Source organism: Hyperoodon ampullatus, assembly GCF_949752795.1.
Source record: "Hyperoodon ampullatus genome assembly, chromosome: 12".
NCBI lineage: Eukaryota > Metazoa > Chordata > Mammalia > Artiodactyla > Ziphiidae > Hyperoodon > Hyperoodon ampullatus.
In genome coordinates this window covers 45,783,059-46,035,188 of record NC_136925.1, presented here as the reverse complement: position 1 = coordinate 46,035,188, position 252,130 = coordinate 45,783,059, and the positions used below count along the sequence as shown (strand labels likewise).

At 38.8% G+C, this 252,130-nt stretch overlaps 4 protein-coding genes and 1 long non-coding RNA gene across 7 annotated transcripts; 3 read left to right on the top strand and 2 right to left on the bottom strand.

Annotated features, from left to right (window-relative positions):
* Window positions 1-58,307: 58,307 nt before the first annotated feature.
* On the bottom strand, window positions 58,308-92,153 carry LOC307061461. 2 transcript variants are annotated; one of them, XR_013811186.1, is made up of 5 exons: window positions 91,991-92,153; window positions 90,912-91,236; window positions 65,916-66,073; window positions 61,786-61,881; window positions 58,308-58,355 (listed from the first exon to the last, which is right to left on the bottom strand). It is a non-coding gene; the product is annotated as an uncharacterized lncRNA (long non-coding RNA). The 2 variants fall into 2 exon arrangements; XR_013811187.1 differs by lacking the exons at window positions 58,308-58,355; window positions 61,786-61,881; window positions 65,916-66,073 and adding an exon at window positions 89,283-89,579 and having other exon boundaries at window positions 91,991-92,146.
* Window positions 92,154-92,409: 256 nt separating this feature from the next.
* On the top strand, window positions 92,410-93,720 carry TSPYL1 (TSPY like 1; the record flags this gene model as incomplete). Its single annotated transcript, XM_079716622.1, has 1 exon — window positions 92,410-93,720. One exon carries the CDS (start codon window positions 92,410-92,412, stop codon window positions 93,718-93,720), a length of 1,311 nt encoding a protein of 436 aa, XP_079572748.1.
* A 12,329-nt stretch (window positions 93,721-106,049) lies between these two features.
* Window positions 106,050-107,436, top strand: TSPYL4 (TSPY like 4; the record flags this gene model as incomplete). Its single annotated transcript, XM_079716294.1, has 1 exon — window positions 106,050-107,436. Exon 1 carries the CDS (start codon window positions 106,192-106,194, stop codon window positions 107,434-107,436), a length of 1,245 nt encoding a protein of 414 aa, XP_079572420.1. The 5' UTR covers window positions 106,050-106,191.
* Window positions 107,437-117,399: 9,963 nt separating this feature from the next.
* On the bottom strand, window positions 117,400-243,641 carry NT5DC1 (5'-nucleotidase domain containing 1; the record flags this gene model as incomplete). 2 transcript variants are annotated; one of them, XM_079716941.1, is made up of 12 exons in its annotated part: window positions 117,400-117,515; window positions 123,111-123,279; window positions 128,912-129,064; window positions 130,154-130,272; window positions 139,538-139,635; window positions 141,467-141,641; window positions 226,639-226,723; window positions 228,135-228,214; window positions 233,871-233,977; window positions 236,150-236,221; window positions 237,631-237,722; window positions 243,549-243,641. In XM_079716941.1, the coding sequence occupies 12 exons, from the start codon at window positions 243,639-243,641 to the stop codon at window positions 117,400-117,402; spliced, it is 1,359 nt and encodes a 452-aa protein (XP_079573067.1). The 2 variants fall into 2 exon arrangements, with proteins under 2 accessions (XP_079573067.1, XP_079573068.1); XM_079716942.1 differs by having other exon boundaries at window positions 226,639-226,720.
* COL10A1 (collagen type X alpha 1 chain) lies at window positions 220,325-224,558 on the top strand (the record flags this gene model as incomplete). The annotated part of the gene is made up of 2 exons (XM_079716940.1): window positions 220,325-220,478; window positions 222,688-224,558. 2 exons carry the CDS (start codon window positions 220,325-220,327, stop codon window positions 224,556-224,558), a joined length of 2,025 nt encoding a protein of 674 aa, XP_079573066.1.
* Window positions 243,642-252,130: the final 8,489 nt, after the last annotated feature.

The following is a 252,130-nucleotide window of genomic DNA, read 5'->3' as shown; positions in this document are numbered from 1 at the left end:
CTCATGCAGCTCAATATCAAAAAAACAAACCACCCGGGCTTCCCTGGTGGCGCAGTGGTTGAGAGTCCGCCTGCCGATGCAGGGGACACGGGTTCGTGCCCCAGTCTGGGAAGATCCCACATGCCGCGGAGCGGCTGGGCCCGTGAGCCATGGACACTGAGCCTGTGCTCCGGAGCCTGTGCTCCGCAAGGGGAGAGGCCACAACAGTGAGAGGTCCGCCTACCGCAAAAAAAAAAAAAAAAAAAAAAAAAAAAACCACCCAATCAAAAAATGGGCAGAAGACCTAAATAGACATTTCTCCAAAGAAGACACACAGATGGCCAACAAACACATGAAAGGATGCTCAACATCACTAATCATTAGAGAAATGCAAATCAAAAGTACAATGAGGTATCACCTCACACCGGTCAGAATAGCCATCATAAAAAATCTACAAACAATAAATGCTGGAGAGGGTGTGGAGAAAAGGGAACCCTCTTGCACTCTTGGTGGGAATGTAAAGTGATACAGCCGCTATGGAGAACAGTATGCAGGATCCTTAAAAAACTAAAAACAGAACTGCCATATGACCCAGCAATCCCACTACTGGGCATATACCCTGAGAAAGCCATAATGCAAAAAGATACATGTATCCCAACACTCACTGCAACACAATTTACAAGAGCCAGGACATGGAAGCAACCTAAATGTCCATCGACAGATGAATGGATAAAGCAGATGTACTACATATATACAATGGAATATTACTCAGCCATGAAAAGGAATGAAATTGGGTCATTTGTAGTGATGTGGATGAACCTAGAGTCTGTCACACAGAGTGAAGTAAGTCAGAAAGCGAAAAACAAATATTGTATATTAACACATATATATGGAATCTAGAAAAATGGTACTGATGAACCTATTTGCAGGGCAGGAAAAAAGACACAGACGTAGAGAATTGACTTGTGGACACGGGGGGAAGGGGAGGGTGGGATGAATTGAGAGAGTAGCATTGACATATATACACAACTATGTGTAGTGGGAAGCTGCTGTATACCACAGGGAGCTCAGCTTGGTGCTCTGTGATGACCTAGAGGGGTGGGATGGTCGGCAGGGGGAGTCGGGGGGGATTGGGGGGCAGTCAGGGGGGGATTGAGTGGGGTGGGAGGGCGGCTCAAGAGGGAGGGGATATATGTATATGTATAGCTGATTCATTTTGTTGTACAGCAGAAACTAGCACAACATTGTAAAGCAAATATACTCCAATAAAAAAAATTAGGTGGACAGGTTTTATGCTAATTTTATGTACTTATTTCAATGTACATTAGAAAAAACTATAACTATCACATCAAGCCTGAGATTTCAACAGATAAATTTCCTGTTTAAAATACATTTAAGTTTAAAAGTAATTTAAAAAGAAAAGTAAATGGATAAAGCAAAAACCGTTGAAGGTGGTGCCTGAATGACTAAAGTTTGGAAGATGATGAAAATGGTGAGTGAAACAATGGCCATTAAAGGCTAATGAGTTTACCAAAATGACCAACGCTCACTCTCTGGCTCCCCCTACCACAACACACACACACACACACACACACACACACCCCTTGCACAAATTAAGTCTGTACTTTCAGATGTCTGCGGATGAGCTCTCAAGCCATTCTCCCCCTAGTTCGTTGTGCTGCAAACACGGCAGAGTGCTGCCACCTTCCTTAAAACTTTAAGCTGCCCTTGGCCCAGTTCAAGAGCATGGAACTCTCAATATGGCAAAATCGTGAGCTCCCCTCAGCAGCTGCCTAAGAGTACACAGTTTACCCATAATTCAATTCTCAGGATGGTTCTGAATGACCCTATTAAGGCCTCATTTCCCCTAACAGTCTTTCTCTTCTCTTCCCCACTAGTTTTCCTAATCCAGTTTTCCTTCTTATTTTTTGGTCTCACTCTACACAGCTCAGAGAGCAAAACATTCCTAAATTTTGACCTAATCAATGAATAGAGTATAGTTGAGATAATTCAGATAGCAATTTAATCATTTCTCTGCTTGCATGACCTACATATATCTGCAACAGCTCAACTGGCATTACGCTAAGGCCAAGCCAAATAGTGCAAAAAGAACTTAACAAACTGACCGAATTCCAATTATCTTAAGTAGGTCCTCACAAAGCAACAATAAGCCTAAAGTTGTTTTGCTTTAATTCTGGTTCCAACAAGCCACTGCAGCTATTATGATTGCTGACACACAGAGAAATTTTGTGTGAAACGCTCTTCACGTATTTGATCTTTCCCTTTACAATAACTCAATGTGGTAAAGCAGTATTAAGAGTTAATCTAACAACATCTTAGCGTAAACTTCAGAGGCAGAGAAACAACCTCAATCTCCTAAACCCTAAACCAAGGTTCTTTCCTTTAGCCAAATTGTTAACATTCAACAACATTAAAGGTTCCATTTTTGTCATCCTTACACAAAGAAAGCACAGAAAGAGTATGCTGAGAAGGATCAAGAACTGAAAGCTATACGAGCACATCGAGTTTCAAAAATGAAATGGGTTTCCAAATAGTCTGGGCGATTTATAAATGAAACATACAGTAGTACAAAAGTTCTTTCAATTCCTCTGGCTTTAGAAATATACAAAGTATAAGAAGTAAGAAATCACCCTATAGAAAGTAAACCATGTCCCAAATTAAGATGGATTAAAAAACCCCTTATAATACGCGCCAAGTCTAAGGAGCACAGCATTATGATTAACATTATGGGCGTGGAGTTGGGCAGGCATGAGTATAAGTCCCAGCTCTGCTGTCTACTAGTTTTGATCAACTGAGTCCTGCTCTCGGAACCCCCATTCTCTCATCCATAAAATGGTCCCAACTTCCTGAGGCAAAATAAATATTATATGATGCACTTAGCATAGAACCTGACATGAAGAACTTCATAAATATTTGTCATTTTTAATAAAAGGGAAGAAGTTTCAGACATGCAAGATGATACTAACCTACTCATAAAATATTTTATTTGAAAGAAACTAAATATTATAGTAAAAGAATAAGAACTAAAGATATCCACTGACTAGGGCAAGGTCATGCCACGTTAGAGACTTAGATGAAACTAGAACACAAGGCTCCTGACTCTTTAAGGCATCATTCACAGTAAGCTCCACACTCACTAGACAGGAAAGCATATGATCCTTGAAATTTTTCAATAATTTGTTGGGGGTTTTGCCCCCAAAGAAAAGCAGAAACATTAAATAAACTATTATCTGAATTTGATTGCTTTCCAAGGCCAGTTATTTATTCTTGGTGTACAAAAGGTGACTGCTGCTTACTGTATTCTTTGGAAAGAAAGGCCCAGTGATACAGTAAGTGCTGGGAAGAACAATCTCTGGCTGGGGAGCTGTTTCCTAGGAACAAGTTTATATTACGGAAGGAGTACATGAGTACTTGGAGGACATCTGCTGCCATTGCCAGAGATGATGATTTAACCTCAGTCCAGGCTCTGGTCTTGGGTCAGTCTATGTCATCAGCATCTCAGCTGATCATCCTAGGAGATGCTACCTGATGTTAATAAAACTAAAACCCTCCTCCCCCAACATATATAAAACCAGAATGTCAGTGTACTCATTTATGAGAAATACAACTATCAAGCAGATTAGGAAATATTTTCTGGCTTCATCAGAAAAATACAAAGGAAGTAAAACTATTAGATAATTGCCTGGTATACAAGGAATCAGAACAAAGGCAGTGGGAAGGGCCCTGGGCCTGGAGCAACTCAACGAGTAGAGATCACCACCGTAGCTGCCCTTGAAAGGAGTCTGTGCTGTCAGCATGTCACAAATGCCCCTGGGACATCATTAAAAATCAAAGTCTAAAAATTGAATTGGGGCTTCCCTGGTGGCGCAGTGTTTGAGAGTCCGCCTGCCGATGCAGGAGACATGGGTTCATGCCCCGGTCCGGGAAGATCCCACATGCCACGGAGCGGCTGGGCCTGTGAGTCATGGCCGCTGAGCCTGCGGTCCGGAGCCTGTGCTCCGCAACGGGAGAGGCCACAACAGTGAGAGGCCCGCGTACCGCAAAAAAAAAAAAAAAAAAAAAAAATTGAATTGTAGTGAATATTTAGGAAAGAAGAGCAAAATGTATGCCCCCCACAGCTCCTGCCACCACCTCCACCAAGCTCAGCCCAACACCAGCTGTTATGGTTTGCCCAACCCAATGGATAGGCCCAGTAGTTAATAATATGACTAGGACAGCTAACCCTTCCACATGAGATCTGGATGTGCCCTTATCCATGAAGGGCTGAAACAGTCCAGCAGACCAGACAACTGAACACCCCTGGCACCGTACCCTCTGCCCTGGAAAATGTGCAGACCCTGCAGGAGTTAGCAGCTATAACTCCTTCCTCTTCATGCTTCCAGTGAAACCCAAGTTCCCTCCCTCTATAGGCCTCCAATCACGGTTTAGGCAAACCAATGGCCTAAGAGCACTAGTACATCCCAGCAGAGCTATTTATTTCCTTCTCTGATCTATTTTAGGACTTAACTCTCAAAGAAACCTAATTCCAAGTATTTGAGAAACATCTTGTTATGGTCTCACACATACTACTTCCCTGTTTCCATATATTTTAAGTAACGGAATATACAGGTGTTTAAAGTTCTCCTAACTTCTCTATTTCAAGTTTATTAAAGGTATCATTAGGATAATTTTAATTATTTTTCCTCAATATCAAAATAAAGCCTTACATGTCCTTGGTAAATTTTTGTAGTGAAATAAATCTAACATTATTCTTAAATGTGTCAAATGTTAAGCAAACATATGGTTTTGGTACTATGCAATCATTCCCTAAAATTATACTCCCTGACGTGTAAAGCCTATGGACTCTGCCAAAAAAGAAAATTTTAAAAACCAAGGGCTCTTAATCAAAATGAAAGTTCTTTTTACTGAAGGCTTATTGTTTCCTTATTTAAGGGTGAAACGAAATACATTTCCCCAAAAAAGTCATTTCCAAACAAAAGTCCACAATATGAAATTATAACATATGGAAGCCCAAAGAATTTACACACACTACTGAGGGAGTAATTATAACCCTGAACCCACACAGCAAAACCACACTGTGTATAATAATGATGTTCACCACCTTTGCACTCAACACTGGAGAAACTTTAGGTTAAGTTTGTAAGTTAAGTGCAGCTCTGCATAGTCAAAGAACATTTCTACATTGTCCCCAGGAAAGTTGTGAAGATACCACATTTTCTCATAATATAATCTGAAGCTCACTTTTTTTTCTACACCAACAATAACAGTATAACTTCTTTATATGAGAATAATTAATCTAAATTATGTTTTAAATGGTCAGAGATATTTTCTGGTGTCAAGTCTGAAGGCTCCATCTCCCACACACCAGACACTATCAATACTTGAATGAATAACTTAGTGGCTATCAAACTGAAGGCATAATTTAGGAGGAGAGTTTTGCCTGGTGTTCATTCCTACAAAACTAAAAACCATTAAGATCCAGCTTTTGAGAGAGTGGTTGTCCTACAGAAAGCAGAGAGGAAGTAAAATCCGTATCATTTTCATGGAGGCAGAGAGAGCAGTGTAGAGGTGGGGGGAAGGTCTACAAAGACACTGATGAGACCAGTGGAGCACTGAATTTTGCCTGCAAAAAGGCTCAAAGACAAAATGAAATGGTTATACTTCATAAGACAAGCTATGAGTAAATTCTAGCTTATCTAGCAGTCTAACAATTGCATGTCTTCTGAATGGTACTTCTTTGTTACAATTTTAATCAATTTTCTTAATGATGACATCGGATGATAATATCCTATTTTCCGAATTTTTTACTCTTATATTATTTTCAGACTCATTTAATGAGTGTATTTCTTTTTTGGTATTCTGAATCTTTTAAAAAGCAGTAACTTATGTGTATTAAGTATTCCACTGCATTGTTTTCCAGAATTGGAATATCAGTTCCCTATCGATATTGGGGGTAAGAGTTTCTTGTAAATATTAATTAACTCAGCTATGTATTGAGTAGCCATTAAATCCAGGAACTATATACTAGACATGAGGATACAAAATGAAAATTTTTCCTTAGTCCAAAGCAATTTATTTAACTTATTGTACCTGGCCCCAAAAGACAATTAGCAATCTTTTTATTTTATTTTTCCAAAATTTTTCTAAATAGTGAGTAATCAAAGATTTTTCTAGAAGAGTCTGAAAAATCAGCTCTGGCTTTCTCAGCAATCGCTTTAACCATGAAAACACTCTTTTCTGGCATTACTGACTAAAAATATAAAGCATGAAAAGATGAATAAAGATAATGAAGCCAAGAGCTAAACATAACCTTATACAGTTTCAAATAACAGTTAAACTAAACCACGAAATGCCCATGAAAACTAATGTAAAATTTTTCTTCCTGCCATAGATTCATGAGGGCAGACCAGTGAGGTAGTTAGGAGTGCTGTCTCAGGGGTCAGAGTGGCTTTTTTCACCACTGTATGACTTTGGACAAGCTAACTCTCTAAACCTACTCCCTTACTTAAAATGAAGACAGAAATGGTATTTGTCTCACAGACTGCTTGAGGGATTAAATGATATAACACCTATAAAGTACTTAACGCTTTCTGGTAAGTGTTCCCCAAATGCTGGTTCTCATCATTCACCTCCGAACCTGATTAGCAATTGAGGGCACAAGCTGGAGCCAGACTTCCAGAGTTTGAAACCCGGCACCACCACATTCTTAGCTATGTTCCTGTTTCCTCCTCTGTAAAACGGATAAAATAATACCTGCCTCACAGGGTTTCTGTGATCTTAAATTAGCTTCAAGCATTAAAAGGGCGCCTGGGATTTAGAAAGAGTTCAAGAAATGCTAGTGGTTGTCATCACCTTGTCAACGAGAACACCAAAGTCAGTCCATATAAGAGGAAGTGTGCCATGACACCACGAGGAAGTGCTCACGAACTATCACTCACAGAAAGTTATTTTTAAAATAGGTACGGGGCCTCCCTGGTGGCGCAGTGGTTGAGAGTCCGCCTGCTGATGCAGGGGATACGGGTTCGTGCCCCGGTCTGGGAGGATCCCATATGCCGCGGAGCGGCTGGGCCCGTGAGCCATGGCCGCTGAGCCTGCGCATCCGGAGCCTGTGCTCCGCAACGGGAGAGGCCACAACAGTGAGAGGCCCGCGTACCGCAAAAAAAATAAAAATAAAAAAAAATAAAATAGGTACGATGCACCGGGTACTCAGAACCTTGCAGATTCTTCAAGAGCTTAAAAATATCAAATACTTTGACAGATATAAAGTATTTGATGCCAAGAAGTTGGTCCTTCTTCCTGCACAACTGCACATTTGTAACTTTCAGGCTACACATTCCATGTAACTGAACACATCTGAGGAGAAGTTTCCACATTTAATACTATTTCTTCACCAACCAAATTTTATATACAGAGATAAAGCTTACTGATACACCATACTGATATATATGTGTTTACACAGTCAGAAAAATATTCTAAACATAGAAACAACAGTCTTGGTAAAATGTAAAGATTAAAAACTTACTTCTGAACTTAAAATTTTAAATATCTTATGTTTGACTGAAATATATTTTCTACTTCCCATAAATGATATTATACATTAGTTTTCAGTTGGTAATGTAATTCTTTGAATTTGTGAATATAAGTGCCTTTAATTCTGTAACCAAATCTCCCCCTTTGATTCTGAGATATGTTGACTTCTTTTCTTACCAGTTGTGATGGTTAATTTTATGCATCAACTTGACTGGCCAAAGAGTGCCCAGATACTTGGTTAAACATTATTTCTGGTTGTGTCTGTGAAAAGGTTTCCTGAAGAGGTTAGCATTAGAAGCAGTAGCCTGAGTCAAGCAGATTGCTCTGATATGGGTGAGCCTCATTCAATCCATTGAGGGTCTGAATAGAACAAAGAGGCAGAGGAAGGGAGAGATCCCCCCACCTCCTTTCTCTTTTTCTCTCTCTCTCTCTCTCTCTCTCCCATCCCTCTCCTCCTTTCTCCCTCTCTCTTTGCCTGACTGATGAGCTGGGACATCATCTCCTCCTGCCCTTAGATTGGGACTTACACCACCAACTTTCCTGGGTTCCAGCTTGCAGACAGTAGATCGGCCTCCATAGTTGCATGAGTCAGTTCCTCTGCCTCAACTTCAACTTCCAGGCTCCCTTCCTCTTTTCCACCTCTTTCTTGATCTCAATCAATACCACATAATTGCAGGTCAGTTCCTCTATTCTCCTAGCCCAGCATCTGCAAACTTATGTGGGATGTGTCATGACATCAATTATACATTTTCAGGCAAAGTACCACAAAACACGTTTTACCCTCTCATCTATAATCTACTCAGGTTCATTCATTTACAAATTTAGCTAAAACTATGTATACTTGGGGTATGTCCTTATATCATCCCCTCCAGCATCAGGTCCTGGAAATTTACCCTCTAATGATAATGACTCTAAAAGCACTAATACCATGTTCAAAGCCCTACCAAGCTATGCCGGAAAGGGTTAACTCAAAACCTACACATTTCCAAGGAAGGCCTGTCTTCAGGACTGGCCCTTGACTGGCTCATGGGAGATGAGCTCTGAGCCCTTGTAATATTCTGTGTGATAAGAGGGTTTTTTTTGCATGCCTGAGGCCTTGGGTCATGTGGTACCAGTATGATCAGATAGTTTATACTAACAATGTGATTCACGACAAACTCCTATCTTTGCTCTGGGGGGCTAGAATCTGAATATCTGAAGTCATTCGTATAGGCCCTGCATGTTTACACGACTGAACCCCAGTAAAAGCCCTGGACACCAAGGCTCGGGTGAGCCTCCCTGGCTGGCAAAGCTTTGCATGTGTTGTCACATATTGTTGGTGGGAGTGGAACTTCATTAGGACAGGATACTGGAAGCCAGTGCCTGTTTCTCCCAGACTTAGGCCCATGCACCTTTCCCCTTTGCTGATTTCAATCTCTTTCCGTTGGCTGTTTTAAAATATAACCTGATTTTAACAGCTTTTTGAGTCCTTCTAATGAATCACTGAGCCCAACAGTGGTCTTGGGGACTCCCTGACCTCCTTTTAAATTCCTGTTAGAATTCTGAGTCTCCTCATAACTCTTTGTCCCATTAGACAAGAAAATGTCGTGATACTTTTCACCAAATCTTTTTCTTTACTCAACTTCTATTATTTTTCCAACTTCAACCCAGAAAAATGACTCTGTCCAAGGATGCTGCTGTTAAAACAAAGGACACAGCAGGATATACTGGGCTCAGCAACTGCTTAAAAGCTTTAGATATTGTCTAAAAATGAAATACATGATGTTAGGCAAAAAGCTTAAAAGCCTTTCATTGTAAAGTAATTTGCTGGCATTAAATATACAATTCCAGTTCATTTGATTAAAATTAAACTTTCATTTATTGGATGGGTACATATGGAGTGATGCTTTTATCACAACACACAAGCTCTTTTTCATTTCTTACTTATATTCAAGCATTCTTCCATTTTTTAATCTTCAAATACTCACCAATGATAAATTTTACTTTTTTTGTTGTTGCCTTTCACATTCTCAAACATTTTTATGTATACTTTTGTTGACTCTCATTTTTGTCTCAGATCATAGTTCTTTGGAATCAAAATCCCTGAGTACTTTCCAAATGTCCTATGAATCATAATCAAAACTCAGAATAACACAGACTTGGTTTGTGAAACAATGATACAGAGATGTAATTAACCCAAAGATGCAGGCACTGCCGTCTCAGACTTCCCCATCTCAGTCTCAGTTACTGGCAACCAATCAGGCTCAAACTACCCCTCCTTCCCTTTCCCCCTCTGTCTTCATATTCAAACCATCAGCAAATTATGTTGGCTCCATTCTCAAAATACATCCAGAATCCAGCTACTTTTGCCACCACCATAACAGCCTAAGCCACATCATGTCTTGCCCAAATTATTGCAATAGCTTCCAAACTAGTCTCCCTGCCTTCACCCTCATCTCCAGTAGACATTCTCAACATGGGAACCAGAGCCATCATGTTCAACCATACCTCAGATTATGTCACCACTCTGTTTAAAACCCTCCAGTGGTATCCCATCTCATTCAGAGTCAGCACCAAAGTACTGACAATAGCTCTCAAGTCATTACATGGCCTGGCTGTGTTATCTCTGCCTTCACATCCTACAGCTCTCCCCACTCTTTCCCCATTCTAGCCAGGTGGCCTCTTTGCTATTCTTATACACACGGGGTGTGCTCCCTCCTCAGCACCTGTGTGCTTGTTCTTTCTGCCTGGCATGCTTCCCCCAGACATCCACATAGCTTGCTCCCTCACCTCCTTTACGTATTTGCTCAACTGCCACTTTCTCAGTGAGGCTGGACGTGACCATCTTATTTAAGTTACATTCTTACCACGCACGACCACCACCATTCCCTAACTCCCTCCAGGGTTTTATTTTTCTTCATGGCACTTACAACCCTTTAATCTACCACACAATTTACTTATTTCTTTTGTGTGCCTGGCTCCCCCGTCTAGAATGTAAGCTCCGTGAGGGCACTTTGCTTTCTGCTATATCCCCAACATCTAAGAGTGCCCAGCACTTAAGAAACAGAATATTTATTGAATAGATGAATTTAATGAATGTGTTAAGATGTAAACCTTTAAATACTCAGAGATAACTATACATATATTTAGATAGCTATATAACTACATAAAAAGAAGCAATAAAAATCTTTTGTGTACCAAGATAAACATTTTGGAGGTAAACTATACTACAATGCTTGAAACTTTTAAGGTTGCTGAGGGCGATTCTTATGGAGTTTACTGAGATTTGCCCCCTGCCCAGTGCCCTCCCAACCCTTGCTTAGGCACAAAGCTCCATGTCCACCCTCGGCTGTGGCTGGCTCCTGTACCCCCAAGCCTGCCATGCCCTTGTCAATGTGCCTGGCCCGCCTCTGACCATAGTCCACTCCCTGAGCATCCCTTGCTGTTTCCCAGCATTCCATGAGTGGTTTTCATGGGTTTTCTCAGGGTCTTTCCTAAATGCCACCTTAAAACTTTCAGCCCCTATTGCACAGGATTAGACATCCTGTCTCTCCCCTCTCTCCTCAAGCCCAGACTGGCCAGGCCTCCCTTTCTGCGGGATAACTATTTCAGTACTAAGACTTTTACTGAGGTTCTTCTGTTTTCAAATTTAAAGTGATTCCCTTCATGTCCCCACTTTTAACCACATTCCCAAAGATTACCATCATTATTTAACGGTTTGGTTTAAGCGTTTTATTAGTGCTATTATTTGGAAATTTTAAAAAAATCCTCTGTACTCCAACATTTCTTTTATGTAGAGATGTCAAAATAATAAGGATACTTTCCGATGAATTATTCTTCCTTTCACACCTACACTATTCCTATTATCTTGTGCTAAAAACTTCTTATGATGAGCTTTTATGTTTCTGTCTATAAAATGTTAGTAGTCGAGAAACAATTTTTAATGAAAAGCTTTACTAGACTGCTGGAAACCATGCATGCTGTGCAGAACAAGACAATAATTTCTGAACTGATGGTCACAGGCCAAAAAACATGCTCCTGCCAGAAACACCCCAATTCAGAGCCTGAAATGCCAGATATTTAATATTTGTGTCTGTGTGTATATTCAAGGTCATGAATGTTTAACTTGGTGTCTATATCCTCATATTGGTGAATTAACTATATTTTTTTCTGTCTTTAGCATCCTACTCTGGTAGTGTTAGCCCCATTCTTTGCATCTCCTCAACTAGGAATATACCTCTCATATCTACCCTACCTATTTCACCCCATCTCTGCTCATGGCCAGATTTTACCTAGCTATTTCTTTTGGTCAAACCTGACGGAGTTCTCTTCATCCATCCTGGAGAAAAGTCCTTTTCTACTAATCTTATGTCTTAGACTTTCTTCTCATGTCTTGTCCTAAATGAACATGGTGATGAGATGACCACCTGTCAGGTGGTTCCTGAGTTAAATGCGGCAAGGGAGGGTGCAGAGATCACTTAAGATGCTTCCAAATTAAAGATTTCGTGAAGCAACTTTGACTCTTTCAGTGATACATCCTCTGTTGCGCTCTCCCATGGAGACCGAATGCCATTCTCCCCAAGCCATAAGCAAGATGGGAGCTAGCTTCTTCCATTCCTGGGGCCACCTTAGTTCTCTCAGTGACTCGCCAGGGGTGACTCTCCTGGCACTTTCATCACTTGCAATCACTATCTGTCTCCGTACTCTTTTTAATCTTCACAGGTCATTTTTATTGTTTGGCGATATTTCTAACTCCCTCAGTGATTCGGGAACCTCAATCAGCTTTGTCCTTTCTACCTCGATCCCTACTATAAACCTGGGAGGCATCAACTTCTATCTTACATCACTCAAATGCATACCTACCCACTTATTCATTTCCAGCTAACTTCTCAGTAAAATCTTTACTGTGATACTTTAGATTTTTGCCTCTTTCCAAAAGCATTCCATTCTTCCTGTATCACCTATACTTTGGGACGGTGACATATCATCCACATTTACAGAGAAAACTGAAATTATCCAGTGCAAGTATAATGTCCCTAAACTTCTCTTAATGTCTTTATCTCTAATCCTAAATGGAAAGAAGTCACAGAAAGTCCATGCTGAAAAGAAAGAAGAAACCCAAAAGATCCTTTCAGGACATGGGGAGCACACCAATATCCCAAGGCCGACCACGACATGTCCATTGCTGTGGCTGTTCAGGGAACAGTGCAGGTCCATACAAAGAGGAGAGAGAAGAGACGTGAACAGCTCATCGATTATTTCTCATATAAACCCACAGATGCCTCCTCTTTTCTACAATCCTTTTGACACACCATGGCATACTGTGGTAGGCTCAAAAGATGTAACTTGGGGCTTCCCTGGTGGTGCAGTGGTTGAGAGTCCGCCTGCCGATGCAGGGGACGCGGGTTCGTGCCCCGGTCCGGGAGGATCCCACATGCCGCGGAGCGGCTGGGCCCGTGAGCCGTGGCCGCTGAGCCTGCGTGTCTGGAGCCTGTGCTCCGCAACGGGAGAGGCCACAACAGTGAGAGGCCCGCGTGCCGCAAAAAAAAAAAAAGATGTAACTTGAAATCTGTAATGGGTTGAATTGGGTCCTGCAAAAATTCATATGTTGGAGTTATAATACCTAATACACCAAAATGTGACCTTATTTGGAAACAGGGTCATTGCAGATATAATTAAGATATAATAATTATAATTAAGTTAAGATGAAATCTTACTGGAGTAGGATGGGCTCCTAATCTGACTGTTAACTTTATGAAAAGGGGAAATTTGGAGACAGAAACACATACACAGGGAGAATGCCATGTCAAGATAAAGCTAGAGATCAGGGTGAAGCATCTACAAGCCAAGAAATACCAAAGATTGACAGAAACCACCAGAAGCTGGGAGAGAGGCATGGAACTGATTCTCCTTCATGGCCTTGGAAGGGACCAATCCTGCTGACAAGTTGCTTTTGGACTTCCAGCCTCCAGAACTGTGAGACAATAAATTTCTGTTGTGTAAGCCACCCAGTTTGAGGCACTTTGGTACAGCAGCCCTAACAAACTATACATAGTCCTAGCTCTACAGTTTTCTCATTTCTAAAGTAGGGATCGTAATTCTTATTATATCTACACCAAAGGCTGCTATAAACAATAAACACATATAGTGCTTACCAAGTCCTAGGAACTATGCTAAGTACTTCATATGGGTTAACTCATTTAATCTTCACCACAGTGTCATAATATAGATACTAGTATCATCCCCTTTTCACAGCTGAGGAAACTGAGGCACAGACATAAGTAAGGTCACACAGAAAGTGAAGGAGCCAAGATATAAACCTAGGCAGTCTGCTAATATTACCCATGATATAACTATCTTTGTAAACCATAAAGTTCCTCTCAAATTAATCACCATCATCATATCACTTTCTTACTCAAGAGCCTCTATACACACAGCAAAATGAACCATTTTCTCCTCCAAGAGCTTCCACAGTCTAGTTCTGGCCCACCTTTTCAACATTATCATTCATTTCCTCCCTACACAAACTCTCCCTTCACACTTATCTGTTCATCCTTGCTTGAGCACAACTCATATTTTTGCCCTTGATTCCCTCTGTTACTCTCTCTGGGGGTTCCCTCTACGGGCTCCACTTCAACCGCATACCTTTCTCAAAGAACACAGTGCTATCTATGAGGCTTTCCCTAGCAGCTCCATCCATAAGTGGTCTCCCCTATGGCCCCATATATGCATTGCTCAATACTCTTTGGGAATTCAGGGATGATGTCAACCAAGAAAGTGCTTATGCCATCGTATAACATGGCAAAAGAGAGAAAATATTAACACAAACCACTAAAGAAAAAGGAAGTAAGGGAATTCCCTGGTGGTCCAGTGGTTAGGGCTCCATGTTTCCGTCGCAGGGGGCATGGATTCGATCCCTGGTACGGGAACTCATATCCCGCAAGCAAAAAAGTCAAAGAAAGAAAAAGGAGGTAAGTTTGCATGAGAATTACAAAGTACTACTTAAGTTTACAGAAGTAATACTTCCAGCTGAGTTGAAGAAGGAAGGATGCACTGAGGAGGTGGTATCTGAATTGGGCCCTAAAAAGGAGTCAATATGCATACTGAGTTACTTGAAGGTACTTGTTATCTTCTTTTCTCACATTTATTGTTTCAGTCCTCTCTGGCTCCAAAAGGGATGTGAGGCAGATCTCACCCGCTCAAGTATAAGCTGGTGGAAGGCAGGGGTCTTAGTCTTCTTTGTCTTCCCTATGGTGTCATGCACAAATGATTACATGCAATACAGGCCTTCAAAAATATTTGTGGAAAAGAATGAAAGAGTATACAAAGAAGGTAAGGACGAAAGGAGAGAGAATGTCGTAAAAGGAGACAAGTGAATTCCCATGATTTTTCTAAGAAGTTCTCCTTGACCTGGCAGCCACCCCATTCCTTTGCTCACTCCTCTTCCTGTGCCTTTGCTTAGCTGGCGGGCTCTGCTTGCAATGCTTTCTCCCCTCCCCTTTTTGGCATAAAATCCTCTGAAGCCCAGTTCACTCTTCCCTTCCTAGCTGAGTATTCTCTGCCCACGTAAGCCTCACAGACATCTTCCTTCCTGCAATCCTGCTGCATGCATTTGTCTCTGTTCAACACTTAATTGTTCTCATAAAGTTTCATATTTAGTTATCCTCCAACCAGATTTTATAGCTCCTGAAGGCTGGAAACCATGTCATATTTCTTTTGCATGCCGCCCCTCTTTGCCTCCACCCAGATGTCCCCTCAAACACAGAAATACCTGGCAAGTACTTGCTGAATGACTAAATCCTTTCAGTATTTCTATTGCTAAAGTAGAACGTTCTTTCATCTGACCTTCCAGGTTCAAAAGGACATCGAAAAAAGTTATATATCAAAGCATTCATTTCTGGTAACACAGATTTATCTTTTCTAAAACTTGCAATCACTGAACTAAACTTCAGTGGCTTCACCAACAAGAAAGAAGGATGTAAACACACAAAGAAGGGTCTGTTACATAACCACCCTAATAGTTCTAGCTCCCCTCAACTTCTTTAGGCACAGAATTTATCATTTTATGGCAATTTAGTAGTATAAATACTGCCAACACATTTCTTCCCCAAGAAAGAGATACTGAAAGTGGTCCAACTTATCCTAAAACTTGCCAGATTAAATTTCACAAGTAGAGGTGAAACGGAATTTTTAAAGTTCCCACAACAGATACTCAAATGCCATTTGTTAATTTGAATTTTATACAGAATAACTCTATGCAAGTCACAGTAAATCTAAAAAGTGTAATGGTGAAAATCTTAGAACCCTAGCAGAGCATGTGGTAAACAAGATGAATCTAATCTGAACAATACTGGTTTCCTTAGAAAAAAAGGTGGATATTAAAATTTCACACTCGGGTTTAAGAAAGGATAAATTGAACTATTGCATAAAAGTAACAGATCGATTCTTATCTTGCTCTCTATTCCTCCTGGGTTCTCATTGGAGCCAACAGGCTCTAACTTGTAAAAGACTTACGTTAAAGACAGAGGAAGAAAAGAAATTAACCTCACAACTAAGGGAGACACCAAAAGACACGTTTACCTAAGTTAACTCTGCAGGCTTTTCAGTGATTCCAAGAACCAGTTTCCTCTGAGAAAGGTAATTGTGAAAAACATTTCAAAATTGCTTTAAAACTATGGGCTGTGAAACTAAGTAGAGACATTTAATTCCAGTTGCCAAAGACACGGACATTGTTGGGCTCCACTTCTTGACATCCCCCAAACCCACTGACCCAATATTGGCTAAGTGTGCATTTTCCAATACCTTTTGCAGCATCGATATGAGCCTGCTTTTAAGATGATTACATCTTAAGTCCTGCCTAATTTTCTTACTGAGAAAAAACATAACTGGTCTGAAACCATCAATTAATTCTACTAGATCGCAGTATGTCAAAGGGACAAAGCCAACTGAAAGAGTACCCAACGTCCAAAGCTGAAACAATTTGAGCAACAAAATAAATAAAATAGTTCTGGATTACAACCCAAAGTATAAAAACAATATCCATGAGTCCATACTGATATAAAAATGATTGAATAAATAAATACATGAGGGACAAAAGACAAATCTTTTGTGTATAAGAATTCCAAATGTTCGGTGTAGATACCCTGCCCTTTCGGAAGTGGAGCGTGACCTCCCCCTCCTTAAGTGTGGACTGTGCATAGTGGCTTCCTCCCAAAGAGGACAGTATGGACAAGGGAGAAAAGATAACTTTACAGTAAGAAACCTGACAAACGCTATTTCAGCTGGGTGATTAAGGTCAACATCAGCCATGATAAGTCATATTTATGATCTGTACCCTTGATATGATGTGATGAAAATGGCACTTTACTTTTATGTTCTTCCTCCCCCAAACCTAAAACCCCAGTATTATAATGAGAAAAATACTAGACAAATCCCACTCGAGAGACATTATAAAAACGCCTGACCAGTCCTTAAAATTGTCAAGGTCTTCAAACTCAAGGAAAGTCTGAGAAACTTTCACAGAAAATAGCAGCCTGAGGAGACATGATATTGTAACTAAATATAATGTGGTGTCCTGGGTGAGATCCTGGAACAGAAATGGGATATTAGGTAAAAGATAAGAAAATTTGAATATAATTTAGTTTTGGGGTTTTTTAACACTTCCTTATTTTCTGCCACTGCAAGATGCTCCAGAATCACCTTGTATATTTCCTGCCCAGTCCTAGAATCAGCCATTTCTCTAAGGAGCCCTGGTTACTTTTGCGAAGAATGATTTTAAAAACCAAGAACTGGGGCTTCCCTAGTGGCACAGTGGTTGAGAGTCCGCCTGCCAATGCAGGGGACACAGGTTCGTGCCCCGGTCCAGGAAGATCCCACATGCCGCGGAGCAGCTAGGCCTGTGAGCCATGGCTGCTGAGCCTGCACGTCCAGAGCCTGTGCTCCGCAATGTGGAGAGGCCACAACAGTGAGAGGCCCTCGTACCGCAAAAAAAAAAAAACCCAAAAAAACAAAAAACAAAAAAAAACAACCAAGAACTGAGCGCTAGGTGTGCTCATTACCACCCGGGTATCATGGCTGCTTGTCCTTTGCAGCTGACAGAGTGAGGAAATACATGCGTGTATACTAAACCATGTATATGTAATACATGTATCTATAAACAATCCTAAATTTAACCATCTGTACTGATATTAAGCTAAACATGAGTTCACACTTATGTCTCCAGCTCTAATCCATTACCGCAAGGATCATTCTGGCCTCCTTCCCTTCCTCTTCTGTAAACTCCTACTTCGCTGTAGAAAAACTGGCTCACTACAGAAAAAAATTTTTCTGTTTCTTTAATTTTGTATCTACATGAGATGCTGGATGTTCACTAAACTTATTTCATGATGTAAGTCAAATCATTATGCTGTATACCTTTAACTTTTATACAGTGCTGTATGTCAATTATATCTCAATAAAACTGGAGAGGGAAAAAAAAATTCTACTAGAGCGTCTATCTTCCTGAACAAAAACGAAGCAAAGTTCACATTGTTTCTATAAATGCTATTATTATTTTTAACCAAAATACTGCTATAAGAAGTTTGGAATATGAGAGAAGTGTCCAGACTCTTTCTGACATGGGCAACCTCTGTGTTTTGACCACATGGCTAATGAATGCCCCATACATTCAGGTGACCACTGTTGCCAGTCTACTATTTTTTCTAGTCTACTAGAAAAAATGGGGCAGAGAAAAGTAAAAGATATTACTGAAAGTCCAAATGGAACACCACAGTCTGATGCCAAGACCTTTTCAAAGATTTTCTAAAATAAAAAAGAAATGTGGAGAAAAGTGACCTGTTTGGGGAGAAAACAGATTAAGCATAGAGGAGAGGAGTTTTCAGACACTGTAATGTGTACCTGTATGAAAGGTTGAAGCAATCTTATATAGAATCAATATTTAACCAGTTAGCAAATACTTTGCTCTAGTAAATAAAAATGCTAAGTAGAAACTATAAAGACAACTCGCATTTCAAATACTGAAACTGACCATTTCTTCTACATTCATATAATTAAGTCATTTTTAACTTCTAAGATTTTCAAATCCAGATGAGCAGAGGTCATAAAATTAGAACCCCAGAAGATAAATGCTAACATCCCTTCTGGACAACCTCACTTAAACCTCTCTAAACAGAGAAGAACTCAAAGGCCTCCTTCATAAATCCATTCTAAAAGTTAAAACATTCAGAAAAACTTCCCTGTATTTAGCATAAATCCCTCTTGATGCCTGCTCTACGGCGATTTCCTCTTCTTTTTCTTCAGGGAAGATGGAAAACAGCTGTTCAACATTCCCTTTCAGGCTCCTTTTTCCTTCCTGCCAGGCCCATTCCCCGCCCTGGGAGCAGTGTAAACACTGCAGGTGATTCCTAAATCCAGCTGGCCCCTGCCCGATTATCCACGGGTCTGGTGAGCCCGGCCCCATCCATACCTCCTAGGATGATATCATTCAACTGCCAAGGCCCCAAGAAGAGCTCTTAACCAGAATTTGTGGAATTCCAGAAATCCATTACTTATGGTCTGTCCTCAGATATAGCCAAACAACAAAAAGAGCACTGTGTCAAGAAGAAAAGCTGACAGTCACAACTGTAAAGAAGGTAAGCGGTGTGATCCTGCAGCCAGGCCACCTTTACTACTGCTCTACCTGGTGTCAGGGTGTTGAGTGCACCTTGGCGTGAAACGTTTTTAAACTACTTGATGACTTTTATCATGCAATTCTTGAGTTTCTTGTCACTGACACAACTTTCTGGGTGTAAGCTAACTTTAGAAATGCAATAACCCTTTCAATACTTCAATGTAAAGGACTACTCTAAATGAAGGTGTCAATTTGTAGTCTGTTATTTCTTTACATGAGTAATCTCTACCAGATTCACAACATAATCTACAGATTACTACATTTTACACTAAGATTTATATAACCAACCTAATGTTGTTATCTCCCACTTCAGGAATTGCTAACAAATATTCCATTTTTCTTGCAATAGCAATTAGACTCCCACAGTAAAGCCAGTATATTGCCTGTGTACTTCATCAATAAAAATATTACAGACCCACAAGCTTGGTGAGCCCATTTCCTTTACAAATTCTTTTTAAGAGTTATGAAATGCTGACTCAACTTTGTTGTGGTAGAACATCTGCACACATTAAATGCCTATTGCTTAGTAGCTAAGTTTGCTACACGTGAGAAAAACGTAAAATCCTTGATTTAATCAGCAAATTCACAACCCTATGGCATCTGTGTATGCAATGAATATTTCAAATGGACAAATTTAAATGACAGCTTTTTAAATGAGTGTGGACCTACTCAATTTCTTCTGAAAGATCATGTACACTAATTTAAACACACACAAGGAATTTTACTATGATTATCCTACTATTTTCCACATTTACTGGGGAGAAGAGAGGCACTATTAATTCCATAAATAATACCAAAAAAATGTTTCTGGCATGCAGACACATATATACACTCAGTTGCAAACTCTCTCTGACTCTGTCTAGGACAAAGCAGATGGGCACAACCTACAATGGATACGTCACATATGTGTCATTGAGAGTTAACTGCATACATGTCTTTTGCTATATTTTTAAAAACAGGACTACACTTACCTAATGGTTATAACTATGCTCACATATAAAATGCCAAAACAAATCATGCTTATTATCAGGATGTTTATAGCTTCTACATATTACTAAAGAGGCAAATTCTGTTCTTTCAGAAATTACCTACTAACATTTGATGACAACACTTACCAAGATCATGTTTATGGAACACCCCAAGGGAGTCGAAACAAATAGAAGGAAATTCAGCGGTAATCTTAAAGCACATCAAAATTCATAGTGTTATTCGGAATTAAGGACTGAACTCCATTCAAGAAATAAACAGATGGCCTCAACAATCTTTTCTTCTCTTCCCAAAGTAAAATCATTCCCTTTTATTTTCTGTGATATTCAACAGACTCTCTGAATATTCTGCCCCCTGCAGGTTTATACTCTTCTGGGCATCTGACAGAGGATCTGAAATCCACACCCTCAACAGGCTGGAGCTTGCTGAGACAAGCAGAAGGAAGCAACACAATTGGTAAAGCACCCCAAAACCTGAAGCCAGCTAATGAGAGCTGAGCAATGAGCCTAGGGTTTTGTGGGAATTAGAAGGGGCCCCAGGATGGAATCCTGACGAGGATGAGAAGAGATAGGCAGAGTGAGAGGAGAGAGCTGTGGGAAGAGGGTCAGTAAATAGCCAGTTTACGGAAGCCTGGGAAGCACATAAGCATTCCAGGGAGCTGACAGTTCAGGGACAGTAATGAGTAGTAAGCGGGATAATAAATTAGATCTGTAGGAAAATGAAATGTAAGAGTCTTTAACAACATGAATGTGGAGTCGTAAAGGAGAAAAGTAGAATTACATACGCCATTTAGGTTAATCTCATGTTTAAGGTAGACCACTAATTACTTGCAAATGAGAGACAACAGGTCTTCCCTGGTGGTGCAGTGGTTGAGAATCTGCCTGCCAAAGCAGAGGACACGGGTTCGAGCCCTGGTCCAGGAAGATCCCACACGCCACGGAGCAACTAAGCCCATGAGTCACAACTACTGAGCCTGCGCTCTAGAGCCCGCAAGCCGCAGCTACTGAAGCCCACACGCCTAGAGCCCGTGCTCAGCAACAAAGAGAAGCCACTGCAATGAGAAGCCTGTGCACTGCAATAAAGAGTTGCCCCCACTCGCCACGATGAGAGAGAGCCTGCGTGCAACAGGGAAGACCCAATGCAGCCAAAAATAAAATAAATTTTAAAAAAAAGACAAGTCTCTTACTTTCATGGTATTTCCATTCCTACACCCCTAAAATGACGATAAGACACCTGCTCTACATCACTCTCCATTTCCACTAGGCTAAAATATTAGAATTATTTGAAAAAATATTAAATTACCAGGCAGTTTTAAAATGCAAGCATTCACGTAGCCGTATGATCTATCAAGGACTCCTCCTTCAATTGTCTAAATGTATATGAATTCATAAGTAAGAGTTTATTAACGCTAGTTTCTCCTCTTAATCGCATCCACAATACTTTCTAATTTTCTTTCCAGTATGATTCTTCCCTGCAATATCTCTCCACCATCCCCTAACCAAACCACTCTTCCATACACAACTAGAAGTTGTGAAACAATAACGTTAGATGGGTCAGAACTTGGGACTACATTTATTAACTAACATATATAGAAAGATTTTCTTTAAAGAAAAATTGCTTCAATTAAAAATATTATCCACTTAATGCAAAGTTTGATTTTTAACATCTTTCTTGGAGTATGATTGCTTTACAATGGTGCGTTAGTTTCTGCTGTATAACAAAGTGAATGAGCTATACATATACATATATCCCCATATCTCTTCCCTCTTGTGTCTCCCTCCCACACTCCCTATCCCACCCCTCTAGGTAGTCACAAAGTACCAAGCTGATCACCCTGTGCTATGCAGCTGCTTCCCACTAGCTATCTATTTTACATTTGGTAGTGTATAGGTGTCAATGCTACTCTTTCATTTTATCCCAGTTTACCCTTCCCCCTCCCCGTATCCTCAAGTCCATTCTCTACCTCTGCGTCTTTATTCCTGTCCTGCCCCTAGGTTCATCAGAACCATTTTTTTTGCAAAGTTTAATGTTTAAAATATAATTTCCTATTAGAGTTGGGCACTAGAGTTGGCAAGACTTTTTGAAATTCATCCATTTCTAATTATTGCTATCACCAAATAGAAGCATGGATCAGTGCCTCTGGAATCTAGGACTTTAATCTCTACTTCCATTCTGCCCTTAATTAGTCATATGAATTTTACTGGAAAATAATTTCTTTTTGGTACTCTGGGCTTACACGCTTGCCTAATTCCCATGTTGGGCACTGACTCAGGTTTAGAGGATTACATTGCATCATCCAAACACCTACTGGTAATTTGGTGACCACCGAAGAGTTCTTTTCTACAAATCACTGTAGGTGAAGATAATGTAATTCCAAGATGAGAAAACCCTAAGGCATTTTATAATATAGTAATAAGAACTGTCCTGCCCTCCACTTGGACCCATTATTTCAGAAGGGTTGCTGGACATGGAATCTCTGCCTTACCCACCCCTTCATAATAGTAAAGATCCAGCCCCTCTCAGTAAATGGAATAAAAGTATCCACTATAATGATGGAGTTCCCTGGACCAGACATTCTTGATCTCCTCAAAGGCCTGCCACAAACATATCCCACAAACATATCCCAGGACAATAACAGTATTCCTTTTTTTTTTTTTTTTAATGGAGGAGGGTGTAAAAAGGATAAGAAAATGTGTTATATCTAGGACTCAAACATGCTAATGATTTAAGTAATATTTAACACATGCTGCAAATACAAAATGCTTGTCCCTTAGTAGTTTCTTTACCCCTTTGGAACACAAAGGTTACTGATATATTAAAACCCAAATTTAAATGTATCTTTCTTTATTCCTCTCCATTCATTTGTCAAAATCATAATAGAGTAGATATCATGTAATTTCTTTCATGAACATGTAATTTCTTTCATGCCTTAGTGTAATCCAAGGCAAGTAGAAATAAATACCAAAATATTCTGCTACAAATAATATTAAGAAATGTATAAACAAATATTTTTTTGTTTAATTGCAGAATGCATTTTCATCTATGATCTTAAAACACTTCTTCAGAGATTAAAAAAATCTTTATAATGAGGTATTGGGAAGGGCAGGGCAACATCTGTGAAGCTAAGAACTTTCCCTCCTGGATGGCCACCAGATCAAGGCAGCACTATGGCATATTGGACCGGAAAACAAATATCATTGAAAACCTGTAATTAGCTAATTTGTGGACTAATTTTATAAACACTAAAGTAGATGCACACACAAATATTAGGTATTATGATGGTCCTGACCTCATGTGGCAAACTTAGCTAACTTCTTACCCAGTGTCTTTCCATAACCAGGCCCCTAACCTCAGAGGGAGGAACTTTAAACAGCTTCTACCCAGCAGGACCAGGAAGGTGCTAATAATCCCCTCAGTGACAAAGGCCTAAACCGTATCCTGTGGCAAATTTCCCTCTTTATCCACATTTCTTTTTTTTGAGAATTCCATTTTACTTGGTAACTGTACTATCGATACTTTTTAACCTGAATGTAAAAATGTACTATGTAGGTCACTGTTTTTAATGAAAGCTAGATGACACTAATACTGACATCATATACCAATTAATGAAAAATGATGCTTCCCAAGCCCAAACTCTCAGGTGCTGCTTATTTATGGTTTCTCCCTTTCTACCTTAAGAGCTTGGGGACAGCCAGGGCAGTTTCTTATATCCCTCTGTATGTCTCCTAAGTAAACAGCACTGTCTTGCACTTATTGCTGAACCCACACAGAGGGGTCACTAGATGATGGAGGCATCAAACTCAATATTTTCTCTTCTCCATTTGTACTAGAACACATCTTACCTGCACACTTCATAAAAGGACACGTATCTGTATGGGACCTTGTAGTACATGACACACAAATACTCAAATAATGCTGTATTTTTTCCATGCACATTACGAACAATTTGGGGATCCCATTTTAGAAGTAGTGTCAAAATATTCTATATAACAGTGCACATAGAGACTTCCCTGGTGGTGCAGTGGTTAAGAATCCGCCTGCCAATGCAGGGGACACGGGTTCGATCCCTGGTCCGGGAAGATCCCACATGCCTCAGAGCAACTAAGCCCAGCCACCACAACTACTGAGCCTGTGCTCTAGAGCCCGCGAGCCACAACTACTGAGCCCACGTGCCTAGAACCCGTGCTCTGCAACAAAAGAAGCCACCACAATGAGAAGCCCGTGCACCGCAAAGAAGAGTAGCCCCTGCTCGCAACTAGAGAAAGCCCGCATGCAGCAACGAAGACCCAACACAACCAAAAATAAAATAAATAAAATAATAAAAAAACATTGCACATATTTCATTTCATACGGGTTATCGTTTATTGAGAAATTTTTAAAAACTGAAGAAAAGGAAATTCCTGAAAGGTTAAGTCTATAACGTGAAAAATAAAATACTGAAAAAAAACTGTTTTGAAACTATTTCAGTGAGAACGTCCCTTCTCAAACTTAATGTAACATTAACTAAACCATGACTAATGAAAAAATGTTTTTAAAAACTTTATAACACGGAGATTCCCAGAAATTAAAAGTGGCATTTCCTGATCTAAGGAATTCCAGGTAAATGAGGCTCACCTACTTTTTTTTAAGCAATGGATTCGGTTTCAGCTCCAATGCCCGCCAGCCTAAGCAGAGGCTGATGCCTCAAATGAGCAATGAAAATGAGAAAGTTCTCGGGTCACAAACTTAGCTCAGATTCCAGCCGCGACAGATCTTGAGCCCATGTGGCATTGCTCACAGAGCTTCCCAGCCTGTGAGTCAAGCACGCCCCAGCCCCACCCTATCACCAGGGGCTGCCAGGGAGTGAGGTTTACCAACAATTTCTCCAAGTGTCTGCGGAGCCGGGCGGCTCTGGAATCCAGCGTCTGGGGGAGGCTCGGGACGTGCCTGCCCGGCTTCCACAATCGCAGAGGCGGGCTGCCAGTGCCAGGATCGACACCCACGACCACTACCACCCCAATTAACGGGGAGATGCAGGGAAAGGAGGGCGCGAAGCTGTGCCAGGCTACCGGGCAGAGGGAAGCCGGAGCCCCCCGGCCGTCCAGGAAATCGCTGCTGGGCCGGCCGGACCCGACGCACCGAAAGTGATCTGAGTTCTTATGGTGCGCCCGGCGCTCGAGGGCTGGGAAGGGACTAAAAGCTGCCCCGCCGCCGGGGAAACCCACGGCTCCGGCTTCACGCCTCGCGCGCCCTCCAGGAGCCCAGCGGAACCGGGTTCGGGCGCGCAGCTCGCGCGCTCGGCGCTCGGCGCCCGGCGGGGGACGTGGCTCCTCGCCTGCCTCCCGCCGGCGCCCGGCCACCCGCCCGAATCTCCGGAAGAAAGTTGCGCCGCGCGGGGCCCAGAGCGGCGCCCGCCGCGCGCCCCTGCCCACCACTCGCGCGCCCCTCCGCTTACCGCTCCCCGCCGCGGCTTCGTCCTCTCGGGCGTCGCCTCCCAGCTTGGGCCCAGGCTCCGGAACCCCTTCCCGGCCCCCCTCACTCCAGGGCGCCCGGGCCCCCGGCGCCCTCGGAGCCGAGCCCTCAGCGCGCCCGCCGCGCCATGGGTGCGGGTGGGCGCCGCGCCACAGGATGAGCCGCTGCAGCCTCGGGCGGCGCTACTGCGAGCCGGGCCGGCGCGGGCGGGTGGGGTGTGGGCGAAAGGGGAGGAGGGCGGGACGCGGCGGGCGCTGAGGCTCAAGCTGCAGGGAGGAGGAAACCGCAACGTCACCAGCGCCCCGGGAGGCGAGGACGGGGAGGGAGAAACGGGGACCCCTTCCCGCCGCCGGACCCCGACCTCCGGCCCGCCCCGCTTTCTCTTTCTCCTCCTCTCCCGGGACTCGCGGCTCTCGGCCTTCCCCTCCACTCGGGCCCCGAGTCCACGCACCCCTACCCTGCCAGGCCTCTTTGGCTTCAACTTGCTCTAGTTTCTAATGACCCCACGCGCTTCGGGTTCAACTCTAGAATCGCCCCCGAGCGAAGGGTACTTTTGGAGGCCCGAGGAGAGGAGCTGATGCTTCCATAGAGCTCCGGCAGAGGAAACCGTTTTCCTCCAACGTTGAGAACTTTACTACCGAGGCTGTTACCCACTCCCCTCGCCTTTTCCAAAATTGTTACCCCCTCCGTTTCTCCCGAATTCGGTTTTACTCTCTTCTCAGACAGAAGGGTGGAAATCACCTATTTAGAAGCAGTCCTCGCCTTAACCGTACTAACAAAATACAGTAAAGCCAAAAGCACTGAACCCTGCAAACTGAACGGATGTTAATCAAAGGTAAAGGGTCAGGAACAGAACATTTGATATATACAACGCACAAGAGGAAATTTAATTTACCTTATCTCCTAGGCCTGGGTGGACGAGGGAGAGAAAGAGAGAGAGGGATACCCCGCTCATACGTCTGAGTTTTTCAGGTGGAGGATTTGCAACCTTAGTAGTCACAGCCCCTTTGGAGAAGTTTCCTGCCTTCTCTTTAAGCAGCCATTGCACACAGCCTGATCCAACCTGGCCTCAGGAAAGTGGCAGACAAGACCAGGGCCGTCACCGCAGGGCTTCCTCAGCCTTGGTTTGTAATTAACCTGCCAGAGCTAGGCGGTACAGAAGTGACAGATGTTCATCCATTCTTTAGCACTAGAGATGTTTTACCTGAGAGCAGTGCTTTCCTCCCTTGCTTCTCCCGTGCTTTGTTTGAGTTCTGAAGGGCCACCTCCATCCATTTTCCTGTCCTCAGAGTATCTCAAGACCTACAGAGTAGTTTCCCTCAGGCCACATTATAAAGAAATGTGGGTGTCGACTTTTATGCTTCTTTTTTTTTCAGAAATTGCATTTGGAGAGAAATTCCTTACAAAATGGTCAAGAGGAAGTGGTTTTGTTAAAATATTTTAAATGTTCACTCAAGTAAACCACTAATTTGCGTAAACTTCCAGATGTTTTAGAGGTGGACTGTGGAGGAGATAAGGGGCTCTAGAACTTAAAACTAGTTTAATCTGGTTTAAGTCCTCATTTTGCAATTTACTACGAGGGTCCTTGGAAAACTAACTTCAGAGTCTCCGTCTTCTCAACTGTAATGTAGAGATATAATACCTCCATCGAACAGTTATAGAGAGGATACAATAAAAATATCGAATATTTGAGTTACTACATGCCAGATACTGTGCTAAGAGATTTACATATATTAATTCAATTATTAGAGAAGATTCATTGTCTAGCTGTGGTATGTAACCCATAAGTGTTAATTTACACTTACCTTCTCAAATTTGGAAGAGACCTTAGAAAAAGCGTCTAGATAAGTAGTCATCTAACTCAGTGGTTCTCCAACCTGGAACATTAAATCAGCAGGGGAGCTTTGATAAAATACTTTTTTTTTTTTTTTTTTCGGTATGTGGGCCTCTCAATGTTGTGGCCTCTCCCGTTGCGGAGCACAGGCTCCGGACGCGCAGGCTCTGGACACGCAGGCTCAACGGCCATGGCTCACAGGCCCAGCCGCTCCGCGGCATGTGGGATCTTCCCAGACCGGGGCACGAACCCGTGTCCCCTGCATCGGCAGGCGGACTCTCAACCACTGCGCCACCAGGGAAGCCCGATAAAATACTTTTTAATGGAGACCCCCACACCACACCAATAAATCAGAATCTCTAGGGCTAACATGTAAGCATCAGCATTTTAAAATCTCTTCCCAGGTGATCAGAATGTGCAACCAGGATTAAGAAATCTTCAAAGGAGGGCTTCCCTCGTGGCGCAGTGGTTGAGAGCCCCCCTGCCAATGCAGGGGACACGGGTTCGTGCCCCGGTCCGGGAAGATCCCACATGCCACAGAGCGGCTGGGCCTGTGAGCCATGGCCGCTGAGCCTGCGCGTCTGGAGCCTGTGCTCCGCAACGGGAGAGGCCACAACGGTGAGAGGCCCGCGTACCGCAAAAAAAAAAAAAAAAAAAATCTTCAAAGGAGACAGTACCCACTGTCTTTTATTCCCCTTTGCTCCCAGTTTTGCTGTAAATTGACCTGGAGATCTGCTTCTGAATAACATCCACCTCTTGCAAATGGCCCCCCAAACAGTAGGACTCAAAGATCTGCAATCTTGCCCTCTGGGGTCTTCTAGGATGCATTTAGCATTAATTCCACAGGAGAGTGCTTCAATTTGTCTGGATACCTACCAACTCCATCAGCTTTCCCTCATCTTTTCTGAAAGCCCTTGGAAGGTGGTTTACTTTGTCATTGTTCCTCTCAAAATCTGATCCCCAAAACTGAGTTCAAGGTTTTATTCAAATAACACAGATGTTTAACGGCTTTGTTCTAATTACTGTATTTCCCCCAAGTAAATCCTAGGAACTATTATGGCAGCAATATTACCCTATTGACTCCTATATTACAATCTACTAAAATTCTGAAGCAGTAACGTCTTTTTCACACCCACTCCAAAACACTTCTTCCCGAGCCACACCCATTATAGTTTGTTCAACACTTAGCACAATAAAATTTAATACAATCACATGTTAAGTTAGGCCTCTTCTTTTAGCTTATTGACATGTTATGTATCACTGATGTAATTGAGTAATTCTACGTCCCAGCTTCACGTGTTCTGCAAATTTAGTCTGTATGCCATGTCGGCATTCAAGTTCTCATTCTCAGATGCCTTCCACTGCTGACACTGAATTAGCATGCTGTTGATGAATAGTCTCATCAGTTGAGGAACCTCACGTTACTTAATATTTTCTTCCCTTGTCCCAGAGCAGCTAATGCACACGGGTACATGACATCTTTGTAGAAATTAAAGTACACCATTATTTCCCAGGCTGAGGGATTAGGGAAAAGTGACCTCTTCCCCCAGATACAGCCCCAAACAGCAGATGTGCTTTGTCTATTAGATGTCCTTGCTATATGGTGTTACAACATAGTCCAAAAAAGGAAATAAATGACTACTTGTGAATTCTTGTTAACTTCTGAATTTCTTCCTTTTCTAAGTGCCCAGATATTATCTTAATCATAGGTTTATTCATTTTGCTCAGGATCTGTGACAAGCTCCTTGTCTTGGTTTCAGGAATCGAGCTGCTGCTTCTTTTTTTTTTTTTTTTTTTTTTTTGCGGTACGCGGGCCTCTCACTGTTGTGGCCTCTTCTGTTGCGGTGCACACGCTCCGGACGCGCAGGCTCAGCGGCCATGGCTCACGGGCCCAGCCGCTCCGCGGCATGTGGGATCCTCCCAGACCGGGGCACGAACCTGCGTCCCCTGCATCGGCAGACGGACTCTCAACCACTGCGCCACCAGGGAAGCCCTGCTTCTTTTTTTTGAAAACTGGAACTCCATTTGTTCATCCCCAGTCTTTTAGTGTTCATCTCTGATGCTGATTCTAGATGAAAGTCCTTATTTGTAAACTCTCCTTGCTGAGATGTAATTTTTCTAGGCAAGAGAAGTTAAGCTTTAGAGAGCTAGGTTTTCTTACAAGTTCTTCACCTATCTTAGCTTTCAATCAACTATTGCAAAGTACATTTTATTCTTTCAAGTTGAAGAGTTATTTTTTCCATGATAGGGAAGAAAAAAGGGAGTTAGTTCTGGTTTATCATCCATTTACCTTAAGTGGGTATATCCCTTCTATGATCTTACAAAATGTATTTTTGTTGTTGTTGTCCTTAGTTTATTTTTGGCTCTAGCCTAATGAACCCCAATCTTACAGGGCTGTTACGAGTATATGGTTTCTGTTCTCTTGTTTAAGTCATTAAAGTCAAATTTGCCCCTTAGGTTTTACTAACCAGCCAGCTGGTTAGTCCATGACTGCATACCTACTTCAATCCTTGAAAAGCCTTTTTTCCCCCCTCAGACCAAATTAGTCTATGCATAAAACCACCTTACCCTACATCTAAAAGATACATCCTCGAGTCACCGAAGAGGTGTGATCATTTTGGTTTGCTCAAACCCTATTGCCCTATACTTGTACTAACTTCCTCAGTGATAATATCCTTCAGCTTCCCCTTCCATCTCTGGGCATTCAGCCCTGGCCAGACATCCACCACCAACTTCTCCAACCTTCCTTTCTCAGGCCTGTCACCTCCCTGGCTCTTCCAGTGCTGACCTGCTCCTTGCCACTGCCTAGACTGTTCTGCTGCTACTGCTTCCTCTCCAGATGATTCAAGCTTCCTGAACTTAGCTTTCATCATTAATACGAAAGGAAACATTTACCTACATTCTTAATCATAATTGAGTTGTAACCCTCCACTCTGTCACAATTTGAGGCGTTTACATATAATTCTTCAGATACATATTTCCTGGCCTCACAATCTTTTAACAGATCGATCATTAAGTGTGCCAGGCACTTCCATCTGTGTCTCATTTTATCCTCACAGGCACTGATGTCAGTATTACTATGTTCATTTGACTGATGAGGAAACAGAGGCTCAGAAAGTTGAAGTGAATTTCCCAAGATGTAATGGCTCAGACCACATATGATTAAGTTTTCTGTTATCAAATCCAGGCTCTTTCCACTAAACCACTTGGCCCATACTAACTTTTCATATATAAAGCCCCACTTACAGTCTGAGTGTCCTGGTCTCAGATGAAAGTTATCCTCCATTCGTGCTCCATTGACTTTTGAAATTGATGATTTTTACATATCCCCTGAGTTACCTTAAACTACTGTTGGGCTGCACCCTGCAGGCCTGCAAGCCTTGTAATTGCCCAGCCTGGAGACCAAAGAAAGAGCCTGGAAACAGTGACAGAGACATCAATGGTTTATTGGACAGGAGATCTTAAGCAAAATGTGCCTGGAGGGGCACCCCACTGCCTACAACAGACAACATGGCAACAATCTTCTCTACTCAAGGGAGGAGGCTACTATTTATAGGTGGAATTGACATCAGGTGGGCTCATCAGTTACAGGAACTAATTTAGCCCTATAATTAGGAGGTTGGATAGCTGTATGAGAGAAGCAGGGACTGGTCCAGCAGGAGATGTACAGGGAGCCAGAGAACAGCCATCTTGAATGGCCTAACCATACAACTACCCAAGGTGTCCCTTACACCTACCAAACTATAGCACTATTCTCTGAAATTACAAAAATGATTATTAATTTTTGCCACATCAATGGATGGAATAAGAAGTTTGTTCTTTACTCAGAGTTATGGAATGGCTCAAAATTTTAAGCATTTAGTATTTTTCTTAAACATGGCTTTTGAGAATTGTAAAGAAATCTGGACATCACTGAGGAATTTAGAAAATAAATATTTATTGAGGTGTTTTTAATTGGGTGATTCAGGTGCTTGGGTAGTGCTTAATTCTCCTCTTTTTACCAAACTCTGGCTTTTTCCAGAAAAGTACAACTAGGGAAGAATTGTGTTAAGAAGTTTCTGAGGACAGGTTCATGGCCCAGGAATCTGATTGCCAAATGTCTGTGTATTGTTATGGTCTGTTGTATCAAGAAATGGCCCAACTTCTCTCTTCATACACCCCACTCACAGCCCTGCTGAAAGTAGTTGAGTTCATGCCAGGTTTGCACGAGTTTGGAAGCCAAACCTTATGAGACTTTATGCTCATGTATTCGGGAAGCCATAAGGAGTTATTCAGGCAGTATTCTGTAGTACAATTCTAACCCTAAGGCTACATATTAGCGTCACCTGGGGGAGTACCTAAAACACAGCAATGCTCAGGCTTACTCTCAGAAATTCTTATGTAATTCTTTCTAGGATGACATCCAGACATCTCATATTCTTTTTAAGATGCCAGATGGTTCCAGTATGTAGCCAAAGTTAGAACCAATACTCCATAGCAGTGCTTCCCAAACTTTGCTGTACTTTAGAACAACCTGTGGGCTTTTAGAACTTCTGATGCCCAGGCTGTAGCCTGTACCAATCAAAGCATAATAACAGGGTGTTTAAAGCCCTGTGATTCCAATGTATAGAAAGTTTGGGAACCACTGGTCTACAGGAGTATTACTCAGTGGGCACTTGCATCAAATGAAGCATTAGATTTAGGTGACAGGTTTATTTGCCACACTTGTACTGGTTTAATAATGATATAAAATATTGTGAAGATTTGTTTTCATTTATATCAGTTCACTAATATATTTATTTCTAAATACTTTTGTTGGATATACAGTTTGGGGAAGTATCACTTGATTTCAGTAATGGCTGAACTAGTGAAGTTGCTTTCAGATTATAAGGTTTCATTTCACATTTCTGCTGCCCAAGTATTATAAATAATGAATTCCAATAGCCAGGCTATTCAGGCTTTTTCTTCTACTGGTGCGATTAACTGTATCAGGCAATGAAAATCTTGTCTGCTTTGCATTTATAGTATCTTTTAGATAAGGAATAATTGACAGTTTGCTGATATTAAACCTAAGTATGTGATCCGATGGCATTTTTCAATATCTTTTTCTAACCTAATTCCAAATAATACAGACTTGTTTCTTCTTCTGTTTTAATTTTTATGACTTTTTAAAATGGTGCAATTTTTGAGTGGCCATTTTTACTCTTTGTGGACAAATGGAAACAAAATTTAAAATCCCAAGTACAGTCTAACAGAAAAACAGCATTCCTTAGAGGCACTTATGATCTATGAAGAAAGGTAAAAAGAAACTTGGAATAATACAAACCCTTTCCTTTTACAAAGAAACTGAGGTTAACATAGGTGGTGATTGTTACAGTTCCTGCTGCTAATTACTGGTAGAGATGAGAAGTCAGTCCTCTTGGTTCCTAGCCAAGCTTCCTTTCTCCCACTTCTCCATGCTGCATCACTGGCCAAGAAAGTACAACTAACTTCTTTTGAGATTCTCATGTTTTACGTGAACTGTGGCAATTTATTTAAAAATGTCAAGATACATTTTTTTCCATTAACAAAAGGTCAATGTATAAAGAGAAATAAGCCTTATTTTAGGGAAAATCAAATGCCTACTCAAAATGTACACAGGATAGCATGTTTCCTTTATCATTGTTAAACTTGACGGTGTATATTACTTGTGATATAATTTTCCACCGAGTTATGGGCAAAGTAAGCTCAGCACCACATACTTACCAAACCAAGCTCCTGTCCTTGAGGTGAAAGTTCAGTGAACTTCTACCCATCTTGGTCATTTATCCTCATTTATGGCTGGGATTTTTAAGGCGTTCAAGTCTTAAATTTTCATCTTTTTATTGCATGAATCAATTTTCTAAGTTTCCTGCTATTATACAAGAAGCAAAATGCTAGATAGCAGTGTTTCTGTTCATGGTGAGCAAATTAATATTGTGGTGTGAAGGTCAGCCACATGTATACCTTATACATGTATATGTATATATATAAAATATCACTTTCTATTCAGTCTTTAAGCACGTTGCAACAAATAACAACTGTTATGAAGCAGACGAAGGGCACAACATTCTTGGATTGTACTATAACGGAAAAGGCACTTAAAATGAATCTGCCAGAATTAAACAAATTTTAATGTTGTTTGGGGAAAAATGAATGGGTTAATACTGGAAACTGAGAGTGCTGGGTTCTAGCACTGTGTCTTTCAAATATCAGCTGTGTGAAGAAATTATTTTTTTCTCCTATAAATTTGCAAAATTCAGCAATAGCATACATGATAACTTGGGCAAATCACTTAACCTGTTTGAGTCTCAGCATCCTAGTCATAAGTTGAAGAAACCGGTCTTGATCTGTGGTTCTCAATCCTGTCTATACACTAAAATCACCCAGGAAATGTTAAAAAATAATGACGCCCTGCACTACCCTCAGACAAATTTTAAAAGTTTCTGGGGTATGTGGCCTAGACTAGTGGTACTCAAAATGTGGTCCATGGACTGCTAGCGTCAGCATTACTTGGTATATTAGTCAGCTTGGGCTGCCACAACAAAATACCAGAGACTGGGTGGCTTAAACAACAGAAATTTACTTCTCAAAGTTCTGAACCCTGGAGAGTCCAAGATCAAGGTGCCAGCTGATTTGGTTTCTGGTGAGAGCTCTCTTCCTGTCTCCTGTCTTCTATGCTGTAACCTCACATAGCCTTTCCTTGGTGCATGCACATGTAGAGAGAGAAACAGATCTCTTTCTCTCTTCCTCTTCTTTTTTTTTTTTCTTGGTACACGGGCCTCTCACTGTTGTGGCCTCTCCCACTGTGGAGCACAGGCTCCGGACGCGCAGGCTCAGCAGCCATGGCTCACGGGCCCAGCCGCTCCGCGGCACGTGGGATCTTCCCAGACCGGGGCACGAACCCGTGTCCCCTGCATCGGCAGGCAGACTCTCAACCACTGCGTCACCAGGGAAGCCCTTCCTCTTCTTTTAAGACCACCAGTCCTATTGGATTATCACCCCACCCTTATGACTTCATGTAACTTTACTTCCTAAAAGCCCTGTCTCCAAATACAGTCATATCAGGGGTTAGGGCTTCAACATATAAATTAGGGTTGGCGGGGGGAGAAATAATTCAATACATAGAACTTGGAATTTTTTTTTAATTTTTAAAATTATTTTATTGGGGCATAGTTGATTTACAATGTTGTGTTAGTTTCAGTAGTACAGCAAAGTGAATCTGCTACACATATACATATATCCACTCTCTTTTAGATTCTTTTCCCATACAGGCCATTACACAGTATTGAGTAGATTTCCCTGTGCTATAAAGTAGGTCTTTATTAGTTACCTATTTTATATATATCAATAGTAGTGTGTATGTGTCAATCCCAATCTTCCAATTTATCCCTCCCCCACCATCCCCCAGTGACCATGGGATTTTTTTAAATGTCAGCTCCAAGCCCAGACTCTGGGAGTAAGGACCAGGAATCTATGTTTTAACCAACTCTACAGGTGGTTCTTATGCACAGTGAGTTTGAGGATTACTGGCCTAGACCACTTGTTCTTACACTAGGCTGCACATTGAATCACCTGGGGAATTTTTAAACATTTGATGCCTGGGGCCCAATCCCAGAAATTTCGATTTGTTACAGGATGCTCACTCTAAGTTTTAAAGCTCTGCAGGTGACTCCAATCTGAGAACCTCTGGTGTAGAAGGTCTCTAAGGGTCTTTTCAGTTCTTAACTGGTGTGGATTTTAATACAATGACATATACACATATATATGATATATGTAATATACATAATCTAGATAATGTACAACAAAATGAGGGTGATCAGATAGCTCTTTCTATTTTGTAGTTTCAGATACAAACACATTTGTTAGCCTCTTTTCATTAATCACTTGATTATATGATGCAATAAACAGGAACTTTTTTAAGAATTGCTCTTTTTTTTTTTTTTTTTTTTTTGCGGTACACGGGCCTCTCACTGTTGTGGCCTCTCCCGTTGCGGAGCACAGGCTCCGGATGCGCAGGCTCAGCAGCCATGGCTCACGGGCCTAGCCGCTCCGCGGCATGCGGAATCTTCCCGGACTGGGGCACGAACCCACGTCCCCTGCATCGGCAGGCAGACTCTCAACCACTGCGCCACCAGGGAAGCCCGAGAATTGCTATTTTGTTAGTACTATTTTGCTAGAGATATGGTCCTTTATTCTTCATAAAAATCAAAGATCTATTTGATGGTCAAATGTCTTTCCACTGTATAAAACTAACTGAGGGTTTGGATAGTAGCCAGATGTTTATGAGATATTTTAAAAGAATCTTACAAATTTAGAGTCCAGGGGTAATTCTAAAAAAACAAACATAACGTGATTATTTTGTAAATCTCAAAAAGTTTATTCAACCATATAAATAAAAGAAATATGGGTATTTCTTAGTATTAAAACTTATATTCAAATTATATAAACTTATATATAATTTTAAAATCTCTTTTGATACCAGGATATAAATGGCTCTAGGATAAAAACTGTATGCCATTTACCCCCAAAATGTACAATAATAGCTGTAGAAAAGTGACATTTTAAAATATCTCAAATCACCAGAGCTCTGACCAGTGAATTTAATTGTAATACTGTCAGCATAAAAGTTAGCACATCAAAGTAGAAAAACACAACCCCCTAAAATACTGTCATTTCTCTTCAGGTACATGAATTATTTAAAAACTCCAAATTCATCAGAGAGGAACAAGTAAATAACGAATAAAAACTAATAATCTTCCTAATAATATTGGGGTTTAATAGAAGAGTTATTAAGAATAGTATTTGAGCACTTGGCTTAATTATAATTCTGTTCTGATGAGGCCAAGGGGGCAACATTTTCAAACATATGGACATGTTAAATATCCATACTAATGCTCACAAAGCACCTGGGGGAATTAACACTAAATTGGTACATCCACTCAAAAATTCATGCTCTATTAAAAGTGGGATAATGGTGTCACCTTTGTTTACAAGTCCTTCAAAAATTAGCTTTCAAATATTTTCTGCATCTTTCAACAAGTAAAAACATTAACAGGAAAACTACAAATGAAATATTAGAAAACATGTCAAGATGTAACTTCCTTTCCAAATGCAGATACATGACAATATTCCTTCTCTATAGGCAAGTTTATAAGTAAAACATAATTTGCTGGAGAATTGTTTGAAAACAGTGCTGCCGTATTACTTTTGCTTTTGTTGGATACCAGTAAGAATACCATGACCTAGCAATTTAAGCTAAGAGATCTTGCCTCACAAGTCAAGAGATACCATTTTATGAAGAAAGCAAACTAAATCAACACTTAGAACCACAGATGAGCTGAGATTAACAAATGCTTGCAGTGAAAAGGAAGTATTAGAGTTCTGATTTGTAATAGTAGTGCAAAACTCCCAGCTGTTTCCACTTAACCACATCACCTGTTATCTATATTGTATTGAAATGAAAGATCTGTATTACAGAGTTTCTATTCTGAGTGTGAAAGAATAGTACCAACTTTTGTAGGTCCATGATCTGTCAGATGTCATTCTCTGGAAGCCAAAAAGCTTCTGAACTTCATAGTTCAGGATTAAACTGTATTTGCTAAGTATTAAACTAGTATTTGCTGTATATAGGAAATAAAATATATGAATATAGTAGCTTAGCCAAAATTATAGACAGGAAAAAAGATGTATTTAAACTTGATCATGATGGTTGACAATGACTACTGAAATCCATAAAATTCTGGTAATAATTGTTGTTAAATTGTATTTTAGTACTAAGAATCTGGGTAAAATACACTGTTCACTTTCAGTGAGGAAATTGATAAAATGCCACTCTAAACATAAATTTTTTGTTTTATTGAAAGAAGCGTTGTCAGTTAGAACTATATGTTTTTTCTTAGTTCAGAAATATATAAGAAAGTCTTATTTGCCAGCTTTACCAGGAACTGACAGCAGTGTCTGTGTCTTCCTTTCCCCAATAAGCAGAATAGTTCTAATGAAGGATAAACCAGAAAATATAAATTATTTTTGGCCTCTATCTTTGTAGGTGACTTTTGTTGCTTAGACATTGAGATGACAAATGACAGCTCTATTATTCTGGATTGACAATCAAAGAAGTGCCAGGTTCTATACCCAGAGTGGATGACTGAAGTGTCAAAATTGCATAGGGAAGCAATATTTCACATGATATCTACTCCTTTAGAAATTATGCTCTGCTTTTCATACCATTATAAAGTTTTCACTTTAAATTTCTGCTTCTGGTTTGGTGTTCCTATTGCTCAGAAGTTTAAACAAGTCTCATTGGCTATTGACCTCCAAGTACATTCATGATATATGATACATGAAAGACTGAACAGGTGCCTGATTCTTCCACAACCTCTTTCATTTAATGCACCATTGACAGCCAGTGCCCACCAAGACAAAGGCTTCAAGGAGCTGACATTTTACCTGCCTCTTCTGCTGGATGGCATCAGTGAGGAGGAACAGGAGCTGGATCTGGCCCAGAAAGCTTGGAGCCAGGATTCAAAGGCCTCTAATAATTTTTCTAGATGTCTTTAAGAGTTAGTATTAGGGCTTCCCTGGTGGCGCAGTGGTTGAGAGTCCGCCTGCCGATGCAGGGGACACGGGTTCGTGCCTGGTCTGGGAAGATCCCACATGCCGCAGAGCGGCTGGGCCCGTGAGCCATGGCCGCTGAGCCTGCGCATCCGGAGCCTGTGCTCCGCAACGGGAGAGGCCACAACAGTGAGAGGCCTGCGTACCGCAAAAAACAAAACAAAACAAAAAGAGTTAGTATTAATCATTTTTAATGTCCCTACACACAGTTTTAAAAGGCCAAAAAAAAGTCCCCCAAACTCCCCCCAAAAAATCCAACATGTAGCTCTGGGAGGAAGAAGCTATAAAAGGAGGACATCATCATATACGCAAACTCAGAGGAAGTGTTCCCTATGTAGCATACTAAGAAATCATAAGAATTGTCACAGAATCTAATAATCTATTTCTGACAGTTCCCACAAAACAGATTTTCTTCAAAATTCTTTTTTAACTACAAACTAATATAGATAGAGAGATGACAGAAAAGAGATGATAGATAATAGACAAGCTAGGTAGATAGATGATAAAGATATAGAAATAGATATGTATAAAACAAAGTTTCAGAAACCAATGTTTACATTTTTTATTTTAGTCGATTTCTTTAAAAAAGAAAGATTTTGATTGCTAAATAGATTTCAAAACTCACTAATGGATTGCAACTTGCAGCTTAAAAACATTGCACTGGGGTTATTGTGTATGTGTAGAGAGAGATTGTTCATGTTTAGTTTCAAAGTTTAAGGATGTAGACCTCTAAGAAATATGAAACTGAAACTGTGGTTTCTGCATTCTTTCTAACCTACGTAAATCTGGAAGATGTCTTGATGCTTTAAATAGAGAAGTAGAGACAACTCTGCTTAAAAACAGATACCTTGTGACATTGAGAAGCCTGCTCATAGTAGCAGGAGAAGAAGGAAACAGTAGTAACATAGATAAGGTTTAAAGCAATACACTACCTTTGAGATTTTCCCAAGGGTCACATAGATATTTTAACAGGAAGAGTGTGTGTTTTTGAGGTACATCAAGAAAATTTGCGATTGTTAGAGCTGTAAGGCACCAGTTTTCCCACACCTTAGAAGTCATCAGTTCATCAAGGAGAAAGTCCACCTGGATGATCATAAGTCATCAATTCCTGCCACTGGGAAGAAGGCTTCCAAGGACTGCCACATCCCAGACCACACCCACCATATTCCTTCACTACCTCATCTCAGGTTTTTTATTACTAAAGAATAGCTCTTCCCCTCAACAAAGCTAGAGACTTTCAAAAACTCTTTCCACCTCCTCCATTTATAAATAATTCTATGGTAGCATACATACCAGCATAGGCTGCAGCCTGCTGTTGCAGATGCTATTGATACTGTAATCTCTAAACATGTCATCTATTGATTATTATTCTTATTTCTTTTCACAGAGTGACTATCTCTATGGTCAGAAAGAATCAGCGGCAGTGAAAGATATCTATAAGTCATGAGGAAAATAGGGCCATAAAAAGAAATTTTTGCTGCCCTGGACACAGGGCTTTGGAGTCAGGGAAGGGGAACATGCCTGATTTCTGCCAGCAGCAAGGATTCAACTAAATAGTAATGGACTGAAGTTAGAAATCATGTTGTGACCTAGTTCTAAGAAATTCTAAAACCAGATTTATTTACCTAGCTTTATTTTCCTGGGGCATTTTAATTTATCAGTGACTTGGGTTAATTACTCTATAAATTCTACACTTGACAGCTCAGCTTAAACCTAAGGAATCCAGAAAAAAATACATCAAAATGCAAAGGCATCAGCCAGGTGTTTCTCTGTGTCTTCAGACTTAGACACACACATACACACATCTTGGAACATGTACGTACATGGACCTCAACCAGCTTGGAATCATCTGGGAAAGTGGGTCCCTGGAATGCACCGTTCAGAGCAGCAAATATTCCTATTGCAGGGCAATGGATTCTAGAAATATTTTGGATGCTACCTATTAACATTATTTGTTAAAATTTCTCAAATAATTTATTAACAGATGAGAAAGAAGGAAAAATATTTTTTAGCTTAAAAAGAAGTCTTATATAAGCAAGGCTATGTTGATGTCATTTAAAAAAAAAACCCAAAAAACCTTGTTTTTATGGCTAAAGGGCAGAAGCCAAGGAGTGGCTCACCAGCCATCAGCACTTGATCCTTCTGAAGAGTGAACTACTACTGGAGAAGGAACATTGTTTTGTGGATGCCAGAGAAAATCAAGATGTAGTAAACTTTGGGGGAAAAAATTATTAATGGGGCTTCCCTGGTGGCACAGTGGTTGAGAGTCCACCTGCTGACGCAGGGGACACGGGTTCGTGCCCCGGTCCGGGAGGATCCCACATGCCACGGAGCAGCTGGGCCCATGAGCCATGGCCGCTGAGCCTGCACGTCCGGAGCCTGTGCTCTGCAACGGGAGAGGCCACAACAGTGAGAGGCCCGTGTACTGCAAAAAAGAAAAAAAAAAAAAAAAGAAAGAATGACTGAGAACTTCCCAAACCTGGGGAGAGATTCGGACATCTAAGTTCATGAAGCTAATAGTTCACACCAAAATTTCAATCTAAAATGATCTTCTCCAAGACACATTTTAACCATCTAAGATCAAAGACAAAGAGAGATTTTAAAAGCCCAGCTAGGAAAAAAAAATTTCTCTCATATAAGGGAACCCCCATAAGGCTATTAGCAGATTTCTTAGCAGAGATCTTGCAGACCGGGGAGAAAGGGAGGATATATTCAAAGTGCTGAAAGAAAGAAATTGCCAACCAAGAATACTTTACCCAACAAAGCTGTCCTTTAGAAATGAAGGCAAGATAAAGACTTTTCCTAACAAACAAAAGCTGAGGGAGTTTATCTCCACTTGCAAGAAATGCTGAGAGTTTATAACCACTTGAAAAAAATGCTGAAACAAGTGGATACACAATATAAAAGTAATTTCTATTATAGGTAAACTATAATATCAAAAACATAAAAGGGTGGAATAAAAGGGTAGAGTTGTTCTATGCAATAAATGTTAAGTTGTTATTAGCATAAAATAGACTGTTATATCTATAAGCTGTTTTATGTAAGCCTTATGGTAACCACAAAGCAAAAACTTATAGTAGATTCACAAAAGGTAAGGAGAAGAGTATCAAAGCATACCACTATGGAAAATTGTCAATTCATAAAGGAAGGCAGCAAAAGAGGAAGCAAGGAACAGGGAACTAGAAAACAGTTAATAAGATGGCATTAGTAAGTCTTTACCTATCAGTAATTACTCTAACTATAAATGGAATGAATTATCCAATCAAAAGACATTAATGGATTAATAAAACAAGACCCAACATCTTTCTTACGAAAGACTCACTTCAGCTTTTTAATACACATAGGCTCAAAGAGGAAGAATGAAAAAATATATCTCATGTAAATGGAAACCAAAAGAAAGCAGGGATACCCAGGATAGCTATATTTATATCACACAAAATAGACTTTAAGACAAACATGGTAACAAGAGACAAAGAAGGTCATTATATAATGATAAGGGGGTCAAGTCATCAAGAAGATATAACAGTTATAAATACATATGCACCCAACATTGGAGCACCTAAATATATTAAGCAAATACTAACAGATATGACAGGAGAAATAGACAATACAATAATAGTAGGGGACTTTAATACCACACATTCAACAATGCATAGATCATCCAGGTAGAAAATCAACCAGGAAACACTGGATGTGGAACATATTTTAGGGCAAATAGACTTAACAGATATATACAGAACACTACATCCAACAGCACCAGAATACACTTCTCAAGTGCACACAGAACATTCTCCAGGATAGATCATATGATAAGTCACAAAACAAGTCTTAGCAAATTTAAGAAAACTGAAATCATACCAAGTATCTTTCCTGACAAGCATGGTATGAAATTAGATATGAATAACAGGAGGAAAGTTAGAAATTCACAAATATGTGGAAATTAATCAAAACAGTCTTGAACAACCAATGTGTCAAAGAAAAAAATCAAAAGAGAAATTTAAAAATATCTTGAAACAAACTAAAATTGAAACACAACATATCAAAACCTAAGGAATGCTGAAAAGGCAGTTCTAACCTATATTAAGAAAAACGAAAAAAATCTCAAATAAACAAGCTAACTTTGTACCTCCAGGAACTAGAAAAAAAAAGAACAAACTAAGCCCAATTTTAGCAGAAGGAAGGAAATAACCAATGGTCAGAGCGGAAATAAGTAAAGAATAGAAAAACAATAGAAAAGATCAATGAAATAGATTGAATTTTTGAAAAGATAAGATGGACAAACTGACTAAAAACTAAACTAACTAAGAAAGCAGTCTAAGAAGTTAGACTAACTAAAGAGAGAGAGAGAGAGAGAGAGAGACTTAAAGGATTAAGTCAGAACTGAAATAGGAGACATTACAATTGATACTACAGAAATATAAAGGATCGTAAGAGACTACTGCAAACAATTACATGCCCCCAAACTGAATAACCTAGAAGAAATGGATAGACTCCTAGAAACATAAAACCTACCAAAACTGAATCATGAAGATATAGAAATCTGAACAAATTAATGAGTAAGGAGTTTGAATCAGTAATCAAGAACCTCCCAACAAAGAAAATCCCAGGACCAGCTGGTTTCACTGGTGAATGATATCAAACATTTAAAAAAGAATTAATGCCAGAAAAATATTATCCTTCTTGAGGGGGAAAGAGTGAGCTTCTTGAGCTGCTTCCCATTCTGACAGAGTTCTAACTGAAGTTCTGTAAGGCCTTATTGTACAGCAATTCCATACGCTTCATGGTTCCCTTATTGTGCAAACCTTCCATCCACTCTCTCTTAAAATAAGTTACCCCTTTTCAGATAGCAATGAGAGTGGCAACTCTGTTTATTGCAACTGAAAGAGCCTGACTTGAGAACAAAAACTGGCCTGCACAGCAGCTGTAGGGTCTACATGAGGTTATGTTGTCTAAGACCAAAGCAGCACATAGCACACAAAATGCTTTCAATCAATACATAAAAATTTACTCATTGGTTGGAAATAAAAACGTTTTCCAATCTCCTTAATTTTTTTAAAAAGGGATTTTGATAATTAAATTTATATAGTCTAGGTCAACATTTACTTAATGAATCTCCAATCCTTACCTCACTTCTCAAGGACAAATATGAGGAAGACTGTTCCTGTGTAGACTGCACTAAATATAATATTCATTCTTTTTAAGAGAAGGACTATATATCAGAAAATATTACCTCTACATATTGCTCTAAATATAGGTGTATATTTCAAAGCTATCTGAAGTCTACATTCTAGAAAATGACGTTACATCACTTTTTAAAAGCAGATAACCATTATGATTCAGTATCTGAAGGCTGCTTCCATATACTCTAAAACCTTTTCTAAGAATCTAAGAAAACGTATCACTATGTTTAGATCGACTCTAAGACTTTTTAAACTTAAAATAATAATTATCAAATTATTTTACATTAACCATTAAAGCTCACAAAAAGCAAACATCTTGATAGAGAAGCTCTCATCAAAGGAGAAAAATTATAAGCCCCACATCTACCCGAGTCCCTCTATGTCACAATGGCAAGTGTCCTATGGATAGAGACAATCAGATCTATGTTCAAGTAACAGCTGTACAATTTATTTGCTCTATAAGCTCAGGAAAATTACTTAGCACCCCCAAATCTCAGTTTTCTGGGGATATTAATGCCCATTGTGCAAGGTTATAAGGATGAATGTAAAGTGTTGGACACAATGCCAGACAGAGTAAATGCTCAAAGGTAGCTATTATTATTAATGAAACAAAGTCTATTTAAAGATTTTACTGATAAACATTTATAAGATTTTCTGGAAATTAAGAAGGCCTTCATGAGAAAAGATATTTATTCCCAGTAACTATCCATGACATAAACAGGTTAATTTGAACTACTACAAAGGAAAATATCCTCAAATTTTCCATTAAATATTACCTAACACACACTCACACACGATTCGACACCCCCCCAACACACACACACCCTTAGTAGTCTTTCCATTTCTCAAGAGGAAAAGTAGAACATAAAGTTCCTTCTGCTTAAACACAAATTAAAGGTCATTGTCAGGTCATTTGTAAAAATATCCATCAGTGTTTATACAAAGACAAACCCACAGAGATATACACTTCCATGTACACACATACACACAAACACATTTACTTATATGTATACTTGAACCATAAATTAGTAAAGACCTAGGTTTTAGTGCTTAGATAACATAAATGAGTAAGGTGGTGCGGAAGCCCAAACACTTATGATGACCACAAGACTCATGCCTCTCTTATTCTTAATCGTCCCCAATGAACTTGTCTGACAAACACATTCCACAATCCCACAGATTATTCTGGAGAAGGGGAGAGAGAGAGAGAGACGGAAGAGAGAAGGAGGAGGGAGAGGAAATGGAGAGAAGGGAGCAGGGAGAAGGGAGGAGGAGGAATAGAATAAAGGGAGGGAGGGAGGAAGGGATGAAGGAAGAAAGAACAGAGGAAAAGAAGGAGGAAAGAAAGGAAGATTCGATGTGTAGGGCATGCGTGTGGGTTGGCTTGGCAAGCCAGGTCAGTTTTGGGAAGCCAACTTTTTTGCCCAGACTTGCCCTAAGGTTATGTTGTAAAACGGGTAGTGATTTATCTTCCAGGCATGTTATTGGAATGAGTGAAGTCCCAGACCTGACTAACATTTTCTTCTTGGCCCTCTTACTTCTTTAGCACAAACATCTGGGCTGTGATGGTTTGAAGTGTGCTCCTCAAAGAATCCCAAAGTTCCTGCTTTTTGTTTCTCAATTTCCTACTACCCAGTTCCAAAGCTAGTGACCTCTACCCTGTCTAGCACTAACCCTGTAGATTTTTAAGTCCTTTTGCCTTTCAGAACCACCATTCCTGGCACAGCTACCTCCATGCAGAGTCTAGAAATTAGGATCAATTACCCATGCCAATTCAGTACATATTGAGAGATTCTTCTAGGGCAGGTACTTTATCATCTGAGGCAGATCTGTGTTTGGGGAACCTTTATGATTGAGCAAAGAAATGGTTCTAACTGGTCATTTTAGTTGAACGTATCCTTGAACATAGTAACAGTAAGGTAAGGTCTGAAAAAACTGGTTGTGCCCAGGAAGCTATGTGTAGATAGATAATGTGTAGTTAGATAATAGCCGACTCACACAAAGTAACATTCATCAAGGCACCACTGTATATTGATACTGATTCCAAGAATATATAAACACCTAAAATCATGAAATGTTACAGCTAGACATCTAGTTTGACCCTTTTGTTTTACATATTTATTGACAGAATTGAGGTCTGGAGATTCTAACTAACTTTTCCCAGATGATGGGCAGAGACTGGAATGAGCTTTAGTTACAGTCCAGTGGAAACTAATTGTAACCAAGGAGGTTACACACAATTGTAAAGGTTTAATGATGGGACTTAAAGTTCTCATAAACTAAAAAGCAGCACTCTGGAATAGGAGAACTGCAGTCACTAGAAAGGTGTGTGATAAAATGTAAGAGACAACTCTCCAGGTTCTACCAGAGTTGAGAAGAACATTCAAGACCTTTATCTCATTCATAGCTTACCAGGGAGCTTTCTAATTACAAACTCAAATCCCTAAAGCCCTGAGATTAGAATCGGAGTATACTTGATGACAGAGAGGACTATTTTTTTTTTTTTTTTTTTTTTTTTGCGGTACGCGGGCCTCTCACTGTTGTGGCCTCTCCCGTTGCGGAGCACAGGCTCCGGATGCGCAGGCTCAGCGGCCATGGCTCACGGGCCCAGCCGCTCCGCGGCATATGGGATCCTCCCGGACCGGGGCACGAACCCGTATCCCCTGCATCGGCAGGCGGACTCTCAACCACTGCGCCACCAGGGAGGCCCAGAGAGGACTATTTTAATCAGCAAAGACTGATCATTTGAATTAAATTGATAAACCTGTTTCTAAAATTATATACCTGAGGACACTGGATTCATGAAAAATTAATCCAAGATGATCAATAACCCTTATTCTCTTTTTGTGGAACATTATTAAAAATTTCAGTATATATGTAGCTATTTCATAAGGAGGTAAAAATAGTGAAGTTATTAATAAAGAGCAAACATTACTATAATGAAATTGTAGTAGAACATAGTTGTGATATACTTAGCCAATAATAATAATAATATTATAATCAGCTATAAAATGGTTCTTAGAAATTTAAATGTTAATAAGGTTACCGACTTAACACTTTCTTAAATAAAAAAATAAAAGTTTTAAAATGTGATATGAAGTATCAGATTTATTTTTATCTTCTACTATACTCAAAACACACAGTTTTCTCCCACAGGTACTAGCAAGGGTTACTCTGTTGCTGCCAGGAGATCTGGGTATGGAACAGCCAAACTGAGATCAGATGACTATTCAGTTAAAATAAGGGTTCTAAGACTGTGGATTCATGAGACTGGGGATTCAGCAAGGAGAAAACATTCACATCTCTGTTACAGGAAAGTTATTAATGGTGTTGACTATTTGGAAGAAAAAAGAAAGACAAAAAAACCTCCAAATTCATGCTCAATCACAGCAAATGTTCTACTAACCACTATGTAAAAACAAACTATAGTATCGGTAATATTAGCCAATTTGAGTAGCTTTTAACACAGGAATAAACATTCTTTTCTAAGACTGTAAGTTCTGTGTAAAATAATACAACACAGAACAGAGACTGGGATGTTTCGTGGGACTTTCAGGGCTTTCTTTCTTTCCTTTTTTTGAACAGAAGATATGCCAGGAAAATCATTATACAATAAATAAAATAGTCTATCTTCATCATGTCTAAAGTCATGAAAAACACCCAGATATTGCTCTACCTTTTTTCTTTACTTGGAGGCTGACAGTAGTGTACGTGTTCAGTGCAAATACACATGTGGAACATAACTCCTCTTTGAGAATACCATGACAACAGTGAGGACTTGCCTGAGGTTTACAGAGCCCTGTACTTTGCTGTTTAAAGACAGTCTTAAATATCATAATCACCAATTGAATACAGTGTAATACCTGACTGGATTCTTTGCTCTCTCTCAAAGAGGAGACAATTGTGTCAGTGGATATTTTTATGATTAATGGGCAAATGATGGTCTGTTTAACACATTTCCCTGAGAAAATGTGGGAGAAGTCAAGACCCTGCAAGTTCTGAAAGTGATTGGCTTATCCAGGCTTCTCTGAAGTAAGCTTTTGTGATATGAAAAAGAGATTCAAGTTCCTTTCTCTGAAGAATGAGTTCTGATATAATGATGCTTCTTTAAAAGAAGTTTATTGCCAGGAATTCCCTGGCGGTCCAGTGGTTAGGGCTCTGTGCTTCCACTGCAGCGGGCCTGGGTTCGACCTCTGGTCGGGGAACTAAGATCCCACAAGATGCATGATGCGGCCAAACAAAAAAGTTTATTGCCACAGAAGTTAGAGAGTGGAAGGTCTCTGCCCTGTGAGGAAGTAAGTACATTGATTCTACATTGACCTTCATGCTAGTCCTCAGCTAATCCCCTTCAACAGTTTTTATTAATGCATTTGAAATGGCCTGATCACTTTACAATTTTCTTATTATCCTATTTCTGTAGGACACATTAAATCACTCTGAAATAGAGAAAAAGTAAATTATAAAATTTTAAAATGAAACAGATTTGGGTGACTTAATCTCTTAAAGTTTATGAGCTCAGAGTAATCTTTTAAAAATTTTATTCATGTCAACATGAAACAGAATTAATATATAATCCATTCTTCTTAAGGCAATAAATAGGTGTGGAGCTTCTAGTTATGAACATGTGAGGAGACTGATAAATCCTCTCTCCAAAAAGCAACCATAGAGCTAGATAAAATCGACAAAAACAATCATTGTAGCAGCACTCTGAAAACTGACCAAAGGCATACAACAATCTGTGAAGTGTTTAGGTTTGAAAAACTGCTGAACTTAGAGTAAGAATAATTAGAAGCTGTGCCATTCTGTCCTAAAGCTGCTCCCACCCTGCCCTGCTCTCCTATTCCTCCCCTGCCTCCCACTCTGCCCTCAGTAAGGACAGAAGTTTTGTAGAGGCAGGGCAGCTATGAGGACTGGCAGCCTCTCTGTCAACCGGGAGTGGTGGCAGACAACCACTCCCAGCAGCATTCTCAGTGAAAGTGATCATCTCACTTAGGTGGGTGAACAAAGAAAGCTAAAAGCTCTACCAGTCTGAGCTTGTGGTCATGGTTGAGGCACATTCTTGGCTGTGTATATGTGGTGACTAGAGTGGGCCAAAGATAGTCACCCACTCCTAGCCAACCCTGGAGCTGTGTGCATGCACAGAGGACATAAGAAAAGGCCCAGTGTAAACTAAAAGCTGGAGCTGGAGCAGACTTGGGAACAGCCTGAACTTTGAATGAGCTCCCCTACACACACAGAGGTTCACTGGCAGAGGACAGAAGTCTTATGGCTTAAGGTGTTGAACACAACCTCTGTCCGATCACTCAGCCATGTAGACAAAAGGACATCCTTAGGAAACCAGGCTTAGAATAAAAATAACTGTGTGTGTGTGTGTGTGTGCGTGTGTGCATGTATGTGTGTGTGTGTTTGGGGGTTGTAGATACACTATATACATACATATATAACTCTGCTCAGTTTTAAAAAATATATATACATACATAGATATGATATATATAATGTATAGATACATATAGATATACATATATATCTATATTTCTATACATATATCTACATCTATATATTTTTTAAACTGAGCAGAGACATCAGCACATGCAAATGGCAGAGGAGAAAATTTTCACAAATTTAGCCCAGGCAAGTTACTAAACAAGCAAACAAAAATCCACAGCAAAAATAACCTTCAGAAGTAAAAAAAAAATCAGAATCCAGACTCATTGAGATATATTGTCTAATACATCCAGTTATGTAGGGCTCTGTGGCACCATGGATAGAACACTGGACTTCTAATATGTCCAATTTTCAACAAAATGATTATGAGATGTGCAAAGAAACAAGAGTGTGTGCCCTATATTCAGGAAATAAAGCAGTCAATAAAAACATTCTCTCATTGTCACCAAATGTTGAATCTTGCAAACAGAAAATACAAAACACTTATTCTAAAAAGCAGCTATTTAGTTCAAAGAACTGAAGTAAACTATGATTAAGAGTTAAAGGAGGGCTTCCCTGGTGGCGCAGTGGTTGAGAGTCCGCCTGCCGATGCAGGGGACACAGCTTTGTGCCCCGGTCCAGGAAGATCCCACATGCCGCGGAGCGGCTAGGCCTGTGAGCCATGGCCGCTGAGCCTGCGCGTCCGGAGCCTGTGCTCTGCAACGGGAGAGGCCACAACAGTGAGAGGCCCAAACACCGCAAAAAAAAAAAAAAAAAAGAATTAAAGGAAAGTATGATAGCAATGAATCAACAAATAGAAATTCTCAGTAGGGGGACAGAAATTAGAAAAAAAGAACCAAATGCATATATTCTGGATTTTAAAAATAAAATAAAAAATTCACTAGAAGGGCTCAATAGCAGATTTAATATGGCACAAGAAAGAATCAGTGACAGATTGGTAGAAACTATCCAAACTGAAGAACAGAGACCTGTGGGACAACATCAAGTGTACCACCATCCAAGTAGTGGGAGTTCCACAAAAAGAGGAGAAAGGGAAGAGAGCAGAAAAATATTTGAAAAAAATAATAACTGAAAACATAACAAATTTGAGTAAAAACATTAATCTGCATATCCAAGTGTCTCAATCAACTCCAGGTAGATAAACCTTCTGCATGAAGCTCTCCTCCCTGGTTTTTTGTGATTGTGTACTCTCATGGGTCCCCTCACACCTCCATGCCTATTCCTCTTGTGTACTTGTCTTTCTCAATCCTTTTTGTCTCAGTGAATGTATTTTAAAATCCCATGCAACTCATCTTTCTATACTACACACTCTCACATAGAAATTCTATCCATTTTCAAAAACTATCAGTAAAGAGACTTTCAAAAATTATAACTTCTGTATTTCCACCGCCTGGTTAAATACCCCTTCTTGGGTATTTCACTATCTCCCTAACTGCAGAATGGATATTCTTCTGTTGTTCCATATTTCTATAACAGCATTAGCACTAAGAGTGGGCAACAGGCAACCTGAAACCTCAGTTACCTTTGACTTTCCATCTCCCCCAATTTACTCAGTTGTTAAATCCTACCAATTCTACTGACAATTGTCTCCTTCCTAGTCATTTCCACTACTACTTCCTTAGTTAAGGATTTCATTACTTTCTCACCCAGATTGATCCTACAGCAATAACTGGCTTTCATGACCCTGTTCTCTTCTCTTTAATCCATCCAAAACACAGTAGTCAGATTACTATTTCTAAACCATAGCTCTGATCATTTCACTCCATGTTAAAACAACAAAATGATGGTTTCCCATGGCTCACAAAATAATATCTGAGTTTGTTAACAGAACATTCCTTTCAAAACTATATTTACCACTTCCTTTCACCAACCTCCAATTCCAGTTGTGAAAAAAAAAAATTTTGGAGACTGTTTTCAATTCAACTGAAATAAACCATGAAGTTTAAAAGAGAAAAAGGAAAGTTTATTTTTGAAAAAAACGTGAAAAAAAGATTATTATTTGTGGGTGAGTGCATGTTCCCTGACAACTTGTAAATGTTCTAAGTTTTATCATTATGTAAGTTCTTGGAAGCAGAGAGTAGCCACATCAGCTATGGGAGAGGAAAAGTTTGGGACACGTGGCCATGGGATATGGTGAACAGATGGATGGGGCTGGGGTGGAGGATCCCATGCTGGGCTTTTTCAGCCAGTTATAGACAAGAAGACGAACTAATTTATCTACTGACAGGAGCAAGTTACTAGTAAATGGATACAGATGAACAGAGATTCTAGCACAGGGCACATGAGACAAATAAAGATTAGAGGAAACATTTCTGGAATACTCAGTTTTGCTATTTGTAATCATAGAGGAACGTACAGTTCCAGATGGACCTGGGCAAAGATGTCTAGGAAAGCCCTCAGAGGTCCAGACACTCTTGACAAGGGGAAGCTGGAGAATCTTGATTAACTGGCAAGAAGCTGCTTTGTTTTATAAACATGCTGCTACGTGTACAGTACTTTGCTGGAAAATGGAAAAAGCTTTCTATCACTCTACAGCTGTGTGAATAGAATAAGCTACGTGGATTTTGCAAATGAGGTAACAAAAACCCTGCAGATGCTGGTTGGGTGTGGGTCAAATTGTTTAGCTAAGCTTTCCACTCTCTCTGTACTTATGCCAAAGGCAATTTTTCGTTCAGTTTACGAATTACAATGATTTCTGAATTTATAGGATCAAAATTTAAAACATTTCGCTATGAAATGATGCATATTAATTAAAGATAAATAGAGCCAGAAAAGTAAGGTTAATCAGGACACAAAACAGAAGTGTGAAGAAAAACAAAGCTCTCGTTTTACAGAAAGGAACTGATGAAGTTTACTCTCTGGTTATTGTTGTTTCTCTAACCTGACAGGATCAATGTAGTTATAAAATTTCTGCTGTAATTGCTGAAGATAATTGTCACGGTTATACCAAATTTTATTATGTCTCCCCAAATTGCTAAGGGTGTTATTGAATACAGGAGTAAAAAGTCTCTATAAATCAGAGCAGACTTAACATATTTGATATCTTCAGAGCCACTTCTAAAAAAAAAAAAACACCACCAAATCACATGGGACATTTTAGCTTACAAATAGTGATTAAGAAGTATGTGAAACCATTTTACCATGGGGTATCTGAAATCTCAGACTTCATCAAAGCACAATTTTGTAAATCTTTAGCCTTCATTTGACCTCAGGACTCTCTCTAATCATCAGTAATACCAATGCTTTTCATTTTTTCCAGATTAATTCTGCAATAAGAGCATTTCTAATCTTAAATGATGAATAATGACACTATTGAAAAATTTAGCTAAAGTAAATCCTGCACAAAGTATCTTTTCTTATATATGTTTTCCTCATATATATGAGGTACTGCATAGCATGTCAGTAGGGAGCAGGGGTTTCGGAGTCACTTTATTTAAATTTATGTACCAGCTCTACCACTTATCAGCTGTGTGACATTGAGCAAATATTTATTGTGTGTGCCTCAGTTTTCTTATCTGTAAAACAGAGATAATGATAGTATTTACAGCTCATAGGGCTACTGCATTAACAAAGATAAAATCTAAACTTCGACATTATCAATGTATCACTATCATTAGCTTATTCTCTTTATAGTCATAAATATTTATATGTATCACATAGCCATTAATGTTTTTGCATCAAAGACTATGAACTTAGCCTAAAATACATACATATTTTGAGCACAATATAACGACACTAATAGAATTTGATGTTATTTTTTTCTTTAAAACATGCAAGTAAATACAGCAGACCACATGTCACTCAGGCATTTTAATATTAGTTTTAAAATAATGTTTCCTTCTTTTTTTAACATCTTTATTGGAGTATAATTGCTTTACAGTGTTATGTTAGTTTCTGCTGTATAACAAAGTGAATCAGCATATGCATACATATATCCCTATATCCCCTCCCTCTTGCATCTCCCTCCCACCCTCCCTTATCCCACCCCTCTAGGTGGTCACAAAGCACCAAGCTGATCTCCCTGTGCCATGCAGCTGTTTCCCACTAGCTATTTTACATTTCGTACTGTATATATGTCAATGCTACTCTCTCACTTCGTCCCAGCTTACCCTTTCCCCTTCTCATGTCCTCAAGTCCATTTTCGAGGTCTGTGTCTTTATTCCTGTCTTGCCCCTAGATTCATCAGAACCATTTCTTCTTTTTAGATTCCATATATATGTGTTAGTATACGGTATTTGTTTTTCTCTTTCTGACTTACTTCACTCTGTATGACAGACTCTAGGTCCTTCCACCTCACTACAAATAACTCAATTTCGTTTCTTTTTATGGCTGAGTAATATTCCATTGTATATATGTGCCACATCTTCTTTATCCATTCATCTATTGATGGACACTTAGGTTGCTTCCATGTCCTGGCTATTATAAAGAGAGCTGCAATGAACATTGTGGTACATGACTCTTTTTGAATTATGGTTTTCTCAGGGTATATGCCCAGTAGTGGGATTGCTGGGTCATATGGTAGTTCTATTTGTAGTTTTTTAAGGAACTTCCATACTGCTCTCCATAGTGGCTGTATCAATTTACATTCCCACCAACAGTGCAAGAGGGCTCCCTTTTCTCCACACCCTCTCCAGCATTTATTGTTCGTAGATTTTTTGATGATGCCCATTATGACTGGTGTGAGGTGATACCTCATTGTAGTTTTGATTTGCATTTCTCTAATGATTAGTGATGTTGAGCATTTTTCATGTGGTTCTTGGCAATCTGTGTATCTTCTTTGGAGAAATGTCTATTTAGGTCTTCTGCCCATTTTTGGATTGGGTTATTTGTTTTTTTGATATTGAGCTGCATGAGCTGCTTGTATACTTTGGAGATTAATCCTCTGTCAGTTTCTTCACTTGCAAATATTTTCTCCCATCTGAGGGTTGTCTTTTTCTCTTGTTTACGGTTTCTTTTGCTGTGCAGAAGCTTTTAAGTTTCATTAGGTCCCAGTTGTTTATTTTTATTTTTATTTCCATTTCTCTAGGAGGTGGATCAAAAAGGATCTTGCTGTGATTGATGTCATGGAGTGTTCTGCCTATGCTTTCCTCTAAGAGTTTTATACTGTCTGGCCTTACATTTAGGTCTTTAATCCATTTTGAGCCTATTTTTGTGTATGGTGTTAGGAAGTGTTCTAATTTCATTCTTTTACATGTAGCTGTCCAGTTTTCCCAGCACCACTTATTGAAGAGGCTGTCTTTTCTCCATTGTATATTCTTGCCTCCTTTATCAAAGATAAGGTGACCATTTGTGCATGGGTTTACCTCTGGGCTTTTTATCCTGTCCCATTGATCTATATTGCTGCTTTTGTGCCAGTACAATGATTCCTGTAAAAGTTTTAATTTCTACGTCGAATCTGAATGAGATCCTTGCTGGGTAGAGTAATCTTGGTTGTAGGTTTTTCCCTTTCATCACTTTAAATATGTGCTGCCACTCCCTTCTGGCTTGCAGAGTTTCTGCTGAAAAATCAGCTGCTAACCTTATGGGGATTCCCTTGTGTGTTATTTGTTGTTTTTCCCTTGCTTTTAATATTTTAATTTTTTTTCTTTGTATTTTAATATTTTTTCTTTGTATTTAATTTTTGATAGTATGATTAATGTGTGTCTCGGCATGTTTCTCTTTGGGTTTATCCTGTATAGGACTTTCTGTTCTTCCTGGACTTGATTGACTATTTCTTTTCCCACGTTAGGAAAGTTTTCGACTATAATCTCTTCAAATATTTTCTCAGACCCTTTCTTTTTCTCTTCTTCTTCCGGGACCCCTATAATTTGAATGTTTGTGCATTTAACGTTGTCCCAGAGGTCTCTGAGACTGTCCTCAGTTCTTTTCATTCTTTTTTCTTTATTCTGCTTCCTGGCAGTTATTTCCCCCATTTTATCTTCCAGCTCACTTATCCATTCTTCGGTCTCAGTTATTCTGTTATTGATTCCTTCTAGAGTATGTATAATTACATTTATTGTATTGTTCATCATTGTTTGTTTGCTCTTTAGTTATTCTAGATCCTTGTTAAATGTTTCTTGTATTTTCTCCATTTTGTTTCCAAGATTTTGGATCATCTTTACTATCATTATTCTGAATTCTTTTTAAGGTAGGTTGCCTATTTCACCTTCATTTGTTTGATCTTATAGGTTTTTACCTTGCTCCTTCATCTGTAACATTTTTTTTTCATTTCTTTTTTTTTTTTTTTTTGATGGGTGGTGCCGTATTCCTGTCTTACTGGTTGTTTGTCTTGAGATGTCCAGCACTGGAGTTTGCAGGCAGTTAGATAGAGCTGGGTCTTGGTGCTGAGATGAGGACCTCTGGGAGGCCTCACTCTGACTGATATTCCCTGAGGTCTGAGGTTCTCTGTTAGTCCAGCGGTTTGGACTCAGAGCTCCCAAAAAAGAGAGGATAGCATTTTAAAAGGATGTTTTTATAGATATACTGAAAAGAATATGGCATTGAGAGCTGGAAAGACCTGGCTCTTCCACTTAGTAGATTTATAGATTTACTAAAGACCTTTGGCTTTCCTGAAGCTCACTTTTCTTTTTTGTAAACTAGATATGGTACTTGTCCTGAAGGACAGTTAAGACACAGCACAGGTCAGTGCTTGCCATTTGAATGCATGAATGATATAAATACATGTTAATTCCATTCTCTTTTTATGGACAATTTATCGTTTTTTCATTTAACAGTGAATGAGAATTCTTGTTGCTCCATAACCTCACCCATACTTGGGATTATCAGTATTTTAAATTTTAGCTATTCTGGAGGAAATCTAGTAATATTTAACTGTGGTTTTAATTTGCATTTAATTTAATTTAATATGCATTTGCCTGACTACTAAAGAAATTAAAGACATTTTCTTGTATTTGTTGGCAATTGGGGTATCCTATTGTTGTGAAATGCCTGCTCTGGTCTCTTGCTTATTTTTCATTGTGTTGTTTTATATATTGATTTGTAGATGTTCTTTTTATGTATGCTGGATACAAGACTCACATATGTAATATATTCTTCTACCCTGTAACTTGCCTACAGGTAATTAAAGGTGTCTTTTGATAAACGGAGGTTCTTAATTTTAACATGGTGTAATTATCAGTCTTTTCCTTTTATTGGTACTTTTCGTGTCCAGTTTAATATAGAGACAATTGATTTATTTCAAAGGTGCATCTCCTTCTGGACTCTGATTTGTGCCACTGATCTTTTTGTCTATTCTCACCCCAATACTACACTATCTTAATTATTACAGACATACAATAAGTATTCATACCTAGTAGAAAAAATCCTCCTACTTTTATCCTCCTATTTGAAGAGTGTCTTGCCTGTACCCGGTTCTCTGAATTTTCATATATATATATCTTTAGAATATTTTTAAAGTTCCTTTCTCTCTCTCCTCATATACACACACACATACAAATACGCACACACTAGGGACATCTCTGGTGGTGCAGTGGTTAAGACTTTGCGCTCCCAATGCAGGGGGCCAGGGTTCAATCCCTGGTCAGGGAACTAGATCCCACATGCATGCTGCAACTAATAGTTCTCATGCCACAACTAAGGATCCCGCAAGCTGCAACTAAGACCCAGCTCAACTAAACAAATACATACACACTTAAGCACACATATAAACCTACTTGGATTTTTATTGGAACTTCATTAAACCTAAAGGTCAGTTTCAGGAAAATTAACATTTTTTTTTCTTTTTTTTTTTTTTTTTGCGGTACGCGGGCCTCTCACTGCTGTGGCCTCTCCCGCTGCGGAGCACAGGCTCCGGACGCGCAGGCTCAGAGGCCATGGCTCATGGGCCCAGCCGCTCCGCGGCATGTGGGATCTTCCCAGACCAGGGCACGAACCCGTGTCCCCTGCATAGGTAGGTGGACTCTCAACCACTGCGCCACCAGGGAAGCCCAAATTAATATTTTTAAATGCTGAGTCTTCCAACATGTGAATGTGGCATCGGGCTGCTTTAATTTGTTTTTTATGTCTCTCAGAAATGTTTTGTGTTTATTTCCCATAACTCTTTAATATTTATTGCTAGATTTTAAATATTTTTGATACAATTATAAATTTTTTGTTTTATTTCCTACTGTTACTTGTCATAGAACTGTAATTTTTAAAATCTACAGGTAGATATTAGAATTAAATGAGCTTAACAAAGACAACCTTGTTAAACTCATTTAATTCTAATATCTATCTGTAGAACTTTGGGATTTTACTATATACACAATCATATCAAATAATAGCAGTTTTATTTGTTTCTTTTAGTTCTTTTTCTTTCCTTTCTACACTGATTAGGACCTCTAGCATAAGGCTGACCAGAAATGGTGATAATTCTCATACTTGTCTTATTCCTGATCTCAGAAGGAAAGCTTTCAATATTTCCATGGTGTCTGCTATTAGTGTTTTGTAGATAACCTCTATTAGATTAAAGAAATTTTCTTCTATTCTTAGTTTGCCAAAAGACATTTTTAATCATAAACAAATGCTGACTTTAATCAACTGCTTTTCTCGTAAGATGATCATATAATTTTTTCCTTTTATTCTTTTAATGTGGTAAATTCTACTGATTAGTTTCCTAATGTTAAACTAACATTGTGTAATTACAACAAACTCAACTTATTTGTGACATATTATTGTTTGTACATGTTGTTTGGTTAGCTGAAATTAAGAATTTTGATATATATGTTCATGATTGAGGTTGCCCAGAAATTTCTTCTTCATAATTTCCTGTTCATGCTTTGATGTCAAGGTTATGCTGGCCTCATAAATTAAGTTGAAGAGTGTTACCTTTTTTTTTTTTCTGTTTTCTGAAAAAGCATAAAAGATGTTTATTTGTTAAACATTTGCTAGAGTTAAATAGTGAAACTATTTGGACATATATTGGAAGGTTTTAAATTAGAGATTCAACTTTTTTCAGTTGTTACGAGACATTCATAATTTTTATTTCTTCATGTCTAAATTTCAACAGGCTGTATTTTTTGTATTTTTTTCAACCTACTAAGCTTATACAAAATAGTTAAGACATGAAGCATACATTTATTAGAAATATAATTACTACCAAAATCTATGGTGCATAAGAGCTGTATTTAAGGGTACTTCTATTTCTTATTAAAAGTTTGCCTTATTAAAATGAACTGCTTTCTGGCATAATTTTCAAAAACAAAGTTGTGTTACTAAAAAGATCAAGAATGTGTTTTATTTCTTTTGAGTTAAAATGAAAAGATGGATGCAGTGGCACACCTAGTGTATTTGACACCTGAAAGGGACCATTTTTAACACCTCTCCCCCTAAAATATTTTCAGTAATAATGCAGAAATAATGCAGAAATGCAGACAGTGACCATTTTCATTTATTAAATTTTACATAAATAATAATGCTAATAAAAAACTAATAAATGCAAAAAAATAAAGTTTTAATACGTTTAAGTACATTGATGTGTTTTTTGGAAAAAGGAGAAAAATATTCATACTTACATTTTGGTCCCCATGGTGATGGTGATGAATAACTCCACTGTGCTTTCTGCTTTAAGCCTTCACTTCTGCAAATCTGTCAATGGCTTTGTCAAATTGATCTTCACATATTCATGGTCAATAGAATTGGTATGGCCTCACTCATAGTTGATAGAAGGTCACTATTTTAATTTCAAATGTTTCTTTCACATGAAGAAATAGATACACAAGTAATTAGAAAAGCTTTAAAATAAAGATAAGTTTATCAGAGTTTCATAAAAATCCCATTTCATAGTAACTTCCAGAAACTGCAATACTGTCCATGTCTTTGTTCTTTCGGATCAGCTCTAGCAGCTTTCAAATGTTTCTGCAGTTGAAAAATTTCCACTAAAATACCTTCACCAGAAAATTCATCATAAATTTCTGTTATATCAGTAAAATTCTCCAAAGTGTGTAATGGTTACGAATTATTTGAACTTGCTCAGGCTCAGTTCATATCTCTAACCGCTGTGGTACTATATAATCCTGTGTTTAAACATTCAAACTAAACAATTATAGCACAGTGATAACGAAAATGAAAAAAACAGAACTTGGCTGCTTATTCTTGAAATAAACATGTGTAGCTGAGTCCATGTCCAGAGGAGTTAGGTTTATTTCCATGTAGACTACAATGTTTGTTAAAGAACAGGTAACCAAAAAAATGGTAATTCTCAGCTTACATATATATTATTAAATTTCAGTAATGGCAGCAGTTGTTTAGAATTTAGACCAACAAAAATTTTTTTTTCAGAGAGAAGTAGTATGATTGGCATTGCTTAGAATTGTCAGTGCATAGTGATAACAAAAAGCAGGCTGGGGCTTCCCTGGTGGCGCAGTGGTTGAGAGTCCGCCTGCCGATGCAGGGGACACGGGTTCGTGCCCCGGCCCGGGAAGATCCCACACGCCGCGGATTGGCTGGGCCCGTGAGCCATGGCCACTGATCCTGCGCGTCCGGAGCCTGTGCTCCGCAACAGGAGAGGCCACAACAGTGAGAGGCCCGCGTACCGCAAAAAAAAGCAGGCTGGCTTATTATTATTATTATTTTATTTTATCCCTTTAAAATGTTCTACACACAAAGCACTCCCTTATTGCCTATACTAGGGGTGGACCACTTGCACCATCCCAGTTTTGGTACACCATAGGATGGATGAGAAAAATAATGAGGGAAACTGACAAGGAACATTTTTTTCCTTTTAACCAGCAGGCCAAATATGTTTTAGAATTAAGAGATTCCATGTAATTATAAGAGTAATAAAGTGGCTTGTTGTCCTATTTCTGGAAATACTCATAAATATACAAATTATATTTCCTTTTGCTCCTTCATTAGGCTTGTTTAAATCATTACACTGCCTCAATATCTTATCTGCTGTCACTGACAGTGAAGTAATAGAATTAATCTGACGTAATGGGGTGGATAACCAACTAATATACTGAGATTAAAAATTTTGGTAAGGCAAACAAACCTCTGAAGTATTTGAGGTATTTCCTGGCCTTATCAGTCATTTTCAGATCCCTATTAAAAACTGAAGGGAGGTAAAATTATTCTGCTCAATATATGCACATCCTCTTGGATCTAGAGAGGAAATATCTGGGAAATTTAATTAAAAACTTGAGAATCATAATGTGAATCTCAATAGGCTGCAGCAAATGTTAAGTTGCTGGTTCACAGTTTAAAAATAACTTAAGATGTGGTAAAATTCCAACATCCTAAGAATGTAGTATTGCATAAATTATAGGAAGCAAAATGAAAAACAGCATTAAGTCATTTTGCAGTCAGGGTTTAACCAAAATGACTACACCTTTTATGTGTTCTATGCTTTACCGACAAATTTTATTCAAAGAACTAAACTACATGTTTCTTCATAGTCACAAAATAAATAGAAGAAATGTCTATTTGATGCTTCCTGTTTGGTTCTGTTAATGGACTAATGTTCCCTCCTGCTGTAGCAATTGAGGATGTTTGTATTCTTGACCCCTCCCACAGGGAAGCAGGAAAGAATCTGAACTCTGATGACTAGCTGTACTTCTGGCTTTGATATACTGCTCTGGCCTCCCGTGGAGGAGGAACAGACTTGAACTTGTACTAAAAGAAGTGAAAATGCCAATCAAGAGTCTGACTTTAGCAGTCGTGTCTCTAAGCTTCTTGTGTAAGAACATAATTTCTTAATAACACACATAATGGTTTCAATTATCCTCAAAATTAGGCAGATAAAATATACAATAAGGCATTTTCTAAAAACTATGTAAAATGGCCAGTGAGGTACGAAGCATACACCAATAATGGGCCCATTGATAACAAATAGAAATACTTACTGGGAGCACTCTGTAGTCAAGTATTATGAGAATGCTTTAAAGTTCTAAACTCTAAATACCCTGTAATCCCAATGATTTCTATCCTTTGGACACCAGTTATGGTTCTTCCAGCAAATCATTTGTCCAAGATCCTGATGATAAAATCCATCTTCCTTGGATTCTACCTTTTCTGGAACCCCAACACCATACAAGATCATTCAGGGTCAGTTATAAGCTCTCCAGGTCACGTCGGGAAGTTTAAAAGTTTATTCTAACCCTGTCCCTTAACCTAACCCTCTTCTTTCTTACCTGTTTCACCTTGTGATGGAAGAAAGGGAGAAATCCATGAAACACCTATTTTAATTTTTTACTAGGAGATAATCTCCTGAAGTCTTTGACTCACCTCTTTTAGTACCTAAGAGCTAATAGATAACTCTTTGTGATGTGCTGGGTAACTAGGTAACTGAGGAAAACAGCATCTGTTCTGGAGAAGATGGCACTATACCAGCTGAAGATACCTTTCCCTGACTTTTCCCTGTTCTTTCTTCTTCTTACTATCTGCACTGTAAACTCCTTTAGAATCCACCAATCCATTTTCCCTGGAGTGATAAGGGCTACGTAGAAGGCCTGCATATTTGAAGATCATATAAATGACCTCCAACATGAGTCTCAAGGCTACAGTTTAGTAAATGTGAACCGTCATGAAAATCTAACTGCCTGACTGTCGTCATTCTGAAGAGTCTACTTAGGGTTATATTTCTATTTGGCCTTTCCCTTTTTCCACTGGAGTGGATTTAGGAAAATATATTTATTTTCTCACCTGTCTAGTAATTTTCTGCTTCATTTTCCTCTTACACCCTATTTCCCCCATTTAGATTTAGATATATTTTACTTTTCTTTCCATGAAGTCTCCATCCTAATTCATGCCTCATAGCTCAGCAGTAAATTTTAGGGAGCACCCAATACCTTTACATTTGACAAATGAAGAGAGAATGTAACAGTTTCCTTGGCCAAGCAAGAGAGACAGAGTATGACTGTAGTGAGTCAGGATTTGGTCACCTCAGCATCAGCCAAAAGACACCTAGACTGCCACAGCACTAGATGAAAGTACACGGCGGAGAGTGGGACAGATGGTCAAATGGTGTTATGTTGTCACCATTTAAATATTATCAACAAGATCTAAAGAATTAAGAAGATCACAGTAACATCCAAAAGATTTCATCACTTTGGCACAAGCAGCTCCTAAGATATTTCAAACATAAAGGTTTTTCTTTCACAGAAAGAGTTGAGGAGAACCCTTACCTCAGATTTTCCTTTCTTCTGTGTAGGCTCTTGCTTCTCAGGCTTCTGCTTTCGTGTCCTCTGAGCTCCTTCAGGATGAGGACTCTCTCCCAGTTACTATAGTGATGGGCCAGGAAAATATGTGAATGCATGCTGTAAGTCAGACAACAAATTATAAATGGGTTGGCATTTGACAAGGCAGAACTATAAAAACAGAATGTAGCGGTCTTTACTGCAAGGCAGAGGAAAATTACATAACACACATCAGAGCATCACACTGTGACAAAACAGAAGTCGTATAAACATCTTAACTTTCAGGAGCCCATCTATCTCCCCCAGTTGCAACACAGTGCATTAGGTTTTATCAAAAATGATGAAAGGGGCAAGGAATTTGATGGAGTGTCAGAGACAGTACCCAGAAGAAGTCATGATTAAACTGAGATGTGAAGGTGGAGTAAGATTTAGCTACTCTATGAAAAGGTAGGGACTGACTATCAAGTGCAAAGGCTGGTGACCGGGAGAGAAGGACATTTGCAAGAAGCTAGGGGTTTACCAACATGTCTGGAGTGAAGAAGGTGAAGGGGAAAGAATCAAAAGAGGTTGAGAAGGTAAGCGAATCAGGCAGAGCCTTACAGGCATGTTCAAGGTACTGCATATGCTCTAAGGGCCACAAGAAGGCATTGTAGGATTTTAAGTAAGACCAAGATATGATCAGATTTACATTTCACATTCCCCATTTTCCCTCTCCGTTTTCTGTCACGGGCTTTTACCCTAATAAATTTCTTGCACATTTAATCCTGAATTGGCATCCACTTTTTGTATAATTTATACTAACGTAAACTAACAGAATTTTTAGAAGTAAATGAGTTAAGATATCTGCACAGTACTTTTTTTCTTAAGAAGCTCAATCAATTTCACAGGCACTTTTAAACACATTCCTTACTGTAATTAGTTTCAGGAAGTCACCTACAGCACAATCAAATACCAGTCTTCCTGGGCTGGATGTTATTTCAGGTCATTCAGCTCTATATTCGATTGCACTGTTGTGGTAAAGATTATCTGACAAATTGAAGGGATAATGCTTCACCAAAAAGTACTTTTCAAAAATTCTGTTTATCTAGTAGAGCATGGATCATTAATTGAAAGCTGTGTAAAAAACAATTTCTTAAGTCTAGCGCCAGGGGAGGGTTGCCGTCCATTTATTGTTAGACACAGATATCTGAAATGGAAGTATAATCTTGAAAATTATTAATTACTATTTTGATAAGAACAATGATAACATTTTCTGTAAGAACTTTCCTTATCACTGTTACTTTTCTTACTGGGATATTAGAGTAGTAATTTCATTCCTTTGCTGGTGCAAGATTATTGAATTCCTTGTAGGCAAGACATAGTATATTCTATATAATAGAGTATTTAGGCAGATGGTTAAATCACTAATGGTTACACCACTGATTTTAAATCACATAGATCATTATAAGTTAATGATCAGCCTACAGTCTCTAGTTATGAGTCACAGGTCAATCTGATGTAACATTTAGGACCAGTTGGAAAGTCTTTGTAGAAAGATCCATGATCTCAACCATGAGCCCAACCATGAGCCAGATAATGAACCTAACTCAGAAGCAGGCTTTGGTCCTACCGTCTTCCATTTGACCTTCTATTTTCCAGACTCAGTCTGAACTACTTTCAGAATAAATTTCAAAGATTTATAAAATTAAGAGATTTATTGATATAAAATTTAAGCATTGAGTCTCAACTTTAGATGTAATTCAGTGCATTTGAAATTTTAAGACAGAATGTAGTGACTCCAAACCCACTAAAGGAGAATCAGAGTGTTTAATGGGGGATAGTGGCATCAGTATGTTTTAAAGCACCAGATATAATTCTGATGTGAAACCAGCATTATGAGACATGGCTTTGGAAGCTATCAGTTACCTAATTTTATGCAGTATAACATAGTGCTTTAGAGTATGGGTTCTGGAGATAAACAGCCTGGGATCAATTCCTCAGTCCCTTTTACTAGCTTCATGAGCATCAGTAAATTACATAATGTCTCTGTACCTCATTTATTCAATATCCAGTGTATATTTGTTGAGCACCAGGCTCTGTTCTAGAGGTACCAGTGAACAAAACAGATGGAATCCCTGCCCTGTGACGTTTACATTCTAGAGCAAGGACACTTTGGCGGGGAAGGGGATTGAGAGAGTATGTGAAGATTAAACAGATCTTATATGTAAGGTGCTTGGAACCGTGCCAGGCATAAAATGTTCAACAAATGCTATCTGCCATTTCCTTATTTTACCAATGAGGAAACTGATATCCAGAGAGGGGGAGGAAACTGCCCAAGTAACTAAGAGAGGAGAAGACAGGAGGCAAATCAGGCTCCAGGCTACCTTCACCTCACCTCCCTCAGCTCACTCCTAGAAGAATTTCAGTCTGGGGCTGCAAGACAGATGCTAAAACAATGGGGCCAGAACCTGCCTCTTGACACAGATTCCTGTACCTGAATGGAGCTCTTGCTGGTGCCATATGTCAGAAGCAAATATTGCTAAATGCAACTTTTATTTGGCATCCCTGAGGACATGGAAGATAAAGGGTTAAAAGAACTCATCTTGTTTGTAGCACCAGTCAATTCTTTAAGAATCCTTATAACAGTCACTGAGGGGCTATCTACTGTTCTCCATTTATATTATGAATCGGAAAAGAATGTCTAAGGAAAAATGTAAAAGGAAACTACAAAATGTATTTTTGATACCATTTAATATAAAATAATTATTAAAATCTCCCTCAAATAAAATGGTAATATCTTGTGAATAAAGCATATCTGATAATTTCCCCTAATATATTTAAGCCAGAGCATTACTTTAAAGCATTTAAGAGTCAGATGGAACTTAAGAAGCTTACAGGAGACCAGGAGTCAGGAAAGCAATAATTGAAGATGATAAAATGTATTATTGGAATAACTCATCTGAGTCAAACTCTTATGAGATGTCCAAACATTTCTTCTAACCCTTTATTAGAATGACTAATATTTGTTTGCATTATAAGATAACTATAAAGATTAAAATCCATATGATGTGACTAAGCTCAAACTTGTTCCCATGACCCTCAAGTCTTAAAAAAAAAAAAAAACTGAATTCAAATTTAATTAAGAATTAAATTTGAAGTTGAGTAAAGTAAGGAGGGGCAATCAATTTAAACGTGTTGCAATTCATACTAGAATCTATTTGAAAAACCTAATTTGTTCTGTTAGAGTCCTGTCTTATGATAACACAGCAAAATTTTCTTTTATCCTTATTATGAAAGCACATGAACTGGAAAAGAAAAAGACAAAATTGTAAACCTTGTTTTAGTATAAGAGATTACATTGACAGAAAAAAAATGGGGAAAAGGAAATCATCAAGGCAGTGGCTGAGAGCCTTGAAAACAAAGATAAGTAAGCGAAACTTGATGTAAACCATGAGAAAATTGCTCTGTACCTAGAAGGGTTTACGTATATGTATCATTAATTTCTCTATGAATTTGCTCTCTAACTCAGGATATGAGTTAGCAAAGTTATTGGGATAGTAAGTCCTAAATCTGTTATTATAGTCAAGAGAGTAGGTATAATAAATGACCAGATGACAGGCATGTTCATGAACTTAAAGCCAAAAAGTTAGTCTGTGCTTTTTAAGAAAGCAATAACTAAATCATTTGATCGACTATACACAGAAATTAATCCTTCAACTAAGAGAAAAGGAAAAGAAAGCCTACTGAAGCTTGAGCTTTTAAACTAGAAAATGAAAACAGAAGGTCTATGTCTGAATCTGCTGGTTATTCACTCTTTGTGGCTTGAATTACTCCAACTCTGCTTGCAATTAATTTATAAAGGATTTATGTGCAAAGAGCAGTTAAAGACGCTCACACATTTATGGGTGTTATGTAAGCAATCATTATTGCTAACCAACAAAAAGATATAGGGAGAGCTCTAATCAAATTCACCAAGTGCTGCATAAACCCATTTAGAAAGCAGTGTGATGATTTACTACGGTTTGGCTTCATTTAAAAATTGGGTTGTAAAAGTACAAACTATATATTATTTTTCCAGGGCTGCCATACAAAGTACCATAAACTGGGTGGCTTAATACAATAAAAATGTATTGTCTCACAATTCTGGCAGCTAGAAGTTCAAAATCAAAGTGTTGGCAGGACTATGCTCCCTCCAAGCCTCCGGGGAGGATCCATTCTTGCCTCTTCCAGCTTCTGGTAGCCCCAGATGTTCCTTGGCAGATAACTCCAATCTCTGCCTCTGTCTTCACAGGGCTGTCTGTTTATAAGAACACAAATCATACTGGCTTAGGGGCCTACCCTACCTCAGTATGACCTCATCTTAACTAATTACATCTGCAACATTCCACCTCCTAATAAAGTCACATTTGGAGGTACTAGGGGTTAGGACATCAACATATTTTTTTTAACACAATTCAATCCATAATAATCTGTAACTGCTGTTTGGCATACATATTCTGTCTACAGAAAAGAAAAAAAAAGGTTAATGTATATAAACCAGAAAAACATAAGAGAGTAAGTTTCTCCATTACTGGCTTTAAAGATTTATAGATTGATGTTCCAGTTCCTATTTCCAGAGTAAACCATATTACAGATGGCAATAGGTTTCTCCTCTCAGAGTCTCCCTCCTATACCTGGATTACCCCCGGCCCCCCACCAACCACTCCTTACCCCTTCAATGCTTTCCTGAAATGCTCCTTCCTCTGCACCATCAGATCCTTTCTGTCCTTTAAGGACCAGCTATGTCATCCTTCAGGAAGGCTGCTCTGACCAGTGACTGTGCCCACGGTGACTTACGTTCCTCCAAACCCTTACAGTGTTTATGCCCGAATTACTGAACTGGTTACCATCTTACTGATATTTTTCAAAGTGTATTTATGTAGTTAAAACAAAAATGTAATACATTACATACTCCAAAGCTGAAAAAGTACAAAAAAAAAAAGTCCTCTCATCCCTGAACCCCACATTCCCTGGACCTCCACACATCACCTAGCTCTCAGCTCAGTCATCTCTTCTGCAAAATCAAAACGTGGACTAGATGTTCTCTAAGGTCCTTTTCAGACTGAAAGCACTAAGGTCCTAACACAGAAGATTTTAAGAATGAGGGGTAGCACGTTGTGGTGGTTGATATACTCTAGAATCAAACAGAAACTGACTTAGAAACTCAGTTCTACCTCTTTCTATCTCATGTCTTGTTTCTAACTTCTGCCAGCCACTGTTCTAGGCCCTGACAATGCAGCAGCAAATAAGACTGTCAAGGTCCCTGCCCTCATGGTGATTACATTCCTGTAGGAGAGATAAACAATTAAAAAATACAGGGCTTCCCTGGTGGCGCAGTGGTTGAGAGTCCGCCTGCCGATGCAGGGGACGCGGGTTCGTGCCCTGATCCCGGAAGATCCCACATGCCGCGGAGCGGCTGGGCCCGCGAGCCATGGCCGCGGAGCCTGTGTGTCCGGAGCCTGTGCTCCGCAACGGGAGAGGCCACAGCAGTGAGAGGCCCGCATACAGCAAAAAAAAAAAAAAAAAAAAAAAATACATAAATGTATGAGTAAATAATATGATTTTGGATGATGATAATTACCACGCAGAAAAGTAAAGCAAGACAAGAGATGAATGAGGAGGTGTAAAAGATATTTTAAATAGTTTGTTGGGGTACATTCTCTGGGAAGTGCTATTTGACAGAGAGTGAAAAGGTCTGGAGAAGTGCATTTCAGAGAGAAGCAGCAGCATGAGTAAAGGCCCAGAGGCAGGAAGGCAGATGGTCAGAGCACAGGTCTGCTACTTACTCTTTTCATTTTATTTTAGAGATAGGTCATTGTGATCTTTTTCATTCTTTTATACAGGTGGCTTTTTTTCCTATTGTATGCATGTTCCATGAATTTTTTAATAGTTCTCTTTTGATAGGCATTTGGGTTGTTGCCAATCTTTTGTTGTTACAAGCAAAAAATTACAAACATGAAATTGTCAGCACAGCCTGCTGGAATGCAACAGACTCTGAGCTGGAAACAAAGCTCTGTCTTTCTCTCTCTTTTCTTGTCTCTCTCTTTATTTTGACTGTATTTCACTGACTGTTTTAGGTAATAGGAATATAGCAGTGAGCTAGATGTCCAGGTCCCTGCCTCAGGATACTTATATCTTGATGGGAGAGAGAGACATTATGAAAATGAACATACATGTAAAAAAGATATGGTTTGGGATTGTGACAAATGATGTAAAGAAAATAAAGCAGGACAAGAGAACAGTAAATGGCAAGATTGTGGGTTCTCTTCCAGATATATTGGTCAGGACAGGCTTTGAGAAGGTGGTATTTGAGTAAGACATGAATAATGTGAAGGGTCAGACATTCAAAAGTCTAAGGAAGAGCATTCCAGACAGAAGGAGCAGCACATGTAAAGACCTGAGGCAGGAAAGGGCTTGGCACACTGGGGGAACGGCCAGAAGACACAGTGGTTGGGAGCACACCCAGCCAGATGGAAGGAAACTGGAGCTGAGGCTGGAGGCACAGGCAGGGTGGGGCACAAAGGCCCTGTGGCCATAGGGGACACTTGGACTTGCTCTAAGCGTAACGGGAAGCCATGGGGAGAGCCATTGTAAAAAAGAATTACATGTTCTGATTCATGTTTTGGAAAGCTCACTCTGGCTGTGTGTGGAAAGGAAACTATGAGGGGGGTGAGTAGAATCAGAATACGCGTCTTGCTGAAGTCCAGGCAAGAGTTGATGGTGGTGTATCTTTATCTATCTATCTATCTATCTATCTACCTATCATCTATCTTATCTACATCTATAAATAGAGTGAGTTTGATAAATATGGTGAGAAGTGTACACATTTAGGACAAAAAAAATGCTGTTGGTAGACCGAATGCCAGTAATATAAAAAAAAAGAGGGAAATAAAGGATGACTCCCAGGTTTTTTGTTGTGAACAACTGGGTGAACGGACTGAGTCAGGAAAACTGGGGTAGGAGCACAGCTGCAGGGCATGGGTGGGACTACCAAGAAGAATATAGTTTAGAGTTAGAAACCTATTAGGCATCCAGATGAAGATTTTGGGGAATGGCTGTATATAAGAAGAGGACCTCGACAGTGACTGAAAGAAAAAAAAAGAATTCTTCAGCCTACAGGTGATTCATCAGTGTACTCAAAGCCATTTGAGTTGATGAAGCAACCTAGATAGGAAACATGTACAGAGAAGAGAAGAGGGCAAAGGCCAAGTCTAGAACCCTTCCATATTTAGAAGCTAGGAAGAAAAGAAGGACTAAACAAAAAAAGATGAGAAATAGCTGCCTATAAAATAAGGGCAACAACTGGAGAATGTAGTATCCTGAAGCCACCTACCAGTTATAGGACCCAGACTTTGAACCTTGGCTTCCTCATCTGTAAAACAGTACTTACCTATAAGAATTTGTGGGGACTGAATGCAATTATATATGTAAAGTGCCTACCAGGAAACCTAGCCATAATAAATATTCAGTAGACTCTAATAGTTGGCAAAATTTAGAATGTTGTTTATATGCATGACTATTGGGCTATATTCATATTGGAGTTAAGATAAGCAAAGGTGAGTGTGTTCATATATTAATGTTATCTGAAGTCACAAAGTGGCAATAGTAGGATTCGCACAAAACAACAGATAATCTATAGGTAATTGACCTTCATTTTAGAGTGTTGTGTGTGTATTCAAATGACATATCTAATGACTAAGTATATAAAAAAGTTATTTTCTAGACCATCTTAGAAGAAAGAAATCTTCTTAAATAGAGATTTATGTGTGTGAAGGTTGGGGAGAAGCGAATAAAATGAGTATTTATTGAGTGCTTACTATATGTCATGCACTACAACAGATGATTCAGATTTACTTACTTAGACATAAAACTTCATAAAACATTATGTGATATTATTAATATGTTCAATTTACTAATGGGTGTTTTAAACAAAATAAAAAATTTGGGTAAAAGCAATAATCAATTAGAGATTTTAATTACCTATCAGTTTCTTATTTTGTTCTCTTGAATTAAAATTATTAATCATAAAAGCTACTGTTTATTGATTATCTACTATGCTCAAGGCACTGGAGCTCATAATTTACATGTATTTTTTCATTTTCAAAACAGCTCCCCAGAAGGATAGGTATTATTATCACCATTTTATAGAAGATATACTTGAGACCCAATGGATTTATGTAAGTGGTTTAAAAAATACAGCTAATACATCACAAAATAAAAGACTGTGGACTCTGGTCTTTCTCATTAAAAAGCCCTCGTTCTATCCACTATACAAGACAGACTATCACCATAATATTTTGACATTTATTCTTCATGTTCAACCTTCCTAATAGTTTCATCTATATTTTTAAACAAATATTTTCTGTTTAAACAGTTCATTTCAAACTATATTAGAATAAGGAAGGACACATCCAGTTCTACGTTACTTTACACATTTACAAGATTTACAAATCCTTTATAAGAGTTAAGCCAAGATTCAAAACAAAACAAAACAAGCAAACAAAACTCTAGAATTTCTGAGTCTAATGCTTACCAGGGAACAACTTGCTTCTAATGCTGTCAATGTGCAATATGGGGGCAGGCAGTGTCAGCAGATAAATAGTGTGTGAGGCAGCCAGGTTGTATGACAGCCAGTAAAGGAAGTGAATCTACTCTGTTGTGGACTGAATGTTTGTGTCTCCCCTAAAATTCACATATTGAAGCCCTAACTCCCAAGATGATGGTATTAGGAGCTGGGGCCTTTTAGATGGAGATGAGGTCTCCAGAGTGGTGTATTCATGGTGGGTTACTACCTGCATAAAAGAAAGGAAGAGAGAGGGAGTTCTGGCTCTCTCCATGCACACACATCAAAGAGAGGCCATGTGAGCACACAGGAGAGAGTGACGGCCTACAAGCCAGGAAGAAGCCCTTTACCAAGAATTGAATATTCTGGCACCTTGATCCTGGACTTCTTAGCCTGAGGAACTGTGATAGATAAATAAATATCTGTTATTAAAAACCACCCAGTCTATGGTATTTTTTTATAGCAGCCCAGAGTAAGACCTACTCCATAACACAGTTGACATAGAGCTGTAGTAATATGTGACTGAGGACATTCAAAATTAGTCCAGCTGGTCTTCCAAAGAACATAGAAATGGATTGATGGATTTTACAATTGCTATAGATCTCACTGAGTATTCATGGCCATGTACAGAATGAAATGAAAACAAAGAAATCAAGCAAAAGTGATCTCTGAGTTGATAGGAATTACTACCAGATAACTCAGAATTAAGGAAAATATTAATCTTTTTTTCTTAATTAATTAATTAATTTTTGGCTGCTTTGGGTCTTTGTTGCTGCACACGGGCTTTCTCTGGTTGTGCGAGCAGGGGCTGCTCTTCACTGTGGTGTGTGGGCTTCTCATTGTGGTGGCTTCTCTTGTTGCAGAGCATGGGCTCTAGGTGCGCGGGCTTCAGTAGTTGTGGCACGTGGGCTCAGTGGTTGTGGTGCACGGGCTTAGTTGCTCTGCAGCATGTGGGATCTTCCTGGACCAGGGCTTGAACCCATGTCCCCTGCATTGTCAGGCAGATTCTTAACCACTGCGCCACCAGGGAAGCCCATATATATTAATCTTTTCAGGCTTTTCCAATACTTCCTCCTAATTATGCTTGAACTTGACTAACTAGTTCGTATTTATACAACCTGTCTCCAGCTTTCGACTGGGGAATGATCTTGTGCACACTTCCTCCGTTACACAGCATGGGCTGCACAGTTTTGTTCTGTTTTGAGTAAAATATCTGCTGAAATGTCTGTGAGTGAGGGGTTGGGGAGGGGACTATATAGGAAAAAGTTTTTTAATTAAAAATGAGCTGGAGTAAAGGTAACAAATAGAGATGAATATTCCTACCCTTGTTTAACTTTGTACTACCTAACGAAAAAGAATTATTCATAAATTATTAATAACTTTACTTCATTTTTAAAAAAACTTTCTTCATTAGTGTAAGCATGCTTTATCTAGTTCATGTCCACATAAAGTATATGAAGGAAAGTTTATTTCTTTTCAGAATAACAGTTTTCAATTAAAATATTCTTTACTAAAAATTCTCACGACCAATGAAATCTATAACTCATGATATAGGAAAAGGAAGGCAGGGCTATATCCAATGCCTTTGCTTCATTAGAAACTGTGTCTCTCTTTGTCGAATGCTAAAATCAACTTGTCACAAATTCAAATGAACTGGCAATGAATCCATACTCAAACAGTAGAGTTAAAGAGTAATTGAAGTGGTCAGGTTTAGATTCTGCTTCATTCATTCAGCCAGCCTGGACTCCAGGGGGTCAGGCACTGTGTTGGAGACAGAGAGATAAGGCACACAGCTGCTGCCCTCAGGATTTGCTTCCTGTGGGAAAGATCCATCAGCAACTTAATATAAGACAGAGTCCTAACTGCTATAGTTTACCTCTATGCAAAGTACTACGTATACACATAGTATACACATATGGGCTGCCATAACAGACTGCATAGCTTAACAAACAGAAATGTATTTCTCACAATTCTGGAGCCTGAGAAGGCCAAGATCAAGGTGCCAGAAGACTGGCTTGCAGAAGGCCACTGTCTCACTGTGTCCTCACATGGTGGAGAGAGACAAGTTCCCTGGTATCTCTTTTTATAAGGGCACTAATCCCATCATAAAGGTCCCATCCTCATGACCTTATCTTACCCCTTTTCCCTCCAAAGTCCCCATCTTCAAATACTATCACCTTGGGGGTTACAGCTTCAACATATGAATTTTAGGGAACACAAACATTCAGTCCGTAACAGGAGGGATGTGTTAACTCTGCCTAGGGTTATAGTGGAGGATAGTGCAGAAATGACTCCTGGGCTTGCTCTCAGAGCAAGCATAGGAAGTCACCAGTGAAGAAACAGTGAAGGCACATCTTGTAGAAGAATAGCAGGAAAAAAACCAGAGAAGGAAGAATGAAAGGTGATCATTTCGTCTTGGATAGAATGAGTACCCATAGCAAAAGGAAACAGTGAGGTAGAAAAGTAATTTGAGACCAGATTATAGGAAGTCCTGAGCATGATGCTGAGGAGCTTAAAATTTCTTTACATGGGCAGCGGGAAGCTGATGAAATTGTGTGTGTGTGTGTATGTGTGTGTTATCAACAAAGTTTGGTGTTTGGATAAAAGTAATACACGTTTAATATTTTAAAATTGAATTTTTATAAGTTTTTAGGATGAAATAATATCAAACTTAGAGAAAGCAAGAATAGTACGAAGAACTCCTGTATACTCTTTACCCAGATTTACCAATTATTACTATTTGCCACATTTGCTTTATTTTTCTCTTTTCTTTCTCTGTATAACATATATATTATTTATATAGACATAGAGAAATAGACATATAGATATGCATGTGTATGTATACACACATACACATGTATATATACTCACATGTATATATACACATTTTTTTCTGAACTAATTGAGAGTAGTTAATCCTTTTACCCCTTAATAGTTCAGTGTGTATTTTCCAAGAATAAAGGCATTCTCTTTTATTACCGAATTACAATCTTCAAATTCAGGAAATTTTAATCCATGTAATTCCAATTTTGTCAATTGTCCTAATAATGACCTTTATAATATGACAATTTTTATCTTGTAGAACCGAATCCAGGATCATGAATTGTGTTTCATTTTCCTGTCTCTTTCATGTCCTTTAATCTGCAAAGTTCTCCAGCCTTTATTTTTCATGACATTGACATTTTTAAACAATATGTTAAGAATACTTTATTACTGAAAAATCACTAAGGTCAATGAGAAAGAGGTGGATGGGTAAGAGACAGCATAAAATAAGGGGCAGAGAGGAGACCTGGGAGACAGAAACAGCTTGAGGTGATGAAGGCTTAGTGGGATGGGAGAGAAGGGGCCCCACATGGGAAATTCAACAGCATTTAGAGCCCATTATGTGTGTAAAGTAAAGAAATGAAAGTTTGATTTTAGCTTGGGCCATTCAATGGATGGTGATAAGGATTATAAGTAATAGCTTTTGTCCTTTGTTTGATTCTAGGTTGAAGGAGGATAACCAGTTTTGCTTTTGAGTGCTAAGTAGATCTACGTATTATGCAGCTGGAAATAAGACACGGAGCTTGGGTGAGATGTCGAGGATGGAGAAGGATTACCTAAAGAAGAATAAACCTAAATAGTCTATCTTCTGCTTAGCGTTCCATCTCCCAACTGAGCCCTGTAACACAGCAGATACTTAGTACGGATTGTAGGCTGACAACCATCTCATAGTAGCTTAAGGGAAAGGGAAGGGGTGGCCAAGTTTTCTTCCAGGCAGATGAGGGCTGGGAGGACTCTGGGGATTTCCCTGCAGAAATGAGGAAGCCCTGAGCAGGTCAGGTCGGCTCCTCCCCTGCTGCTGAGACTCAAACAGGAACTAACAGGGCGCCAGAGGAACAACGCTTTGTACCAGGTTCACGATTCCCCATCCAGAATTTCCAAATCCAAAAACCTCTGAAAATAGTTTTGTATCTCATTTGGCAGCAAAACTTGACCTGAAGTGATCCTGAGGCTCTTGATAGTGTTTATTTATCCCACTCACTGTGAATATTCATACGTTTCCCCACAAGCCTATTAATGTATTTGATAATTAAGAAGTGCTGCCTCAGAACTCACTGTGGGTAGTACTCAATTCATGGTATATCCGCCCTATATACCTCCTTTCTAAAAACCGAAAAACTCTGAATATCAAACTCATGGGACTGTAAAGGTTTCAGATGAGGAAATGTGGAAGTGTATTTAAAAAGTAGGGGTAAATACTTTGCAACCTAGACTGACACTTTTAAATGAACATTCCACCCATGAATATGTGAGTGAAGCTCACAGAAGACTCCCCAGGCTTTGGCACCTTACATCTGGAACTACTGAGGGGACCTTGGTTTCCCCTGTTTTGACTCACTTCTCCTCACTTCAGCATCTTTGGCTCTTTGCTTGATTTTATCCTTCAGCAAACATTACAGGCCTGGCTCACCATTTAATCCAAAGCCCTCACTCTTCTTCAGGATATGGTTTTGGCTATTTGATCTCTGGCCCTCCTGAATTGTAACTGCCTCTAAAAAAAGGGGCTTAGACTTCCCTGGTGGTGCAGTGGTTAAGAATCTGCCTGCCAATGCAGGGGACATGGGTTCAATCCCTGGTCCGGGAAGATCCCACATGCTGCGGAGCAACTAAACTCGTGCACCACAACTACTGAGCCTGCGCTCTAGAGCCCGCAAGCCACAACTACTGTGCCACAACTACTGAAGCCCGTGTGCCTAGAGCCCATGCTCTGCAACAAGAGAAGCCACCGCAGTGAAAAGCCTGTGCACTGCAACAAAGAGTAGCTCCTGCTCGACGCAGCTAAAGAAAGCCCACGCACAGCAACGAAGACACAATGCACCCAAAAATAAATAAATAAAATAAATAAATTTATTTTAAAAAAGGGGGGGCTTATCAGCCCCTCTCTGCATCAGCCCTCCTCCACCCTCACTGTTCTTATGCCTTATAGGACCCATCACGTACACCCGTCTCCTACTGTCCTGTCCCTCCCATTGGGGGGTTGGGAGGGAGTGTGCAAAAAAGAATCAGACCATCCAGCTGGTCATTTGTTGGCTCATCGTTTATTCATTCATTCAAGAAATATATATTGAATGTCTACAGTGTGCCTGATGCTGTGCTAGGTTCTTAAAGTTTGGCAATTAACAGACATATTTGATGCCATCACTGCATTTACAATCTACCAAGGGAAACATATTAAATAAATAATTAACTACAATTGTAAGTGCCACAAATGGGGATGCAGAGTGCAGTGAGAGTGTATAAGGAGGGGGAGGGCCCGACTTGGTGTAGAGGCTCAAGGACGTCTTCCCTTCCTCACAAGAGGAAGTCTTGTGAGTTGAGATGAGAGGGTGAGTAGGAGGTAGCCGGGTGAAAAGGGTGAGGAAGGCAGAGAGGATGGGGTAGAGAGAATTCCAGGCAAAGCAAACTGCGTAAAAAGGACCCAAGGCAGGAAGGAACTCTGCCTAAACGTGGAAGTGAAAGCCTTCACTGTAGCTAGAAGGGAGAGAGAGAGGGCCGGCGGTGAGGTCTTTATCCTAAGAGATAATCAGCCACTGGGGAGGTGTGGAGGTGGGGGGTTGGTTAACTAAGGATGTGAACTAATCAGCTACTACTTCTCAGGTCTCTCTGGTTGTGAAGTGGAGAAGAGATTGGAAAATCAAGGGTGAATGTATGAAGAACAGAATAATACAGTTCTTCCCTCTTGGGACACATAGACATTTAATAGAAGAGGTAACACAGAAACATACTGAATGAGCATGACCCTGAACAGGACTTGACCTCCCTGCTCCTGAAACGGTGGGTTACACAGTCTAGCTCCACATGGCTAAGGCCAGGGATTTCAGGAAGGCCTGGCCATCTCCAGGGAAGAAGAGAAACAAGACTCCCTCTCCAGGTGGGTCCTCAGGACTGCCTTTGACCTCCAAGGGAGAAGCCTGCCCCAGAACAGTTTGTCTGCTCTCTCTCTCTTTATGCTGGCACTTATAGCCACTCCAAAACCTTTCAGCCTGACCACTTCAGTAATCCAACTACCATTCTACAACCAAAGAATGCTCTATCTCTTAGGACCTTGCTCCATAATTTGTATTTGCATAGTATCTGAATAAAAATCATACTTGGGATGATTTCACCTCTAAGTTTGCTGCCCATAATCACTCATCATTTAACCCAAGAAAAGATGGCCATGAAGTTTGCATTAAGAATCGTAATCATATGTTATCATATATAAACTACTTCACTCAAATAGAGCAGGATTTACTCTGGCTTACTTCCATATTCCAAGACTTTAATGCTGCCTGTTGGCAATAGGAACACTGCTGGAATTCATTCTTGAACAGAACTTCTTCTGAACTGGAACTCTACACTAAAAAGCAGTGAAGAAAACTTGTTACCATTCATTTATTTTGGACTTAAATTCAAAGGGTGGGAGGAATGGGGGAAGGACAATAGTTCTTTGACACTAGCAAGTTAGTAGAAGGCCAAAAACCTCATTTTTAGACTTGACAGCCTGAGGCAGAATAGTCAGGAAAACATCCTTGCAAAGTAGATCTTCAGCAGGAAGGGAAAGATAAGATAAATATATGTAATGAAGTATATTAAGCAATTGCAAATATTGTACCTGGACCCTCTGAATTCTAAAAGTTCCCAGCTCTTCACTTATGTGGAATTTGATCAAAAAGTGAAAAAATTATATATTCAGAAGTTAAAGGAACTTGCACATTTGAAGTTGGACTTTTTTGCTTTCATTTTTGCATTTGTATGAAAATAATATTCAAATATGGCATGAAATGAGTACTGTAACTATTAAGGAATATTCAGTATTCCCAAAATAGTAACAGCCACTTAAAATATACTACTTGAAACTTGCTATTCAAACATGACTCTATTACTTTCACTTGTTCTCTAATCAGGACTTGAGGTCCCAAAGGACTGCAGCAACCTCTGTAGTAGTTTAGTCTGAATAAAATGTCTTTCTGGAAGATGTGAAGGCGTGTCTACACTTCCTTAATACTGTACACATCTTCCTAAAAAAATCTACACTTTTTCTTCTGGGCTAAGATTTATGAATAACTGCCAAATTAAAAATAAATGGTTTGAACAAAAGCAAATTATTAGCAGACCAGCAGTTTATTAAAATTCCACAACTCGATTTCCATCTAATGTTCCACATTATGCCTGCCCACAGACAAACACTGCCAAAACACTAGCAATCTCAGAAAACAGCAAAATGTGCTAACTTTCTTTTAGACCATGTTCATTTTACTTTCTCAACTTCAATATTCACAGTATCCTATGGAATTTATTTTGACATTAATAACTATTAAAGATATCCACTGAAGGATTACCTTGGACCTCTTAGGTGAGAAAAAAAAGAGTTGTGAATGGTTTTGTTCAAATTTTGGAGGTTTTATTCGGTACAAGTTGAATGAGAGGAACCTCCCTCAGCTCTCTGTCTCTGTCTCATCTGTCTTTATCTCTACCCCTATCCCTATCCCTAATCTATATCTATCTAGATCTATATATTTATGAATTATGTCTCCTCTGCTTATAATGTCTTCTGACTCATTTAGGAAAAAGGAAGCAACCCACTCACATTCTTAAGTAACTTAAATACATGCTGCTGTAGCTGCTGCATTAGCTAAAAGACTTAATAACACCAAAGAAAACCCCATGTAAAAATGGTAACATCCCCAAATGATTTTTCCAAAGCATGAATCCAATTACGTCATCCTTACCCCACCAAAAATTCAGAGCTTCTCATCACAGAATAGAATCCAGCTTCCTTACAGCCTTCAAAGCCTTGCATGACCTCCCTACCCCACCTCTCTGACTTCACCTCCTCAGTAAAGTTAGTTCACTACTCAAGACACCTACTCTTTGTTGATTAGACTTGTCTCAATCTTAGCTCTTTTCTTCCTGCTGTTAATAATGCTCTTCCCACCTTCTCACCATTCAGTTCTAACTCAAAAATCACCTCCACACAAAGGCCTCTTCTTACTACTTTAGCCGTAATCACTTTTTTTTTTTTTTTTTGGGGCTGCATTGGGTCTTCTTTGCTGCACGTGGGCTTTCTCTAGTTGGGGCGAGCAGAGGTTACTCTTCTTTGGGGTGTGCGGGCTTCTCTTGTTGCGGAGCGTGGGCTCCAGGTGCGCAGGCTTCAGCAGTTGTGGCGCATCGGCTTAGTTGCTCTGCGGCATGTGGGATCTTCCCGGACCAGGGATCGACCCTGTATCTGTTGCATTGGCCGGTGGATTCTTAACCACTGCACCACCAGGGAAGTCCCAGCCTTAATCACTTTTGAAACTGACTTTCTTTAGAGCATTTAACAGTCCCCCCGATTATCTTTTTATATGTTTTTATATTTATTGTCTCTCTCTGCACACCAGAAAGTAAATCCCTAATAGTCAGGGATTTGGCCTGCCTTATTCAAAGCTATATCCCCAGTACCTAGAACATACTAGGGATTTCAGAAATATTTCTTTACTGAAAAAATGTTTCCAAGATGGATGAGATTGAATGAAAGGGCTTATCTGTCTTACACATTGTAAGTATAACTCCAATATACCTTGTTTATCATTGGTACAATAATCATGAAGAGATGGTTTGCTAAGAAAAAGCAAAACTGAGGAGATTATGGAAAATTTTTCATTAGTGGAGTCCTAGTTTATGGAATTCCACTTCTAAAGAGGTTTCTAATGATAATGTTACAGCCATTTTTAGAATGAAAATAAAATGCAACTTCCAATTTTCTTTTTCCCCTTAAGTAAATCCATTTGTAGCTTTGAGTTAAAATTGTTCTGTTCCTGGGTTTAGTCATGCATTGAAAAATAACTGAAACGAATGGTATCAAAAAACATACCAATTTCCAGGAGATAAATTATTGCTTTCTGAAAACCTACAAGCTTTTCTTGTTTAAATATTTAAATTAAGGCAGTTATATTTTATTTTCCATGTGGAGTTTCCTGCCTTCCCTTTCTATACACTGGCTAAATTAGCCATTGAATCACATCTCATCTTATATAAAGACCCTGAAATTAAAAAATGTTTGGGATAAAGTCAGCAAATTTTAAACAGGAAAAAATAAATGCATGCTGTCTGAGTTCAATAGGACGCCGATGGCAGAACACAGTACTTCACAGTGAGCCTCAAAGCCCCCCAAATACAGCACAACTCACATTCCAGCCTTCTTCCCTCCCCCTTCTTCCCCCTGCCCATGCCACTCAACTTTGTCTATACTTGCCCATGTCCCATCCTCTCCTCTAACACCTTTCTTCTTCCTTCAAGTCCCAGCTCGTGTCCCCTCTTCTATAAAACTCTCTCCAAACCCCCCAGGCAATCACTAGGTCTTTTTCCTGTGCTCAGCACTCAGTCTGTACTTGGTAAAACATGGCTAACATTCACCTTTTCAAACTGCAGTGTAATGTCCTCCATCCCACTGGATAATCTCTCGAGCAGCAACAGTGTCTTTATCCTGGAATCCTCCACGCTTACACTTACTTACTGGGAAGTGCTCAATAAGTAGTTGGTATTCAATTCATTTCAGCATACTTCCAGGTTCTGAGAGGGTACGTTCTGCATATATTATTTTATTCTGCATTGGTAGTTGTTAGTAAAGATGCGGTGGGAGAAGATTAGGGGAGGGACTTGTTATGCTCCAGTCTCCTCTTTTCCTTATATTCTCCCTCTGGCCTCAAGATGGGGCCAGCGACTACTGAATAGACTCTGGGCTGAGGTTCTGACTTGCTCAACTACCTCTAACACCATGAGTAAGGTATTAGCTCTCAGGTCTTTTCACTGACATCTTACCTCCATTTACGAATACTCCTTCCATCTACTCTCAGTCCTCAAGGACTCTTGTACCCTAAAGCTTTTCAAGTCACATATTTAGGGCTTTCCTATTCCTTAACACTTCTGTTAATACATTTAGACCCCAAAGTTCAATCTAAGAAGGTTGGTTTACAGTTATTTACGTTACTTTAACTAGTGTATAAATACAGGAGCCTTTATATTTTAAAAGGAATTGGTTACCTGCAATGAAATTCTAATAAATAATTTTTAACTTGGCAGCTAGCTGTGCTTTTGCTAACTGCAGTATCTTGCTTCTAAGCCTTCCATATAAAATAACTTTTTATAAAAAATACATACTTATTAACTATTCACTAATTACTAACTTGCATATTGTGACAGTTAATTTTATGTGTCTTTTGACTGCACTGCTTGACTAAACATTATTTCTGGGTGTTTCTGTGAAGGGTATTTCTGAATGAGAATAACATCTGGATCAATGAACTCAGTGAAATAGGTTGCCCTCCCTAATGTGAGTGGGCCTCATCCCATCCATGGAGTGCCTGAATAGAACAAAAGGTAGAGGAAGAAGGAATTCACTCTTTTTCCCGGGCCTCATGCTTGAGCTGGGACATCTCATATTCTCCAGCCCTTGGACTGGGATTTACACCATCCACTCCCCTGGTTCTCAGGCCTTTGGACTCAGACTGAATTACACAACTGGCTTTCCTGGGTCTCCAGCTTGCAGATGGCAGATTGTGGGACTTCTCAGCTTCCATAATCACGTAAGCCAATTCCCCCAAATAAACATGTCTATAGCTACCTCCTGATGTTTCTGTTTCTCTGGAGAACACTGACTAACACAGATATATTTTGAAAGATATACAGTACTTCAAAAAAAATTACTACCAAATAAATCACCAAGGTCACTTCTAGCTCACTGGTTAAATCAACCAATGCTCCATAATACATAGGTTCATCTCAGCGAATTAAGTTTCTGATTGAGTTCCTGTTGTTTTAAATTACTCTCTAACCTATTATTGGCCTCATCTTCCAAATATAAGCAAAAACAAAAAATCTTTCATTTACCTTGAACTCAATATCACATTTTGAGCAAGTGTTTTTGCTTCAGCCTTTAAATGCCAATCCAAAAAATTATCATAGCAAATATGTTAGTTTATGGTGTTTTCTTCTTTTGAGTGAATACTAAACTCTGTATTTGATCATACAAAGTTAAACTATTTCATCATTTTATGAGAGGGTTTTCTTTAATGTTGTTTGAAAAATATTTTAAATTAAAAGTGCAAATGTTATTCTAATGTCACCACCCCTCTTTAAAATTGCAGGAAGCAAGGAGTTAAAGAACACTTTTCCTTTTCTCACCCCCATTTCCCTGGAGACCACCACTGTTGGCAGCTGGGTACACATCCTTTCCAAATATTTTCCATGTTTATATAGATATATGGGTATCAACTTATATTATTTATTAAAATACAATTATGATATTTTTATCTACAATGTTTTTTGTATCTTTCTAATTTAACATGGATACTTTTCGAAGTCACTACTTTGGATCCATTTTATTCCTTTAAAGGTTATGTAATATTCAATTATGTGAACATGCCATAATTTATCCAACTTTTCTTCTACTTTTAGTTTGTTTCCATTTTTGTGTGGAGGGGGGCTGATGCAATGGATTGAATGTTTGTGTCCCCCCAAAATTCATGTTTAAATCCTAACCCCTAAAGTGATGGTGTTAGGAGGTGGGGCTTCTGGAAGGTAATTAGGACATGAAGGTGGAGCTCTCATGAATAGTCTTAGTGCCCTTGTAAAAGGGACTCCAGAGAGCTCTTGCCTTCTTTCCATCATATGAGGATACAATGAGAAGTCAGCAGTCTGCAAATGGGAAGAGGGCTCTCACCAAGCTCAACCATGCTAGCGCCCTGATCTCAGACTTTCAGCCCCTAGCACTATAAGAAATAAATTTCTGTTGTTTACAAGCCACCTAGCCTATAGTACTTTGTTATAGCAGCCTAAATGATTAAGACATCTGGTCTATCCCTACTTTAGTAAGGATATATGATTAGGACTTCCTTTAATTCCACTTCTTAGAAACTGTCTTCCTTCAACCCAACATCTCCCTGAATCAATCACATAGTCTTTCTCCTTTTCTGAACTGCCAATTATGAAAGAACTGGCCTCACATGCTAGCTATATTTCTTCATTTCTCATTCACTCCTCAACTCTGTAACCATCCTGCCCCTCCACTCTTCTCAAACTGTCCTCCCTAAAGACACCCACGCCCACACGGTTGCCCAGTTCAGGAACTTTTCTTCCCAGTCTTCATCTCACTCAACATGGCTGCATCCTCTTAACCCTGGTTTCCTGAAGTCCATTTCTCCCTTGCCTTCTGGGACAACACTCTCTTCTGGTTCTTCTCCTACCTCTAATAGCTATTTCTCAATTTTTCTCTGCTTGTTCCACCTCACCTGTCTCTCTCATGTCAGTGTTCCAGAGTTCTATTCTTGGCTCTCCTTTCCTCTCCTTCTACCTGTCTTTCTGGTGTTCTCATCCTCTCTGATAGTTTCAACTATCACCCATACACTGATTAGGTCCCAATCTACCTGTAGAACACACTCTTCTCCTGACCTACAAATGCCCGAATTTATCTTCCCGTATCTCCAAAGGGCCACCTCAGATTGACAACAAAATTCTCCTTGTCTATAGCTGAACTCATGATTTCTCCCCTCTCGTCAAAACCTGACCCTCTGCCTATATTTCATAACTTACATTTCCACCCATCCCTGTGGTCCAAACTAAAACAAATCAATCTTCCTCAACTCCTTGCCCACCTTCATATCTAGTTTTTTTAATCAGTTCTTTTATTATTTCTCTGAAGTCATCTGTTCTGTTACTACCACATTTCTAAAGATATATTCATTAATCCTTGTCTGAATCATTTCAACATTTCACAACTGATCTCCCAGCCTTTAACCATACAAACTTCAAGCCGTTTTCTTGGCAATTAAGTTATTATCTGATATAATGTATGTTAGTCCCCTGTTTAAAGACCTCCAATATCCTCTAATATTCACAGGGTTTTAAAATGCATATATATACTATATGCATATAATAATGTATATTACACACACAAGTATATAAGAAACTGTTAGTCATTAGACTCCATTTTATTGAATTATCACCCCTACCCCCAACTAACTGCCCTCTCTTTCAGCCATTCCCCAAGCTGTCTGAGCTCCTTCTTGAGTCCCAGGTCTTTGCTCAGGGTATTTCTTCAGCCTGAAATTCTCTCTCTCCCTCTTCTTGTTATAATCCTATTTTTCTATTAGGACTCATCTCAAAACTATCTCCTCTGTGAATTCTTACACAGCTCTCTTGTCAATTATAGGAACATAAACTTCCTGTTCTGTGAATCCACAGCCCTTGGCTCACACCACTCTTGCTGCATTTATCATCTGGTATTATAATTATCTATTTCTCTATCTTTTCCACAATGGCATGAATTCCTAATGAACAAAGTTCACGTCTTTCAGATCTTTGAATCCTATCACACAGTTCTGTGTCTTGCATGTAGTAAACACCAACAAATATGTTTTGAGTTTACAGTTTAGAAAGACAAAATAGAGTGATCAGGTCTCCAATCTATGCCTCCAATCTACTGTGCTCCAAAGACAATGCAGACCAGAATGGTGACTAGAAAATTTAGCAAATTTAGATTGGGTGTTCTGTTTACTTTGTTGTATTAGTAACACAGTTCTAGGATCAGCATTTCATCAGCACTTCCACTGGGGATAAACCCAGAACACTTCCTCTCTTTGGGAGAGAAGAAAGTAGTTAAGATGATCCTGTTCGGTTTTTACAATCAGGGAAATGTTTCCAATAATGAGAGACTATATATGGGCAGATGAAATGCTAAGTGGGAAGGATGCAGATTACCACTCTTTTCTCAGGGTAAGTTAGAATTATTTTCAAACTGGACTTCATGCATTTCCTGATAACAAACCTTTACTTTCAAAATTTCCCCCTGAGTATAGTACAGTGAAAACTAATGAAATATTTACAGGCAGAGCTCTTTTTACCCTTGAGTTCATTCATTGCAAATGAACTCTTTGAACCCCACGTCTAAGAATCTGGAAATGCTGTTAAGTTACAAATATCAGCAGTAGCAGGCGGTACTGTTTCTTAAATCTGTTCCACATTTAATAAATGCTTCCACTGAGGGCACTTGTCTCCTAAAAGCTGTATGTTCTGTTTAGATTAATACATTACAGTTTCCATGGTTGTTAAAGCTGGATTTCAGTGTGTAATCATTCAATCAATGCAGTCAACACTGTAGGATGATGCTCTGGGTGGTGGGCACTGAAAATATAAACCCTGGAAAAAGCAGTTATCAGGAAAGAGCCAACAGTCCTTGAGTTCCCTGGTTACTGTCAAGGATTTAAAAAAATCAGAAAAGCAACATGGCATAGCAGAAAGAGCTTGGAAGTCAGCCAAACTGGGTTTATATCCACACTACATTACTTACTAGCTATATAACTTTAGGCAAGTCACTTGACGCCTCTGAGATTTCCTCATCTTTCCAATAAGGTGAATTCTACCTATGTCATACAGGAAGATGAGATAGTTTCTATTAATGATCAAATGAATGAATGATGGTCTCCTTCCAAATCAACCATTCACATTTTTAAGACAGATGTGCATAGAATGGATTGCTTACAAACTCAAGGAAGTTGTAATATAGTCTTAGAGCCAAAGAATTCACAAGGCAGAGTTCTCAGGTAACAGATGAAGTGTTATGAAAGAAAACCAAAGTATCAAGTTAGACACTATAATAAGAACTTTTCATATTGAATTAATTTTTATGTGCAAAGTATAAATGACCTTGATGAAACTTGCTTTAAAACAAGAGGGCTGTTTTTCATCATGACAGTCTGGTTATTCCAATAAGGTTCTTTGACCGTGGGGCTGTACTTCAAAAAAATTACTGATTTTTTTGTAACTTATATATGAGCTCTGGAGTTTTAATTAACAGCCACAGCACAAATTCATGGGAACAATGTTTAAAGAGTTTATCTAGAAAAGACAAAGAAATATTTTCCCTTGTATGAAATTTCTTAACCTTAGGAGTTTGAGATGCTTTCAAATATAAAAATCATGTTTATTCAATGGCTTTACTGTCGATTTTCAGTATTGTACCAAACAAATCCCTATGATTCATAGTAAAATTTTTAAAATCTACATAACTATTTCCATTAATTTTTTTTCATTTTATTAAAAATTTTTTCATCTTACTAAAAATACAGTAGGAGTTCATTCACCAAGAACACATTTTATGGGTTATTTAAATGACTAATGTAATTATACAAATTTTTCAACTAACTCTTTCTGAATTTGATTCACTTAGCTTCAGTCCTTTCTCTGAAGGGTAATGGCTCACTTTGGTAAGTTATTTTAAATCTGTAAGTTTTATAGTGAAGGATGTGGGTTGCATAATATTTGGATTATCTTTTTGATATTAAGTGAGCCAATAGATAAGTACTTCCAGTGAGAATACTTACTCCCAATATAAACACACACAATTTTTGCTAAAAAAGTTAACTGAAAGCATGAATTTTAATAAATAATTTTTTTCTAAGAACTTTATGAAGCATAAACCTCTCTCTGTTGTATGGCATTTTAATTCTAGCAAGCGTTTTTTCTACCACCTGAAGCTATATGTCTAGTACAGCATTGTCCAATATAACTTTCTGCCACAATGAAATGTGGCAGTAGCCACTAGCCAGATGTTGCTACTGAGAACCTGACATGTGATGTGACTGATTAAATGAATTTTTTATTTTAATTAATTTAAATTTAAATAGCTACATGTGGCTACTGACCATTATATTGGACAGTGCAGGTCTAGAATGTATGTTGAAATAACTGGAGCAGTGGACAAGTATGCTTACTATGTCCTAATGCCCCATCTCCTTCTCAAGCCCCTTACCTTTTACCCATAGCAGGATACAAGTCAAGTGTCGTTTCTTCCATGAAGCTTTCACTGACTACTTTAATCCACATGGATGTCTTTCTCCTCTGAACTCCTATACACTTATCTGTTTTATAATGCAATTTAGTACCCAGTTATTATACCATGGACAATAGTTTAATGTATGTAAATTTTAGCATAAAAACAATACAAATAATAGTACCAGCTTCTATTCATTGAAAGCTTATAATGTTAAATATTTTACAGTATCCTATTTCATCTTTTTAATAGGCCTCTAAAGCATGTATTATAATCTCTATTTTATCTATGAGGAAACTGACTCAGAAAGATGAAGTTACTAGTCCAGGTCAAACAGCTAGTTAGTGGCAGAGCTGGAACTTGAAACTGGGTCCATGACTTCTGTAATACAGGGTAGGGGCCTTGTCGGAGTAGGCAGGGTCATATGAGATACTTTGGCCTGATTTGATTATGGGAAGCCATTATAAAAAACCTAAGCCTGTGTGAGAAAACTAATTTGTAACGATTACAGCTTAGAGGGAATAAAAGATTATGATTCAATTTCAATTACAAGAGTATTTCATTTATAGTGAGAGACCATTCCAAAGTTCTTCCATCATAGACTAGATATACCACTTTCTTAGAGACGAGTTGCTCCCTCTAGTGAAAAGCGATGGGAATACCGTACCCCCAAGTATTCAAAGGAGAAAATCTCTGTAGAAGCGGTACTTTCCTAAGGGGTCTCTTGGAAATTTGTGGAGGTGAGTTTTAGATATTACAAAGAATGGAGGTTGTTATTGGCTTTCATTAGGTGGGCCAGGGATGCTAGATATCACGCAGGAAGTCCTCATCAACAAGACACTAGTCTATTTCTGGGAGGGAAACCCATTCATATTTATCTATCTGAGCCTGGAATTTAACATCATTTTACATATAAAAACAAAATATGTTTGCACTGTTTTACTATGCAATGAATTTTCCAGGAAGGAAACTATGGCATTTCATCTGACAAAACACTGTCAGTTGTAAAACATAATATTACTTAAATATCACCAAGAATGAGAGGACGACAGAGAAAAGGGAAGAAAAACATTGCCAATTAAGCTATGACACAATGCATTCTTTTTTTTTTTTTGCGGTACGCGGGCTTCTCACTGTTGTGGCCTCTCCCGTTGCGGAGCACAGGCTCCAGACGCGCAGGCCCAGCGGCCATGGCTCACGGGCCCAGCCGCTCCGCGGCATGTGGGATCCTCCCGGACCGGGGCACGAACCCATGTCCCCTGCATCGGCAGGCGGACTCTCAACCACTGCGCCACCAGGGAAGCCCGACACAATGCATTCTTATACATAATTTTATCTCTATTTAAAGGGCTCCTTTAGACATATTTAGACACAGGTCAAACACACCTGGACACATATAAAAGAAAAAAAAAGCAAAATAAATTAAGGTGTTTCTAAAACTTCTTTATATTCAGAAAATTTTTGACTCAGAGTTGTCAACATCCATGTTTTTCAAAACAAAATTATTCTCTTGCTATCGAGTATTTTGATGATGCTGTATTTCTTAAAACAGTGCTCAACTCGTGTCCAGGTTTTCTTCAAAGTCACACCAATTTCATATGTTTTTTGTTTTTTGTTTGTTTGTTTTTTGGTACGTGGGCCTCTCACTGTTGTGGCCTCTCCTGTTGCGGAGCACAGGCTCCGGACGCGTAGCCTCAGCGGCCATGGCTCACGGGCCCAGCCGCTCCGCGGCATGTGGGATCCTCCCGGACCGGGGCACGAACCCGTGTCCCCTGCATCGGCAGGCGGACTCTCAACCACTGCGCCACCAGGGAAGCCCTGTAGGTAATTTTGAGTGACTCAGTCTCTGCCTCATTTCCCTAGTGGGTAAAATGAAGGTCATAACAGCATTACCTCACAGGGTTCTTATGAGAACTAAATGATACAATGGGATGGTGTTTACAACAGTGACTGGTACATCAGAAGCAGTAAATATGTGAAAGCTTCATTAATTACAAGCATAAAATATATCATTCTGCAAAACAAAGATGTCTGAACTTCTGCTAAGATCATTACCATCTGAGAAATCTTTCCTGAAGAATCAATGATTCCTTGATATATGGAGAATAATTTCATAGTTTTGTGAATGTTTCCTCACAGATACCATATTAGAATATATTAGATTCCTTGGGGGTAGTGGGGTTTATTGCCAACTGCCCAACAACTGCTCTGTAGTGTACAAATACATCTTAGTAATATATGAAACACAACCAAAATATATTCCCTCATCAAGTAAAATGTAAAGCAGTATAGACACAGTGTTAGTTTTTGTAAGATCATCAAGGTTTTAATTTATTCAAATCAACAAATATCCTTAAGAATCTACCAAAATCTCAGCTCCATGCTATGCTGAGTAAATACAAAGGAAGAAGCAACTGGGCTCCTATCTCATGGGATGATGCTGAGATGCTGGGATGATGAGACTGACATGTATGAAACAACCAGGGTCACTAAGAGGAAGAGTATAATTACATCTAAATTGCATGGCACAGCTCATAAGAGTTGCAGGAGTTCAGAGGAGGAGTGGTAGAGTGGTAAAGGAACTCTACCTTAGGGGTAGAGTTAGGGAGAGGGAGGCAAAATGTAGCGTATGACCTTGGTTAGGGCAGTTAACCTCTCAGCATTATTGTTTCCTCTTCTATAATGTTTGACAATTTAATGCATGTAAAATGCCTAGCACGATCTAAAGCAAGAAAGGTTTGTGGTGAGGTCTTACAGAATGGGTAGTATCTGCCCAAACAGAGTGTGTTTCAGAGAGCAGGATAACCTGCATCATATAAAAGAGACACATATCCCTTTTAAGGTTTTAGGTTAAAAAAGGAAGAACTCACAAGGAATAGCCCTACTATAATAAGTACAATCTTCTGTGGCAAATAGCAACCACATTTTTTTTTCCCTGCATGGCAAAGTAACTCCTTTAGCATGTGAGACTTGGTTCAGGTTGAAATCCTAGACAGTTCCTTCTGACAAGCGGACTCTTTCTTTAAAAAAAGAAATGGCGGGCTTCCCCTGTGGCGCAGTGGTTGAGAGTCCGCCTGCCGATGCAGGGGACACGGGTTCGTGCCCCGGTCCAGGAAGATCCCACATACCACGGAGCGGCTGGGCCCGTGAGACATGGCCGCTGAGCCTGCGCGTCCGGAGCCTGTGCTCCGCAACGGGAGAGGCCGCAACAGTGAGAGGCCCGTGTACCACAAAAAAAAAAAAAAAAAAGAAATGGCATAGAACACACATACCTGCTTTTCCTTCTAAATCCTTGCTTCTAGCTGCTCCTTCTCTTATTCAAAAGTGAGCACTTACTCCAAAGTGATCATAACCTCGCCCCTCCATCTTCTATAATAAAGAGTTATAATCATAATCACTTCTCTACTGTGATTTTCAGATAATTAAAGTTAGAAGAAATTTAAGTTTGTCCTCATTTCTGATTCATTCAATCAAATAGCCCATATCATGGTATTTTTCAAATGTACTGACAATAAGAGAAGGAAGGGTTCCCCCCAAAGTGTCTCAATACTCTTGGGGGAAATTACACTCACCACAGTCCTGATTACATTTACACGCACCATCTATCACTGGAGTCTTTCCTAACATTATCAGTTAGAGTACTAATTAATTATACTTTCAGACATCATAATGGTGACTTGGACAAATAAAGCCACATCTTCTAGTACTGGTCAAAGCCTGATACTGTCTTCCGCTCAAAAATAGAAGGCATGTTAGTAATAAAAGCTTCCACTTTAGGCCAAATTAAATTATTCTAGTTCCAAGACAGAGGATGATTTCATAGTAATGAGGAAGAAGTGGGCCTTGTGGAAAATTCCATTATTCATTCTTATCTATACAAAAGTAATTTCAGCCATGCATAACAGGCTCATATCCATTTCTTGCAGACAGAAATGAAGTAAGGCTTGGAATCATTACCTTGGCTTGTTCATAAATGAGAGAGAAATTGGAAATACAGTGCTGGTGGTCTGAGGCTTTGCTATGTAAGCTCACCCAAATATGTCAGTCCTTTCAGTGTTTGTTTGTCATACAGTGTGACCACACAAATATACATTATTTGTAAAACAAAACTGTTTTCCCTGTGGTTTTTCTATGCTTTCTGAGGCTTTGATGCATATGTCCAAATTCATTCTGACTAGGATTTCGTTACTGAAGACAGTAGAGCAGTCCTCTGGTTTGCTGGAGGCTGACAGGGAGGAGAGCAGGGTGACAACCCATGTGCCCCTTACTTCTGCAAGCACCAAGCTTGTGCATCTGTTCCTTTGTTTAACATTCTAATAATCTATGCAACACTGTGGAAGGCAGTGTACCAGGCACTAGGTAAACAGTACTAAACAAAACCATGACCCTGTCCTGGAGTTCACAGTCTTCTCAGACGTATTTTATGGTAGGTTTTGGGTTTAACTTTGCCTTTCTGTGTACGTATTGCCTAAGCATATTTCTGGACTTGATAGCCAAAAAGAGACTCAAGATATGATACATCGTAGCTGTTGGGCAAGACCTCAGGGGAAGCAATGGTGAGGCTGAAGGGGATGCTGCCAGGAAAAACTTGAGCCACACGTAGACACAACCAAACCTCAACCCAAGGAGTGTTCATTTCACACTGTTTAACAAATTACGACAAACTTAACAGCTTAAAACTACACAAATTAATTATCTTACAGTTTTGGAGGTTAGATGAAATCAAGGTGCTGGCGCAGTTGCATTCCTTTGGAGGCTCTATGGGAAAATCTTCTTCCTTCCTTTCCAGCTTCTAGAGTTTACCTTTATACCTCGGATCTTCGTTCCTTCCTCCATCTTCAAGTCTTTTTTTTTCTTCTTTCTCTCTCTTTCTCACCTCTGCTCTGGTCATCACATCTCACACTGACACGCCTGCCTCCTTCTTATCATCATAATTACACAGGGTCTATCCACCCGAATAATCCAGGACAATCTTTCAATCTCTGGCTCCTTAACCGAATCAAATCTGCAAAGTCCCTCTTGCCACCTAAGATAACATACAGGTTCTGAAGGTTAGGACATGGACATCTTGGGGGGCCATTATTCAGTCTACTATACAAGGCAAAGCAAATAGAAAAAAAAAGTTTGCCTCTTTTTCACCTTGAGGCAACTAACTGAAAGCTGGCATCATGCAGTTTCTTTTCTACTTAAGACCATCTTGGTTACCGTTTTAACTGGCTTTTCTTCATAAAAATGGCAGTGGGTGGCCCCTCCACCGGTATTTCTCTGAGGCCTCCTAACTCTCTAACACCAGTTTTCCTCACAAGTCAACAAACTAAAACAACCAGAGACACTGACATCCCTCTTAAAGTTAGCTCTATGAGCTAATTACCATGAATAGATACTTCACCAAAGCCAACCTTTCCTACCTCCTTGCAGAACTAAACTCGTTAATAGATTAATAGTTTACGGGGCTGGAAATAGCTTTTCTATTTCCTGCAGTGAGGGGCCATGGAGCAAGATTTAGCAAATCGATCCTGACTTAATTCCTGCAGACATTACGCAGGACAAGCTCTTCTTTGATGCAGATTATAAAGGTAAGACTAGCAAGGAAAAATATGCATCAGTTTCGTGGTGAAAAGTCGCTCAGTAGCTTTTTCTCCCAGTGATGTCAGAGGCCAGAATATTTTCATTTCACTTCTACTTGAGAAAAGGGAAACAATTTGCTATTCAACTTAGTTTAAAAATAAAGAGAAGATTTTTGCTCCTGGCCATTATGGAATAACAGGGAGTAGATTTACCTTCTTGCCTAGAAAATACCAAACACCAGAAAAACATGTTTTCAGACTACAGCAGGCAGTGTAGTACTGGGATCCCTACAAGCTGGAGGTACTCTCCAGATGCATCGCAGGGAGGGTCCTCACTGCTTCAGCCTCTGAGTGCGAGCCACATTTATTTACGTAAGTCAAACTACCAGTCCACCCGATTAAATTCATAGGAATAAAACTATGAAAGCACGCTCGGATCGCAGGGTACCAGGTAAGCCACGCCAGGACTTGCCAATTCTCGCGGCAGGGTGGGAGCTACAGCCGTGACGTCACCCTCACGGAGACGCTCGCGAGACCAGCGAGTGGGTGGCGAGAGCGGCGGGTTTTCGCCGAGCGCGGCTTCCTCAGGGAAAAACAGACGGTAGCGTGACGTTTGTCTGGCTGCTGCCGACATGAGCGGCCCGGATGGGGTCGAGAGGACGCCTCTCCCTGAAACCCACAGTCTCACCGTCCCCGACCGTGCCCCCGGAGACCCGGATTCTCCCAGGTGCCTGAAGCTCCGTGAGGAAACCGAGGCGTCACAGGTGATGGCGGAGACGGGTGAGGGGAGCTTCGAAGCCGTCGCGCTCCCACCGTTCCAGCTTCCAGAGGAGCGGGGCGACCCCGGCGCTGCTCCCGCAGATCCGGTCTGTGACGATAAGCCCCAGATCGGAGGCGGTGGGGATGGCGGTTACGTAGCGCCCGAAGCGGGGCAAGAGCAGGCTCCGCCTCCCAGAGAGAGATTGGAAGCGGCGTTTGTAACCCTGGCGACGGACGGCAGCCGGGGAAATGACGGCCGGCGGGGAGAGCCGCGGGGCCCGGGTGGGGAGAAGGCCCTAGAAACCTGTGGCGCGGAGAGGTTCGGATCTGAGCTGATGGCGGAGGCGAAGGCTGAGGAAGTGAAGACTGAAGAGGGCCCCCTCTTCTCAGTCGCAGTGGATGAGGAGGTGGCGGAGAAGGAAGGAGTGAAGGCGGGGGAGGGAGTGGAGCAGGAGATGGAGATGGAGGAGAAGCCAGTAGGTGAAGAAATAGAAATGGTGGAGAATAGAGTGGTGGAGGAGGCAGGGCCCCGGCCCCTGCGGATGGATCTCCGCATGAACCCTCTGGAGGCCATCCAGCTGGAGCTGGACACTGTGAATGCTCAGGCTGACCGGGCCTTTCAGCAACTAGAACATAAGTTCGGACGGATGCGTCGACACTACCTGGAGCGGCGGAACTACATCATTCAGAACATCCCGGGCTTCTGGGTCACTGCCTTTCGGAACCACCCCCAGTTGTCCCCCATGATTAGGGGCCAAGATGCAGAGATGTTAAGATACATAACCAACTTGGAGGTGAAGGAGCTCAGGCACCCTCGAACAGGCTGCAAGTTCAAGTTCTTCTTTCGAAGAAACCCCTATTTCCGAAACAAGCTGATTGTCAAGGAATATGAGGTCAGAGCCTCTGGCCGAGTGGTGTCTCTTTCCACTCCAATCATATGGCGCCGGGGCCGTGAACCCCAGTCTTTCATTCGCAGGAACCAAGAGGTCGTTTGCAATTTCTTCACCTGGTTTTCAGACCACAGCCTTCCAGAGTCTGACAGGATTGCTGAGATTATCAAAGAGGACCTGTGGCCAAATCCACTGCAGTACTACCTGCTGCGTGAAGGAATCCATAGAGCCAGACGTCGCCCAATAAGGGAGCCAGTGGAGATCCCCAGGCCCTTTGGGTTCCAGTCTGGTTAAACTTTGCCCTTGGTAATGTTCCTGCATTAAGTCCCTTTCTGCCCCTTGCTGGACCTGTGCTTGGGCAACAGAAATGGGTATGCCTTCTACTTTTTTTTCCCCCCTTTCTTTTTCTGACATTTCTGCAGCCTTTTTCCCTTGGACATTCAGTTCTCTCAGCCTCAAGATTGAGACCATCATGACCACGCTCCACCACTTCCACATGTGCATTAATATCACATGCTGCATGGCCATGATTCACACCACTCCTAAGCCAAGTTTGTGATGCTGTAAATTGCACTGCCTTTATCTGCACTACTTGGACCCTGTTTGTTCCCAGGGCCTCCGGTCTGCCTCTTATACCTTGAATTCTAGATTTGTCTAGGAGCCCATTCTACCCACTTTGCTCTGCAGTACAGGCATATAGCCTGTGGACAGTTGCGGGCCTTTAATGATATCAAGGGAGAATGGCAGTGGACCACTTGGCCTGTATGATTTATGTGACTCCATTGCTCTTCTTGTGCCTCTGGTCACCACCTGTCGCTGTCTGCTACTGGCTGTGCCCTTGGCTGCTACCTACTGGATGAACATCTTCTAGACCACTGTCAGCCCCACTCTGGTTTCTGGTAAACAGTCTCCAGGTTTCCTGCCGGCACACAAAAGACCTTCCATTCTTCTCCCCAAAAGACCTCTCCTCTATTCCTCACACCCACCCTCTTCCCTTCACTCCCATCATCCAGAACCCTATTAACTGTCAGGCAAGTGGTTGAGGTGACAAGTTAGACTCGTCCTTGTGGCAGGATGGTCTAAGGCTGGTGTCCATTCAAAGTACCAGGCTTTCTCAGCCTCAACTAGTGAATTCAGCCAAAACCTAGGTACCTCTTTGTGCCTCCTTTTCTCATCGGGAGCGTGATTAAGTGCCAAGGTGGCAGTACACTTTCTCCATTGTCTCTCTCCTGGCTCTTAAAAGAAGTGATAGCTCATAAACATCTGCAGAATCAGGTCTTTTAGTTTTAATTTGGCTCTCCATTATTTCCAGAGACAGGTTGTCTTGTGTAATAGACTACCAGAGCTCTTATTTCCCTCTGCTTTCTTCCCTATCCTCCACCCACTTTAGCAACATCTAGAGGGTTTAAAGGGAGACAGATTTATTAGATTAAATGAAAAGTGATATCTAGGCCCTAATGGATGGAAGAACTAAAGATACTGTGATGGGTGCCCAAAGCATGGGAAACTAAACAGAAGACCACAGGCAAAAATGAGCCAGGTAAAAATTGGGCCTAAAATTAAGACTGAGAGCCTTCAAGGAAGCTTCTTGCTCTGTCAGTGGTGATGAGAGAAGTTATTTTTCTCAGGATAAACATGGGAGAATTGAAGGGTCTTGGAATGTTAAATATGTTGTCTAGAGAAGAGAAATTTAAAGAAATGCAATGCAACTTTGAGTGCTTTCTCTCATTTTCATTTGACTGACCTTATGAGGAGGATTAATACTGTGTCTTTTATTTCACTAGTATTTAGTAAATCCTGTTATGTTATTTCTGCTTACTGGGAAAATTGAGCTGTACAGGCTTTATTTTGCTTTCAGTTGGGAACATTTGGAACAGTCTTATTTTCCTGTATGATATAGAGACTTAAATGAATATCTATAGCGGATTTCAACTTGTTTCTGTTAAAACCGTATCCTTAGAAATATAATTTGAATAACTTGTTCTTGTCATATTATTAAGACTTTGGAAATTGTTGTCTTCATGGAAAAATAACTTACTCAAAATGTGTGGCTGAATTGTGTTGATAATTTGCCCAGTTAACAACTTCGTAATGTGTCTCTTTTCCTAAGTAGCATAAATACGTGTGAGGTTGCTCTGTCTCTTTGAAAGTATACCATTGATATATTTGTCTTTCCTTATATGCATGACGGTAAAATAAAAGCATGTTACTCTGCTAGATTTCTTATTTCTCACCCTGCGCATAAACACACATGAAGAAATTGTTCTAGGTGATGGCAGGTTATAGAATTTAATTAAAGTTCTTAAATAGGATACAATAGGCATTATCCCAAAAGTAAGAAAATGAGGAACACTACTGTACTTCTGGTAGGGAGGTTTGTTGTTTCTGTTGTTTTACTTTAAAATGGTAACAATTTCAACTTCTTACTCATGATTGCATTCTTTTCCATACAGCTTGTGTAACACCATCCCCCCTTCGCTTCCTTAAAGCCTTCATTTCTGTCTCTATAAATGATATTCTCAGGTCATTCAGACTCTCTTTATTCACTTGTGCATTTAGTAAGCAAACATTCATAGAGTTCTTATCATGAGTGATACACTCTTCTATCCTTATACTTTCTTAGCTGTAGAAACTTGTTTTCTTCAAACCTCACCACCTTCTGTGTCAAATCCTTTAAGGCCTGTCATATATAACTCTTTTGCCATATAGTTTTTCTATTTTTCTTAGGGAAGATGAAATATTTCTTTTTGTACTTAGTGTACTTTGTAGGGACCTCTGTTCTAGAAAATAACATGTAATAATTCATTATAGTGAGTTCCACAAATATTAAGGCATTTTGTCAGGCCCTGGGAAGATGAGAAGACCATTCCCTTTGTTGTTAAAGAATTGGGGAAAGACTGATGTCCAAATAATTGACACAGTGATACAGTAAAATAAAATAAAGAGATATACTTTCACATGTTATTCCCTCTTTCCCTTTCTTTCTAATTTGAAAGCTTTGTGAAAGCAGAGGTAGGGTGTCTTTTACCCTCCTTATTGCATCTAGCATAATGTTTTGCCCATACTTGTCACCATATAAATATTTATTGAATGACAAAATGAATAACTCAAATGGAAAAAAAGAACAAAATAACTTAGTACCCAGAAAAGACTTTTGGTGACGTAATGGAAAGAAGAAGACAGTTTTCAAGGCATTTGTGAAAGTGATTGTCAACAAATTTGCAAAACCTTTCTTAAATTTCTTGTTTACATAATTAGAAAAGGTTTAAACACTATAACTAACTTTTCACTTGCCATTTTAACAGGGCATTAATTTTGGATCAACTTTTATGTGCTTTGTTTTTGTACATTTTAAGGTGACGATCACACTGGATAGAAAGGGGGCTAGCCTCTATAGACATGTTCTGTCTAATACAGTAGCCACTTGTCACCAATGGCTATTGAGCACTTGAAATGTGGTTAGTCCAAATTGAGATCTGCTAAAGTATAAAATATATACTTGATTTCAAAGACAGTGTGGAAAAACAGAATGTAAAATGTCTGAATTTTTATATTGATTGCATATTGAAATATTTTTGATATATTGGGTTAAATAAATATATTAATAAAATTAATTTCCCCTACTTACCCATTTTTTAAAAGTGGCTGCTGGTAAATTTTATATAGGACAGCGTGGTTCTAGACTTCTTGATGAATATATCAGAGCATATAAAATATCTGTAAAAGTTTAACATGTTAATCTTTTCTCCCCATGAAATTTTTTGTGACTTTAGGGCAAGGTTTATCTAGCTAAAATTCCGGATGCATAAAGTATAGCTAGAAGCAAATGGGTAAAAGGTAAAATTATATGTCTTTAATCAATTTGTTTTTGAGTACCTAAGATATACTCAGTACTTCGTAAAACGTATTGCGTAAACTAATTTGGGGTATAAGTAAGGTAGATATGGGTGCCAAATTTGCACTGATAGTTACATTGGTTATTTAAGGTAGTCTCGGGCTTCCCTGGTGGCACAGTGGTTAAGAATCCGCCTGCCAATGCAGGGGACACGGGTTTGAACCCTGGTCCAGGAAGATCCCACATGCCATGGAGCAACTAAGGCCGTGCACCACAACTACTGAGCCTGGGCTCTAGAGCCCGTGAGCCAGAACCACTGAAGCCCGCGCGCCTAGAGCCCGTGCTCCGCAACAAGAGAAGCCACCGCAACAAGAAGCCGGCGCACCGCAACGAAGAGTAGCCCCCGCTCGCCGCAATTAGAGAAAGCCTGCACGCAGCAAGGAAGACACAACTCAGCCAAAAATAAATAAATAAATAAATAGTCTCTAACAACGTTTATGACCTACAGCTTCGTATTTTTCTAGAATAAAATGGTCTGTATTTTTTGGTTTACAGATGTACATGAAGCTCAGAAAATAAAATGATTTCAGTCAGTAAACACACCATTTTGTGTATGTTATGTGGGCTCCAAATTTTAACAATTGGCCAGCAACAGAAAAAAAAAATCCCAAGCTAGCTTTGGACCAAGTCAATTCAATGCTCACCACTTGAAGAAGTATATTTGATTTTATTTTTTAATATTTATTTTATATTTTTATGTTCTCTGTACCTTCCTGAAAAGTGTATTTTATTTTTGAAAATTAGTGTCGTCTAAAGTGTAGTGAAAATTACAATTTGCAGCAATTATTACTTATTTTGTATTGGATACTATATTAAGGATTATATGGGATAAAGTAAAGGTTGTCCTTGCCCTTGAGGAACTATCTCATTAAGGGGGTGCCATTCTTTGGATGTTTCCTCTTCAGCAAATTCACATCCTCAAACTAGTTATGTGCATAAGAAAACTCGGGGGCTTAATGTGGCCAGGAGAAGGTGTCAGATATGATCAGGACCATACCCTCAGGGCCATCTTCCTCTCCCTCAATGTTAGTATATAATTGAAGTCCTAGATTGTATACAAGTGACAGATAACAATCTTTATCCATTCATCAGAATGGGAGGTGTTTCACTTGTGAACAGTACCATCTCCATGTTTGCTTGAAGTGTTTGAGCTCTGTAGGGTCACCTTGATCTATTTCCTCTGACTTCAGAGGTTCTCGAAACCTACAGAAGAATTTCCATGGGGCTACGTTAGGAAAACAATGTCTACTTCTCAGCTTCACTTTTTCAGGATTTGCATTTAATATAATTTCCTTGAGAACAGGCCAGGAAGAAATGGGTCTATTAAAAATGGAAAAGGTCGGGCTTCCCTGGTGGCGCAGTGGTTGGGAGTCCGCCTGCCGATGCAGGGGATGCGGGTTCGTGCCCCGGTCCGGGAGGATCCCACGTGCCGTGGAGCGGCTGGGCCCGTGGGCCATGGCCGCTGAGCCTGTGCGTCCGGAGCCTGTGCTCCGCAACGGGAGAGGCCACAGCGGTGAGAGGCCCGCGTACCACAAAAAAAAAAAAAAAAAAAAGGAAAAGGTCAGTTAGGTAAATTGCTAATTTTTATAAATAACCAAATGTCTTATTAGCAACTTGAAGAGACAGGGAAGACACGCTGGTTTTAAATTGGGATTAACTCAAGTTTTACAATCTACCACCTAGTGCATTAGCCAAAGTAAATACCTTCCCTGAGCCTCAGTTTCCTTGTCCATAATGCAGGGATGATAATTTCTTTATTATAAGCTAATATTCTCCCAGGATATATTTGGAGAATAGATTATATGGTTATAGAGAGGATAATAACAGCAACCAATTGGGAGCTTACTATGTTCCAAGCACTGTGCTAAAAGATTCCAAGTATTAACATAGTTAATAAAGGTTAGAGTGTGAAAATGCCAAGCACAATGCCTGGCATATAATATGTAACTAAAAAATACTAATTTCCATTTACCTGCCTCTCATTTTAATTTCTTATTTAGTTCATATCCAGACAAGTAGTCATCTAGCTTAATATTTCTCAAACCTGACTGCCCATTATAAATAGCTGGGGAGCTTTGAAAAAATTCCTGATGCTTAGGCTCTCCCTCAAACCAGTTAAATTAGATCTTAAGGTGCAGACAGGTTTTAGAATCATGGATAACCTTTCCTTGGACTCCTGAAGTGAGGGAATGCTCACTCGTTTTCAGTTTTGTTAAATTTACTCAGAAATCCAGTGCCTTACAACATCTAGCTACTGCAAAGGGCCTGGCATATAGTTCCCTCACAGCACATTTGCTCCATTATTTTGACCCCTGTAGTCTTGCAGAATGGAATTAGCCTGATTCCACCAAAGAGTTCTAAGTATTTGAAGATCTTCATTACATCCTTCTCAACGTCCCCTCACCAACCTGGCTATATATCAGTTCCTTCAATGTTCCTCCTCTGTTTTGTATGCTAATTAAACAAGATTTATTATGCCAGTGCTCTTACTAAACTCGGTGCCCAGAACTGAACAAAATAACATCCAAATAACAAAACAATGAGATTTTTTTTTCTGCCTTTATTATGAATAGTATTATTTCTTTAAATGGATCCTGGGAGAGCATTAGCTTTGGGGGCAGCAATATTACCCTTTTACTAAACCCTTAAGTTTTAAAGTATTCACATGCTGCTGAGTTTGGCTTCACCATCTTACTGCATTTTATTGAACTTTGTGTCCAACACTTTACACGTATCTATACTAAATTTTATTCTGTTAGGCTCATTCTCCTAACTTATTCACATTTGGAGGATTCTTTCTAATGAGTAATTCTCCCTAATTTCATGTCGTTTGCAAATCTAGTCTGTAGCCACCTCATTGTTGAACTTCTCCCTCCCAGGATCTTCCTTTCAGAGTGACATAGCATCTTTAAGACACGATCTTTCCATCAACTGTAGATCCACCTGTTATCGTGTGTGTGTGTGTGTGTGTGTGTGTGTGTGTGTGGTTTAACTTTGTTCTAGGGCATCAGCAAGCATACTTGGCACCTCTTAAGGAATTAGGGAAAGATGCCCCCTCCAGGCAGAGGGGTTAGAAAAGTGTGCCATTTCCTCCCAGATGCAGTCCATTATAGCAGATGTGCTTTGTCTTTCAAATTTCCTTGTCAAAAAAGAAAATGACTTCTTAGTGATTTTTTTTTTTTACCTCTATTTATCACCCTGCTTTTTTTTTCGAAGGCAGTATTAATAATAATTTAATATTACTACTTCAACTTCTGTGGGTTTGAAATTTTTCAAAATAAAGTTGGGGAAATATTAAGAATGATGTTATAGAGCTTATTTTTAATCAATCATCAAAATTAGAAAACAAATAACTACAGAAGTGCACAATTAAAAGCCTAGTTTAGGACTTCCCTGGTGGCGCAGTGGTTAAGAATCCACCTGCCAATGCAGGGGACACGGGTTCGAGCTCTGGTCCAGGAGGATCCCACATGCCGCGGAGCAACTAAGCCCGTGCACCACAACTACTAAGCCTGCACTCTAGAGCCCATGAGCCACAACTACTGAAACCGGTGCACCTAGAGCCCGTGCTCCTCAACAAGAGAAGCCACTGCAAGGAGAAGCCCGCGCACCACAACAAGAGAAAGCCCGTGCGCAGCAACGAAGACCCAACACAGCCAAAAATAAATAAATGAATAAATTTATAAAAAATAAATCCTTTAAAAAAAAAGCCTAGTTTATAGACCTGCTCAATTTCCATCAAAGTAATAAAAATACTCATATTTAAAAGATTGTTCTATAATTAGAGACTATAAGAAGTAAGTAGGAAGCATATATTATTGTGAAGAGTTATTGGTGAAAGTGGGTTATTTCATACAGCTCTAGATAAGACCCAACATTGCCCCAAATTGACCATATATCTAGAAACTTATTTTGGGATTCATGTACTCCTTTACAAAGTTCTAGAAATATGGGTCTTATTGAGGGCTTCAGCACACATTTCTTGAGGTTGAGGCCCACTGATGGATCTGAGATTGGCATTGCAGAATCAGCCACAGCTACTAAAAGCATGATTTGTACACAGAAGCCTGTGAATGTCTTCATTTCCAAGTCTTCATTTTTTTTTAAGCTTCAAACTCTGATTCCAGAGTTCAGGAAAGCTTAGTATTGGAAAATAGTGTGTTCCCTGCTTGATTTCTACTCAGTATACATATCCCATTTGAATCAATTTGCATTTCCGTGATCACATTAATAGTGGTTAACACTGAGTTCCAAATATTTAACCCCTACCACCTCACTGTTGTTTTTGCCTCAGCCATTCTCTCTTTGCTATTTTAAGTGACCAAAGATGTTACCTAATAATAGATTTTGTTTGTTTTTGGTATTTGTCATTGTTTTCTTTCTTAAGGTATGATTTACACACAGCACAAGAATGTTCACAGCAGTTTTATTCACAATAGCTCAAAATTAGAGCAAACCAAATGTCCACCAACAAGTGAATGAATAAATTATGATGTATTCATACAATGGAACACTACATGTAGTGTATACTCAGTAACAAGGAGGAACAAACTTGATTATGCAACAACATAGTTGAATCTCTAAATCGTTATGTTAAGTGAAAGATGCCAGATAAAAGAGTACATACTATATAATTCCATATATGTGAAGGTCACTAGCCCAGGAAACTTACCTATGGTGACAGAAATCCAAAAAGTAGATTGGGGAGAGTAACTAGAAAGAAGCACGAGCAAACTTTCAGAGGTGATAGTAATGCTCCCCATCTTAATCTGGGTGATGATAACACAGATGTAACCACTTGTCAAAACTTGTCCAACTGTACACTTAAATTTCGTGCACTTTAGTGTATGTAAGTTATAACCTCAATAAATAGCACATTTTAAAATATTGTTGAGAATTCAAAAACTGGAACTCCATTTGCCCATCTCCAGTGTTTTGGCTTCTCTCCTGTTCTTAAAAGTTGCTGACTCTACTTGCAAGACTATTTGCAAGTTGTTCTCATGCTGTAGTATAATTCCAATTTTGGAATTACTTTTCTTTTCTTTTTTTTTTTTTAACTTTTTCTCCCTTAATTCCAGGCCAAAATAGATCTCTTTGGAGATACCCTTAACTTACAAACTAAGAAGTTCTGTTATCCTCTGGTCACTGAAGAAGTTCAGTCTGCTCAGGGCATATTGTTCTGTAGGTAATACTGATATACTCAATAACAATCTCCCTGGGGGCACCCTCAAGAATCCCCCTGAGCTTCCCATTCCATTTCTGCACATTCAGATGCCTACAAGATGCTTCTCTGACCTTTTAATCACAGTTGAATTCCTTGTCCCACGAGTCACAATTTGAGCCTTGGGGATAACCAGTTCTCCTTCAAGTACACATCTCTGTCTCCATAACCTTCTCCACAGATTGTTAGAAATATCATGAATTTCCATGTATGCTCTTGTTTTAGGTTTCCATACCACTATTCCCATTTACTAATAAATAGGGAAATAGAGGCTCAGCAAATTGAAATGTATTCATCTAGATGTAAGCAGCACAGGCTGCATTCAATTAGGGTTTCTTATTTAAAGCTACAGCACATTCTACCACATTGCAGCAGCCTGCAACTTTGGCATAAAAACATATATAAAATCCTAGTTAAGTACAAGTATCTTGGCCTTAATTGAAAGTTATTCCTAATTCATTCATAAATGGTTTTAAAAAGGATATGTTTATTTATTTATCTTTATATATCTGTTTATCTTCATGTTAAACAGTAGAAGGTATCCAAACCCCATCAGATATCTATTTCCTATATTTTAAAATATAATTTTTGATATTTACTGTCTGAGTTAAATGCTTAGTTTTACTTTTCCTCAGAAGAACAGAATGGGCCAAATGTCAAATGTTTTAATATCATTCTGGAATTTGGCAGCTGAGATATAAAGAACTGCTGATATCACTAAGAAATGTAGAGGATGTATATTTATTGAAGTTTAATTGAGTCAACAGAGTGATTACTTATAACAGATACTTATCCTTTTCACCAAGCTCTGCCTTCTCTTAGCACGGTGCAATTAAGAGTTGTGTTGAGATGGGCCTAAGAACTGGTGGGTACCTGGTAGTCTAGGTACTGTTGTAGTCAACTATTGTTAAGTAATGGCCAAATTTCTCAAGTTTACTCTTGGGTCAGTTTTGCTGAATCCTCTCCAATTAGCTATTAAAGGTATATATTTCACAGAATTTTTTCCCTTAAAGTATTTTATAAAGTAATATTATGTGGAAGAATGAGGTAATGCATTTAGTTCCAGCAATAAACTTTTTCTATGAACTGGAAATATACTATATGTCTAGAATCATTTAGAAATAACTGGAACATTGCAGTATTATTACTACATCCTAATGTTTCATGTTTTTCTCAGATTATTCCAATTATATTTACTTGGTCCAATTCAACTCTGCTTTCTTTCACTTACTGCTTCACCCTTTATGGATTTATGGATTTCTTTCATCTTTGAACTTCGATATACTTATTGTTTCATAACAGAATTTGACATTGATTTTGTACTGTCTGCAGTGTATTCAATATAGGTAAAACTTAACATAAAAATAATAAAAATGACCAAGTCAGCTTTTATTTATTGAAAGCCCATTGGGATACTTTACACATATTTCATCTTCACAACAGTCCTGTAAATTAAGTTTTATTATATTCATCTTATATATAAGGAAATTGTGGCTCAGACAAGTCAAGTGACCTGTTCAAACTGAACAGCTAGTAAGTGGCACAATTGAGATTTAAAGCCAGATCTGTCTGATTCCAACATCTGTGTCTTTATTTAGCATATTAGTAGGGTTTGCCAGAGAAATAGAGACAACAGGAAGAGACTTATTATGAGGAATTGGCTTGAGTGGTTACGGAGGCTGAGAAGTCTCATGATCTGCCATCTGCAAGCTGGAGACCCAGGAAAGCTGGTAATGGTATAATACCCATCTGAATCCCAAGGCCTGAGAACCAGGGGAGCTGATGGTATGATTACCAGCCCAAGGTCAGGAGAAGACTGATGTCCCAGCTCAAGTACTCAGGCAGGAAGTAAAAGGGGCAAATTCTCCCTCTACCTTTTTGTTCTATTCAGGCCTTCCTGGATTGGATGACGCCCACCCCGATTGGGGAGGGCAATCTACTGACACTTTCCTGAGTCCACCAATTCAAATGCTAATTCCAGAAAAGATCCTCACAGACATCCCCAGAAATAATATTTAATTTGTCAAATTAACCCTGTCAAGTTGACACACAAAATCAACCATCACACCCAGCATACAAAGGCATGAGGTCACTCAGGTCAGGGACCTTGTCTCTGATTTCCCTTATGATTGGTAAAAGCAAGGCTTTTTTTTTCTGGTGGGGTGAGTGGCTAAATGCTGTCACAGGGAGTCATCATAACCAAACAAGCTTGTCTGAGAAAATTTTAATTTTGTAACAGTGATAGCCTAAGTAAAAAAAAGATTATGATTCAATTTGAAAAACATATAGAGCATGAAACATTTGTTGAAAACTCATACCTTAGTTCTTTTAATGAATGTATGGTTGGCATAAATTGGCATAAATATTCTCTTTGGAACGGTTTAAACTTTAACACCAACTACAAACTAGTCAGATTATTATTAATTTTTTGGTTCATTATTTGTTTTTTAAAAAATAATGAAGCCAGCTATTATATTTAAAATTGTTCTATAAAATATTTTAAATATAATAGATTATTTTAAAGTCTACTTCCTCCCTCTAGTGACCAGGAATGGGAATACCACATCCACAAGCATTAAAAAAATGATTCTCAATGTGTTTGTGTAACTCCCCCTAGAGGATGCTTGGGAAATTTGCCAGAGTTATTTTGGTTATTATCAATACAATGAATGTGGGTGCTACTGGCATTCATCAGGGGCATTAAGGACGCTAGCATCCTGCAATGTGATAGACAGTGCCCCATATAAACTAATTATCCATTGCTGAATATTCATGTAGATGAAAAATTTATTATTTAAGCCTAGAACCTACCACTATCCTACATATGAAAACAAAATCTTTTTCCACTGTTTATACATTCCATTTTTGAAAGCAACTTATTTCATTTACTCTAAAACATTGATTGTAAGATACATCATTACCTAACAGTAAGAGTGAAAAAAACTGCCAATTAAACTCTGACAGTTGCTCTGACAGTTGTCCAGTTGCTTCAAAGGTGTTTGCCAAAGTACATATACTTTAAAATCTGTAAGGCAAATTGAAATAATCCTTTATTATGTCTTCTTAGGATGAGAGAAACTTCCCTTTTAGCTGCTCCTAATTTTTTAAAAATCATCACTTTTAACACGGCAACACTTTTCTTAGAAATCAAAACCTGCTCATCTCAATTCTTTGGTAACAGCAATGAATCCGTACGTTAAAGAAGGGCTGCGAATTGCTGAAACCACTTTACTATATAAGAGAGGCCCCATGAGCTGACCTGAATAGACAATAACTAACCTTTCTTAGCAGTTAAGTATTTTAAAAGACAGTAGGTGCCTTAGAAATTCATTCAGAGCCTTAGAAATCCACATTAACACAGTTCTCACTTGCTCGAGTTTGGTCTGTATCCATTTATGCAAGCCAAATCTTTTCCAGACTCACGAAATTCATAACATCTTGTAACAAAGACAAAAAAACACCTTTGACAGACTAGCATAATCATAAGACGCAACGAACTCTCGCGCGATGTTGAGACGCTACCGCCAACGTCACCGGTTGCCATAGCAGCATCCCTCAGAGCGGAAAAGAGGGGTGGTGCGAGGGGTGGAGCGCGGCTTCGGCGGAGGACAACGGACGCTCTCCTCCTGCAGGTGTGACTTCTACCAAAATGAGCGGCCTGGATGAGGGCGACAACCTCCCTGTCGCTAAAACCTGCGGTCTCGCTACTCCCGACCATGCCCCGGGACATCCGGACTTAAAGCAGTGTCAGGGCGAGGAAACCGGGGCCACCCTGGTGATGGCGGACACAGGTGAGGGCGGCTTGGAGACCGCCGCAGAGGGAGGCGCGCCCCGGGACCCCGCGGGCTGTGGCCTTGCGCTCCGCATTCGGGTTGCTGGGAGTCGCGGCCGCGTAGCGACCAAAGCGGGCCAGAAAGAGGCTCCTGCTTCCACCGAGGGCATGGAAGCAGCCTCTGCCTCCACCTCGGTGGCAGCCGACAATAGCCAGGAAAATGGCTGTCAGCGTAGAGAGCTGCGCAGCCCTGCTGTCGAGAAGGCTCTAGAAGCCTGTGGCGCAGGGAGGTTGGGGTCTCAGATGATACCTGGGGCGAAAGCCAAGGAAATGACGACAAAAAAGTGCGCTGTTTCAGCAGCAGCGGAAAAGGAGGGAGTAGCGGAGGCGGTGGTGGAGGAAAAGAAGGTGATGCAGAAGGAGAAAAAGGTGGTAGGAGGAGCGAAGGAGGAGGCCCGGGCCAGGGCCCCGAAGATCAATAACTGCATGGATTCGCTGGAAGCCATCGATCAGGAGCTGTCAAATGTAAATGCCCAGGCTGACAGGGCCTTCCTTCAGCTGGAGCGCAAGTTTGGCCGTATGCGAAGGCTCCATATGCAGCGCAGAAGTTTCATCATCCAAAATATCCCAGGTTTCTGGGTCACTGCCTTTCGCAACCATCCCCAGCTGTCACCTATGATCAGTGGCCAAGATGAAGACATGATGAGGTACATGATCAATTTGGAAGTGGAGGAGCTTAAGCACCCCAGAGCAGGCTGCAAATTCAAATTCATCTTTCAGAGCAACCCCTACTTCCGAAATGAGGGGCTTGTCAAGGAATATGAACGCAGATCCTCTGGCCGGGTGGTGTCTCTTTCCACGCCAATCCGCTGGCACCGGGGCCAAGACCCCCAGTCCCATATCCACAGGAACCGGGAAGGCAACACTATTCCCAGTTTCTTCAACTGGTTCTCAGACCACAGCCTCCTAGAATTCGACAGGATTGCAGAGATTATCAAAGCAGAACTGTGGCCCAATCCCCTCCAGTACTACCTGATGGGTGATGGGCCCCGCAGAGGATTTCGAGACCCAGCAAGGCAGCCAGTGGAGAGCTCCAGGACCTTCAGGTTCCAGTCCGGCTAACTCCTGCCCTGTGAGAAGCTCCTGCACAAGTTTCCTTACCACCTCCTCTTGGACCTGTGCTTAGCCAACAGCATGCAGTCTTCCATTTACTTTCTCTTCACACTGGATTATTTTGTCCTTTTGTCCTTCTAAATCCTCAGAAATCAGTGGCAAGATAATCGCTTATATGCCTATGCTCTTCTTCCTCTGAGCCTTCCTGCTGTTCTGCATCGTGTTACATGTTCCAAGTGCACGGCCTTCCACTACTTCTATGCCAAGCACATGATACTGTAGATATGCACTCCCTTCTTTTGCATGCCCTTGGCCCTGACGATAGCCTTCTCCCAGTTTTTAAAGTGGTTGTCTACCACAAAGAAGCTTGATATACCTTTGCAAATACTTAGCTGGGCTTCATACTTTATGCAGGCTGTCCTCCTGATACCCATGTACTCTGTGGCAAGATCTTTGAGTTTCACTGCTGCAAGATGAAGCTTATGTAGATGATGCCAGTCATCAACCCAAACTGAACATTCCAGGCTACCAGTAACTGGTTTCCAACTGTCTTCCTGGGTCCATGCCATCCACGCTGCTGGTTATCTGGCAGAATCAGCAGCTGGCTGGTGGGTGGCTACTAGGCATGAATGAGGTAACAGATGACAGGTGTTCTGTGTTATCATGTTGGTCTTCTTATGCCTTTGGGCACCCTGCATTGTGATCACATACTGGTGAGTATGAAGGCCTGTGATACGGCCCACCCGAACCCGCACTCAGCCTTCTGGATGAGCTTTTGCACAGGCACCATCGCCTTCCTCTTCAGGAACTATCTGTAGACTTAAGCTCCTGGGTAGCACACAGGAACTATCCCCTTCCCTGCCCCCCAAATGGCTACCCATAAACCCAACTGGCTGTCAGGCAGGTTGGGCAGTCATAATATCACAGCGTCCAAAGCAAAGCTGGTGGGGGGTCCCTTCCAGCAGTTAGCCTTTTTGAGCCCTAGCTGACAAACCACCCTTAATCTAGGCAACTTTATTAGGCATCCCCTTCGCAACCCCTCCCGCACCCATTCTGAACATGACAAAGTTGCCAGGGCGGGGGCACCGACGAAGAGGTCTTTCTGGTCTGTGGCGCCTGTTATGCATCTGTCTCTGTCTCCGTCTCCCCCACCCCGCCCCCCCCCTTCATCTCAGAAGCAGTTACAGCTCAGAAACGGAAAACGAAACTGGCAAAGCAGGCTTTTTAATTTGCTCTCCCTTTGGTTGTGTCCAGAAGGAGAAAGGTACTGTGCATCAGACTCCAGATCTCTTATTGCTGTCTTCTGCCCTCATGTCTCCACCTCACTTCCTTTAGCAAAATCTAAACATTTCAAAGGAAAACCTGTAGGTTAATTGCCTACTTATGGGCATTGTTTTTTTGGGCCAACTCTGACAACCCCATCCTCTTCCTCATCCATTTACCAAAACCTTCTGTGTGTTTTCTTGAGCTTTAGTGTGAGAAGCTGAGAGGAGAGACAGAAGGGCCTCACAGTAATGGCTTCAAGACAGACCCAGAGCAGGCTGTGATCCAAGGCAATCAAAACTTAGTTTCACTCCACCTTTCTAAGCATGGAAATTCTTTTTTGGGCCTTGGACCACTTAGAAATAACCCCAAGGCAGCATTTTGAGGGTCACTCGTGTCCTCTGTGCTGTTCTTTGACTGCCCTGATGTCCCACAGCCTCCATCCTACTGCCCGGCCTTCTTGGCTCTCAGTCCTCAGATTCTGCATTTCCTTCCCTGCTTCTGACCTAACCAGCGGGCTGCAGTCTGCACTGTGGGAGCTGCCAAGCCTCCCTCCTAGGGGGTAAGGGGGTGTGTGAAAGTCTGCTCCACGGGGCTTGGGATGTCTGGACACAGAGCAGTGGGAAAGGTGTCCTAGGCTGTAGAAACTGAAAACAAATGAGCTTGCTGTGGATTGGGCTTGAGAAGGTAAACAGGAAAGACTGGAACCCTGTAGGGTCAGGGGTAGGAGGAGAGGCCCCTGAGGTTTTTCCCAGGAGAGGTGGGAGAATGAAAGTGGTTGATGTTTAAAGAGTACGGTGGGAGGAGTTACGTTTTCCTTCAGTTTTTCCTAACTCCTCGAATTCACCAGTAGTTTTTTGTACACAAAAATGCAAGTCTAAATGTTTTGTATTATTTTAGAATATGTGAACGATTAATGGTGTATGCTCCTTATTTCACTGTGTTTGAGTAAAGTCCTGTTAATTCCTTTCTCCATTTATGCTTTCTGGCAAAATTGACATTTACAGGCATGCTTTTTGCTTGTAATTGAGAATGTGTGCAAAAATATCAGGCTTGTTTCCTATGCAGTATGAAGAATTCTGTGAATATTCACTAATATATCAGCTTGTTCTGTTCTCTCTTCTTATATAGCTCTATTCTTAGAAATATAATTGAATGTGACCTTTGAAATTGTGCTGTCTTGTGGAAGTATTCTCAAACAGAAAAACCTAACTGTCGTCTTGATATTTCTTGGCCTAGCAGTAAATATTGTACTTGACATCCTATGTTCCTAACCAGTGTAAGTACTTGTAGAATTGCTGTCAAACTAAACAAAGATAGTACTTTAGTCTTCTCCTATGTGCTCGAAGGAAAAATAAATGTTACTCTGCTGTATTTCTTGTTTTCACTAAATAAAAATAAATAAGGCTTGTCTGTTTTGTCTAGGCTAATAAGTGGTTGGAAAATTAAAGTTATCAAGTTGTCACAGTAAGTATCATCCTGAACCTTAAAAAAAAAAGGCAATAGTGCACCTTCCAAGATTTTTTGTGTGAAAAATGGTAAATAAGCCCAAATGCATACTCATAAACATATTTCCTATACAGTCAGTGTAGGTTTTGGTAATTGAAACACCATATATTGATTTTTGTCACTCACTTAAAATACTGTTTTCAGTGGAAAACTGTTCTCTATGCCCCATAATAGTTTACTTATCTATTTATGTTAACTATGTCCCACCTTGGGCTCATTCTTTTATTTAATGAGCTTAAGATAGACTTTTGGAAGAATTAATCATTGAATATTCTTTAAGTACTACTTAAATTCTTTTCCTACAACAGTGTGGTGCTCTAAAAAGAAAGAAAAACAAAAAAGTTATGATAGATATAAAGTCTAGAAACATGATATCAGACATCACAATGTCAATTACCAGCAATGTTTTGCTTTTCAGCAGCTATTACATGAAGGTTTGGGAGATACATACTTCTGCATTCTCTGTAGCAGAAACAACAGTGAATGCTGCAAGGTCTCCATAAATGAATCACTGATATTTTTAGCCGTCTAAACAAAGATTTGACATAAATGGCCCCAAATTACTGATTTGAATTAGAGATTGTTAATTAAACATACAGTTAAAACAGACTTGCTGACTCTTGGTGCAATATTTATTTGCAAGCTCTATTTGCTGAAGTATAATTTTTCTAGGCCTGGAGAACTTTAAGTATTAGAGAGCTAAGTTTTCTTTTACATGTTTTATACCTATCTTAGTCCTAAATTCCCTATACAATGTTCATTTTACCTTTTCAATTCAGTGATTAATTTCTGCCTTGTTGACCATCTGTTTCAAGCTATCTCTTTATCCTGTTCTGGATATAATCAGAAAATCATTTTTGTTGGTTTACTATCAGCTTTAGTCTAACCAGTAGTACTCATTTTTCTAGTAGGCTGGTGCTACTCGTTTGTTACTGATTAACATGGTTTCTGTTCTGTTTAGTCTAATAAAATTAGACTCAGCTAGCATTCTCTAGGATTCACTCACCACCCGATCGGTTAACTCATGTAGCCCTGCTCCATTTCTTTGCATTGCCTTTTTGTTTTTCTTCCTCAATTCCAGACCCAACTTATCCTTAAATCAGACCTCCAAACCCGTTAAAGAGTTTCTCTCATCCTTTTCACCAAAGTAGTATTACCATTTTGGTCTGCTTGGGCCATTATTGCCCTATGAGTAATAGTGACCTACTTCATAATTTCCCTGGCATCCTCTTCTATTTTTCTGGGTATTCACCTCAGGCCAGACACCCACAGTCTTCTCTGACCTTCCTTACTAGGCCCCCTACTCCTCCACATCACTCCTCCTGCTGCTTTAGCTTCTGCTTTACCTCCAGTTGACTCACGTTTCCTTAAATCAGTTTTCATCATTAAAAACAAACCCCCCATAAATGACCAATATTCCTAATCATTGAGTTCCCAGTCTCACAGAGTCACAATTTAAGCCTTCGATACCCAATTTTGCGTCAGATATGCATTCCCTGGCTTGACAATCTGAAGAGATCTGAGGTGACAGTAGGTACGTCCATGTTTGTTCTTATGTTACCTTCATAATCCTGACAGTTTTACTGTCCCCTTTTAAACAGTTGAGAAAACAGGCTCAGAAAGTTGAACTAAATTGCCTAAGATGCAAATCACAAATTGTGCTTTCAAGCTAGGGTACCTTCCACTGTATCACAGCCATCTGTACTAAATTTGGCATAAAACAAAACAAAATCCCTATTTATATGAGTATTCAATTGAAGGTTATTCTTAACACATTCATGATGGTCTTTGAAGGGTTTTTTTTAATCACTTATTTTAATTAATACAGAATTCCATAGTTACAGATTAAAATACTCCTGAAGTTACATATGTAATCATAATGTTTGCTGCATAAATGAATGAAATTAGCAGTTTGCTCCCTTCATTGAAGGGAGTAAATGTACAAAAAGGACTTTTATTTATTAAAAAAATTTTTTTAAATTGTGTATTTTATTGTACTTAATTTCTGCTGTACAGCAAAGCAATTCAGTTATGCATGTACATTCTTTCTAAAAAATTCTTTTCCATTATAGTTTATCACAGGATATTGAATATAGTTCCCTGTGCTATACAGTAGGACCTTATTGTTAACCCATCCTATGTATAATAGTTTACATCTGCTAACCCCAACTCCCACTCTGTCCCTCCAACACACCTCCACCCCTTGCCAACCGCAGGTCTGTTCTCTATGTCTGTGAGTCTGTTTCTGTTTTGTAGATAAGTTCATTTGTGTCATATTTTAGATTCCACATATAAGTGATATCATATGGTAGTTATCTTTCTCTTTCTGATTTACTTCACTTAGTATGATAATCTCTAGTTGCATCCATGTTGCTGCAAATGGCATTATTTCATTGTTTCTTATGGCTGAGTAGTATTCCATTGTATACATATAAACCCAATCTCCTTTATCTATTCATCTGTCAATGGACATTTAGGTTATTTCCATGTCTTGGCTATTGTGAATAGTGTTGCTGTGAACATAGGGGTGTATGTATCTTTTTGAATTATAGTTTCGTCCAGATAAGTGTCCAGGAATGGGATTGCTGGATCGTATGGTAATTCTTTTTTTTTTTTTTTTGCGGTACGCGGGCCTCTCACTGTTGTGGCCTCTCCTATTGCGGAGCACGGGCTCCGGACACGCAGGCTCAGCGGCCACGGCTCACGGGCCCAGCCGCTCTGCAGCATGTAGGATCTTCCCGGACCGGGGCACGAACCTGTGTCCCCTGCATCGGCAGGCGGACTCTCAACCACTGCGCCACCAGGGAAGCCCGGTAATTCTATTTTTAGTTTTTTTTGAGGAAACTCCGTACTGTTTTCCATAGTGGCTGCATCAACTTACATGCCCACCAACAGTGTAGGAAGGTTCTTTTCTCCACACTCCAGCATTTGTTTGTAAACTTTTTAATGATGGCCATTCTGACCAGTGTGAGATGATACCTCATTGTAGTTTTGCTTTGCATTTCTCTAATACTGCCATTGAGAGTTTTTTCATGTGCCTGTTGGCCATCTGCATGTCTTCTTTGGAGAAATGTCTATTTAGTTCTGCTGCCCATTTTTTGATTGGGCTTTTCGTTGTTGAGTTATGTGAGTTGTTTGTACTGGGTTGGCCAAAAAGTTTGCTTGGGTTTTTCTGTAAGATGTTACAAACTTTTTGGCCAACCCAATATATTTTGGAAATTAAGTCCTTGTCAGTCTCACCGTTTGCACATATTTTCTCCCATTTTGTAGGTTGTGTTTTGACTGTACTTTCCTTTGCTGTGCAAAAGCTTGTAAGTTTGATTCTGTCCCTTTATTTTTGCCTTTATTTCCACTGCCTTGGGAGAATGACCAAGAAACACTGGTATGACTTACATCAGAGAATGTTTTGCCTATGTTCTCTTTTAGGAGTTTTGTGGTGTCATGTCTTAAGTATTGAAGTTATTTTAGTTAATTTTTGTGTATGATTGATTTACAATTTACAATGTAAATCAACTGATTTACATTGATTTACATGTAGCTGTCCAACTTTCCCAACACCCCTTGCTGAAGAGACTGTCTTTTTTCCCATTGTATATTCTCACCTTCTTTGTCAAAGACTAATTGACCTTAGGTGTGTGGGTTTATTTCTGGGCTCTCTATTCTGTTCCATTGATCCATATGTCTGTTTATGTGCCAATACCATGCTGTTTTGATTACTGTAGCTTTGTAGTACTGTCCGAAGTCTGGGAGGGTTATGCCTCCTGCTTTGCTCTTTTTTCTTGTTTTGGCAACTATGGGTCTTTTATGGTTCCATAAAAATTTTAGGATTATTCTAGTTCTGGGAAAAGTGCCATGGGTAACTTGACAGGAATCACATTAAATCTGTAGATTGCTTTGGGTAATATGACCCTTTTAACAGTATTAATTCTTCCAATCCAAGATCATGGGATATCTTTCCATTTTGAATCATCTTCAGTTTCCTTTATTAATGTTTTATAGTTTTCAGCATATAAGTCTTTCACTCCCTTGGTCAGGTTTATTCCTAGGTATTTTTTTTTTGATGGGATTTTAAAGGGGACTGTTTGTTTACAATCCCTTTCTGATATTTCATTCTTAGTGTAAAGAAATGCAACCAATTTCTGTATGTTAATCTTGTATCCTGCTACCTTGCTGAATTAGTTTATCAGCTCCTGTAGGTTTTTTGTTTTTTTTTTTGCGGTACGTGGGCCTCTCACTGTTGTGGCCTCTCCCATTGCGGAGCACAGACTCCGGACGCACAGTTTCAGCGGCCATGGCTCACGGACCCAGCCGCTATGTGGCATGTGGGATCTTCCTGGACTGGGGCATGAACCCGTGTCCCCTGCATCGGCAGGCGGACTCTCAACCACTGCGCCACCAGGGAGGCCCCAGCTCCTGTAGTTTTGTGTGGAGTCTTTAGGGTTTCCTATATATAGTATTATGTCATCTGCATGTAATGACAATTTTACCTTTTCCCTACCAATCTGAATACCTTTTATTTCTTTTTCTTGTCTGACTGCTGTTGCTAGGACTTCCAATACTATGTTGAATAGAAGTGGTGAGAGTGGGCATCCTTGTCTTGTTCCAGATTTTAGTGGGAAGGCTTTCAGCTTTTCACCATTGAGTATTATATTGGCTGTGGGTTTGTCATAAATAGCTTTTATTATGTTGAGATATTTTCCCTCTATACCCACTTTGGTAAGAGTTTTTATCATGAGTGAATGTTGAATTTTATCAAAAGCTTTTTCTGCATCTATTGAGATGGTCATGTCGTTTTTGTTTTTTCTTTTGTTGATCTGGTGTATCACATTGATTGATTTGCGTATGTTGAACCATCCTTGTGACCCTGGGATGAATCCAACTTGGTCGTGGTGTAGGATCCTTTTTCTGTGTTCTTGGATTTGGTATGCTAATATTTTGTTGAGAATTTTTGCATCTATATTCTTCAAAGATATTGGCCTGTAATTTTCTTTTTTGGTAGTGTCTTTGTCTTATTTTGGTATCAGGGCGATGGTGGCTTCATAGGCCTGTATGCTAATATTAAATTTAAGTCCTCTGTCCATTAACACAATTTTCCTGCTTTCTTATTTCATGTAACTTTATTAAAGAATATACAGCTTTTCTTCTCTAATATCCTCTTTTAAATTTTAAATATACCATTTTTGATGATTATTTTTACTCTTCATATACAATTAGAAACACTTTTTAGAAACAAATAAAAAATTTTTAAACTCTAATTACAGTCCAACAGAAAAACATTCATTAGAAGCACTGACTGACTCTGCTAGAAAAGTGGGAGGAAACTTGGATATAAACTCTTAACCATCTTTTTGACAAGATGGAAAAAACTAAGGTCAGATTAGTTGGTAACTTGTTCAGATTTCTTTGGTAGCTACTGGTAAAAGTAGGACTAGAACTTCTGACTTGAGTGAATTTTTCACTCTTCAGTGGCCAAAAAAATGCAATTAACTTCTTACCTTGGAGTTCGCATTTTTCATATTAACAAGAGCAGTTTATAAGCATTTAAAGATGTATTATTCTTTGCCATTGACAAATAAACATGCATAAGGAAAAACAGCTTTATTTTTAAAAGAAATCAAATGTCTACTGAAAGTATACATGAAACAGCATCTTTCACTTAAGCCCTAAGCTTGATTATGTATGCTCTTTATTATATTCCAATAAGATTTTGGAATTCAATTTCAAAGACAATCACATTTATTAGTAGATACTGAAGAAAGCTACTGACTTTGAGGAAAAAAAATCAGTAACTGTTGACCTACCCTGAGATACTCATCCCCACAATATATTTGGGGTTATTTGAACACTTAAAAATTTAACAAAATACTTTTCATTGCATCCATCAATATGTTAAATTCTCTGCTACAATCCAAGTAAAATGATGGTGACCAGTGTTTTCTGTTATGTCCATGATGGAGAGGGTAAAATTACAGCATAAAGAGTAGCCAAGAATTTATATTGTAAACATTATCTGGGTCCAAACATCTTGCAACAAACAGCTACTAATACGACTATACGTTAGCACATCGAACACAATAATCCTGCATTGTAGTATAACTATAAAACCTCTTAAAGCAATTTTTTCTCAACCTCTCTTTTCATTATCACCCCTCCCTGCCCTAGGAGAAAAATATTTAATTAATAAATTTAACTTTAAATTACATTTCTCCCTAATGAGAGAAATTAATACTAAGGAATAAGATTTTATTGAGTAGGGTTGAGATATGGAGAACCATAATCCATTGCATTATACTAAGATTTTTTTCACCCCAAGAGCCAATTTTTGCCCCACTGAGAATACATGCCTTAGAGTGAAGTAAACAGCCTTTAACATTATTAGGGAGGAAAAAAACCCTAATGGGTAACATTGGAGGCTGAAATAGTTGGCTTCTCTATCATCCCTGTCCCATTATGGCTGTGTGGTCTCAGAAGACATCATGTCTACTTCCTTGCTTTGGTAACAACAAAAATAGCATAGTTAAAATAATTTAATCTTACTAGACTTGGTGTTCTGAACTGTAAGTTGAAACAACAGGTGTAGATCAGTTATTCTCAATTCTGGCTGCATTTTCCTGGGACATATTAAAGACATCAATGCTCATCTGTATCCCCAGACCAATTAAACCAATGTCTGGAGGTTATGGTCTAGTCAATGGTTCTTAAACTTTAGTGTGAACCACACTGTAATTAAGCACAGATTGCTGGGTCCCATTCCCAGAGTTTCTGATTCTGTATGTCTGGGATGGGGCCTGTAAATTTGCATTTCTATCAAGTTTGCAGGTGCTGCTATGCTAGTGGTTTGGGGAACACACTTTGAGAACCACTGGTCTAGGCAAATGTGTAAATATGCATGTGTATGTATATATGTATATGTGTATATATATCCCCAGGTGATTCTAATCTCAGAACTGCTAGTATAGAAAATATTAATAAGATTCTTTTCAGTTCTAAGATATTGAGATTTTAACACAATGAGAGTTGTTGGGTATCAAGATGATCTCTACAGAAAGGAGACTTATGGAAAAACATACCAATTTCTTGGTCACTTAATTAAGAATTTGTTTCTATAAAGCATTTTACAGTAGTCTTTGAAAAGTAACATTTTTACAGTACATTTGCTGTATATATGGTTCTTCACTTCATTTTTCAGTAAACATAAGTTTATTTGGTTGTCAGTTTCCCATCATTTGATAAGACCAATGGAGGGTTTGGATAATAGCCTGCTGTTTTTGAATTGTTTGAAGAGAAACTTGTAAATTTGTAGTCCAGGGGTAATCCTGGGGAAAAAAAAAAAAGATTCTGCAGATTTCAAAAGAACTTTCATAAATATAAACAAATCGAAATTTGATAGTCATTGATAATAAAACATTTTTAATTTCATAATTTTAATATTTCTTTTGTCACCTGGATAGGTTGCATGATGTAACTGGTAAATGAGAAGTAATAATCTTCATAGCCCTTAGTAATAGTTACTAAGAATAATCTTTGAATGCTTAGCTAAATAAGAATTCTAATATGCACAATATGTCAACGTTTTCCATATGATAAGCATCACACACACACGCACACACACAAACACACAGCCACAAGAGGGGGGAGAGAACATAAAATTCATACTTTATTGATGGTGGGACGTTGTGACATCTTCAATATAAGTATCTCAAAAGCTAGCCTTCAGATATTTTCTTCCCAAGCTTCTTCAAAGAACCATTACCAGAAATATTACAAGTGAAACGTTATATGTCATGTAATGATAGTCATTCCACATGCAGATACTGGGTAGTCATCCTTATTTCACAAATTTCACAAGTAAAACATTATTTGGTAGTACTCAGTATTTTGAAAATGATACTAACATAAAAATTATACTTTATATTAAATGCCAGTGAGAGTTATTAAGACCCAAATAGTTAATCCTTATGAGGAGAAAACTAGTGCTAAAGATTGGGCAGAAGGAACACTGCCTTTCTGAGGCCAGAGAAAGCTAAGATTACTATAAACAGAAAAACATTCGTATTAGTGAATTTCACTGGTCTTCACTGCTTCAAGTTAGCTGGAGCATATTTTGAGCCATTAAAAAGGCTCATTAAAAGGCACTGGAAAGTACATTGATAAAACTGAGTTTCTAAAATAGTGCATCTGAGGTCCTCGATTTCTTATAAGCCACAAAAATGATACAGGCTGGGAGCTGACCCAGCCACCTCTTTCTCTGTCTTCCCTACACACTTCCTAAAGTAAATGTTTTAAAAGTTGTTATAAGGTTAAAATGATTACATTATCAAAATGCTTATAAACCAACCATCATGGTAATGTATATTGCAAACTTTTATAACATCTATAAAAATACCTCCTAAGCATTTAAATGTCAATGAGAGAACCACATCTAACAGAATACTGACGAATGAAGAAACATTACATGAATACAAAAAAGGTTTTAAGAGACAAAGGGGGAATATCAGGTTTGTTTTTCATTTCCTATCTCATTTAAAACAAAAATTTTATTCTCTCTCCCAGGTAGCAGAAAAAGTCTACTAAGGTTAAGAAATCTGGGTGTGGAATAGCCAAACTGAGATCAGATTACTACTGTGTTAAAACAAGTACGTCCAGATTGGGGATTCAACAAGAAAGAGACATTTGCATGTCTTAGAGAAGTCACTGTTGGGTGCTTTTTAGAAGAAAAGAGAATGGTAGGCAAAGAACCAAATTCTTGTTTACCACAATGATGTTCTATTAAACTCTGTGTACTAAATACACCATAATATCAACCACATTATCTAATAATTAAATGAAGAGAACCAAAATGAACAAATATTCTTAAACAGTAAGTTCAATGTAAGACAACACAGAAACAGAACAACTCTCAGGACTTTTTTTAAAGATACTGGCAGGATAACATTTAGATAAAGATCCTATCTTCAACATGTCTAAAGCCATGACCATCACACCATTTTTCTTTCAGCCATTTTTTCTTACTTGGAGGTCAATTACACAGTACTATCCAAATTTACTAAATGTTACTGAAATAATAAATTTCAAATTCTGTGTGAGATATAATTTCCTTATGAAAATGTGATCATAAGCAAGTGCTAAGTTAAAGAGAGACTAACTAACACTTTGCTTTTTGAGGCAATGTCTTGGACATCAAAATCGACAATCAAATATAACTTACCAACTCTCTAATTCTCCCCCCCACCCCAAATCGACTTCTTTATCTTTGTTTGACTACTGGTGAGTCGAAGTATTTTGTCCTAAGAAAAGTTAGAAGACAAAGGCTCTGCCAAATTATTTTCCAGGGTGCTAAGGAAGAAAGCTTTTGGAAGGTGAAAATGGGAGCCACACTGATGTTACTACTGCTTCCTTAAGGAGAAGTGATTACCCCAGAAGACAGGGGACTATTTTCCCATTTTTTGAGAAATATTTAAATCCTGGAATAATGGAGAGTCACTTTTCCTTGACTCTCTTACTATTTCACAACCATATCCCTCTGAATAGTTTCTATCCAGGTACTTTAGAATAATTCAGTGACTTCCATTATCACACAACCCTACTCTCTCACTATAAATTTGAGTCACTTTGAAGGAAAGAAAGAGTGAAATATAAAAAATGGAAAATAATAGTTTAGTCCTGGGCCAGTCCCTCCCTTCAAGTTACAGGGTCCATTTCTTTAATAGGAAAATTGTATGTGAAAGGAAGAAATATATTCTTTAATTTTATGTGTGTAAGCATGGAACAAAATGAAAAAAAAAAACCAATCTTTTGAAACTGGTGAGAATGAGATTATTTCAGTGAGTAAGATATATTGACATATTGGATTTGTATAATGGCATAGAGGATGGACCTTTTGGAAGGTCACACATATCTTAGGGTCATCATCATCCTACCAATAAATATCAGATAAATATCTGACTTTACTTTCTCTCATATCCACCCTGTGAGGGTGGTATACCCAGTTTAAGGAAGAAGAATCTGAGGTTCAAAAAAAAGTAGACTTCCACTTCTGAATTGAAGCTGAGACAACTAGAAAAGCTGGATAAAATAAAAGCATCAGAGTGAAGTTATTGGAGAGTTGAAGAGGCAACTAAGACCTGAGGACAAACACTTCCTGGGAAGGAACAAACAGCAGTGAAGTGAGCCAGCATTCTGCCACAGCTTTTCCCTTTAGGCACCAGAATTCTGGCTGGGGGCGGGGCAGGGGCAGTTATTAGCAGCAGAAAAACCAGAAGAGATTTTGGCAGTCTTGAAGGGCTACAGAGACAAAAAGTGAGGGGCTGGAACCTGCTATAAACAAAGGGGTGGAGAACCGGGTTCTAGTCTCAAGCCCTTCGCCAAACTCTGCAAGGGAACTTCAGGAAACTAAGAAGCAAGCAGAAACATACCCCTCTGTAAAGCAGAGTAGATTTTTCAGCAGTTTCTTGGTATTGAGAAAACAGGCAGGGATTAAATTCTGACCTGAGAGAAGAGAGGGTGAATACCTCAGACTTTCAGTGATACTATTTCTGAAACCAGAATTTATTATTATGAAGTGATTCTCTTTCATGTTAAGGGATTTTTTTTCCTTCACATTAATAAAGCTAACTCTAACGTTCTTTCGGTTACCATTAACATGGTGTTGTCTCTTTCTATCTTTTGATATTCAAACTTTCTGCATCCCTTTCTCCCCATTTTTCTCTCCATTTTTGTTTTTTTTTGGGGGGGTTAAAATTATTTTACATAATTAGTTCGGTATATGTATCATTACAATGCTTTTGGTAGTTATCTACGAGATTACGAGATGCATTTTTGACTTAATATCTAACATACTCTCACCCTTTGCCATATAATAAAACATGTTAGAACACATTTAACTCCAGCTGTCCCATTTTGTGATTTATATGCCATTGGTGTCATATGTCTTAAAATTCTTTATTTAAACCCCATAGGATTTAAAAAAATTGTTTCTAACTGTAAATATTCATTTTAATTTATTCACACATCCTTTTGTTGCTGTATATTCACTTCTTTCATCTCCAGTCTTCCAAGAGGGATCATTCTCACTTTTGCATGAAGAACAAGACCCTTTAGTATTTTCTATACAGTGCAGGTCTTCTGGAGATACATTTTTGTCTGTCTAAAAATATTTTTCTTTTATTCTTTAATAATATCTTTACTTGGTATAGAATTCCATCAAGACTGACAAGCATTTTCTTTCAGCAATTTAAAGATATCATTCTACTGTCTTTTGGCTTCTTTTTGTTTCTGGGAAGAGTCAGATGTCAGATGTCTAACACTCTTATGAAGTACTCCTTTGAAATCAATCTGTATTCTCTGACTGCTTTTAATATTTCTTAATTATCTGGTCTTTAGCAGTTAACTTTGGGATTTCCTTTTATGTATTGTGTTTCAGTTCTTTGGGCTACTTAAACCTTTGGCTTATTTTCTTTCATCATTTTTGGAAAGCCTGTTGTAGCTATTGCTTTTGGCTTATTCTCTCATCTCCTAAGATTCTAATTATAGGAATCTTATTCCTTCTCATTGTATCTCCTGTGTCTATCAGTCCCTCTTCTGTATCTTCCATGCTTTTTTCTCTTCAGGCTTCATTGTGGCTATTTTCTTTTGGCCTATTTTCCAGCATACTAATTAACTTTTCCTGTGTCTAATCTTCTGTTAAACCCATCCATTAAGTTCTTAATTTTTACTTTTTAATATTTCAATTTTAGAATTTCCACTTTTTACTAGTTTTTATATAGCTACCAAATTTCTCATTCCTTTCTTTTCTGTACTTGAACTTGGTTATTTCTGTTAGTGTAGTCTCATACCCCTGTGTACCTGGTTATTTTTCATTATGTGCTGAACCTTGTATTAATTGTTTTTTGAAATAATTTGAGTCCTAGAGTGATGTTATCTTCCTCAAAAGAGAACAGTCATTAATTCTTACCAGGTGCCTTGGGGCACTACCAATCTAGAATCTCCTCAATCCAGTTTTAGGGATTCAGCTGATTTAAAGATGAGCTTCAGTTCCTGTGAATGCCTACTTCTGATTCATCCTTCAGAGTCTCAACAGAGACTGAGAGAGTCCACCAGGCCCACCCTTCCTTTGGCAGGCCCTACCTTCCACTTTCTACCCCTGTAGGTTCATGAAACTACGAAAAGGCCACTCACTTCTTTGAGTGCCTTCTCCTGAGTTAGCAAACGGGGGGAAAAGCAGCCCCCAAAGTCAGGTTCACCTTACTTGGCCTCCTTAGCATCCTGTCCTGGTAACTCTTCCCTAGCTTTCTCCTATGACTCCAGGCAGACTTAAAAAAAAAAAAAAAAAAGTACAGCATTTGTAGTTGGCTCCAGCGGACAGGCAGGTCTTAATTACCTAAACTGCCATATCTAGGTGTTACCCAAGAAAAATCTATAAATGCCATGGGAAAATTTTCTTCTTTTAAAGAAAAGAATTCTAGGGCTTCCCTGGTGGCGCAGTGGTTAAGAATCCGCCTGCCAATGCAGGAGACATGGGTTCGAGCCCTGGTCTGGGAAGATCCCACATGCCGCAGAGCAACTAAGCCCGTGCGCCACAACTACTGAGCCTGTGCTCTAGAGCCTGCAAGCCACAACTACTGAGCCCGTGTGCCGCAACTACTGAAGCTTGCGTGCCTAGAGCCCATGCTCCACAACAGGAGAAGCCACCGCAATGAGAAGCCTGTGCATTGCAACGAAGAGTAGCCCCCAATCGCCACAACTAGAGAAAAGAACGTGCGCAGCAGCAAAGACCCAACACAGCCAAAAAAATTAAAATAAAATTAATTAAAAAATACATAAAATTTAAAAAAAGAAAGAAAAGAATTCTAGTACTTCAGGTCATTACTGTCCAGCAACAGGTAAAGCTTTATAAGTATTATCCACCTTACCTGCTATTGCTTCAATACTTGGAATTGCAATAGTGCTGTAAGCACTGATTCTCTTACAAGACCATGTATAAACCAAGGAATCTTCTGTATTTTCCAGTCCAGAAACTGAATCAATAAAAAAAGAGCCCCATTTTTTAGATAATCTATTTAGAGGCTTTGCCTTTGGTCCCTGAAACAAGAAATAGAATAACGAAACTGTGATTAATTAGTGTTCAACCTCATAAGTTTTTTCTACCAATAAGTAAATCAAAATAGAACTGTGTAGGAATCTCAGTTGTTTAACCAGACTATATACTATATAAAAAGTAAAACAAAACTTTGTAGTCCTTTAATGTATTCTCCTCTGGCTTTGTTTGGGAACCCCTTTCTCATCCTTTGGGATCTGGCTTGGATGCCACCCAGGATATTCTCCTTGATTTCCCACAGTTGGGTTGGATTAGGTCGCCTCCATTTTCTCACACTCTGAGTTTATCCCTAATATGGTACTTCTCATACTATCTTGCAATTATTATACTATTTACTTTTCGCCCTGGACAAATTATGAACTACAGAAGGTTAGGAACTATCTCATGTATTAGTGTATCCTTAAAGGCTTAGTGCCTAGGACATAGCAGGCACAGAAATGTTGTAGACTAAATAAGACTCATTCAAAAAATACTTCTCAGTGTTTTATGGGTGTAGTATAAAACTAAGAATGGAAAAAAATCCTATCACGTCCATAGAAGTTGGATTATAAAATCTGTCATCCTTTTCTGATGAAAACTTCATTTTGAGTCCCAAATATGCCTTTAGATTCATGATTCTTTGTGCTGGAACTCACTTTGTGAAGCAAGATGAAAATATGTGTTTTTCAGATGATGGTGTTTAGAAATCACTTAGCAAGAATCTATCTGGATTTCACCAAAGATATTTAAGAGCAGTATGGAATATAAATATCTATGCTTCTGTGTGTCCATTTAAGGTGTATTTAGATATAATTTCTCAAGGTGTAAAGAGAAGTTTATAGTGTCACTTTTATTTAGTTCATTGTCTTTTCTAAAATAATGAGTGTGAAAAGAAATGACTCACATCACACAGGCTATATGTAGATAATGGTTCTGCCAACACTGAGTGGTAATCTGGGCTGCACATTATTCTTTTGAAAAGAGGAAAACAGACCTGTTTACCCTTTCTGGTTCAATATATTATGGATGCTGTTATTGTCTAAATGTTTGTGTCCTTCCAAAATTCATATGTTGAAATCCTAACCCCCAAGATGATGGAATTATGAGGTGAGGCCTTGAACAGGTGCTTAGGTCATGAGGGTGGAGCCCTCATGAAGCCCTCATGATTAGTGTTCTTATAAAAGAGATCCCAGAAAGCTACCTTCTCCCATCTGCCATGTGAGGGTACAGGGAGAAGATGGTGCTCTATGAGGAAGTGGGCCCTCACCAGACAATGAATCAGCTGGCACCATGATCTTGGACTTCCCAGTCTCTAGAACTCTGAGAAATACATGTTTGTTATTTATAAGCCAGCTAGTCTATGGTATTTTGTTAGAGCAGCCAAAATGGACAGATGCTAATCTTTGTTTATTCTGATGCTGAAGTTTTAATGACTCATTTTCTCAAATATAAAATATATATATCACTAATCAAAAGAATCATGCCATTTCTTGAATATATCAACAAGGAGCACTCCTATTTTCATTGAGCCTTTATATCTTATAGATTTCATCCCTTAATGGTAAGTGTTCTCACCAAGTCTCTATCTTCTTCTCTTTCTCTCTTGTCTCTCTCCCTTAGACATCTCTCAATTTTCCTCACTTATCCTAACCTATCTCCCAAACCAGTTTGATCTCATCCTCCAGCTATTTCAAAGAAATGGGATTCAACATTAAACCAATCACATCTCTCTCCTCACAAAACCAGGTCTTTCTCATGACTTCCGTATTTATATGAATAAAACCCATCAATTCCAGTTGGCTGCGCTTAAAAACCATCGATGTTTTGCGTCTCAGCTCCTACCACCAGCATCCCGCTAGTTGTGCCTCCAGAACAGCCGCCATGTACTCTCTCCACCTCTTTCTCACTAGTGCTCACTGTTCATGTTTGTATCACCTCTAGTCTGGGCTGCTGGGACAGCCCGCCACAGCATCCCTTCTTCCCATGTGCTGAGCCCATCCTTCACACAGCTGCTAAATGAAAGCTTCGCCCCTGTTGCCTGCACATTCAAAAACTGCTAGTGATGCCTTTGGCTGACAAACCTACACATCTGCTATTTTACGGTCAAGACTGTGTATTGTAGCCTGTACATTACAATCTCTGTATACTTATTCATGTTACTTCCTGAACCAAGAATGTTATTTCCATCAGTTGAAAATGTACCTGTCCTTCAATGTTTACCTCACATTCTACATTTTTTAATAAAATTTTCCCTAATTCTCCTCAATGAAGTATCCTTCCTGTCTTGTTTGTAATTCTTTTATAATTTGTACCCTCTGGAGGCAGTTATGCTTTATTTGTATACTCAAGCTCCCTGACCCCTTTTATCCACAGACTAATATTTTCTGTTAAAAGGATCTGTGTATGATTCATTTATAAATCCCTGATATTCATAGTAGGGAGGCTTGCACAAATTAAAAACTTAGTATATGTTGAACAAGACAATGGTGTCAGACTGGTCATTTAATGAGTGGCCTTATTAAGATATCTCTGCTAATCCAATAAGCTCTTACTTATGTCTGATAGTTGTGATGAAAGTTTTGAGTATTGTTCTGAAATCTGTGTATGTGTGTGTACACCCAACAGAGAGCTACCAAATCCTGTCTCTTCAGTCACAGTGGGTGGATTTATTAAGGACATATATGTTCAATGGAGCACGGCTGGGGTGGGGAGGTGGAGTGTGATGGTAAAGGAACATTATTTCAATTCTATCTTGGGAAATAAAATCTTCAAGGCTGTTGACTCACTGTTTGCTGTCGAAGAGCCAATTATTAACTCTTTGTTCATGATGTGTTTATAACTAATTAACAAGAAAAGGGGTCTGTGGGAGAAGGATGGAGCTACTGTTTTTGTAATGCTAAAGGAAACATTCCCACTGATTCTTCATTTCCTTATTACTGTCTGTGCATTCTCAAATCATTTTGAAGAAACCAAATCTCCTTATTTCTCTTTAGGGGAAACCTCCTCCCAAATCCCTCGGGTTAGGCCCACCTCCTGGAATTTTATTTTAAAGCTCTTTTTAACTCAGTCCACAGAACTTCCAATGTCACACTGAAGACCACATGCTACTCAGTGGAAACCTTGTAGAAACCTGACCCCTTTTTTCTAACATTCAGTTGCATCTACTTATAGCTATCTTTTTTTTTTAAATAAATAGACTTTATTTGTTAGAACAGTTTTAGGTTTCCAGATAAATAGAGCATCTCCTTCCCCCCTGAGCCCTGGGGCACCCACTGTTCTTTTCCAGAATGTCATATGGTTGTATACAGCCTTTTCGGAACTGGCTTCTTTTTTTTCTTTTTTTAAAGATTTATTATTTATTTATTTATTTTTGGCTGCATCAGGTCTTAGTTGCGGCACGCAGGATCTTCGCTGAGGCATGCAAGATCTTTCGTTGCGGCACGGGCTTCTCTCTAGTTGTGGCGTGTGGGTTTTCTCTTCTCTAGTTGTGGCACACTGGCTCCAGGGCATGTGGGCTCTGTAGCTGTGGCACGTGGGCTCTGCAGTTTGCGGCATGCAGCCTCTCTAGTTGAGGCACACGAGCTCAGTAGTTATGGCACGTGGGCTTAGTTGCCCCACGGCATGTGGATCTTAGTTCCCTGACCAGGGATGGAACCCGTGTGCCCTGCAATGTAGGGCGGATTCTTTACCACTGGACCACCAGGGAAGTCCCAGAATATTTTATATTGTAAGCTTTATTACCATGTTAGTTTCTTCTTCTTTTTTTAAATTTATTTTATTTATTTTTATTTTTGGCTGCGTTGGGTCTTTGTTGCTGCATGCATGTTTTCTCTAGTTGCGGCGAGCAGGGGCTATTCTTCGTTGCGGTGCGCAGGCTTCTCATTGTGGCTGCTTCTCTTGTTGCAGAGCACAGGCTCTAGGTGTGTGGGCTCAGTAGTTGTGGCTCGCAGGCTCTAGAGCTCAGGCTCAGTAGTTGTGTGCGTGGGCTTAGTTGCTCCGCGGCATGTGGGATCTTCCCGGACCAGGGCTCAAACCTGTGTCCCCTGCATTGGCAGGCGGATTCTTAACCACTTCACCACCAGGGAAGCCCAAGGGATTCTTCTTGGCAGAGAAAATTGGAAGCAATTTGAAAGCACATACAGACTAAATTACCTTTCTATTCGCTGTAAGATCTGTCTTCCAATTCACCACTCCAACCTCATGCTCATCTGGCTACACACTCAGAGACTTTTGGTTTTGCCTTTGCTTTTTGTCTTGGAATCTACAAGCTCCTTCCTACTTCACGTTCTCTTGCTTGCTGTTTCCTCAGTTTTTTCTTAAAGTCTTTGTAAGGCTGGTTTCTTCTCATTGTTCAGGCCTTAGCTCAGAGGGCTTTCTGACCATACAATCCAAAACAGTTGTCCCTTCCTCACATTATGCTCTCACAGTAGGTACCATTCTCTGAAAATGATGTCAGTGACATATTTATTTACTTGTTTACTCTTTGCTTCTTTCCACCAGCATGTAAACTCCACGAAGACCAGGGCCTTGCCTGTTTTGTTCACCACAGAATCCTTAGGACTCAGAGCAGTGCTTGACACACAGGTGGATGTGTGTGTCACACATAGATATGATAGTTCAACTTGTCTTTGGGGTTGATTCTGCTGCTCGAGTTCAGTTCCCACGAGAGGAAGCGTATTCCGCCTCATATTAAACAGAAGAGCCTCAATTCATTATTGGGGCTGCAGGAGGGCGACTCCAGCAACTGATCAGCTAGGGACTTGACACAGAGCAGGTCCTGCGTTCGTGAGGCAAGTGCGGCACCTCAGCAACCTGCCAGCCCTGGAAGTTTGTGAGTCTCCACTTGTAAGACTGGTAGTCACATTGACCTCCCGGACAGGTGGGGAAAGTTAGCCCTGGGCCAGAGGCGGGACGTAAAAGCGAAGGCTCAGAACTTTCCCGAGCCGGAACTGGCTTCTTTCACTTAGTAATATGCACTTAAGTTTACTCCATGTTTTTCCATGGCTTGATAGTTTCTTTTTATTGTTATTTTTGATTGGACATTTGTTTTTTGACTTGTGTTTTCCCTTCTTTTTAGATTGTTCCACTGGAATGAATTTAGGAAAATGCATTTTATTTTCTGACCTTTCTTCTTTTCTGCTTACTTTTGCTTTTATACACTATTTTCCCTTTCTAGATTTATGACATATTTTACTTTTCTTTCCCTCAAGTCTTTACCTAAGTTCATTTTGGGTGGCTCAGGAGTAAGCTTAAGGGAGCTACCAATTTTGTTAAGTTAGACCCATGAAGTGAGAGCACAAGGGCTTTCATGGCCAAGCAAAAGAGGTAGAGTATAACCGCAGTGAGTCAGGATCTGGCCGCCTCATCGTCAGCCAAAACACGGCCACGGTGCCACAGCACTGGATGAAAGTAGAGAACTCGGAAGACAGACATTACAGACCATTACATTAATGGTCAACAGCATTTATCTTGGCATCATTTAAAAACTATCCACAAGATCAACTGTAGAGCTGAGATGGCATGAAGATCACAATAAGTGCCAACAGATTTCATCTCTCTTGGCACAAACAAGCACTTTCTAAGATATGTGAAACACAAGGTTTTTCTTTCAAGGAAAGAACCAAAGGAGACCCTTACCTCATATTTTCCTTTCTTCTCTAGAGGCTCTGAGTCCTCAGGCTTCCCGTCTCTGTCCCCTCTGAGCTCTTCCAGGATGAGGACTGTCTCCCAATTACTATAATGACAGGCTGGGAAAATATCTGAATGCATGCTGTCACCAAAGTAAACAACCTGTAAGTCAGATAGCAAATTGTGTTTGAGACATGAGAACTGTGAAAGAGTAGTGTTCATTTTATAGAAGGCAGAAGAAAATCCCTCAACAGGTATCAGAGTAAGTGATATAAAAGTTGCATAGACGTCTTAAGTTTCCTTGAATAACTTCATAGGTGACCTGTCCTATTTGATTCACAAGGTGTCAGGTTTAAGAAGTTACACAATTCATTTGCAGAAGAAAGGCAGAAGATAAGTGAATTCAACTTGCTGAAATGAAAATTAAAGGGCCCATATGTTTACAGTTAAACCTGCCCCTGGAATTGAAGAGCTGGTGAGATACTGGAGACAACCTGTTACAGAGGGTTAGATTAGCAGGAATGCACAACACAACCAATTTACCAGTTTCTGGGCGCCACCCAGACCTGCTGAAACAGAATCTCCGAGAGTGGGTGGGCAAGTGGACTCTGGGACACTTCCCAGGCATTCTGAGGCAAAGCCTCATTGATCCAGTCCATGTCTCTTAATTCACAGATGAGGAAACAAGGTTAAGGGAACATGAACTAGAACCTCCAAGGCAGGAGTCCCCAGGGGGCTGTGACAGTGTACGAGCCAGTGGAGTAGGGCTCAGTGACCCACTGACCCTCCTTCTCATGGGGCTCCTGGCAAACGTGTTTTAGAAGAAAGCATTCTGCTGTTTAAAATATACCAACGTCCAACATCAACAATGTGGCCAGGATGTTAAAAGCTAATGTGTCTTCAGTCTATAGTATAATCAGTTACTGCTTGTTTTACACATAAAAATGTTCCTGATGGACAGTCATCAGGATAACATTCCTCGGTAACCCACACACTATTGCATTGTATCTCTCAGGTCTGTGGCCTCCTGCTTGGAATATCTGCCTTTCTCTGTTACAGAGAAAGACTCAATGCACATCAACAAAGGAAAGACTTATTTAAGCAGAAGAGGTAGGCAAGGAGGTTGGCAGACAGGCGGAGGCAGATGATTCCCCCACAGATAACTATGCTGAATGCATTTAGAGTTATGGTTTTAGTTTACAAGGGCTTATATCTCCAAGCCCTTGTAAACTGGGCTCAGTCAGAAAATACCTTGGGTTCAGGTTTGCCAGTCATTTTCTTCAGAAGTTCATAAAGGTGGACCGCATTCCCTTGGGAGTACCAGCCAGGTTTATCCAGAGATGGCAGGGCCTCCTGCTCCTCGTCATTCTCTGAAAGCACAGTTGGACAATCATATACTTTATAATCAAGTGATAGCACCCAGCTGGACGGACCACACTCTGGCATGGCTGTAGGACACGTATAAGAAGGAACCATGTGGGGATGGGAGCTAGCATTCAGTGATCACCTATATATCATGAGCACTTCATGGACATAAATATATATACTTTTCAAAGATTTTTTTTTTAAAGAGCGGTTTTAAGTTCACAGCAAAATCGAGAGGAAGGTACAGAGATATCCTATACACCCTCTTCCCTCACAAAGGCAGAGTCTCCCCCATTGTTGGTGATAAAAAATGAGTCCAACATATCACAATGATATGAGTGAATTCCTCCAGAACAAGGAATTCTAAAAACACATTTACAGATAATTAAAGCCATATCACAGCAACTGCCAGCTTAAGGTCAAGAGATATTTATGCCTATTTGGTTGACATTTCAGCAGCCATTTTTAAATTCTTCTACACAATCAAATGAAAACCCTACTATTCTCTAAAGAGTAGTTAAAAAACCAACCATGTATTAGCTTAACATTAAGAGTCTAAGAAGACTCAGCATATTCCTGGAGAAACACAGTGAAAACCAATTATTTCTCATGTCTGTCTGTCTGTACGTACTTAGCACAGAATGTCTTACCATGTAAATAATGTGGGTTTGATGGCAACTGGGAAATGAGTAATTTACGCAAATATTTTTGAAAGCAAATGTACAGTTGATATGTAGAGGCCCACTGTACAGGAACCGTGGGAAGGGCATCTTTCCATTGCTTATTAAAAACAAATCTACAGAATCATAATTTCCCACATATTGGGACTCAGTAATTAACAAAAAGGAAAAAAACCCTTCTTTATACAAAGACCAAAACAGAATACTCACTTTACACAAACCCCTCCCCCTCCCCCTCCCCATTTCCATCTCCCACACTGGAAGCTGCTCTGCAGGGTACTAATTCATGCAGGGCAGCTTCCAGGGCTCTGGGAGAACCTCCATAACTGGGAAGCTGTGGGACTCAGAAAACTATTAATTCCAGCAACAGGGAGCCAATGTGGGCTGTGAAAGCATCAGAGCTGAAGTGGAAGCAATACAATCCAAGGGAACAAACTCAAGGAAGCTTCAAGCACAATCTTTATAAACCCAAACATTTTCACACTTCTTTTCATGGTCTATGGGAAATAGTTATATGAACTTTCATTTTCACATAATATAAATAAATGTGCCCTGCAAGCAGTACAATGATGACACTGATTTGAAAAAGTTTACTTAAAAAGTATATTAGAAGATAATAAATACAATAGAAAAAAAACAGAGGAGGGCAAAGGGGATAAGAGAGTGACTGGGATTTGTTTCCTCAGTTTTAAAATGGGGATAATAACAGTACTTCCCTCATAGAGTGAGTGTCTAAGTGAATTAATACAGATGGAGCACATGGAAGAGTGTGGGCCATGTAGTGTTGAAGAAGTCTTAGCTGCTATCCCTTCAATTCACAGGCGCAGAAACTGATATCTGAAGAAGCTAAGGAATCTGCCCAAAGTTACCAAACTGCTACAATCACCCCTCAAAGGACTTCAAATTAGGGCTAGAAGACAAGGAGTAAGATAACAATCAATTAAAGCAAATAGTAAATCAAACTAAAACTCTTTTGAAAACTATAATTTGCTTCTGGATACAGCTGTGTTTTACAATAACAAATCTCATTTTTTAACTGTAAGACCATATGGACAAGTAAAAACAAAAAAACAAAACAGTACGTTTTTAGTCAGCATTAATAGTTACAAAATTAATATGGGGAAATGACAGTCAAGGCTATGGCTGACAGCCTTGAAGAAAGCAAGCTCCACGACTCAGATAAGACAGAGAGCCAGAGAACTCACGTGCCTGGGCCTGACTGGTGTAACGTCAGAACTGGCTCCTGCGGCAGCTCCCAGCAGCTTCTCCCAACTCCCAGAGCCTTTGGTGTTACTACCTTACCAATGTTTTAAAAGTATGTATTTGTGTGATGTTTTTGAATCAGTAATACATTTAAGTATTTTTAAAAGACTCGATTTTGAGCTCAACCTGCTATGTGCTCACCTCTTCTGCAAAAGGTATCATTCTTTTATGCATATAAAAGCAGATATAAATATATATTCTTTTTCTCCACTTTTGAAATACATTTATTGAGGTATAATTGACATACAATAAACTGTGCATAAAGCATACAATTTGATTAGTTTGGGCACATGTATATATCTATTATGAGCTGAACTGTGGTCCCCTCAAATTCATATGCTGAAGCATTAACCCTGTTCCCCAGAATGTGACTGTACTTGGAGACAGGGCCTTTAAAGAGGTGACTGAGTTAAAATGAGGCCATGGGGTGGGCCCTAATTCAATACTATTGGTGTCCTCATAAAAACAGGAAATTAGGACACATAATTAGGCAATTAGGACACAGAAGAAAGACCATGTGATGCTACAGGGAGAAGATGGCCATCTATAAGCCAAGAAGAAAGGCCTCGGAAGAAACCAATCTTTTTGACACCTTGACCTCAGACTTCTAGCCTCCAGAACTGTGAAAAAAGAAATTTCCATTGTTTCAGCCACTCAGTCTGTGGTATTTTGTTACAGTAGCCCTAGCAAACTAATGCAACACCCGTGACCCCTCCTCCCTTTTAAATGCAAATATCAGCATATTCGGCACACTGTTCTGCAACTTAATTTTTTTAAAACTTTACTTTATTGATAATACATTGTGATCTGCCTGTTTTTTTAAATTCCATGATTTATTTAATAGTCTTTTTTTGATAGACATGTGAAATGTTGTTACAAGGAAAAAGTTACAAACATGTAAGAATTCGCCTGGTGGGATCAAACAAAATCCCACCAGGATTTCTTTCTTTTCTTCTTTCACTCTTTATTTCAACAATCTTTCACAAACCAATTTACGTATGAGGGATATGGCAGTGAACTAGATGGTCTGAGTTCTTGAGCTCAGAATGTTTATTTTCTAGGAGCAATCTCTGACTTGCTAGGGGTTTACTTAACAGTGATTTATGATTAAAATATATTTATAATTGTTTTGATTTCTAGGACTCCTTCTTATATGAACTTCACTGAACAGTTCAAATTTACTTTTATACATCCCTTCTTCAATTTTGAGCTAGAAAAATTTCTCACCAATTATGGATTTTCATACACACTTTCTCCATGGTTTTTGGAATGGGCAGTAAGATACTTTTCAAGTGAAATACCTCCTAAAATGCCTGCCTGTGTTGGGGACTATAAAATGGAAATTATACTATTAAAGGAAATGAATACTTTACCAGTGAGCTGGAGCAAATTTCATAGAACAGAAAGTGAAACTCCTACTCTTACCCTTTATCTACTTTGGCTTTGGTCGTTTAGTTAAATATGCTTAACTACCTAGCTCATTTCCACACCTAAAATGATAGGAAGTTTATTTCTTTTCAGAATAACAACCTTCAATTAAATGTACTCACTAAGACATTCTCTTGGTCTTACTAAAAAGTCCGTCTTGGTGATCTGACCAGTAGCATCTGTTTCAACAGAAAATCTGTTTAGAAATGCAAATCGAAGCCTTTTGCCCAGCCCTACTGGATCAGAATCTCCATCTTAACAAGATCCCTAGGTGATTTGAGTATAAAGTCTGAGAAACACTGATGTAGAAAGAACAGCAGGAAAACAAAACAAAACAAAAACCTGATAGAACAATAAAAGGCATTCATTTCACCAAGGAGGGAGTAATGGGCACCTGTGGGGAGCAGTGAGAATGAAGATGAAAAGGTAACCTAGCAACCAGATTTAGCCTTAGGGTGCTATATGGAGTGGGGAGCCAATGAGATTCTGTGTGTGATAAATATATTAAATATATTGTAAGTCTAACAGTAATAAGTGAGCAATACAAAATATACTGAAATTAAAAGCAAGTGACAAATAGAAATCTATGCCAATGAAAAGTATTTGAGGGCAGTGGGCAAGAGACAGAGATAGAGGTATAAAGGGAGGCGGAGGGACGAGGTAGAATGGGGAGGAATGATCAAAGCTTAACGGGAAGGGAGGGGACGGCAGAGATGAGATATTTCTGAGGTAGATTAAACAGGACTTTATGGAAAAAACAAGACCAAACAAGAAACAAACAAAACCCCCCAGGACTTGATGCACAGCCTCCTGGATGTGAAAGGGTGAAGATGATGAAGGTTTCCAGCTGGGTTTATTCAGCTGCTGGTCAAGTAATGAAGGTAAGGAACACAAAGTGACCAGCATGTTTGGTTGTTGTTTGCTTTCAAGGTGGAAGGAGAATCAAGTTTGATTTCAGAATACTGGGTGGAGGTGTCTGGTGTACAAGACAAAATATGGTGTGAGGTTCTGGCAAAGACAGCTGGGGCAATGTCTGCGAGTCAGTGGACAGGTGAAAGCTGAGGCCAAGACACCAAAGACAGCAAGTTGGGTCATGATTCCCAAATTGGGCGGCACGGGGGAGGGGTAGGTAGCAGGACACTGACGTGGTCCCTCTCCCCACTGAATTTACGATCTTGCAAGGTGGACGGACTCCCTCCCCACACCAAGCCTTAGCTCTGGTGAGGAGCTGAGTCGTGAGATAACAGATTTTGCCTAGAAGAGGTTTCCCGCCCCCAAACAGTCCTTAAGCCCCTGTAGGGATCAAGCTGAATGGAGCTCAGCCCCCTGCCTGCCGAGTCCCCACCCTCCCTTTCGGCGCCTCCATGACAACGGCTGCCATCAGTCCTGTACGACTGCGCAGAGGATGCTGCAGCGCTGGGGTCTCTGGGATTGGCTCACCGTGCCTTCCATCCCAACAAGCTTCTTTGCCTTAATTTTACTTCTAACTTTAATCATTTGGAGCAATGATCTGGTTTACGAAGACACTGGACTGTCACGTAAGGGGCAACTGACGTGACTTGTGCAGTAACATTAACTGCCGTATGTGGGATGTTTGGTGGGTTACAAGGCTGAGAGATCAGTTAAGTACTGTAATAACCCAGACCTGATGTAATACTGTGCCAATTCATACAAGGGATGATGAGGGAGTGGCAGGTGACAAACTTGAGAAAACTGGAGGATAGGTTAGCTGTTAAGGGGAGAGAGGAGCTGAAGATGACAGATTTCCCTGACTTGGGCAAGATCTGTGGTTCGAAAAGTTATAACAGAGTTATGGAATATGGGAAATGAATAAGTTGTTATAGGTATGTCAAGTTTCATGTGATGCCAGGGTTCTGGGGCATGGAAAGCTTAGAAGACAGATAGAAACAGGCCTCTGTAAGTCAGGGAAAAGTAAAACCAAGAATTAAGGAATTAGGAGTCATTAGCGAACAGGTGACAGTTAAAACCAGAGGGTGGTAGAGAGCTGACAACAGCAGGAGAAGAAAGGAGGGTCAATGCAGAACGCTAGAGAGTAGCGACATTTAACAAGAAAGGTGAAGGGAAACCAGCGGTGGAAACAGAGATAGAGCAGTTAGAGGCAGAAGAATCAGAATCAGCAGCAAAATAAACACTGTAATAGAACACAATGTATTAGAGATTCTTTAATATGAGCAGTATGAACCTCTTATTAATAATAGTTCTGGCAATCATTTTGCCCTCTAAATGTGAATAAACTATTTTGTATCAGCTCCAGAAACTGCAGGATTCACTGTGTCTTACACCAAAATATTTTAAATCAGAGAACCAGAAAACTAAAGCTGAAAGTACTTTAGAGATCTTCTAGTCTAATCCCTTCTGGATGTGAAAAAACTGAGACAAGCTCTATATCTATATAAAAGCATGAAATCCCATACATTCTGAGGTCTGTAGGCATTTTTTTCTAATCATTATAGACAATGGTGATAGGACTTTGGGTCTTATTTCATCCATCCAGACTTTTCAACTCTTAAAGTTAAGACTTATAACATTTTCATACTTTAAATTCAGCCAAGATGACTATCAAGTCTTTTAATGAATATAATATCTGAAAATATAGTTTGGATACATTATTATGTCAGTCCTCAAATCCAATTTGATAGTGTAAAACCAAAAGAAAATACTGCACAGAGGTTATAAGATAGATACCTCTACATGGTTATAGTTTTTAAAAGCTTACCCTTATATCTCTGAATACTCTTCAATTAAATAGAAATACTGCACAAAGTACAGTAATTTGTCAGCATAAGTTGATGCCTTTGTGGTCTCCAATATGTTAAAAAATTTGGTATATTTTTAATGTGCATTGTTTTCTGTTACTGGTGTTTGTGTGTCTGAGTAAAATTTTAATAAAAACCTTGGTGAAACGGCGTAAGTACTACTGTAGGTATAGAACAGACATGGATTTTCTTGGAACAAAATATGAAAACCTTGAAGATAAAAGTAAAAATAAACATCTATTGAGCACTTAGTTAATGTATTTAAATATAATTTTGTGAAGAAGGGAAAAACATTGAATTTTTTTTCCTGGTTTAATACAAAGAGTCCTATTTGATGCCTTGATTATTTCTTTTTTTTTAATTTAATTTTTATTTTACATTGGAATATAGTTGATTTACAACGTTGTGTTAGTTTCAGGTACACAGCAAAGTGACTGAATCCCTGATTATTTTTTTAACATCAAGGATTTATATAAGACGTTAAACCAATATATAAAAACCACCATCGATCCCTGCCTTTCTACTAGGCCAGGGTTTCTTAACCTTGGCACTACTGAGATTTGGGGCCAGATAATTCTTTGTTGGTGGTGGTAGGGGTGCTGTCCTGTGTGCTGTAGTTTGGTTAGCAGCATCTCTGGCCTCTACTCACTAGATGCCAGTAGTATCCCTCCTCCAAAGCTGTGACAACCAAATGTCTCCAGACATTGCCAAAGTTGCCCTGAGGAGCAAAACTGCCACAGTTGAAAACAACTGTACTAGACCATTCTCATCAGCATAATGCATATTCGAGTATCTTCAGTTAAAAACAATAAACTACAGGTCTCCCTTGATTTACGATGGAGTAAATCCAGCATAAAACCAGCATAAGTTGAAAATATCGTAAGTCCAAAATGCCCTTAAGGGCTTCCCTGGTGGCACAGTGGTTGAGAATCCGCCTGCCAATGCAGTGAACACGGGTTCGAGCCCTGGTCTGGGAAGATCCCACATGCTGTGGAGCAACTAAGCCCGTGAGCCACAGCTACTGAGCCTGCGCGTCTGGAGCCTGTGCTCCAAAACAAGAGAGGCCGTGACAGTGAGAGGCCCGCGCACCGTGATGAAGAGTGGCCCCCGCTCGCCGCAACTAGAGAAAGCCCTTGCACAGAAACAAACACCCAATACAGCCAAAAAAAAAAAAAAAAAAAAAGCCTTTAATACACCTAACCTACCGAACTTAAACATGCTCAGAACACTTACATTAGCTTACAAGTGGGCAGTCATCTAACACAAAGCCTATTTTACAACAAAGTACTGCATACTTCATGGAATTTACTGAATCAGTATTCAATTAAAACAGAATGGTTGTATGGGTACAGCATGGTTGTAAGTATACTGGTTGTTTAACCTCATAATCTGAGGTACTGGCTGACTGGAGCTGTGGCTTGTTGCCCATTCCCAGCATCAAGAGAAAGTATCAAAAGGCATACTGCTAGCCTGGGAAAAGATTAAAATTCAAAATTTGAAGTACAGTTTCTACTGAATGTGTATTGCTTTTGCACCATCATGAAGTCAAAAAATCTAAGTTGAAGCACTGTAAATCGGGGACCATCTGTATGCCCTTGATCCTACACTGTCTTCCAGCTAAAACCTCAATTGTTTGACTATTTCCATAGCTAAAATTCTAGAAAGAGCTGTTTACACTCATGGGTTCCACTATCTCCAGTGAACTCTTCAAGATACTGCAGTCTGGTTCTATACCTATCAGTGCTCAAGACGCCAGTGATCTCTGTCTTGTCCACTACAATGGACATTTCTCTTTCTTTTTCCAATTGACTTTCAGTAGCATTTGCCCTAGGTGACCACTCTCTCCTCTCCTCACTGGTTTATGAATGTTGTACTCTATTTCCCCCACTATAATCTGTCTGCTCCTACATCACACTCTTTCTTCTCTATCCCTAATGTTAGAGTGTGTCAGAGCTTGGTCTGGGCCTTCTGCCTATCTGTATTCTCCCTCTATGTGATCTCATGTGAGCCCAAGGCTTTAAATACCCTTCTATGAGCTATGAATCCCAAATTTATATCTTGAACCTACACCTCTTCTCTTGGACTCCAGGCTCATTTATATAAATTTCCTAATTGAGAGCTCCAGTTAGATAATTCACAGTCATTTCAAAATTAATATGTTGAAAAATGAGTTCTTAATAGTTATATTAAGAACCACCCTGCACGAACTTTTCCTCTGTATTTTTCCTCATGGCTGTAAATGGTCCCACCATTTACCCATTTGCTCAATTCAGAAAAAAAAAAAATCAGCAACCTGAAGTCATTTTTGATTAACTCCCTTTTCATCTGCTGCTTCTAAAGCATCACCAAGTCTTGAGTTTTCCATCTGCACAACGTATCTTAAATATGTCTACCTCTCTCCATTTCCAGTACTACTGCCTCAGACCAAAGCACCGCAATGTCTCACTTGCGACATTCAATTGCCTGGTCTCCCTCTTTCTCTCTATCCTTCCCCACATCCAATCCATTCCCCACCCAGCAGCCAAAAAGGTCTCTATGTCACTCATACATCTCAACTGAATAGCTTCAGGTTGCTTTTGGAATAAAAATTAAAACCATTTCCACAGTGTATGAGGCTGCCTGACTCCCTGATTTCACCCCTTCTCTGTCCATGACTGTGTGCCAGAATCACAGGTCCCTTCTCTGTCACAGGAACGAGCCCAAACTACCCTCACACGGAGGCTTTGCATTTGTTTGTCCCATTGCCAGGGATACACTTCCTCTGCTCTTCTCATTACTCATCCCGCAGGTCCCTCCTGGCAAGTCACCTCATCTGACCTTTTCAGACAGGCGTCCCCTGGCCAGGCACTCTAAGGTGGCCTCCCGGTTTACTACCTCACCAGGCAGTCATTTCCATCTCAACAGGTAACATGACCTGTAATCATATCCCAGGCATTTACCAACTTGCTTATGTGCTTGTTTATGCATCCCAATGAGGGAAAAGAACACCTGGTATCTCTTTTATTCCCCTTGTTGCATCTAACACAGAACTTTGTACGTGGCTGTCAGCCAGCAGGTATTTATTGAGTAAGTGAATGAACAAATCTTAAATAGGACAGTAAAGATACAAAATGTTAACTTACCAAGTGTCCGGAAAGGCCTCTGACTTGGTAAATGGGAGAAGAAACCAGGCTTCAATGCATTTGTAATCACAATGTCAAAAAGATATTCAAAATCATTCCTAAAAAGCAATGATATTTTTCATAAATTTATTTTAAGGAATTAGAAAAGGTCCATATAAAACAGAACTTAATCTTTGCCTATTTGACCACAGCATCATTTCTGATCTTTTGATAACTTTTCTATGCTTTCTATACATTCTAAGGTGAACCTTACACTGGAAATAGAAGGTAGTCAAGCACTAATCATCCTGACACCACCCTGAAGTATCAATACAAACATAAGGGGAAAAAAAAGCATATTAACTCATTAACTCTAGGTGCTAAGCTGGTTTTCTCACTATGGCAATAATTGTAGTGTGTAAATTCAATAGTTTCTAACACATAAAATACTCACGAGCTATGTTTTCAAATTTGGGGCCTGAAATTTGTCTGGGTTTATTAGCATCAAGAGTTATTAATAATTTTGTGTGTTACATGAATCCTACAGAAAGCTAGCATTATAACAAGTCAGATGACATCTTTCAGAGAGTGGTCAAAATGTGAACATACCTTATTTTGAAAATCAGGGTAGTATTATAGTATGGTAATTTTTAGGCAACAATAATAATTGTTTTTTAGTCTGTATTTAACACTATATTAAGGACTATTTGGGACAGCAAAGGAAAGATAGTCCTTGCTCCTGACAGACTCACTATTACACTGGGGAGATAATATTTACCCAACATTCCAGAATACTTTTACACAGTGAAATGACACTGCAGAGGAATTAAGATATGAAGGAAAAGTTTGGTAATCTATGCTAATGAAAAAGAAATTAAGACTCCTAAGTGTTTATTCTGAAGCATGGTCCCACTACCAGGACAGCAAATGTCTCTATAAAAGGCACTTTCCAAGGCATCCAGGGCTGCAGCCTTAATTCACTTCAAGGATCCCAAACCTATACATTAATCAGAAAGCAGAAAACCACCGACAGACTGTAAGTACACCATAGGCCAGTCTGAATCCACATGTGCTGAGGAACATGGAAATCAGGAAGCTAAACAGGTTGGCAAGAGGTCAGTTTTGAGGCTAAAATTTGCTTCATACTCACGGCAATTCAGTACAGTATCTGCTAAAATTTGAGGAAACAGTAGGGGAGATCTAACAGCTCATTTTAGAATCTAGCTCTGACCATGGATATTCCCTAGCATTGCCTGTAAGAATGCCACAGATAAGTATTAACACTTGCTGAGACTTACCAACTACTCTCATACTTTTACCTGTATTGTGCTATTTAAACTTCCTGTCACGCCTATGAGATATTACTGTCCCATCTTTAAGATGGTGAAATTGAAGCTTAGAGAGGTCATAGAACCTACCCTAGGTCACGGGGTGAGTTGCAAGGCAGGGCTTGAGCCCACGGCTGTCTTACTTTAAGTCTATGCATTTATGCTGCCTCGATGTTCATGGATGTCAATCCCACCCCTGGCCGTGTAAACGGGGAAGTGCCTGGCTCCACACAGAAATGGCTACGGAGGGATTGTATTCCAGGTAAGTGTCAGGGGCTATAATCTACAACTCAGTGTCCCTCAATAATCATCCAAAGCTGAGAAACCAAATTCATGGAGGACTGCCCGAAGGACATGCGGTCCATCCACCTTTCAGAAAAGCTAAAGCCCAGACTATGAACGGGCTCTGAGCATACTGACCCGGTAATATCGCTCTGCTACAATGTACTTGGGGTGTGTTTCTGTCAGGAGATGTTAAGGGCTGTTATGAGAGACAACCACTTGTCACTCAGCATTGTTTAATATAATGGTATGGTCACGGCTAACACTTTTAAAAAGGCACTGGTGTAATTTGTTATCAGCATTTTATAAGATCATGAAAACGAAATGACTCGTCACTTACCCAAGGATATATTCACAGAGAAGTCTACAGTAATCACTGTGAGAACTGGTAATTAACATAAGAATTTTCCCAGCATTTTTTAGCTGTCGAAGCCACTTTTTAACAGATTCCGGACAAGTGTGTAAATACCTGCCTGGATCTCTTTTTATTTCTGGAAAATATATTCCACAGTTTTCTGAAAAATAAAAATATCAAGGAGGTTTTTCTTTTTAAAATTTTTTGACTCAGTGTATTCTCAAACAAGTTCCTCTCTCTCAAAGCTATAGATAAAACTAAAAGGATAAAAACTAGGTTCGAATAATCAAGCAACGACGCCATTACTAAATTGCTTTTTAAGAATACTTCTTGTTCTTAAAAACATGATGATTGAGAATGTCAGTTGAAAATATTTTTTGGTTATTTGACAAGGACTGATAAAGTGTTAAAACAGATAACACGATAAACACAATACATCAGCATTTTCAAATCAAAGAAAACCTTACTGCATTTGAAATGTCAATTAATAAATATTCTTTCAATCATTCAACAAATATTTGCTGAGTACGGATAACAAACAAATACATATTCAGATAATGCACCAGGAACACGTCTTTGGCATGATGTAGTGGAGAAGGGAGCTGGGTTCCTGAGTCAGTGTTGTTTCAGATGAAACTGAGACTAGAGGCCCTGGTCTATTACAGCCCCTGGGAGGTGATGTGATGTTAAATGGAAAAACAAGTCATAAAAGGCAGGAAGGGGACTTCCCTGGTGGTGCAGCGGTTAAGAATCTACCTGCCAAAGCAGGGGACACGGGTTGGAGCCCTGGTCCAGGAAGATCCCACATGCCGTGGAGCAACTAAGCCCGTGCGCCACAACTACTGAGCCTGTGCTCTAGAGCCCCCATGATGCAACTACCAAGCCTGCATGCTGCAACTACTGAAGCCCGCGTGCCTAGAGCCTATGCTCCACAACAAGAGAAGCCATCGCAATGAGAAGCCCGAGCACCGCAACGAAGAGTAGCCCCCCTGCTCGCTGCAACTAGAGAAAGCCCGCACAAAGCAATGAAGACCCAGCGCAGCAAAAAAATAAAAATAAAAATTATTAAAAAATCATTTAAAAAAAAAAAAAGAAAAAGAAAAGGCAGGAAGGCAGTGCAGTTGACAGTGAAAGCCGAAGAACCTGAGTCACTGAGCTGGGCTTGCCAGCTCTGTCCCTTTGCGTCTTTAGAGTCCAGAGGGTCAGCCTGAGCTCCGAAGCAGCTGGTACCAACATTTCCAGAAGTCCTGGTCAAATGCACCCACTATGTTTGATATGATGCCTTAAAAGTTATGAGTACTTAGGCACATAATTGCAGATTTGGTTGAAATGCTACTAGATTCATAAAGCACTTTAGAGATACTGTTCTTTGGGCATGATAGCAGTAGTAAGCAAATAAAGAGAACCTGAGTTCCTACTTTCCTTAGCTGCTAGGAAAAAGACACATGCATAAACGAAACAAGAAGTGAACGAGCTTGTAGTGAATTATAAACTCTGCAATAGATACAGGCTATAACTGTAATTCTGTACAATGTCATGCACTTGAAATAAATGAAATGAAAGTTATATATCAAGAATGTCAGGACAGGACAGAAGAGTCTCTTAAGAAAAAAAAAAAAGAAAGAAACAAAAGCAGAAATGGTAGCAAATACTGTTGTCTGACTGCCCAAATCCACTCCCCTCCTTCTTTGCTAAAGAGTATTCTGATTGTGTTTGAAGTTTCATCCTCCTCTGAGGGGCTAGGTGCTCAGGGAGGGTGGGTGTCTACCAGTCTAACCTAACAGGATAATTCCTTCCCATGTCCTGGTCATGTAAAACAACCCAATTTAATGAGCTTAAACATTAAGGATATCTATTATTTGCAGCCTACAGCAACTCTGTTCAGAAAATAATACATTGTAAGAATTAATCATAACCAGATTTAAAAAAATACTTAACAAAATAAAGAATATGTTACAAAATGAGAATAATATTCAGACATCAGAACATCAAGAACAAAAACAAAGTTTGTGCTCTTGTATTTTGCCTACAGAGAACACATGTGTAAATCTCTAGGATCTCTTAATATCCCAGAAGCTATGTAATGGCCCTTAAAAAAATTAAAATATACCTTCTTTTTCAGGGAAGATGAGGTACTAGTAGTAGAGGACTAATTTAAGGAAGACAAAAGAATAAAATTAAATAACTAAAAATATAATAGTTTGATGAGTGAGTGGCTATCACAGCAATGGAAGAAGCTGTGTCTTTCCCAGAATTTATCTAAAGGAATCATATGTAAGATTATTTCACCCAGAAAAACAAAGCTTTTGTAGCAACAGTAATATTATGGGCTGGATAACAAAGATTTGTAGTATGTAATACTGAGAACATTTATATACTTAAGCATCTGTATTCAAAAACAATCGCTGAGAAAAGGCTATTTTTTCCTTAGCTATGTGTGCTTAGTGCCATCTAGTGATCAAAATATAAGTTACTGTTAAAACGCTACTATTTCATTTCCAAATGAATAAAATAAAACATATACATTTAAATACTATATTTAAAAATTCTTGCCTAGATTAGTATTAGTTTCCCTTAATAAGCCTAATCTAAAAGAGTGCAAACATAATAGCCTAGTTGGAGAAAATTACTCTCTGAGGAAATAATGGGGATGTCCTCGTTTTGTTCACAAGCCAGAGTGAAATGAACAAACTAAAAAAGACAAGTCCTGTACAAACAGATACCCCATGGCAAGTTATGGGTCGCTCTTGCTATAAAAGATCACTAACTGTTGTTGGGTAAAATATTTTCATTCCCATGTAACCTTAAATCATTAAAGAAATAGGAGGTATATTAATATAAATATACTCATCTTTTTAAATTTTATTTTTATTGATATAACTGACATATAAACTTACTATGTAAGTCTAAGGTATACAACGTGTTGATCTGACACGTACATATTGCAATATGATTACTACTATAGCATGAGCTAACACCTCTATTATGTCACATAATTATCATTTCGTTTTTTGTGGTGGGGACAAAAAGATCTGTTCTCTTAGCAATTTTGAAGTTTATAATTTAGTATTGCTGTCTCTAATACACGCTCATATTTTGTTGAAATAAATCAAGCTATTAAACCAAAGGAATTTATGTTAAACATACTACACTGGAATAATAACTGCCTATTAAGTTATTTGCCTAAAGGTAGGGAGTCTGCCTTTTTGTTCAGCAGGGAGCAATCATTCAATGAATGAATACTTAAATTAGTTCAGGGACAGACACAGGAACATTTATGTTTATTTAAAATCAAAGTAATAATATGATTTGTAACAATATTACCTAACTGTGACAAAAAACTGTATCATTCATGTCCTATCAAAGTCATGCTATCTAAAGTACCTTCTTTTTTTACCCCTATTGATACAAATAATCATGTTAATTATATTTTTATACTGATAGAGTAACACTGAATAGACAAGACAAGGAATTGAGACCTAAGGTGGAAAGAAAGGACTGGTCTTGTTTGTTCCCAACTCACAAAGCAGACTGTGTTTTCACTTAACCTCAAAGGAATTCTACTTCACTGCCATTTTATGTAACTCATTTTCCTGGCCTTTCCATCCCTCTTCTCTCCTCAGATACTGGTATTTTCTGTATCCAGATGGGATTAAAAGTATAATTTTTAAAAAGCTAGTTCTAAAAATAAAAGTTTTGTCCTTTTATATTAAAAATTGGGTTAATATAGAGTCATGGAAATAACAGCAAAGTGCTGCGACAGTCTGACAGGCACTGAAAATGGCCTGCATGTATCAAACATGATTAAGGATTGAGGGACCTCTAGTGGTAAAAAAAAAAAAAAAAAAAAAAAGTACAACTTGAATAATAAAAATACCTTTTTTAGTCTAATAGGTAATCGTGCCACATCACGATTTCTATCATCATGGCGTTAGTAAGCATTTTCCTCACTTACTGTATCACTACTGTTTGTGTGATTTGTGGCTACAGTTCTCAAAGCTGTTGTGCAGGGGGATTAGAGATGCCAGGATGCTAATAACACCTCCACCATCAGCCTCCAAATAAGGTCTGTTATTTCCATTGCAGAACATAATTTAGGAGAGACTGAAATATTTACAACCTTTACAGGTTATAGAAGAGCATGCTAGTGAATAGCTAAAATGTTTAGCCGTGAACTGTTTAAATGTACTTGCTGTAAGAGATGATATAATTTTCTGAAATATACATATACTATATGATTTTTTTTGGCCAAGAGGTACTGAAATAGTTTTTGAACGATGAAGGAGATAAACAATAGATTAAATATGTTCTAGATTTCATTTGTTTATTTATAGAAGGCAAAAGATGAAACTGAAATTTAATATTAAAACAGATTTCTTGTTTATGGTTCCTGTATGATTTGTTTCTACCTAATATATTTGTAAATTAAGAAATATTGAATGTCTAGATTGGGTAAAGTGAGTATCTATGTGCTAAATATAATGCTTGGAAAAGGACAACAAATAAGAATTGAGAAATGAAGTATAAAATGTACTGAAAAACACAATTTATAACATTTTACATTAATAGTATTTGACTTTCATCTCTGTATCCGTTACCTACCCCAAAGATTCTGATTTAATTGGTCTGGGCTGGGGTGATGCCACTGATATTTTTTTTAAAGCTCCCCAAGTAATTTCAATGTACAGTCAGGATTAAGAATTATGGCTCTAAGCTATAAGAACTAGAACTTTTGCTATTATTATCTGTATATCTTGCATGTGTCATTGTATATCACTGGCTCTCAGAGAGCAGGGATTTCTTAATTTTACAGTATCTGATTACCTAACATACAGCTTTATACATAAGAGGCAACCAATACATATTAATTACTGCTGATGTGCGATGTCACACATGGGCATGAACACGGAAACTATTTTGAAGTAACATTAAAGAGATTAAATTATTGCTCTTCTTAACAAATACGATACATTCCTGCTATAGAAAATTCACTGTATTGGGTTTACTATCTCTGGATAACAAACCACCTCACACAGAGAGGCTTAAAACAGTATATTATCGTATCATAATTCTGAGGTTTGACTGAGTTTAGCTGGGCGGTTCTCCCTTGGGGTGTACCAGTCAGATGTCACAGTCTGGCACCTGGGGCTGGGATGGCTGGAGCAGTGAGGGCTGGTAAAACATCTCTCCACTTTGCTAGCTTGGGCTTCCCCATGACATGATGGTTTCAAGGTAGCTTGATTTCTTAAATGGCAGTGGGTTTCCCTCCAAAGCAAGTGTTCCAAGACACTAAGGCAAAAGTTGCAAGGATTCTTATGACCTTGTCTTAGAAGTCTGTAGAGTCACTTCTGCTGCATTTTACTGATTATATGGGGCCATTTCATTTTCAAGGAAAAGAAAACAGAAGGGTAAAAATTCTGGGAGGCACACTTCATTAAGAACTATTATCTTTTCAGACTAGCTACCCAACACACTAATATTTTGGTGTGATTCTTGCCAGTATGTTTTCTATTCATATATAACTATATGGGAATTTTAAGTATACCACATACAGATTTTTACCTGTGCATTTTGTTCAGTGTCATATTTGAGCAATTTCCTAAGCATTAACAGTAATTTTAAAACATTTTGATAAATTTGCCTTAGTATTTTGAAAGGATTATTTATAATAATTATCTTTACTTATAGTAATAACTGACATACTTTGAGTGCTTATTTCTGCCAATAACAGAATTGCCAACGTAACTATAAGACCTTCACAACTACTCATGTATTTAATCCTTCTAACAACCCTGCGAGGCGGGTCCTGCATTATTCCCATTTTGCAGTTGAGGAAACTGAGATACAAAGAGGCTGAGGAACTTGCCCAAAGTCGCAGAGAGAGAATGTAGTACAGACAGGATTTGAATGCAGCCCGTCTGCTTTCAGAGCCTGTGCAATACCACCTCTCTACTGATACAGCATTTAAGTACTGTAGAACAACTTCAAGGATTCCATAAATCCTTACTTTTTTTTTTTTTTTTTTTGCATACGGTGCATTACTAAATAGTATCATAGTTCAGGGACTTTGGGATTGACTGGAATTAGAATAAGTGAGAGTTTGAAATTTGGACAAATCAAATTAGATTTCTGCAGAGGAAAAAGTATCTATCGATATGCACTCTGTCTACTTTTGTAGTCACAGCATCTAGAACTGGAAGGGGCTTTAGAAATCAACCACTTAAATGCTGTCCTATTAAAGATGAATTTGTAGAGACCACAGATTTTGCACGCAACTATAAAGTTAGTAATAAACTTGGGAATGGAATAGAGTGCTCGAGAATCCCACCCCACTAAACCTTACATAACCTCATATGTAATCTTAGCAGTTACAGGAGATATGTAACCTCACTGTTTACATGTCTAAATCTTTGTGTTTTAAATCTAACTTATCTGGTGATCAGTGTCTGTTAAAGAAAAATAATGCATTCAGAAGAAGCAGAAGTCAAATGCTTTAAATGGTATCCCTATTTTGCTCTGTAATTATTGAATAATGTGCTTTTCCTCAGAATGTCTACAGAAGTTTTTTGTAGTGACTGAGCTCATGTTATATATGCTATTATCTGGGAACTGAGCTTTTTTTTTTTTTGCGGTACGCGGGCCTCTCACTGTTGTGGTCTCTCCCATTGCGGAGCACAGGCTCCGGAGCTTTTATGTCGAGACAGGCAAAAAACCCAGAATAAGTGTCTCACATTAAGGTGTAAATATTATCTTCCTTCCTGGAATGCACTGTCCTCTCTTTGCTGCTTAGAAATGTTTGCGGCTTGTCTGTGGAGCCCTCTCCAATCCCCTTGCACAGTCACACTACCTCTGGACATCATTCATCACACTACACGATAATAAACACTCGTAATAAGTGTGTTTATGTATTTTTCTCTCTCCTGAGACTGAGATCTTTTAGGAAAAGAACTGTCTTTACATTCGTATTTACATTCTTGATGTCAGGCAAATGGTAGAGGATTAATAATTGCAGAAGTAAGCGTGAGGGGAGAGCTACCAAACAAGATTTTACCAGGTGATCATAAAAACCAGAGGTTGGCAAACCACAGCCCTCAAGCTAAGAAAGGTTTTTACATCTTAAAATGGTTATATAAGTATCTACATAAAGCCTATAATCCTTATGATCTGGTCCTTGGAAAAAAGTTTGTTGATTCCTGATATAAACATAGTATTTCATAATTATAGGACAGTAACAATAAGCAACAGTTATAACTCAGTTTTAGAAAGTGCCAACAAGATTAATGAAATTGTTCATTTGAGAGATTCTGTTTAAAGGTTACGCAGTCTCTCAGCAGAGTGAATATTAGAAGATCATTTGTGATAAAACTGCTTTTTGAAAGACAATATAAATACTTTCATGTATTTTTTTCATCACAGTGGGTCCCCAGCCATGATATACTTGCCCCTCAGTTATCCTCTGGCCCGGGTCTTCTAACAGTCTATTCTACGGAGCCAGAAGAGGGTTCTCATCACTTTGCCACCTTGCTAAAACAAATCTAAATCTGCTTTTGCCATTGCCTTTATGACTCTGATACACTTTATTTTTAGTCTCTGAATAAAATGTTTCCAGGCTCATTTGCTCTGCTTGCTGATAGAGCAATAAGAGCAGGGGCCACAGCAAGACACTGCAAGTCCAGGCTGAAAGCTAACAGTTGGTAATATTTTCTCTTAAGGTCAGAGGAAGTAGAAAGATCCAAAAAATGCACATGATGACATCATCAGAAGGACCTAAAGAGCTTGTAGCTTGGGATGAATAAAGGCACTATTGCCTAAACACACTCTTACATACTAGCTGCACAAGAAACAGGAATGTTTTCCTTGGTATAGCAAACCAAAGATGCCTCCAGGTAAAACCTCGGACAAATTTTAGGGGTTAGCTTCAAAGAGATGCACTGTAAATTTTGTCTCAAAATAGTTTCTAAATGTATTTGCCAGGCACAAAACCACCTTGCAAGGTTTTGTTTTCACCAGAGGAAGTGGGCCCACATATTATCCTGACTTGAAACCTCCCACCTCCTCCAGAAGAAAGAAGCTGGAAAAAATTAGAAGAACTAAAACGGGATAGTTTGGGGCAAAGCAGGCTCAGAGAGGTGCCATTGCTTACTCCTTAAAAAGAAAGTTATAGTTGACTTCTCTAGCTCCGAGGCACAGAGATCAGAAACAACAACAGGAACAAAGCAGTCAAACACCAGACATTAGGGTTCATTTACTATAAATGTCTTAAGGAAACCTGCCTCCTACTGAAGACTCAAATGCTCAGTTATTTAACAATTCTTTAAAAAACAAAAAACCTTGAGTAGAACTTTCACTGAGTTTCTACCAACCTGGGTTTTCTTCCAGAGTCCACAGCTTAACAGAATGCCAAGAGAGCATTTTAGCATGTACACACTATGCTCAATTCAGCTCCCCCCAAAACATAAATAACTAAAAAGATCCATTATGGGAACCCAGTCCTCATTCGACAATAATCCATTATGAGGCAGAAAGTGGAGAAAGCCGGGGCGGCGGGGAGGAGGGGGTACAGCTGTCCCGGCCTCAGTACCTAACACAGCTTGCAACCTCTGCATGGAGTGGGCCGGGTCTCAGGTAGAAAACGGTGGGAATGGGCGGGAAGGGTTCCTAGCTGAATAATGCTACGTTCGGCTGGCTTCCAGAGAATATTCTATGTTAAGCAGGGCTTCTAATCTTCTCAGTTTCTCTTTTTTCTTCTTTGGCCTGATTCCTTTCACCTCTTTCACTCTGCCTCCTTCTAATTTGCTAATACAATAAGTTTACATATCTTGGGTATTTTTCTGAACTGATAAACATACAGTCATATTAAGACAACAATCGTATGCATTTGTAAAATACTTAAATATGAAAGACTTCTAAAACCAAAAATCAAAAAACAACTCTGCCGGGTTAACATGAAAAATCTTAAAAATAATGTTAAAAATTCAGTAAAATATATATAAAATTAAAGATTTTGAAAGGAAGGTATTTTTCTGCTTTCTCCATCCCACTGTCAATCTTAAGCCATTACCTCAAAACTGATTCCTTCTCTGCTTTTCTAAATTCCACCCTGCTTTTAGGGGTCAGCATAATTTCCATTTTTTCTAGTTTTCTCTCTCCTTTTGTCATGCCAACTACTACATGCTAGTTCACATACTCCAACTCTTGTTCATATATTTTTCTATATAGTTTATTAATTGCATAAGAGATTTTTATCTTCTATTTAAGCTCTATAAATCAAATTTCTTTGTGCCATTATAGTGATTAGCATTACAACGATTAGATTCTGGGCATAGAACACATTCAAAAAAGGTAATGTAATTAAACTTTCTCTTAAGGATGTTAAACATACTTGATTGAAATCTCGGTGACTATAAAGTACTACATGGTTTAATGAAATAAACCATCTCTTCTGTAGTCAAAGGTGAATTTTATTTCTGCTCAATCTAAATGAGGTCTACTTATAAATTTTAATTAAATGGAACCTCAAGGCTAAAGTTCTTAGGAGCAGCAGCGCATATCTGATTGTTGGTGTATATTTAGTGAATATCTTCAGTTTTTCAGAATAAAGCACAACAAACCCACTACATGCATACAACAGTTCTAGTTATTAAGGCCGGGATCCTACAAGTTCCCAAAAGACCTGAATAAAACAACACTGTCATAATCAAACTATTCATTATGAAAAATTATATTCTGACTTTCTTTTGCCCTAAGAAGAAATTTGTTAAGAAAGCACATGACACAAATGATCAGACTATTTCTTTCTAAAGGAAAGGAGCTGGCAACATAAATCCAGAGAAGCTGAAAGCTTGGAACTACTCAATAACCAAGAATGAAACATTCAAAATTCAATTTAAGTGAGGCAGATATCTGCATTTTACTCACAGTGTTTAGCACATGTTAGCAATAAACACCAAAATGAGCTATGTGTACTCAATGAAGAAAAATGTGAATGAAAAGGAAATTGCACTGGACCTTATAGATGCCCAATAACAGTTCCATTTTTCTGAAAACCAAGACAAAGAAAATGTTTTTCCCTCCAGATAAGAACTCCATTTAAAACTTCAAAAGGAGTTAGTTAATCTAAATGTCTCATGCCAGCAAATTAAATCATTATAGAGCAGAGGAGGGAAGGGAGAAGGGAATTCGTGATTTGCAGACGACTTCATTAAGTAATGGCTGTTGCTACTGATGTGAGGAGAGTGGCTACTCCATTCATGCTGAAAAACCTTCAAAGGACAGAGAAGGGGACTTCCCTGGCGGTCCAGCGGTCCAGCGGTTAAGACTCTGCTCTTCCAATTCAGGGGGCACGGGTTCAATCCCTGGCCGGGGGCCTAAAATTCCACATGCCGCGGTGCGGCTTAAATAAATAAATAAGTAAAGCAGTTCTGTGTGGAGCACATATACATACATAAGCACATTACAGGATGCAGTCCTGGGTGATCCTGGGTGGCCTGAATCTGGATCAAACAGTCCTGATTCAAGTCTCAGTTGTACAATTTGCTTGGGCAAGTGTCTCAGTCATTCAGACATTTTGTTGGCTTATCTGTGAAATGATGAAAATAGAACCCATCTGATAAGATTACTGTGTGCATTAGACACAATAATGTATGTGAAACACTTGCACAGTGCTTGGCACATAGTAAACACTCTCTGTGAGTCGCCCTGGCTTAAACATACACAGTTAATCAACTGTGAAATCACCCTATGGGCTACACTGCATCAGGAAATTGCCCAGTAAGGGTTCAAAATGCAAGGCTTCACTTATCAAAATGGCACTTAACTTCAAAACATATTTGGAAAAGACTTCAAAAGTTCTACTGAGGGGGATGCAGGGAAGTGTCTCTTCTTGTCACTTCCACGGAAAAAATGCAGGGCTGGATTGCCTACTGCTCCATTATTTAACGTTTCTCACAGCACTGGGCAGAGAACCTTGGGGACCACAAAACCCCATCTCCTCACTGTGCAGACGTGAAAGTGAGGCCTAGACAGGTTGAGTTACCTATCACCACACAATGATGTTATTACACCTTGCATGCCCCTGTCCACTAATCAAGTAGAGGATCTTTATTAGTCACCATCTTTCATTCCTTTTGCAGTTCTATAATACACAAGGTTGGGAACGAAGCACTCACCGAAGGAGAAAAAAGTCTGTTGACTCCAACTGGGTGAACTGAGGGCTATTATGTCAAATTACTTTATTATAAAAATTCAGCAAACCCACCTGGAGAGCACTTGGCAAATTCGAGTATCATTAACTCAAGTATTTCTTACTCCACCGAAAGCCTGTAGGCTCACATCAGTGCATCATTCTCTCTTATCCAACTGTTTCCCTGCAGGACCAAAGGCCACTGTCTTCAAGGTATTTTCTGGATGGGCCTACAGAAAGTTGCAAGTGGGTACGTTTGATGATCACTCTGTGTGTGTGTGTGTGTGTGTGTGTGTGTGTGTGTGTGTTTGTGAATCTAGGTGTATCTGTGGCATAAAACTATTGAGCCAGCTGCTCCCTACTGGCTTTTTCCAAAAGTTAAATTATGATTACCATTATAGATATTAAGTGGTCCCACCAAATCCTGACAGTATCATGTATTGGTGAGGATACTGAGAATATAAAGTATCTGGAACTCTCTGACATTGTACAAGTATTTTGGAAAATTGTTTGGCAGATCTACCAAAACTGAACACACACACACACACACTTACCCTATAATGCAGCAATTCCACTTCTAGGGATAGATATAACAGGAGCATGTAAACAGGTACACAAAACACATGTACATGATGTTCATGAAGCATTATTTGTGATAGTCCCCAATTTAAATTTACCCAAGTGTCTATCAATGATGTAGAATAGATAAATAAATTGTGACAGAGCCATATTGTATACTGTACAGTAATGAAAAGGAACGAATTACTGTTACACTCAACAACAGGGATGAATTATAGAAACATAATGTTGAAGGAAAAAATAGCCAGATATAAGAACATACAGACAGCCTAATTCTATTTATATAAAATTAAAAATCAGGCAAAATTAATCTATGGTGTTAGATATCCCTCCAGGCAAGGGATGTTGGCTGGAAGGGAGAATGAGGAGGGCTTCTAGGGGACTGGAAATGGTTCTGTTAGCTGAAAATATGTTCATGTTTAACAGTATTTAACAACAGTAATTATAAAGAACTGACACAATATTTTCATGGCCATAAAAATTAATCCAAGAAATTAAGTAGAGATAAGCGCTAAATCAGAAATTCAAGAGTCACATCAAATGAGAATCTATGTAACCCAACATTGTAAGACAGTTCAGTATAGAAAAGCAAGCATTTGGTAAATTAGTTTGTTTAAATTTTCATTAAATAACATTTTAGATTAACTTTACTATTTCCTGTCTCCCGGCACAAGAAGTGTTTTTCTAATATCATAATCTGTGGGAGACAGTTGTCTATTAAACTTAATTAAAAAGTGTTGTATTAAGAAGTCAAAAGCCATGTTATAAGGAAAAAAACTTCTAGTAAGATAGGACCCCACATTTTTGAGCATTTTATATTACTCCTAATAATATCTGTTACCTTTGTACTTTCCTCACTGAGAACTTCCAGCCAAGGAACTGTCAGGTAATCAAGAACTGTCAATCTTTCTAATTTTCTCTATGGAGCTTCTGAATTTATTTGTTCAATTCAACAACAGTAGTAATGAAAACAGCTGTCACTGTTTTAGTATTTTAATGTTTATCTGCAGTGCATTTTAAATTTATAAACAACAGTTCCCCTTTCCCAGACTATAATCTCAGAATTCCATTCTTAGCTTAATGGAAACATCATGTCACTGGATTTTTGTCTGGCTCTGTAAATATCACTCAATCCTGATTTAATGCGTCACTGAACTTTGCAGGCTTCAAATAACAGATTTGTATCTGTAAAAGAAAATAGTTCTTTGTTTTTAGAATTAAAGAAATAAACCTCTTGCCAATAATAATTTTCTAAAGTTTCAGACTCTTAAAGGTAGAATCAAGGACATATGGGCTCACTCTCTCATTTCCCCCAAAAGAATATGGTATACTAAAACTCAGTGACTTTTACTTTTTTAGGGTTGATTTAAGATCTCATAACTTTCAATTTAAATAGGTCAAAATTTAGTAGGAACTTTGTTCTGCCAATGGTTATATATTCCAAGCATCCTAAGCACAAGAAAAAAAAGGTTCTCAAAAAATAATTTTCCTCTAAAAGAAGGGCCAAATGTGCACAGCAACTCTGAGAGCTAACATATGAGAAGAGCCTGCATCAGAATGGAGGATTCCTATACTGTCTAGACCTGTGCTAATATGGTCATTAGCCACATGTGACTATTTAAAGTTAAATTAAATAAAATTTAAAAGTCAATTCCTGCAACACCCTCACCACATTTCAAGCGCTTGACAGAAACATGTGGCTAGTGGCTGCCACACTGGACAGCACAGATACAGAACATTTTTTATCATGGGAAAGTTCTATTGGTCAGCACTCCTCTAGGTTAACTTCAGCCCATGATCCCTAAAATTATCAGCCGTGGCTGCATAAAGCTACCGTGTGGCATTTGAATCAAAACAGCAAGCAAATCTGATCTGGTCCAGAAATAGAGTATTTAAAGAAGCAGAAATAATAATTATAATCATGAAACCATGCCAAGGCTGCAGTGTGGGCTTGTAGGGTAACAGTCTGCCCAGAATCAGGTGGCTCAGGCTTTACACCTGCATTTCAGCTGTGTGTCCTTGTCCTCACCTGTCAGATGGCAGTCGTATGTTACCTTCCCTACTTCCTGGGTGGGATGGATGACAAACAAACCTCAATGATGGGGGTGCTTTGGAGAGTGGTAAACACTTGTTGTTTTATTGCTATTTTTATGTTAAACAACACTATTTATTTTATCAGCAGTAAACTTGACTACAGCAAATGTTTAGCTCACTGAGGTACTTGAAACCAAAAAGGATTACTGGGGAGATTTCATAAGTCAGCGGTCATATTAGGGAAACTTGATGGATCAATTATTTAATACTAAAAGATTACACAACACTGCTCTCTATATAATGGAATGATTCTGAATTCAGTATTTATAATGAACCACGTTCCTATATATACCTCTACACAGTGCTACACGCCCAGAATGAATAAACAATACTGTTCACTGAAATAAAGATGGTGGAGTAACTTCCAATTACACAGTTAAGTATCATGGCTAAAGCTAGAAAGGTGAGTATCACAGAGAAACTAGGCACCTACATTAAACTTTTTTATCTTGTAATATAGTGTCTCTCCAAGGTTTTACTATTCTGAAGGATCTCCCCATCTCCCATTCTTATTCTGCACACATCCAGGTACATTACCTGCTGAGCAGGTCTGTGCTTCACCCCATAGCTGTAAAGGGATGCTGCCATGGACCTACTTTTTCCATTCCCCTTTGAGAAAATAGAAACCAAATAGGGAAACTTCCAGACCTTGGTTAGAAGAAAGAACCTATAAGCTGTAAAGGCAGCTGTATCTCTGACAAGGTGAGGGAAGAAGGGAGCACATGTGGATTTCCTCACAACAGAAAGTGAACCTGGTCTGCCACAGGATTTATGCCAACACACTGAAGATCGTTATGTGATACATAAGTATGACTGCTGAGGACATTAAATATCACTGTGAGAATGATGTCAGGGAGAGACTTCACGAACAGACTTTTAAAACTAAGAAAATCATATACTAGAGCCTGATAATATCCTTCTGGATAAAATAACCATTGTTTATAACAGTGCCTTAACTCTATTTAGCTATACTTTTAGAAATGAACTTTAAACTTCAGAATAATTTAAAATCTACAGAAAAACTGCAAAGACAGTACAGAGAATTCCCATCCTTTACACTCAGTTTCCCCTATTATTAACACTTTACAACATTATGATACATTTGTCACAATTAATGAACCAATATTGATACATTATTACTAACTAAAGTCCACACTTTATATTTCCTTAGTTTTTATTTAATGTCTTTTTTCTGTTCCAGGACCCCATCCAGGATTCCATATTACATTTAGTGGTCATGTTTCCTTAGTCTCCTCCCTCTTGGCCGTGACAGTTTCTCAGACTGTCCTTGTTTCTGATGACCGTGACAGTTTTGAGGAGTACTGGTCAGCTATTTTGTAGAATGTACCTCAACTGAGACTTTTCTGGTGAGACTGGAGTTATGTATTTTTAGGAGAAAGATCCCAGAGTACAGGTGCCATTCTCATATCATATCAAGGGTACATACTATCAACATAACTGGTCACTGTTGGTGTTGATCTTGATCACCTGGCTGAGGCAGTGCTTGTCAGGTTTCTCCCCTGTAGTTACTCTCTTTTGCCCCTTTCCATACTGTACTCTTTGGAAGGAAGTTACTATGTGCAGCCCTCGATTAAGGAGTGGGGAGTTATGCTCCATCTCCTTGAGGATGAAGCGTCTGCAAAAATTATTTGGAGTTCATCTGCACAGGAAAGTAGGCTCTTCTCCCCATTTATTTATTTGTTCAATCATTTATTTATATCAATAGACTCACTGATATTTATTTTATACTTTGGGTCTTTGGGTTATAATCCAACACTATTTTGTTCTTAAACAGTTCCAGCTTTGGCCATTGGGAGCTCTATTATTTGATTCCTGTGTCCTTTTGACATACCCTGTCATTATGGTTTTTTTTTTTTTTTTTGGACCACTTCCCTACTTTCTGGCACTACAAGATGCTACAGGCTCATCTTGTGTATTGCCTACCCCAGTCCTAGAATCAGACATTTCTCCAAAGAGCTCTGGTTCAGATTACTGGAGAATGATCTGGGCACCTTTTAAAAAGTTTTTAAAGGTGTTTTCATACACACACTTCTCTCACATCCACAGCCTCTCTGACAGATGGGTAAACTAAGGTTCAGAGTAGCTGAAGGATTTGCTCAAGATCAAGACTAATAATGGCAGAGGTGGGATAAAATTCAGTCTTCTGATGACAGTTCAGTGTCTTTTCCATTATGGGTGGTTTCTGGATGAGGACCTAGCCTCAAAGACCAGATTCACAACTTGTAGGAAAAAGGAAACAGGCATTTCTAGAACAGTCTTTCCAGGAGGGAAAATATATAACAGAGGTATGTGACAGACTCTATCTATCCAGAAGAAACAACTGGAGATTCTGTCTTCTATGGAAAGAGGTCTCTAACTATATTACAGCAGTGGTTCTCAACTGGGGGTGATTTTTCCCCTCCCCCCGCCACCCTCGAGACACTTTGCAATGTCTGGACACATTTCTTGGGTAGGGGGCGTGCTGTACCTGGCATCTAGTGAAGACATGTTGCCAAACATCCTATAATGCATAGAAGAGCGCCCACAACAAAGAATTATCCACTTCAAAATGACAGCAGTGCTCACACAGAGAGACCCTATAGCCAGAGACCACTGGAGAACTTCATCCAATTTTACGCTGTTTCTACTCTTGCTGAATTTTTTTCCCTTTGGTGGCTGTGAGGGATAATCACAGAAGATTCTGGGGGATTCTGTGACCTCATGAGCTGGTCTATTAGAAGAAAAAGCCCCCCATTTTGATTAAGGAGTGTGGCTCACAATCAGATAAAAGAGACTCACCTGGTTCTCATGTGTGGGCCAAAGAGCAAGAAGGGGCGCTCCTTAAAGTAAGCTGCCTGAATCAAGCAGGGCATGAACAGGGCGAGCATTTCTGCAGGGTGAGCATAGTTCTATGTAATCAGCCAGAAAAGGGAAGGCCTAGCTCCATATATGCCATCATTTACCGGCCACGCATCTGCCGTCTTCTAGTTCAGGAATGAGTTGTGCAGACCAATAAGGTGGCTTGGAAAACCTGCCAGTGAATTGGTCAGGCTTACTAAGTAGATGGCGGTTACCCAGAAACTGTTGCTCACAGCTCAGTGACCTCAATTTGGAGAGGAAGTAAGTGACTGAGTCCCAGTGACCACCCAGCAGTCTGACAGAAGAGAGAACACTTTTTGTTTACCAGGACCTCTCTTGCAAGCTTTAGAAAAGCTTGCTCACTTTTGGTACTAACAAGTCAATGATGGACATTTTCTGAGCAAAGCTAGGTGTGCCCTGGGACCACCAATTGCCACTGCCCTCTATGAAAAAATATAGAGAGCTTACAGGGGCAGTATAATTTGGGGTGATCCTATTTGGAGAGATCCTGATAATGCAGACATGTGTATGTAAAAATACTCAATGCACCATAATGTCTGGTACACAGTAACTTTTGTCAGTGGTAGCAACAATAAAAGACCAAATGTTTACTTAATGTTTTCTAAGTGTCAGGTCCTGTGCAAAGTACTTTACACATTATCTCGTTGAATACTCATAACTAGCCTATGAGATAAGTACCATGATCACTACCTAAGCCATAAGGAAGTCAGATGCTTATGCAATACATGATGGGTAAGGGAAGGTTGAAAATGTCCTTTCGTGAGACAATCTGACTCCTGGAGATGACATGAGGTCAGGAGATCACAGGGATAAACAAATGTCAGGTTTAGCTCCTTAACATCCCCACACTACCAACCACAGTCTTACAGTAGGTGCTGAAACAAACACTGGATGGACGGATGGAAGGATGAATGAATAAGTGACCAAAATGCTTGTTATTAAACATGGTTATAGAGTAGAGACTCTCTCTCTTCCCATCTCAACTTCCCCCTTCTCAAATTATGGTTCAAAATTACTCTTTCCAGTCTCTCTGAAAGTTAGTGCTAGAAAAGATCTCTCTTTGGTCTTCATCCGTGATGTCAGAGTCAGCTCTGTGCACATCCCATTTGTTTAATCACTATTACTTGCTACTGTTGCTCTAAATCTACCTGCACTTTCAATCTTAGTCAATGAATACATTTGGCTGATTAACAACAGAGTCTACTGTTTGCTAAAGATGTGCCTTCTTCAACCAGAAATCTGGAAGACAGTTCTGACATCCATCTCTCTAACCCCTGATTATTTGGAGGAAGTGACAGGGAAAAATCTAAGCAATAATTTCAAATGTGCTCATATCTAAAGGCAGAATATTTGGATTATATTTGGCATCCTTATAGTGAACTATTCTTAAAAATAAATATTTCTGGAATGATTTGGTCAAAATCTGGCCATGTTCAAGCCAATCTAGTACACTACCACTAATTCTTTAATAGAAAAAAATGTGAATTTAATAAAAATTTAAGATAAACAATAGAAATATACTAGAAAATTTTAAAAAGTGCTTCCATAAAACTGCTTATATTTTGGACAATCAACATACTCCTCTTCTGCAAGATTTTTATAGTGAAATCTTGGTATAAAGTCCTGGCAAGCCATTTTCTAAGCAGCAGATATACTGTTTCACTTACTAACATATACTTGCATTGTGCATTGAATCTGCTTTGTTTTATAGAAACTTACTATCCTGACACTTCAGTGAACAAGATAGCTAAGAATTTCCACTGATGATATAACATATAGTATGACACAGGCTAACTCTAGGTTGCAAAGCAAAAACACTCCATGCTACCCAGGTATAAGAGCAGGACACAGAAAGTTTAGAAAGAGTGGTGAGCAGGAATAACAGGGAAGAATGATGACTTCAGGCTTGACGAACTACAGTATATCTTCTAGATTTGAGGGTGAAAATGAGATATGCCACAGCCTCCATGCACGGCTTTTTGCTATCACTATATTTTAAAAAATGCTTTAATCAAACATGGACATGGTCAAAAACACTAATTAGAAAAGATATATGCACCCCTATGTTCACTGTAGCATTAATTATTCATTGTAGCCAAGATATGGAAGCAACCTAAGTGCCCCAAAATAGATAAGTGGATAAAGGTGTGGTATATCTATCGATTGATAGGTCTATCAATTTATCTAGTGGAATATTAGCCATAAAAAAGAATGAAATCCTGGACCTAGAAGGTATTATGCTAAGTGAAATAAGTCAGCTAGCAAAAGACAAATACTGTATGATTTCACTTATATGTGGAATCTAAAAAACAAATGAACAAACATAACAAAACAGAAATAGGGTTACAGATACAGAGAACAAACAGATGGTTGTCAGAGGGAAGGGGGGTGGGGAGAGGAAAGAAATAGGTGAGGGAGACTAAGAGGTACAAACTTCCAGTTGGAAAATGAATGAGTCACAGGTATGAAATGTACAGTGTGGGGAATACAGTCAACAACTATGTAATACCCTTGTATGGTGATATATCATAACTAGACTTACTATGGTGATCATTTTGAAAATGTATAAAAATAACAAATCACTATATTGTGCACCAGGAACTAACGTAGTGTTATAGGTCAATTATACTTCAAAACCAACCGACAAACAAACTCACAGGAAAGCGATCAGATTAGTAGTTAACAGAGGTGGGGAATAGAGGATGGGGAATCGGATGAAGGCAGTCAAAAGGTACAAACGTCCAGTTATAAGATAAATAAGTACTAGGGATGTAATATACAGTATGATAAATCTAATGAACACAGCTCTATGTTATATATGAAAGACGTTAAGAGAGTAAATCCTAGGAGTTCTCATCACAAGGAAAAAAGATTTTTTCCATTTCTTTAATTTCGTATCTATGAGATGATTTATATTCACCAAACTGTGATAATCATTTCATGATGGATATAAGTCAAATCATTATGCTGTACCCCTTAAAACTTATACAGTGCTGTATGTCAATTATATCTCAATAAAACTGGAAGAAAGAAAAAAACAAAAGGTTCTAGCCCTATACATGCCCCTCTTCAGTCCTGTGCTCAAAGGTCACCATCTTTAGCCATTTGTTCTTAACTCTTCTGATAATTTACATTCACAACTCTAAGTAATATACTTAAGTTCTTAGTTCATAAGCTTTAGACAATATCCACTGACTTCTTACTAAGAAATGAGGATTTACTTAACTCACATTATCCTTTATTATCCTTCTCCTTTCTGTTTACAATATTTATAGTTATATTTAGTTTTATTCTTTTACTGGTCACTTTTTAAATACTGCACTTCAAGCTCTTATTTGTTGTTCCATCAAATTTTAACTCCCCACAATGTAAAACAAGTTATTAGTGACTCTGCTTCCCACCAACTCTCCCACCTCCTTCTACATCCTAACTTCTGACCATCATCTTATTTTTTTCAAATTACCAAGAAATCTTTCTATGCTTTGTTTATGAGTTGTTTCTAAAAATTAAAGGTAAATAATCTGTGTTTACTGTATTGTGATCTATAAATATTATTCATAGCAGAAACAAGTAATGTTTTAGAATTACATTTCTATTTCCAGAGATCCATTTTTATGAACTGTCATTCAAAAGAACATGTTACTAGAATAAAGGTCAAATAGATTTCTTTTTCTTAGTTTTAGTAATTGCTCAAAATCAAGCCACATTTTTGTGGAATTGTGATTGGACAATGACCTTATTGTACACTTTTTATCTGGAGTTTCTAATTGCCTTTACTTTTCTAATGTTCATCAAATCATCAAAAAACAGCAAAATTATGTTTGGGTCCAACACATAAAGATGAAATTTTCAAAGTTTATTATAGCAGACTTAAAATGAAAATAAACTTTTGAAAACACTATTTTGTTTTTAAATACTTAAAGATAACCTTTTGCTTATGCGTCCCTTAACATGAAGATGAGATATATTCTATGTATATTAATAAGCTCCATTTATATGGTACTGTCAGTTTATGAAACACTGCTTGCACATATTATCTTATGCTCTCAACCCATGAAGGAAGCAATATCTTCTCTATTTCACAAACACAGCAATTTAACATCAGAGAGACTGAGAGATTTAGCTAAGATTGGACAGCAAGTAAGCTGCAAGTTCCAAATTTGAAAACAAGTTTTCTTTTTTTTTCTTTTCAAAGTCCAATGTTTTTTGCTTCTACCACAGCTGCCTACTACATGGGCTCTTTCTACCTTTTGTTTAGAAATAAAACATCATGATTTTTGGTTTAGAAGTTTTGTTATCAGTTAGAGCACTCCTATGGAAAGCAACACAGTACTTTCACTCCTTACTTATTACTAGATTTTTGGGGCAGGAATTTTGTAAATAAACAATGGAAAAGCTGGCAGAACCAGGAGAAAAACACAAATAAACCAAAAGGACATTACATAAAGAGATGCTACAATAACAAACTGAATAGTCAAGGAAGGCCAAAGATTCATAAGCACTAGCTTTCTCAAGTAATAAATGAGCGTCTATAAGGCACTGGAGTTACTACTCCAGCAATATAGCATTGTTATAAAAATGGACATTGATCCCAATCATACTCTGACAAACCAAGTATATCTCACACAAATAGCTTCTTAGGAACGACTCTGGGTACTGATTCAGAAAGATCAAGGGCAACCAAGGAGGAGAACTGGGGTATGGAGAAGATGCTGTGTGAGGAACCAGGGGAAGCTGAGCATAGAGAAGTAGGCTCATGTTACAGTCATATGAGCACAAAGAAGCAGGTTTCAGCTTAACACCAGGAAGATTCCAACAGAGGAAATGTGCCCTCAGAAACAGACAAAATATTATTAGTATTTGGACCAGGTGGATTTCTGTTAGTTGAAGCTTTATAGACTCTCTACACAGGTATAAGGCAAAAGCTGAAAATTCAATTTCAGAATTTTGAATTTCACGTTTACCTTTTATAATAAACAAAATAAATATTCTTTAATGTTATTTAAGATCTTATTTTTGACTTTACATCAAAAGAAAATAGTTCAGGAAAAAAAAGTTTCTTAAAACAAGAACCTACTTAAAGATTAACAAAAACACAGAATGCAATTTGAGCAAGAAGAAATGTCCAGGCTTTCATCTGTATATGTTTAAACTCTAACATGTCAACTTTCTTTTTTCAAACTGATGAGGGAAAGTAGTCCAGTTTGATTCTTTTGTATGCAGCTGTCCAGTTTTCCCAACACAGTTTATGAAGTGACAGTCTTTTCCCCATTATATGTTCTTGTCTTCTTTGTTGTAGATTAACTGACCATATAAGTGTGAGTTCATTTCTGGACTCTCTATTCTGCTCCATTGATCTACATTTCTGTTTCTGTGTCAGTACCACATGGTTTTGATTACTGTAGCTCTGTAGTATAGTTTGAAATCAGGGAGCATGATACCTCCAGCTTTGTTCTTCTTTCTTAAGATTGTTCTGGCTGTTTTGGGTCTTTTGTGTTTCCATACAAATTTTAGAATTATTTGTCCTAATTCTATGAAAAATGCCATTGGTATTTTGATAGGGATTGTACTGAACCTGCAGAATGTCTTGGTTACTATGGTCATTTTAACAATATTAACTCTTTTAATTCATAAGCATGAACTAACTTTCCATTTGTTTGTGTCATCTTCAATTTCTTTCATCAGTGTCTTATAGTTTTCTGAGTACAGGTCTTTCACCTCCTTCATTAGATTTATTCCTGGACATTTTATTCTTTTTGATTCGATTATAAATGCGGTAGTTTTCTTAGTTTCTCTTTCTGATAGCTCATTGTTAGTATATAGAAATGCAACAGATTTCTGTGTATCAATAATGTATCCTGCAATTTTACCAAATCCATTGATGTGTTCTAGTAGATTTTTGGTGGCATATTTAGCATTTTCTATATATAGTATCATGTCATGTGCAAACAGTGATGGTTTTACTTCTTCCTTTCCAATTTGGATTCCTTTTTTTTTTTTTTCTTGTCTGACTGCTATGACTAGGACTTCCAGTACTATGTTGAATAAAAGTAGTGAGAGTGGGCATCCTTATCTTGTTCCTGATCTTAGAGGAAATGCTTTCAGCTCTTCACCACTGAGTATGATGTTAGCTGTGGGCTTGTCATATGGCCTTTATTATGTTGAAGTTAAGTTCCTTCTATACCCAATTTGTTGAGAGTTTTTATCATAAATAAATGTTAAATTTTGTCAAAAGCTTTTTCTGCATCTATTGAGATTATCATATGATTTTTATTCTTTGCTTTGTTAATGTGGTGTACCATGTTCATTGATTTGCGGACACTGAACCGTACTTGCATCCTTAAAATAAATCCATATAAACTCAAAATGGATTAAAGACTTAAATGTAATACCTGAAACAAAACTTCTAGAAGAAAGCATAGGCAGTATGCTCTCTGTTAGTCTTAGCAATAGTTTTTTGGATATGTCTCCTCAGGCAAGGGAAACAAGAGCACTAACAAACAAACGGGACTACATCAAACTAAAAAGCTTTTGCACAGTGAAGGAAAGTATCAACAAAATGAAAAGGCTGCCTACTGAATGGGAGAAGATATTTGCAAGTGATATATCTTATAAGGGATTAATACCCAAAATACACAGAGAACTCATACCACTCGACATCAAAAAAACAAGAACAAAAACAAACAAACAACCAGATTAAAAAATGGACAGAGGACCTAAACAGACATTTTTCCAAAGAAGACATACAGATAGCCAGCAGGCACAGGAAAAGATGCTCAACATCACTAATCATCAGGAAAATACAAATCAAAACCACAATGAGATACTACCTCACACCTGTCAGAAGGGCTATTATCAAAAAGATGACAAATAACATGCATTGGCAAGGACGTGGAAAAAAGGGAACCCTTGTGCACTGTTGGTGGGAATGTAAACTGGCGCAGCCACTATGGAAACGGTATGGAGATTCCTCAAAAAATTAAAACTAGAACTACCATGCTATCCAGCAATTCCACTACTGGGTATTTAGCCAAAGAAAATGAAAACACTAATTCGAAAAGATATATGTGCTCCTATGTTCATTACAGCATTATTTACAAAAGCCAAGATATGGAAGCAACCTAAGTGCCCATCAATAGATGAATAAAGAAGATGTGATATTTATATATACATACACACACATACACACACACACACATATATATCTATATATGAAATATACAGGGGTTTGGGGGGGATGAGAGAAGCAGGTGAAGGACAAATTTCCAGTATAAATGAGTTACAGGTATGAAATGTACAGTGTAGGGAATATAGTCATTAACTATGTAATATCTTTGTATGGTGACACGTTATAACTAGACTCTTTTTTTGTGGTGATCAGTTTGAAATGTATAAAAATACCAAATCACTACATTGTGCACCAGGAACTTACACAGTGTTGCAGGTCAATTATACTTCAAAAACAAACTCATAGAAAAAGAGGTCAGATTTGTGGTTACCAGAGGTGGGGGTTGGGGGGAGGGGGAACTGGAGTAAGGGGGGTCAAAAGGTACAAACTTCCAGTTATAAGTAAGTACTAAGGATAATACTAAGAATATAATGCACAACGTGATAAATATAATGAACACTGCTGTATGTTATCTATGAAAGTTGTTAAGAGAGTAAATCCTAGGAGTTCTCATCACAAGGAAAAATATTTTTTTCTTTTATTTTGTATCTATAGGAGATGAAGGATGTTCACTAAACTCACTGTGATATCACTTCATGATGTTTGTAAGTCAAATCATTATGCTGTACACCTTAAACTTATACAGTGCTATATATCAATTATATCTCAATAAAGCTGGAAGAAAAAATTCAAATGATAGGGGGAAACGAGTATAAAACTCTCCAAGGCAGAAATATATTTCATAAGAATAGTTGATTACATACAAAAAAGGGAATCGTCCCTTTCATCAATAATAGTATTAGCTGATATTTATTGAGCTCACTACATGTTAGGCACTGTGTTTAACACATCATATGCATCATCTCACTAATAATAATACAATTTATCCCAATTTTAAATATTAGCAAATGAAGATTTATAGGGGTTAACTTGCCAAAGTCAAAGACGTAAGTCCAAGCTCACATCCATCTCTTAAACATCACATACACTATCACTAACTACCTAATTCAGTGGATCGGAAGTCCATGTGATAAATTCTTACCATGATATTAATGATTATCAATTTTCATCTGAGTAATGGGCAAAAGGGAGATTAATCAGATGCATTTCATAAGCCCAAATTCTCATTCTCATGTTTGTTGATAATTTCTATTATGTTTATTCTGTCCAAAAAAAAGGGAAAATCAATGTAGCTCAAGAGTAGCAAAACTAATTTGAATTCATCTCTGATAATGCTTCACTCTCCCTTGCTGTTGAGGACATTAATAAACAATGAGAATCTAGCAGCCTTAAGGTCTAGGGAGTACAAGTATACAAATGCTGCATATTGATGATATACACACTTTTAAGAGATAGGTCTTAGGAGAAACATGTCAAATTTTGATGTTGATTGCAGAAACTTATCTAACTACATTACTACATAATAGTTAGACAATTTTGTAGAATATTTTCAGCAATAGGAAGATTTTCTTTACAGATAGTATAGACCAGCAGTCCCCAACCTTTTTGGCACCAGGGACTGGTTTCATAGAGGACTATTTTTCCACGGACCGGGGTGGGGGAAGGGGGATAGTTCAGGCGGTGATGCCAGCGATGGGGGAGCAGCAAATGAAGCTTCGCTGGCTCGCCCGCCGCTCACCTCCTGCTGTGCGGCCCAGTCCCTAACAGGCCACAGCCCACAGCGCGGTAACGTTCCACCGCGCAGGGCTTGGGAACCCCTCGTAGACAGACTATTTTCCTACTGCCCTTCATTCCATGTACCATGCAAACTGAATAATCAAGACATGGTTATTCTTATGTATAATTAATCAAATACATAAAAATCTTTTTGAGTTAGACAGTGATTGCTGAAGGCTATTTTATCTTATCAATAAACTATAATCTATCAGTAAATATTTATGAAGCACCTATGAAGTGGAAATCACTTGCACCATAAGACCTTTTTCTTTCCTCTTCTTTCCTTCCGCAGAGAAACAGGAGCTATGACAGTAAGTACAGCAGGGATTTTGTTTACTTATGGTTAACATTTTTTGAAGACCTCAGATGCTCTTCCTTGTTTTGTACCTTGAAGCAACTGGTCTTGTTTCAGGTCATAGGCATAAATTCTTGCTAAACTACAGAAGGAAGAGCCGGAGTTGTTTATTTTCTTTCTTTTTTTTTTTTTTTCTTTACCATATTGACTTTCAGGACTGAGTAACATTTAAATGGGTAGAAGCACACATTACATTTCTAAAGAATGGTTTCTCCTATTATTAGCATTTAGCCCAGGAGTTCAGAGACAGGTTGTGGCCCTAGTTCTAACACTTACTCACTATGCAGCTTTGGGGAAGTCACCTTAAGGCCTCTCAACCTCAGTTTCCTTGTTTAAAACAAGGAACTGGAGTTGGATAATTTTTCAACTCCATTCCAGCTCTGTAATCTTAGCATTTCCTTGTAATGGTCTTTATAAATAGGGGTAAACTACTAATGAGGACCCGTGTAGAAGCCCCACACAGAACCCAACCCAATGAAACTGAGAATGCATCTCTGGAACTTTCTCGGATTACTGGAATCCAGCAGACCTGTCACTTGCTCCCCAGCAGAACGACTCTTTCCATACCACATGATTCTGGCAGTTCAGAGACCACCACATTTTTGGCAGCTTTGCAGGCCTAAAATCTTTCCTATTTGATTTTATTCAAGACCCAGTAAAGCAAAGAATTGTGCAAAGTCGATGCTTTCTGCGCTGGGTGTGTATCTCTATAAACACTGTCACTTTTATTGCTCTTAAATTTAGCATGTAAAAACAGCAACTAATGTGATGGGGTGTTTGTTTGTTTTGTTTTCTCAAGATGCAATGCTACTAGCTCCTTTATCCTACCTACTGTCTCCCTTAACTCTCACCCTTCCTCCAAGTAACTATCCATAGCTCCCCCTTGCTACATCCACCAATGTAAGAACCATCAGAAATTACTTCCTTTTATCTTGTAGTGACAACCTCACTTTTCAAGGAAAAATCCCCAGTATTTCACCTAATAATGAAAGAAAAAATAGGAAGATAATTTTTAAAAATACTGTTTTGGCTCAGGGAGTGCTGGCTTTCCCTCACTGAAAATGCGGTGATAGGAAAAGAAAATAAACATATACTATCTACTACATGCCAGGCACTTTATATACCTCATCTCATTTAACATCCACTACCACCTCTGTGATAGATACTGTTACACTCTTGTCACAGCTGAAAAAAGTCCTGAGGTTGAGTCAGTGGGATGAAATAATTTGCCCATATTTAAACAGAGGCCATGCAGTTTCCATTATATCATGCGGCACATATTACTCTGACACTCTCTGAAAACTATTAAAAGAAAAGCATATATTTCATTTCTCCTGTGAAATCAGTTTAAAAATCTTGAAAGGCAAATGCATAGATACAGCAAAGTATACAATAAAATAATTATGTACTTCCTTTGAAGGGATGCTAATAAGCACTTAGCATTTAATTAAGTATCTGCTCTGCCTACCATCACTTCATTTTCCCTACCTTCTGCATATGAATAGATTTTTGTATCCATCTCTTTAAGGATACAGTTTTATTAAAATCATTTTATTCACCCTTAAAACATTTTACCATAGCCAACTATAAATATTTACTCTCACTTGACAAGCAAGAGGCTTACCAAAGGAGAGAAAAATAGTCTGCACAGCTGGTTTAAACTTTTGAACTCGATTTCATCCACAAGAATTATAGAGAACCAGCAGTCTCATGAGCACAACTCCATGTCATCCAACATGAGTTCATCTGTTTGTATGTACATTCATGTGTCCTCCTTAACGTAAAAAGGATCTCAATTACTTGCACAAAATGTTTAGGAATAAGATAAAGATACAGAAGACAGAATAAACATCACAACCAGAGGAAATCAGAGTAAAATGTCAATACCAGAAAGAAAAAAAAATAAAACGCACACATCCAACAATAATGGACTACATATAAGTCACCAACTGAACTCTGAACTTACTGGCACTCAAAATGGGGAAAATTACATACACACAATTCTAATTGTCTCTGAGAGAGAAAACTTCTAGTTAATCGAGGTAAATCTTTTACCACAATTTACACCTGAAAGAAATTTCTGAAGAGTGAAACTAAAAAAGAGAGGAAAATTTAAGTAGAAGGGGATATATGTATACCTATAGCTGATTCACTCTGCTGTACAATATAAACTAACACAATATTGTAAAGCAACTATATTCCAATAAAAAAATAAAAAATTTAAGTAGAAGAGATATTCCTAAACATCCTATTTCAACCAGATTCAATGAATCTTTGGAAGAGTCATTGTAATGATGAGTAAATTGACAGGTGAAGACTTTGCTGTAAGTTGAGAATATGCAAGGCTACAACTTCTAGGATTTATAAGGTCTGTTTTAAATACAGTAAAGTTCTACTGTCTGAATCAATGTTAATGTTTTATTTATCCATTGCAATTACAAACTTAGACTCCATACTTTAAAATGATAGAGCTATTTAATTAATTTTAAACAAATAAAAACAGAACAAAACGAGAAACAGTTCTGTTCTGATTACATATTTATTTCAAGAATTCAAATTGGGAGCCAAAATAACTAGTTTAGAATGTTTTCTGTTCAAAGTATACCACATGTCTTAACTTGGTTATGTGAATTAAATTATGGTTATGATTTCCTTGTTATAACAAATTCTTCCTCCAAAAGAGATATCACTTTTCTACACTTGTAATTACATAAATATTTCCCAAAAGAAATCCCATGAATGATACTAAGATGTATAAAAAATATTATTAAACTTGAGAAAGTCATTAACACCATGGTAAACCTATTAGCAAAAGATATTAGCTTTGTCTTATATTGCATGGTGAGAGAACTTCATGGTGGAAGTTCTATCTTAAAGCTGCACTATAATGTTTAGTATAGATCTAAGGAGATTCTAATATATATAATTTTCCTATAGTAAGTAGTTCTTAAGAAAATATCCAAGGAAGAATTCAAATAAAACAATGATTCTGTTAATATCCAAAGATTAAGAATGAAATGACCAGAAAAAAAGGATCTACCTTAAAAAGCCACTCCCTCTTACATACTACTTTAGTTGATAAAAAGTAAGCAAAAACTAAAAATAATAGAATATTTTAGAATAAGTACAGTATAATAAATTAATTTTCCTCATGACATACCTGAGAGATACTGATGATCAGTAAAATATGGAGGCAGAAACTACAGGGAAGTTTCAAAAAACAGCACAGATGAGAGGGAGTAAATCCTCTTCTTTCACTAAGCCTACTGTGCTTAAATCTGCAAAATTCTTGCTCTTCCTCAAAACACTATAAATCTTGCAATACTTATTCATTAGAGAGCTCCTATCCAATTTTAATAAGAAAATTAATTTTATGTTGCATCATAAACACTGAGTAGGCATTTTCTAAGAATCCACATAATTTGCAAATGAGTATCTTTATTTAGCAGAAAACTTTAGGCAAAATATGGAGTAGCTGAAAAATCAACATGCAAGCTCTGCTTCTGGTCTGGATGAAGAAGGATGTGGAAGACCTTTGCTCCTGCTGAAAGAACAATGAATCCCCAGATAAACCTCAACACATTTCTTTCCATAGAAGAGCTGCGAACACACAGAATGTAAAAAGAAATGTTAAAGAACTAAATGGGAAGAGGCCACTTTCATATCTTGGACCCATTGCTGAGCTTGGAGAGGTGAGCCCACCACAGAAGGACAGTTTGTCAGGCAAGAAGAAACCAGACAGAATATGGATGTATCTGTGGACTTACTGTTAGGATTTAAATCTGTAGGGGCTCCAAATGCAAAGATAATCCTCTCTGCTAAGTCACTGTCCTACACACAGGGATTTTAAGAATCAGCAGAGGTTGGGCATAGGACACATGAACTAGCTCCTTGTGGCACCGCATTGGAGGAAAGGGGTCAGCCACAATGAAAGGTGGTAAGAAGACACTGGCTACAATTTTAAAAAGCTGCCCTAGCTAAATGTGGGACAGCATGTCAGCCTGAAATAGCTCAGAGCACCTGACAGCAGGGGTCTCTGGATTCACTCACAAGGCTTTCCACAGGCCTCCATCAGGTACTCATGACAAGACTGGGGGTGGGGCAGGAGACCTGACAGAGCTTTGGTACAACAAAAGCAAAATACAAAGCAAAAATGTTATGGGAGCTAGAAGCAGTCCAAATTTATCTGGATAAAAATTCAAGATGGTTTTCATTAAAAACAAAGACAAAAAAAAGCTTACTGAAAGTCATAAAGGGAAGAAGCCAGAATTCTCTAGTGAGTCTATTCGTCATACAAGTTCCATCACTTCTATCATGAAAGCAAGCAAGAATAAGGAATACTTTATTCACTAAACATTTGTATCTGGTCATGGGCATAATTTGAGTTAAATGTTTCACTGAACATGCATAACATGTTTTGCATCAGGAGAGAGGGAAAAAATTAACATTGGAGAAGAGTCCTATTAGTAGCATCAAAAGAGTCTGTTTATAATGTTCTTACAGAAGAATTCCAAATTAAGTATATTTTCCCCTGTTCCAAGCAGGGGAGTTTAATTCCTGTCTCCCAACCTTGCGTGTGGGCTGGACTTAGTGACTTGTTTCCAAAGAACAGAGTATCAAATGGGGAAAAATAGCAATTTTACAGTAGACAAACCTGGAAAATGCTATGTTGACTATCAAGGTTAATATCATCAGTAATATTACATTGATAGTATATATCCCGGATATGATGTGATGAGAATTACTTTTCACCTCTATGGGAGTTTCTTCCAAACCTGAAACCCCAGTCTAGTCATGGGAAAAAAAAAATCAAACAAACCCAAATGGAAGAACACTTTACAAAATACTTGGCTAGTGCTCCTCAAGACTGTCACGGTCATGGGAAATAAGGAAAGACTGAGGAAGTGTCACAGCCAGAAAAGACTAAAAATAAGACATGATGACTAAATGTAATGTGGTATCCTGGATGGGATCCTGGAACAGAAAAAGGACATCAGTGGAAAAACTGGTGGAATCCAAATGAAGTCTGGAGTTTAGTTTGTAGTAATGTATCAATGTGTTTTCCCAGTTTTGACAAATGCATCGTGGCAATGTAAGAAGCTAATATTTAGAGGAAAATGGTTGAGGGCTATACGGCATCTCTTCATATTATCTTTGACACTTTTCTGTAAATCTAGGGATTATTTTTAAAAGTTTATAAAACAAAATTTTTTTTTAAAAACCCACAAAAAGTAGTATGTCTAGGAAAAGAGAAAACCAGGGGATTTCTCTGACCTGTGCCTTGCTTCCAGGAGCACACTTGCCCTCATACACCTTTCCTGTCACTGTTGCTGGAATGGAACACTCCACATGAATGAAGCTCACTTCTCTAAAGTGGACTGACAGACTGCCTATCCCCTCATACCACAGCACTAGAATATTCTTTTCTGTTATCTAAAAAGCACAGAAGTAGAAGACACCTTCAGTGTTTTCACTAATGCTCCACATCATTCCACCACCATCCCAGATAGGTGCAGGTATTTTGGTTTCAGGCTGTTAAAGGCAAATGCACCAATTTCTTCCTATTTTTTAATCATAATTTTTAAAGTTTCAATTTTGTTGCCCTTTAAAACAAAATTTTGAGAGCTTCAATGTGTATTTCAAGTGAGTGGTAATGAGCAGCCTTGAACACAGTTACACAACCAGTTGATCACTCAGATGGACACTGCTAAGGGCTATGGTGTGACACTTACATAGTGTCTTTAGTTATTTTTAATACACTGTGTTTAATTTACTCACATAATGGGCCACTGGAAAAAGATCAGAAGCATAAAGACCACAAATTTTGAACTTTAACAAATTATGGAAGACTGTAAAAATGACTAATTCTAAAGGCTCACCCCAAAATAATAATATCTATGAACTACAGTCATCTGGTCAAATTTCTTATGTAACAAATCAAAATATCTCTGGTATTTCAGTAAAAAATGTTAAAAGAAACAATATAAAGATGATTTTATCCTAATTGGTTATCCACACCTGCATGAGAAATTGTTCAAAAGTGCTTACAAATAAAATCCTGAAACATTCTTTCTTATCTCATCATTTAGAAACCAAATAGGAACAGAGATTTTCCTAAAGGTCAAAATTCAAGAATTCCAAACATCCAGATATGAAAATAGTTTTTGACTATTTTTGATGTCTTAACACATAAAAAATATAATAAACACTTTAAAAATTCTCAACAAATAATTTTTCTTATAGTATAAATATTACCAAGGATTATCTTAAAATGAACTTTACAGTATAATATTTAATAGTATGTTAATCTAATATAATTTTTAACTTTAAATCATATCCTACACCATGTAAAAATGAAAAAATAATTTTCAAAATTTCTATGAGGGAATCAAGGAATCATTACTTAGGAAAGGGTTCACAAATACACAAAAGGCTACGAAATGTTCAACAAGTTCAATTATCTTGATTTACAGATGGAAAAAATTAACATCCAACATTTGTTTAAATTCCTATAGAGTTTGGAAGAAGGTAGTGTTCAGGCAAGAACTGACTTCTCTCTGTTCCTCACAATCTTTCCACAAATAACTTCTCCTTTAAGAAACTGCAGCGTTCATCTGGCTGCCATCCATCAAAAAGATCCTCACCGCTAAGCAAAGTGAGTCAGAAAACTCTCCCATCCTTGGACTTCACTGTGTGTCGGAACTGGATTTAAAAACTCTTTAAGCACCTTGCCAACATCAAAACACAAGGCTTAGAAAATATACACTTATACCAATGGTTATCCCAAGGCTTCTCACTGAACCCCAACTGCCCAACACAGCCCCACTATTCCCACCATGGGAGGAAAGCTAAAAACTCAGAGTTCTGAAATGATCTGTAAAATCAAAAGCAGAATAGAAAATAGCAAAGAAAAGCAGAGGGGTACAGAGGATCTCTAACATAAAATTCAGCCAAATCAAATGTGGAATAAGCTTTCTTCTTGCTTTGCCCTCCTTCCACCTCACTGCCTGGCCCATTCCAGGTCCCTCCCAAAAGCTAGTTCTCAAGTTACATGACATTTATGATTTAAACAAGTATTTTGTAAGTACAGGTCTAAAATCTGATTACTATGATAATCATCATCTTCACTACCACTACCACTTGCACAGAATGACTTGTTTTTGAAAGCATATTCCAAATTTCTGATAGCTAGAGCATAAATGGCCTTTTAGAACAGGGTCTATTTGTAATTCCCTTTCACAAAATGATCTTCTAAGCCAGAGCAAAAAAAACACATCTTTATTTGATTTTATGACTTGTATTCTTTTTAAAATAATAATCTTGGCAAGTAATTAACAAATAAATCAAGTGATGAAAACACTAAAATATGCAAAACCATAAAAGTGGTGGCAACTATATTTTAATGGTTCACTCACACATCTATTAATTTATTCAACAATCATTCATTGAGCACTTACTATGGCTCGAGGATTGTGCTAGGGATAAAAGAAGATGAATGTTCACTACTTTTAAGGATATTACAGGGCAGTAAAGAGAGAGAGCTGTGGGAACCAACAAGTTCAAAGAAGAGTGGTAGGGTAATCGGTGGGTAGAAGGAGGCCGTCGAGGAGAAAGGGTAGGGGTCAATCACAGAATTACGTGGGATAGGATAAGTGTCGGGAAAAGCCTCAGGGAGGGGGTGACCCTGGAGCTGAAGTCTGAAAGATCAGTTGGCCCTGGTTGATAATGAAGATGGGATATCTGGAGGGTGGGGGTGGGATGCTGACCTTCCGAGCTGACGCACTGAAGTACAGTGTAGAGTTCTACGAAACACACTGGAAAACAGCAAGCAAGCAACTCGGCAAGGCTGGAATTTGAGGGAGTGAGATCCAGCAACATCCAAGGCCTAGCTCTTGCGAAGAAATATAACTCTATCCATAAATTGTTCTTAATTGTTTCTGGACACAGATCCTTTCCAGAATTTAAAGGAAAATTAAAAAACCAACAAAAACAAAACTCAAGAGCTAAAGCGTACTGATCACTTACTATGAGTCAGGCATTTTACATACATTTCTCATTTAATATTATATTCTCAACAATCCTAGGAATAGGAATGATTTAATTGTTTCTAAACACAGGTATTTTTCAGCATTTAAAGGTAACAACAACAATAAAATTAATAGCCATAGTGTATTTATTACTTACTATGGGTCAGGTACTTGACATACATTTCTTATTTAATTTTATATTCACAACAACCACAGGAATAGGAATTATTTCTGTCATTAATGACGGCTAGGTAATTCGCCCCCGAGCACCCAATTAAGTGGCAGGGTGGACTTCAATCTCAGTTTAACTTAAGCCTATGTTCTTTGTGCTCTTGGGACACTCTCTCTGAATAACAATTTTTAAAAAGCACATGTATCTACACCATTATTTTCTTCTTCACGTTCAGACTGAACTCCCAATCATGGGGCAGGGGGGTGAGATAATCTCCTTTGATTTCACATCTTCCTTTAGCTACCACTCCCTTTTACTGCTTCACAGCAAAACCAATAAGAAGTTGTCTACACTGGTCATATCCATTTTCTCACTTCCTGTTCTCCTTTCAAAGTAGTCTTCTTGCTGAAGAAAGTAGGAACCTGTTCTGGACAATCCCAGCTACAGCCTCCATATTGCTAATTCAATGGCCAACTGACTGTCCTCATATTACCCCACAGCTCAGCAGGTGATTACTTTTCTTCTCTTAGCTCCTGGACACCATTCTCCACTATTTTTGTTGTTTTCCTTTTCTCCTTACCTTATCTGCCCTCTTCTCAGCAGCTCTACTGCCCTCAGGAACTCTAAATGTTGGACTGTCCCTTGCTCAGCCCTGCATTTTTTCCCTCCTTTTATGAAGTTAAATACCATCTATATGCTGATAATCAATACATTTTTTAAAATTCATTTATTTATCTTGGGCTGCATTGGGTCTTTGTTTCTGTGTACGGGCTCCTCATTGTGGTGGCATCTCTTGTTGCGGAGCACGGGCTTCAGTAGTTGTGGCACGCGGGTTCAGTAGTTGTGGCACACAGGCTTAGTTGCTCCGCAGTATGTGGGATCTTCCGGGACAAGGGCTCGAACCCATGTCCCCTGCATTGGCAGGCGGATTCTTAACCACTGCACCACCAGGGAAGCCCTAATCAATACATTTTTATCTTTAACCCTGAGCTCCAACTATTTGTCCAGCTGTCCACTCAGCATCATTTCTAGGATATCAAATGGGTATCTGAACATCAACAGAACTTAAAAGAACTCTTCACTCCTCATGCTTTGTCCATTAAAAAAAATTTCCCAATGGAAAAAAATAAAGCTTAGCATACAAAGATACTACACCCTTCCCCATGGCTAAAGAGGTTATGCAGTGCTGCATGTATTCCATCAGTATGCAATATGAATAGCCAGAATCCCCACAACTGTGTTTAGATATATATGTTCCTATCATGTATACATTCATATAGGACTTAGGGTGCCTATCATGATACTCTGGATAATCACTTTGCTTATTGTACTTACAGAAGTGGAAATTTAATAAGCAATGGTTATATATCAATAATCTTAAACAGGAAATTATAACATGGTTTATTTTTTTTAAATGTTGATAAAATTGGTCTCCTGCTGCTCGTGGTGGAAGACTATGCAATTTGAACCAAGAGGATAACTAGAAAAATATGACAAAGTTTAAAAAATATATGCTGAAAGGCACTGGAAAGTCAAAAAAAATCAATGAAGGTTTAAGGGTGCAAGATGAGAAAGACCAGAGAGGTGAGCCTGATACCTGGGGCCTCTTTCGAGAATTAGGGGCAATGCCAATTCCAAAAGATGTAAAGGAAAGCCTAAGAAGTCTCAAGAAGCTTGGGAGACAAAAAAATTGAGTCTAGTGCTTATCAAGGTAGAGTGACCCAAAGGGCTACACACTATAGGAGTTAGTGTGAACCAGACACAGTACAGTTCTCAATGGCCTGAAGCACACTTTAAATTATCTCAATCTTTGAAAAATGAACTGAAGGTTATCTAGGATTACTACTACCCTAGCTGCCTTCCAGAAGCAAAAGTAAGTTCTCTCTGTAGAAAGTTAACATAATCATAATAGGCTGTTTAAAAAAACACAATAGCTGATTCAATTAAAAATGATCAGGGCTTCCCTGGTGGTGCAGTGGTTGAGAGTCCGCCTGCCGATGCAGGGGATGCGGGTTCGTGCCCCGGTCCGGGAAGATCCCACATGCCGCGGAGCGGCTGGGCCCGTGAGCCATGGCGGCTGGGCCTGCGCGTCCGGAGCCTGTGCTCCGCAACGGGAGAGGCCACAGCAGTGAGAGGCCCGCGTACCGCCAAAAAAAAAAAAAAAAAAAAAAAAAGATCAGACACACAAAGAGACAATATAACATGAAACAAAATAAAATAAAAATAAAAAACCAAGAGGGAAAACACATTACAGAACAAGATCCACAGGGGCTCCAATGGTATGATGAGACAGACTTTTTAAAAAACTTAAAAAAAACAACAACTATGCATATAAATTCAAGGAGCTACAAAATAAAAATTAGGATTTTGTCAGGGAACTAGAAAACATAAAAGGAACTAAATGGAGTTCTAGATCTGAAAAATATAGTAACCAAAACTAACAGTTCAATGGATAGGTTTAGAAGAGAAGATACTGGAAAGAAGAGAAAATACTGGAAAGAAGGTAAGAAACATAAAGAATCAGTAAAAACATCTTCTAAAATATGTGTAACTGAAATTTCAGAAAGAGAGAAGAAAAGAAAAAGGGCAGAAGCAATATTTTTTAGAGATGATGGCTCAGAATTTTCCAAAAACCAAACAATGGTATTAAGCATACATTTGAGAAACCCTGCAAGTCCCAAGGGAGATAAAGAAAAACTATACAAAGGTACACCATAATAAAAGGCTAAAAACCCAAGACAGAAATTTTTCACTGTAGTCTAAGCCAAACAGATTACCCTTTAAAGAACAACTATATTAGAACAACCCAACATAAACAACAGAAACGAGAAGATAGTTCAGAAAATAACCACTAACTTATTTAGACTTCTGTTCCTAGAGAAAACATCCTTCCAAAGAAGGTGAAATAAAAACATTTTTAGAGAACAAACACCAAATAAATAGAGTAATTTTTTTTTACATTTCAGCTGAGTTAAATAATCATATCTACTCATCACAACTTAAGGGCTATGCAAGGTAATTACTCAACAATGGCCACAGGTATTGCCTTTTCTTAAAAAGCTCTATTTTCAAGATACTGAAGACAAATATTGTTTATAAACAATTCAAATCAATTTAGAAACTGATGGGAGGTACAAGAGCTAAGAGAGGAAGGAAAGAACAACACTCATCAACTTATAAAATATGTGAATTTCATCAAATGAAATCAGTATAATTAATCACTGTCAAAATTATTTATTTTTATTGCCTTAGAAAGTTGTTTTATTTGAACTAATTTTATAAATGCTTTTAAAGTACAAAGTATATCACTTTTACATCTGACGCATTTCATTACACATACACAAATCATCTGTGATAAAAGCCTATGAAAGATTCTAAAGCAGTTGAATGGTCTGGATAGTCTGAATGTGATTTGATTTTCTTGAAGGCAAGACATATTTCTCAACTATCTTTATAACTCCGAGAGTGTGCCTAGTGCACAACTTTGCATACAGTAGGCTTCCCAAAGTAATCTACTTAATAAACAAAATTCAGAAAGACAAGAAAGGCAAGATACTTTACCAGCTCAATTCTGGATAAGAAAAAAAATTATTCTCATTTCAAGGTTAGAATAGGCATACTTAAGAATTGCAGTCCTTTCATCTTTAAATAGAAACCACTGTGATGACTTCAGGGAATCATTTTCATCTTTTATATATATTTAAGTAAAACTATACATAAGATGAAAGAAAGTTCCTTTGAAAACTTAGTATAAGTTTCCCATGGATTTAGATTATAACTGAACTACTCTCCAAATATATTACTGACCTGCTTTCAAGAGTGTTTTGTCTTTAACAGCACCCCAGTGTTATGTGTGATCCAGGGAACATAAAGAAAATACAGCAAAGGTTAAGTTGGTAAATTAATTATTTACATGATGATGTCAAGAAAATCTGACAGTCATGATGGTGAAAAAGAGTCTCCAACAATTAGGACCTTCTATAATTCATAGTACTTGGGGGAAATAAAAAACAAAGGAATAGGCATGAAAATGAACAATCATATATATGTAAATTGTCCAATTTGGATAATTAGGCAGAAGCATGTGAGTAAAAAAAAAATAGGATTAGTGATTTGTTGTCTCTTTTTTCTCTTTATATAAAAAGGTTATGTTTCTCTGGCTTTTGATAAGAATAAACACACAGCTGAGTCAATTTTAAAAAGGAGTAAGAATAAAAATCAAAGTCACATATAATTGTATACTTTTAAAAATACTGCTGATCCCAAAAGAATGGCATAAGAAGGCAATCTTCTGTGTAAATCCCTAACATTGCTGGTTAATAAGTACATACAAAATAATTTTCCTTCTAAAATGCACGCATCATTTAGATTTATTAATTTAAAGCTACTGAAGGATTTGTTTTTTGAGCCATCCCAATGCTAGTGTTTCTTGCATTAAGATAAGGGATCAAACAAATGGAATTCCCCAGTCCCCATCCACATCTCAAAAAGTCACCAACTGCTGGAAAACAACAGAAATTTATTCTCCCCTGGAAATGAATCAGAAGGCAGACCATCATTTGGTAGCCAGAATATGATTCAGCAGAGGTTTGTATAAAAAGTATAAAGTTCAAAACGACCCAAAAGGGACTTGGAAGTAGTGGACTGTTTTTACTCTTCCTGGAATCACTGCCGCCAGCACCTATGAACTCCTGACTGTGTGTAACTGAAGAACACACCAGGATGACAAAGTAGTGACTTTTAAAGAGCAGCCGAACAACAAGCACTTAGGGACCATTTCAGTAAATACAGGTAGGAAAAATGCAAATGTATAATAATAGGTTTATAAGGCCAGTAATGTGATTAAATGAAAAACAGGGTATGAACATTGCCTGTGACTATTCAAATAGTTTCTCAGAAGAGATAATAAAATGTATTTACAGAAAATATAATACTTTTTTCTGAGTCTCATGAGATTGCTCTTCATAACTTATTGTCTTCACTTAGCAATGGTTAAACAAAAAGCAAATCATTTCCAAACTCAGTATTTTTTTATGCATTTGAATACATGTTGGAATAGGCAATTTAAACAGGAGGAAAGCATCCATACAGATGCACAGAACTAACATGAAAGCTAGTGTTTGATATTTCATGTATCTTCAAATGAGGTATCATCTTTAAGGTACTCCCAGATCCTTTGTAATCTTCTGCACCCACTTTAGTAATACTAAAAAATCTCCTGACAATGAGAGACAATTAGTATTGTTAATTAGAGTTTATTATGCAATAAAAACTTCAGTAGAGCAATTTGCACTTATCACAGCTATCAAAACCATAAAGTTCTTGGGAGTTCAGAGAACTGCCTTGTTTTGAGCTCAAACTGCCAACATGTGATGCTTTTTCTCTCTAAAAAGGGAAAGCGTCAAAGAGAAGATGGGAGACTGAAAAGTATAAAAAGATCTAATTGAAATATATGCTTTTCATTTTTCTAACTGTTCTTTTAATATTTGTAAGGCATTTTTCTTTTGTACTTTAAGAATGCTTTTAGTGTCTACAAGATGTACAACTCAAGGACCCTAAGGCTTTCAGAAGGAGCCTTAACAGAGATGGGTCAGGTCAGCTACTGGTCTTTATGATTTCTCTCTTAAAGCCTCTGAAGTAAAATGTGCCTTTCATCTCTCCACCCATGTTCACTTCAACATCCTAATGCAGTTTGACTTTTTTGTCTTGTTTTGTTAAAAAATGGGCCCTAGTAAGGGGAGGACAGGGAGATACCCTCTCTTGTGGTTCCATATGCTTTTTTGTTGTGGTCTACTGAAAAAGAGTAACTTAAAAAAAGCCTGCAGTTTCACATACACTTGATCTCCCTTTGGAGTCAAATCTCTCCAACAATTCACGTCAGTACTTTTCATATGTGAAAAACTATTTAGTTTTAAGACTTCAACAATGGTTTTCGGCAGACAGCTTTTCAACATGGTTTCAACTCTTTGAACCTGTCCCCAGAGTTCACTTCCACTGTCTGGGCTTCCAAGATAGCAGTGACTAAAGGATTTAACTGAGTGTGGATGCCCATAAAAGTTATTTGTCTAGGGTTCCCCTACACAAGTTACACTAATAACTGACTGGTCTCACACAATTTGACACTTTTACAGAACCTTAGAGCACTGCAATTAATTCAAGAGATGGAGTGGGGGGATCCTCATTCTTAGACCAAATTAATCAAGAAACCATGAGACAAAGGGAAAAGGGGCAAAATATCTGGGATACAAATAAGTAAAGTTTCATTTTGTTTTTCCCCATCCCACCCCAAATAATCCAGGTAATTGCAGCCCAAGGTTAATCTCCTCCCTTCCCTCTCTTATTTGGTTAGAGGGGAAGTGGTGTTATGGAGTGAGTATACTTAGGCAAAGAGAAAAAAACAAAACAAAGCAGAATGAACAAGGTGTAATGAGGAGAGATGCAGCAACTGTCTTCTCAGGGAGTAAATGGCTCCTCTGTGGACCAGGGGCTAGATGCATAGATTGGGGTCCTGAGAACACAAGGAATTGTGCTGTGATAGGAGACTGGAGTGGGGTAGGCTGGGGAGAGGACTGGAAGCACAAAGTCACTGTCATCTAACCTGTATTATCTTCATATCCATAGTCATCTTTGATAACAATTTCAAATGTAGTTTTTACTCAAGATATACTGTTAAAAGCAAATATTATCAAAGGGTCATAAGAATATCTTTAGTGTCATCCTACCTGACTCACCCCACGCCTCTCTAGTTGATCAAGTTCATCTCTCAAGGCAACTTTAAATTACCACTGCTTCCAGGAAGGCTTCCTTATGCCATCCTCATCCATCTCCAATTAGGAACTAGTAATCTCCCCCTCTCTTACTTTACCCACATCTTCTTTATGACAGGTTCCTTTCTGCTTTGTATTATATACATAGCATGATACTCCTTTAGCAGACAGACTATAATAAGCTGATTTAATACTTCGGGATTAAAAAGCAGAGATCACATAATACGTCTTTTCAAACCCCCAAATCAAAGCTCATTAATTTTGTCAGAAACTTAGAGGGACAGGGACTACGGAAAACACTACAGAAAGTAAGTGTGAAACAGGAAAGCAAGAGGCAAATGGAAAATACTCTTTATTTTATTTATTCCTCCCCAAAATAAAGGACAATGGGGAACAAGGGGCCAATATTGTTTTTTCAAAGTAAACAAATATTATTGACCTTAACATAACTTCAAGATTTTTATGCAATGGCATAATCAGAAAAGTATATTGGCCACTATCATGAAATTTCATTACAGGAGATACTTCATTACTCAGCTTGATTTAAGTCAGTGTAATTTTTTCTAGCCTATTCCCAACCCTAGTGCCTTTAGGTAATTGCTAATTTTAGTTTCTTGCATATTCTTCCAGTTTTTTAAAAAATAAATACTTACTTGTCCACCCTCTACTTATGTTTATACAAAAGATAGCATAAAATATATAAACTTCTGTACCTGGCTTTTAAAAAACCTTATGTATCCTGGAAATCCTTCCATTTGAGTACATGCAGAGCATCTTCCTTCTTTCCCTCTCTCTCTCTGTCTTTTTTTTAAGGAGAAGCACATTATTTCTCTGTGTGGATGCACTGTAGCTTATTTAACCAGTCCCTTTTATGGATACATGCCTTGCTTCCAATCTTCTGCTTTTATGACCAATGTTGTAATGGAAAACCTCATATATATGTCCTTTCACTGATGTGTAGAATACTGATAGGTAAATACATTGGTAATTTTTGATTGATTCAAAATCATTTTAGGGGCTTCCCTGGTGGCGCAGTGGTTGAGAGTCCGCCTGCCGATGCAGGGGACGCGGGTTCGTGCCCCGGTCTGGGAGGATCCCACATGCCGCGGAGCGGCTAGGCCCGTGAGCCATGGCTACTGGGCCTGCGCGTCCAGAGCCTGTGCTCCGCAACGCGAGAGGCCACAGCAGTGAGAAGCCCACGTAATGCAAAAAAAAAAAAAAAAAAAAAAAAAAAAAATCATTTTAAACTGTTCACTTTAGCCTTTAAAGGACATGTTCAAAATTCTTAAACTGGATTCAACGTGTATTATTTAATCCCCAAATATGGTCTTGGGCAAAGGATGACTTACAATAGTCTTTTAGGTGACCTAAGCAAGTGCCACTGATTTCCAGAAGAGGTGTCTGTGCTGATAAGTGACAAGAACTATAAATGTGCTGGTAAGTGACAAACAGTATAAAATGAAAACTACCACTATAAAGCACTAAATGAAAGACTGTTATCTTTCTCAGATTGTCCCAGACTGCATGGAGAGGTTTGGAGAGGTTAGGAAACTCCATAATATGTAGCCATCATGACTATATGTTTCCTATAGCTCTGAAGCTTATATGTTAAATATTTGTACCCTTAACTAATCCAGATGGAGAAACATTTCAGTGCCATATTAAGTTGGCCACATATAAAATCTATATAATCCCTATCTAAATGAAGTCCTATTCTATCATAACAGCCTCACTTCAAACCTACACAGGGAGTAAAAACAGAACAGATGAAGAATGATGTGACTGTAAGTTTCTTTTTTTAATCCTGAATGATGTTTTCTATTTTTATCTCATAAAGAAATATTATATTTTATTCTCAAAACAACTCATTATTTTTCCTCATTTACAGGACATTATAGCCAAATCAAGAAATGTAATAAGATGCCCCTGCTAAGAAGTACCGCTTAATTATTAATCCTGATTTAATAAAGCACATCAAACATTGCTTTATTTTTAATTTGATGGCTAAAATAAAACAGAACAAATACGGAATTATTTAATTCCATCATCAAAAACATACAAATACTTCTCAGGGGGGATCTCTCCCTTTCATAATTAAATTAACCTGTAAGTTTACCATGAATAGGGTAATTTCAAATGGTTACAATACTGCCTCACTGTCCTAGCATTTTTTAAAAAAGCAAATACAAAGTTTTGTGTATTTTTTAAATCAACATTTTGCTGGAAGACTTAAAATAAGGTTGACATAAAAATGCCAAAACACCAGTCAGATCACCTGTAGCAAGGAGTACAACATGTTTGGGTGAATCTGGTATCAGAGTTCAGGGAAGAAAACAAGTCGCAAGCATGCCTGCCCTGAGAGGAAACTGGGTTACCATGGACAGTGTTAGGATATAGGAATAGGAAGAGATTCAAGGCCTCAGTGACAGCAACTTAATTAGCCCAAAACAGCACTTCAGATGTTTTGCTCTTTTGTTAAAGTATTAAATGTATTTACCAATTATTTAAAATTTTCATATATTTTAAATGTTAACACTACCACTAGGTAACCAAAAATAAAATCATTAGAGTATTATATTAATTCTATTCCAAGGGAATAGGGAGAAATTACATTGCAAATCAATGATCTGAGACCCACGCTTTAATATCTTTTTGGTTAATCACTTCAACTAGCACATAACCAAAACAAACCTAGAAATAGTCCCTTTAGACATGTATTGCACATCCTAATTTCAAAGATGCACCCTGCACTTTCTGAGTGCAACAAATATAACTTTACATTAAAATGGTCCTTGGAAACTCTCTTTGGCATTTAATAAGATCTACTGTCATCCTGAAGCTCTGTGCCAAACTGCATTTCTGTGCGTGTATCTTCCGCAAAATCCCACAGAGAAGGTGAAGAAATAATCCTGTCAAGGTCACACCTTTCATTTACCAAGGCTTAACAGCTCCCAAACGACAGGAACTATTCAGTAATGCATGAAATGTAAGAAATAAAAATTACTGGGAATTCCCTGGTGGTCCAGTGGTTAGGGCTCCACGCTTCCCCTGCAGGGGGCCCCGGTTCGAACCCTGGTTGGGGAACTAAGATCCTGCAAGCCATGTGGTGTGGCCAAAAAAAATAAAAAGAAAAAAAAGAAAAAAATTAGATTGGACTATATAAAACTGCTGATATTTAACTGCTTTTGATATGCAAAAATGGCAACTTCATGTGGTTCAACTTAATATACTCCTGAACCCTGACCAAAAAGAGAGACCAAGACTTGATTTAAGGAGACTTAATAATTGGAACAAAATGTTTTACAACTTAAAATTTAAATGGGGCTTCCCTGGTGGCGCAGTGGTTGAGAGTCCGCCTGCCGATGCAGGGGACACGGGTTCGTGCCCCAGTCTGGGAAGATCCCACATGCCGCGGAGCGGCTGGGCCCGTGGGCCATGGCCACTGAGCCTGCGCGTCCGGAGCCTGTGTTCCACAACGGGAGAGGCCACAAAGTGAGAGGCCCGTGTACCGCAAAAAAACCAAACAAAAAACAAAAAACAAAAACAAAAAAAATTTAAATGAAGACATGGAGTATTATTTTTTTGTTTCATTTGGAACTCTAGTTGAACACAGACTCTATAAAACACTATGCTTAAACATAAACTGAATATACTCATCTGACAACAGATATTACTGAATATTTCTCTAACAGAGTTAAATTCACTTTCAAGGTATCTGTGAAACTTTTAGAGCTGATGTTTGTGGATATTCTGTGCAAGAATATGATTTTAAAATATACTGGCCTTTTAAATGTCTTACCAAAATATAACATTTTATAAATTAAAGCTAAAATCATACAAGGTCATCATTTTTACAAGTTTTTAAGAAACAATCCTTAATTCCAATTAGGTCGACTATTGAATATTAAATTATTTATGTGTGTATATATGTATGTATGTGTGCATATGTGTAAGCGCATATACATATTTATGTACCAGACACATTTTGTTAAATATTACATATTAGGCTACTTCAAGGGATTAAGATTTTACTCCTTTTCCAAAAGTAATGTAGTTCAGCCATCTAGTGGTAAAGTATAAAGCAATCATTTCTCTGTATTTTATTATGCTATGAAAATAAGACTAGCAGTATGGAGAGGGATTATAGGTTATTTAGATTTGCTGTTTCTTTCCTCTGGTGAGGCCACATAGCCTAATTAAGAAGTCAGAAGCATTTTCTTTGTAGACCTTAAAATGACGATTAAACATTAACATGGCAAAGCATCAACTTTTATTTTTTATTGTACTATAATGAGCCACATCTTTATAAAATATTCTACCAAAAATTCTATTACTTTGACAAGTAGATATGGTCCGAAACTTGCTGACACAAGTCTTAAGGCTACAGAAGATACAGTCTAGTGAGAATGGGATATATGTGTAAGTCACAGGAAAACGTAGTAAGTGCTAATGTGAGGCTCTGTGGGAACAAAAAGGGAGAAATGCTTTTAAACTTAACTTCAGTTTCTTTGTGGAGAGGTTACTTGAGCTGAATTTTGGAGGTTAAAACTGGAATTCACCTGATGGGCACAAGTGACATTAGCCTTCTCTTCACCTTCTGTGCTCTGTGTCCTCTCTCATGTCTTCAATGTCCTCCTACAGATGGGTTCCTTCCAAGTCCATTATCTCCATATCAGATCTACCTCTGGAACTCCATATTCACACAAGTCAAACGAATAACTGAAGCCCAACAGGTACTTCCAACTCTACATGTCCAAAGATACAACTATCATCTTTGAAAGTCTTGCTCATTTTCTCGTATTTCAGGTCTTAATGAATGGAGCCACAAACCTTTAAGTGACCAAGCCTAAAACCTCAGAGTCATTCCTTCACTCCCACTATCCCAATCAAATGGAATATAAGATCCCGTAGATTCCACCTCCCTACTATATTTTGTAAACACCGCACTTCTGTATCCCCTCTGAGACTCTTGAGTTTTGTTTCATAACATCTTTTATCAGGATGATTACAACAGTCTCCTGATTCCTAACTCTCTGTATCTAGTAAGTTTCCAACAAGGATGTTGGAAATGAGTCTGGAGAAGAGGCCAGAGATCTTAAGTAGAGATCAGAAAAGGGAGAAATAAGCATCCAAATAAATGGTGAAGTTATGACAATGAGTGTGGCCATCCAGGTAGCCCCTGCAGTATAAAGAAGAGGACTAAATATAGAATCTTTAGGAAACCCAACATTCATGGGTTGAGCAAAGCAGAAGAAAAAAATTAAGTAATAAAGCAAAGAAGAAAGTCAGAATTGATGGGGGAACCAGGGAGAGAGGTAGTAAGAAAGTCAAGAGGAGAGGGTTTTGAGAAAGAGTGACTTATAAAAAGTCAGATGTTTAGAAGGTAATACGACTACTGAAAATAGATCACTGGACTTAGCAAATGGGAGTTTCTTGATCTTATTAAGAACAGTGGAATGATCTTATTGATCCTATTAAGAACAGTGTAATGGGGCCAAGAATTGTATGTGTTGTAAAAGGAAACAGAAAAGTATAGAACAATTATCCAAGAAGTATGGCTGTGAACGGAGAGAAGGGAAGAGAAGAGAAGGAATTGTAGGCTGTAGGAAGGTTTCTCTTTTTATTTCATAGCATTCAAAGTCTTGAATATGTTAAGGGGCTTCCATAAGATGACAAAGAATAAATGGCAAAATAAAAGTCCCATTGAGATAGAGGGAGATGAATCCAGTATATATAGGAGTTGGACTGCCCTGGAGAAAAAGCAAGGTACCTCATTCGCTGACATGGTAGTATGGGTTATTAACGTAATAGAAGAAATTAAAGGTAGAAGAGTTGAAAAAGTTGTTATCTAATGTTTTCTCTTATTTTTGAGACAAGAGGCAAAGGGATCTATCTCATGGTGTAGAAGCAGGGGCCAGGATAAAAGGGATGGAAGGTAAGTAGTAAAAGAAGCTGAAGAGTCAACTCCTGTGTGTAACTTTAAGGTGATAAAACCCAAATCATTAACAGACAGAGAAGAATCAAACAGTTCCTATATTTGCCAATCATATATGCCCATTTCAAGTTCTGAATCATCAAACTAGTTTAACATTTGCATTTCAGAAATTAACTGAACTGAAAGTATAATGAAGACAGTGTTTCCTTTTAAAGAAGACTATGAAACACAAACCTCACAAACTCTATCTCCTCCAAAGTTTCCATTTCTCCTTCTCCTTTGTAAGGAATAGTGTACCAGAATAAACCAGGTCGCTGTAATCCTGAATCTTAGTCAAAGAAGTAGCTTAGTAAAATAAAATAGGTGTTTTCGATTAAGTTGGCATCAATTACTGCCCAAATAACATGTCCTTATAAAGCTTCAGAAGCCAAAATAAACTCCTCAGTGCTCCAGAAACAAAAGAATATTTGATGAGACAAAATGATCAGATTATGAATGTTTCAATAATCAAGAAAAGAGCTGTTATTATTCACAGGCTACAGTGAAGTATTTTATTGCTGCCTTATTATTATTTAAAGTTTTATTTGCTGTGCTAGACTAAACTGGTATTTATTACAGAAAAGCTAAAATGGTCAGACTTTACTCCTATTATAAATGGGAAGTAAAATAAAAAGTAATGTTTTCTAACATTTATACTATCTATATACCTAACCCTAAATTTAACAACCTAATGTCACATTTTTCAATATTTACATGTACTGTTTTCTTGATTAACACTGTGAATTCTAAAAGCATACCAAGAGACCACATATAAATTATTTACATTTCATAGCCCTATATTAACAAACTTAAATAATGAACAGCATGCAAGAAAGTAAGGTGATGGAAAAAGATCTCTCATGCAAATGGAAATGACTAAAAAGCGGGGGTCATAATACTCATAAGAGACAAAATAGACTTTAAAACAAAGGCTATGAAGAAAGACAAAGGACACTATATAATGATAAAAAGGAACAACATGCAAATGCTCAATATATTTCAAGTGAATAAGCAAATTAATGGAATAAAAGCCTGTTCTACAAGGCTTTTAATCATATGATAATTCTGGAGGGCATAAGCCCAAAACAGTGTAAGTTGAAAACATTTAGGATTTTCCTTCTTGTGTAATTTATTCTGAGAAAAAATTAGCCAGGAAAAATATGCATAGTAAAAGTGTATTTGCACATATGAATGGGGTTTATGATGGCTGATACACTCACTGACACGACAATCCTTCACTGTGTAGGGGGAGGGGAGAGAGAAGAGGGATGGTGCAGGCACTCAGGGCAGTGGGAAGATGGGCAGGATACTGTACAGAAGCAAAAAAAAAAAAGGGATGAGCAAGCGATACAAATTACAATTAGGAGATGCAAACCCTACTCCCTGATCAAATTCAGAAACACAGGTAAATCCAGAGATGCCAAGACTTCTGTAGACAAAAGATATTTTTTTTTTTTTTTTTTTTTTGCGGTACACGGGCCTCTCACTGTTGTGGTCTCTCCCGTTGCAGAGCACAGGCTCCAGACGCGCAGGCTCAGCGGCCATGGCTCACGGGCCCAGCCGCTCCGCGGCATGTGGGATCCTCCCGGACCGGGGCACGAACCTGTGTCCCCTGCATTGGCAGGCGGACTCTCAACCACTGCGCCACCAGGGAAGCCCAAAAGATAACATTTTTAAATGCCGTAAAAAGTTGTCAAATGTCATGTTATCAAAAATCCTAAAATCACATATAACCTGAAACTGTTTTATTCATAAACTTTAAGTGCCAATCATAGTACCTATATCAATTTATGTAATATTTAAATGAGAACTCTGTATATATTACATATAATTTTAAGTGATATTCCCAAACTCACCATATTTGATGTTTACTAAATATAATATTCCAAGACTCTCCAGTTTCCCTACTGATATTATATTAAATGACAAGAATATATGACAGAGAACTACAATAGCAAGCAACATGAATAAAAATAAGCTTATCAAATACTGCAAGATGACACTTCAATCTCTCAAAATTAGCATTTAAATATCACTTTTACCCAGCTACTTCACTCCAGCCACACCACACCATTCTAGTCCAAGACACCATTTTCTTAATGACCTCCCAGTGACCACTGACTCCCCCAAATTCTGCATATTGTAGCCAGAGTAATCTTTTAAAAACACATATTTAATAGGTCACTTTTCTGCAAAAAAATCCTTCAAGCCTTGGCCTCTCACGGCCTTTGTCAAAGACCAAGCTCTTTGGGTCTTCACAACTACATGATCTAGCTTCTTTGCTTCTAGTCTCATCATTCATGGCCCACAAGCCTTCTTTCAGGTCCTTAACAGTAGTTTGGGGGCAATCCTCAAAGGGAGCTATCCTAGGAAATAATATCCCTGTGAGGGGGATACCAGACTTTAGATAAAAAGCCACGGGTCCTAATCCTGATTCTCTGTATAAATCAGATTCCTTCTCAATATCCTCATCTCTAAAGAAAGGAGATTGGTCAAAAAGATCTCAAAGAATCTTCAAGCTCTCCAATTCCATAACCCTTTCACCACTTATTTTACAGAGAGCAATTATTTTACAGAGAGATTGCAGACTCAAAGGTTCTACACCAATCTCTATACTGATTTGATGCATTGAGATTAAGTTCAACTATTTCCTTTTTAATTCAGTGACTGTACTAAGCAATGGGACTCTTGTGGAAAACAGTTCTCTCTCCAGTTACAAGTCTAGCCACCCTTTTTGACAGCTGTCCTTTGGTTCACTTTTGTGAAAAGCAACAGTGCTATATATTTCACTATTCAAATAGCACTGTTTGGAGAGCTCCATCTCAGACTCAACTTACTTATCCTACTAGAGCAGCTTTGAATAGATCAGTGTTCTGTTAATATTGGCAAGGAAATAATTTAGAAGACTATAATCCTAAAATGCAAAGTCAGTCTAGTATAGAAACACACTGTTTATTCAATTTCCTGTCACACACAGTGGGAAGAAACGTAAGTTAGTATATAGAAGTGGCTTATAAAGCTCTGAAATTTTGCAGTGACGAACACAGCTATTTACGCTTTTAATTATGAAAAGTTCTTAGTTTAATATTTTAGAAGTCACTGAGTAATTTAAATTGTGTTGAATATGCTAATAATATCACTTACACCTTCAAATTCTGACCCAAATGTATAATTACCCTAAAATGTCCTGCCAGGAAAAAAATATTTTGAGAACTTTGTTGGTTCACTGTCCACCTGTGTTTGTCCATGGGCGATGTACCTGTCTTATAATAAAGAAAGGAAAATTTAAGAAACTTGTGAAATAGACTGAAAATCCAAATGTCTAGGAAAGTCTGAGAAGAACGGTCAATTTCCATCACTTAAATTTTCAGTATGTTCTAGTGATAAAAAAGATTGGCTCCTTCAAATAAGCTGTAACTTATAAATCCATGTCATATATTTATTGAAAATATTTCTTTGGCTAGATTCTTATTTTCCCTGTTATGCTTTCAGTTTGATTTACTTATAGAAATGACTGCCTATAAAGGTACCCACTCAAAATATGAGTTTAGAAAGTCAGTACATTTAAGTATATCTTAATAGTAAACATTATTTTCCTAATTATTTTGCTCAGTTTTCCCACAGAGAAAAACAAACAAAAAAAATCTCAAAATTTAGTTAATAATGCCTTTGTTATACGAACCATCTAACTTCTAACCATTTCTTCCTTAACAAAAAAACTAATGTACTGAAAAAATACATATAAAATTCTGTTATCATTAATACTTCTATTAATTAACATGTCCATATTTTGAGAGTACAATGAAAACTGATATTCACAAGGATGGTCCTAAGGCAATGTAAGATTCAGTAGTATTAGTAAAAAAAAAAAAATTAACTATAACTTTAGGATTATTGTTATCTACTACTGTATTCAAATGCTCAGAAATGCAGGAACTCTTTGGATGGCATGTACAGTAAATTCAATGAAAACAAATGCTTCATTCTTTTCTCTTTTTGTCTTTTTAAAAGATGTATTTTGGAATATATTATACTTTTACATGTTACAACATTCAAAAGGTAAAAATGGGCATACAATGGAAAGTCAGTCTCTCTCCTACCCCATCCAATTCCCCTCCCAAAAGGCAACCACTCTTACTAGTTTCTTGTCCATCTTACATAAAGCGTGAGAGATAGTCCGTGATACATATACAACAATTATATGTATTTTACACAAGGGCTGTTTACCATATACTCTATTCTACACACATTGTTTTCTACTAAATATATTCTGGCGGTCCTTCCATATCAGTCCCTAACAAGGTGGCTCCATCTTTTCAATGACTACTTAATGTTCCATTGCACAGATGTATGAAATTGTAGCTAGTCTTTATTAATGAATATTTGAGTAGCTTCCTTCTTTTGCTATTACAAACAAATGGTGTAACAAGTAACCTTATATATACATGTCCTCTGAACACATGGTATTATATTTGTAGAATAAATTCTTAGAGACGGAATTCTTGAGTGAAGGTCATGTGCATTTAAAAAATTTAAAGTATGTATTAATTTACACGTTGTGCAGCAGTTTCTATTTGCAACTTCTTGTTATGAATGAAACTGAACATCTTTGCACAAGTTTAAAGCCATTTATATTTCCTTTTCTGTTAACTGTTTATATCTTTTGTCCATTATTGAACTTTTTTTTAGTATGTTTTTAAAGAAACTTTTATATTTTAAGACTATTAGCACCTTGTCCATTACATGAGTTGGAAATTTTTCTCCTGATTTGTCATTTGTCTTTAATTTTGCTTGTATTTTTCTTCACATGCAGAATGTTTTTTAAATGTTATCAGATTCATACATCTTTTCTTTTATGGCTACACTTAGAAAGGTTTTCTGACTCCAGGATTTAAAAAAATACATATTGGTCTTACATTTTTTAATGGCAATTTAATGATTTCTTTTTAATGGTCAGACCTTTGATCTCTGGAATATGTTTTGGTGTTAGATATATTTGGAGGTAAGGCACAACTTTACTTTTCAGAAAGCTACCCATGGGTTAAATAGCATTTATAGAGTAAATCATTTTCCACTGATTTGAACTGCTTTGATCGTATACTAAATTTCCCAATCCTTTTGGGTCTATTTCTGGACTATCTATTCAGTTTTAATAATACTATGATTTTTAAAAAAATATAGATCAGGAAGAATTTATAGTACACTAAAGCTTAAGAAATATGCTATGTTGTGTCAGAATTACAGGAAACTATAAGATACAGATAGTATAAATATTCTTCTTAACCCTAATTCTTACTTGTTAATTCATTTATCTTTCTTCTCCTCCCGGCAATTCTTTCTTTCTTTAAGGAGAAAATTTTCAAGTGGCCATCTGAGAATGTTCCTGGCTTTAACCCAAAGGGATTTCTTTTCCCCATCTTGAGTGAAGCAACTCCAATTATTTACTTATACCATATAGCTGCACAGATATTCCCTTCCCCCCCCCTTTTCTGTGCAAGTGTTTGCTGCTCTTAAATACTGTTGAATAAATGTTAAAAGGTGAGAAGGTACCAAAAATTCTATTTGGTTGGTTTACAAATAGAATTTTCAACTCAGCCACGTAACAGCTACTGGTAAAAATGAAATCGTATTCTAAATAACAGAATGTTATTTAGAAAATAAAATATAAAGTGGGAAAAAAAAGAAACAAACCATTTTCATATTTTATTGGATGGAAGACACAAATTTGATTTTTAGATAGATCTCTGGCAATATCTAAGAGAAACCTCTGAAACATTAAGAGTAGAATAATGTATAAAATGGTAAATAAATAAATATTGGGTAAGAGATGAAGAGAAAATAGTAAGATGACAATGACAGGACTTGTAATAAAGTAACAAAGAACCCATTTTAATGTCTTAAATGAATGTGAAGCTTGTGGATTTATTCTCAAGCAATGATGTAACCAGTCTCCTTACTAAGAAATAATAAAGAACAGAGAAAACTGCATTTTGAAAATCAGCATTTCTTTTTAACCATCAATTTAATACTATTGTTTAATTTTTTTTAGAATCTCACAATGGAGAGTTATTGAACTCAGATCTTATGATGTAGAAAATCCAAATATTTTGTTGCCGACTCATTTCATCATATATCATCTTTCAAAACAAATTCATTTGGAGACATTTAATGGTAAGCGGTTATCAGTATCCTCTGTATTATAACACACTTTGCAGAGGGAGGGGAAGATCCTAAAGAAGCTTCCAGTCTATTACAAAGCTTCAAACCCATAGGAAGCTTTTACGTCCTATTACTTTGCTCACATACTAGGTTTAAAAGGCACTCCATTTCTCATGTGTCAATCTGATACAAGAATCAAACCTAAGAGTTCATTCACTCTGAGAATATTTCAACATCATACTCCAGCTGAATCCTTTTCCCTTAGATCACGTCCCCACTGCTGGCAACTAGCACATTTTAAAATAAATCCAGTAACTTTCAACAGACTCGTGCAGACAAGTCAATGCTGTCAATCTAAGATCCCTGGGTTAAAAAAAGTCTCATTTTGAACTATATGCCAAAGAGAGGTCTTATTCTCCTATCATGCATATTTGTGGCTGGGATACGGTGAACTAGCTCAAAGTTGTCAGAGACAACTGCAATCACACCCAGTCCCTCTAAAGACTGTATTACTGCTGTGAAGTCTAAGAAATAGTCTGGTGTGTCCCAAAGTCTGGTGTGGATTAAAATTAGCTCTAAGAGTCCATTTACTAGCTTATTGGAAATCAGTGTTAATTCAAATACACCCAAATATTTGAGTTCTAAACTTAGAATCCTATATTTAAAGTAATATAGAAAACTAGAAAAGACAAGTTCAACAAACATATTTAGCAGCTCAGTGTATATGAATGGAAGTTGGTGTTCTGTAAGTTTACATTTTAACATTGTAACAAGAATAAATGTTCATTTTCATATTTTCTGTTATAAAAATGGATTCCAATTATATAAAACCCTAGAGGTTCAATAATGTTCAAATGTAGAATGGCCAATACCAGGAATAAATTAGCTCTGGATATCCTCATCATTAAAAAAAATCAACGACCATACTTATTTGGCAATGACTGTGAAAAATCATAATGAAAAAGCTCCAATCTCTCTAAAATTTTCCCCAAGTTGTAAAAAAGGCTTAAGACATCCCATTCACACCTGCATTTTTATAAAGGGTTAAAAACTTCTTACTGTTATAGATTAAAATCTAGTAGAGAAAATACATCACAACCAAACACGGATATAAATTCAGCCATGCTGCAATTAATGACACAGTAATAATCCTTCTTGATTTGATTACAACAAAACAAATCATTATAGTTAATTTTTTAAGTAAATGACTTGCTTCCTTATAGGCTTATCCATAAAATGATCACTTGTCTTAGGAAAAAGGGCACACTCCCATTCCTTATCTACGGCTAACAAGGATAGTGTAACTTGTTGGCAGTTTTCATAGGGAGAAAAAAAACTATTAGTAGAATTAATTCATTCTAAACAAAAAAAATCAGAAAAAATGTAGCAGAAAAATGTAGCACTATTCCTTCTAATGTTATTTATGTTGGTGGAAATTCCTTTAATTATTATCTATGCCAGAGGCAAATTTAGTATGAGTAAAGTATCAGGCATTTTGATATTACTCCTAAATATTATACAAAATAACAAAATCATGTCTCTGTAATTTCACAGTAATAGCAAAATGTGTATGACAGAAGCACAGCCTTCTTCCAAATAAGATAAAACCATAATATCTATGTTTTTATCTACCAATTTTCCCACTATAAAATGTAGAGAAAGTTAACCCAGGTTTTTTGAGGCATTTGCTTGATTTCCATGTATTCAGACTGACACATGTGTTTAGAGCTGAAGCATCTGGAACAAAGGCCTTTGAATAAGAAAATATCTCCTAGAGCTAGTAAATACAGAACCTTGCATCTTCAGCATCTGAAGAAGACAGGTGACAAGAAATGAAAAGAAACAAGAAAAGCAGTGCCAAATTATTTTTCAAGGTTTGAAGAACACTATACATTTATTTCACTGATTCCACTGCCATGAGCCTCTTTGAGTTGTCATTCTATCAAGATGCCCAGATCGCTAAAGACATTTCTTATTATAAGCACAAAACTTAGTTTTCACCACACACTATAATCTCATTTTCCTGTACATGTTTGTTTTCAGATTCCAACAAAATTACTGGAAACAAGTTACAAGCTCATCGAACATGTTTTAAGAGTAAAAAATGAATTTGAGAGTGGAATTGGCATTGACAATATATAAAATCCTTAAATGTAAAATATGAAACCTGAAACTAAGCAGGAGATACTTTTTCAGTAGACAAATTAGGTTGTGGTTTTGATTTTTATGTTAGTAAATTTTTTTTTCAACTCAATGCAACCTCTACTACTTTTTCCTAAGAATTTTCCAGGTAATGACTTTTTTAGGTTAAAAAAAAAAAGCAAAAATGATGTTTAATAAAACAGAGCTTGTGGTATTGTCTTTTAAAATTAAATTGCTAAAATCGGTGCCCAAAATTCTAAAAAATAAAATGGAACACCTGTGAACTGTACTAACATTAGTTTCATATTTTGAACGGGTATCCATTTAGCCCCTTAAAATGTTTTATAATTCTATTTGTATCATGCATTACAAATCAGCTATGAAGTGAAAATAACGTAAAAAATATATTTTTGATTTTTAATCCAAGTAACTTCAAAATTTTCCTGTAAAAGGAATTCCTCTTTATTTTTCTAGACTACAGATATACCACATTTACAGTATCTTTCTCAGAAAATCACTTACTAATACAATTAGGACCTGTATGAGGATTTTCGGTAATTAAATGCTGATCATAATCCTCAATCGGAAACATTTTCCTGTTGGAAATACCAATAACACAAATGTGGTACTAGTTATTATTGCATGAAAATAACTTTTCCTTGAATTCAAATGTCGAATATAAACTTTTGTTAATGATTTATGTAGAACTTTTTCAAGTAAGCCTAGAATTTCAAATTCTGTAAAGAGAATGATTACCTATCTCTATTACAGAAAAGAAAGTCATCAAAAGAAAAATTTAGTGAAACCGTCTCTACCGTCATTCAAAGAGGTGCCAGGTCTTTTCTTGAATATACAATGGCATAAAGTCCCACTGGAAAGTTGGGAAAAGAATAACAACAATTAACTTACTGGATCTCAATGAGCTATTTTTTAAAATAGAGTTTTTCTTGGCTAGATAGCTGTAGACAGTATATAAGATGCCATATATTACACCATTGTAAAGCAATTATACTCCAATAAAGATGTAAAAAAAAAAAAGATGCTAGATATCTGCAAAACACATAACTAATGAAAATCAATATTCAAAATATGGAAGGAATGTCAAAAAAAACCAATGACAACAACAGACAACTCAATAAAATATGGGCAAAGATACAAACAGGCATTTGAGAGATGAGTAAACACAACCGGCCAATAAACATATGAAAATATGCTCACCCTCATTAGAAATCAGGAACATACAAATAAAAATCTAATGAGACAGCATTTTACAACTACTGATTGATAAACCTTAAAATTCAGATGGCACCACGTGGTTGTAATTCTTATGCTCTACTGTAAAACATAAAATGACTTTAGCAAACAATCTGGCATTATCTAGTAAAACAGAAAATATGTATATTCAGTATTATGCTCCTAGTGTACTCCCTAGAAAAATTCTTTTGTAGGTAGCTAGGAAATATGTAAAAGAATGTTTAAAGCAGCATGATTTTTAACAAGCAAATAAAAATAAGCTAAATATCCATCAGCAGACGAACAAATAAATTCTGATATACCACAGGAAACTATATAGCAGTAGAACATGAACAAACAACAGCCTCACACATAATATAGACAAATCTCAAAAATCATAATGTTGCACCAGAAAATCAAGTTGCAGAGGCTCAAACACAGTATAGTTTCTTTTAAACAGAATTTAAAAACATGCAATAAAAAAAGTTATTGTGGGTTATGTATGTGTGTGTTTTGGGGGGTGGGATGTGGGAGGCTATCCTTTCTATGATGACAGAGGAATAACAGACACATAATTCAGCAGAGTTACCTACAGGGGGAACACAGGGAATAAGTCAGGGAGGTAGGCACAGGTGCTTCAAGAGTAGCGATAATGTAGGTTTCTTTAGGTGGGTGGCAGATAATATATGTTCACTTTGTTAATATTCTTTGCTTTTTGTATAAAAGAATTATATATACTATATATACATCAAAATTTTCCCAATTTTAAATATTAAACAAAGGGGTCCTTGTTCTTGAAAACTGTGGAAAGCAATGATGGAAGGCAGAAAGGGGAGACAGGCATAATGTGGCCAGAAGAGCAAAAGAGTTGCTTCTACCCTGAGAAAGTACAGCAGCCAAATGATGTAAAACTGCTACATTAGCATTTCAGCTAGCTTATAAGGGATGGAACTTTAGCATAAGTTGATTGATTTAAGTAACCATCAGAGGAAATTAAACAAAAGAGGAGTATTTAAAAATACATGATTGCATGCTCTTGTGGAAAATGCCAGTGTAGCATCTGAACCTGGTGTCCAAACTCTCTGCTCTGCCACCTACTGGCTTATTGAACCTGTGCAATTCCTTTACCTGCTGCGCTTCAGTTTCCTTATGTTGGAAGAGTGATAATATCTGTCACATGAGGTTCCGTGGGTCAAATGAGAAAAGCGAAGTACATGACACACATAAGATACAAAACAAATTCAAGGCCAATCTGACGACAAAGTTGAATCAGATCTAATTAGAGTGTAGATCAGGGAATGATATTTAAAAAGGGACTGACAAACTCTAGGGCTTTACTAGGGTCTCACAGACAGACAACATTTATACAAATGGCCCTTACCTTGAAGAAGATGACTTAATATTTATAATGTCTCTTAAGAAAAACAAAGTTAAATTCTTATTTCTCACTTTCCTCCCATGACAAGAAATATCTAAAGAACCACAGCTCATTAAAGTGCCCCACATATGCACTTTTCAGTTGAAAAATCAGATCCTAGACTAAAGTGCTATGAAGTTAAATTTAAAAAGACATATGGGCTCTTTACTGTCATATGCAATGTTTTAAAAAATTATGATTAATTTATCAATGCTGCAAGTCAACCAGTTCAACACTGCTATATTGTAGCACACAATATGCATTAAAATGTACAAGAATTTTGATGTATCAGTACTGAGAGCAAAATAAAGTCTAAGTATAGATGGCTCTCAAATACAATTATTTCTCAACATTACTGTGAAGTCAGCTTTTAAATGGTATTATCCAAAACATAATAATTGTATTACCCAAAATCTACATGAGTGTAATCAACATTTGTACCAGACAACAAAATTTTAAGTCTTTAAGTTAATCACTCACAAATTGTTACTAGTAGATTGAGCACTTTTCCCCCCACCAAAAAACATACAGTATTTCGTAAGGTTGATTGTTTCCCACAGGCCACAAAACTCTTAACATTTCCTCCTTAAATTCTCCTATCAGAATTTTTGCCAAATAATTCTTTTCTCATTATACCTGTATTTTTTATTGTTGTGCTACATAGCATACATCTATTTTTTGTAACTGTACTATTTTATCTGTCATCTATGATCAATATGCCTTTTACTGAATTAATCTTTAAAAGCTTTTCTTGGTTACAATACACAAATCCTGCTGGTTGCAAAGTTAAAAAGCAATTATAAACTAAATTTACCAATGTGAGAAAGAAAGGTTTATGGGGAAATCAAGCGAAAAGTAAAACTGGAGGCAAAACAGAAAATATCCCAATATCTACTCTTACTCTCTTAACATCACAGTTGTAGTCAAGTGCAATTCCCCATCATTTTTACCTCAGGCTAAATAAAATGTTTTATACAAATATGAAGATCAAAAAATGAACTTCTAAACGTATCCCATTAGAGTATGTAAATTAGTGTGCTCTTTGCAAAACCAAGCATAGATTCTAATGCTACTCCACCAGCCCCACTCAAAAATTATATCTAAATATTAAATACAAATAGTGAAACTGCTATGAACTCAAAATTAAGAAGAGGTGTTATATCAATGAAACTGTATACTGGAATACAACTTTCTATATACACAATAATGGACTTACCTAAATTTGAAGAAAAAAAGATTATTTGATGAGCATGTTATTAGTCCCAGTTCAAAATAGAGTAATACTAAATTTAAAATGTATTTTAAGGTTTCTGGCACCAATACAATCACATGACACTTGAGTTCTTTATGTTGTATTTGACAACTCAAAAATAATTTTTCCATTTGAAGGGCAGGAGTGAACTAAAGACAGGACTTCGGTTAAGCTTTAGCTCAGAGTTGAGTTATTCTGAGCATATTAAATCTAAAGAAATAACAGCATTTGAAGAAGTAGGTCACCGGTCACCTAGGATATATCAACAAGAGAATTCAAATAGTAAGTCAACTCATAAAAAGCTCTCTGCCTTTTCTTTTAAAAACCATCAAACTCTCTGAAGTTGAGAATCCCACACTAAAGTTTCCCCATTTCGGGATCTCTTTTTACAGAACAAAAAGCCCTCATAACTTTTATTACAGCTTATCCATTGTTAGGATTAAAATATTAGTAATAATTCAAACATCTCCCAAAATATTGAGAATTTTTTAGTAATGCCACCCTGCCTTTCAACCATTATAAAAGACCATGATGGGCTAAAAATAACTATATTAGACACTTCTTCAGGATAAAAGAAAACATATTAACATTAGCACTATTTGCTTTTTAATTAGCTTCTTTTTTAATTAGCAAATTCTAAACTAACCAATTCTAGAACTGAAACAACATGCTCTTTCAATGGCAAAGAATGAAAACAGTTTCCTTAAATTTGAGAAGCTGATCTGGAAAGCAAGCATAATGGGATTACACTGTCATACAAATTCTTGACAAAGAACAGCCAACACAGTAGTTCTGAATTAAACAGTGCTATACTTAGAATTATGCTGGGTCCCTTGTAAATCCTTAAGAAATATATCCATAGACAATAATAATTTTACCATCACCTACTGTGTGATCTTGGCTAGGATGCTTAACCTCTCTGGGCCTCAATTCTTCATGTCTAAAGATGGGTATAATAACAGTACCTACTTCATGGGGCTGCTACAAGGAGTAAATGAGATAAATAATGCAAAGTTCTTAGAACTGTATCTAGCACATGATAAAAGCTTAATATATGTTAGCTATTCAGGTGGACACTTTCTAACAGATTTCAAAATTCTAAAAGACACTTGATCCTCCATACAAATTTCAGGAGCAGTAAATAAGAGTATTTGTAAAAACATGACCAGGGATGAGCGTAGAGCTAAAGCAGTGCCTGAAGCATAGCTAAAAAATACCTTTCAACTGAATTAAAGTATAATGAAGCTAGAGTAAATATTAAGTATAACTTGTGGAAAATATGTTTGGTAATATAAGTTATATTACCAAAATCATATTACATTGTTCATTAAATAATGGAGTGATACATTACCTATGGTTTTAATGGAAAAGAGTGAATTCTGCTCAAACATACCTTTGCTAAATACAGGTGTGTGTGTGCATGTATGTGTGTATGTTACTGTTACCCAGAGGACTTAGAGTCATAAAAAATGGGTTTATGTCCGCTTCAGACAAAATTTAAATATCAGTTTCTGGTACTTACTAAGATTAGCATTTCTTGCAGCTCAAATATTCATTTTTTTGTGATACTGAATGTGATTCTCAAAATTTTCATCTTATAAACTCTAATGTTCTAAAATATCTATCCAGTGCCCACCTTCCAAATAATAACTTATTTTCCCTTTAAAGGTCACGTATTTCCATTCAGGAGAGAAGATGCTAACAGGTAGTTTGGGCAGAGAAAGAATTAATAAATGCTGTCAGTAGTCTATGAGCCCATTTGTATTTGGCATGTGTGTTTAATACATTGAGGATTTGAATGAACTGATATATCAACAAGTAAATGAGGTATGGATGGGTGAAGAAATTTGGAAAATGAAGCACAGGCTTGTCTAAAAAGTTATTCGTTGCTCTAAAACTGTACAGTTCAAGTTTCTGAGACATTTAAAGAAATCCTTTTAAATTCTCGAGAGTATGGGTTCCTCTTCTTTTTCTTTCTCTCTCCATTCAGCCCCTCTCTTGACCTATCCACTTAACTCTACACCTCCAACCATGGCTACCTTGAGAAACACTGTCTTTGTAAAATCTTACTCTGAAATTCTAAGTCGATTACCAATAGGACACTGGAAGGTACATAGTCACTAGAACAGGAGCCACAGTCTCTTTTGTGAAATGGCTTTGGGAAGCAGTTGTTGATGCTGTGACTTCTGCAAGAATTCCGAGTTATTTTAAGGTAAGACACAGACTGAAAATACCCCAATTCAAACCAACACTGCCAAAAGGACCCACCCCGAGTGCCCACAAGTGTGAGGCAAAATGCCCACACTCAATAAATATTGAAACCTGGTCTCCTAAAGCTCTTAATTCGTTGCAAATATTTACAAGGTCCATGCTTTGTACTCGTCACTACCTGTACAGAGTGGAGTTTCAGTGGTAAATAACCAACAGTCCTTGAATTATATTCAGGAACAATTAAAAAGTGTGGTAAGAGGACACCACTGATGATTTGAAAGACGGTTTCACGCCAGAATCCACGACTTCTGCATTCTGAAGAAGCCAGAGTGTTTAGTATCTGTCTCCTCCATTTCACTAAGATCACCAGTAGCAGGTTAGCAGCATCTAACCCAGCAAATGGCACACAATAGAGACTCAAAGTTCGTCAAACATTTGGGAAGACTGGCGCTATAAAGAGATTCAAGTATAACATCAGAGGCGTATACTCCTTCAACATCATGGTGGCCATCACCATCACTCACATTTACTGAGCATTCCCCGACACTGTTCTACCACTTCACATATATCTTATTTCATCTTCCAAGGTTCCTAACAAATAAAAATAAGAGAAAACAGGACAGGACCATAGCATGTCTATTTCAGCCTTACTGGTATCAGAAGTGGCAAGATGTATTTTGACATAGGTGATTAAAGATAATTGATAGAAGCTTAGCACTAAACAGATCATTTGCAGGGAAAATACCACTATTAATAGTTATTATACCTCCCTGGTGTATAAATTTTATTTTCTATTTCCTACATTTTCTCTAAATAGTAATTACTTTAAAAATCTGAAAGCAAGTAAGCAGGCTTTAGGGATTTTACTAATGAGGAAACCAGGTGTAAGAAGGCAGGAGCCAGAGATGGCAGGAAGAGTAACCCTTTAGCACTGGTCCACAGTCAGGGGCAGAGGTCTGCCGGCCAGGTAACAGTTGATTGATTAAAGGTAAGTAGACTGGGGCCCAGCATTAATTAAACTAAAAACTCCAGGATGTATTTTAATTGTTAATATGAGTAAGTTACACAGCTACAGGGCATCAGTCTTGAAGGAAGGTTTCTTGGTGGTCTGGTTGCCACCCACAGAAACTGTGCTTCATACCTTCTAGGTAGGTAGTGATCGTGGAGTTGTTCTATGTATTATAATAAGCAGGGGGGCAAAGAGATTTAAATAAAAAGCATCACCCCATGACTACTCCAATTAATACTTTAATTCTCTAATTTCTCCTTCCAACTTAGCAGACTGCACATGAAAAGCTGAACTTGTTAATAAAGTAGGAATGTGTTTGAACGGCCGAGACTCTGCTGGATGGCCAAGATCCTTGAAGACCTTAGGTCAAAGGCCCAAGAAACTCTATTTTTTTTCTTTTTTTTTTTTTGTGGTACACGGGCCTCTCACTGTTGTGGCCTCTCCCGTTGTGGAGCACAGGCTCCAGACGCGCAGGCTCAGCGGCCATGGCTCACGGGCCCAGCCACTCCGCGGCATGTGGGATCCTCCCGGACCGGGGCACGAACCCGTGTCCCCTGCATCGGCAGGCGGACTCTCAACCACTGCGCCACCAGGGAAGCCCAAGAAGCTCTATATTTTTAACTTGGCAGGTTACTATGGAAAGACGGTGATGTCATTAAGCACCTGAAGCACAAAACTATGAATTCTTTAAGTAATGTGGCAATTTATTGTGCAACAGAAAATAGAACATAAAGCCCTTGTTCGAACTTTCTAAATGACTGTTTTTCTTGACGTGGCCTGAAGTTTCAGGGGTTTTCATCAACACCTGTTTTTTGCATGAATTTCTCCTTTCAAGCCCTCAGCAGGTATCTAACCACTAAACCACATTAGGTTATTTACACAAATAGATCATTTTTAGCTCTTGGGTTCTGTAATAGCAACTACAAATGTTCTTTTAAAACCTTTTCAAGAGGAATGAGGTGCAGCTAGGTGGTGGTGGAAGCTGTGGGCCTCCAAGTGCCCTAACTAAATTTCTGGGCACCTTCCTCATTTCCGCTGTTAAAGACTGAAGGATGATTGCAACAGGAAAGTCAGTATCCTGCTAGGGTAAGGAGATGAACACATCAGCTTAGTCTGTGGGGTTTCCCCTCAATGGGCTCCCTCACCAACAGCTCTTTACTTCAGAAACTTAACTCAAGCTGACCCTGGGAAGATGGCGGAAGAGTAAGACGCGGAGATCACCTTCCTCCCCACAGATACATCAGAAATTCATCTACACGTGGAACTCCTACAGAACACCTACTGAACGCTGACAGAAGACCTCAGACCCCCCAAAAGGCAAGAAACTCCCCACATACCTGGATAGGGCAAAAGAAAAAAGAATAAACAGAGACAAAAGGATAGGGACGGGACCTGCACCAGTGGGAGGGAGCCGTGAAGGAGGAAAGGTTTCCACACACTACAAGCCCCTTCGCGGGCGGAGACTGCAGATGGCGGAGGGGGAAAGCTTCGGAGTAGCGGAGGAGAGCACAGCAACAGGGGTGTGGAGGGCAAAGCGGAGAGATTCCGGCACAGAGGATCGGTGCCCTCAGGCACACACCAGCCCGAGAGGCTTGTCTGCTCGGCCGTCGGGGCGGGCGGGGCTGGGAGCTGAGGCTCGGGTATCGGCTTTCGGTCGGAGCGCAGGGAGAGGACTGGGGCTGGCGGCAGGAAGAGAGCCTGAAGGGGTTAGTGCACCACGGCTAGCCTGGAGGGAGTCCGGGGAAAGGGTCTGGAGATGCCGAAGAGGCAAGAGACTTTTTCTTCCCTTTTGTTTCCTGGTGTGCGAGGAGAGGGCATTAAGAGGGCTGCTTTGGGAAGCGCCGGAGACGGGCGCGAGCCGCGGCTAAAGGAGCGGACCCCGGAGACGCGCGTGGGACGCTGGGGCTGCTGCTGCTGCCGCCACCGCGGGGCATGTGTGCGAGCGCGGGTCACTGTCCACCCCGCCTTCCGGGGGACCTGTGCACCCCGCCACTGACGGGGTCCCGGAACCCGGGGACGGCTTTCCCGGGAAAGCGCACGGAGCGCCTCGGTCTGGTGCAACATCACGCCGGCCTCTGCCGCCGCAGGCCCGCCCCACTCTGCGCGCCCCTCCCTCCCCTCTGCATGAGTGAGCCAGAGCCCCCGCATCAGCGGCTCCTTTAAACCCGTCCTGTCTGAGCGAAGAACGGACGCCCTCCGGCGACCTACACGCAGAGGCGGGGCCCGGTCCAAGGCTGAGACCCGGGAGCTGTGAGAGCAGAGAAGAGACAGGGAAATCTCTCTGTGCAGCCTCGGAGGCAGCGGATTAAAGCTCCACGGTCCACTTGATGTGCCCTGCGTCTGTGGAGTGCATGAATGGACAGTGAATCATCCCAAATTGAGGAAGTGGACTTTGAGGACAAGATTTAAGACTTTCCCCCCTTTTCCTCTTTTTACAACGAATTATCCCAAATTAAGGAGGTGGACTTAGCAAGATTTCAGATTTCTCGCCCTTTTCCTCTTTTTAAAACGAAGTATTCCAAATTGAGGAGGTGGACTTGGAGAGCAAGATTTTTGATTTTTCCCCCTGCTCTCTTTTTGTGAATGTGTATGTGTATTCTTCTGTGTAAGATTCTCTCTGTATAGCTTTGCTTCCACCATATGTCCCAGGGTTCTATCATTCCGTTTTTTTTCAATAATTACTTTTTAATTTTAATAACGCTACTATATTTCATACTTTATTCTATTTTACTTTACCTGCTCTTTCTTTTTTTCCTACCTTCCCTTCCTCCCTCCCTCCCTCCGCCCCTCCTTTCCTTCTTTCTCTCTTTCTTTCCTTCCTCCCTCCCTCCCTTCTTCCTTTCACTCTTTCTTTTTCTTTCCTTCCTCCCTCCCTCCCTCCTGTCTTTCCTTCCTCCCTCCCTCCCACCCCTCTTCCTCTCACTTTCTTTTTCTTTCCTTCCTCCCTCCCTCCCTCCTGTCTTTCTTTCCTTCCTCCCTCCCACCCCTCTTCCTCTCACTTTCTTTTTCTTTCCTTCCTCCCTCCCTCCCTCCTGTCTTTCTTTCTTTCTTTCCTTCCTCCCTCCCTCCCTCCCTTCTTCCATTCACTCTTCCTTTTTCTTTCATTCCTCCCTCTCTCCCTCCTTTCTTTCTTTCTTCCTTCCTTCCTTTCTTCCCTTCTTCCTTTCTTTCTCTCTCTCTTTCTTTCTTCTACTAATTCTTTCTTTCTACTTTTCTCCCTTTTATTCTGAGCCGGGTAGATGAAAGGCTCTTGGTGCTGCAGCCAGGAGTCAGTGCTGTGCCTCTGAAGTGGGAGAGCCAACTTCAGGACACGGGTCCACAAGAGACCTCCCAGCTCCACATAATATCAAGTAGCGAAAATCTCCCAGAGATCTCCATCTCAACACCAGCACCCAGCTTCAGTCAACGACCAGCAAACTACAGTGCTGGTCACCCTATGCCAAGCAACTAGCAAGGCAGGAACACAACCCCATCCATTAACAGAGAGGCTGCCTAAAAACATAATAAGGCCACAGGCACCCCAAAACACACCACCAGACGTGGACCTGTCCACCAGAAAGAAAAGATCGAGCCTCAATCACCAGAACACAGGCTCTAGTCCCCCCCACCAGGAAGCCTACACAACTTACTGAAACAACCTTAGCCACTGGGGACAGACACCAAAAACAACAGGAACTACGAATCTGCAGCCTGCAAAAAGGAGACCCCAAACACAGTAAGATAAGCAAAATGAGAAGACAGAAAAACACACAGCAGGTGAAGGAGCAAGATAAAAACCTACCAGACCTAACAAATGAAGAGGTAATAGGCAGTCTACCTGAAAAAGAATTCAGAATAATGATAGTAAAGATGATCCAAGATTCTATTTCCAAGATCCAAAATCTTGGAAATAGAATAGACAAAATGCAAGAAACAGTTAACAAGGACCTAGAAGAACTAAAGATGAATCAAGCATTGATTAAAAACACAATAAATGAAATGAAAAATACTCTAGGTGGGATCAATAGCAGAATAACTGAAGCAGAAGAACGGATAAGTGAGGTGGAAGATAAAATAGTGGAAATAACTGATGCAGAGCAAAATAAAGAAAAAAGAATGAAAAGAACGGAGGACAGTCTCAGAGACCTCTGGGACAACATTAAACGCACCAACATTCGAATTATAGGGGTTACAGAAGAAGAAGAGCAAAAGAAAGGGACTGAGAAAATATTTGAAGAGATTATAGTTGAAAACTTCCCTAATATGGGAAAGGAAATAGTTAATCAAGTCCAGGAGGCACAGGGAGTCCCATACAGAATAAATCCAAGGAGAAATACGCCAAGACACATATTAATCAAACTGTCAAAAATTAAACACAAAGAAATCATATTAAAAGCAGCAAGGGAAAAAAAAACAAATAATACACAAGGGAATCCCCATCAGGTTAACAGCTGATCTCTCAGCAGAAACTCTACAAGCCAGAAGGGAGTGGCAGGACATAATTAAAGTGATGAAGGAGAGAAACCTGCAACCAAGATTACTCTACCCAGCAAGGATCTCATTCAGATTTGATGGAGAAATTAAAACGTTTACAGACAAGCAAAAGCTGAGAGAGTTCAGCACCACCAAACCACCTTTACAACAAATGCTAAAGGAACTTCTCTAGGCAAGAAACACAACAGAAGGAATATACCTACAATAACGAACCCAAAGCAATTAAGGAAATGGGAATAGGAACATACATATCAATAATTACCTTAAATGTAAATGGACTAAATGCTCCCACCAAAAGACACAGATTGGCTGAATGGATACAAAAACAAGACCCACATATATGCTGTCTACAAGAGACCCACTTCAGACCTAGAGACACATACAGATTGAAAGTAAGGGGATGGAAAAAGATATTCCATGCAAATGGAAATCAAAAGAAAGCTGGAGTAGCAATTCTTATATCAGACAAAATAGACTTTAAAATAAAGACTACTAGAAGAGACAAAGAAGGACACTACATAATGATAAAGGGATCGATCCAAGAAGAAGATATAACAATTGTAAATATTTATGCACCCAACATAGGAGCACCTCAATACATAAGGCAAATACTAACAGCCATAAAAGGGGAAATCGACAGTAACACAATCATAGTAGGGGACTTTAACACCCCACTTTCACCAATGGACAGATCATCCAAAATGAAAATAAATAAGGAAACACAAGCTTTAAATGATACATTAAACAAGATGGACTGAATTGATATTTATAGGACATTCCATCCAAAAACAACAGAATACACATTTTTCTCAAGTGCTCATGGAACATTCTCCAGGATAGATCATATCTTGGGTCACAAATCAAGCCTTGGTAAATTTAAGAAAATTGAAATTGTATCAAGTATCTTTTCCGACCACAATGCTATGAGACTAGACATCAATTACAGGAAAAGATCTGTAAAAAATACAAACACATGGAGGCTAAACAATACACTACTCAATAACGAAGTGATCACTGAAGAAATCAAAGAGGAAATTAAAAAATACCTAGAAACAAATGACAATGGAGACACAACGACCCAAAACCTATGGGACGCAGCAAAAGCAGTTCTAAGGGGGAAGTTTATAGCAATACAATCCCACCTTAAGAAACAGGAAACATCTCGAGCAAACAACCTGACCCTGCACCTAAAGCAATTAGAGAAAGAAGAACAAAAAACCCCCAAAGCTAGCAGAAGGAAAGAAATCATAAAGATCAGATCAGAAATAAATGAAAAAGAAATGAAGGAAACGATAGCAAAGATCAATAAAACTAAAAGCTGGTTCTTTGAGAAGATAAACAAAATAGACAAACCATTAGCCAGACTCATCAAGAAAAAAAGGGAGAAGACTCAAATCAATAGAATTAGAAATGAAAAAGGTGAAGTAACAACTGACACTGCAGAAATACAAAAGATCATGAGAGATTACTACAAGCAACTCTATGCGAAAAAAATGGACAACCTGGAAGAAATGGACTAATTCTTAGAAATGCACAACCTGCCAAGACTGAATCAGCAAGAAATAGAAAATATGAATAGACCAATCACAAGCACTGAAATTGAAACTGTGATTAAAAATCTTCCAACAAACAAAAGCCCAGGACCAGATGGCTTCACAGGCGAATTCTATCAAACATTTAGAGAAGAGCTAACACCCATCCTTCTCAAACTCTTCCAAACAATTTCAGAGGAAGGAACACTCCCAAACTCATTCTATGAGGCCACCATCACCTTGATACCAAAACCAGGCAAGGATGTCACAAAGAAAGAAAACTACAGGCCAATATCACTGATGAACATAGATGCAAAAATCCTCAACAAAATACTAGCAAACAGAATCCAACAGCACATTAAAAGGATCATGCACCATGATCAAGTGGGGTTTATTCCAGGAATGCAAGGATTCTTCAATATACGCAAATCAATCAATGTGATACACCATATTAACGAGCTGAAGGAGAAAAACCATATGATCATCTCAATAGATGCAGAGAAAGCTTTCGACAAAATTCAACACCCATTTATGATAAAAACCCTGCAGAAAGTAGGCATAGAGGGAACTTTCCTCAACATAATAAAGGCCATATATGACAAACCCACAGCCAACATTGTCCTCAATGGTGAAAAACTGAAACCATTTCCACTAAGATCAGGAACAAGACAAGGCTGCCCACTCTCACCACTCTTATTCAACTTAGTTTTGGAAGTTTTAGGCACAGCAATCAGAGAAGAAAAGGAAATAAAAGGAATCCAAATTGGAAAAGAAGAAGTAAAGCTGTCACTGTTTGCAGATGACGGGATACTATACATAGAGAATCCTAAAGATGCTACCAGAAAACTACTAGAGCTAATCAATGAATTTGGTAAAGTAGCAGGATACAAAATTAATGCAAAGAAATCTCTGGCATTCCTGTACACTAATGATGAAAAATCTGAAAATGAAATCAAGAAAACACTCCCATTTACGATTGCAACAAAAAGAATAAAATATCTAGGAATAAACCTACCTAAGGAGACAAGAGACCTGTATGCAGAAAATTATAAGACACTGATGAAAGACATTAAAGATGATACAAATAGATGGAGAGATATACCATGCTCCTGGATTGGAAGAATCAATATTGTGAAAATGACTCTACTACCCAAAGCAATCTACAGATTCAATGCAATCCCTATCAAACTACCACTGGCATTTTTCACAGAACTAGAACAAAAAATTTTTAAATTTGTTTGGAGAAACAAAAGACCCCGAATAGCCAAAGCAATCTTGAGAACGAAAAACGGAGCTGGAGGAATCAGGCTCCCTGACTTCAGACTATACTACAAAGCTACAGTAATCAAGACAGTGTGGTACTGGCACAGAAACAGAAAGATAGATCAATGGAACAGGATAGAAAGCCCAGAGATAAACCCACGCACATATGGTCAACTTATCTTTGATAAAGGAGGCAGGAATGTACAGTGGAGAAAGGACAGCCTCTTCAATAAGTGGTGCTGGGAAAACTGGACAGGGACATGTAAAAGTATGAGATTAGATCATTCCCTAACACCATACACAAAAATAAGCTCAAAATGGATTAAAGACCTAAATGTAAGGCCAGAAACTATCAAACTCTTAGAGGAAAACATAGGCAGAACACTCTATGACATAAATCACAGCAAGATCCTTTTGGACCCACCTCCTAGAGAAATGGAAATAAAAACAAAGATAAACAAATGGGACCTAATGAAACTTCAAAGCTTTTGCACAGCAAAGGAAACCATAAACAAGACCAAAAGACAACCCTCAGAATGGGAGAAAATATTTGCAAATGAAGCAACTGACAAAGGATTAATCTCCAAAATTTATAAGCAGCTCATGCAGCTCAATAGCAAAAAAACAAACAACCCAATCCAAAAATGGGCAGAAGACATAAATAGACATTTCTCCAAAGAAGATATACAGACTGCCAACAAACACATGAAAGAATGCTCAACATCATTAATCATTAGAGAAATGCAAATCGAAACTACAATGAGATATCATCTCACACCAGTCAGAATGGCCATCATCAAGAAATCTAGAAACAATAAATGCTGGAGAGGGTGTGGAGAAAAGGGAACCCTCTTGCACTGCTGGTGGGAATGTGAATTGATACAGCCACTATGGAGAACAGTATGGAGGTTCCTTAAAAAACTAAAAATAGAACTATCATATGATCCAGCAATCCCACTACTAGGCATATACCCTGAGAAAACCATAATTCAAAAAGAGACATGTACCAAAATGTTCATTGCAGCTCTATTCGCAATAGCCCGGAGCTGGAAACAACCTAAGTGTCCATCATCGGATGAATGGATAAAGAAGATGTGGCACATATATACAATGGAATATTACTCAGCCATAAAAAGAAACGAAACTGAGCTATTTGTAATGAGGTGGATAGACCTAGAGTCTGTCATACAGAGTGAAGTAAGAAAGAGAAAGACAAATACCGTATGCTAACACATATATGTGGAATTAAAAAAAAAAATGTCATGAAGAACCGAGGGGTAAAACGGGAATAAAGACACAGATCTACTTGAGAATGGACTTGAGGATATGGGGAGGGGGAAGGGTAAGGTGTGACAAAGCGAAAGAGAGGCATGGACATATATACACTACCAAACGTAAGGTAGATAGATAGTGGGAAGCAGCCGCAGAGCACAGAGAGATCAGCTCCGTGCTTTGTGACCGCCTGGAGGGGTGGGATGGGGAGGGTGGGAGGGAGGGAGATGCATGAGGGAAGGGATGTGGGATCAGATGTATATGTATGACTGATTCACTTTGTTATAAAGCAGAAACTAATAAAAAAAAGTTAAAAAAAAAAGAAACTTAACTCAATTAAACATTAGGGAATGAGACATTCATAACAGAGGAACTAGTTTCCTCCTCTGAAGAATGAAATGATTGATCCAGATAACCTTTAATGTTCCTTAGAGTTCTGAGTCTGAAAGAACAATAACATTCTGAATCAATAGTTTATGTACCTTAAGAGAAAATTTTAAATGTTAAAAAAACCCTCATGGGTAAACTAAAAAGACAAATGACAAACTGGGAAAAACATATGCAAACTATATCATAAAAAAGAGGTTTGTTTATAGGATACAGAACACTTCTAGGATAAGTGGGCTAGATATAAAGTCTTAACTATATGAAGAGATGCTCAACCACACGCTTAGTAAGAGGAATGAAAATTACAAGTAGACCAAGATTCCAATTTTCACTTCTAAAATGAGCAAAAATCTAAATGTTCAACAAAAATGAGCAAAAATCTGAAAATTCAACAAAATCTAAACAACCCATCCTGTTGGCAAGGCTGCAGGGACAGGCACTCTCACATAGTGCTGGTGGAAATGCAAAATGATACACCTATGGAGGGGGATTTAATAATATGTAACAAAATCATATATGTATTTACCTTTTGACTCATGAATCCCAGTTCCAAGAATCTCTCCCAAAGATTCAGGCAAGTGTGTGTGTGTGTGTGTGTGTGTGTGTGTGTGTGTGTGTGTGTGTGTGTGTGTGTGTGTGTGTGTGTGTGTGTGTGTGTGTGTGTGTGTGTGTGTGTGTGTGTGTGTGTGTGTGTGTGTGGCTACACATATATACACACAAAGAAGAAGTAAATGTATTAGCAAAAAAGAGGAAATAACACAGATGCCCATCAATAGGGAAATGACTGAAAATACTACAGTACATTCATATAATAGAGTACTACGCAGCTGTAGAAAGGAATGTGGACCATCTTTCTGTAACGTTAGTCAATGATCTTCAAGAAAAACTGTTACATAAAAAGAAGTTAAATAAAGTATATATATTAGGATGTGACTTATCAAAGAAATTGGAAGGGGATATGAATGAGTACTTATTATTATTATTTTTTAAATTTATTTTGTGTGTGTGTGTGTGGTACGCGGGCCTCTCACTGCTGTGGCTTCTCCTGCTGTGAAGCACAGGCTCCGGACATGCAGGCTCAGCGGCCATGGCCCATGGGGCCCAGCCGCTCTGCGGCACATGGGATCCTCCCGGACCGGGGCACAAACCCGTGTCCCCTGCATCAGCAGGCGGACTCTCAACCACTGCGCCACCAGGGAAGCCCGAGTACTTATTTTTTTGTGTGTGTGTGTGGTATGCGGGCCTCTCACTGCTGTGACCTCTCCCGTTGCGGAGCACAGGCTCCGGACGCGCAGGCTCAGCGGCCATGGCTCACGGGCCCAGCCTCTCCACGGCATGTGGGATCTTCCCGGACTGGGGCACGAACCCGCATCCCCTGCATCGGCAGGCGGACTCTCAACCACTGCGCCACCAGGGAAGCCCCGGAGTACTTATTTTTAAAAACAATTGAAAGATAAACCAAAAACTTTTTTTAAAAAAAAAAGCTTACTTACAGAAGGAAGGTGAAACACAGGGTGGGTAATAGGTCAGTAATGGAGACCAGATTTCTCTGAATATTCCTTGTTTTGTAAATTTGATTTGGGAAATATGTAATGCATGTTGGAGCTGGCTTGTACTGGCTCTTGGTAAAGGTTCAGGTGTTTTGTGAGCTGGTTGTCTTTACCCTTGTAGCTTGCAATTGGCCATGGTGGGAGTATCTACCCCACTGATTACAGCACACAGACCTCCCTAACCCCCAAGAAACATTTATCAGGACACTACAGGAACTTTAGGAAATTATCAAACAAAATTAAATTTAAAAAGAGCATTCCTAAAAATTGAAAGCAAAACAAAACAAACCTAACAGTGAATTGACTGGGTAGCATTACTACATTGAAATGAGCCATTTCAAGGGACCGTAAGGCCCAGTGATTTGACTATACAGCTATAGTGGAAATACCAAAAGAATTAAAAAATAATCCTAAACCTTTTTCAATACTGTGGTGTGAATGTTGGTATTGTCATTCTAAGAAGTCAGAGTGTTAAGGAATAAAAAGCAAATAAATAACTACATTACTGTCATGAGAATGAGATTTTTAGTATAGTACTAATGAGCTAGAGATACAGGCTGGAGGTCACTAAGAAAACACCCCGTGGTCCTCAATCTGAATTAGATGTATTAGTATGAAGTTATGATGTCTTATATTTAATTAACATTACATGAATGAATCCCCTACCTCTCTCCACTGAAAAAGCCCAGAAACAATCATCAAACCAGGAACAATGCACACCCTTAGGACCCAGGCACCCAGATTGTGGTCTCCAACTTCTATTTCCCACAAAAGGAACCAAGACTCCCCAGTTACAGTTCTGGGTCAGGGAAGGACAAAATATTGGAAGGGAAGAAGCTATAAAAGACTCCTCGATCACACCAAAAGGATTCAGAAGCCAACATGAAGAGGTTCCTGCTGACCAAAGATGGAGGAAAAATCTGAGCAATAATAACAACTGCCATGGACTGAAAAACATAAAATACATTTAAATCCATGAGTTTATAATGACACTCAAACACCTCACTGTGCCACCTCTGGAGAATGCTAGGGAATAAGCTTATTGTTTTATACACTGGTAAAGGTATCTATCCTGCTTTTTCTATACAAACTGTACTTCAGGGTAACCAAATAGTTGGAGTATTTTTCTTTACAGAAGTATTCTAGGTAATAAGCAAAGGAGCAATGATAGAATTAGGTTACCTAGGTAATGATCATTCCTAGTAATATCACAAAGAGAAACAACCAGTAATAAAAGGTCTCCTGATTGAAATACACCATACCACTGTCTATAAAGTATTCTTGGCCAAAAAGTATTTGTGTGTGTGTGTCTCAAACCTGAATCAGATTAAACCTCTAGATCTAACTACCAATTTACAGGAAAAACAGGACACAGAGAAGCATGTTAAGTGACAACAAAATCCACATTGTAGGAAACTGTACAGGAAAGATGACCCAGTTTCTCAACAAATAAGCTGTAAAGGGAGAAAAGAGACATGGATAAGAAACCTACATTAACAGGGAGATATCAATTAGGGGAAATTCATGAATTTAAGTTGAACAAACAATAAACAATCAGTAAAAAAATATGAATATGTATGTATGCTACACATGTGCTTGTGTATCTCTACATATGTTGTGAGTATATATATGTATATATATATGTGTATATACGTGTGTGTATATACACTTACATGTGTGTGTGTACACACATAATTGGGGAAATCTGAAGTGAACTAAAGCATCTGATAAAATTAAGAAATAACTAATTTTTTATGTTTGATGAAGATACTATTTTAAAGAAAAAAAACTTATCTTCTGGAGAAATATACTGAAATTTCACAGGTAAATTGGTACAATATATGGGATTTATAAATATGGGGGGTGATGAATGGAAGAAGGATTGAGTGACAGTGACTTGAGATTAGTTTAAGTTGGGTAGTGGGCACAAAGGCATTCACTGTAACCATTCTCTCTATTTCTATGGATAAAACTAAATTTTTCTATAGTAAAGTTAAAAACCATATGAACAAAAACAACAAAAATTATGTATCTAATATTAACAAGCTGGTAATAGAACACTGATAGCAGACTAAGACATTCCAACTTAGAAGTCCCTCATGATCACCTGAGAAGCTTTTTCTAAACATCGTCTCTGAACCACCATGATCTTAATGAACCCCAAAGACAGAAGGCACTGTGTCATGTACCCCAGGACTGCACAAAGAAGGTTGAGAACCACTGTTTAAACACTGTAAGGGCGGGGGGGGCGGCTGTACATCATTCGTGCAGTTTTTTATCTCCATGCCTGACATGTAGAAGGTATGCAAGAAATATTCGGTGAATTAATGATACCCTGGGAAGTGAAAATGAACATGTGAGCTTAATAGCAGCTAAATGCTAGATGTGCAAAAAACACTGATATTTGATATTTAAAAACCACTTAGGTTACTGAGCTTAAACAGCATGACTTTCTGTTCTTTAAGTAGAATGGGTTTTCATCCTAAAGCCACAGACTAGTCACTTCCAACAGCTACAAGTAAACTCTTAGAATAAAAATAGTTTTAAATACACAATTGGGTGGAGTGAGGCTAGCAAATATTCTGATTCTACAATCTGTTTTGGACAAGACAGTGTTTCTTATGTGACTAACAAAGCAAACAGCAGTCAGATTCCTTGTGCTGAAATAAGTACACTATTTGCAAAAAGGGTTGAGCATCCAAGGCTTATTCAATAAAGACACCACATTTTCCAACGTTAAATGGGAATATAGAATGACAAATACCCACATATATTTACATACCCCCAAAAGAAGGCATATGACCACTTGGTATGGATTTTGTCTCATAATTACTAAATGAAGCCAAGCCCGCTGTCTCACCCCAGGAAACAGCAAAATATCTCAAGCACAAGAATAATCTAATTTTAAAGCTGGAAGGAGTTTAGAAACCTAATACAACCTTTTCATTGTGTTGATGAAAAAAGAGACACCTAGAGAGGTTAAGGTGAAAAGTTCTGGAAATAGAGTAACTACAGAGGAACGCTTGGTCTACACAGGTGCACAGAATGAAGGGCCAAGAATTAATCTTTGAACTTTCACATGAGTGATGTCTACAAGGTAACAGTCTCGATTACAAACAAATAAGTGTATGCGTGTCACCATATATACACACACAAATAATAGAATATGCACTTCTAATAAATACTTTTAAAACAAATTCTACAGCCTAGTATTCAAGGGCATCCATAATGTTACCTCACCTACTTTTTCAAAATCTTTTCCAAATGAACCATAGTAGATGGAAGGCAGCCACTTCTCTCACTTATCTTTGTGGTCTCTTACAAATGTAGTAGAGTAATAGTATAATTACAAAAGCTATTGCATAGATCATTTTCAATGATGAAAGAATGATGAGAATATACAGAATGGATAAACAACAAGTTCCTACCGTATAGCACAGGGAACCATATTCATTATCTTGTGATAAACCATAATGGAAAAGAATATTAAAAAAGAATGTATATATGTGTATAACTGAATCACTTTGCTGTAAAGCAGAAATTAACACAACACTGGAAATCAACTATACTTCAATAAAAAAAGAATGATTAGAAAATAAAATCTTTCCAATTCTTCTGTAAATCTGAACTGATATAAAAGCCTTATTTCATATATATCTGTGAATATTATATAGAGACATATAGGACATTGTAAATTTTTAAATATGGCAACCAATAAAAGGTTTAAAAATGAGAGAAGAAAGGAAGTGAGATGAGTTATCCGCTTACATTTCTACAAGGTGCTATACAAGTCTTAGTTCAAAATATCTACAGAAAATTATATGCAGGGGAGGAGGAAGGGAAGAAAAAGAACAAACCTTATTTCACCTACTGGTCAAACATTCAATTATTTCAATTATTGATCAATCCTGAATCCATACCACTTCAATTCTGCAGAGATTTTTTAAAAAGATGTATCTATACCTATTATGGAATTTTCCTTCTCACCTATTTTACGTGGACAGTTGATGTGATTTAGCTCCAAAATTATGAAATTTAGTAAGAATCAGAATTTGGCCTCTCAACTTCCTGTTATTAGACTTTTCAGGATCCTAAAAACTGATTTAAAGAGTCTCCTAACATTGTTAAAGAGAATACTAACCACTGAAAATTACAATGATAACATTTACTTTCATCTTTGGGGGAAAAAACGTTTCTAATTGGGCTGATTTAAGATCCCTGAACAAAATTGTAAGGTAAACCAATAATACTTTTAAAAAGCCAAAATCAAAGTCTGAAGATTATTTTTCTTATGAAATGAATACAGCAACCTTATTTAAATGGACATGATATGACCTTATCAAGTTAAGGGTTTTTGTAATCTCCACTGCAACTCTAAAGTAAAACCCAAAATTAAGCAATAAAATCTGAAGCCATTTACTGAACACAGTATAGTGTTGTAAACAATGAATTTAAATCCTTCAGGGTGCAATACAGCAGCTTCCCACTAGCTATCTATTTTACACATGGTAGTGTATATATGTCAATGCTACTCTCTCAATTCATCCCACCCTCCCCTAACCCCCATGTCTACAAGTCCACTCAGCTTGGTGCTCTGTGATGACCTAGAGGGGTGGGATGGGTGGTGGGGGGGAAGGGAGGCTCAAGAGGGAGGGGATATATGTATACGTATAGCTGATTCACTTTGTTCTACAGCAGAAACTAACACACCATTGTAAAGCAATTATACTCCAATAAAAAAAAAGTCACACACTCAGAATAATAAATAAATTCTTCAGGGTAATTATTGCTAACTCTACTATCAAATTCATGGATATCTTGCCTCTGTCTAAAAAATTTTAAATAGTATGCAAACACTGAAACATTTATATGCTAACATTTAATATTTCTCTTATTAATGGCTGAGAACTTATATTAAAATTCTGAAATACAGGACCGCATATCTACATTTTCACCATTGTGCTTCTCTCAAGCCTAAAAATAAGAATTGGAGTAAGCTATTTTCATAAAAATTTAGAAACATTCACGGACACATTAATGGCTTCATGTAATAACCGAAGTAAATTTAGATGATGGTTTAAATCCACACTCCCCTCCAAAAGGCTTCTTCCCCTACTTTTATATACTACCAAGTATTTTCAACCAACTAACACAAGAATGTGCTTTCTAAAAATATAAAGGGGATAGGATCATCCCATTATGAACTAACCTAAACATCTGAGTAATAACTTCTAAAATAAAATCACAGAAAAAGATGGTGCATGGTTAAAACTATTAATATATATTTAAGACAAAGAGTTTATTTTTCAATAAGAAAACAAGGAAAAAGAGAGCCCAACCTGATCTTGTATGCCTGCCCAACAGAACTTTCCACCATAACTTGTGCTTTTCACCTCTGGGGCAGGGGGAGGAGCTTAAACTCTGGGTAACCTCATGTAGTAAGGGAAAAGCAGTATAAATACTGCAGGACAGCTCACCCGGGCACAGAGGAAGGCACAGAGAGCTGGTAAGAAACCAATTCCAGAAACTTCCAGCATCCAGGTAAGTCTATGACTGGTGGACTTCCATGTTAGCTTATTTGGGAACAAGCTTCAATTAATTATTTGTTTTTTGTGATGTAAAAAAATGGCTTTCCACTAAAGTGCACTCATAAAGTTTAATTTGAATCAGTCTATAAAAAATAGTCCTAATTAAACTATATTTGTAAAAACATGTCCTAATCTGAATTTCAGTGTATTTGAGACTATCAGTAACTTCGGTCTATATCAAAGATCTTGAATTATTTAATACAGACATCCAATTACAGTTTCTGTGTTTCTTTTATTCAAATAACTTTATTTTCACTTGATTACCTGAATGTAGTTTTCAAAAACAACTAAGACATATATTTGTATAATTAACAAGATTATATCTCTCATTAATTTATGGAATATATTCAGAATATATAGGATAAGGTTAAAAAAAGTACATAACTATTTAAAGAATTCATCTGTGAAACATCAGAAAAACAAAACAGGTCAATAATGAAGCTATATGAAATTATTGTTTTTCAGAATCCATCTGAGAACATGCTGCCACAAATAGCCCTTCTGCTGCTAATATCTTTGAACTTGGTCCATGGAGTATTTTATACTGAGCGGTACCAAACACCTACAGGCATAAAAGGCCCACCATCCAACACCAAGACACAGTTCTTCATCCCTTATGCCATAAAGAGTAAAGGTAAACTGAACTATATGTTTTGCTCTCTTAACTAGTGGGTTTTTGTTTTCTACAATCTTAATGTTCTCTTTAACAAAATGTAAATTTTATTTGGCGTTAAATTTATCTTCAAACTCCTCAATTAGCCCAAAAGGATTTATGGAAAAAGTATTTCCTCTCTACTTTAACAATTAAACAGATTTCCAACCAGACCAAGACAATTATTTTTAGTACAGACATGATCTTTATAAGATTCTGAAGCAAATCCCAATTTAATATGGTTTGCATTTTTTAAAATGTCCTATTTTATTCTAATCATTAAAAGAAATCCTTTATTCATTTATTCTATTTGCAATGTATCAATGCTCATTTATACATACAGACATATCATATATGTACACTAAAGTCAAGCAACAATACATGTGTAAATACATGGGAATCTCTTCCATAAATTAATTTTTTCATGGTGTTTTTCCTGATGTCATTTTCTTAAAATCTATGAGTAAATAAAACTCCACACATTTGTTTGCAAAATGAAATATAACTTCTAGTTAGTACAAAATATAAAGATACCCAAATGAATTTCCTATTTCAGTATATCTGTTTTAATGATTCTGCTCTGTATTTTGTTTCATTTGTTATCAAATGTTTTTCAAATATCAGGAACACCTCTACCCAAGAGTATAATATTCTCAACTACTGTTGGCTGACTACTTCTTACATGCCAGTTAATTAATATGAAAGATTTTAAATGTGCTAACAACTAATAGTTAAAAGAAACTATACCCATAAAAATACATTTTCAAAGGCAATTTACAATTCAATTCATTAAATATTAATTCCATTTTAGTCTTCATTTTGATATTTAAAGCCATTAGAGATTTAGTTAAATGGAGTTTAAGCATATTAATACTTTCTGTACAAAAAAGATGTATCTCAAAAGTCACAGTTATAAGTCATTTTCAGGGTTTTGATCAAACTATTTGACTACTGCGACATCTACTAAAACTATCATTACTATGAACTATTTTCTGACAGTATAAGAATCTAAATAGTATACACAGGCATTCTAACTATATTTCTGAAAATTTATTAAACAGAAAATTAATTTTAATATAAATCCTGCAAGTAGATATTTAGAAACATAAGCAATTTCATTACCATCTTTGCTAGCTATCAAAGAATTTCTCTGAGGAAAAAAAGACTATTTTATCTAGAGGCTTATGATAATGCTGCCTAAAGATTCTTTGACATAGTAATGCTTCCGTAATGGTATATCCTAATGCCAGCAATGTCTGTTACATCCCACCTTAGATTGACTAAAACTAAAACCCTGGACACCTCTTAAAGCACTTATCAGATGGACACTTGTTTTATTCTCTTTGTGATTAAAGCTCTTATAGGAGGTGTTTTGCGCTTTTCCTATACTTGTCGCTCAATAGCATGCTTCACACCACAGGCGCTGAATAAGTAATTTTTTAGTTTAAATTTATTATATCAGTATAAGTACTTAGCTCAAATGAACCCACAGATCTATGAAATCAACAATATTTGCATTAATCAAAGAAAACTTTATATAAGCACTTTAACACTACTGTATATACCTTGCCCATTAATTCTCTAATTCCTTGTTTCAATGTTAAGTCAATAACAGAGAATGTACGAGCTCACGGTATGTACTGAGGTTAAAAAAAAAAAAAGTCATTCTAAATCTAAACCGTTCAGCAGGGTAATGGCAGACGTAAATTAAAACAGACTGCATTTCTCCCTTATCTTATAGGATAGCTTTTTTGAGGGAAAGTTGTTATAGTTCTTAAACTTGTTCCCATTTACTCTGTACTTGCCTTTTTCTGTCAAATGCCCTTTTTTCCCCCCTTCCTTTCTAGGTAGATGATTTTCCTAAAATAAATGTGATAAATTTACCTCCAATGCACTCTTATTCTAAATGAATTCTTCAATCCCAGCTTATTTTCATGGATCGTTAGGATGCAATGAAAGTACTATGGTAGTACTTTCACAAGTACATGATCTTGTGAAATCATCTTCTCTAGAGGTGTTTTTAAAAACAATATAAAATGTATTGTCAAACCATTTAAGACCAGTCTGCCAAAATGGTCTGACTGACACTGCAATGTCCTGTCCTCATTTATATTTTAAGAAGCAATGATTCCTTAGCATTACTAACCACCCCCCACCCGGACCCGGTATGTGTACTGGGCATGTCTTGTAGGTATATCAGTAAGAGGAGAGCAAGGTATTCCTGGTCCACCAGGCCCTGCTGGACCTCGAGGGCACCCAGGTCCCTCTGGACCACCAGGAAAACCAGGCTATGGAAGTCCTGGACCCCAAGGAGAGCCAGGGTTGCCAGGACCGCCGGGACCATCAGCCACTGGGAAGCCAGGTTTGCCAGGACTCCCAGGAAAACCAGGGGAGAGAGGACCATACGGACCAAAAGGAGATATTGGACCAGCTGGTTTACCAGGACTACGGGGCCCACCAGGGCCATCTGGAATCCCCGGCCCAGCTGGAATTTCTGTTTCAGGAAAACCTGGGCCACAGGGACCTCCAGGAGCCCCGGGACCCAGGGGCTTTCCTGGAGAAAAGGGTGCACCAGGAGTCCCTGGTATGAATGGACAGAAAGGGGAAACGGGATATGGTGCTCCTGGCCGCCCTGGTGGCAGGGGTCTCCCAGGTCCTCAGGGTCCCATGGGACCACCTGGCCCCCCTGGAGTGGGGAAAAGCGGTGAAAATGGGTTTCCAGGACAGCCAGGTATCAAAGGTGATCGGGGCTTTCCAGGTAAAAGGGGGTCAACTGGCCCACCAGGCCCCCAAGGTCCTCCTGGGGAACAAGGACCAGAAGGCACTGGAAAGCCAGGAGCCCCTGGAGCCCCAGGCCAGCCAGGGGTTCCAGGGACAAAAGGTCACCCTGGGGCTCCAGGAATAGCTGGGCCCCCAGGGGCTCCTGGCTTTGGGAAACCAGGCTTGCCAGGCCTGAAAGGACAAAGAGGACCTATAGGCCTTCCAGGGGGTCCGGGTGCCAAAGGGGAACAAGGCCCAGCAGGTCATCCCGGGGAACCAGGTCTGACTGGACCCCCTGGGAATATGGGACCCCAAGGACCAAAAGGCATTCCAGGCAACCACGGGATCCCAGGCCCTAAAGGTGAGATGGGGCCAGTCGGGCCTGCAGGATACCCTGGGGCTAAGGGAGAAAGGGGTTCCTCTGGGTTAGATGGAAAACCAGGGTACCCAGGAGAACCAGGTCTCAGTGGTCCCATGGGTAACCCAGGGTTGCCGGGCCCAAAAGGTGACCCTGGAATTAGAGGACCTCCTGGCCTCCCAGGCCCTGCGGGCCCAGCAGGAGCTAAGGGAGTGCCTGGGCACAATGGTGAGGCTGGGCCAAGAGGTGCCCCTGGAATGCCAGGTACTAGAGGTCCCATCGGGCCACCAGGCATTCCAGGATTCCCTGGATCCAAAGGGGATCCAGGAACTCCAGGTCCTCCTGGTCCAGCTGGCATAGCAACTAAAGGTCTCAATGGACCCACTGGGCCACCAGGTCCAAGAGGGCACGCTGGAGAGCCTGGCCTCCCAGGGCGCCCGGGGCTCCCAGGCCCCCCAGGCCCCCCAGGCCAAGCAGTCCTGCCAGAGGGCTTTGTGAAGGCAGGCCAGAGGCCTTTTGTTAGTGCCAACCAGGGAGTAACAGGAATGCCTGTGTCTGCTTTCACTGTTATTCTCTCCAAAGCTTACCCAACTATAGGTACCCCTATCCCCTTTGATAAAATTTTATATAACAGGCAACAGCATTATGACCCAAGAACTGGAATCTTTACCTGTAGGATTCCAGGAATATATTACTTCTCCTACCACGTGCATGTGAAAGGGACCCATGCTTGGGTGGGCCTGTATAAGAACGGCACCCCTGTAATGTACACCTATGATGAGTACATCAAAGGCTACCTAGATCAGGCTTCAGGGAGCGCCATAATCGATCTCACAGAAGATGACCAGGTGTGGCTCCAGCTGCCCAACGCAGGGTCGAATGGGCTATACTCCTCTGAGTATGTCCACTCCTCTTTCTCAGGATTCTTAGTGGCTCCAATGTGAGCATATTCCCACCGAGCTAATATGAATCTGCTTGAAAAGGCGTTCCCCAACTCCACCCCACCCCACAAAATGCATATGGAGGTAGGGTGAAAAAATGTGACTAATTTTAGTTTTCCAAAATACAGATCTGAGCTTTCAGACATAGTGTACAATGTGTGAAGACCCTCTCGAGTTTCTAGTCAGCAATCCTAAGTCTCTTTAAAGTTTTCTGTGAACTCCTTCAGTATTTAAAAATTCTACCATAAAAGTACTGCTAAGCTAAAAAAATAAAATGATCTCAAAAAATCCTGAAATGTGATGCTAAATCATGTTAAATTTGATTTTAGAAATTCAGCACTTCCTTTTAAAATAAGCCTGTTTCTAACGATTAACAAGAGAATTTCTAGGAAACATTCAGGAGGTGTCATGTATCTTTATAGGACTTAAATACTTGAATATCCAAATTTAAAAGACATTGTATACCCTAAGATCTTTCTGATGGCGCATTACTCAAAGGCTTACATGGTCCCCTTCATCAATATCTATTCAAGTATACAGGTGCATATAGACTTTTTACAGCTCTCATAAAAAACCCAAAATATTATGTTAAAAATAATCTGAAGTGCAAGGTGCTTTAGTCATGAACCTTTTCAAACTTTTCTGTGATTGAGGAAAGCTTTCTGTATACCCTTCACAACTTGGGTAGTGAAGGGTATACAGATGATGTCTGTATGAATAGGATAGGTCAAACAAATTGATGTCTGACCTATTCTATTTATTTGACAGAAGTGTATTAATTTGCTTTAATTCCTTATTGAGTCTTATGTAATATGATTTTGTGGGTTTACAGAGCATTAGCATATGTACCTTGGGCCTTCCATTCCAGTGAAATTATAACTGATATAAAGGATTTCAAAATGTGACTAGAAATGAAACGATGTTATTTATTTATGCTCTGTACTGTATTTTTATGTTGCTGTTTAAAACTTTTAACTGTGCCTCACGAAATGTTTTATCTACTCCTTATTTACAATGCAATAAAATAACATGAATAGATTATTATGCTGAATTTATCTGATACCAGCAATTTGCTATTCTCAACCATTTTTTTAAGGCTTTTCATTTTACAAAGTTAATAAAAAGTAAAATGATAAAGTGGTGGGTAGCTTTTATAGGTGTCATGGTTATGCCCTCCTACTGGAGATGGGCATTCCCACACACCCAAGCACTCAGTGTGGACTGTGAAAAGCTATCAAACAGAACCACATGTGATCTACAAGCCAGGGTGAAGGGCTGGTGGCTGGGATTAGAAAAGTAAGACAATCACCCAAAAGTAGTGATGTTCTTCTGGGAAGGAAAGAAGCAGGCAGCAGAGAAATATGTAGTCTGAACAAATATTCTGTAGTCACTGTTTATTGCCTTGACATGTTTTTAGTCATAATATTTAGGATTAGTTTGATGGCTTACACTACATTAAAAGGAAGGCAAGCAATTTTTATGTCAATCAAAAGGCGACATTTTTCTCAGCTGAAAAACACTGCTCTTGAGCATCCATTGGTCCATTGGCTGAATTAGGGCAGTCTGGTTCAAGTCATCAGGGTAACATACTATAAAGGCATCTCTTAATTCCTTAGAAGCAATCTCTCTGTGTAACCCAAGCAAACCTGTGGATGGAACCGTAAAACCCTAGGCTTGGGTTGGTGATATCTCCGCTCCCATTCTAGGTGAGCCGGTCCTGTTTTTAAGCAATAAGAATAGAATTTTCACTTTCCCTATCTGTCTATAATTACTATACTAATGATTGCAAGTGTCACCAACCTTCATTCCCAAGCCAGGAAACAGCAAATTCTGGGGAACCCACAAAATGACCCTATTGGTAAGCATGCAAAAGACTGCATATCTTAGGATGCCGGCCATTATGGCCACGAAACAGACATGAGTAAAAGAACCTCTTAAAATACAACCAGTATCAACTTTATGGCAATATTTAAAACCAAATTAAATCTTAATTAAGGAACACAGAAAAAAAGGTAACTTCTAAGTAATTCATTAGATACACAGCATTGAACAAACATCTAAAGTCTCTCTTCACGTTACTCACCTTTAAAAGCTGACATTTTATAATTATGTTGTATACCAGCAACTATGTCCTTCCAAAAATCAAATGGTTTTTGACCATTGTTCTGCTAAAGAAAAAAAAAATCCAAATGTGATAGATGTAATAATTTTGTTTTTAAGCATAACAGAAAACACCTGACAAACAACTATAATATCACTGTATTCTAAAATAGGGATTCATGTTTTAGAAAACATAACAGATAAAAACTTCTCATTTTTCTAAATGTGATTTTAGAAAGAAATCTTCCATGAAAATCACTGATACAGAGAGATATATACATATGACTAAATATTAATATAACTCACATAACCCAAATAAAATAAAAATTTCCACTCAATGTTACGTCTAAACATTATAGAATATTTTTAACACATGAGCAAATCTACAACGTTATAGCCTGTGAGGTACCAGAATGTGTCACTTCATGTACCATGGCATCAGTGGAGCTAAGAGACCTGAAGCCTTAAAACCTCAAAAGCAGGTTACTATAGAATTCTGTGCACATTTATTTGAGTTTCAGTATAAAAGAGGAGCAAGTCTCTATTATTAAGGAGGTTCCTAATCCAAAATTCAAATCATTTTTACTAAGATTTTTTTTTAAACCAGAAAGCAAGTAAACAGGAAATTATACAATGTTATAACCCTGTGCTTCCTTGGAAACATTAACCAGTGTCCTTCTATCTAAACAAAGACCAACTACTAGATATTATTAAATTATATAAAGTCCAATTTAAAGACTGGTGCATTTGTATATAATCACTATAAAATGAGAAACTGACTTCATCTCATAATAACTTCTATAAGCCAGCACTATTGCTCAACAGAAACTTTCACAAACATACAAATTAATTCTGATTCAAAAATAAACCATTATCTAGTCCTATCAGAAACATTATCATTGTGATTTTTAAAGACAATATATGCAAAAAGGAAAGTGATTCTGCTATAAAACCAGTTTATGTTCATAGGTCCTAAACTCTAGGTATAAACTGATATAACCAGAGATCTATTTAATCCTGATACATAGGACAAGGAAAAAGTCTATATGCATTAAACTATGACCAGAATGATGAATTTTAAAATTTCATCTCATTTTTCTGGTTTTATACTATTTACAATGCTTAAAAAGACACACGGAATTTCCTTAAATTTCTTTTATTTATTTTTTAAAATTCTGCTAATGAAACCAAGAAATATTTTTTCCATATGCAGGTTTGGTATTTTCTTTTTCTAGATTATCGCACCCCCTGTTGCAGAACAGGTTTATTATTGGTGGGGTCAGGGAGGGAGAAGGGATAGTCGCTATTTAATTTTCCAAAAAGATTTTGACCAAATTCTCTGTTTTTCCTCCTCAGTCACCTCTGAAACCACAAAGAGAAAACTAAGTAAAATCTCAACTCAAAAGACATATATAATTAAGTCCTCTGATTTATAGCTAAATACATTGCACAGTTTCTAAAAAATGAGTCCCCACTCACCTTTGTTAAAGAGTCCACCACTCTGGCACACAGAAGAGCTCCAGGCAGGTCAAAGTAGTTATCATAAAAATAATATTTTCCTAAAAAGAACAAAAATTTAAACTGGCAACAAACTGATGCCTCGTTTATGTAACATACACAGAAACTTGGCTGAAGAGAGACTAGATTTTGGTTTCACTACTTAAAGGGGCTTTTATTTCAATTCAGAATCACTCCACTACAGCCTATCATCACCTTTTAAAGAAGGCTTCAGCTACAAAGCTACTATAAGAAAGTTAAAAAAGGATATCCATAGTTAAGCACTTTATTAAAAAATATTTATTTTTTAAATGTGAAAATTAGACCATATCCCAAATATGAAATAGATTATGAAAAAGTCACAATTTAAATTATCAATGTCACTGAATTTCAAAACCATCAACCTAACACTGGAATACCACGAAGGGCTCCACACAACAGTGCCTTTGCAAATCTGTGTTCTGGTCCCCTAGAGTCTGGCATTCAATCTTCATACAATTTCAGACAAACTTCAGTACAATGTTAAGAACAGCCAGGGTGAAGAGAAGAATAAAAAAATCAGATCACGTGAGGACACAGTGTGCTTATCTTAGAGAAACTCCAAAGCACAGGACTGGCACACTCTAGGGTCTCTGGGAGAAGAGGGATTTGATTTATCCTGTTTGGCCCTAGGGTAGAATTAAACTTGAGCCCTTCCTTGGCACCGATGTCAGTTTTGACTCTGCTGTCCCTGGGCAGACACTTTTGAGGATCCATGTCACATCCCCTTGGTCCGCGGCTGATCCCAGCCACAGCTGTGCTAAATAGCAGCATCCTACCTCAAGCTCACCTGTGCCATTCCCTTTCTCTGAGAGCCTCTGGAGCCCACATGCAAGCCTGTCAATAGGGTCAGGAGCCAGTGAACGAATGCCCCAGCCTCCTGTCCCGGGAACTGACAACTCTGAGAGGTGTTCTCTGCACTTCCCCTCAGAAGTCCCGGTGGAATCCAGCTCCTGCTGTTCTTTCCTGCCACGTCACACCCTCACAGCTATCTCACTCCCACATTCTGCGATCAGGAGCAACCACTCTGCTCTGAGGGGGAACGTAACCTCAGAGTCCTCTAGAGAACCCCTGGTACAAGGAGGAATCCAACGGAACCAATACATGGAGTCAGATTTCAGTTTAAGGTAAGAAAGTACTTTTCAAATGGTCATAATTACTCTTGTGCAGAGTACTGGTAACTGCCTGATTCTGAATCCCCACTCCTCCCATTTGTAAGCTGTGTATGAGGTTATGCAACACAGCTGCCTTGTTCCTTAGTGTCCACTAAGCACAATGTCCAGCATATTGTAGGCACTCAATAAATGTTTGTTGAATGAATGAATGATCTAAAACTAGAGTGGATTACGGTCAACCCTTGAGCAACGTGGGTTTGAACTGCATGAGTCCACTTATACATGTATTTTTTTCAATAGTAAATACTGGGCTTCCCTGGTGGCGCAGTGGTTGGGAGTCCGCCTGCCGATACAGGGGATACGGGTTCGTGACCCGGTCCGGGAAGATCCCACATGCTGCAGAGCAGCTGGGCCCGTGAGCCATGGCCGCTGAGCCTGCGCGTCCGGAGCCTGTGCTCTGCAGCGGGAGGGGCCACAGCGGTGAGAGGCCTGCGTACCGCAAAAAAAAAAAAATAGTAAATACTATAGCAGTGCATGATCTGTGATCTGCAGTTGGTTGAATCCACAGATGTAGAACTTCAGATAGGGAGGAACCCCAGGTAGGGAGGGCGACCATAAAGTTATACGCAGATTTTTGACTTCACAGGGGTCAGTGTCCCTAACCTCTGAGTTGTTCAAAAGTCAACTATATTTTGGAATGAAGAAGTGTCACGGGTAAATCAGGAGAAAACTCTCTGCAAGGGCCAGATGTCTATCCCTTTAAATGCTATTTAATGCCCCTCACGTCTTCATGTCAAATTATTAAGGATATATAAGGAATAAAGTCAAAGTTCTGTTAATTCACAAAATGGTTGCATAGGTTTGTATGTCCTTTCCCTCAGTTAAAAATATTTAGGTTAGCATAGTCTTCCTGTTTTTTACTCTTTCACAGCTGAAATTGTTGTGGGAACATCTCAGACTCATTTTCATTCCTAAGGTTAAGATGTCTTTGTCAGCGTGAGGAAAAGCAGGAATTTGGAGGAAAGGGAGAAGCTATTCCATGTTCGCTTCTGCCCACACTGCTATGCTATGAGACCACACAACACTCCAGTGCTGCAGGGACCAGGACAATAGGCACAGGTTCCCAAGGCTCACTAACCTGCACTGTATCTAACCTCTTGGCCTGTGACACCAGAGTGACCTGCCTGAACCAGACAGCCAGCTGTCTTGGGCACTGTGGGAGCAGGAGGTGTGTCATCGTTGTACCCGTGCTTTTCCCCTCCCCTTTTTCTCCTTTTGTGGGCATTAATAGATGAAATTCAGTTTATGAGTTGAAATATGGATTATGAGCCTTGGTTGAGGATCTAATCAAATAGCTCAGGGGTTGGATGAGAAGGACTCATTGACTTCCACCCTCAAGGCAAGGGGCTGATGTCACTCGACTATCAAAAATGAGCTAGATGACCACCGCGTGGACATAACGGGGTTTGTGCAGCTGTGACATGTTAACAGTGCCAGGCTGCTCTCGACGCCTCTCCCAACATCAAACTCACAGACTGTGCTCATGAAAGCTTTGGCCCTCCACCTCTTTACAGGGCAGACAGCTCACTGGGAATGAGGTGATTACTGAGTTTAGTTCAAGAGAAAAAGCCTCTGAATCAAGATCGAGTCCTATAATCATTAAGCTTTACACACAGAAAAACTGTTCCACCAAAACCCACTGCCAACACCTCAGCCTTGCAAACCTGTGTACTCTTAGTGATGATGGAACAAAGGCATATGAATGACTGAGGGGAAGAGAACAATTCATGATAGTGTAAGTTCCCACTTCTGCAGACAAGTGATATCATCTCCATTTAAAGATAAGGAAAGGGATGTTAAGAGTGGCTTAGTAACTGACCACATCACTTTATCCAGCAAGTAACAGAGTTACTACGATCCAGGACTGTCTGGCTCCAAGCGCCTTGTGATTTCCATTAGACCAAGCCGTTTCTGCATAATCTACCAGTATGGGAAGAAAAAGATCAAAAGGACTTGCTCTCTGGAAACTGGCTGGTAAGAAAAACCATACTCATGCCAAGGCAACCACGTGAAAAGTGCTTATCAAATAACTTGTCAATAAAATGTTTGTGTCCATCAATGCTTCAAATTCCCTAAGTGTACTGGTAGGGATTTGTACTTTACAACTCTCTACTTAACTCTGAACACGAATATACTCAATGTAGAAGGAAGTAGCCCATAAAGAATCAATTGGAGTTCCTGAAAATAAAGGCCTTATTTGGCAATAGTTTAAACCCACATACCCATAGAGCAACTATATTTCTAAAAACTTACCCTGGATATATTTACAAAAGTGCAAAATATACATGTATGAAAACGTCACTGCAGGCTCGTTTTTAATGGTTAAACACCACTCACAACAAAAATGTCCAATGTGAGGACACTGATGAAATAAATCATGATATAGGCACTGGATGGCAGCGCATGCCTGAATTGAAAAGAATGAAGTACATCTGTGTTTGTGCTATTGTGACGGAATCTCCAAGATGTAAATGAAAAAAAGCAAAGTACAGAAGAAGTATGATCCTTTCTGTATACTTAAAAAAATAAGCTTCTGCGGGCTTCCCTGGTGGCGCAGTGGTTGAGAGTCCACCTGCCGATGCAGGGGACACGGGTTCGTGCCCCGGTCCGGGCGCAGCGGCTGGGCCCGTGAGCCATGTGAGCCTGTGAGCCTGCACGTCCGGAGCCTGTGCTCTGCAACGGGAGAGGCCACAACAGTGAGAGGCCCGCATAACGGGAAAAAAAAAAAAAGATACTACTAAAAAATAAGCTTCGTGGAAAGGGGATTGTGGGGGACAGGGGTTGGAAATAATTACTCTTCATTTTATTTCTTCCTATAATATTTACATTTCCTGATCATATGCTCCCATTATTTTTTTTAATGTAAACAAAGTTTAACTGGAATCACAGGCCATTTTTTCCTTCTTTCATGTCTCTACATTAAAAAAAAAACTGTTATGTTTCAAAGGCATTAGCTTTCTCTTACTATTTTGCAGAAACAGTAGGCTTCTACTATGTGTCACAGCCCCATCACTGGGCACCTGGAGTGGAAACAGTTCCCTAAGCAGCCCAATTAGGAGTAAATAAACTCCAAGACCATCCTCAGAGCGAGCGCTCCTGGGTAAATTATGCATCACATGGAAGCTTTGGATTCTAGGAGGCAGTGCTCTCTAGCGGGCAGAGCAGTGGGTAAACAGGCATGTCGTGTTGGGTGAATGCTTTCTTTTGTAGCTGGGAAATACTTCACTTCTTTAAAATACTCCCTATTTCCGAATGGATGTCAGAATAAAACACTTAGCTGGGTGCCTGCCTTTTCTGGGAGAAGGGAAGAGTTTATAGTTAACCCATGAACAATGCGGGGAGGGGAGGTTCGTGGCTCTGATCTCCACACAGTCCAAAATCTGAGTATAATTTATAGTTAGCCCTCCTTACCCGCAATTCCGCACCCATGGATTCAATGAAGTGTGCATCGTGTAGCACTGCAGTATTTACTATGGAAAAAAAATCCACGTATAAGTGGATCTGAGCAACTCAAACCCGTGTTGTTCACGTGTATTTACAACTGCCTACATCTGGACAACAGGCGTTCCCTATCACTTGAGTAAAAGTGATACTCCCATCCATTTAACTTCCTAGCTATTCTAAGTTGAGATGTGTGAAAACATTCTATACCTAACCTCAAGGTGAAACCTCAGTTTTTCCTATCAACTTATTTTATCAAGGTAACGCACATTTCCTGACATTTTCATCTCACTACAATATAAAAAAAAACAAAACCCAAAAGATAGCAAATGTAACAAACAAAAACACAACAGTAATAAGGAATAACTCCAACTGTTTTCTGGTTACTACATTTTCTAAATGAAAATAGGTGCATTTCAAAACTGTAGTGTAGGAGAAAATGGCAAAAAAAAATTAGAACAAACTAAAAACTATCAGGACTTTTAATAAGGTCCATCTATTTATAATAATGTTTTAATGATTCTTTACTAATTTATGCACATCTGTGTTTATAAATAATTTTTGAAAAATCTTTTCCTGTTTGCTCACGGTGAAGCTCTTTAAAGAGAGCTGGAAAAATGTGTAAAATCACTTGAAGTAAAGGGGGAAAAAAAAACAAAGGCAGAAGGTACTAGAAATGGCAGTAAAGAAAAGAATTCTAGAAAACAGGAGAGATGAGTAATGTGGGGAGAAGTGGGGGACAGAGAAACAAAAGTAAGGATTGTGCATGTAACAAACTGATAAAAATACAGAATAAGGAATGTATTATTCCTTGTTCTTTACTCCAGAACAAGTGCAAGTAGAAAGGTGAATCAACAGAACGTTAAATAAAACAGAACCAATTGCCAAAGAGAAAATCAGACACGTGGGAAAAAAATTCATCCTCTTCCTATGAAACCACAGCAGGTCCTTTGTGGGTCCTGCCCAGCAGGGTGCAAGGAGGGTCTTCTTTGTGTCCTGACGTCCCAGGCTCAGGGTCCAAAACAGGGAAGGGAATGGCAGTGCTGCCCCACACGACCCATACCTGAGCGGCAGGCCATTCCCGGGTCTGGCGTGAAGTGCTTCCACCCCTTCCTGCCGTACTCCTCCGCCAGCACCTCTGGAGCCAGCATCTTTGTGCCGTGGCTTGCCCTGGTTTGGGGAGATGAGGCACGTGACTCATCAGTGGTTCTCCTGAACACCCCCTCCTCCAGCCTTGTTATTGTTAATTCACCCTGATACTATGAAAGGTTTTTTACAAAAAAGGTTTTCAACTGGATGACTTCCCCATTTAGGATCCTATACGGCATTTCTCTTGACAGCTCTTATTCTTCTCCACGTCACCCATCAACCAGAAAAGTGATCAGGGGCAGCTCACTCTGAGGTCAACGCTGTGGCATTTGCCCTGGACCAATACTATAAACCACAATTTCTCTGGGAGAAATATGACGACTTCTTGCCTAAGACGCTGTCAATTAACTATGCAGATAAGATTAGCCTAACTGGAACAATGAGGAAACAACTTCAGGGACTGGGTGGGAAGCTGGGCTGGCAGCAGGAGAGAAAGAGCAGCAAGTCAGAGCATGAGCTGCGTCAGGCCCGCAGGAGCAGGGAGGTGCCTGGCACCCAGGGCCGGCGGCTGTGAGCACAGGGGACTTATGAAGATGAATATGGGGCAGCAACATGCCACTCAGGGACACCACATAGCTAAAAACACAAATGGGAAACAGCAAGACGAATGTGGCAAAACTTGGAACAGGAAGACAAGAAAGTAGCTATTTTTTGTACTCGAAATACTGCTTTTGCATCCGTTGGGCCTGACTAAGAGAATCTTACCCTGTAGAGAAACAGTTGATATTTTGTGTTGTTTACTTTGAGAAATTACAATGCTAGGGAGTATTATTAGTCTTCTCTTGGTGTTATATTGTGGTAGCAAAGCAAAATGAAGGAAAAGGAAATGAAATAAGAAGGGCAAATGGAGGAAAATCATAATCGGGATCCTATTTATAAACAGATTAATATTTACATAAAAGCTATATGTAAGGGTGGAGGAACCTTGAGCAAGAAATAACGATCAGAAAAGGAATCTACTATATTGTTTGAAAGCAGGCATCAAGGACATAACCTTGTAAATTCAAGAGAAGCTGCAGGTTGGCCAGAACTTGAATGGAGACGGTCAGACCTTGGGAAAAGGGTATTGGGAGTGGGGACCAACAGACAGACATGACAGTAAAAGAAAGAAGCGAAACTGTGGAATGTTTTCTATTCTTTTAACCGTGATTGAAGACAGCCAAGTACACTGTAAGAATCTGAAAGTGGCATTTAAGGTCATGGTCAAAGCTGCATTGTGTGTGTGTGGTGTACACACACAAATCGATACACACACTCTACCTCTAGTTGCCTGAGAAAAAACATGCAAATGAATTATAAAATAATCAGAAGTGGAACCATACCTGGCCTAGCTAGCTACACCTTAGGGGACGGTCTGGGGTGGAGTGTGAGTCTGTACTGTGCAAAAAGAATGATGTACCCAAAGGGAGGGTATGTACAAGGGGTAGCCTGTGCTGAGCATCCTCTTCGTGAACTCTGACCATGTCAGCATAAATAATAAATTGTACACCTGCACGGCCACGTTAACTGCCTGTACTGTCAGTACTGGGGGAAAAATAGATGCTCACTCCATGGTACCCTCTGTAAGACTAAGAGCAGCGATGGCAGCTGCTTCTCAAATGCTTGCCCTACTCTTACTAATACTCAAAGTGTTGGACTCACCCTAGGAGGAGGGAAGGAAAGGGAGTCAGCACTAAGTTTGGGAGGGGGGAGATACTTATGAAGGTTGGAACAATCTAGAAACACTTCCAGAAGGAGCAGAGACACAACATGGGTGCTGCATGATGGGGGCGAATTTGGATAAATGGGGGAAGAAAGAGCAGTGTGCCTAGACCACCAATCCCCACCCAACATCCATTCTCTCCTTCTTCCTTAATAAAGACAGCTTCAATTTTACTCCAGGTTAGCACAATATAATTACCAGGCTCTGTGGTCAAAGAGATAAAGCAATTTATTAACATTCTACTGTATTTCCTGAAAATATTTCTGAGGAGCTAAATTTAAAGAATTAGACCTTTCAATCTAATGCTTCCAGATTTATATTTAAATGGCTCAAACGATTCACACAAAGACATGCAGGCACACAGATAATCTGCCATCTGATTGACTAAAGTAATAATCTTCTTTAACCCATACCTTAACTATCAAATGCTATATGGTAATAAAATGTCCTGGAAAGAGTAAAGTTTTGACTTCACAACTAAATTTTATTACCTGAGCACGGTGCCATTATCTGCAAGTTTAATGAAGTTGCCGTCTTCCAGATCCAATGCCAAGCCCTTGCAGCTGACATAGAAAATTCTGATTACCAGTCAATTCACATAGTTAACTAACCCAAGAAATAAAAATTTATATTTAAAAAAAATCACAATGCTAAAAAAGGACTCTCCCACCCAAGTGAATGATATGTTAATCAAACAAGTAAGAATATCAATTCTAAAATTAAATATCATCCTCAGAGCAAGTACATAAGGAAAACTGTTATGTGGGCAAACCAAGGACAGCATATTAAGTGTCTAAAATCTTTGAGCTTTTAAAAAGAGGAATAAAAAAACTCACAGAGAACAAAAAATGAACACCATTGTATGCCTCTGTTAAAATGTACAAATGCTTTCTATTAAATAAAACACAAACACACATTTGTATTCTACAAGTTAAGATCTTAGCCAGAATCTTTTCTGTACTCTTTAGAATCTGCCTCAATTTAGGTCGGGTTATAAGAACGAGCCCTCTGGACTAGGCATACTATTGAAAACCACTAAAACAAAGTCAAATACGAAGTTTTGGGTTCTTCACTGTAAAAGACTTATGGGATTTGGGAAGAAAAATGGGTACAGATTCATTATCATGAGTAATAAAAGCAAGAAGGTAAAACGGCCACCAAATACCAAGAGAATTAAAAAGAAAACGACAGGTACTTTAGAAGCATTATTTACTTTGGTCCGCAGTAAAATTTCCGGAGTCGGCGGTTTCATACAGTAAAATATTTCTGTTTTTTCGTTTGCTAAAAGGGATAAATCAAAAAGGACTAACCAAACATTGGAAGAATGTATAACAGACGAACTCTGTTGGTCTAGAATTATTTCTGTATGTATTTTTCATGCGTTTCAGGACTACTATTATTTTTCAACCGAACAATTTAAAGTGGTTTAATAGGACTTTTGTTTGTTTTATTGTTTAAATGAGGAAGAAGGACAAAGGAAGCCTTGGAAAGTTGAGACTCCTAAGCCAGGAAGGGAGTAAGCAGTCAGAGTCTCAGACATAGGGGTATCTACCCAATTACAGAAAAACAAATGTCCCAATTCAGACACTTATTCAAAACATGATGATTTCCTCTTTTCTTACAGTTCTGTATTTGAAGGGCAATAAAAGAAAAATTTTTTAATAAAAGATGTAAATTTTAGACAGCTCTTAATAACCTCTCAAACTCTTAATAACGACAGACTTAAACCATGTAAAAATACTCAAATTAGTCACATATGCTCTTAGCTTATTTTCATACTTAATTAAACAAGTCTTAAAGTAGAAAGGACTTTAATTCATCAAACATAAAACTTTTTAGTACAGAAGGCATTTTGTCCTTTGACTCAACTTCACATTTCACTTTCTGCTTCCATAGAAGAGGAAGCATTAAAATTTTATCCACAATAATTAAAAATCAGAAGGAAAGTGCTGACCTTAAAAAAGCTGCTTACCAGAAATCCCAATCCTCTGGAGTCACAGTGAGCAATTCCTTGTCATACCCTTTCTCCTTGACCAGGAACTGAGCAAAGCTATTATAAATGAGCTGTTAATAAAAAGAAGGAAAAAAGACAGATTAAATGTAAAATTCACTATTCATTCTTAGCTTCACAGACCTGAAAACCTAATGGAATCAGTCATGAGACAGGTGGTAGGGAATCTGTAGTATCTGTAATTGTGAAGCTCTGCAGGTTAACACTCCATCCCAAGCAATTTACCCACTCCTGAGAGCCCCAGGCAGCTGCTGTGTCGTTTTTATACCATCAGTATACAATTATACCACCAAGGACAATTATTAATCTTACTCCCAAAGCCTAATGGGTTGGAGATCATTAAGACTTGACAAAGCTTTGTAAACTGATTTAACAGATCTCCAGAGGATAAACATAATGACCACTCTATCATCACATCCATCCTCCATCCGCCCTTGCTAGAAAGGCCCCATGGCGGCTGATAATGCTAATTTATATACTGGGCCCCACAAAATGGAGGCCGCCCCACTGGCCCAGCTGTGGTCACAAATCTAAACCTAAGACAGTGTGCGTTTACAGAAAACCCCTGTCAAGGAGACCTAACATACACCAATCACAATCCTCCACGTCAGCTTTAGCTCGCTTACCTCACCCTAGAAAACAGGACCTTCAGTGCCCATCAGGAAATCCCCGACCTCCTAGCCAATCATGCCCTATTTCTGTGGTGCCTCTTCTAACACTCTATAAAACACGGTCTTGCCCCAAATCTCTGGGGGAGAGTACTCCACTGCTTGTGGGGCACTGCACTCTCCCAATCTGTGGATTATCTTCTCCAAAGGAAGGATATCAAACTCATTACTACCTTATTTTAGTTTTGTCATCTGACACAGGGGAGTCTCAAACAGAAATACACATAGGGACCAGGCAGGTAATCTAAAGAAGGAATCATGGTGCCTCCATCAGACAAAGTGAGTACCTTTTCTTCCCCACCATAAGAAAAGCTAAGGAAACAGGAAAAAGGAAGCCTCTGGAAGCAAGCACAAAGATAAATGCTCTGCTGATGGCTGACAGATCTTTTCATTCTCAACAACAAAATGACAGGTTTTCTGAGACTGAAGAGTGTCCAAGGAGACACACTGAGCAACCTGATCCTCCTTCTGGAGATGTTAACCCATGACAGACTTTTTTTTTTTTTTTTTGCGGTACGCGGGCCTCTCACTGTTGTGGCCTCTCCCATTGAGGAGCACAGGCTCCGGACGCGCAGGCTCAGCGGCCATGGCTCACGGGCCCAGCCGCTCCGCGGCATGCGGGATCCTCCCGGACCGGGGCACGAACCCGTGTCCCCTGCATCGGCAGGCGGACTCTCAACCACTGCGCCACCAGGGAAGCCCCCATGACAGGTTTTGATAGCACTGGAATGGCACAAGGGGGAAGCGAGAATAGATACAGCAAGAGGAGTAGGAGAAGGCCTCCCTGAGGAGGTGATGTACACACTGACACCTGCAAGATGGAGCAGTTAGCTGGGTGAATCCAGCAGGGAGAGGGCAATCCCAGTCCAGGGGGCACACAGCTGAAGTTGGGGATTGGGGTTACGAGTGTTAGGAGATGAGTGTGGAGAAAGCAAAGGCTCCTTGTCAAACAGAGCTGTTCTCTGTCGTAAAGTTAATGAAAATGGCTATACATGTACCCCCATACAATGCAATGTGACCCTGATCCAGGTCAGTTGTCCACAGAGCTACAGTAAGTCAACACTATGTATCCACAGTTCTCAACCCTGGCGGTAGTCAGAACCACAGATGATGGTTCTTAAAGCCACCCAGAAATTCCAAGCCTACAGGATAGGGTCGGGCCCCGACAAAATTCCTGAAACCCCGAGATGACTGAAAATCATTGACTTCTATGTTATATGAATTTTCATTCAAACATAAAATGTACTGAGTCACTCAGGTACAAAGTACTGTGGACAACAAAAAATACACATCATGATCCTGCCTGCAAGGAACCAGTGCCCTGGGATTAAGAGATGTAAATCCCATGTTAATGAAAATCCTCAGATGCTTAGAGCAGTGCATGGCATACAAGTAAATTCAATTTAAGTACTGCTATTATTATCAGTCGGGCACTGGTTAAAAAAAAAAAAAAGGTCCTGACTTGTAGCATCTGCTCATTTCCATGGTATAGTTACCCCCACCATGGCCAGTTTCAAGCTACCAATGGTTACTGCCCACCATCAGACTTGCCTCTGGTCAAAGTATTTACTCAACCTTGGACAACTGGAGTGTCTCATCCCTTGGCAATACTGATTAACATATGGGCATGTGATTCCAATGAGGTCAGATTCCTTCCCAAGAGAAAGGGCCCTTTCTAGCAGGGATGCCACCAGGGGCATCCAGAGCTGTGTTCCTTACCTCTCCAAGGAGATGGTTCTGTAATAGGAGAGAATGGGGTCAATGTGTAAAGAGGAGCAGAGAACAGAGGTGCTGAGAAAAGCAGGGAATCTGTGCCTTTGAAAGCCCTCTTCTAGCCCCAAGGCCTTGGTCCTTGAAGCTCTTCCTCAAATTATGTTGAGTCACCACAGAAGCCTTCATGGCACAGGGCCCCCACCACCCTCCCCCTTGCTCTCCCAGCCTTAACTGCCACTTACTTTCTCAACAGTCTCACGTGACTAATAATCACACACAATCCACAGCGGGTGCAAACTGGTGCCCTGTGGGTCCTACGCAGACCACAAATTACATTTGCTTCCCACTGAAGGCTGCCAGATAAAATATGAAACACCCAGCCCAATCTGATTTTTGGCTAAACAACAAATAATTTTATAGTATGAGCTTATCCCATGAAATATCTGGAACACCCCTATACTAAAACTGTTTTATTTGAAATTCAAATTGAACCGGGTGTCCTGTATGTTTCTTTGCTACATCTGGCAACCCTATAATCCTGCTGTGTTCGAAAATGAGCTGGTGTTTAAAAATTGAAAGACTTCTCATACAAGCTTAGATTTCTAATTTGTCTTGAAAGAATTAGATCTGACAAGACGGAGCCTCTACCTACGCCCCACGGCAAACGCTGGCAGGAGCTGAGCACAGCTGCGCCTGAGGAGGGGCGTGTACGCACTCTCCCAGCCGCACGTTTAAGTTAACTGCCTGGGTCCAGACACTCCTGAGTCAGCAACTCCAGGACAGCACAGGTGTCATCATTTCTACGATGCTTTTCCTGAGTCCCCCGGTGAGGCGACGCACCCAGCTTCACATTTGCACGACACTGTGCATTTAACTAAATGCCTATGAGACTGATATGAGAGGCACGCGCAGTGATCCATGATGCAGCGCCACTGCCATCTCCGGCATCTTCTCCTGCAACGCCCCACCTTCTGCTTGACACCCAGCAGATCCAGGCGCTGGTTCTCACCTTTAGGTCCTTGCCCTGGCCATATTTCCTCTGCCAGAAATGTTCCTCTCTGCCTACTCACCTGCCACTTGTAACTCCTGTGCTGGGACCCAAGCATCACTCACTCCAAGGACTCTCCTCTGGGATTTGCAGCACACATAAAGCCTGGTGGGAGGTAGCAGAGACCTGCCAGCTGGACCACCTTGCTGGGTGGCCCTGGATAAGCTACTTATCCTTTCTGTGACTCAGCGTCCTCATCTCTAAATGACGATAATAACATCTAACTCACATGGTTGTACGGGTCAAACCAGTTTATATAGCAGAATGCTTATTAGAATAGTTGCTGTTTGTGCTATTTTCAGTTACTAAAATACCTATTATTTATGCAATTGTTCCACAATTATTTATTGAATCCCGTACGTGCACGCAGTCAGCTTGGCACACAGAACACACAATCAACTGTCACAGATACTGGTGTCAAGGGGTCATGGCTCTAGGATCTAGGGCAAGATTCCAACAAGTAAACAGGAAAATTTAATGCAGTGTGTAAGTACTGTGAGAAATTAAGGTTTTTACGGAAAACTGCAGATGGGATAGGGACAGAAAGGTAAACTTTAGGGGGCCAGGCGACTTAAGATGAGACCTGCCAGCTGAGGAGTTTGTGTGATGAAGGGAGGAGGGCCCCAAGCACAGGTAACAAACAGTCAGCAGCAAGGACCAGGCAATGCTGCCCTCAGCACAGGGGACCAGAACTAACCTTTCAACACCTTTACCCATTACAAGGCCACCTGAAGACCTGTGTTATCTCTGTATCCCTAACTCTATTATGGTGCTCAGCATATTGTTGGTACTTAATAAAAGATTTCTGAACCAAACAGGATACAAAACGCACTACGTTAATGTTTTCAACCTTTTAATAGCTCTTATATTCGAGGCTTATAGTAAAGAACTCTTGTCTTTTAAGGATCCTGTATTCTGAAATTTTATGCTCACACATGCACAAAATTGGCTCTAATGACAATGGTTTTAACAATATTTCCTTCAGATGAAGGTGACTAGGGAGGAAATGCAAGAAAATGTTACTCAGGAGAAGATTTGAAAGGCAAAGGGAAGGTAAATATGAGTCAAAGACCTAGAGGAACCAGTGGCCAAGGATCAAGAAGTAAAGTCTCCTCAACTCTCAACATGACTGAGGAAACACCTGTACAGCAGGAAAGCAGGAAGTATAATAGAAGGAACAGTACACTTCTTTTTTTCCACCATCTGTACATAGAGAACATGAGTAATTCAGACACTGTTTTGACCTTTGAGGGGTACCTGAACTGCTGATTGGAGCACTGACCTCACCATACTGAGCAGCAGCCCTGGCTGATGCCTGCGCCAGTGGCCAGGAGCTCTATTCATAAGTGGTCAGGCTGGGGAATGATATAGGTGGTGACTATAAAAGTAAACACTTGTTTGTGTCCAACACAGCTCTAAGCATTATACATCCTTTACCCTTTTAATCCTTTCAACAACCTTTCCAGGCAAATCCAATTATTAGCCCCATTTTACAGATAGGGAAACTGAGAATAGACACGGGTTAAGTAACTTGCCCGAGGTCACAGAGCTAGGAACAGAGGAGCTGGTGCCCTCTGTCTGCAGTCTGGCTGCAGAGTCCTCGCTCTGACTACCATAACCAGCTTATTTCGCTTGGATACTTACATATTTGACTGAAAAAAAAAGTTAATTTTTCAAAATTAGTTTCCTTGTGAAACCAAAGGAATGGGGGAGGGACAACAATTCACTTCAGGGTACAGGTGTGGAATCATACACACCCCACTTCCCCCTCCCTCCCTACGTGCAGTGAGGACCCGGGCTGTTGTCAGGATTAGACCTTACTCAAGGTGCATGGAGCACGCAACAGGTGAGCAAAATTTATTTCCTTCTCTTGGCAAAAGGCAAAATTAGGGCTAACATGTTAATGACTCTTCGGTTAGTCTTCCAATACACCACACAATTTCTCCCGGGCTGCAGTGTTTAAAAACTGACAGGCTGTCTCATGGACGTGCAAAAGAAAAACGCAGCCAAAGAAAATACAAGTCGTTAACCAGGTGGCTGTATCGACGCTCTGCTGGTGGCCAGAACGATTCTCTGAGAAGTTCCAAGGCCGGGGATATGCAAAGGACACCCCGAGTTCCCCTAGCCCCGCCCTTCCTCTGCCCCAGGAACCGTTTCCCTAGCCCAGTCTTGCACGACTTGTCCCTCCTTCGCCCCTTTTCTTCCCTACCCATCTCTCAAACTTGCCTAAGGGCTGGGCTAAATAAGCCGGTACCCACAGCACGGGCGGGGATGGGGGGGATGCACACTTCCTTCCGCCCCGCCTCGCCGTGGGAGGCCGAGTTCTGCGCAAAGGCGCGGCGGCTGCAGGGCCCCGGCGATGCTCGCCGCCGCCTAAGCCGGGAGGAAACTCGAGCCCCAGCCGCCATGGAGGCTGCACGCCGTGCGCCCCGGCAGCCCGCGCCACTCACCCGGGCGCTCTCAGGCAGGTTGTAGCGACACAGAGTGTGGTCCAGGTCGAAGCCGACCACGTCGCAGGCGGCCAGGGAGAAGTGCTGAGCCATAGCTGCGCGCGAAGCACCACCGAGCTCCTGGACCCCGAGAGGCGGCGAAGAGCGCGCGGGTAGGACGCTGCGGGACTACGGGGCAGGACGCGGCGGGGCGGGGCGGGGCTGCGGCCGCCCCCTGGACGCCGCACTGCTGCCCCTCGCGCTTCCCGCGCCCGCTAGCCCCGCCCCCGGCCGCGCTTCTGCCCGCCTCTCGCGGGCGGCCTTCCCCGCGCCCTCACTGGCCGGTTCGCTGCCCGGCTTTCCGCTGACACTCCCAGGCCGGCTCCTGCCTCACTGTCACCACCCTGACCCCCGCCCCGAAGTCCCGAAGGCGGGATGTGACCGGGAGCGGAGCCGCTGCTGCAGGAATTGGAGGCGGCACTAAGCCCCTGTTGGCTCATAGCCTTCGCCGCAGAATTAACCGGGCCTCCCCTTGGCTTTCAAGGCGCCAGGGAAACCAAGAGAATGTCAAGGTACACCTGACGCTTTACTCTTGTGTGCGAAATAATGTAAGATTATGGAGAAAATGTTACCCACTAATATTCCCCTGACCCAATTAGCCTATAATTTGGATGAGTTTTTTTGCCCATGAGATCTCTAACTATGGATTCAATCAAAAACTTTATATTCTTTAGTAAATTCCTAAGTGTATTTGTAAGTAGAATGGGAGACCTTTCAACATTTCACCCCATGGACCGCGTTAGAAAATAAATTTATTAGAAATCGTGAAGGACCATTTTGCAAAATGACAATGATTAAAGAAACCAATATTTGTTGTTATTTGATTATCCTATTTTTTATTGTAATGCATTTTTTCTATGAAAGAATATTAGAAACTTCATAGAACATACTACAGAAGAGAGAACTTTATGCAAACAGAAAGGTTTAAAGTTTATAGAACACAGTAATTTGAGTGACAGTGTTCTCAATTCTCTCAAGGACTGTTTATAGCTAGTATCATTTTAGATGGATGAAGGGCTAGGACTTTGAGACCTTTAAAATAATTTAAAAGAGAAAATACAAATTATTTGAAAGAGAAAATACAAACATTGACGTTAAAAAGAGAAAATATAGGGCCTCCCTGGTGGCGCAGTGGTTGAGAGTCCGCCTGCCGATGCAGGGGATACGGGTTCGTGCCCCGATCCGGGAGGATCCCATATGCCGCGGAGCGGCTGGGCCCGTGAGCCATGGCCGCTGAGCCTGTGCGTCCGGAGCCTGTGCTCCGCAACGGGAGAGGCCACAACAGTGAGAGGCCCGCGTACCGCAAAAAAAAAAAAAAAAAAAGAGAAAATATAAATGTATTATCTTTGTACTGCTTCTGTTTTAAATTTAAAGGAACACTTTACCCAATAGAAAAAAATCAATAGTCATGACATAATGAAAATATAATTGGTTAAGAATTCCATTTAACCCTTACAAATACTAACACTTGTGGGGCTAATAGACCAACCAAGGAATAGATTTAGTACAATAAATAGTTCAATATAGTAGGACACTTATTATACCTAGTGCACCCATTTGAATAAATTGATAACTTGTTCCATTATGACTTGTAAAAGCCCCAAACAAATCTCTCTGGAAGAGGACAGGAAAGAATCCTCAAGAAGATTGAGTGGGGGACTTCCCTGGTGTCCCAGTGGTTAAGAATCCACCTGCCAACACAGGGGACAGGCGTTCGATCCCTAGTCCGGGAAGATCCCACGTGCCGCGGAACAGCTAAGCCCGCGCACCACAACTACTGAAGCCCAGGCGCCACAACTACTGAAGCCCTGGTGCCCTAGAGCCTATGCTCCACAACAAAAGAAGCCACTGCAATGAGAAGCCCCCTCACCGCAACGAAAAGTAGCCCCTGCTCGCCACAACTAGAGAAAGCCCATGTGCAGCAACGAAGACCCAATGGAACCCAAAAAAAAATTTTTTTGATTAAAAAAAATAAGATTGAGCTGTTCACTGATTAGAGCCCAACAACCATGTCTTTAATGTCTGTGAATCAAAAAAGACAAAAGCTGGATTGTATCATAGCTCGTACCTATTTCCCTTTTGTGAGTCTATTAGCCATAGAACTGACCTTAGCATTCCTCTTTGGCCCCTGCAGTAGAGTGCCTTCCAAGGTCAAACTTTCAGGTAGACTACACATTGAAGGCCATAAGTCTCCTTGGAGGATATCTTGTTTTATTGTGGGATTAGGCACTTTAGGGACTTCCCTTAGTAATGTAAATATACAAGTGCACTCATTGTTAGAAGGAAGAGTATGAAAGGATGTTTTTTTCATGGCGTAAGTGTCCCTTGGACTGGAGAGTTGGCCCTTAGACCTGAACATGCTGAACAACAGTTGTATCTCTGCTGATAAACAACTGTTATACATCTTATATTCCTCATGGTCTTGTGCTAGACAGCCTACAACATTTACACTTTGTAGGAGGATTTAGAAAATAATTGCATCCCATCATCCTGAAAGATCTGCCACTCCTCCTGGAGCTCCACTCACATTTCTTGGCCACTAACCTCAAAGCTCAGTCTAATTCCTCTAAGAACACATGGGATGGTTTCCCTCTTTCCCTTCACTCCTTACATAACCCTGAACTTAAATGCAGACATTAGCTTTGTTTCACAGGCTTATTTTCAAATGAAGATACTTTCTTTTTTTCTGTACATTAAACTTTTATCAAATGTAGTGGTATATCACACCTCTTCTATTGTCAACCAAAAGTTCAATGTTCTACTCAGATTCCAATTAATTTCTGTTTCTTTGAGTGATATATAAAATATGCCAGTGTTAGGGACTGAATTGTGTCCCCCAAAGTTCATATGTTGAAGCCCTAAGCCCCAATGTGACTACATTTGGGTATATGGACTTAAGGAGGTATGTATGGTTAAATAAGGTCATGGTAGTGGGGACCTATCAATATGGCTGGTGTGATTATAAGAAGAGGGAAAGACACAAGGGATGCACATACACAAAAGAAAGGCCACGTGAGGACATGAAGAGAGTTCAGCTTGCAAGCAAGCGGAGAGGTTTCACGGGAAACCAGGCCTACCTACACCTTGATCTTTTTTTTTTTTTTCCACATCTCTATTGGAGTATAAATGCTCCACAACACTGCGTCAGTTTCTACTGCACAACAAAGTGAATCAGCCACACGCATACATACATCCCCACATCCCCTCCCCCCAGACACCCCCACCCTACCCACCCCATCCCTCCGGGTCCTCACAAAGCACCGAGCTGATCCCCCCAACATCACGCAGCAGCCTCCCACCCTACACCCAGTAGTGCACATATGTCAATGCCACCCTCTCACTTCCTCCCAGCTTCCCTCCCCTTCCCCCCTCCCCTACCCCACCCCCCTCAAGTCCTTTCTCTACGTCTGTGTCTTTATTCCTGCCCTGCAACTAGGTTCATCAGTACCCCTTTTTAAAATTCCATATATATGCGTTAACATACGGTATTTGTTTTGGGGATTTTTTTTTCTTTTATTTATTTTCCCAGAATTTAATTAGGCTTATTTTTTGTTGCAACAGCTTTCAAATTCTTTTTTTTATTCTTTTTTTTAATGGAAGTATAGCAGTTATACAATCTTATATAAGTTACAGGTGGACAATAGTGATTCACAATTTTTAAAGGTTATACTCCATTTATAGTTATTATAAAATATTGTTTATATTCCCCGTGTTGTACAATACATCCTTGGAGCTTATTTTCTACCTAAGTTGATTTGCTTTTTTTTTTTAAAACATCTTTACTGGTGTATAATTGCTTTACAATGTTGTGTTAGTTTCTGCTGTATAACAAAGTGAATCAGCTATATGTATACATATAACCCCATATCCCCTCCCTCTTGCATCTCCCCACCACCCTCCCTACCCCACCCCTCTAGGTGGTCACAGAGCACCAAGCTGATTTCCCTGTGCTATGCAACTGCTTCCCACTAGCTACTTTACATTTGGTAGTGTATATATGTCAATGCCACTCTCTCACTTTGTGCCAGCCTACCCTTCCCCCTCCCCATGTCCTCAAGTCCACTCTCTACATCTGCCTCTTTATTCCTGTCCTGCCCCTAGGTTCTTCAGATCCTTTTTTTTTTTTTTAGATTCCATATATATGTGTTAGGATATGTTATTTGTTTTACTCTTTCTGACTTATTTCAATCTGTATGACAGACTCTAGGTCCATCCACCTCACTACAAATAACTCAAATTCGTTTCTTTTTATGGCTGAGTAATATTCCATTGTATATATGTGCCACATCTTCTTTATCCATTTCATCTGTTGATGGACACTTAGGTGGCTTCCATGTTCTGGCTATTGTAAATAGAGCTGCAATGAACATCGTGGTACATGACTCTTTTTGAATTATGGTTTTCTCAGGGTATATGCCCAGTAGTGGGATTGCTGGGTCATATGGTAGTTCTATTTTTAGTTTTTTAAGGAACCTCCATACTGTTCTCCATAGTGGCTGTATCAATTTACATTCCCACCAGCAGTGCAGGAGGGTTCCCTTTTCTCCACACCCTCTCCAGCGTTTACTGTTTGTAGATTTTTTGATGATGGCCATTCTAACTGCTGCACCTTGATCTTGGTCTTTCAGCTTTCAGAACTGTGAGAAAATAATTTCCTGTTATTTAAGCCTCTCAGTCTGTGGTACTCTGTTAAGGCAGCCTCAGCAGACTAACATATAGATGTTGTTGTGTCCAGTGTAGCAAATAATATGTGTTGTTTGAAAGATCTTTGCTTAAGTTTTTTGCTTATTTGTTAGTTTTTAAAATCTTGGTACTTTTATTTGTGTGTAATATCAATATCATGCTGTGAAATTTTAGGGTTTCTTTAGTACTCCTTGTACGTATACATTTTTTCTTATAATTAGGAAGTTATAAAATAATTTTGAAAAGCTCAGAAATAAGAAGTTATGATTTTTATTGCTGATTTTCTAGAATTGAATTTCATCATTATAACTGACCTATATTTTAATAAAGATAATACTATAATATAGGAACTTTAACCTTAGGTTTGGCTTTTACTTAATTTGTTATTTACCTAAATAATAACTTTGTGATCAGCTAGCTTAAGTTTTAGACACTAAAATAACTCATTAAGTGATATTTTGTGGATTTATAATACTGTATTTTAACACCTACATTGTAAATGTTATTTACCAAACATTTGGGGTGGGGGGGAATGGCCTGATTGATTAATCTTTCATTAGTTTAAAATGTGCTTTTCTAAATACCCCAAAGTAAACATAATGTTCAACCTTTTATATAATATAAGCCAATCTACACGTCTTCTCTGGGTCATATAATTTGTTTAAGGGGGAATAATAAAGACTATTTAGTACTTTAAAAAAATGATAAAATGTACAAATGCCTAAAAATTAATCTCTCTAAGCCATTTAGCTAAATAGAACCAAAAGCTGATTTATAATACTGGGCTGTGGCCTTAAGATGGCAGTAGTTCTGCATTAGGAATATATTTCATTTAATTTCTTTAGTAACCTTACAATTTTTTAATAAAAAAATACATCATTTTCTACTCTCCATTTCTGCTCTTGCCACAAGAAGAGAAGCCTACTTAGAAATTTTAGTGTGCGGTTTTTTTGTGAGTCTATTTATTTTTGATGGTGGAGAGGGAAAATGTGATGGGATGAGGTCCTTTGGTAGAAAATGTCTTATTAAGGTGTGTGTGAATAAAAAACCAAAATGTTTAAAATGTGAAATGTGCTCCTCTTGGAGAGAGAGCTAAAATACCAAATGGCAAAATTGTGATTCAAAAAGATCTCAAACAATGTAGCAATGGATTGAAATTTAATTGGGACAAATGTTGAGTTTTGGGTTAGGGTCAAGTGATTAACTTTATCAGTATATTATGGAGCATCTTGATTTATCAGAAGTTAAGTCAGAAAAAAATATGGATAAACTCAAGATGAACTCAGCTAGTTATGATTTGAACTCAGTTTCTCTTTAATTGGCTGTCACTTCACAATACTTCCCTTTGCCTTGGCTGTCCTTCTGGGGTGTGAAGGTTCTACATTGCAGAGGGGCTAACATGTTGTCAAGGAGTCTGGGAAGAGACTTTAGGTCCTTGGTTAATAGCATCCATACAACTGCTTTTCCTCAGCTAGACCATCCCTGTCAGTCTTTGGTTGCCTCTGGTCACATTGGCCACACCATCAGCAACAATCCCTGCTGCATAAGCTCTGAAACACCTCTAGTTACAGTGCCATCAGAAAAATGTTTAGTTTCACCCAAACCATGAAACCATTCCATACTCAGCCAACGTCTGTTTTTCTCTTGACCAGTTCCAGGAAACTTTCACAGGAGACTTTTGATTCCGTTATGGTGGAGTCTGGCTACCTCACACCCCTTTTCTACCTAGTTGTGACCCACCATTCCTATTCTAGTGATTGTCCTGTACTGTCATAGGACATTCTGCAAAGCTTTTTTTCTCTTAGAATTTCAAATGAGAATTAAGACTCGATTCTCTCTTTAGGACTCTCAAGCTCATGTGGAAGGTTCTGTTGCCTTCCATACAGGGGATTTAACCTTGCAGTGGGACAGAATGTAGGGTCCCTTTCTCAGAGACCCATACAAATGGTTCGCTCCCATGCTCTCCATCCTGTTTCCCTGGGACTCACATTGTCAGATAAGATACAGAATGCCTTTCAAGTACTTAGGTGAGTAGAAGTTTCGATTCTTCAAAGGCATCCAAATATGAACATATCTCAGAAACCCCTTATGAAGTGTGGTCCACTCAATGTGGAGTTCCCTCAGGCATGAATCCATAATTTCTTTGTCTCCAGACCTCTCAAGCAGGATGTTTACTTTCATGACAAATACTGAATGCATCTTATCTGTATATTTTCATTTTTGACCTTTTATCTCCTTCCAATCATGCATTTTTTATGATGTACAAAAAGTTTCATTAAATGAGTAACAACACCTCTCATAACTTAATATAGTTTGATTCTTTACTTTGCCCCAGTTTCCTCATCTGTAGAATCAGGTATTTGAAAGTTTTTTTTAAATAATGGTATCTATTTATTATTTTTTTAAAAAGGCCTTCAAAATTGATTATTTTATTGCTCATCCACCCTTCTCTACCAATGTTTTTTCGTAAACACCTCGTAACAAAAATATTCCACACCAACCCTTTTGAAAAGCAACATACAAATGAGTATCAAGAGTCTTAGAAATGGTTTATATGTGTTGACATCTTTAATCCAATTCTAGACATCCATCCTAAGATCTCTATCCCAGAAAAACATCAGGTAACAGGGTAACTGGGTAATGGTACTGATATACTTTTCCATAATATGACCCACTCTTGTGTTTCAGCTAAACATTCCAACCACTATTCCTCTAAAATGGATTCTTAAAAAGCATTCAATTAATACAAAAGAAGGCAGACAAAGAGAAAAAAATGAAAGGAATGCTTAACAGTTGGGAGCAATAGAAAGCACGTAACAATATGGTAGATTTAAACACAGGCATAATGATAATTATATTAAATGTAAATTATCTAAAGACTGCAATTAAAAGTCAGAGGTTATCAGGTTTGTTCAAAAAGCAAGATCTGAGTACGGCACCTAAAGAAACCAACTTTACACATGAAGCTATAAATACCATTTGAAAATATTGGAGATGCACCATGAGGTATCTGCCATCATGAAAGACTTTAATATAGTAATCCACTTTATTAGTTTTCTCTAACATATTTCTATATAAATTGACTTGTTATAAACAAAAATAAAAGATATAAACAAAGAAGGACTGTTGCTTAGATTTCTAAATTTCTGGATCTTAAAACAAAATCAGTTTAGTAGTCAAAAGACTTGTTAGGCAGGAAACAAAAAGCAAATCATGTATTATCTCCCCTATCTTTGTTTTTGAGTTGCTTTTAACCTCTTTTCTCTATTCTTCATACCTACCCACCCACAGAAACTGGTATTGGGATTTGTGGAAACACAATCACAAACATATCTGGTTGGCTAAGGTGGGTTTCCAGGCCACACCTGCCCCCTTCTCCATCACCACAATTCCCACTCACAAGTGGCTTACAGTCCTTTAAAAACGTGGCTGGGCTTGTCAGGATCGGGGATGGGAAGTACAATGAGCAATTCTGTGGTCGTTCTGTGGTTGTGCTTCTTAATCCTTTCACCATTTTTGTTAGCATAAAGAAAAGCTCCACTCATTTTGACCACATTAGCTAGTTCTGCCTCATAACAGGAGCACTGGTTAGAAATGGAGTTGAGTAATTGGAAATCCTCCCACTTCTGTAAGGTACACGTTCCCCATTACTGTTAAGTACATTAAGTATGTTTTCTTTACGGTTGTTTTATTATTACTTGTTTTTGTGTCAAGCTTCTCTACCAGCTGTAAGTTATTTCAGACTGGGACCTGTGTCTTGTGCATCTTTGTATCTCAGTTCGTAGCACACAGCCTGGCACATAATGCCCATTGAATGAATGTGTGAATTTCCATTTCCTAATTTCCATCTTCATCCATTG